The sequence below is a fragment of the Trachemys scripta genome, chromosome 1, assembly GCF_013100865.1.
Source record: "Trachemys scripta elegans isolate TJP31775 chromosome 1, CAS_Tse_1.0, whole genome shotgun sequence".
Taxonomy (NCBI): Eukaryota; Metazoa; Chordata; order Testudines; family Emydidae; genus Trachemys; species Trachemys scripta.
The window spans coordinates 42,438,539-42,707,407 of NC_048298.1; the positions used below are offsets into that span (position 1 = coordinate 42,438,539).

The window sequence follows — 268,869 nt, forward strand, 5'->3', positions numbered from 1 at the left end:
CCATGATGTGGGCCATTGCTTCTTTCCAGGTGGGGGCAAACTCTGCTCCCTGATGGGAAAATTCTAAAAGGGTGACTGTGCGGAGTTTCCTGTGCACTACAGGGTGTTACTGTACAGGGGTGTGACATTGAACAAAACATATAAAAATCCATCTTCCTAGAACAGTCCTTCTGTAAGCCTTCTCGTCCCTAAAACGGGTATGAAAATAGCTTTCTATCATGTTCCTGATTTTTATTCCCAACCCACTAATTTCATAAAAATTAAATCAATTTGCCTGAAATGAAACAGGTGCACTGTTTATGCCAGGGTAGAATTCTTCTGGAAAGAAAGTCTTTGGGAGATATGAGGATTCCAGAAAATGAGGTAATTTAATTTCTTGAAAATATTCCTAATGCTTTTTTGGCTCATCATAACACCAAAATATGTTGGCCTAAACACAGCAGATTTGTTTTAATCTCTTGCTTTTTTATGAGGACTGGTGGTTTTGGCTAGTTTGGGAAGGCACTTAAAAGGGTAATTATGGCCTGTATTAAAAAAAAAAAAAGAAATAATTTATGCATTTACAGGAACCCTGCACATTGACTTTTATGAAGCTTGGGCAGCCGACTCAAGCCAGATGTCAGCTTCCTGAACTGCACATCAGTTCTCTACCCTGAGACTCTGCATGGTGCCGCTGCTCTGATGCAACCTTTAGAACCTGCATCATGCATCATTCCTGTGGCAGACATGATATATATGTACACAGACTACTTTCAGAAAATCATGAGCAGAAGCTGCTGGTTTTCTCAACCACACAACAGCTAAGAGAAGGAGGTGAGCATGCTTTCCTAGGCTTGGTCTACACTAAACACTTGTGTTGGTATAACTATGTCGCTCAAGGATGTGGAAAATCCACACTCCTAACTGACATAGTTATACCAATCTAACCACTGGACTTCTCCCATCGACATAGCTGCCACCTCTCAGGAAAGTGGAGTACTTGTGGCAACAGGAGAATCTCTCCCATCAGCATAGGTAGCTGTGACACAAAGCCCCATATTCTTCATAGAGATATTGTTATGATATGAATATGGCATACTAAGATATGTTTTATGCAAGATGGGTCATGTGAGATATCATTGGAAAGGTTATGATTTACTGAATGTGCGTATCCTATTTGTATGCATGTTTCATTTCTGTACCTGAAGTTAGGAATATTAACTATGTATCAATTGCAAAAGTGTTTGCACATGGGGAACGTCCACCAGACAAAATGCAATCAGTCTGGCGGGTTAGTCAAGTCAATAAACCATTAGGGAGAACAATAGGTTTTTGAAGATGCTAATTCCCCCTCTTCCTGAGAAGCTTCCTGGGATGCTGCTTTGACACTGCAGGGTCATGTGATCATTTCACCTGGTACTGGACACCATCTTGGACTAGTATTTTTCCACTGGGGCTGGCGGTGGGGGGAATCACACTAAGAGACAAAGGATTCCCGCCATGTGGAAATCCTATTTAAGGCAGGGAAGTGAGGTAATCAAGGTCGTCGGTTCTTCACTGAATCGCCATCCAAGATGACTGCTGGAAACACATAAAACTGATCTGGGGAAAGGAAGAACTGGACCCAGGCTAGAAGGTGTTTGGCCTGTGAAAGGAATATCTGAAATTCTACGTTGCAACCAAAAGAGGTTTGTCTTCAAGAATCTCTGCAACCTGCTTCAAACAACATTTAGGGTGAGTAATTACTACTTGTAGCCAGTTTCTTTAGAGTACTAAGCTTAGTTTGCATGTTTGTTTTATTTGCTCAGTAATCTACTTTGATCTGTTTGCTATCCCTATAATCATTTAAAATCTATTCTTTGTAGTTAATAAACTTATTTTTTTTCTATAAATCAGTTTGTGCAATTCATAACTGGGGGCGAAAAGCTGTGCATATCTTCCTCCACATTGAGGGAGGGAGTGATTTTCATGAGCTTACCCTGCATAGATTTGTGTGAAGCACAAGACCATACAATCTTGGGTTTGCACCCCAGAGGAGGTGTGCACTTGAGTGCTAGGCAATCCCTGAGCTGAGTCTGCCCACACAGAGCTGATCTTAGTGTCTCTGTCCTTTTGCAGCTAAGTGTGGCCCTATCTGTGCATGTGCTAGAGGAGACTTGAGGGCCTGGCACAACAGGACAGGGTGAGGGAGCCCAGGCTGGTGGAATGGATAGGCTCAGTGGGACCCGAGTACATCAGGTGGCACCCCAAAGGGTGCATCTTCACTAAGTATCTTCACAGTAGCATCTTCACTAAACTCTACAGCTGCATCAGTGAAGCTCCAGCGCTGTAAGTGTTGACAAACCTGAAGTACCAATGCCAATGGAAGAAGCTCTCCCATCAGTGTAGGTAGCGTCTTCACTAAGACCATGTCTACACCACAAAATTAGGTTGACCTAACTTATGTCAGCATGCAGCCAGCAAAGTTATTAAATTGTTTGTGTATGTGCACACTTGGTTCCTTGTGTCGGCATTGCACATCCTCACCAGGAGTGCTTGTATCAATTGTATGGTCAGTGTGGGGCATCGTGGGATGGTTCCTGAAAGCCAGTAACAACAGACATAAGCAATGTAGGGTCTACACTGACACTGCATCGACCTAATTACATTGACCGGGACTCTACACCACTTCGGGAGGTGGTGTTACTAAATCAGCATAGAGAGGCATTTTCGTTGGCAAGAGCCAAATTTAAGTGAAGACACTTCCACAGCTTGGTTGATGCAAGGCAGCTTACATGGACCTGACCCTGTAGGGTAGACCAAACCTAAGCTGCAGCACTGTAAGTGTAGAAAGACCCTTAAAGGTCATTTGGTCTGAAGGAATGAGCAGATGGAGAATAACTGCAATTACTGAGTTCTGTGCCTATTGCTGTCACTAGCTTGATTTAATAATACTTGTGCACAGATAGCTATTTTATAAACATTATTTAGTTGTGCCTCCTAATACTTTTATTTGACATGTACGTATAACTGTCCCCACGCTATGATGGCAGCAGTGAGGCTCGGAGAGGTCAAATAACTTACCCAGTATCACATGGCAAGTCATTGTCAAAATGACAAATAGATCCCCAGTCTCTTAAATTAATGATTTAGATAATGACATAGACAGGACACTTATAAAGTTTGCAGATAATACGAAGCTGGGAGGGGTTGCAAGTGCTTTGGAGGACAGGATTAAAATTCAAAATGATCTGGACAAACTGGAGAAATGGTCTGACATAAATAGGATGAAATTCAATAAGGACAAATGCAAAGTGCTCCACTTAGGAAGGAACAACCAGTTGCACACATACAAAATGGGAAATGACTGCCTAGGAAGGAGTACCGTGGAAAGGGATCTGGGGGGGGTCATAGTGGACCACAAGCTAAATATGAGTTAACCGTGTAACACTGTTGTAAACATCATTCTGGGATGTATTAGCAGAAATGTTAAAAGTAAGATAAGAGAAGTAATTTTTCTGTTCTACTCTGCACTGATTAGGGCTCAACTAGAGTATTGTATCCAGTTCTGGGCACATGGTTTCAGGAAAGATGTGGACAAATGGAAGAAAGTCCAGAGAAGAGCAACAAGGATGATTAAAGGTCTAGAAAATGACCTATGAGGGAAGAGTGAAAAATTTGGTTTGTTTAATCTGGAGAAGAAAAGACCGAGGCAGGACATAATAACAGTTTTCAAGTACATAAAAGGTTGTTACAAGGGAGGAGGGAGAAAAATTGTTCTCCTTAACCTCTGAGGATAGGACAAGAAGCAATGGGCTGAAATTGCAGCAAGGGCGGTTTAGGTTGGACATTAGGAAAAATGTTCTAACTGTCAGGGTGGTTAAGCACTGGAATAAATTGCCTAGGAAGGTTGTGGAATCGCCATCATTGAAGATTTTTAAGAGCAGGTTAGACAAACACCTACTAGGGATGGTCTAGATAATACGTAGTCCTGCCATGAATGCAGGGTACTGGACTAGATGACCCCTCGAGGTCTCTTCCAGTCCTACGAGTCTATGATTCTATGAACTACTGTCTGTGGCACTAGTCCCTTAGGCATAAATGGGGATAATAACCTCACAGGAGCACACACCCTCTGGCCCTCAATGAAAAGCTGGCACTCAGTCTATTGGTGTGTAGCAGTGGGAAGGTGTGTGGAAAGACTATTCACCACACACCAAACATGCTGTGTAACTGTCAGACCACTGACACTATATATGTAAACTTACCCACCTGGCTAGGTGTAGGAGAAGGAATCTTGGACAGGAAGACATGGGCGGGGGTCGTACTGCAGCAGCATCCAGCAGTATGCCATATGGTGTATGTGCACTTTCCAAAAATCACATACTATATGTAAGCTGTTGAGGGCGGGGTAATAGATGAATGGCTAACCAGTGCCTCTCTTCCCTCTGGTTTCACACCTCAGACAATGGGACCAATGCAGAGCAGCCTAAATTAGCATTGAGAAAAATACATGAAGTTTACATGTGCACATTTTAAAATTCCAAAAATGGACACCTCACCTCACCCTCCATCAATTATCCCCACACAAATTTCCTCTCCTCTATTCCAGCAGTCTTCCCTCTCCTCCGAATGCATTAATTTCCTCTCCTCTCGGTCCAGTAATTTGCTCTCCTTCATCAATTCTGTCCCTCCTGCACTCCATTAGTCCCCAGTGCCCACTCCAACTAATTCATCATTCCCATGCTCCAAGTTTCCCTGTTCCAACTGCCCTAGTCAAATAGTCTTGTCCACTTCCAGATCCTTCTTTTGCTAAAGCCCATTAATACTCCCTCAGTTCTCCACCCTGTTATGCTTCCCCAGTCCTCATCCTCCCCTGCTCACCCCCTCTTCAGTCCTTGTCCTCCCCTTCAGAGTCCCTCAACCCTTCACCCCATCCAGTCCCTCCACACCAGTGGTTCTCAAACTTTTGTAGTGGTCACCCCTTTCACATAGCAAGCTTTTGAGTGCAACCCCCACTTATAAATTAAAAATACGTTTTAATATATTTAACACCATTATAAATGCTGGATGCAAAGTGGGGTTTGGGGTGGAGGCTGACCCCCCCCATGTAATAACCTCGCAACCCCCTAACGGGTCCCGACCCCCAGTTCGAGAGCCCCTGCTCTACACTCTTCCCCAAACACAGTACTACACATCCAGGCCTTGGCTCCTTTCTTACCTAGTGCTGCAGCAATTCTCTCTTTTTACTCCCCCACCCCCTACTGCTTCCAGCTCAGTATACCCTTCTCTGGGCTCCCGCTTCTGCACCAGCAGGGTCTCTTATTGGAGGAGAGGGATGGAGGGCAGAGATGCAATCTGATTGGATGGCACAACAGGGGAAAGAATGAGATTCAGAAACCAGCTCCTCCCAACCTGAGAAGGGGTGGCAAAATCTGGAAATTCAACAAACACATCCTGGGAGCTGGAGAGCACAGCTGAAGTTGGAGTCTGTTATCAAAAGCTGGAGGTTGGTTAGATCAGGGGCAGTGATAGCATGTGTATTGGAGAGTTGCCAAGGGAAACTGCCCATACAGAGAGGTGAAGTGATGTATAGATGGGTGTGGAGAGGCATTGTGTTCTCAGTGGGTTAGGCATAAGATGGGAGTCAAATAATTTTGTTCCAGCCCTGCTTCTGACATGGACTTATGAAATACTTAACTTCTCTATTTCTCGCTCTCTAAAATGGGAACAATAATATCTACTCTTTTCCTTCTGTTGCATTCTATAACCCCCTGTCGTGTCTTACCCCCACTTAGATTGTAAGCTGTTTGGGGCAGGGACTATTTTTAAGTTTATATTTGCACAGGAGCCTCTGAGTGTAATAATGTGATTACACTCAGAGGTTATAGTTACATTTCAGCCTCATAGTGAGCATGTGTTATGAAATGTAAGGTGCTTTATGAGTGTATGGGTAACTCCTGCAGCTTGGAGGAACAGAATGCTACAATGCATAGGGGAGAACCTATATAACCAGCCCTTCCTGTACCACAGCCATTCATTTAATTGGGACCAGGAATTCAGCCCAGGTGTTTAAATTGAGGGGGGCGGGGGGAAGAATAATTCTCAGAAAGGTTTCCTTCTGAGACAGAAGAAAATGAGAGACATAGCTACTGAGCTTTTAGACTCAGGAGGAGGGATGACCTTACAGATTAGGTTTGAAATCTTTAAAATGGGAACTGTATCATGATCCGTGGAATTTGAGTCAGAAAGTCAGTTTTACTTGGAGGGACTATTATTGAGGGGACATCAGAAACACCAGGGAGCTGGGCTGAAAGCAACTCAGCCACATGGACAGAGCTGTCTACAGGGTTTAATAAAGTTCCACTTGTTCACCTCAGCTTCACTCTGTGCTAATGAACCATGGTGGCAGGGTCTAAGCTGTGAGTTCTCTGAAGTGCAACCACTGGCAGCATGATTTATGAAACTTGTGCTGAAGCCCCCTGGGAGGCCTGGACTTTGCAGATGCAAGCCAAGCCCAGGGATGGACACTGTGGATGGAGGAGTTTGCACTGTACACAGACCTGACCATGCAGGAGTACGACAACAGTAATAAAGTAAATTATTTGACTATTATTTGACTTAATTGGGGAACAAGGCAGAGAGGTCTGCACCATTTTGAAACTAACCAGTGCCACAAGCCTCCCTGCAGTCCTAGGAGCCCTATGGTCAGACTGAAAGTGTGCAGCGGGTACAGGCTTTTCTCTGGAGACTGGTCTGAAGGGAGGATTCTGACATTCCCCTGGTGTTATCTGGACCAGTGATCTGCTAGGTCACTCCAATCCTCGATTCTGGAAGCCAGCCTTACCCTGCTCTGCTGTGAGAACCCCCACTCCAGGGCTGTTCACGCACAGCCTCTGGCATGTAAGCTGCTCCCAGCTACTTGCACCCGAATGACACTAACCAATATCTCTAGTCCCAGACACAATCCTAGGAACCTCCGTCTTGCAGTGTCCAGTTATGCCCACTGGACGCTGCAAGCTTATAGGAGTTCATCAATTTAACAAAGAAATTGATATGCACCAGGCTTGTTATTCCAAGGGGAGTCTCTGAAATGCTTCAAACCAAACACACGGCTTCAGGTAGAATAAACAAACAGATTTATTAACTATGAAAGATAGATTTTAAGTGATTATAAGTCAAAAAATAACAAGTCAGATTTAGTCAAATGAAATAAAAGCAAAACGCATTCTAAGCTGATCTTAACACTTTCAGTACCCTTCTCACCACAGGCTGGCTGGTTGCCCTTCAGCCAGGCTCTCCCCTTTGATCAGTGCTTCAGTCGCTTGGTGTGATGTCTGTAGATGTAGGTGGAAGAGAGAAAGAGAGCATGGCAAACGTCTCTCCCTTTTATCATGTCCTTTCTTCCCTCTTGGCTTTGCCCCACACCCCAAAGAGTCAGGTGAGCATTACCTCATCGCAGTCCCAAACTGACCAAAGGAAGGGGTGTGACTCACTCGAGAGTCCAACAGATCCTTTTGTTGCTGCCTAGGCCAGCGTCCTTTGTTCCTGTGAGATAGGGCTGTGTTTGTCCCATACATGCCCTGGTAAGGTGTGAACTGCCTCTCTGCTCTTGGAGAGTTTTTGCCTGGGCTTATTTTAAGCCATAAAGACACATTTTCAGTCTCATAACTATATACATGAAATTACAACCTATAACATTACAATAACATTGCTGTAACAACAATTACTATAACATCACTATAATAACAACAATGCTCAGTGCATCATGAGCCTTCTGAAGACACCCAACGGGACAAACTTTGCATTGCATACCACACAATCATTTTACAAGGATGAACATGGGGGTGCAGGGTGTTCCCCCGAGGTACAGAGCATCACAAGAATGAAAGTGTGCAGCAGTACAGGCTTTTCACTGGAGAACAGTCTGAAGGGAGGATATAGACTATGTTACTGACTTACACACACTGTCTGCTGCATGACATTTTGGGGACTTGACAAACTTCCTAATTCAGGACCATGGGCAGCGTGTGAGCTCCCCTTCGGGGAGGCTAGTCATGCGGTCTCGCCCTTTCCACCCAAGGACCCGCCCCTACCCCATCTCGTCTGCTGGAGCCCTGAGTGCCCCCTGTCCACTGATGTCCTGTGCGCCACTCTGCCCCCCCACCCCATGGCCAGAGGAGCTGAACTGCACTGGCCTCAGCGCTGGCCCCAGTGTCAGGCCAATCTCAACGCTGACCCCCAGTGCCGGGTCGCTGGCTGGCTTCAGTGTGGGCCCCCAGCATCGGGTCACCAGCCTCAGCGCCGGCCCCCAGCACTGGGCCACCCCCAGCGCTGGGCTGTCCCTAGCACCAGCCCCCAGCAGCAGGCTGCAGTGGCCTCCAACTGGCAGTGGAACTGAACTTCCAGTCCCACTGGCTTGGGCACTGGCTTAAGGGAGAAGGCGGAGTATGGGCGGGGCCAGGGCTTGGCTTAGGGGAGGCATAGCCTCCTCTGGACCATTATACCTGCTGCCCGTGTTCAGGACATGCTAGTCCGTGGCATTTCAGATCACCACCTATGAGAGCAGCTACTTCCAGTAAGGTGATCTCACAATAGACAGATGTTTAGGCATGAGGCATGCAGTGGCAGACTCAAAAAAAAGGGTGAAAGCCCAAAGAGGTGCAATGCCCCCCAGCAGCACATGCAGTGAGACAACAGCAGAGGAGAGCAGAAGTCAGGGTTCCATACACATAGTGAGATACATTTACTGTGGGATACAGCATGAGCGGGTAAAGGAGAAGTGCCCTGCACTAGGACAACATTGCAAGGAATGTGGCAAGTTGAACCATTTCAGCTGTGTGTGCAAGAGCAGAGGAAGGTCTCAGAAAAATTCATCAGACTTGTACAAAAAGGGGATGGCTCATCAGACAGCAGTGATGACATCATGACTCTGTCACTCTGTCCTTGAGTCCAAGAGTATATCAGGTTCAGGTTCTTGGGACAGGAAAGCAACAACAGTCAATACCAACCTCCATTCATGCAAAAAAATGTTATAGGGAAATGCCCTGTGCAATTTCAGCTGGATAGCAGGGCCTCCTGCAACAAGATTCCTTGGGGTGAATTGGACTGAGCCACAACCATTACAAAAAGCAGGCTCAATCTAATAATGTACCTGAGACCATAATTCACCCCTTAGAAAAAAAGTGACCTCCTAGTAACTAACATGAAAAATAACAGATGGCATCCACTGAAGTTTGTGGTAGTGGATGGCAAGCACCACAGTCCCGTTTTGAGGAATACAGCCATACAAGCCCTGGTTGTGATCAGGATGTAGTGTCTGTGATAAATGAAGCGGGAGGTAACTCCCTCTTATGAACATCCATCCAGCCAGTTAACTATAAAATCCCTGTTAGCAGCTGTTTTCTACTTGCTTTACGTGCAAAGGGTTAAAAAAGTCAATAGGTAAAAGAAAGGGAGTGGGCACCTGATCAAAAAAGCAAATGGGAAGGCTAGAACTTTTTAAAATTGGGAAAAAACTTTCCCTTTGTCTGTCTGTTGTTGTTCTCTGGAGAGAGGGGACAGAGCAGAGACAGGGCTGGAGTTATGCTGTAAAAAGCTGTGGGCCAGGTATGAAAATCACCAGATCATACCTAGAAACTACTCATTTGAGACCCCAGATATGTAAGTAGATCAGGAAATATCTAGGAAGATGCAATTAGGTTTATCTCTTTTATTTCTTTATGGCTTGTGGACTCCTCTGTGCTAACCCCAGGTGCTTTTGTTTTGCTTGTAACCTTTAAGCTGGACCTCAAGAGAGCTATCTTTATGCTTAATTGTTTTTTTTTAAATCTAGCAAAAAGCCTATGTTCCAGATGTATTTTCTTGCTTTTTTGTTTTTAATAAAAGTTACCATTTTTTAAGAACAGGATTGGCTTTTTGTGTCCTAAGAGATCTGTGCATATGTTGTTTAATTAGCTGGTGGCAACAGCTGATTTCCTTTATTTTCTTTCTCAGCTCTTCCCCGGAGCGGGGGTGAAAGGGCTTGAGGGTAACCCACAGGAAGGAATTCCCAAGTGCGCCTTCCTGGGTTCCAAATGGGAGTTTTTGCACTTGGGTGGTGGCAGCATCTACCCATCTAAGGTCAGAGTTTAATACAACCTTGGGAGTTTAATACAAGCCTGGAGTGGTCAGTATTAATTTTTAGAAACCTTGCAGGCCCCCACCTTCTCCACTCAAAGTGCCAGAGTGGGGAATCAGCCCTGACACAGCCATACAAGCCCTGGCTCTGATCAGGATGCAGTGTCAGAATTTTATAGCTGCAGTGCAAGAAGCAAAAGGGGGAGTCCCATGGAGCCAGCTAAGCATATGGCAGTCTTTTCAAAGGTGATGGGTGCCTTGAAGTAAGTTGTGACTGGAAGTAGACCCCATAGTGGAACCTGTGTGCTTACAATGAAGAAAATTCCAGTGGCACTATGTAATCCAGTGTTAAAGGAGCTCAAAAGTCTGCAGAGCTGGGGTATCATAGTATTTACAAGTATCAGAGGGGTAGCCGTGTTAGTCTGGATCTGTAAAAAGCAACAGAGGATCCTGTGGCACCTTTAAGACTAACAGATGTATTGGAGCATAAGCTTTCGTGGGTGAATGCCCACTTCGTCAGACACATGGTATTTACAGAGGCCAGTACAGCCCGGGTAAAGAGCATGGTGGTGGTAAAGACGCCATCAGGCAAATTACACATCTGCATAGACCCAAAGCTAATGAACCAGGCGTTGAAAAGATGCCATTACCCACTGCCCATAGTTATGACATCTTGCCAGAACTTTCCAAAGCCAGAACTTTATGGTCTGTGATGTGAAGAACAGGTATTTTCACGTAAACATGGATAAGAAGTCCAACATGCTGACAACCTTTGCAAAACCATTTGTTTGGGACAGGTGACTGCATATGTTGGTTACTCCTGAGGGAATTCTGCACCAAAAATTAAAACTATTTTAAAATTGTGCAAATTTTGTCAATAAATAAATGTGGAGGCTCCAGCATGGCAGTGGGGAGCATGGCTGCACGGAGGTGAGAGATCACCCAGCAGCCTCCCCTCCCCCCTCAGGATATGGACTCGGCAGTGAGGCTTCACTTGACCCTGACACAGCGCAAGGGCTGGGCTTGCCCAAGAGACATCCCAGGGTCCTGCCCCTCCACACTATGCACACCAGGAATGGGCAGGCAGGCTCAGCCTGCCAGGATCCAAGAGTGGAGGGGCTTAGTTTGTGTGGGGATCCAGATGTGTGGTTAGAGGACTCTGGGTAGGGCAATCTGGGTTCCGGCAGCTTGTGTGTGTGTGTGTGGGGGGTCCGGGTGTGGAGGGGATCTGGATGCATAGGTGTCATTGGAGGGTTAAGGGGTAATGGGACTCAACAGGAGGGTCCAGATGAAAGTGGCTGGGGCACAGCAGGTGGGGTTTGGATGATGGAGTTCAACGGGGGGGGGGGGGGGGGGGGGGGGGGGGGGGACGAGGGGGGGGGGTCAGTGTGTTGGGGAGAGGGGCTTAGTGGAGTGGGGATCTGGATGCAGCTGGTTGGGGCTCAGTGGAATGGGAGTCTGGATGCAGGGAGCTTATCAGGGTGATCCAGGTGCAGGGGGGATGGAGCTTATCAGGATGGGGGGTTGAGTGGGGGAAGCTCAGTGGGGGGGTAGTCAAGGTGCAGGGATGTGGATATGGATGTAGGGGGTGAGGGTCAGTGGGGGGATACAGGTGCAGGGGGGGTCTCAGTGGAGGGGTTCTGGGTGGGGGGGTGAGGCTCGGCGGGTGGGGGTCTGGGACTATCATTTTTGGATGCATGGGGGTTGGGTGCATCTCCCTATACAGTGGCCCCTTCCCCAGTGGCTGGGGGGGGAGGGGGAGGGGAGGGGGGGGGGGTGGGGAGGGGATGCAGAACTGCCTGCAGCCTGGGAAGGTTTCTGGGGGTATGTTGAGTGGGACTGGACAAGTCTCCAACAGGAGGCATTGGACATGCTGAAACAGGTAATGGATGCCCCTGTCTTGAAGTTCTACCAGCCAGGAGGGTCACTGACACTCCGATGTGATGCATCAGAGAAAGAATTGGGTGTAGCTCTTTTGCTTGAGCAGCTGGTCACTTAGGTGAGCAGAGCCCTGTCAGAGCCTGAACAAGAGTACACTCAAATAGAAAAAGAGCTTCTGGTTGTGGTATTTGGAGTGGAGAGATTCCATTAGGAAATTTATGGCCACCAATAATACTGCAGTCAAACCACAAACCTCTAGAGACAACCTTGATAGAAGGGTGCGACACTGCTGGTCATGTGATAACTGCCAGCCGAAAGACTTACCCACATGAGCCGCCCACACAACCATGGGAAATGTGGGAGTGGCCTTATTTACCCTCAGGGAAAAAGCAGTACTTGATGACAGTGGACTACTAGTCAACCTTTTGGGAGGTGGATGTCCTGCCTCATAAAAGAAGCAAGTCAATGATTGGCAAACTGAAGGCCCACGTTGCAAGCTATGGCATTCCAGATACTATATTCACTGACAATGAACCCCAATTTGCCTCAAAGCATTCAAGTATTTGCAAGTATTACAAATGGGAGTTTGACTATCACACCTCCACACCAGCATACTTGCAGAATAATGATAAAGGTGGGATCAGTGGTGGACACAGCTAATAGACTGTTACGCAAGGCTGTTTCTTCTGGTTCAGACCCATTGTTAGCAGTTTTGGCATACAGGAATATCCCATTACAGAGGTGCCAAAACAGTCTGGCACAGGCACTGATGGGACAAAGGACCAAAACCCTACTACCAGTGAGTGGAAACCTGTTGCAGTCAGAAGGCTGGAGATACCACCAAGTGGCAGTGGCCAGCAATCAGAGAAAGCAGGCACTAGAGTACAACAGGTCATATTATTCCCTGGCATGCTGATGTTTGTGCAGAGCAGCAGATCTGCAAGCCTCATGGTATAAAATCAAAAGGGTGTGGCAACCAGAAAAAAGGACAGTTGATGCTACATTCCTCACAGATATGCTCATTTGTTCCCCTGCAGAACTTTCACTAGCCTTATGCTGGTGGAAACTAAGTTCAGCAATAATGAAGGTAAGTGGACAATATCCCCTACCTAGCCCTTCCTCATGAGAAAAAAATAAAACCCTCCTCCTGTATCTTAGGCCATATCACTTATTCATATCCTCCAGGCTGCTTCTAACTTCCTTCCTCCCACCCCACCCCCGGAGTCAGATTTGATAAAGTGGCTTGAAAAGGGGGTATTAGGAGGAAGAGTGGGGTTAGAGTGAGTTTCCTTCATGTTTTACCTCACTGAAAGGTGGCAACCCTAGGACTACCCAGGGCAAAGCTTTGAAACACAAGAATTGCCATATTAAAACTATGTCTACACTACAGCAGCTACTGTGGCATAACTGTTGCACTTTTGGGGAAGACATTCTAAGCTGACAGGAGAGAGCTTTCCCATCGGCTTAATAACTCCTGCCTCTGCGAGAGCCGATAACTATGTCAGTGGGAGAGCATCTCCCAGTGACATAGCGCTGTCCATGTTGGCACTTAGGTCAGTATAACTTACGTCACTCAGGGGTGTGGATTGTTCACACCCTTGAGCAGCATAAGATATACCAAAGTAATTTACAGTGTAGACAAAGTTATTGCCAATCCTGAACATTCATAAATCATGAGTCATCACCTTCCCCCCAAATCACGAGACTGACTCAAAATAAATAAATGTTTGGCTCTGACTGTTTGCCTTCTGGTTTCAGAGACTTTAGGGTGCACTCAGTTTTTCAAGCTTTTCTCTGCGGTCATGAGGGACAGAAACGTCCTTTTTTATTTTTTTAGAATAAGAGCTGAGATTCTCTAAGCATCTAAGCACATGACTCCAGGAAATAAAGCTGTAAGTTACATCAAATATTACAAGACTCATGATAAAATCATTGGAGCTGGCAACACTGCACACTGTTGTATTAATTTAGATGGAATAAATGAGCTAAAGGTGTTACATAACCCACTTACTATCCAACATTAAACAGTTGGAAACAGGGTCGGGGAGTTGGTATAAAGAGACCTCAGCCTGCTTAGTACCATGGCAAACACATCATTAAACACCCTTTTAGCCCTTAATTAAAGATAATGAAAGGGAAAAACAGATGACACATTTGAAATGTAAAACATTAAATAAGACTTTCATTTTAACACTATCCCCTCTTCCCTTTAGCTGGAGAGCATTTTTAGAAGGAAAATCTCCATGTCTGACAGTCTTAGGCTTTGTCTACACTGCATTTAGTCTTTAAAACTTTTGTTGCTCAGGGGTGAAAAAAACACCCCCGAACTACAAAAGTTTTAATGACGAAAAGCGCTGGTATGGACAGCGCTTCATTGGCAGGAGCCATTCTCCCGTCGACAAACCTACCGGCCCTTGTTTGGGGTGGTTTTATTTCTGTTGCCGGGAGAGCTCTCTCCCGGCAATGAAGAGTGACTACACTGTGCACTTTACAAAGGTGTGGCTGCAGCGGCACAGCTGCACTGTTGTAAGGTGCACAGTGTAGACATAGACTTACATAGTATTAATGATGATAACTTTCCTTTCGGGGAAAAGAGAAGAAGTTAATTGAGATAAGTTAGGGGCAAATCAACATTACAAATTTAAATTGACCTAAGTTACGTTGACGTGCAGCTGCCACAGTAATTAAATTGCTTTTGCATATCCACACTACGTTCCTTGTGTCGGCCATAAGCATCCTCACTAGCAGTGCTTGCATCGATGCAGAGAACAGTGCACCATTGGTAGCTATCACACTGTGTGACTTGCCACCATCTAGCGCAGGGTGTTTTGGGAAGGGTTTGCAATGCCTCATAGGGGTAAACGAGTCTTGCAGGGGTGACTGGGAACATGTTTTCAATGCCCCAAGATGTAATTTTCTCCATCCCATAATTTTATCTGCATCCCATAATGTTTCATGTCCCTTTTCAAAAGTCCCACTAACCTACACGTCCATCATCTCTGAAAGAAGCATGGCCCCTGCACAACTCTGCACAATTGTGAGGGGGGTTGCAAGCACAATGCACCTGATTCTGCAGTATTTGCAGAGCCGCCAAAGGAGCCGTGGGGAACATGACAATTCCTTGGAGGCTAGCTTGCTCTTGGACAAAAAAAGAAACAATTCACAGTTGATATAGGTATTCTGCAGATGGTGGAGCATGGTTCTGAGCCTGAGAAACAAGCACTGACTGGTGGGCTCGCATCGTTATGCGGGTATGGGATGACAAGCAGTGGCTGCAGAACTTTCAGATGCACAAAACCACATTCCTGGAAGTGTATGCGGAGCTCACCCCAGCCCTCTGGCACAAGGACACCAAAATGAGAGCTGCACTGACAGTGGAGAGGTGAGTGGTGATAGCTGTGTGGAAGCTGGCCACTCCTGATTGCTAGTGATCAGTTGGAAAGCAATTTGGAGTTAGGAAATCCATTGTGGGGGTTGCGGTGATGCAAGTCTGCAGGGCCATTAACCGCATCCTGATATGAAGGACTGTGACTTTGGGCAATGTGCAGGACAGAGTGGATAGTTTTGCAGCGGTGGAATTCCCAAACTGCGGTGGGACGATAGATGGCATGCATATCCCTATTTTGGCACCAGACCACCTTGCCATCAATGGAAAGGGCTATTTTGATATGGTATTGCAAGTGCTAATGGATCACCAGGGATATTTTACCAAGATCAGCATAGGCTGGCTAGGGAAGGTGCATGATGCATGCATATTTAAGAACACAGCTCTGTTCAGAAAGCTGTAAGCAGGGACTTTCTTTCCAGACCAGAGGATTACCACTGGGGATGTTGAAATGCCAATAATGATCCGGGAAACCCAGCCTACCCCTTACTCACATGGCTCGTAATGTTACACACCTGCCACTTCACCAGCAACAAGGAGCGCTTCAACTACAGGCTGAGCCAGTGCAGTATGACAGTTGAATGTGCCTTTGGCCATTTGAAAGGCTGCTGGTGCTGTCTACTCATGAGATTAGACCTCAGTGAAAAAAAAAAAATCCCAATGGGTTATAGCTGCCTGTTGTGTGCTTCATAATATCTGTGAAGCAAAGGGGGAAAAGTTTCCACTGGGGTGGAGGGCAGCAGTGGAATGGCTGTCTGCTGATTTTGAGCAGCCAGGTACTAAGGGTATAAGAAGATCTCAGTGGGGAGCTATACAGCTCAGGGAGGCTTTGAAAGATCATTTTAATAGTGAGCCACAGTAATGTGTGTTGCTGTAGTGTGCTGTGCCTGGCATTTTTTTTTCACCCTAGTATGAACCTTGTATTGTATTGAACCTGTGGGTGTAGTAATACAACATTGCACATGTGTGATGAAGTGGGACTGTTCTTAATATTTCCTCTGAATACTGTAGGCATGCCTCAATTTCCCCTATGCATTTCTTAAGTCTCTAAGTGGTGGAATAAGTGGATGTAATTGTTGCAGAGCAAAGGGCCGACACTCTGTCTCCTGGCAACTATATATAATTCCATAAATATATTTTTTTATTCCAAATCCATGCAAAGAACATTTGAAGGGGAAAGAACAGTCATTTTCATTTCATAAACACATACACCAACTGTGTGTCTCACAGGTCAGTGTATGTGTGGCTGTGATTGTACTCTCCTCTGGGCTGGAGTGGTAGGGGCAGTGCAGTGGCCCCAGACACCATGTAGAATGTGTGGGGGTTTGTATGTAGGGAGGTCCCGGAATGCAGGTCTTTATGGGCTGCAGAGGGAGGCAAGAATGGGTCTGTTGAACCTGAAGGTCAAGAAGAGTCTCCAGCATGTCTGCTTGCCACTTGAGAAGCAGTAGCATATCCTACTGTATGTCTCTCTTCTTTTCCTGTGCCTTTTCCTCTCCACTCTATCCCTGTCCGGGCTGTCTACAAGGATGAGCGTCCAATCCCTGTGCTCAGTATCTGAAGCACCAAAGGCTTGCAGGATTGCTTGGAACATGTCATTCTGCATCCTCTTTCTTCTTCTCTTAATCTGGCTGTATCTCTGCTGGTGTGGATGGAGATATCCTCAAGGCTACATTTCCAGCAGCAAAAGATGCAATGCACTGAGGTACTATTGTGAGTGTATTCACAAGATAAATGGAAACGTGGTATACTGAACTCACTCCCCTTGAGCCACACAAGCTGCAAGCATGACTTGCACTTCTCCTTGGGATTCATAGAACATGGTTGAAGTCCCAGCCATGGTGAGTGTGATGGGTTGGATCCCCCTCCCCCCGTTGGGGATGCCACTGGATGTGCTGGGGTCCCACTGAGCCTGTCTGTTCCACCAGCCTGGGCTTCCTTACCCTGGCCTTGTTGTGCCAGGCCCCCCAAGCCTTCTCTAGCACACACACAGGTAAGTCCACACCCAGCTACAGACAGACTGAAATCTATGGGAGGATTCAGCTAGGGGATTTACCCAGCACTCACATGCACAACTCCTTTGGGGTGTAAACCCAAAATAATATTGTTTTGTGCTGTTTAGGTAGATCTGTACAGCACAAGCTCATAAAAATCGCCTCCTCCCTCAATGTGGAGGAAGATATGCACAACTCTCTCCCTCCCCCCCCCCACAATATGAATTGCACCAACTGGGTTTTGGAATAAACAAAAAATAAGTTTATTAACTACAAAAGGTATGTTTTAAGTGATTATAAGGAATAGCAAATAGAACAAAGTAGATTAGCAGACCCCTGTCTTAGCCTGGACTCAGCCCTTGCCTTTCCCCGGTTTAGTTCCTTTGTTTCTTCAGGTGTTTTCAGCAGTCTTCTTTCTTGGGTGGGGAGGATATGGAGAAGAGCCGTGATTGACTCACTTCCCAGCCTTAAATAGGGGTTACATAAGGTGGGAATCCTTTGTTTCCAGTGGAAAAATACCAACAATGTCCAAGGTGTTACTCCATACCAGGTGACATCATCACCTGACCATGAGACAAGGTGTATTTGTAACATCCACAGGAAGGAATTTCCAGGACAATGAGAGATCACCATCTTCAAAGACCCATTCTATTGTCTTTCCTACTGGCCCATTCAGGCTGATTGCCTATTGTCTGGTGGGCATTCCCCAAGTACATATACAGTTGTAATTGTTACATAGTCAAAATTCCTAACTTCAGATACAGAACTGACATGTATAGAAATTGGATAATCACATTCAGCAAATCATAACCTTTCCAATGATACCTCACATGATCCATCTCACTGTAGTAGTTTTGGGCCGTGGTTCAGCCCTCAGCAGGGCTGTGGGGTAGCCCACCGCCTCACTACAGTCAGAAAAGAGCCCTGACCCCTCAATCAGGGCAGGGCTGTAATCACACAGTCAGGCAAATACCCAGGCCTTTAAGCAGGGGCTAGGTCAGAGTTTGTAGCAGCCCAGGCCCTAGGTCAGGGCGGGGCAATAATCCAATAGTCAGGCAGGCACCCAGCCTCTCTAGGCCAGGGGAAAAAGGGGGAGTCTGCCACCCAAGGAGTGGGTGGCAGGGGGGACGCAGGCCCTCCCACTCCACTGCATCCCAGCCCGGGGCCCTAGCAGCGACGGACATTCGCTGCTGTCAGTGGAGATCCTGGCCGCAACACACTGACATCGGCTCTGACAGTGCAGCAGCCAGACTGGGGTCGGCTGCCCCCGGGCTACTTCCACACTCCCCCTCGTATGCTACCTGGGCCGTCTTAGTGTCATCGGTGCTCTCCACCAGCATGGGCTCCTCGGGGTAGGTAGCGAAGGGCAGGCTCGGCTCCTCCTTGGGGTAGCTGGCACGGGGCAGGCTTGGCCAGTCCTCCTCAGGGTACCTGGCGAGAGGTAGGCTCGACCGGCCCGGTGAGTCAGTGGGCTGCTCGCGGCCTGCGGCTGTTTCCCAAGCGGGAGCTCGGCCAGGGACGTCTGCTCTCTCTGCCGGCCTGGGCTCCACTGAGCTCTGCAGGCAGGCTTTTATACTTCCGGGTCGGGGCCGTGACCTCGGAGGGGCGGGCGCCGGATCCGGTGGCTCTGCCCACCTTGGTAGTAGGGGAGGTTCGGCCCTCGGTGGGGCTGTGGGGTAGCCCACCTCCCAGTTAACCAATATGGCCTCGCTACACTCACATAAAACTTATCTTAATTATGCCATATTCATATTACAACAATATGTTTATGAAGAATATGGGGTGCAGTGTCACAGTGATTATGCCCAAGGGGAAGGGGGAGAGTTGGGACACTGGGTGGGGTAGCTCACAGCTATGAGTATAGGGCAATTGAATTGAACACTGGCACTGTTTTCCACAGGTGGTGGTGATTTTAGCTGATATCTCACTTCTGAGAGTAATGGAGGCTGAAAGGGAACAGCTTCTGCACCATCTGGCTGCAGATCAGGTCCATATGCTGTGAGCCTGTGTGCTGCAATGGTGCCTACTGAAGTAATTGCTGAGTGACACGAGAAAGTGTCCTACCACAGTGGAAGAAATAAGGCAGCCCTCCCCAGAAATCTTCATCAGAGGATTGCAGACTATCTTCAAGAAAGTTTCCTTAAGATCTCAATGGAGGATGCAGGGGACTTCCTGGTGCACATAAACTGTTTTGAAGGGGCTCCTCTGCCTTACTGTACAGAGGAATGAGAAGCAGCACCTCTACCTCTGTTGGTTATTTCACTACCTAGTCTAACATGATTAAAAACGAGTAAATGAACAGATGTGTCACTTCAATATTAAAGCAAACTGCACTCCTACCAGAGGTTCCTTCCCCTCCATCAGGCTCACCTGTGCTGGACTGTAGGGACTGGCTCAACTGCTCTGGAGTCACAAACAGGTCCTGGCTTGCAGCACTACTGGATTTCCCTGGTCCCCTGTCTCCCACCCCTTCCTCATCCAACACCTCCTCTTCACTGTTCACTCCACGTGCCTGTGACGCCAGCTACCCTGACGTATCCACGGGGCTCTTGGTGGTACTGGTGGGGGTCTCCGCGTAGGATGGCATGTAGCACTTTGTACATGTCTGTGGCTCCACACCAGAACAACTTAGCCTCCCTTGCCTTCTGGCATGCCTGCCACAGCTCCTTGACTTTCACACAGCACTGCTGCAGGTCCCTTTGTAGCCCTTCTTCCCCATGCCCTGAGCAGTCTGCTTGTAGATATCAACATTTCTATGGCTGGATTGGAGCTGGGCCTGCACAGACCCAGGAGATCCACCACTTCCCGTATAGTCTAGGCAGGAGTGTGTCTGCAACGTGGAGCTGGCATGGTCAGCTGGACAGTTGCTAGGTGAGCTCTGAATGCACTCAGTCTAGATGGCTGCCTCAAAAGGGCCCATTCAAGTTATGGAACCATTAGGAAGAAGAATAGGCCTTAGAAGGAGCTTATTTCCCACATTGGGGCCATGCTGGGGATGCTACGAACAGCCTCTGACTCATGGCTGCTATGACACTACAGGGACATATGGCCAGGTCACCTGGTGCTGGACTCCCTCTTGGGATACCAGTGTTTTTCCACTGACTGGCGTGGGAACCAAGCTTTGAGACAAAGGGTTCCTGCCATATGCAAAAGCTATTTAAGGCAGGGGAGTGACATCATCGTGGTTCTTCACTGACTTCCTGCCCGAGGAGACTCCTGGAAACACCTGAGGAACAAAAATTGAACTGGGGAGAAGTGCTGGACCCACGCTAAAGGGATTTTTAGTCTGTGAATTAAACATCTGGGGTTTCTAAGCTATAATCCAGCGCAGCTTGCCCCTTAAGAGCCTGCAGCCTGCCTGCATTATCATTTAAGGTGAGAATTTGCTACTCATATTTGATCTATGTAGTAAATTAAGCTTAGTTTGTGTGTTTTGTTTATTTGCCAGGTAATCTGCTTTGATCTGTTTGCTATCCCTTATAATCACTTAAAATCTATCTTTTGTAGTGAATAAACTTGTTTTTGCTTTGTCTAAAACCAGTGTGTGTGTGTGTGTGTGTGTGTATGTGTGTGTGTGAGTCATAACTCGGGACAGAAAGCTGTATTGCCTATCCTTCTCCACATTGAGGGAGGGGTCGAATTTCATGAGCGTATGCTGTACAGGGCTCTGTGCAGCACAAGAGGGTATAGTTTTGGTTTTACAGTCCAGATGGGGGGGGGTGTGCCTCAGGAACTGGAAGGTGTCCTAGCTGTGCCTTCCCATGCACGGCCTGGTTAAAAATCTGTCTGTATGTAACTGCAGCTGGGTGTGTCCCTACCTGTATGTGTGCTAGTAAAAGTACATGCTGGAGCCTGGGAGAGGGCTTGGCAGGCTGGTCACAGCAGTACAGTATAAAGGGAGCCCAGGCTGGTAGGTCAGGGGGGCTCAGTGGTACTCAGTTGCAGGTTGTGCCCCTGGGGGAGCCTGTCACAGATGCTTACAGAGTTAGGTTTACATAAGGTGCCTTGTGTCAACCTAACTCAGTAGTGTAGACCAGGCCTAGGGCTGTTGTTGCTGTTGTTAAAGTCTAATCTTGGAGATCTGGGAGTCATTGTGGCTAGTTCTTTGAAAACATTTGCTCAATGTGCAGCAGCAGTCAATAAAGGTGAAGAATGTTAGGAACCGTTAGGAAGAAGATAAATAATAAGAAAGAAAATATCATAATGCCACTATATAAATTCATAGTATGCCCACACCTTGAATACCACATGCAGTAGTGGTCATCCCAGCTCAAAAGAGATATTTTAGAATTGGAAAATGTGCAGAGAAGGGCAGCAAAAATTATTAGGGGGATAGAACAGCTTCCATATGAGGAGAAATTAAAAAGACTGGAACTGTTCATCGTAGAAAACAGACAAGTAAGAGGGAATTATGATAGAAGTCTATAAAATGGAGATGAATGGAATGGAGAAAGTGAACAGGGAAGTGTTATTTACTCCTTCACATAACACAAGAACCAGGGGTCACTGAAATTGATAGGCAACAGGTTTAAACCAAAAAAAGGAAGTACTTCTTTACACAGTGCACAGTCAACTTGCGGAACTCATTGTCAGGGGATGTTATGAAGGCCAAAAGTATAACTGGGTTCAAAAAAGAATTAGATAAGTTCATGGAGGACAGGTCCATTAATGGCTGTCAGCCAACATGATCTGGGATGCAACCTCATGCTCTGGTTGCCCATAACTTCCAACTGTTAGAAGCTAGGACTGCACAACAGGGGATGGATCATTCAAGATTGCCTTCTGTTCAGTTCATTCCCTCTGAAGCACTTGTCACTGGCCCCCACCAGAGACAGGATATTGGACTAGATGGACCATGGTCTCACCCATTATGGTCCAGAATCATATTGATTCTGGGTGAAGAACCCCAGCTTCTTCCAAGGAGGATGGTTAACCCTGACCCCAATAAAGAATCCAGATAATTTCCCCTTCTGCCATGGTTTGTCCTACCAAAGGTTATTTTCTGGTCCTGGATGTTTAAGAATTCTTGGTAGTTACATTTACAGTGGTATGTGAAGTTTTTTTCCCAATCTAAGTATAAGAGACCCCACAAACACTGTTGTAAATTAAATATTGCTATGTCATAAATATCTGTTTTTAGTAGCACACACTGTATTAAATTCCAGCCTCTTAAATGAATGATGTATTTACAGCCTGAACAGCAGTTTAATGACTTATTTTGTCTGGAAATTAGAAATATCTTTATAGTTTCAGTACGTGCATAGCGAATGCTTTCACTCCCTATTACTGCTCAGCAAATTCAATTACTTTGTGGTTCAGAGCTTTCCTGCTCTGTAACTGGTGGAAGACTGCAGTTAGAGAGCCAAAGAATTTTTTCACTTGCAATTTGTAAGTGTTGAGCTGCTTTATTTTCCCTTGAGAAGTACCCCACGCGGGTTTTAGAAATTACTCTTTCTCTTATCAATCTTCCTCTGTTGTGCTTAGTATCTTGGGTATCGGAAAGTCTGTTGTTGTTAAATCTCTCTCACATATGTACATACTGTCGGAGAAAAAGGTGATTAGGAGCTAGCACCAGATTGTGAAATTTGGGTGTAAAATATATAGCTATAGATACTCCCATGCCCATTACCTGTGTTTTAGTAGAATACATGTTCAGATTGGCTGAGATTCACTCTGCAGTACAAATGCAAAATGGAAAGTGTTAAGAAAATTTAAGTATTTTTGCATAAAGGTATTGGGGGGGGGCGGAGGGGTTGTGATAACAAAAAGGCCAAGTTTCATTGAAAACGTTTTTAATTCAAAAAATTTTGATCAGCTCTAATATTTAATATGGGGCTTAAGGTGTACAGAGAGTCTTGCGAAAGCCCTTTACATTGGGATGAATTTCACCCTACCCCACTGCATGGTATTAGAATAAACAATCATTTTAAAGTTGCATTATTAATACAATGTTGATATTGACTTGAATATAGTATACACATGACTGAGAAATACACATATGATAACTTAAAGCAGCTGGTAGCAAAATTGCTATGTTATGACGAATGCTCTAGTAACTATATTTTCCTTTTTTTTCCCAACATTTTCTCTTCAGCTGCAAGTATTTATTAGAAATAAAACAGAAGGCAATTCCATGACAAATGTTTATGTACAAATTAGTACACTTGTCTATTAGAAAGCAAGTATCTAATTTTCTCATCAAAAGAATTACGCTCAGGGTCTAACTGATAGACATATTTGGGGTTGGGAAGGAATTTCCCCAAGGTCAGGTTGGCAGAGACCCTGGGGGATTTTCACCTTCCTCTGAAGTGAGGGGCATGGGTCACTTGTTGTTTGAACTAGAGTAAATAGTGGATTCTCTGTAACTTGAAGTCTTTAAACCAATATTTGAGGTCTTTAGTAACTCAGCCAGTGATTATGGGCCTACTACAGGAATGGTGGGTGAGGTTCTGTGGCCTGCAATGTTCAGGAGGCCAGACTAGATGATCATGATGGTCCCGACTGGCATTAAAGACTGAGAAAGTTTTAATCTGGTTTCTAAGGCCCTGATCTGCAAAGACTTGGGTAAAGTTAAAACTAGGCATATGTGACGAGTTCTGATGAGGTAAATGGAATTAGTCACAATGCATAAAGTGAAAACAAGCAGAAGTATGTTTGCGACGTAATTATATGTGGTCTAATTTTTAAAAGTGCTGAGCCCATGCAGTTCTTGTTAACTTCATTTGGATTTGTGGGTGCTCAGAACTTCAGAAAATCTGGTCACCTATATACAAATCTAACTTTAGGCACCCGAGTTTGAAAATATTAGCCTTGGTGTTGTAGTAAATAGCTTTCCCTATTTAGGTTAACAAAATTACCCCCAGTGGAAAATAACATTGGCCTAGAGGGTTTTTTTTAAAACACATGGGGCAATCATTTTTCACAATACATTTTTCACAATCAATACATTTCCTATCCATACAATATAAATAGATAAAATCATTACAAATAAATAATTATTGACTTCAACCTCTTGTGACATTTCTGTATCTTCTAGACATTTGCTTTTATGCTTCATTAAACTATAAACCTTATGTGAGTGGGAGAGAAAAATGTCTGCAGTGTAGCTGTAGCCGTGTCAGTTCCAGCATATTAGAGACAAGGTGGATGAGGTAATCTTTTTTTATTGGAGCAACTTCTGTTGGTGAGAGAGACAAGCTTTAGAGCCACATTGGCACTCCTATTATCACGTCCTTTCTCAGAGCAGAAGAAGAGCTTGGTGTGGCTTGAAAACCTCTCTCTCTCACCAACAGAAGTTGGTCCAATAAAAGATATTGCCTCACTCACCTTGTTTCTCTGGGAGAGAAAAAGGCATCTCTGCATAATTCCCAAGATGTCTAGTAATATCGATGGCACAGAAAATAGGATTAAGAGAACAATATTTTCATAGCAGCACAAGCCAGAGTCTTTAGCAGTTGCTATCAGACTGGCCCATTGTAAAGTTCAAATGAGGCAGTAAATTATGAACTTAACAAGACTGTCTGCATCTCACATGTTATTACAGAAACTGGATCAAGAGAAAAGAACGAGGAGTACTTGTTTTAGCCCACGAAAGCTAATGCCCAAATAAATGTGTTAGTCTCTAAGGTGCCACAAGTACTCCTCGTTCTTTTTGCTGATACAGACTAACATGGCTACCACTCTGAAACCTGGATCAAGAGAGGAGAAGGACTAAGGTCTGGCCTGAGGGCATGGCCTCTCAGGCAGGGGGTGGGCTAAGTGCCCAGCAGGCTAGCACACACCCTGCTATCAACTGCATTTGTTAGCTGAGGCATATTCTGCTTTTTTTGTTGTTGCTTTTTGAAATAGAAAAAGTGTGGGCCTGTCATAGGGCATTCCTTTCCAACGTGCCCCCTTGTGGCCTATCATGGCCCTGCAGGCTCATTCCCCTTAGTACCACTTCAATCTTTGCAGCCCATTACCCATACTAGATAAGTTCAATCCCCCTTTGCAGGGTCTGGTTTATTCACCTATTCTACAGAGGGTAACTCATGTATTTAGTCACTCACGTTCATGCCCACTCTGGGTTCACATAAGAATCCTAGTTCAGGAAAGAGTCCCATTCAGGAAATCCCAGCCCTTCCTCCCAGAGCAGGGTTGTACTTTAGACAATCCCTCTGTCCCACTCCTTAAGACAGGAGCCTCCTAGCTCTCATCCTTGGAGCAGGAACTGTACTTTAGGCCAATGTAGAGCCTCAGGCAGCTCCTCCTCCAGCTGGGCCCTTTTCCCCACTCAGTCCTTCCATTCTGAGTCTGGGAGGGTTCAGCAGACAGACATCCCCTGCTGCTGTCTTCTCCCTGATGACTCAGGGCCCTGCAGGAACCATCTTGCTCCCTGTAACATCTGCAAGAATCTGTCCTGCTATGAAGGAGGAGGCAGCATTTATGCTGGCCCCTTCTCCCAGCTCATTCCTTATTGGCTGGGTGAGAGGGTGGCCCTGCCCCACCCTGTCTGCCAGTCTCTAAGACCCAGACCCTTAAAGATATAGTAACAGGATTCCTTCTAAATTCAACTTCTTCCCAGGAGCCATTTTCTTTCTCCCCATATCTCTTCAGGCTTTGTGTATCAGACTACCCCAAATTCTTAAAGAGCCATGCCATGTGACAGGGAGGACTGACCAGAGGGCAGTACTGCCCTTAAGGGGCAGACTACCCCATCACAGGGCCCCACTGCAGTACCTAAATTCCTGACCTCAGCCAACTTGCTGCATATTAGCTGAAGATCTGAGAGTAGCTTCGACCAGTAAGGACAATGCACTTAGGTCTCAGTCCTGTAGTCTCTATGCAAGAAAATGTGCACTGACTCCAATGGGAGTTTTACCTGGGTAGAGACAGCAGAATTCAGGTCATAAGGTGCTAAAGTCCTTCCACATGATAGGAAAAGCAACTAGGGGTAAGTTTCTGATTGCCTGAATATAAGCTACCAAGGAGAATCAAACTCTTCTTTGGATAAACATCATTCACCAAACTCAACCAAGACTGGCTAAAAAAATAATTAACTTAAAGATTCATGGATTAAAGGAAGAATATCTAAACTAATGTGACCTATCATTGCCCCTCCCAAATTCAGAGATGCTGTGGTATAAGTGAGACTGCTTTGCACTCAGACTCCTTAGACCTACTTACACGTGTGAGAGCCATGGTATGTAATATGGTGTAAGTCATGCATTCAGTCTAAATTCTGCTCTGTGTTACATGAGTACAATGGCCATGCATTTAAATCAAGGCAGACAGACTCCCACCCACTTACCAATGCATAATGTACCTCCCCTTGGCACATCATCACTGAATTAGGCTCACTGAGCCTGAACATAGTATGAAAGGGAAGGTGCATCCATGGAAAGGGAGCAGAATTTGGACCCAGGGAAGGGATATATTTTGATTTTCACTGTCTCATACCCCACCTGTTAGTAGCTTTTCATACTATGCTCATCTCTTCTTGTCTTTTGGCCTGCAGGTTACACCAATAGACAGTTTTATAACAATAAGGGTATGTAAGGGAGTCTATTGGTGCATCTTGTGTGCTGAAGGACTGAAGAGAGGAGTATGGAAAGATAAGCTGCTAGCAAGAGAGCATAAGAAGGTGTAAGCTGAAGTCCACTCCTCCCCTACTTCAGCTTCCAGCTTCTTACACCATGTGACTTTCTGCAGCCAAGTTCTACTGCTGCATAGATAACCCCCCACCCCGACACATTTTAAACTATATTTTAGGACATCACTACACTGCAAAAAAAACGGTAGGACCTTAACTTGGGTTAGCTAATCAATGCTAGCTCACTCAGGTTAAAATCACGGAGAAGAAACAGCAACTCGGCTTTTAACTTGGATTCACATCTTGAGCTCAAGCCAGAACTCCCTTATTGATTTGAACTCAAGCTGCTAACCTGGGTTAAAAAGTGGAGGTGCGCAAAAGAGTGTAAGTATGCTATACATCAGTAAGTGACCATGAGTCTACCACAGCCCTGATACTGAACTCCTTTTCTGAGTTGCTGAATTCTAAGGTTCTGTGGCCTTCAATGTGCAGGAGGTCAGACTAGATGACAATGATGGTCCCTTCTGGCCTTGAAGTCTCTGAGTACCCTCAATTCCCAAGGAAGTCAATGGCATTACTTATGTGAGTGAAGGCTGCAGGATTAGACCCAATGTTTTTATCCCTACAGCATAATTTGCATTAATTTGTGAACACAAATCTGCAAAAATTCCAAGGTTGGAATCGAAAGGCGCGACGACAGGGCTCGCATATTACAATGATTGCTTTCTAACAGTAAAATTTACTTGGCAGAAGATTTCAAGGAACAAGTAGAAAAAGTGAGTTATGGGTATTGTGCCATTGAACTTTCACTAGTGTATGTGTAAAGCCAGGCTTGCCTTTTCTTGCCATTTATATTATGTAAATGCTAGCTGCTGCTTGGACATCCACCACACTTTTCACTCCAGCAACTTGTCCAAGAGTGAATTATTGTCAAAAATCTTAAATCCAATAAAGCATTTTTTCCTCATCAGTTTCCTTTGAAACATATTCATTTAATCTCAGATACACAGAACTCAAACAGAAACAACATAGTTTTGTTTTCCCTCTACCTTTGCAGTAGAGGGTCTGTCTGGTGCTTTTGTTTATGCATGTGCCAGAAAAGAGAGGAATGGAGGGGACAGGACCAGTTCAGCTCCCCCAGAAACTGATAGGGCAGCTGCTCTGCACACGGCATTGTGGAAGGGCGAACTGGGGCTGGGAGGCCATAGTCCACACACTTTGGAATGTAGAGAGTCTAACCAGACCCAGTGCATGGGGCACACATACACCCACTCACCACTCCTGCTCTTGGTAAGACTCGTCTTTCTGGAGGGGTTCTGCAAAGGACTGCAGCCAGCTAACATACGGGCTCACAGTCACATGGCTTTTGAACCATTCATTTATGCCTCCCTACTGGCCAAACCCAAAGAGTGCAGCAACTCATCCCTTAGTGTTGTGCAGTATCAGTGGTGTTATATGAATACAGACACCTTATATGGGGGGCGGGGAGGAGAGAGAAATGAACATGAGTACAAATGGCCTGTAAGATATCAGAAGTGGGGAGGGTATACACTTTCACTGCACCTCAAGCTGTACAAAGTTCCATCCAGACAATGGGGGCGGGGCCTCGGTGGACTGTAGCCATGACCACATGGATTCACTGATGACCACACACGCACACATTGAGGGCCAGTCTAATGATTCTCAAAACTACTGCAGCCAGGGAGTGCAACACTGACTGCGGAACAGCTCTCCGTGGTATGGGGTGGCTGATTCTATGCCCCATCGAGGACCTCTTGCTTATGCCTGATTACAGGGTGGACTCAACACATACAAAATGCAGTAATTGCTTTGCACAAACTACACTATGCTGTTGAGACAGCCTCCTTTCTCCTCTGGAGTTACAGATCAGTCATTAAAATGCTTCACGTCTCTACTGAACTTTAATTAAGGGAAGAAGGGGCAGTATTTATTCAGAAATTGTTTTATAAATACACTTTAAGTTCCAAGAATTCCCTAGACACTGTTAAATGTTGTTACTGATCTTTCAAAAGATCCCGATTCTGTGTTTTTGTCTCATTTGCTGTCACTGTGCTTTTATCAGGCCTTTGTTCAGACTAAATCAAGGCTATCTCTATGCAGTCACATGCTTTAATCCAAGGGAAGTGTGAATTTAATACAGTTGTAGAGTTTGGCTGATCTTCTGTCATTAAATATGGTCAATAAGTCTGGATGAGCAGTGGCTGTCTCTGTGACCATAAGCAAGGGAATGAGTTGGAGAAGGGATACAGAGGAGTGGGAGGGCTAGATTTAAAGGAAAGAACACAGGTAAGAGGAATAGATATAAGTTAAGTGTCTCAAGTATCAATGCTTCATGTCCACATGCCGTCAGTGATATGTCTTTCTTTGGGGCTGTGCATTTTGCATGGACAGAGCAAAATTCAGTCCATTGCATACACACATGAATCTGTACTGTACATGCTGCCTTCCTCAGTGCATAGAGAAAGGAACAGGGCTGGAGGGGAGGGAGGGTGACAGAAGAGGGTGGGAAAAATATTGTAACCTCCTCTGCTCATTCTATTCTGTTGCCTCTTCTATTGTCCTACAGCTGTTGCCATGGTATCACCTTCTACTGGTGCCATTGCATCACCTGAGGTGATGGGCAATGTGCACACTTCACATCTCATTCTTCACATGCCCAGATGAGGAAAACCATCTACAAATGATAAACCTACTTTTTCAGTCAATGGAGCGACACTGATTTACACCAGCTGACAATCTGACCGGTTACTCTTCTAGATGTCTCTGACATCTAGGATTATTTCCTGCCATAGTACGCTACCCTACCCTATTCTAAGGTGTTGATTGTCCTCAACTGCCATTGACACGAGATGAAAGCACTCAGCATCTTGCAGAATCAGGTTCTTAGATTGCAGAATCAGGTTCTTAGACTCCAAATAGCATAGGATATATCCTGTCTTGAAATTAGCTTAACACGAACACTCACATTTTCAGGGACTCATCTACATTTTTGTCCCTACATAAGGACATAACTTCTTAGTGATGTTGGTTTAATCATGATAATTCTAGTACTTTTTCTTTAGTTCCACTTATTTTGTCTTTTATAAAGTACACACCCTCATTATGGTCCAGTTTTCAGCTGCACCCAGTAATGAGTGCCAGAGGATGTTATGAAGGCCAAGACTAGAACAGGGTTCAAAAAAGAACTAGATAAGTTCATGGAGGATAGATCCATCAATGGCTATTAGCCAGGATGGACAGGGATGGTGTCCCTAGCTGCTGATTGCCAGAGGCTGGGAGTGAGCCACAGGAGATGGATCACTTGATGATTACCTGTTCTGTTCATTCCCTCTGGAGCACCTGGCATTGGCCGCTGTTGGAAGACAGGATACTGAGCTAGATGGACCTTTAGTCTGACCCAGAATGGCCGTTCTTATGTAAGAATGCTGAATTTCATTTTTGTGTAAAGTACTCTAAAGAAGCATTGTGTGGCAAAGTACCTTCTTCTCCTCAGCAGGCTCAGTCCTTTATAGCCTTGGAGACACAGGCTTGGGCGAAGCAAATTCTTGTAGGTAGCACAGGGTCTGGCTATTCCTTCCCTCAGTCAGTCCCTTGTGCTTGTTTATCTTCCCTTCTGGAGACAGAGTGCGGCCTTCCTTGCAGGAAGGGTTCAGAGCCTTGCTGCTCCTAGCTTGCTGGCAGCTTCCCTGCTTCTCTCACACTCTCTCCACCCCTCCCTTCCACGCTGGTGAGGGTTTAAAAAGATCCCATGCAGTTGGAGCCAGCTGAACCTAATTAGTTCCCTGATAACCCCTTGCCCAGCTGAACCTTATTTCCCCATGGTTCTCTCTCCTCAGTGGCTTGGGAGAGGCCTTTTTAACCCCCTGGGACTGATTACTACCCCCCCCCCCCCCTTGTAGCTGTTTCTCCTGGGTTTGCCACAATTGTATATGATTTTATTCTGCAGCTTGCATGAAAGTTGAATCTAATGTGGTTGTACAAAGCAATTAGGATTAGCACTTTTAGAGACAAAAGTATTTTTATCAACAATTTGAAACTAACACATTTTTAACTGTTAACTTTTCATACATAATTCTGTAATTAAGATGTAACTACAGTACATTGTTTAGATATAAATTAATATGAAGAAGTAATTTACCTGTATATACACACCTTATACTGAAAAAACCTCAGGGACAGGGCCGGCTCCAGGGTTTTTGCCGCCCCAAGCAGCAAAGAAAAAAAGAAAAGAAAAAAAAAGCCACGATCGCGATCTGCGGCACTTCGGCAGCAGCTCAACCACTGCTGCTTCATTCTTCAGTGGTAATTCGGAGACAGGTCCTTCACTCCGAGAGGGAGTGAAGAACCCGCCGCCGAATTGCCGCCGAAGAGCCAGACTTGCCGCCCCCTTCCTTGGGCGCCCCAAGCACCTGCTTGCTGAGCTGGTGCCTGGAGCTGGCCCTGCTCAGGAAATATTCACAATGCAATGGATGGGGCTTTTCAAGTGTTATTGCCCCCACATATTCAGATAAAAATGTACACAGCACCTCTGTGTTCTAAGTAGTTAGGTGCACTTGCAAATAGCAGACAAGGAACAATTGTGAAGCAATAAATATCTTCAAATAAGGTAGTGTGCTTTTTCTGTATTCCTGCCTCTTTATATGGCCCTGTTGTCATCAATATATGAGCACCTGTTCTAGTAAGACGAGCATGTGACTGGGAAACAGCAGCTCCTGGCTCTGCCTGACTTGTCATGTGATCTTTGGGCAAGTCACTTATCACTCATATTCTGCTTCAGTTTCCCCCTTTGCAAAATGGGATGCTGTGTATGTTAACTCATGCATGCTTGTAGAGATGACTGTGATGCTTGGAAAAAATCATTGTAGAAGGGAAAAGTATTATTATTTTATTATATTAGAATCAAGAATGTGCAGCACAAAATGAAAGCACAGGCTCAGCATATTACTTAAAAGCTATATCAAGTGTATACAGTGGTCTGAGATTTATACAAACAGTGGGAGTTTGGCTGTGTAAGGATTACAAAATTGAGGCCAACATTTGCCAAATGCCATTCATTGGCCAATCATGAAATAATAAGAAAAAAAGAGACAGGATAATCTAAGAACTTATTTAATGTGTATCCTTTATATAAACACATTATTTACTACTAAAATAAGACACCATAATAAACCTATTATAACATCAACTACACTATTTTTTTTACATCATTTAAAAAGAATGGCTAGTTGCTTACCTTACAGTAACTGTGGCTCTTCAAGATGTGTTGTCCACACAGATACCAGGCTTTGTACACATACGCCCCAGATACTCCTGAATCTGTGTGGACAATCACTCAAAGAAGAACATTTTTTCAGGGGTAATAGTTCAGTTTTCCTTTTTAAAATTCTATTTAATAGAAAGAATAACATGGTGCTCCATATCAACCTCCAGAGGGAAAACCATAGTTACAAGGACTAAATATCTTTCTTCCCTCATAAGCATGTATTTTATAATAATTTGGCAAGATGTATTACAAAAAATAGGATTTTATAGAAGTAAATGGAAACAGTTTGCCACAGAGATACAGAGTTCTATAGAGCTGGAAAATATTTAGCCTTAGTATGTAAAAAAATCAGCCATCACAAATCACATTCCAACCTGTAATCAATCTAGTATAGCTTCCATGAGGAAGAGGCTGCATTGCTTTCACTAATGCAGGGGTTTTTGTTTTTGTTTTGAGGAAACTGATTCTGGGCCCAATCCTGTTAGGTGCTGCATGGTTCATGTGCTGCAGGGACTCATCCCCTTGCAGGATCAGGGCTCTTAGATTTTAAATGTCATGTAAATTGATCCAGGGGGTTAATTTGAATATATTAGATGCAAAAAAACCCCTATTATAATTATGGTAGGTCATATACATGTGACCCACTCTAAATATCTATGATATTTAGATCTGGCATAGCATAGGACAATAGAGCAAAAATACTTTGTAGAAATACTAAAGTGTCTCTGACCTAGTGACTATAAGACAATTTGATTACCATCTGGGGAGGCTGCCTAGCCATTATGAGCCAGAGCAGAAATATTGCTATAAGCTCCTTAAACCAATGAATCACAAGGGAAACACGGAAGTAGATAATAACAAGTAGCATGAAAAGATAAAAGGCCACTCTCACAACATGGTAAGTGAAAAGCTGTGCCAAACACAGAACTGGGTTTCAAACCCTGGCAATATCCCACCGTATTTACTGACTTCAAAGGGCTTCTGACAACTTTCATTTCACCCATTTGCTTTGCAGCGAGCTCTTCACAACTGCTCTTACTTTGCCACGATGCATCAAAAGTATTTGAACTCCTAGCCCAGCCTTACAGTACAGTTGTATTACACTGGGATTCATTGGGAGCATAATTTCCCACCATTGCAGAAGCAGTAGGGTAGACAAGGCCTGCAGACAGTGGCATTTTTCAGTGTCCTATAAGCCTGTCTAAGATAGGTCTAAATGACATCAAGTTAAAACTGCCAGTGGTTGCTGGAGCTTCATCTAGACTAGCACTAGTACCGGTGGAGCTGCATGAGCGTTAGCAATAAGGGAAATTCTCCCCCAACAACCTGCATGGAGGATCTCTGCAGGAACATGCATGGAAGGATACATGATAATATTGCACTTAAACATGCAGGGAAAAAAATGGTCAAAGCTTGGGAAAAAAACAACTGGACATGCCAGGATGACATAACTTGAAATGACAGGGACCAAATTTTATTAATTACATCTGTAAATCTGGAGTAAATCAATGGAATTCTGAGCTCGGTGGATGCTGGACATCTCACAGGGTAGGTCTCTATAGCAATCCCTTCCTCCACCCCCTGCAGCAATGAGTCTCAGTACCCGGCACTACAGACTCAGGCTCGTGGGGCTCATGCTACAGTGCTAAAAATAGCCACATAGATGTTCGGGCTCAGGGTCTGAAACCACCACTTCCCCAGGCTTCAGAGCCCAAGCCTGAACATCCACATGGCTCTTTTTAGTGCTATAGTGAGATTCCTGTGAGCCTCAATCTGTAGACGCAGGCTCTGAGACTTGCTGCTATGGGGTAGACATACTCACAGGGACTCCAGATCAGGCATGCACTTAAGCACATGCTTAACTTTAAATCCACTGAGACTTAAGCACATGCTTAAGTTTAAGCTTTAATGCATTCTGGAATGGAGGCTAGGTGGTGGTTCAGGACTGAGCATGTATGTTTTGATAGATAGATAATATGTACACCTGCATTATGCTTTGAATTCACTACAGTTACTCCACATTACACTGGTAAAAGTGGCAGCAAAAATTAGCTCTCTGGCTCCGAGCTTATACAAAACTTAAATAAGTGTGGCTGTTTGTTGCAATATCACTGCTTTAAATTCACCAAAGCAGCTCAGTGTTCCAGACAAAGGGCTTGTTCCGGCTGAAGTTGGTGGAACTTTTGCTGTTGGTATCATTGGAAGCAGGATCAATCCCCAAGACTGATATTCTGAAGGCTGAACTCACCCAATATTTACAACAAAAATCTCTCCTATCCCAAACCTTATTCTCAAGGCAAAACAGGAGCATCTCAAGGCACAATCTGAGTGATGTCTAGTATGGGCCAGAGATTGTGTTGGGTGTGGAGCAGGTATATTTAAATATAACAAGATAAAATGAACCAGATGCAAGCCTCATGGGCAAACAAAAAAAAGGTAAGAGTAGGTTTCTAATGTGTGTCTTCAGGACTTTGTTCAACAGTTTGATTCTCTGCCAAATAGCGTGCCGCACCTGTTAAAAAATTGCCTTACTCTAAAAAGTTGTCTGAAAGATCTCTGGACCGCAGTCAACTTAATGTCATACATATCTGCTTCTTCAAAGCATTCTCTTTAGCTCAGCATAGCGATAGAAGACTAAGTAGTAGTTGTTTCATCCTAAAGGTAATGGCATGCCCACCACTTCACACCCAGTACATGAGTAAATATATTTTGCTGTAATTTTATTATTTATCTTATCACAGAATAGAAAACTGGAGAAGTGCAACAGGTTTATATGTAGTGGAGTGAAAGAAATTATCCTGAAAATTAACGTTTAAATGGCTATAAGGTATAAAGAAATGGTATTAATAGTTGACTATTTCAGTTCTGTATACAGGCTATTTGAAATACAGCATCTCTGATGGAGGAGGACTCTTCAAGACAATATAGACTAACAGATGTATTGGAGCATAAGCTTTCGTGGGTGCATGCATCTGACGAAGTGAGTATTCACCCACAAAAGCTTATGCTCCAATACATCTGTTAGTCTATAAGGTGCCACAGGACTCTTTGTCACTTTTTACAGATCCAGACTAACACAGCTACCCCTCTCATACTTCAAGACAATACTAACTGATACACTTAGTAAAATAATGCTATATTATGTCACATCATTCTTAAGATACTCATTTGAATGGACCTAATCACAAAACCCCAAAGCCCAAAGGCCAAATTCTGAGCCTCTGCACAAAGCCTAAATAACTTGGTATTGTGCAGGCAACCTCTGTGAGGTTATGTGGGAGACAGAATCTTCCCCTTCTAGTCTGTGGGACTCCAGTTCATTATTCCACAGCTCCAGCTAAACTCCCAGTGATACAATAGGGGCTATGAGCACTGTTCCCTGTGTCCCATGAATTTATGTTTGCAGGTAATCTGGATAGTTGCAGACCTACTGGCCTAAACCCTTTCCCTTGTTCCACCCCAAACTTCTGCTGAGCCACGTCTTACTGCGTAGAGAGACCTGACAGGAAATAATGCTCCACGGCAGCCTGATCACCGTACTGCTTGCAACAGCTCCATTGCAATAGGGCCTTCCATAGTTGTACTGGGGGGCAGAATTTCACCTTGAATGAGCACTTCAGCAGTGGGCTCTGTGTTTGTCATCTCTCAGAATAATTAGCAAAGTTAAAGACACAGGAGAAAAAATAATTGAACTATGACTCACTGATAGTGTACTATGGACATTCTAGAGCAGAAGATCATTCACAGTCAGTGATAATTCTGAAATACAAAAATGACAAAGATGTATCTTCATTGACTTTGATGGTTTCAATTTGCAAATGTTTAAGGTGTATGAACAGTGGTGTTTCCCCAGGCCACATCTTGGTTCTTTCCCCTCACATACCAGTAGGTGTTCGAAATAAAGAAAACTTAACTCTGTACCTTTGTATTTTATTGCGCTTTTCTTTGTACAGCTTGAACTCAGACAGATGGAGACAGGTGATCCGAAGGAACTATTTAAAAATAGGTCATTTTGCAAACCATACCACCAGCTTTTTACAAATATATATAAATAAAATATTAAAGGCTATTTTGAACTTTCTACACATGAAAAATATTGAGACACAAGGAAATACAGAACATGAAAATAATCTAGTGGTGAACCTGGAGGTGATGAATTGCACATTTGCCAGTATCAGCTGCAGTATAACTAGAATTAAGTTTGGGCTTTTCTAGCTGAGGCTTTAACAATGATCTTTGATTTAAAGCAAACACACACACACACACGCGCGCACACACACACACACATACATTCACACACACACCCTCTAGATCAGTTTACAGCTGTGTAAAGCAAAAAAAACCAACAACTAACCAACAAACAAACAAACAAACAAAAAAAACCACCAGCATGTGGATTCAAGTGATACACAAACATCTGAAGCAAAGTTACAATACATTAATTATACAATTAGCTTAATATAAGACATTCTGCTTGATCCTGCATCTATTGAAGCAAATGGCAAAAGCTTCCTTTGACTTTAGTGGTGCAAAATTAAGCCACTGCATTTTAAGGCTGTGTTTCACTGTGCCCTGGCGTTATGGACCTGCAGAGCATAAGTTGCATGGTGTGTACACAACAGGATCCTGCAAAATACTGGAGATAACCAAATACGGATCCTTTCAACGTTCGTGAAGTGTCCCTGGCTCAAAACACAAAAGCTTCTGTCAATTCACTGAGACATCTACCAGAGATACAAAGGAGGCTTATATTCTCCCCTTTCACGTGAAGGATCATGGCAGAAAAAAGCTTATGTATAAATTCAGAGATACTTTTTCACAGACAATCTAACACATAGCTCCTTCTTGTGGGAAGGACGGATCACAATACGTAAGTAGCTAGGAATATGGGCTGCTAACCATGTGGAGCTCAAAAATTCATAGGGAATCCTAGATCCAGCCTCATGAATCTCCAGAGCTACCTGTGAATAGTGGCAGCTCCTCTGTTTGCTTTCAGGACTTTCCACTTCAGCAGCATGGCCAACCTGTTCAGAGGAGAGTGGGAGCCACATCGGGGGAGTTAATGCTGAAACAAAGGAGCAAGTCAATTGTGTAGTGAGTTGCTACTAGAGCACACCATCAACTGCTCCTTAGCTCTGCTGCTTTGGACTGCCTCCCCACACAAAAGGGGCACATTTTATAATGTGCCCATGGAGGAGTACAAGCAGCTCTAAAGAGTGGGGACACAGAGGGGAGCATGACTCAGATTGAACCTATACTTTTGCTTCCTTCTACAACACACATTGTGAGGAAGCAGAGAGTCCTGACTACTAACTCTGACAGTGGAATCTAATTTTAAAAATTTTCCTTACATTTCCTGGTGCTTTTAACCATATAAACCCACATCATATTCTCTTAAATCATATTCGGTTGTGTCAGAAGACATCAGGAATTAGTTATTTTTTAAGTATTTGTTTACAGTCACATTTTTTACAGTCAATCCTGCAGTCCTTTTATGCATGCAATGGGAGTTTTTTCTGAACAAGGACTTCAGGATTGGACTCTTAGGTATCAGGCATCTTACGTGAATTCAGAAAGAGAGGACTTTATATACAAGGAAAGTACCAGCTAGGCTTATGGGCCCCCAATCAGAAAAGTGCTTAAACATATCTAAAGAAGCTTTCATCAATAGGGATATTTTCCTGAATCAGGTTCATAAACAAGATATACTAAGGTATTCATTATCTATCCATGTTAGGTGAGGATAGTTATATTCAGCCTTTCTTCTAAGTCACCTCTGTCTCTTGGATTTAGAACATGCAGAAAAATACTGCAAACTTTCCTTTTTATTTTTCTTAAAACGTGATCTACTGCAGATGTGGATGAAAATGTGCGTGTTAGCTGTAAACACTAGAATTAAGAGTTGGCACTATAGATAAAATGGTAGTAAGTTGTCTTTGCAATACATGACAGGCAAGGATTGAAATAGAAATATTCCTATATTGCTAGTGAAAGGGAACCTATGAGTATGTAATAATGCTTTTTAAAATGGAATGGAATGTCTCTATGGAATACTTTTAAAGTATGTACCTATAAATAGATGTCTATCTATTGCTTAAGAAATAAAGCAGCCTTTTTCAAATACGTCAAGTGTATATCTTTCTCTCTTTTTACTGTCACAGTACACAGTTGCTTGGCCTGCAGCTGTTCTAGTATTTGGCAATATTTCAAGTAACTTCCCCACCTCCTTTTTTTTTTGCATCTCTCCATCTTTCCATTCCGAAACCTAAGATCCGAAAGGGCAGATCTTGACGTCATAAAGCTTTAGGAAAAGCGCCACGTCTTGAGTGGCGTCGGTATGTGTGCAGCCAATCAGAGAAGCATGTAAATAAATTGAATGTGGTCCTTGGATTGTCATTTGAGGAAGCAGGAAGTCTCCTGCTCTAAAACTTCATCTGATAGAGGCTATGAGTCAGTAGCCTTGCTTTTACTTGCACAGATCCTGCTGAGGAGGATTTCAGAATAGACTTGATTTATTGGACCTCTGACATGATACGGTGACTGAGAATTCATTGCATAGTCTTGCAGCTGTGAGAGTTTACTTTGGCTGTTGAAATATTTCCCCAGAGCATAGGGCCTTGATAGCTTCATTGTAATGGGAGGACTTTCATTGGATGTTTTGGATTTCACCACCTGCAAAGGAAGAGTGACATTTGTGAATGTTTTCTATGTGCACCTAAAAGGAGACGGGTCTTATTATCCTGTCAGCTGCATGTGCACAACTCATGGGGTAATCAGACCTCGGTTCTTTGAAGACCAGACTCTGATACCCTAACTCACAGCTGGTCCCATTCCCTATAGGGAGCCTAGCTGTGGTGTAAGATTGCAATCAGTATGTCAGGTACTATTCAATCTGGCCCTTAGTGACCAAGGAACCCAAAATGCTTAAACCAACTGAACTCATCTACTTGATACTGTAGCCCTTTCAACACGGTATATTTTAGACTGTGTCCTCTCTAAACTAGAGATAGCCTGAACTAAACCCCCAGATTCAACCTTTTCAGCTTGCCTGGATGTCTACAATGGGCCAAATTAAACCCTGGACACCCCTGAACTGTGGGCAATTTCAGGTCCAGATCAGTATCTGAACTACATAGCTCAGGTCCGTCTCTAATCCTAGTACTTGAGGCACAGACCTTCTTTGTAGGCTGGACCAGTTGCTTGGTGGCAGCACAGTACTGGAGATCCCCGATTAGATCCCCTGCTCTTTGGATTACAATAGTCTGGGATTGCTCTGGAAGTGGCGTGTTTAGCCTGTGTGGAGATGGGGGATCTAAACAACTTAGATTGGAAGCTCTCTGGGTTTGTACAGCACCTAGCACAATGGGACCTTGGTCCATAAGTAGTGTTTCTAGGTGCTATGGTAATACAAATAAACAACCACGACCACGACAACCACCGCCACCCGGGAGCTGCATATAAGCTGGCTGGAAAGGTAAGTTAGGAGCTGGTTCCTTCATTGGCAAGATAGATCATCATAAAGCAGGATCCTTGCAGGAAAAAAAAACAGAAAATGCACAGGATTCCAGAGGTTTGCTGCATCCCCAAAGTGAAACAGAGCTATGCTACAGAATCTCTGGGCCTACATAATGTTACTTATAAATAGGGTGACCAGATGTCCTGATTTTATAGGGACAGTCCCAATATTTGGGGCTTTTTCTTATATAGGTGCCAATTACTTCCCACCCCCTGTCCCAATTTTTCACACTTGCTATCTGGTCACCCTACTTATAAAAGGAAAAGTAAACAAACATCAGAAAAAGGTTCTCAGGCAAAACAGTATTCATTTGGCACAGTTATTAGCCCATTCTACTGAGTTTAGTTCTAGAAATGAAGGATCCCTATATCTGGTTGCTTGATTTGGCAGAAGGGAGCACTGAGTTGTTAATCTGTTTTAAAAATAAAGAGGAGCAAATCATGTTTGATGTAGGTCTAATGGTCCTCAGCTTTGCTTTTTATGCAACAAGATACACACTTGGCTACGGACAGCATTCATGTTTATATATGTGCTTCATAGGGTTTTTGTAAAATGAAATATGTTTGGAATCATGTATTAGACCGGGATGGGCAAACTTTTTGGCCTGAGGGCCACATCGGGGTTCCGAAAGTGTATGGAGGGCTGGGTAGGGAAGGCTGTGCCTCCCCAAACAGCCTGGCCCCCGCCCCCTATCCACCTCCTCCCACTTCCCACCCCTTGACTGCCAGCCTTAGAACCCCTGACCTATCCAACCCGCCCTGCTCCTTGTCCCCTGACTGCGCCCTCCCAGGACCTCCCACCCCTAACTGCCCTCCTGGGACCCCACCCCCTATCCAACCTCCCCTGCTCCCTGTCCCCTGACTGCCCCGACCCCTATCCACACCCTCACCCCCTGACAGGCCACCCGGGACTCCCACGCCTATCCAACCTCCTATGCTCCCTATTCCCTGACTGCCCCCAAGACCTCTTGCCCCTTATCCAACTCCCCTGATCCCCACTCCCTTACCATGGTGCTCAGAGCACCAGGACTGGCAGCTGCACGGCCTGGCCAGAGCCAGCCACGCTGCCATACTGCCTGACAGGAGCTCGCAGTCCCGCCACCTAGAGCGCTGGCAGCACAGCGAGCTGAGGCTGCGGGGGAGGTGGGACAGACGGGGAGGGGCCGGGTGCTAGCCTCCTCGGCCGGGAGCTCAAGGGCTTGGCAGGACGATCCCGTGGGCCAGATGTGGCCCATGGGCCGTAGTTTGCCCACCTCTCTATTAGACACTTAAAACCAATGTTCGTATTTAAGCAAGGTCATACTACATGTACAGCAGCAACTTGCTCAAAATAAAATGTGAAGGGAGAGAAAGCATGTGAAAATTATAAAGGCTGAGCAGGGTGAGTGAGAGGGGCTGTCTAAGTTTGCAACAGAGCAAGTAGTATCCATTTAGGACATTGTAGCGGGGTGGTTACCCCGCTCCTGCCCTGAAGAGCTTAAAACAGCCCAGGGGGAAGGTTGTGGCTGGGAGCTGCTAAACTGGGCTGATTGGGAAGCAGCTGCAGCTGGGCCACACCCCAATCAGGTCTCATCTGGCCTTATATAAAAAGGCTGTGAGCCCAAGGCTAAGCAGTCTCTCTCTGCCTTCAGAGGGAGAAGGGCTTGGCTGCAGTGAGCTAGAGACAGAGTACCTGAGTGGAGCAGGGCTGGCGACAGACTGGGGAGTTCCAGCCTGGAAAGCCCCATGCTGTGGCCTAGTAGGAGGCCAAGGGGTACTGGGGGTTGCAGAGGGCAGCCCAAGGGTAGGCCAAGGCTGCAGGTCCAAACCCAACCTTGCCTGTGATGAGTGGCCTATACTGCAGTCTGCCTCAGGGAGTGGGGGCTAGTTGGTGACTGGCAGTAGCCTTATGCTGAGGTGAGGTAGGGATAGTGGGTGGGGGTTCCCTGGGGAGGGGAGACCCTAGTACTGAGGGGTGTACTGCCAGGGGGCAGCACCCAGCTAAAAGGCACTGGGGTCCAGGAGGGTCATAGGGGGCCAGAGGACAGGCGGACCACCAGCCTGCAGAGGGCACTCCAGGATGCTGGAAGGGCTAATTCCCTGAAGTCACCAGCAGGAGGTGCTGCAGAGGTGAGTCTGTTCTTCTACAGACACTAATATATTTTAAGGCCTATTTGATACAGCTAAGCCAAGAGAAGCAATTTGTTTTCATGCTATTCCTGCAGAGGTTCATTTTTTCTAAATTAGTGCCTTAGATCAAGTAATTATTCTGAAATGATGCTACCTTGAACCAATCACCCAAGCTACATTCCTGATGAGAGTAATCTCCAAGGAATGCAATTTAGTATTCATCTTACAGCTAGCCACTGATTAAAATACCCAAATCCAAAGGCTGCCAGTTTCTATTTAGTATACATTATTCCACTACCATTAAGTTATAGAATAAATCTACATCAGCCCTTGCTGCCATGAAGGTGTAGGGTCATTTTGTGTCCTCTGGCCCATCTGCTGCCTTCCTAAGCATGTTGAGCGGAACAAACTAGTTAAAGATCAGTTTGAATATGTTGCCTTGGGCCCCTGGAACTAGCAGTGGCTATAGACTGGCAAGGACAGGAGATGCAAGATTCTGAGCCCTCACACCTGGAGATCAAACTAGTCACACGGAGAGATTCTTCTTCTACAGTAGTTCCCAGCTCCCTCCCCAGTCACAGCAGGGCTTGTAGCCATGGTGCAATGGGCTTCCAAGCTATTGTTGTGCTCTGGGGCCTCTCAGAAGGATCAATGAAGTTAACAGGAATTCCAGGTGCACTACACCTCACAGGATCAGGTCCTTGGTTTACCCAGCAAGTGTAAACAGGGACTAAAGGTTAAATGAGAGTGGCTGAATACCAGGGCTAGCTCCAGGCACCAGCTAAGGTAGGGTGACCAGACAGCAAGTGTGAAAAATCAGGACGGGGTGGGGGGTAATAGGAGCCTACATAAGAAAAAGACCCCAAAATCGGGACTGTCCCTATAAAATCGGGACATCTGGTCACCCTAAGCTAAGGAAGCAGGTGCTTGGGGCGGCCAATACAAAGGTGCAGTCGTCCGGTATTAGGGCGGCATGTCCGGGTCTTCGGTGGGAATTCGGCGGCAGGTCCCTCTGTTCCTCTTTGAGCTGCCGCCGAAGTGCCACTGAAGAGGAAGAGAGGGAGTGAAGGACCTGGCCTTTTTTTTTTCCCCCCGGCTTGGGGCAGCAGAAAATCTGGAGCCGGCCCTGCTGAATACAATCCATTTCTCTTGTTCAAAATTCACAAAATGGCCAGCCTTCCACTCCTAGCCTCCCAAACAGCTGTAGCTGAGTTCAGATGTCGCGGGGTGCAGGTGAGCATTCTACTAGGGGTGTAGGAGTCACTTTAAGTGAAAAAATGAAAGTAGCAAGCAGTGCCTTTAATCTCTCAGTTGGTTTCATAAAGCCTGAAAAGTTCTGGAGTTCTACACAGTGTTGTTGTGTTGGTCCTCTGAGGCAAAATGCCATTTTCACAGCGCAAACTGCTTATGAACTCCAGGATACTCCCCCTCCCCAACCCATTGCCATGATGCAAAAATGAACTGAGGCCAAGGCTGTTAAAACTAATGAGGTATAAAACCATTCAGAGGGTTGCTGAGGATGTCATTCAGTGACCTAGACTATTTCTTGGTGGCTAGTGGACCCCATATTAACCTCCTCCTGGGTATACCTCTCCTGTTCCAGTCACAAAGGCCTCTTAGCGTCAATAATAACATTTTTAAAATAAAAGCACAGCCAAATTCCACCTTGACTTATACCTCCTGCAGCTACACAGTTCATTGGAGTCCCTGGGCATGGCTGAATTTAATCCGTAATGCTAATTTGTATGGGAGCTCACCCAGAACTACTTTAAAAAAACCCAACAACCATCACTGACATCGTCTGCCCAATACTGCACAAAGTAGACTGGAAGCATTTCACCCAGATATTCCCCATTCTAGGCTACAAAAACTAATAAGACTACAATACAGGGTCCATGCTGCAAAAAACTAGGGAAACAAAAAGGAACTGTAGTGGGCCTTGAAGAACACCACATCTGAGCTCTAGCTCATTAAGGGCCAGACTGTGGCTTGTGCTGCTGCACATCTGCATGGTGATATGTATATTTTATATATAAGGCTACGTTTTAGTCACGGGTATTTTTAGTAAACAAAAATTCACGGCCCTTGACCTGTCCATGACTTTTATTAAAAATACCTGTAAGCTCGGGATGGGGGGCGGTCCGGGGGAACTGCGGGTGCTGAGGGAGGTGGCCCGGGACCCCCGCTGGTGCTGGGGGGTGTGTGACGTTATTGACATAAACTGGGACCGTATAGATCATTGTTGCAACCACGGTCCTGTAGTGGCACCCAAATCTTGTATAAAGGGGGTCAAATGGGGTGTCTAGGACAAGGTTATGGTTTACTGGTTATGATTATGCTGTCTATACGTGTGTATCAGTTTTGTGGTCAAAGTTATGAATATTGGCTCTATACTGTCTGTATGGCAAATTTATGCTATGCTGCTGGGTGACATCCCAGACAAGCTGAGATTAGCTCTGCCTAACCTGCTTGATGGCCCATTAAGGACCATCAGCTATACAATGGACCCATTGAGAGAAGGCAGATACGCCTTGTAACTCAGCAAAGTATGCAGGGACTGGCCCATGTGACTCCAGACTCCATTTTGCTGTAATTTTCCACAGTAAGAACAAAGAGGTGTTCTTACACCTGGAAAAGACTATATAAGGCTGATGCCTCATCTCCATCTTGTCTTCAATCCTGCTTCATACCTCTGGAGGAACTTTGCTACAAGCTGAAGCTTTGAACAAAGGACTGAGGACCCATCCCAGCGGGGGATGTATTCCAGAGACTTGATTTGAACCTGCAGTTTATTCCATCGCTGCTGCAAGCCTGAACCAAGAACTTTGCCATTACTGTATGTAATTGATTCCATTTAACCAATTCTAGCTCTCATCTCTATCTTTTTCCTTTTATAAATAAACCTTTAGATTTTAGATTCTAAAGAATTGACAGCAGCGTGATTTGTGGGAAAGATCTGATTTGTATATTGACCTGGGTCTGGGGCTTGGTCCTTTGGGATCAGGAGAACCTTTTTCTGTTACTTGGGCACTGGTTTTCATAACCATTTGTCCCCGTATGAGTGGTACTGGCGGTTATACTGGGAAACTGGAGTGTCTAAGGAGATTGCTTGAGAGACTTGCGGTTAGCCAGTGGGGTGAGACCGAAGTTCCCTTAGTCTGGCTGGTTTGGTTTGCCTTAGAAGTGGAAAATACCCCAGCCTTGGGCTGCACTGCCCTGTTTAAGCAATTTGTCCTGAGTTGGCACTCTCAGTAGGGTTCTGCCAGAACCGCATTGTCACAGGGGGATGGTTGGTTGAGCTGGCAGGGGCTCTCTACCTGGCTCCGCCTCCCTGCAGCTCTGAGGCAGCGGAGGGGCACAAGCGCCGGCTGCTGCAGCTCCCATTGGCAGGGAACTGCAGCCAATGGGAGTTGCAGGGGTTGGGCCTGCAGGTGCAAGCAGCATGTGGCGCGGAGGCCCCCCCCAGCCCCTCAGCTGCCTAGGAGCTGTAGGGCCATGCTAGTGGGAGCCCCTCACCCAAGCATCCCTCCAACCCGCTGCCCCTAGCTCTGAGCCCCCTCCCTCACAACCAAACTGCTGCTGCTGGCCCAGGGGCTGCCCAGCTCGGGCAGCCCCTGAGCCAGCACCAGCCGCTGCAGAAGTCACAGAGGTCATGGAAAGTCACTGAATCTGTGACCTCCATGACAGACTCGCAGCCTTAATTATATATATGGGGTGGGGGATGGGTGGGAAGGAGAAAAAGTCTCTGTGGGATTTCTGTGTCCTTCCCCCAATCACATGGGAAGCAAGGGATGGGGGAATGGGTAGATTCTTGGCTCCAACCCACACAAGACCATGCTTGTGAGCACTGCTGCACTGGCTCACCAGAGGATACGTGCTGGACTGGGTATAGGACTGATGTCGAATACATCAGTCCCAGAGCAAGAGGTGGAACCGGAAGGCAGTTTGTGACCCAGAGTCACTGTCTGATTCCTGGGCTGCTCCTAGGGCAATGCAGTTTTGCACCTCCCTTGCCATGATTGAGCCATAAGGGAAGGGAGTGAATTCTTAAGATAGGGACTCCTCACCCTCAGTTGGCTGCAACACTCATGGAATTCCATGAAACAAAAGGCCCAGACCCGGTATCAGAATTTGCTAGCATAAATTCCAATGACCCCAGAAAAGAATCAAAGGCCAAGTTGATCCCAGCATCTGTCTCCTTCAGAAGCATGTTAAAAGTCCTATAGGCTGTTGTGTTTCAGAGAAAGCATCTGCCTCAGTGAAGCCTGAGCAGAAAAACAAGAGCTCGTGGTTAAAAGGTGACAGTATTTTTATGATGCTGCAGCTGAGAGGATTAAATGGACTCCATTAGCCACCAGGAAATGGTCAGAATCATTAGGTAGAAAGCTGGGGTGGCAGGATAGCACCACACTAGGATTGCCAACCCTCCAGGATTGTCCTGCAGTCTCCAGGAATTAAAGATGAATCTTGAATTAAAGACTGTGTCATGTGATGAAACCTCCAGGAATACATCCAACCCAAACTGGCAACCCTACACGATATGGAGGCTCGTTAATCTTGGTCTTCAACTATTGTGACCCTGGATTTCTGTTTGATTTTCAGCTATTCTTAGGTTTCATTAGCCACAGACTTTTTTGCCGCATGAAGCGAGTGTACAATGAAGGAAACCTTATTTTTGGATTCACTTTTTGTGGAACTTTGGGGGGGGAGAAGGAATCAGAGCTTTCCCAGTGTTTCCACACAGCAGGAAATCAGCACTTTCACCCAGCACTCAAGGCCATGTCCAGTCTTTATAAGCATGCAGCTCCCATCCACTGAAGTGGGAGCCCTATGCACATACCCATATCTGGAGAGAGGGTTTGACCCCAGAGTGAGGATCACATTAAAACAGGTGTCACTTTAACCAAAGGCAAGTTACATTTATTCTTTTCTTGAGACATTTAGAAGGCATTTAGCAGTCCCTGAAATTTGGAGCTGCTTGTATTGACGGTAGACAAATTCCAGAAATCTTGTTTGGGGTTGGGGTGGCAATTGAGCTCCAAAACTTGTCTAGGATTTTCTCCAAATGAAATAGGTTGTAGATTCCTGTGTCTAAATGTTGCATCAGGCAAGGCTATAGCACCATTACCGTCAGTAATGAAACTGCAGGGGTTTCTTTCAGCTGCTGGTTTCTTTCTGACCTAAAGTCCCTGAATATCCTCAGCATTTTGAAATGGTTTTCCTAGATACCCGTGAAGCCTTGTAAATTAATTTGACTCTTGGTTTACAGAAAAAAAATCACATCTTTTGGTGCATCCTATTTTCCTATATATTTGACTTTTTTATACCAACTTCAGCCCAGTCTTTGTTTATTTATATTATTGTGGACTTATTGCATCTTTGACCTCCGTTTTAATTGTGCAATATAAACAGTCCACACAAAGTTGACTCTTGATTTATGAAAGTTCACAATTTTAAAATGGAAAGTTTTATTCCCCTTGTGAGATTTTAGTGAAATAAAGCAGTGAATTGAGGCCAAGTGTTATTGATTGTCTTTGAGTTCGTAGTCCTGATTTTCACAGCAGAAATAATTTTGATTTGGAGTCAGAGTCTAGCACTTGAAGGGAAATGAGTTGATGACCCAAAGCTCCCGGTACTGCTCATTGTGTTTCTTAAATTCCTAGGAGTAGGATGGTGAAATGCTTTGAAGTAGCACATAGACATTCACTGAAACTCCTTTAGAGCTAAATGCCTTGATGGAATGTTCAGACTCCCAGCAGATTAATAATTCAACTCTGGAATCCTGGCACAGGCCTCTCATACCAACAAATTAGCTTCACAGAAACTTTGGTGAGATCTTAATAGAATTCTATGGTACTTCTGATGACACAAGGGAACTTCCTTAAATCAAGTCTCTCATTTGGAATTATCATAGTCAATTGTGAGGCAGAGGGTGCACCTTTGTATGATCATCAGAGAAGAACGTCTTCTGGTTTCACTCAGAGCAATGCTTGAAATCAAGGGAGCACTTCTCTGTTTCATATATTTATGGCACTAAAAATGCAAATACAAAACTGACCCCTCCTCTAACAGGGCTAACTGTGAAAAGACACAGCAGACACTCAAAATATATCGGAAAGGAAACCAGAACAACTTTAAATATCTTGTTTTTCAAATTCCCTACTTTCTCTGGATACTGGTTTGGCAGCCTTCAGGTTGATTTTGTGCCTAGTTTCAATAGTGTGCTTGCTTGTTCTTTTTTGATTTAAGTCATGGGCTGCTGTCTCTGAAATTTCTTGAGAAGATTCCCTTGAAGTTCCTAACCAGGACTCTAAACAATTGAAAAAGAAACTGTCCTCAACTGCCGCTCATCTCGTTAACTGTGCACATTGTAAAATGTTAGGCCAAGAGTTTAGCTGTTTATTTGGTGCTCCATAGATGCTCATGCAGGATACACAGGTTCAATAATTATTTAATATGGAGCTTTAGTGCATTAATTCAAACAACAGGGATCAGTATAGCATCCTGAAGTTAATAAGCCTTCAGGTGTACCGGAATGCAGGTGGCTTTATGCAATTCTCCTGCACCCCTCCCAATTCTGGGGCTTGCCGGTTTGACCCTTGGTGGAACTTGGAGCTCCTCTGGCTCCACATTCTAACAGTCCCTTGGGGCAATGAAATGCAGCACACTTTGAACATGTCCTAACACAAACCCAACACTAAAAAGGTTCAAAGGGGGTGACATACTGTTAGCTGAAGTGATAGCCTGAAATGATGCTAATTCACTTGCATCCAGATTCAGTACAGGTGACACCAGAAGGTATGAGTTAATTACACTTCTCTGTGCCAGTCTGGGGGATTCACTAAGCAGGGCAGGGTGTGGTATGCTACAGACCTCCCCAGGGTTTTCCAGGGAAGCCAGTTCAGTTTTCAGCCGGGGCAGCTGCTAAGAACATGAGCTACCCTGGCCATGCCCCCTCCCCAGTCTGCATCATTTACTCTTTGGGCTGACTGGAAGCGTTTGAGTTCTCTGGTGGAGGGGAAGCTACAAACCCTTTGCACAACTGCAGCAACCCATCTGGTGGGCTTTCCATTGCCAAGACCTTGTTCCTGTGCCATCACAAAGCTGAATTTAGCCTAGTAAGTGTAAAATGGAAAAGAGAATTCCTTCAGGTATACAACCAGAAGAGAAAACTAGGGCCAAAAGTAAGACTATACACAGACAGGAGCAGTTATGGTACCTCCTCGCAACCCCTCTCCCTGTACACACCCTGCTCCAGGAAAGTTCTAATCAAACAACGTACTCATAGCTCCCACGCCCTCACATGAGAACATGCAGTGGCAGATTCAGAATGAGTGAAGTTAATAAACCAGCTAAGGAAGACTTGAGACAAACAACTGGTAGGTCGATGAGCACGGTGACAGTAGGTAGACTGAACAGATCCAGAAGAAACAAGATAATACAGTGCAGAGTAGAGAAGCTCAAGAGCCTGGAAACAAAGCCCTGCACAGAGAAACCTCTTTCCATTAGTTAGAAGTATATTTTTGGAACAGCACTTTTGTGATTCCACTGGGTTTACAAGGATAGGACTCCATTTTTAAGATATTTCTCTTTTATATTTGGACCTAGATTCTTAAAGGTATATAGGTGCCTAACCTAGTGGGAGTTAGGTACCTAAATACCTTTGGGGATCTGAACGTTAGCCATTACACAGCTTCTGTTCCCCTCCATGGTGAGCTACATATATCTTCACATGCATTAGAAACCTTTTCAAGCTTCATTTAGGTCTACCTTTGATCCACTACTATACACTATGCTGTACATATTTTCACTATAGCATCTGATAGTTAGAACCCCTTTTAAATACTTAAATGAGACCAATATAAACAATAAATGATTACCTCATGGAAATGACATCCACACTTCCCTTGCAGAAATTCTTTGTAACGTCCCATTGTGATGATGAAAGTATCAACCACCTCATAGCCATATCTTTTTGCAGTATCCAGAATAACCAAATTTTCATTCCATAAACTTTGCACTTCAGTCTGTATTCCAAAGCAAAAAAATATCAGTTATTCAGTAGTACACTGACTGATTTCAACGGTAGCAGAATCTGACCCTAAAGTAATGGCAAAACTGCGGAATTGGGCCAATATTGAATAAAATAATTATACTATTTTCTACACGAATTATAGCAATTGAATTAGTGAAAATTGCTATTGCTCCAAGGCTTTGTTAGATTTTGAAGCAATTTCTCAACACATGTATTGGTGCATCCAAAGACTAAAAGGAAATTATTGAATTAGCTCTTCTTTATTCAAAAGAGTATATCATGTACAATGAAGAAGTCAGGCTGATTTTAAAAACAATTAAGCTTTAAAATTAATTAATACAATAGTAATTGGCACTTGTATAATTATATGTGGAAGCCCTCCTACGAAAGAAATTAAGTCTCATAACACTAAAGTGAAAATCATTCAAGGTCCTATTATAAAGTAGTTATTGTCCAGTAAAAGACATGTTTGGCTTAAAAATCACAGATATTTGAGACCATTGTCTTTGACAGGAGTTGTCACATTCTGCAGTCCCATGAGTCCTCTCAAATCAGCAACACTGAGGAGCAGCCTAGCATTTGTCAAGACACGGCAGGAAGGCCATGAATAGAAAACGTTAGCTGTAAGTTGTCAAGTGGTTGCATTTTACGTTGAACAGCAATCTCAGATAGAGAGGCTTGTGAGCTCAGGCGGGGTAATCCTCTTGTCCAACGCTTCCAAACAATGCTAGTGAATTGGCTTGAGACTCAGATATTGAAAATAAGAGGAATGTTTGGACAGAAGCAGTAACAATGGACTGCAGTTAAATCAGATTGTTTTCCGGAGTTCTGTGGATTTGCTGACTAATAAATAAAACCAAACCACAAAGTTGTCCCTGAGAAGGCTTTTTTTCAGGGTCTTATCTTACCTATCTTGTATATATTCTGTGATTGATTTTGGGGCATCATTTTTCATGATGTTTTAATTGGTGGTTTTATCCTGGTGGTGCCTGTCTCCTCTCAGACCCTTCTTGTACTGTACAGATATGGAACTGAGGCACAGAGAGGCTAAGTGTCTTGCCAAGGTCACACATGATGTCTGTGTCAGAGCAGGGAATTGAAACTGGATCTTCCATATTCCCAGGCCAGTGCCCCAACCACTGGCCCATCCTCCTTCCCCCTACCTATTTTAGGCTTGAATTATGTTGGTTTTCCCACCCAGTCCTAATTTCTATTCAAAGGCATGACAGGGGGTAAATAAAGGGAGGAGTCAAATAAAGGTAGACTGGGACAGTTTTGTTGCTCTTGTTCCTGTGTCCACTCATTTCCCCCCTAAAATGGAATAACCCCCTTCTTGGGTCCAAATGGAAGTCATGACAATTACATTCATTTTACAGATGAGTACACTGGAGCAGAGAGAGGTGACTTGCCTAGGTCACACTGAGTCAGTAGCAGAACTGGGGAAAAAAATCAAGGTGTTCTGACTATAAACAGCCATATTTAGGGATAATCTATTGCTTTTCAGCTGTTGCTGTCAAAGCACTTTACAAAGAAGGGTGAACAATAACACCCCTACTTTCCCCATCTGTAAACACACAGAGAGAGAGAAAGAGACAGAGAGTGTGTGTGTTTATCTGGAAGACCTACAGTCATGCAGCAAGCCATTGGCAGAACTGGGAATAGCACTTAGGTCTTCCAGCTTCCACTCCTCTGCCCTGCCTCCAGGACTACACTGGTTAGGGAAGAAGGTCCATCCTTCAAAACTGCACCTGAAATGAATTTTTGTGATTGACCTAACCCAGATCTTGTTCTTTCCTTCAGAGCCCCTCATCTCCTCCCTCCACCCCTCAAATGTTACAGAACTGGAAAGACATGATAATCATGATTATGACAAAAGAATGGTTTAAAGTTACCATCTCTTATTGTCTTATCTGTTTCTGTTAGACTGCAAGATCCTTGAGGGAGGAGCTATCATTACTTGTGCCTTTTACAGAAGTGAGAATTACCATCTACACGCTATTATCTATGGTAGTTTATAACCAACATAGTAAAAAATGTTTCCGGCTGCTAATGTGGGTGCTTTTGACCTTATTTAGAATAACCATCTGATACTATTAACATACAATTAAAGGGCCAGGTTCACTAGGACATTCCAGCTGCCTTGCAATGTTCTGGTGATGCAAAGCAGCCTACACTGATTTGGTCAAGCTGGATTTATGGAGAGCAGTGCAAAGTAGCCTATGGTGTACCAATGAACCTGTCCCAATAGTCACCACCTCCCTGTAGAAAGGGAGACTGAGGAGGTTCAACTATCCATGTGGCTGGAGCAATCTGTCTCCAACTCAGCTCTGCAAATTGGCATTATGTATAATAATGTAGGTGCTTCTAGTTATTGGAACAACCAGTTTAGTATGAAGCATTGAACAGAGCTCTGAGTGCTGTGGAATCCATGAAATAAGGGTAATTGGCACAAGTCCATATCAGCAAACCATATTACAAATACAAATGTTTCTCTCTCACTGGTCCATTTAAAGCTTGTTCAGCACAGGTGGCAAAGTATTTTAAAGAGAGAGCAAAATCATCAGTTAGACCAGGGGTCGGCAACCTATGGCTTGCGTGCCAAAGGTGGCACACGAGCTGATTTACTGTGGCATGCTGCTGCTGGCCTGGGGTCCCGGCCGCGCCTAGCCTGCTGCTGGCCTGGATGGACGGAACCCCAGACTGGCAGCGGGCTGAGTGGGGCCGGTGGCTGGGACCCCGGCTGGCAGAGGCCGGAGGACATAACTCCAGACCGGCAATGGGCTGAACCGCTCAGCTCTCTGCCAGTCTGGGGTCCAACCGCTGGCCCCTGTAAATGTAAAATGTATGACTGGCACGTGAAACCTTAAATTACCGTGAATAAAAGACTTGGCACACCACTTCTGAAAGGTTGCCGACCCCTGAGTTAGGCAGTAAGCATTTCATGGGAATGCAGTCAAAATCTGACCCACCTGCGATAAAGAATGTATCCCATCCACTGGTAGATGAAATCCCATTCCTATGGATTTGATAACTACCAGGATATTTGATAGATTTTCCCTGTTTAACAAGTGAAATAAAGCACATGCATTTTATTTACAGATCTATGAAGAGACATTACAAAATTATTTCTTTTAACATCAGATTTAAATGCACAATGATGAAAAATGAAATGTTTGTATCTGAAACTACTGGTTAAGTTTGGTAGTTGTAATTTATCGTATCAATGTTTTACATGGGATAATAGAAACATATAGCACTAAACTTTACCTCTTCAGCACCTTTTGAATAATTTGCAGGTGATTGGAATTAAGCCACTGAACACCACCCACAACTAATACAGTCTGGTCTGTGTTCTCAAGAGGATGTGATCTGAAACCAAGAAAGAAAGCACACCACATGTAGCCTTAAAACAGATGGTAAACATTTTAACAGCATCGCATTACATTTCAATGAACTGTATTTGGCATCCTGATCGGACGTGTGATGTCATTTGACTATTTTTTAACCACACAATATGGCCAGTACATCTTGTGCTTAATTCTTTACTGATTTTAATGGTACAGGTCTGTTAAACACATTTGTGAATGGAAGAAGAATACAAACAACCCATCAATAGAAGTTATACTGTACCTTTGTAACAGCTGTTCTAGCGCTTTTTCAAACGTTGGCCTCTGGTTTACATTGATCCAAAACTGGGGATAGTAGGAATAACTGATAAATGTTTTCCCATCATTTATGTTATGATAAAATTTAACATCATGAGCCTTTTGCCATTCCTGAAGGGTCTCATTCGCTCTTTCAATCAGATAGTACATTATCCCTCTATTAGTTGAGTCTCCAATGAAAAGAACCTTTAAATATAAATAAAAGAGGATACACTTCATACACTGTACATTAGGCCATCTAAGAATCACTAATCTAGCTAGAACATTACATGCATCACATTACATTTTAACCTCTTTCAGACTGTGGAATACCATCCCTCCAGACTCCTACTCCCAATACAATTTTCTCTATCAAAATATATTTATTATAATTAAATAAAAAGTAATGTTAGAATAGTATTAAGGAGACAGTAAGTCTGGCTTACTGTGACAGCTGTATCTGCTTGGATACATCCCTACATTTTTCATTCTGGCTGCTTGTTTCTTCTCCCTGGATGTAGAACTTTACATTTATAAATCCCTCTGTTGCTTGCATCTTCTTGCTGTAATCTCCAGGTCATTTTACAGGTATTTCCCCCCTGTACTCTGTGTTTCCTACAATATCAGTTTTGGTGTCATCCTCAAATTTGATCATAGTTGAATTTACACCAAAGAAACACCCAACAAAGAAAGGAAGTAGCTGCATTAGCTTTAAAGAAATGCTATTTGTTTGTTTGGGTTTTTTTGAAGGAAAAATGAAGGTCAAAAAGGCTTCTGAAAACTCTCAGAGTATCCTGGAGTGTGACACAACAAGCAGGAAGCATCACTGCTCAAAGATGGGCAGAGGCTCCACAATGACAGAGAAGACACTTCAAGAATCCTGCATTACCGTGGATCTGTTACTGCTCCAGGCAACGAAGCACAAGCTTGGGGCGGCACCTGGTAAGGGGTGGCCAATCTTGGGGTGGTGGGGGGCAGCGCAGCGCGGCATTCTGCGGGGAGGGGGACGCTCCAGTGGCTCGGCGCTCGGCTGGGGGGCGGCGTGGGCGCGGCGCTCAGGGAGGGGTTCCGGTGGTGCTCGGCGGGGGTGGGGGGCGGCACGGGGCGCAGTGCTGGGGGGGGTTCCAGTGGTGCGGCGCTCAGCTGGGGGGGGGGGGGGGGGGCTCAGCGGGGCAGCGCTTTTTTTTGCTGCATGGGGCAGCAAAAAAGTTAGAGCTGGCCCTGCCCTGGGTTCACAGTGGTGTAAAAGAGCAGAGGTTGGCCCAGGATTTCTTACTTGACTAATGGTCCCCTGTACTGATTTTGCAGCAACAACCTACAAATCCCTTGAGCTCTTCTATATATGGAGGCTATAGGGTTTGTATGGGTGTTTATTTTAAATTCGTCTATCCATAGTACATCACATCAATAGTGTAGCTGGTCACCAACCCATTGCGGCATGGTGCCCTCCCAAATAAGAGAGAATGCAAGGCAGAGTGTTATGCTAAAGAGTACAAAGGAAAAGGAAAATGAGTTTTATTGCAGCATGCCAGAACCGTGCTTGCGTTCCATCCCTTTGATCATCTTTGTCACTTGCCTCTGGATCCTTTCCAGTTTCTCTACATCCTTCCTATACATTGGTGACCAAAATTGGACACAGTACTCCAGCTGGTCTAACTAGCGCTAAGTAGAGAGGTACTATCACCTCTCATGACTTGTATGCTATGCCTCTGTTAATGCAACTTACAATTGCATTTGTTTTTGCAACAGCATCACATTGCTGCCTCACGTTGAGGTCGTGATCCACCACAACTCCTAGATATTTCTCAGCAGTGCTGCTGCCAAGCCAGTTTCCCCCCATTCTGCATTTGTGCATATGGTTTTCCTTCCCTGAGTGTAGCACCTTATATTTGTGTTTGTTGAATTTCATTTTGTTGCCTATAGCCCAGTTCTCCAATTTATCCAAGAACCGTCTGAATTTTAGCTCTATCCTCTGAAGTACTGGCAACACCCCTAGCTTTGTGTCATCTGCAAACTTGATCAGTACGCTCTCTATACAAACATCCCAGTAATTAATAAAAATATAAACAACACTGGAGCCAGAACAGATCCTTGTGGAACCCCACTTGAGGCCTCCCTCCAACTCGACATCATTCCATTAATAGTTACTCTTTGTTTGGTTGTTTAAGGAATTATGTATCCACTTAATGGTAGTTCTGTCGAGCTCGCATTTCTCCAGCGTACATATCAGAATGTCATGTAGGACTGTGTCAAAAGCCTTGCTGAAGTCCAGATATATTATGTCCACCACATTCCCCCAATCCACCAAATCAGTTACGCTGTCAAAGAAGGAAATTCATGCTGGCTGCTTGCGATTATCCCTTCATCCTCCAGGTATTAGCAAACTGAATGTTTTTTACATTGCTCTAGTAGCTTCTCAGGTGTAGAAGTCAGGCTGACTGGTCTATAGTTTCCTTGCTCCTTTTAAAGTTAGACACTATATTAACCCTTCTCCAGTCTTCCAGGATCCCTTCTAGCATCCATGGTTTGTAATTATTATTGCCATTGGCTCTGAGATTTCTTCAGCTAATTCAGCCAGTATCCTCAGGTGAATAGCATCCAGCCCCGCTGATTTGAATTCATTCAAATTGTTCAGAAGATTGCTGACGTCTTCTTTACTTATCCCAATCTGCATCCCTTCCCCTTTATTGTCTATGGTAATGTTGCTAGTCATCCAATCACGTTTTTTTTTAGAGAAGACTGAAGCAAAGTAGCCATTGAGCCTTCCTATCATCTTCCATTACCAGCCCACCTTCTCCATTGAGCCGCAGACCCCACACTATCCTTGATCTTTCTTTTTTGTCTGATGTATTTGAAAAACCCCTTCCTGTTGTCTCTAGCATTTCTTGCCAGCTATAACTCACTCACTCACCCTGGCTTTCCTGATTTTGTCCCTACATGGTCAGGCTATTCCCATGTATACTTCCTTGGTGACATGCCCCTCCTTCTATTTCCTGTATGTATTCCTTTTGGTTTTTAGATTGCTAAAAAGTGTTTTGTGGAGCCACATGGGCCTCCTGTGACTCTTCTTAACTTTCTCTGCGTTGGAATAGTTTGATGTTGAACCTCTAGTGTTACATCTTTTTAAGAACTGCCAGCCCCCTTCAATTCCTTTTCTTCCTAACTGGTCTTTCCATGGGACCTTGCCTACTATTTCTCTGAGTCGGTTGAAATCTGCCTTTCTGAAGTCCAGTGTCCTTGTTTTGCTGTTCTCATTCCAGCTAATCATTTCACGGTGGAACTGAAATCTTTTGGAAACGGGTTTTGCAAAATATCAGAGCATTTGCTTAAGCAGAATGTGAAATCTTCCATGGCAACCCTGGGGCAGAGACTTTAAAGTCTGCTGACTGCCTTCTGTGTACGATGCTAGCAGTCTGGAGGCCCCCCGAGCTTAGAACACACTGAAAACGAAGGCCAACATGCACTACAGGTTTTAAAGGACCGGGCTCGATCTAGCACAATCTTTTTAAATCCCCATTCTGCAAAGCTGGTCCGTCTTCACTGTGTTCTGCGCATGGGACCCTCAGAGCTCAACCTTCAAAGCAGCCACTCTTTGGTAAGTTGGTATTCTTTTCACTGAAGGCTTGGGGGACCAGGAGGCCAGTGAAGAGTGGAATATGGCCCTCGGAAACATTCATGAGCCTCAGTTAACCAGGAGTTTCAATTAACCAGCATTCAGTAAATCAACTTAATCAAGGCTTAAATTCTCAAAAAGCATTTCCCAGAGCTCCCCACATCTCCACCTACTAGACAAACAAAAAGCTACTTGAGGAGGCTCCACAGCTGTATCATGTTGTTTTCATACTTTTTTCTTCCCTGACCTTGCTCCTCAGATCAGTTGTGGCATGTCTTCTTTTCCTGATTCAGGAGCTCACATACGGCTCAGCATTGAACAGCGTGCGTATCTGCCCTGCCAAGCTAATGAAAAGTAGCGTTGATATGGTCAGCATTTTCGGAGATGATCGCAAAGGGGTCATGATTATGTTCATGTGCAAGAAACCCCATTCACATTCAACTGATGTTATTGGTATGCATAGGTGCCGAGTTCCTCTTTACCGGGGGGGCGGGGGAAGGGTTCCCCCAGGCCCAAACCCCACTCCAACCCTTCCTCCAAGCCCCCACCCTGCTCCACCTCTTCCTGCCCCTGCTTTGGCCCTGGCCCTGCCCCCACTCCATGCCTTTCCCTAAGCCCCACCCCCCCTTCCTGCCCCCACTCTGCCCTGCCCCACTTCTTCCCTGCCTCTTTCCGCCCCCTCCCCTGAGAGCACCCCATCCCTGCTTCTCCCCCCACCATCCCAGCATGCCTCAGAACAGCTGATTGCAGTGGCCAGGAGGCACTGGGAGAGGGAGGAGTTGATCAGCGGGGCTGTAGGTGAGCGAGGGGTGCTGGGGGGAGTGGGGGAGCTTGGCTGGAGCACCCACGGAGTCAGCACCTATGTCGGTATGGTACTGAAGCACTTTACAAGAGATTTTACAGGAGCTGGCATTGCCTTCTGGTGACTGTCCTTGTATTCTCTGAACCCACACACTACCGCTCTCTCATCCAATTGCAACCTATGGCAGTGAGCCTTGACTTCACATTCCCCATGGAGTATGGTGGCATCCTGCGGCCAGTTCCTAGGATATAGAACTTTGACGTCAGCAGCAGGTTGCTCATCCGTTTTGTCTATGAGCCTATGCTGCAGCTGGTTTGCCAAACTTCTGTAGAATTGGGATCAGTTGATTGACATGATGCCTCTTGTGTTTGTGTCCAGCGCGATTTCCTGAAATTCCATCGCAGCTTCAGCTTCTCACGCAAGCCTCTCTTGCTCCCCTGGTTCTTTCACTCTCTGCTCAAAAACACAAATCTGCCTAGGAATTTTGTCTTGTGCACTTTGGATATTGATTTCCCTAGACTGTGGCTCAAGTGACAGTTCCGCTAACGTTTGTAGAGCATCAGAAAGTATCTTTTTCTTTACCTTGTGCTTCTGCTGACTGCTGGAAGTGAAGAAAGAGAGCACGGTAATTCTTCCAGACCACTTTCACTGCACAGCTACTTGCTGCAACCCAACGCACCCAATTTTCAAGATTTTTACATGCAAAGAGGCCGCACATTCTTGAAGTTCCCTTGCGCTTTTAGGGGAGGCATGGTACAGAGTACAGTTTGTCTATAAATACTTTAAAGTGGTTGACTCCATGAACATCCTGCAGGAGCTCATGAACAGAGAGTTCCAATCAGTGGGCGGAGCAGTGCCAGACAATTACCTTTGGAAAACGCAGCTGTAGAAGCCGCTCCGCTTTTCTGACCTAGTGTGACTATGGCTCCAGCACAAGCAAGAGCCTCCAAGTGTTCCTTTAAGTACCGTCAGCCTCCATGAATCCAACTGCATCCAACTTTTGCAGCAAGATTCTGGCAATGGTTGAGGCATCAGCGGCTGGAAGCTCGATTAGGTCAACAAACATGTTCATAGGCTCCTCCATCTCTCCGTTGCAAATCGTGTAGGTGATAAGAGTGGAAGCCTGGCTCAAAGTAGTTAACTCATCAATCATCACTGTGATTTTGCACTTACGAGATATTATATTTTTAAATATTTTTTCTTCATTTCCTCCACAATGTGCTGCTGTATGCTAGTGCAGATGACATTTTAGTGCAGAATTCGCCTCATATTTAGTCCATTTAACTTCTGCAGATCAATTTCTGTTTCAAAATTGTAGGAGGGACAATTTTGTTTTGCCAGTTTGCACACAGCACGGAATACTCCCCACATAGCTTCAATATGCTGCGACTGCCCTGACACTTGACATGCTATCAATATATCTTTCTCTGCCTCACTCTGAATATTTTCTGCAGCTTTGTGACTCTGAGACTTTGTGCTCATAGATCTTTTTCCACAGAGACGTCATTTGTTTTAATTTGCTGTCCCCATAGCTTGAAACATCAGAATTAGCCCAAGCTTTAACCTCTGCTCATAACTCTGAGAGACTGTACTTTTGCACAGATGCTGCAACCCAGCTTAGCTTTTCTAACATTTAGTCACAAGTTTTTTTTCACGAAAATCATTTTTTTGGCTGTCTGATTAACACAGCGGTAGGTCACTCCTGCCACATTCCGGTTCATCGTCATGTTCTTCTTGCTCATCAGGGATGCTTTATACGGCCTCTTCATCCTGACGAATAACAGTGTCACTAACTTCCCCACCGGCCTCTAAATCAGAGTTTCCTTTTTCTTGTGAAAAACAGACATTTAATTTTTTGGACTCATGCTGGGGAATTGAGTACTGTACACAGAAGTTAACCATGCACATAAATCAGGTGTGATTACCTAAGGACCTTCGCCCTTGTTGATTATGTCAGAAAGACGTGCTTGCTCACATTCTGCGTCAGCCACCCGTATCTGTCATCTGCTCTCCATATACAGTACGTAAATATGTTAATTTCCCATAATTACCATGAAAATAAATTGCACAGTATTCACAAAAATAAATTGTCACATAATTATTTTTATTAAAGCTTCTGCCCAGAGGGGTTGGGGGGAGGTGCGGCTATAGGCTTCTGCCTTGTGAGGTGGCGGGGCTCTGGGCTTCAGCTGCAGAGCAGGGGTCTCAGGGCTTTAGGCTCACAGGGGTGGCTGGGGAGTGCCAGGGATCAAGGCTTCAGCCTTGTGGGAGATTCTGGGGCTGGGGGTTTCCACCCTGTGGGAGGCGTGCTGGGGCTTGGTTCTTCATCCTTGTGGGAGGAGCACCAGGCTTCAGGTGCAGGGCCCTGTGGACCCCCTGAAACCAGCTCGTGGCCCCCCAGAGCTGTGAATATATTTATTGGAGCTGGGCTCCAGCCAGCTCCAGCTGAATTTAAGCCCTGAATGTAATCAAATGTGCAGTAGCCATAGCACCATTTACTTCAGTTCAGTTGCACCAGTTTACCCCAGTTCTGTATCTGGCCTTTAGCATATAATGAAAATACCTCAGCAGAGGGGATGTGTATAAGATCGGATGCTTAGCTGTGTGACATTCACAAATGAATGATTCAGTGTTTACAATGTGCTATATCTTGGTTTCTTTACAATTGTGCCTTGCAGTCTTCAAGTAAATGGGAATTTTATCTGCATGAGGACTACAGGATCACATTTTTACTTCATATAGTGCAACATTTCTGCAGAGAGAGTGTCTTTGGTTGCAGAGGTTTAGTGTGAAAAATTCCCATTATGACCAAACAGGCTTCAATAAATGGTGTAAGAATAGTGGAATTCCACTTCTCAGCCAGACCTATCATTATAAATTAACCACACTTACGAAATTTAAACATCTTTAAGTTCAAAACACCACTTAACCCTAAGACATTATTCAGAAAATATAAACTAGAGTCCCTGTTTTAACAGCTGAATTTCAAGTACTTCAACAAATATTGCCTTTTCATATTTCCTGTTCTTAATTACACATGGCTCACAGGTATTTTATTACCGGGCTAAACTCAGAATAGTATGTTAGAATGAGAAACAAAATACAACCTTTTTTCCTGGTTATTTAGGTCAGATTTCTGTGCATTGCTAATTGAATGGCTAGTTAGCTCTTAGAATCTCTTTCCCATGACATCTTTTAAAAAGTTATCTTGTATAATAATTAGTGTTATGCTTTAATAAGTCTCATAAATCTTACAGCGAAAGCTCATTAACGATACAGTTATATGGAGTTGTGTCACACAGATGTAATACAAATTTATCCTCTATTTTGATTGCACATTTCTTTGATATAATTAGGTTATGCGTACGTAATTCCCCCAGTGACTAGAATCTACAGTGTAATGTAGCCTGCGTTCAATTTGCCTTAACCAGGAGTTCAAAGGCAAAGAGACTACAGATACTAGAGGCTAGCTGAATGAGAATCCCTCCCTGCAGAAATCTCCTTCAGTTTCAATATTTTAGATCACTTTCCTGTTTGTGTTTGAAATGCAAACATGTGATGGATTAGTGCTGCTAACACACCATAAAGTAAAATAAGGCCCCTTATAAACGGTTTTGGGGGATTTATATCCTGTTTCATGTCACAACCAATTTGTGTCTTATTCTTTCACCACAGGTGGTCTGAAGTTCACATGAAACAGAACTAACTCACACATACAAAAGTTAAAAAGTAGTTAAATGACAAAACAAAGACACCTGGAAAACATAGCCAGGGTGAATTAGATTTCTGTTATAAAGAACCAAATATATTTTTTACATTATCTCTGAAATATGCACAGATTTTAATACAAGAAATAATTACTTATTCCAATTTAGGTTGAAGTAAGAAAAACTAAACTAAAACCCATTTATTCTCTACGTTTTATTTATAGCAAAGTTATGGGATGTACACAATACAATAGAGCATGGATGGACACAATACAATAGAATTGTATTTTAGAAATGTGAATAAAAAAAGTTAAAACTGCATTCTATTGCATTTTTTATGAACCTTTTCCAATTGCAATATATCTTCTTTGAGATGGGGTGACCACATCTGCATGCAGTATTCAAAATGTGGGTGTACCATGAATTTATATAGACGCAATATGATATTTTCTATCTATCCCGTTCTTCATGATTCCCAACATTCTGTTCACATTTTTTGACGTCCACTGCACATTGACTGGATGTTTTCAGAGAACTATCCACAATGACTCCAAGATCTATTTCTTGAGTGGTAACAGCTAATTTAGACCCCATCGTTTTATATGTATAGTATATGTATATTGCTCCTTTCTTTTTTCTCTAATCTCCCTATACATGTCAGCTTTGAAATATTTTGCTTATTATATTATAGAAATAATCATATCATTAGTCTGGGTGGAATTTAGCTTTGAGCACTTGTGGAGTCATTAATGTACATAACAGTTTGAAATTAATCTCCCAGGATTTGGGAGATGTAAATATTTATATGATGGTTATCATGATGTCATGTGATATAAACATGTTCATTCACAACAAATATGCACAGTAATGATACACCCCACTTAACCACCTTTCAAAAGGAACAAAAGTGCTAAAGTATAAATGCATTAAAATATGCAGAACATTTACTGAAGTCCTTTTTGAAGAACACCTAATTAACAACACAGTATTTAGGACCTGATTCTCATTTAAGCAAGGCTCTTTTACAGAGTGGTACAAAGGGACCTGAATGTGATCAGTCCCTGCCAGTCCAATGTAATACAACTTTTGGGCCACTCCCGCTCAGCCAACTCACATGGGAACAAGTCCCTCCTACTGCAGAGCAGCTACTCACATGAGCCAGGATCTGCCCTTATTTGATTTAGTCACTTATGCTCAAATTATCCCAAAATGCTTCACAGAGTTAATCCCATTGCAAAGTCAAAATAAAAATAATACCAGAGGGAAAGAAAAATTAAGGTGTACTAGAGAAATATAGCAAAAGCTAAAATGCCACAGAAATTAACAAAGAACAGACCCATTAAAAGAACTGTCTCAAACAAATGTCTGTGCTGAGACAAGAGCATCCAGTCAACAGATTTCTGCCCTATGGAAGGTTATTTGACAAATCTTTTAGCTTTACAGAGTTTTCTAGTTACTTATTACAATAGAGTCAACTGCCTCCAGAGCACCCCCTTGGGGCCAGGGGTACTTCAGCATTGCCCTGCCTCTGTTTGCTCCTTCTTCAGGATTTAAACTCCACACAGTCCAAAGGATTCGCTCCACACCCCCTGGGGTCCAGTTTATTCAGTGCTCAGGTCCATTGGCCCTCCAGGCCCCAACCACAGTTCAGTGTCTCTCTATTGATAATCCAAAATAACACAGCCTTTCAAAAGAGAACTACAAACTCCTAGGGTTGCCAAGTTTGGTTGGAGGAATTCCTGGAGATTTCATCACCTGACATAATCTTTAATGAAAAATTAATCTTTAATTCCTGGAGACTCCCGGACAATCCTGGAGGGTTGGCAACCCTACAAACTCTCCCAGCCCTCATCCCAGTTTCAGATGGGCACAGATTGTCCTCTGTCAGGGTCTGGCTTTCTGCCTCCTGCCTGGAGACTGTCCTTCTTTACAGGCCCTCCCCACTGGTGCCTTCCTACCTGCTGACTCAGGGCCCTGCAGGAGCCTTCATTCTCTTTACATACTCTACAGAGACAGCCACCATTTCCTGGAATCACCTGATCCTTTCAGAGGGGTTAATTCTGTAATCAGGGCAGGGGCTAACCTCCAGCCATTAAGGGGTGAGCCACCCGGTTGCACTCCCCCTGTTTTGTATTGTCTTTATCATTAACAGAGAGTCACTGTAGTTTACATGGGGCCTGATTCTGATCTGACACTGGAGTAAATCACTGACTTCAATGGAGTTACTCAGGATTTACACCACCAGAGCTGAGATTAGAATCAGGCTCATGAACTTCAGGCATGCATACTTCTTCTATTTTAATGGACCCTTTAACAAATGTTGGGACTGATTTTGGTGCTGGTGAGAGGGAGGGAGTGTTGTACGGTCAGTCATGCACTGGGTTACTAGGCACTCTGTACACTTCCCAACTCGGTTCTGGGAATGCATCTTCATTGGGATATGCTGCTCCCTTGTTATCTACAGCCTTTGATTCGCTGGCCAACTTGTGGTGGGTTATTGATGTGAACAAATAGCCACATACCTTAAGGACTAGGCTGAGGCCATCAAACTCTTCATTTGTGACCTCAATCACTCCAAAGGTTACTGTGTTGTACATGGGGGCAAATCCAACTCCCACTCTTTGGCACAATTCTGCTACTCAGATGGGAGTAGGGTGACCAGATGTCCCAATTTTATAGGGACAGTCCCAATTTTTGGATCTTTTTCTTATATAGGCTCCTATTACCTCCCACCCCCTGTCCCGATTTTTCACATTTGCTGTCTGGGAGCCTTTATGGGAGAAGGATCTGAAGAAGCCATGGAAGGCATCCACACCCACAGCCTGATATGGAGTCTAATTTCATGGAGGCGCCGAGTGCAGCAACAGGCAGTAAACTGGGGGTGAGCTGGAGAATTTGATGCACTGTCTCTGGTCCATGCCCTCTATGAAAGGGAGTGCTAGAGCTTTGAAGGCTCTGTGGAGTTACTTCAGTACTGCTCCACTGCCTGAAGCAGTGAATTCCTCTTTTCCCCATGGAAATGAAGTTAATCTGGATTTACACCAGTGTAACTCAGATTGGAATTGGGCCCAGTGGCTAAGGACTCAGCAACAATGTGACAAAGTGTGCATTCACGCTTGCATAAAAAATGTATTTTAACTTTAAAAAAATCCCATTCCCTTGCAAACTGTCCCTGTATTACTATGACATTGCTCCAGTTGTGAGGGTCCTGAGCCTGTCCTAGATTATTCAGCAGTGATTGCTCCAAGATAGTATCAGACTGTTATTCTGTTGGGAACTGTCTACAATGTCCCAGGCTCTCTTCTCTTTTAATAAAGGGGACATTTGGAACTAGATGCACCGTAAATTAGGGTCAAGTATTCTCCCTAGCACCTGGCCCAGAAATGAAATGGCTTTAGTGGAGCCACTCCAATTTATGCGGGTGTAACTGACAGCAGAATCTGTCCCGCAGCTGGATTTGCACAATCCAGAAACGCCCCTGTCTCAGGGAAAGAAACAAAGGGAGAAAGAAGCCAGATTTCAATGAAGGACCTTGTGCTGGCTGAGAAGTGGCCAGTTAAGAAGAAAGGAAGGAAGAAAAATACAAAAGAGTAATTATTTTTTTCTGAATAGAGATGGTCTCTGGTTTAATCCAAAAGACATTTTTTTTACCTAGGAAATATATTGTCAAAAATCTTTATAACCATTACTTACTTTCTGGACACTTGTATTCCCAGTAATTGTACCTGAATCTCAGCTCAGAGATCTCTCTCAAATGTTATACAGTCATACCATGCCTATTAAGAAGACACTGTATTTCCAAGCAATCACCTTAGAAGTTTCACTATAAGAAAAGAATGTGCAAGAAGACTTTGTAAGATTAGTATGCACAAGCAATGCCATGCATTAGGTATACAGCAGAAGAAACAAAGCTTGCATGCAAAGTATGTGTCAGTCTCGAACAACAATGCAAATTATTTTTCACTTGTCAGGCTTACATGCTTACTACTGCCAAATGCACTACAGGTATTTCATAGCCATCTATCTGTTATGTCTTGAAATTTAATTAATATCAACTGAAGGTCTATGTCAAATGGCAGTGTAAAAAATACATTATAAGGGGTTCAATTTTACATAATCATTGTTTGTCGTGATCTGAATCCCTTCTAACATTCCTCTAGCAATGTTATAAAAACTGATTTTTCTTATACACTAATCACAATGCATATTTCTTCACATTTGTAAAGAACTTCAGGACAATAAAGTTCAGTGTGAATAGACGTGGATGATTTATCTTCTGTTACAGATACAGCAGGCAAAAAAGATAAATTGGTTGCATACCTTTCTGCCTTCTACACATTGCTGGAGCTCTGGCTTAGTCAGGACAGAATACTGACAGTTGTGTGGCTGCCATGTTATTTCTCGCCAGTCACAGGTTCTGTTGTCAGCACAGCTGAGGCAAGGCACAATCCACTGCCCTGGAAAACAGCAAAATGTCTTTTGACTTTCCTACATATTTTTGTCAGCAGGCTAAGGTACTCTTACTACTTAATTAATGAGACACTGTCTAGTTCTGTCTCATGTAGGTTTTAATAATTTTTAACTCTCTGTTATTTTGGAAGCTTGAAAATAGTATTTCTTGCTTCTGTGCTAGCTCCTTTTCCAGTTAGCAAACACTGGTATTTTTGCTTCGTCTGAAAAATTTGGGAATGTCCAGATCCAGTGTTTTAATTTGGGCTCATTCCTAGTTTTCCTTCCTTGTACCAGCCAATCCTTGCTAGGAAAGGAAGCATGATTCAAGTGGGTAATGCACAAAAACGAGACAGAGAAGAAGATGTGGAGTAGAATTTTCAAAAGTGCTTAAGTGACTGAGGAGCCTAAGTCCCATTTTCAAAAATGACTTTGGTGCTAAGGTCTCACTGAAAGTCAATGAGATTTAGATTCTTAAATGCCTATGTCGTTTTTTGAAACTAGGACTTAGGTTCCTAAGATGTGGTTTATACTACAGACCTTTATCAGTATAACAACATCGTTCAAGGGTGTGAAAAATCCACATGACCTACCCCCCCAACCCCCCGGAGACAGCACCATATCTCCTATCACAATAGCTACCACCTCTTGGATAGGTGGATTAACTAAGCTGATGGGAGAGCTCTCTTCCATAAACTTAGAGCGTCTTCATTAAAGCACTACAGTGCCACAGCCACACCGATGGAGCATTTTAAGTGTAGATGTGCCCTAAGTTACTTATGTGCTTTTCAAAATTTTACCCCTAAGTCTTAGTGAAAATTTATAGAACTAAGGGCATATCTATATAGTGAGTTAATGCTCAGCAAGCCAGGGTGTGACTCTATACAGCACACCAGCTTGCCATGCACTTACTCTCTGTGTGGACCCTACTACCATGCACTAAACGTTCCCTAGTGCACTTTGACATACTCCTATTTCAAATGCACTATGTCAAAATGCACTACAAAACTTTTAGTGCCTAGTAGCAGGATCTACAGGATGAGTTAGTGTATGGTCAACCAGTGCGCTACAGAATCTTGCTCCACACTAACTTGCCATATAGAGAAGCCCTCAGGCTCTGAAGAGAGTTGAAGAGACCTGAAAGTGGTCAGCCCTCATGAGGCCAGTTCTACACTAGGAAGACTTTGCTGGTGCCAACTGCAACCCACCCATCCCTGTTCTGGAGAAACAAACTCCATTAGTAAAAATGCACCTTTGCCAGTTTAACCATATCTACAGTGGGCTTTTGCTGGCACAGCTGTGTTGGGCACAGGTCACACCTCTTCACACTCCCTACTAACATAACCAGCCAGCAAAAATTTGCAGTATAGTCCTGGTCCTCAGTATTTGACAGCCTCTTTTCTACAACGGTGGTTTCTCTTACTGCAGCATCCTCTCTGTAGAAGGTGCTGGCAGCTGCTTCTGCAGTGGCAGGCTTAGAATATTAAACCGAGCCTTGTAAGCGGTTATTGTTTTATTTGTTCTAACTTCTCAGTAACAGGAAAAACTATTATTTAGAATTGGTTCATCTTTCCCAGAAGATTCCCTTAGGGCTGAGATCAGCCCTTCTACATTTTCAGTTGGGATGCAATTGAGGCTCAAATATCTTCATATATTCTTAGGTTTTAAGGCCAGAAGGGATCATTAGATCATCTAGTCCGACGTCCTGTATAGACCACAGAATTTCATCCAGTTACTTCTGTACTGAGCCCAATAACTTATGTTTAACTGAAACACTTCTTCTAGAAAGGCATCCAGTCTTGATTTGAAGACATCAGAGATGGCGTATCCTTAGTAGTTTGCTCCTAGTTTGCTCCAATGGTGAATCACCCTTACTGTTGTTATGGTTGTGCCTTATTTCTATTTTTAAATTGTCTGGGTTTAACTTCCAGCCATTGGTTCTTGTTCTATCTTGCTCCACTAGGTTAAAGAGCCCTTTATAACCCAGTACTTTATTCCCATGAAGGTACCTTATACACCATAATCAAGTCACCTCTCAAGCTCTTTAATCTCTCTCTGTGAGGCATTTTTTCCAGTCCGCAATAATTTTTGTGACTCTTTTCTGCATCCTCTCTAATTTTTCAACACCCATTGTAAAATGTGGACACCAGAACTGAACACAGTATTCCAGTATCTGTCTCACTAATACTGTGTATGGAGGTAAAATCAGCACCCTACTCCCAATCAGTGCTCCCATTTATACATCCATAGATCCCATTAGCCTTCTTTGCCACACCACTGCACTGGCCAATCACCTTGAGTTGCTTGTCCACTATAACTCCTAAATCCTTTTCAGAGTCTCTGCTTTCAGAATACAGTTGCCCATTTAGGAAGTATGGGTTGCATTCATTGATCCTAGAGGTATGACCTTGCATTTGACTATATTAAAATGCAACATCCAGCCAATAGAGGGATCCATAATCCCTCCAGCACAAGAAAGGGAAGTATTGCTAAAGGCCAGAGGGGACCCAGAGGTTGTGTTAGATAAAGAGCAACCAGCTGGAGGCAGCAGGCTGGGAGCTGATGGCAAAGAGAAGGCCAGACAGGTTGGGATCTGGGAGCCAGTTTGGAAAGCAGCCTCTTGCTGGCAAAGCGTCCAGTGGCAGTTGTACCAGATAGAAACCCAGAAGTATCCTGCAGGGTGGGCAGAGAAAGTGAGCATATGGACAGGCCTGAGTAAGAGTATAGGTGCTGGACAAGAGGACTGGGCTCTGGCTGGGGGATCTGCAGGCCAGTGTGTGACTGCCTGCAGGAGAGCAGTGGCCTGGAGTGAGTACCTTTGGCACCAGGCCATAGGGGCCCCACCTCCTTACCCCTGGACTGGACGGTCCTCAGGGGCTGTGTTAGGAACTTAACTTAATGTAACTTAAAGCAATCATTAATTGCACCATTTATTGCTGGCATCCTTCGCTATTCCTCAGATGCTGTGCTTATGGAAACACACCAAGGGCTAGAGACTGAAGGGCCTAGTGCTTGGAGCACCTCTAGCACTTGCCACTAAGCCTGTGGTACGCCCAGCACGCTACCAGCCATCTAGGGGACTGGTGTTCCACAGCACTCAGAGGGTACACAGCAAAGAAAAACCCACGGCGAACCCAAGTCAGTTGGCATGGGCCAGCTGCAGGTTTTTCTTTGATGTGTAGACATACCCAGAGCGACTCCCTGCAGTGGGGCCGGTTACAATAGTTATATGGCCAGAGCTGATGAAACACCTCAGATACGTGCACTACCTTCCATAATTGGGCATCTCTGGGCCAAGTTATCTGGAAGACACATTGGCAACTTAACATTGATAAGTGCAAGTGACATAGGAGTTGTAAGTTCAAACAAATTGAAGGTATGAAACTTGCTATAAGGTGGGTCAAGTGGGTAAAGAGACTCAGCAAACACAGGTTGGATCAGGTTCAATATTGCTACTCCAGTAAGGATAAATGGCATGAAGTCTTGGCTTCAAGTCTATCCTGATAAGGCTAAGGTCAATGTATTGGTTGTGCAGTATGGAGGAGGAATCTTTGCAGATAAGTAAATGCCTGTGGATTCTTCAATTCCTTGCTTGGTACATTTTTTTCTTGTTCGTTAAGAGGACAGGAATTCATTCGGTGCTGATTTAACTGAATGGTTTATTTTAAAATTGTAGGCTTGGGGATATGCTTTTCAGGGCACTTCTGAGCAATAGCTACATATTTGTGGGCATCTGTCAGCTCAAGAAAAACCAGAGAGCCCAAAGAGATCCACAGCATATAGGGCATTGAGTCACACTAAATCAGAAGGACTAGGAGGTTTAGGGGTATTGGCAATGGAATCCAGATGTAAAGCTTTTAATCTTATTTTTGCAAGTCCTGCATAGGTCAGTAGTGATTCCACGTCACTGCTATCCAATGGCTGTTCAATGGCCTATGTGATATGATTGCTGTTTCAGTCTGATTTCTAGTGGACACATCAGAAAAACTACTGTCACATTTGGCAGATTTGTTAATCTCGACAGAGGCCAAGGACGAAATGGTTGCAGAACCCCCTCCTGGAGATGGTCTCTCCAAACAGGCGTTGAGGCACATAAGTAAGACAGTTTTAGGGGGGATCTTCCACTGCTTACACCCATGCTTTACTACTTCTGAGGAGAAACAGTTCAGTCTCTGTTGCGGTCAACCCACTTTCAACTTGACTTGAACAGAACGTAATGCATTTGAGTCTCCGCACTGACTTCTCATTTGTTTACTAAATGCTGGCTCTGTTTGGCTCTGCCTCCGAGAACCCTTCATGTCAGAGATTGCCACCGTCACCGTGTGCTTTGCAGCTTGTGGTAATAGATCAGAGGAGTCGTGGTGAATGGTCGGCTGCTTGAACTGTCTGCTGTCACCACTACACTAGGGTGTGAGGCTGGGGACAGCAGGGAAGGCAGAACAACAGGAATGAGACTTCTAAAGATCTGCCTGTCACTTTTCTGGCTCTGGTTACACTAGCCCAGCTTTTGGAAGCACAAGTTTATTCAGGTAGCCTAAGCCCCATTAGCCTTATGTGCCAGGCCCCCTTGCAGGATTAGGAACATTTTGGACACTGCTATGGACATGTTTAATTTTAATCTATAAAAATATAGCAGAGGTTGAGCATGAGACAGTGGAAAACAAGACTGCTGGGTCCTAGATCCTTGAGAGTTTCTTCCTGACACCTTGATGAGAAAGAGGATTTGCCTAGGGATGGCCCCAAACATAAAAGAGGAAATGTGGAAGCAAATATATTTGGTAGGTGGCAGGGTGTTTTGGCTTATCAGACAGATAAGTATAGAGTCCTCCCACATAAAACTGGCATAAATCTTTCCTGTCAGCCCTTGGCAAGCCCTTGCAAGAGCATGTAAAGGTCAGTATTTGTCCTATAATCCTGCCACTGTGCAAGGTAATGCACTACCTAACTCACACTGCTATGTACTGTACACATACACACATATGCCTAGAGGTTTTATTAGTGAATGATGCACAAAGATCCTTATTCAAATCCTGCTAAAGTAAACAGGCATGTTTCCTTTGATTTCAGTGGGCTATGGATCAGGCCCTAAAGTTCTAGCTTTTGCTGTTCAAACTGGTGGGGGTGTTTATATATTTAGGGATTTCATTAGGCAGGTGACCTGCCACTATGCAGCATAGGGAGGGAAGGTTCTGTGGGTTAAGGCACTAGCCTAGGATTTGGGAGATTTGGCTTCAAACCCTTGCTCTGCCGCAGACTTCCTGTGTGACCTTGGGAAGTCTCTGTGCTTCAGTTTCCCCTCTGTAAAACGTTCCTACCTCATCTTGGTGTTGTGAGGGCAAATACATTAAACATTCTCAGGCATTCAAATACTATGGTAATGGCAGCCATGTTAGTACCTCACAAGATCTAGCTCACACCATTACTGCTATGCTCCCTTTTAGAATAACAGAATAAGAACAGAATGCTTGTCTTACTTTGAATTTCCTGACCTACATTGGTTTGTGACTCATATTTAGGGCCTGGGAGTTTTGTTCACAGAGAATTAAAAAAGATTCCCAATGTAAAAAGTTGTTAAAGAGCATCCCTAATGGTAATTTCTTTTGGGGGAGGAGTGGTTTAAATTTAGCAATCGTATAAAAACTGGGCATTTAATTTCCTGACATTTCAATTTCTTCTTGCAAATCAAATACATAAAACTTCTGGCAGTAACTGTAACTTCTGAGATCACTCTTCCATTACAGAACTTTCTTCTTAATATCACATCTATTTATGAGCTGCTGTGTTTTTAAATCAGAAACTAAAAAAGCAAAATATTGAAGAACTGAAATGTCTGAACAATAAAAGTTAAACTTTGGTGACTGAAAATGATAAGTACCATATGAAAAACTTCTTCAAACCGTTTGTGTGATCTATAATTACTAGCGCTCTCCCTATATTTAAAAAATAAGTAGATTGATCCTATAGCACAGGGGTTCTCAAAGATCAATGCACTGTGACCCCCTTCTGATGGTGAAAATTACTACACAACCCCAGGAGGGGGGACTGAAGCCTGAGCCTGCCTGACCCCCCCTGCCCTGGGCTGGGGGGGGGGCAAAGCCTGAGCCCCACCACCATGGACGGGGGGGTGGGGAGGGGCCAAAGCCCAAGAGCTCAGCCCCAGGCAAGGGGCCTATAACCTGAGCCCCTCCACCCAGGGGTGAAGCCATCGGGCTTTGTCTTTGGCCCTCGGGGGTGAGGCTCAGGCTTCAGCTTCAGCCCTGGGCTCCAGCAAATGTAATGTCAGCCCTGGGGGGTCATGACCCACTTTGGGGTCCCGACCCCCAGTTTGAGAACCGCTGCTAAAACATATGCTAAAGATTTGAGTGAATGATGATGTAATAACAAATGTTGTCTATAGGAAGCATTATTCAATGCCAACAGGATACCTATAGAATTAAGAGTGGTTATAACTCATGTATTTTTAAAAAGCTGCAACTTCATATATTTTTGTATATAATAATTATGCCCTTTACCAGCTGCGAATTAGTAATATTGGATGAAATGGGTACCGAATGAAAAGGGCATCACGCAAAATAGCCATAGATTTTGCCTTTTTGACATTTGAATGATACCAAAGCATTGCAATTAGTATATTGAGCCAGTTGTCCACCCCACCACACATGCACACCCAACTCTGAGAAACACTGAGGTACTGGAGCTTGGAATGGTTCTATGCCATACAGTACGTCTTCCAATCAGTCAGGAACCTGCCAGTTTTCTAATAAATGTTCTTCCAACACTTATTAATAGTTTTCACACAGTGTTGAGGTGTACTGTCAGAGCTGAGGAGTGCAAGGAGTTGGGGTGCACTGGCAGAGCTGGAGGTGGAAGAGGGTTGGATGCAGGGAGTTGGGGTACACTGGCAGAGCTGTGGAGTGCAGGAGGTTGGGGTGCAGTTGGGTGCACTGGCAGTGCTGGGGGCCTTCCACACCTGAACCCCCAACCTCTTTCTTCTCCCCTACCATCCATCTGCATCTACCCCTCTCCTGATAACCCTCTCACCTTATTTCCTCACTCTTCTACCCCACTATACCTCTCTTCCCCTCCCAGGAGGTGTTCACATGTCTATTTCCCACCCACCCCTAAATACTTTGATTACATTCCCCTCCCTAACCCCCCAAACTGCCACCCATGACTCACAAATCACAGCAACCTCCAAACATTCAGTCCAAAGCTCTTTTTGTTTTAGGAGGGGGCTTGTGATTAACTTCTCCTGAGTTCTGTTCATTGAAGGATGAGCTCACAGCCATCAATCTCTGCCAGGTGTGTGATTACTACCTCTCAGTTTAACAATACAAGGCAGCAGAAGGAAACCAGTTTCCTTGCGGTGGCTGTAACTCAGGAATCCCTCAGCAATATAACCCCAAACTTTGGGTCACTAATGCTACCCTACACCCCCATGAAGTGCACCAAATTTCAAAGTGATCTGATTATCCGTTTAGATTGTAGAGAACTTACAAATGTCAAGTTTAAAGTATATTGTATTGGTGCATGGGCAGTGTAAAAATGTACATTTTATTATATTCTGTTCTCATTTTGGGTCCCCAAAAAATTTAGTGGGAAACTCACACTACCTGGGGTAAAATTAGACAGATTGAGATCATTTTGACTTGCACCACATCAATAGTTTGATTTCTAGCTCTGCCCCAAAAAAACTTGCCCTAGAAGCTTTTTTAAAAATGGCTATTTTTTCAGGGTTTTTATCTTTGCAACCCTGAGCTCAAATGACTCCAAATTTGGGTCACTAGCTTTACCCAGTACCCTCCAGAGGCTAACCAAATTTCAAAGACATCTAACTAAAGCATGTCAATTTTAGAGGACTTTGAAAGGTCAGTCTTTGAATAGATATTATGGGGCAAGCTTAACTACAGTGGCACTACCACGCCACAGTAATATTAAACTTTAAGCTATGATCTGTTAGGGCTACATTTGTTCACACAAGTTCATGTGGACTTTCCATAGACTACAGTGGCCTGATTCATATGCAAAAGCTTTTCAGAATTGGTTTCCTTGTTTTTAAGCTTCCTTGGACAGCCACTGTGTCTCTTCTATGTTTTGCAAAGTGCCAAGCATGTGGGCAGCACTTAAAACTAATAAGTAATATTATAATAATACTGAACATGTAACTATGTATTATGTTACAGCCTGGTTGAAAGCCCATTGAAATCAATGGGAATTTTACCAGTGGCTTCAATAGGCTTTGGATCAAACCCTTAATTATGTATGTTGATTTTTCTTACTATCACTGGAATCATTTATCAATCCTGTGGTTCCAAACTGAGACAGACTTCAGGCAACTACCCTGGTTTGACATTAATACTCTGCGTTTACTGATGAAAAACAGAAATGGGGCAGTTCAGGCCCTTGTCCTGCAAGATGCCAAGTGCCTCCTGGGTGGCACTGAGCCACCTCAAATCTACTGAAGCAAATAGGAGTTAAGGAGGCTTAGTCCCTCATTGGATCAGATCCTAGAGGACTTGCCCAAGGTCAACCAAGAGTATAGAAACCAGGGGTGAAATCCTGTACCTACTGCAGTCAGTGGAAAACTTCCAAGTTTTGCCATCAATTTCAATAGAGCCTGTATGTCACCCCAGGGCTTTGACTCCCAGTCCTCCTGATCATAAAGACCATCCTACCTCTTCAGGGGTTTGGAAGAGTCAGGATTTTGCTGTTTCTTTGAATGCTTAATATGTTTAACAATCAAAAGGGAGGCAAGGGGAGCTGTGCCTTAGTCAGGACTTCAGGCTTTCTCCTAAGGGCACCTGCACAGCTCCTATTGCCAGGATCAGGATCTCAATCAGTAGTTACAAACATGGAACTAATTGACAAACTATTCTACTTGCAGTTAACATTTGTAAACCTCATGAAAGCTACACAGCAATATATAAACACTAAGTATTGCACACTCAGCACTCGGGCTGAACGTTGTCATTTAGATGGCATTAGCTACCTTCACTTTGTTAACAAGAAATTATACTTCCATTTCTGTTAGCTGTGACCTTTGACTCTTTATATATTGAATGTTGTTTCCATCTGAAACATTTGCGCCACAGATGTTATTCATCAGAAGGGTCTAATGTATTTTATATTGTTCTTCATTTAGCTATATGCAGCATTCAAAGCATCCTGGGCTCTAGGACCCTGAGAGGGGGCAGATCTCAGGCTGCAGCTAAGCTAGAATGTCTACACAGCAATTAACCAGCCCTTAGCCCGAGCCCCGCAAGCCTGAGTCAGCTGGTGCAGGCCAACCGCGTAGACATACCCTATGTTTCTGTTAGTAGTGTATACAGTAGTATGATTTTATTTTCCATTTGTCTAATAAAGGAAGATATAGAAATAATTATGGCCTTATCCTGCAAAGACTTCAGCATGTGCCTAATTTTATGCAAATGAATATTCACATTTGTAAAAATATACAAGCTTAAATTTTTGTGGGATTGGGGCCAATATATTTTCACATTCAAAACTGCATTCCTTCTATTAACTGAAGAGAGAGCTTGTTCATATTGACCTGCAGCATATATCTTAATAATTATAAAAAAGACATTTAAACCATGCTATTTGGCTTGTCCATTGTGATGTTTAAATCTCTGTGCACTAGTTTATATAAAAGGGAGATATTTTGGTTAGGTAGTTTATTTAAAAATTTGGTTACTATTTTTGTGTATTCAAAACATGGAACTGGAAACATAAGACTATAGCTGGTAAAAATGCCAATAGGTTTTTTTATTTGCAAAAAAACCCCAAAACTAACTGTTCTAGGTTTTTCTTCAAAAACTTGAAAAATTAAAAAAAAAAATCCATTTAAAAATGTATGGTTTTGATGGAAAATTGTCAATGAGCTCTGCAAATAATAATTATACAGGCAAACTATCTTCTCTGAGGAAACTGTTCCACTCAGAAAAAAATGTCTCAAACCTAAACTGCCTGTGTGACTCATATAAATAAATATATATAAATAAAACTGTCTGTATAGCAACAAAATCATAGTTTTGCTTGTGTGTTTTGTGTGCATAGAGAAAGGACAAGGAGATTTTGTGTGTTTTACTTTAGCGGGATGCAGGTATTTGTTTTTAAAAGGGAGAGAATATGTTAAGAACCAACCTTTTGTGTCCCCAGCTTCACAAGTCTTAAACTGTGTCTGTGAAACTGCTGAAAGGTACTCAGGAGACAGAGGCTGTAATCCACAGGATTCCTCCGGCTGAATTAGCGAACCACAGTCCTGAATTACAATGAAATTAATTAAAATCACAGTACCATATCCAAAGCATTTAACAATATGCATGGTGTAAAAAACTTTTGTCAAGGACTGCTAATGAGAGGAAAAAAATATTTGATTGATTCTGAAATCCATTTGTCCTCCATTCAACACACTTTCAAATGTGCTATGTACCAGTGATTTGTAACAAACTTTGCCAACCTACAATCAATGTGTAAAAGGTTGCATTGAGCAGTTCCCTGTGCATCATTTTTGTATAAAAATAAATATACTTTAAATTGTAATCTCCATTTAATTCTTACTTGCTGCCCACATTAATTTTATATGGAAAACCTGCACTCAAACAGAACATGTTTACTTGATTATATGTGCCAGTTTAGCTTTAAGAAATACATGTATCCCCACAATCTCATGTGCAAAGGAAAGACAAACAGAGAAAGAGAAAAGAGGAATCTCAAGAGGAAGAAATGACTGAGCTGCCAGAGGGGCTAGCTTGGAAAGCTTATTACCTGGGGTGGGATATGAACATAATGAAATATAATTTACCTCAAGAGTTTGGGTCACGCATACTATAGACAAAAGGAAGACCCAATAACGGTCCATATACCATATTAACATGTATAATACTCTATGCCAAAGAATGCTTAGAATTAAAAAATATTCTTACAAATAGTATTGATTTTTTCTTTTTCATATTTATAGTAAATATGTGTGTGCACTGAGATCTACAATTAATACACATATTATATCTTTGTATCTAGAAATAAAGAGAAATTATTCAATCCACAGAGAATACCGAAGCACTAAATTACACTGATGGAAGGGTAAACACTGTAAACACATTTTGTTGAATGGCCTGGTTTCCTGCAATTTGGTCATTTCTACTAAATGTTATGGACTTTAGAAACCTGTATAGTGGAATTTAATTAATGTTTGGCACTTTAGAGATCTGGCAGTAACAATCTGGCATAGCAATCATTTTAAAATTAAAAGCCTTAAAGTTTGTGGGTGAATGAGTTTCATTGGCTTCAAGGAAATGAGTCTGTCTGAAAATTGCTTTAGGGGTCTGATCCTGTGAGGCACCACCAACTTCCAATGGGACTATTCGGGTGCACAATGATTACTGGCATTATTAAGACTTAGCAGGCTTGAGCCCTTATATTTTAAATAATGTATTGTACTGACATTGTTCTTGCATATGTAATATACAACTATCTGTGCTATGGTATAACTGGTATAATTTGTATTGTGCTATTTCTGATATCAGATTACTATATTGTAATTTCCTTCATGTTTAAAAAGGTGGTTGAATCCCTGCTTTAAATGCTTAGCTCAACTGTAACTATGATACTGCAGCAAGTATCCATAATACATTCACATTTTTTGTATTATAACTGTGAAAAAGAAAAATATGACATGCTATAGAGATCAAAATAGTGTTGTTTTTGTGACATGAAAAAATATGAAAATCTGACTGCAACATACATTAAGCCATTTATTTAAATACACTGGTTAAATTAAACATTATTCTATCGCAATTTCAGTACTCTGTAGGTTGATTTTTAATTTTTCATAGGATTATTACTTTTAACCAATTATAAACATACTATACAGTGTCAAACAGTTTAAATAGACAGAATAAACCATATAAAGAATGGACATTTTATAAAAAGATTTTTCACATTGAAAAGAGAATAAAATGAAATGTTTAGAAGAAGATAGTGAATTTATAGTTCCCCTATTCATTGAACTATACTGATTTTTGTTTAATTCTTTTTTATTTTTCTTAAATGATACTAAAATAAATACATCTACTGACATGTATTTACTATTGCTTCTAAAATGCACAGCAATCAAACTATTTAGAACAATGTTTTTAATATAATATACTTTGGTTCCACCTTCAAATTAGAACCATGAATGAATGACAATCAATTAGGTTTTTAGACTGCTGGGGTGAAATCCTAGCTCCACTTAAGTCAATAGGATTTTTGCCACTGACTTGAATGGAGCCATGAAGTCACCCTTGAAATCATTAAATACTAGTGTACCTTAATTTTTGCTAAGATGACTCTAGGGATACACCCAAAACACAAAAGCAAAGTGCTCTCTCATGTAAGGCCTGATTCAATGCCCCTTCAAGTAAGTGGAAAGACTGTCATTGACTTCAAAGTGTTTTGGACCATTTTAATGCACAGGGAGACTCAGTATCTCTGTGGTTTTTTGCACTACCACTGTATTCCCTGTTTAGGGTTTCACAGTTAAAGAAGGCTGATATAAGCAAATGAATGACATTGAGTTCTTCTAGTGTCAAACCGTGATGTCCTCTTGGAGTCTCAGGGTCTGGACACACTGTACAGATATTTGACAGAATTACTTAAGCTAACAGTAACATCAGAAAGCTTCGACCTTGCAGCACAACAATTTGCACAAGGCTTCACAAGGAAGGCCTAAATTCCTGACTAGCCTGCTCTTTGCTCTCAACACAGTGCCATAAGATAACTTAACAAGGATTTTCTTGTTCAGACTTGTGCAGTGTAGGCGTTTAAACAAAAAAAATATTCTTTGATTTTAATTGAATTCACTGGGTGATACCATGAAGAGCAAATTTTGTCTGGCAGGCTTATATTCACGGGGTCCGTTTCATTTGTTAAAAAGCACGTGGTCTGAAATACAACATAGATTATTTAATAGCACAATTCTCAACTCAGAGCATCTGAGAGGTCGCAGTACCTGCAGTACTAGAGGGAGGCTTATTTTTGCTTTTACAGAGGTCAAATCTTTTATGATCAAAGACATGTTTAATATTGCTATATAAAAATGGAGCTGAGGCAGCCAGAGGTCAGGAACTAACATTTACTCTAGCTCCATGTATGGTACATTAAGGGCTTTATTAACAGTTTGTGGATTTGTCAAGTTCCCCACAGGTACTACAGTGCTATGACACCCCTCTTGCCGTGCCCGAAGATGAAACGTCTTGTGATCTTAAGTATGTTTACAAGCTATCACTCATTGCAAAGATGAGAGGCAGCCAAGCAAACTTAAATGATACTTTCCCCTTGGTGTCTGCTCCTGTGCATACTCATTTTTAAAGGGCAGACAAAAAAAGAGCCTTGAATGCCTGGACTGAAATCAAAAGAAAGCTCCACTGAAATACGTATTTCAATACATAGCTAGAATTGATTCTTCATACGACTGGTTTGGCATTTTATTAGTAAACTTCACTTTTATCTTTACAGAAAATTTCTGAGGCAATAGCAAACAAAAAGATAGCAAAGCTTTCTCATGTATATCTAGGTAGCTTTCTGTTAACCCCAACCATGGAAAAGGTCTGTTGGGTGAAGAGGAAATCATCTCTCTCTAAAACAGTCTATAGTGAGATTGCTGCTTCATAAGAAGCATCAATTACACCCTTTAAACAATCGCCCTAGATTTTCAGCATGATACCATACAACTACATCAGGTTATTAATTTAGCGCTAATAACTCTGGATGTTTTGTTTCACCTAGAGCATGAAATAATAACAGGATACTATGTATCAGAGTGGTAGCCGTGTTAGTCTGTACCACCAAAAACAATGAGGAGTACTTGTGGCACCTTAGAGACTAACAAATGTATTTGGGCATAAGCTTTCGTGGGCTAAAACCCACTTCATCAGATCAGGTTGCATCTCATGAAGTGGGTTTTAGCCCACGAAAGCTTATGCCCAAATACATTTGTTAGTCTCTAAGGTGCCACAGGTTACTATGTAGTTACCAGTGCCTACATTATAACTTTTAGCCCAGAGTAGTTAGAGCACTCTCCCTTTCTCCCACTCTGGCAGAGATGGGTGAATTGAAGCTGGGTCTTCTACTTCCCAGGTGAGAGTGCTAACCACTGGACTAAATCCAATAAAGTAGGCACTTTGTCCTCTTGGATTTTGAATGGGGCCTAATCTGGTAGGTGCACTCTCAGCACACCTACTGGATCAGGACCCACACCCAAGTTAGGTGGACAAACCCCTATCTTTCTGTGGTGTGTGAATTGCTTTGGGGCTGAAGCAGGGAGGTAGGTGTTGGGACACTTAGAGGGAAGCAGCAGTACACCCGCTCAGAGGCAGAAATGTAGACACAACTTTTACTCTATAAAACTTAGGTTCTCAGCGAGTTTAGGTGTTTACAGGATTTGGTGGGAGTTTTGTTGACCGCAATGAAGTCAAAACTGGGATTTATACCTCAAACAAGAACTTATGCACCTACGTCTGGGGTTTAAGCACCAAAGTACTTTCTTGGCTCTCACTGTAAGTGCTCAGTGCAGAACACTGAGAAGTATCCCCTGCCAGTCCTACTGAACAAATAAAGGAGCAGGATATCAGAGCTTATCGTGAAATAATAAGAAATATATAACTAAGCTCATGGGCAACTGATTTTTAGCATTAAATACCATGGATAAGTACTCAGAAATGTAATCTCACCTCCTTCTACTATCACAAACCCAAGCTTGTCCAGAACAGTGGAAGAGATCAACCTTCTTTGTTCATCAAAATGGAGCAGAAGAGGCCTTGCACGACTCCCACTCGTTTCCTGAACTCCCAGATACACTATCTTGACCCTGGCTCATGTTTACTTAGAGTGTGCCAGGTTGCAGCCCCTACACCGGCTCCTCACCGACATTATGTTGCGTTTTTGGTTGCACTTTTCCCCTCACCTTCTCATTTATGCACTCCCTATCCGTGGCCCCACAAAGTCACGGGACCTCCTGGTCAACTTCCTCTTGGCCCTGGCTAAACAGGACATCTATAAAACCAGGGAGAGGAGGTTGGCCGATGGACGTTCCTGTGACTGTGGGGCCTGTTTCCGATCCTCTGTCCGTTCACGTATCCGGGCAGAGTTCCTCTGGGCGGCGTCCACTGGCTCCCTTGACACCTTTGAAGAGCAGTGGGCGCTATCCGGGGTTCTCTGCTCGGTGTCCCTGTCAGGTTCCCTTCTTTTGACCCTTTGACCGCATTCCTGTCCCTGTTTTTACATTAGTTGTCCCCCGTAATCATTTGGGTTTTAGGCCCTGTGGGTCCTCCCCTTAGGCTGGGGGGTGAACCTTTAGCAGCTTCGCCCGCCCTCTTCCCGGAACCCAATATGTACAGTAACTCTGAACAAAACGTTATGGTGGGTCTTTCAAAAGTTTACAACTGAACATTGATTTAACACAGCTTTGAAACTTTACTATGACAAAGAAAAATGCTGTTTTTAACTATCTTAATTTAAATGAAACAAGCACAGAAACAGTAAAAAAAAAAAAAAAAAAAAAGTTAGCTGTCTCCTTACAAACCGTGCAATCACGAGCAGGCTGCAGCTGATCAGATCTCCTTTAAGTGGCCTGTGGCATACCTGTCCTCCCTTTACAACGTTGACAGTACTGCCCTACTTCATTTAACTCTGTTTACATTTTAGAAATGACAGAATCAAACTTCTTGTGAAGCAGGCTATTTTGAATGCTCTCTAAGTCTTTTTAGTCTCACTGGGGCTACTTGATCTGGTTCTATTTAAGCTAAGGCATATTTCTCATTAAGTCCTTTCATCTTTCCCTTTTAGCCAAACTAGCTCTATTTTTTTATACATAGCTAAAGCTTGATGAAAAATGATTAAAAATGGAACTCTGAAAGGAATGCTAATAAAATTAGTCAAAGAATGAGCTCATAAAAAGTGAAATTATATTTCTTTGGGAGGAAATAAATTGTGAGCAGATTGCTCTATCAACTTTATTAATATTGCAGTAACAAATGAGGGAACAGTCAGCATGCTGACTTCTATTCAACTTGCTCTCTATATCTGGCTGAATTAATCAGTGATAGATGAACCACCAAAGATTCAGATGTTCAGTTTGATTCAGCTCAACACCCAAAAATGTAATTGCTTAAATGAAAACCTATTAGGCTTGCAAAAATGGAAATCTCATGCAAGTGGCTGCCTCTTGAGAAATTTCAAGTACTTGAAATCAATGGGAGTTAGGCACCTAAATATTTCTATGGATCTGGGCCTTAGTTTCCCTGTGCCTCAGTTCCCCATCTGTAATATTGGAATAATATGCCAGGAGTGTTGTGAAGACAATTACATTAAATACATTGTGAGGAAAACAGCTTCTGCAGTAATAGGGGGCCAAAAAAATACCATAACTAGAAAAGGAGGGAAGCTAGTAAGCTAGGATCTGGAGGTTGCTCCTTACAGCATGCAACCTGAAGTTGGGAGGTGGAGGAGGATATGAAATGCTGGGAGTTTGACAATATTGGCAGGGAAAGGCAGAACATAAGAAACAAGAGCTGAAATGTGAGTAAGGTGGAGCTGTGCCGTCTCATATTGTTTTAAATTAAATGATATGATTGACAATTAGGGAGATAAGGTGGGTGAGGTAATGTCTTTTATTGGGCTAACTTCTGTTGGTGAGAGAGACCCGCTCTTAAGCTTCACAGAGCTCTTCTTCAGATCTGGGAAAGGTATTCAGCCCATCACAGCTAAATACAAGGTCAAACAGATAGTTTATCATCACAGGTACTAATTACTTATGCTAAACTATCTGTTTGACCTTGTATTTATCTGTGACACTCTGAGTATGTTTCCCAGACCCGAGGAAGAGCTCTGTGTAAGCTCAAAAGCTTGTCTCTCTCACCAACAGAAGTCAGTCCAATACAAGATATTACCTCACCCACCTTGTCTCGCTAATATCCTGGTACTACAACAACACTGCATACAACGATTGACAATTCAGATTGGATTTTAATTTTTGTCTAGGAATATAATGTAAATTTTTTTCATGCCATTTTCTTTTCACTTGGAATATCTACAAAATAACACCTCCATTGCTCTAAACACTAAAGGAAGAATGTCATATCTAGCCTGGGGTGTCTTTTGATGGAATTTAGGCACCTAACCTACTTTGACACTTTTGAAAATCCCCCTAAGATACCTATCTGCAACTTAAGGCATTTAAATACTTTTGAAAATCTGGCCCTAAACACCCGTTGACTGAACTGTGGTCACAAATGCATCTCATCCTGAGACTACAGCAGATGTAAAATGGCTTCCTCTATAATGAGAATGATAAGCTCAGGAAACAAACAAGAAATTATTTTGCTGAGTGTGAACTGCTTATCAACAGAAACATTTCAAGTTTCATACAACAATTCCAATGACTTTTCATGTCATGTATTAACAATATTAATTAATTAATATTAATATTAATTATTTATTTTAGTTAGAATGAGGGGACGTGGGTGATGGTTCCAAACCATCACCCTCTTGATAAGCCCAGTAGTCAATGCAGGGCCTCTGGGAACCATCCTTGTTTTTAACAAAGAAGATCAGGGCCCCTGCTGGAGAGTTGGATGTCTGGATAAAGCTCTTCTGCAGATTCTCCTGCAGATAGACATTAAGAGACTGGTGCGCTAGTTTGGAAAGGGTGTACATGCGATTGAATGGAATTTCAGCCTGGATGAAGCTTGATAAGGTGTAGCTGTGGGGTGGGGATAGGGTGCCTGCATTTCTGTTGTTAAATACATCTGCAAGGTTATAGTACTTGTGAGGTATTTCAATGGTGGCAGGCAGGATGGTTGCGGGCATGCTCAACTCCCATGGGTCTATTCCCTCGCTGCAGAGATTCCCCAAACAACAACATGAACAGCAGAGAATACCAGTTCGCTTTGGTCTCTGGAAGACAGAATCATTGGCAGTAGTGGGAGCAAAAGCATACTGTCTCTTATCACCAACCTATACAGGAACCATGGGCAGAGAACAAGAGTATTCTCAGGATGACCAGAGAGTGGGGGACCTGAGTCAACCTGAACTAAAGAGTCTCCCAGTGCATCTAGAGCAACATTTTTCAAACAGGGGTCCACAAGGGAACTCGAAGGGATCCACGGATCCTGCTGATCAACTCCTCCCCCTCTGCCTCCTGCATGCCGGGGAACAGCTTGAAGCAGGGATGGAGTGCACTCGGGGGAGGGGGCGGAATCATGACTGGGGCCACTGGCCCTGCTGATCAACTCCTCCCACTCCCTCCCAGCACTTCCTGCACATCAGAGAACAGCTGTTCCCCGGCATGCAGGAGGCACTGGGGGGGGGGGGGGGGGGAGAGAGGTGGTACGGAGGCGCTCGGAGGAGGGTGCGGAAAGAGGTGGGGAAGAGGAGGGGAAGGGGCCTGGGGCTGAGCAGGAGGTTTGGGGGGTCCATGGCAAAATTTTAAATCAAAATGGAGTCCCTTGGGTTACTAAAGTTTGAGAACCGCTGTTCTAGGGGGTAATAACCCCTAAAGTGGTGGTATGGTGGGTGACCAGCCCCAAGGGTAGGAGCAACACATCAGTGGATCTGGGGAATTTTTATACATGGCAGGGATCCCGTGGGCCTTAGCCACATCTTGGTCCATAACATTACCTAAGGTTCCTTAGCTGATTAGAGACTCCAAGTAGACCACTGGGCTCATCAGGAGTAGAAGTTGCAATGGCAGTTGGAGATACATCAACAGTGGGTTTGCAGTTGCTGTTGTCCTGACAGGTGCATGGAGGTCAAGAGTCTCTGAAGGGAATGAGATTGGTGCAGCCTAGACCTCCTTACTGAGGCTTAGGCTTGATGTTTCCTGACCCCGAAACTGATCTGACCTTTGCAGTCCATCTCAAGGCGAAGTGTCACCTGCCACCATGATACAGACACAGGCCTGAAATTCAGCATTGTTTTTTCTCAGCCTCAGAAAGATGTGGTCAGGCCTGGTCAACATACGTGGGTTTTGGGTCCTGGAGTGGGGTGTGTGGTTGAGAGGTAGGGGGCGGGGGCACTGTCAGGGCTCAAGTGCCTGGGCTACGTTCATGATGCCATTCAGCAAGGTGATCACCAATTCTGATACACAGGTCGATCTGGTTGTTGAGACAGGACTGCAGCTCAGGTTCAGTGAGGGTCACTAATGATAACTGACATGTCCTGAATGAATTGCTTCAACTGGCCCAGGATGGGGCTGGACTGTTCCAAGAGTGTGGGCCAAGGCCTCCCAGGAACAGACTAATGATGAACATTGCTCTGCTTCGCGGGGAACAATTGAGGGTGTAGCAAGAAGAACTGGCATTGGTTTAAGAAACCTCAGACTGATCACGATCACCATTAAATTTACCTGGCTATGAGACCTTTGGTTTCTGGGGGGCAAGAGCCAGGGGTTCCAGTGAAGCCACCTGGGCTTGTATGGCCATATTCTGTGCCTGCAAGGTGGACATCTGTGCCTGCAAGTTCTGTATGACCCTCACCAGATCCACCAGCGAAAAATTGTCCTGACTGGGGTCCATTGCAGTGAGGTAGGCCCCTAATCTTTGTATTGAGCTGCTCAAACTATAGCTGACCAGGCATGGGAGTCAGGCGTAGGGTGGAAATGAGACTTTGGTTAGAGCTGGGTCCAGATGGGGACAGAGTCCAGGAAACGAGCTGAGGGTCAGTACCGGAGGGACAGAAGCTGAATGCCAGAGCTGGAGAATCAAACAGAGATGTAAGCCAGAGGCAGCGCTGGGGCTCAAAGCCAGAAATCTAACACCCAGAGGGGAACAGGGATTGCAGCAGAGCAGTAGCAGGGACTGGAAGCAGGAACTGGAAAAAGGGAGAGCACAACTGCAGACACCATATGCGTTGAGAAGCCTCTGATCTGCTGTGGGGGCCAGGCTTATAAGCCAGGCTGCTAAATCAGCAGCCAATCAGGGGCTATGGCCACTCTGTCAGTTCCAAGACAGTATAGCTGGGCTCACAGGTTGTCAAGCTGTGAAGTTAGTCAGGGAGCAGGCCAGCAGCTCATCTGAAGTAGTCCGGTCCCTGACCCTCAATCACTGAGTCCTTAGACCTCTGTCATTCTCAGTAATATGTCATTTTGACAGTGTAACTGTCTTTTGTTCATAGGTACATACTGTATGAATTAGGTTCATTCATGACACCATATTTATGAAGAGTAGAACAAGTAAAAATAATTCAGGTAAGGATTAGTGAGGCATCACTCTTACACTAGTAGAACTTTAAGAGTCTGAAAAGCTCAGATGTCATCTCACTAGTGACTAAAACAAAGAAATTTTACTTTGGAGCATGTGAATAATCAACCTCACTTTGTTAAAAATCAACCTGTAAACATGTGTTTTGCAAAACATTTCAAGCTGTTCATGTTTCTTGTAAAAAAAAAAAAAGTAATTAGTTTTTTTCTTCAGATAAAAAGTGAACATTTTCATGGGCTTTTCTATGACATTTTCTAAGCAACCATGCATTTCTAATTCAATAAGTCTTAATTTTTCTACGTAAAAACAGTCACCATGGGCTAGATTCACAAAGGGACTTAGGCCCCATATCATATAGCTCCCCCATAGATGCCCAGCTGCCGAGTGGAGTTCTCAGCCCCAAGTTAGGCCCCCAGGCTCCCAATATAATATATGGGGAGAGTTAGTTCCCTGGGAAAGGGATTCTCAGAAGCCAGCAAGTCATGCAGTAAGCCACCTTAACTAGCCAATAGCAAATGCAGATGAAAGGGACAGCACTTAGGCCCAGATATCTTATAAAAAAGGTCTCCAGCCTTGATTTGAAGATTTCAAGAGATGGAGAAACCATCATCTCCCTTGGTAGTTTGTTCCAACAGTTAATCACCCACACAGTTAACAATTTGTGCCTTATTTCCAATTTGAATGTGTCTGGTTTTAACTTCCAGCCATTTATTGGTTACATCCCCTGCCATATAATCATTGCAAATTGCCATTTTAAAAATAAGCAAAAACTATTTGATCTATGACATGAAAAATGTCTGTTTTTGCAAAATGGAGTACTAGATATGACCAATACATTTAAAAACAAATACTGGAAAATTGTATTTGTAACAAAATATTATTTTTATAGTCATAGAAGAAAAATAATTTTTGTTCAGTTTCTTAGAGGATATAAAAATTACACAGAATGAAAATAAAATCAAGCCAAATGAGGTGTCTTTTGAATCATCTAGAAAAAGCATGTGTTCTCTTTACACTTGCTAATGCTAAATCAAGTTATTTTAAAATACTTAAGCATAGCTCAAAAAAACCGGGATGCCCTGTATTTTTTTGGATTTGAAAAGAGAAATTTTAAAATGAGTAAAAGCAACAAACCTCTCACTTTCTAAAACAGCATTGGATCAGCCATTGGGAAGGATACATAATGTCTGTGTGGAATTTGGAATTCTACACTCTTGCACTGGTGTAAATCTGGTTCAACAGTTATTCTGGGTTTACACTGATGTAAAATACAGCAGGATTTGTCCCTTTATTTTGAGAAGGATTAAAAAGGTTCTATAAAACATGTGAGGGTATGGAGGCAAACTATCAGACTTCCTGGTTGTTGTTTTGTTTTGTTTGTTTTCAATATGTGTAGTGCTCATGAGGCATACTGGGACTGGCAGCAAGGCAATATGAGCTGAAGTCAACAAAAGTGGGAGCTGCTGAGCATCATGCAGAAGACTTTAAAAAAAAAAAAAACAAGATTCACAGGTCTGCAGTGCCTATTAACAACTGTTGGTGTTCAGTGAACTTCTGCACAAATACTTTTATGTGGAAACTTGGGTTATGCTCCAGGACATGTAAGGACCTGGAGGATACCTGGAGGATTTCATTTGAATCACATAAGGTCTGGAGAATATCAAGGAGGCAGCTAACAGCCCCGGGAACATCAACAGGATCAGACTGTTCTGAGGCTGTTCTTCCACCCAATGCCACAAGTGCAATTTGTTCCTGCCTTTCATGCAAAGACAGCAGCTACATATGTGTTGAGAGATCATATCTGAAAAGCATATTACTCTGTTAGGCAACAGGAGGCATTTCCCTTTGCTTGTATTTAAGGTCTGCACATAAGCACAAGTTTCAACAGACCCTAAACAGGACCGACTCTGTATGGCCATGTATTTTGACGTTGCTTCTCACTCATGCAGAAACTATATAAGGCTAGATTCTTTATCAGTGACACTGGTGAACGCCAGACTCATTCAAGTGAACTTTGTTAGGTTGTATGTCCCTCACTCGCAGTGTGGAAAATTAGTATGCAAAATGAATGAACTATAAGTCAAACCTTGGTGAAAAGGACCCAGGATTGCTCTGAAATAAAAATAGCCAACTCTAGTTTAAAGGATAGTCTTTATTTTCAGGAGTGTGGAATTGTTTTATTCTCTTTCATCAAAAATATCATTCCCGGTGTGGAGGGCCAGTCTGAGGCATTCTGCCTCCATTAAATACTGCAATGGGGACACAGATATGGGAGCAGAGGGTAGGACTGAGCCAACATAGGGGCTGTGGATTCTATACAATGCATATTAATTGGCAATAACTCTCGGCATAAGTGGGGTGAGAGGAAAATCAGGTAAGGTACTTGTGCATGTACATGTGAGGAGAAGCCTTTAAAAGATATGTGGCAACAGCGCATGTATTGGGGGAACAATGATAAGCTCTCACCCCTTATATATCCCAGCAGTGTACCGGTCTGGAGGTACACAACTCATATTGAGTTTGATAGCAGCCCAGCAGCTCACTAGCCATCCAGCATTCTGAAAGCTGTAGATGTATTTGACTACATTTTAATCTGTCCAACTAAAAAGGAACAAGTGAATGATTTGTCCCACAAGATCCATGCATCAGCTGGAGACCACAGCCATACGCCAGAGACTGTGTGCTTCTAAACTGTCCCATTTTGACCCTCTCTTCCCTATCCTGCTCCCTGACAGTCTGGCTCCACTGGCGCCTGACTGCCAGGGGCTTCCCCAGCTGCTATTTTTCCACTGAAGGTTCCTGCGAAGGGAATAAACTATGGAGGGTCTCCATAGAAAAGTGAATACAGTGAGAGGCAGCTTTTCAGCAGATATTATTAATCACATTTATTACAGTATTGCCTAAGGACCAACCAAGAATGGGACGCCATTGTACAAGGCGGTGTACAAAGAAAGAGTAGATAATCAAATTTGCAAGTGAGCAGGGAGACAATCAATGATCTTCCATTGTATTACTGATTTTGTTAAATCAGCTAAAGACTCTCTGTGTCTCATGGGTAAAGGCATCATTGCACTTTAGAAACCATTCAACATAGTATATCTGTGAGGTTTTTCCAACTGTAACCCTTCTGCCAACTAGAGTTGGAAGCAACAAGGGCCAGGTTCAATATCATGGGGTTCCTCTTAACAATGCAAAAGAGAACTGGCTCAAGCCCCCTCCCCCACCCCATAATATGGGAAAACTAACCACCACCTTTGGCCCCTCTCTGAGGCAATACTTCCTCATTCGCAAGCACCGAGTCTGTGCATAACAAAATAAAACGTCCATTAAAAGGGAAAGGGAACCCAGCATTAATTTGGGAAAACACCACAACTCAAAAGCATGTGACCATAAGCAAACGCCACCACACAGTATGTTGGGCAGTGTCTTTTGCCTCACTTCCCACCTTGCAATGTGAAATTCCAATGAACCAATGTCCCTTCAACGCATCACTCCCCTTTCCCTCTGCTGCATCCCACTCACAGTTGGCTGTCCTTGGTCATCGAAGACCCAGAGTTCAGAGGTGCGTTCACCTCACACTCCTGAAAGGGGGCAGGGAAAGGGGAAATTGAGCAATGCCTTTGCTGTTGCAGAGGTGGTGGCAGCTAGCTCACTGTTGCTGCTCACTGCTGCCTCTGCCACTGTATTCTTCCACCACTCACCACTGCTGCCGCTGTTATCTCTGTTGCTGCTCAGCTCTGCCACTGTTCTCACTGCTGCTGCTTGCCGCACACTGCCACTTCTGCGATGGCATGTTCTGAGGTTCCACCACTTAGCCCAGCTCATAGTGATTTCACTGCATAGTGGGGAACCTCTCGGCTGCTGCCTCTTCATTATCTTTCACTGCAATGCTGTCACCACACCAGGTTGAAGGCTCGCCATGCTCATCAGTGATTTCAGTCTACACCACCAGGTAGAACACCTGTCCACACTCCCTCTGACCCCAGTGAGGTTCAGTTTAGGGTGACGCCAATGAAGTGGGTTCTAGCCCATGAAAGCATATGACCAAATACATTTGTTAATCTCTAAGGTGCCACAAAGACTCCTTGTTGTTTTTCCTCCCAATCAGGGCATGCTAAGTACGGTTCTGCTGCCCTCTACTCATACAAGAAGAACAATATTTTATTACCTCTGCATTCAGTGCTAAACTGAATTGTAACCCAAACCCAGCCAAAATGGATAACTTTGACAAAGTAGCTGTGTCTGCTGGACACCTAGACAAAATAGGCGTGTCTATTCAGGAGCAGGCTGTATTTGAATTGAAGGAAAAGACTACATCACTAGATATCAGGGGAGAGCTCATTAAGCCCCTGCTTACACAACTGAAGGCTGGATCCTGTTCCTATCATAAGAACAGCCATACTGGGTCAGACCAATGGTCCATCTAGCCCAGTATCCTGTCTTCTTACAGTGGCCAATGCCAGGGGCTTCAGAGGCAATGGACAGAACAAGTAATTGTCAAGTGATCCATCCCCTGTCGCCGATGTTAGTGGGAATTTTTCTACTCACCTCAATGAGGGCAGGATTGAAGCCAAATTCCTTGTAAATTATATATTTTTTTCAATGGAGTATTTACATCAATCTTTCAAAATGCTTTGTCAAATGCTATTCAAATCCCTGTTACTGACACACAGGGTTAGAGCCCTGCTGCACAGTATGGGAATTTGAAGGATAAAACAAGAGACAAGTAATGATTGACTAGAATGAGAAACAAGGGCAAAACTCTACACAAATGCAGAGTTATGTATGCAGCATATATTCCAGGGGAAATTCACCTCAGTATGCAGGGCTTGTGTAGGGTCTCCCACACCACTTTTAACCATAAACTAAACTTAAGTTGATAACATGATCCTTAAATTCATAGATTCCAAGACCAGAAGAGCCCATTATGGTCATCTAATCTGACTTCTATATAGCACAGGCCATGGAACTTCCCCCAAAATAATTCCTAGCGCACATCCAATAATTCCTTAGACAAACATCCAATCTTGATTTAAAAATCATCGGTGATGGAGAATCCATCATGACCCTAGATAAATTGTTTCAATGATTAATTATTCTCACCGTTAAAATTTTACACTTTATTTTCAGTCTGAATTCATCTAGCTTCAGCTTCCAGCCATTGGATTACATTTATTGGATTACAATAAATGGCACATAAGCACTTGTATAAGCCCTCAGCCTTTGAGTGGGGAAGAGGAAGACTTTCACCCTGGCTGTGGGTGTGTATATAAACTATACTGCTTTGAGAAGGGAACACTTTCCCCCCCATCTCTGCTTATCCAGTGAAACCACCATTAAAGATAAGCTACTTTGAAAGGAAATTTGACAATGATCATATCCTAAAATTAAAGGCTCTGGTGAATGCAAACAAAGTCTGCATCATAATAGAAAATAAATACATTGATGTTTACAGATGGTGCCTGGTCAACATGCGTACTTCCTTTTTAGCATACAGCAGCCTTTGTAGGATAACATGAAAAGATTGAAGTGATGCATTTTTTGCCTTTGAAAAACATTACATATTTTGTATAAGAGAACTGCAGCCTTTCAATCAGAATATTTCCCCCTGATGTCTTATAACTACATCCTGAACTAAATCTAACATATTCCCAGACCAACTATCATTTAACACAAACAGCTGGGAGACAGGAATAAAACAGACAAATCTGTTTTCCTAGAGCACCTAGGAATCTAACCTTTTAGTAATTTATTTTTTAAAACTATAATGGTGTCTAAATTGGCTCTATTAGATTTTCAGCACACTTGCTGTTTTAATCACAGAAGCTGAGTTCATAGATTTTTATTAATCATCATCTCTTTCAAAAGATACTGATTAAAGGTTTGCCTTATGGCACATAGCAGACTGAAAATATAGTTTCCTTACAGCTTGATGGCTTACTGAACAGCAGACTGTATGCAGGTAGATTTCACACATGGACAGAAACAGATTGCATGCAGTTAGTGCCAAATGACCAGACTGAAGTTAGAATTCACCCCTGCGCTCCACAGCAGACAGCTCACAGCAATCTAACTCCTTCTTAGGCATTTTATTCACTCAGAGTAATCAAGCAGCTGATAGCTGAACTAGCCCAGCACCACAAAGGCAACTAATTATTTTTGAAAACTGAATAACGTGCTTAGTGGCAGCACTTAGTCTACTACACAAGACCCTGATCAATGAGAATGAACTGCGACTTCACTTTACTCAATACTGAGGTCAGGAGAACAAACCCTTGGGCAAGCTAAGTACTGAGGGAAAAGGACACTTTAAAAAACACTCTTACTTAATAAAATGCTATCTCTACAGTACCAGAATATGAGGGCCTGATTCTGCAAGGTCATGAGCAACTAGGAATCTCAGCACCTCACAGGAGTAGTCCCTCATATGGCTAAGCATCCCCCTTCTCCAAGAAGTTGCATCATTTTCCTAGAGTAGTGATTCTCCAACCAGTGGTACGTATACCCCGAGGGTATGCCGAGGTCTTCCAGGGGGTACATCAGCTAGATATTTGCCTAATTTTACAGCAGGCTAAATAAAAAGCACTAGCGAAGTCCGTGCAAACTAAAATTTCATACAGACAATGACTTGTTTATACTGCTCTATAGACTACACTGAAATGCAGTACAACATTTATATTCCAATAAATTTCTTTTATAATAATGTCCTGTGCCACTTCTGTATTTTTATGTCTGATTTTGTAAGCAAGTAGTTTTTAAGTGAGGTGAAACTTGGGGGTACGCAAGACAAATCAGACTCCTGAAAGGGGTACAGTAGTCTGGAAAGATTGAGAGCCACTGTCCTAGAGTACTTCACAATGTGCTGATTCACATATCTCAATTATGGGCCACAACTGGCTCTTCATTGCTCTGGCAATGAAATCTGCATCCACTCAGGCTCCTTTATACTATCAGAGCTGTGTAAAAGGGGCCTTCAGTGTAAATAAGAAGCAGGCCCATTGTAAAGTGCTTCTTGCAAAACAAAACAAAAACAGTTGTGGCCTTATTCTGCCATAACTGATGCTCTGGACAATGGACTGAAGTTGTTTCATTGGCAGGAAACCCAGGTGAATCAAAGCTAAATAGAAGGTTATTCATCAGTTGTCATCATTATTTGTTGTGTGCTGGCAGTTGGCTTGGCACAGTCATATAGTCAGATCCTGAAAGGTGCGGAATCCCTTCCAAAAAGGTACTGAATGTCCTGTACTTTCATTGACCTCGGGGTGAAGCATGTGGGCACACACAACTGCCCAGAATTGAGCCGAGGTAAGATTAGTATGCACCTCAGCAAAACAAACACAGGAAGTTCCAAAAGGAATTTTGTAATCCCTGCCAATATTCATTTTTATAGTGATCTTAATATTAAACTTGCAATTGCATGCTAAATGCCAGACGAACATTTATCTTGAACGGTTTTTAAAGGGAGTGTCATTAATTGATTGAATGGAATTCTGGAAGATGTGCAACAGATAATGTGGATGAGGAGATCTTTGAATGCAAATTTTGGACTGTATGATACAGCACCGTGGTTTCTTGAATGTTGCAGTACTTGTGCATTTAAAGAGCCTGATCCTGGGAGGTGCTGAGTATCTAATGCGAGTTGCTGAGTCCCCTCAACTCCCACTGATTGCACCTCACAAGAGGCACTCAGCACTTTGCAGGATCCATCCCACAAACCCTATTGGCATGAAGTCTTGTAACAAGGGCAGCTCTTCAGCTGTACCTGAGATTTCAGCATGGCATTCAAGTTAAGGTGTAGTCTCACCCAAAGCAGATGGGGTCATAAAAACACAATGCTAAGCCATTTTAGACTATTCAAAGGAAAAAAAAACACAGATCAGGGAGGAAAATGTTGAGCATAAACTTTATACTGATTTTTATCTGGAATAACTTGCCGTTCTTCAATATCCACATGTGTAGTCACTGGGGAGTTGTCTGACCATATGTTTTTTGCTCCACATCTATCAACTAAAGCAGAGATCTGGTTGCAAAATGCAGCACTCTGGAACAGTATGTGGATTTCTGACACTCCCTCGAGCATTTTGGGCCCATAAAGCGAGGAATGGTTTACCTTGAGACTGGAGTATGTTCATCTGTGCTTTATATGCTATTACTCTGATACTGTTCATAGTATGTAAAGAAAGCCATACTAGTTATTTCAGACCAGCATTATAGAATTTCAAAAGAAACAAAAAGCACTTCTAAATAGGAATATACTAACAAACAGATATCCTTTAATCCTTCACATCACTATGATTTACCATAGCCAAACAGCACATTTGATTTACTTTATACCTCACTGAAATGCACAACTTATGCAACAGAGCCTACTGCATAATATTCCAGTCAGTCACTCAGGTAATATTATGCTGCTGAGCTATAAAATTTAGAAGCATCCTCATTATCAGATGATGAAAACATTGACAGTACGATGGCCAGACACTGTGGCAAAGCTGGTATAAGCCTATCACAGCCGTAGGTCCAAAATACTAAGATATCCCTTACACAACTATATTCATACTTTGAAGGGCAACCATGGTCCAGACTACGCAATGAAGTTTTTTTGTGTTTTTTTAAAGTACCAACTAATCTGCTACAAATAATTCTATTTCTTGTTAAGTGATTGCTATACATGACCTGAAGGTAAGAAAATTACTGGAGAGGCCATTATGTTCTCTGAGACCAGAATGAAGGATTTGGGGTTAATATAAAAAAAACTTAAATCCAGTTGCATATATTGGGATAGCAATTGCCCTAACAATGACCAAGTGCTTCCAAAGATTAGCTCTACAAATCCCTCTGACAGATAGATCCATTGAGTGAGATCCACATTTGTGAAAAGGCTGAATCTGGAATGTTTGGACAGTTATTGCAGCTCGATGAGCAAAGATATGCTGAAAATTTGACTTAGACACTTTTTTCCCACATACTATAACTTTAACCTACAGGCAAACTGCCTAAACAAGAGTAAATAATCAAACAGCTTAACTAAAAACTTTAATCAGTTTTAAGCAAACATTTCATATATTTTTCAAAATATTCCAAAAGACTGCAGAGAAATGTCATGTCACCCCTACTCTATAACACAAATGTTAAAATAAACTTAGGTTTTGGGATTTACTTTTTTAAAGGATTGCGGGTGTGTCAAATCTACTATTTGCTGCTAGGAGTGTTTAAATTTTTCAATCAGAACTGAAGACACTCCCAGTTAAATAACTTGACAACTTCAACTGAAATAGCAGCTATAATTTAGCACTTTCAGCTTATAGCCTGGTTATTGGTCACAGTTTTGGTATGTGAAGACATGATATTTTTAGCATCAATAGAATGAAAATATTGATTTACATTAGCTTCTGCCAGTCTCATGAGATTTGGGGGCAGGGGAGGTTTATAACTGAATCTATGATCATTTACTTTTTGTTGTTCAAGAATTTTTTAAAACTGCCCATCTCAAACTACTTATTTGAATTCCATTCTGCAATATTACACCATTACATATAGGGAGCCATCATAGGAAAGCAAACAAATCAACAGCAAAATCCACTGAAACGAAATTCTCATTTACAGGGGTGAACTAACCAATGGAGCTCACAAATGAAGTGGAAACAGAAACAGCAAAACAGTAACACCCAACAAGTGGACCTTTCTAATGATATGGCACTATTCATCTTTAAAACACAGCTCACTGGGCCAACCTATTGGACTGGTAGAGGGGAGTTGCAGGTGGCAGGTGTGCAGCTATTGGGGGAATAGGGAACTTATGGAGGTGGTCTCCCTGCCCCAACCAACCATATGTGAATTTATGTCCAGTCTCTCTCATGGTGGGTGGGTAAGTGGTGGGACGTACTTCAGCTCTATAACTGCAGTAACACTCCGGTGCCTCCAGCAGGAGGGAGAATTGAGATGGGACAAAGGTTCTTAAATTCTTTTGAGAGAGACTGAGGTTGGTCGTCCAAGGTGCTCAGCACTCTGGCCCAGAAAAGCACTTAGCCCCATGCACGTTAAGCAAGTGAGTGTTCCCCTTTAAATCAATCCTTTTGAAATCGATGTAACTACTCCCATGCTTATGGCTGAGAATTGGCATAAGTCTGCTTTGCTGGATTGGGGTCAGAGCACTCAGCACATTGCAGGATCAAGCCTTCCCCCTGCTGCTGGTGTGAGGAAAGGGAATTCTTTGTCCCCAAGAGCAGAGTCTTCTCTCTAGCTTCTCTCTCTGGCTGACAGCTCCATTTCAGAGCTGTCAGCCAGGAACTCTCTCCTCAGGGTGCACAAATCTCTTCTGAAGCTGCAAGTCAGTCAGCAGAGCTGTTGGAAATACAGTACACATGCACAGTGCCTCTCCTAACTAATCATCAAATTGCCATATAAGACAGTTGGTTTTAAAGGTGGCCATGATCTCCGACCTTTGGAAGGGGAAGGATGTGGGCTGCCAATGACTTCTCAGGGAGTTTGCCGCTGTAGGGACCTCAGGAACTGGCCTTGGAGTAGGGACTGGTTCAGATAAATAATTCCTTATCCCTAACCACCAAAAAGCTAAACCAAACCTTTCCTTAAATCTGAAATGGTTGATTAACTTTTGTTTTAAACTTATTTTTCATTTTCATGTCCCTCTGTGCTTCTGGGTTTTCTTTGAGACCAGAAGCAGGAAAGCTGAAATACACCTCAAAAGACTAATCTTGAAGCATTTCTGGCTTGACTGTAAGCAAGCAGTATCAGAATTTCTACAGCAGACATTATGTCCATGAGATTTCCTGACCAATTTTAAAGGCACAAAAGGCTGAGATAAGTCTGGATTCATTTTGGATGAGTATAAATTCTGGGGTGCTTACCTAAACTGAACTCAAAACATTTTGAAACTCCTCCCATAATTAGAACAACATCAAACAGCTACAAGTATCAACCAATATAAAATTCAGTCTAATGTAAAATTGTATTCAAGTCATCAGACAGAGCCAACAATACAAACAATTCTTACCTAAGAAAAGGAAGACAAAAATTTGTAAACTGAAAGAATACAAACATAAAATTATATCCTCAATGATATATTTTTGGAAAAGAGCCATTAGATAAGAAATGTTGTCTAGTTCACCACCCTACCACTTCAGGGTTGCTCCCTGCAGCAGTGTTCTTAACCTGGGGGTCATGACCACCCACCCCATCCTTCCGATGTTGCTAAATGGCTAGATTCAGCTAGGTTAGTACTTGGAGGGGAAGGTTAGGATCATCCTGGTACAGACAAGGAGGTCCCAGTATGGTAAAGATTGGAAACTGCTGCCCTATTATATATTTTCTAGTACATTTCCTACTCTAGTTTAGAATACTATATTGAACAAGATAGCTAGTATGTATATCATCTCCCTCTATTGGATAGAATCAGAACTGCTGCCAACAGCTAATGAGAGTTTCCTTTAGCTTAAAGTCTAGGAGTCTGTATTCTTGGAGGAGGATCTAGGTTCTGCATAGGTTTTTACTGTGAAGTTGCAAGTAGCTTTGATATGTAGCAGTGATAGTCATGAAGTTCTAAGTGGCTACAGATTTCTTACACTGTGATAAGAGAATACTGCAGTAACTAACTGCTGACAAGGGGTTTCTGCCTAGTCCCGCTCTTCTCCAGCGTTATTGGTGAAAAATTGACATCTACTGCCATGTACACTGAATCCCTTCATCTCTTTAAATCAAGTCTCCTAGCTTCTCGAAAGGACTTCACTGGGGCAGCAAGTGCCAAGTTCTGAAACCACACCCACAACAAAGCTATACTAAGAGGATTTTTTTCCTTTTGACACACACCTATGCCCTAAGATTCAGAAACATGAAGCAGCAAGGTTGCATGGTCCATTCCCCTTTCCCTTCATAACTCAGGGTCCCCTCACCTCCAGCAAAACTTGATATTTATAGTCTAAGGGAACACATTTGTAACAGCCAAGCCAGGCCAGGCTGGGGCTTTAAAACTCAGAAAGAACTACAGGTGTGTGTGTGTGCAGGGGAGAGAGGGGAAATTACACAGATTTTATTTATTTATTTGTGCCCTTGAATTGTATGTGAAAGTTAATTTGCGGTGTTGTTCACATTACTGTACTACAGTACAATAAAACACACCATAACAGTCACAGGTCAGATCCTATGTTTTAATTGTTTTGGACCAAGCCAGAGTTTGTTTCACGTCTCATTGTATAAACAAGTGACACAAATTTGTGACATTAGGGAAATTTTAAAACTTTAGAAGGCGAAGGACAATCACTTAGAGGCCATGATCTCACAGAAGTCTTATCTGAAGTGATTTTCTTTCTTTACTGTTTATTTACATTGAAAATAGCATTCCTAAAAGATAAAATCCTGGACAAAACCCAAATGTTGACCCCAAAACCCCAATAAAATAAAAGAAAAACTGGAAAATTCAACTATATACCCGTTTTATTTATTTCAGCTTCTTACTGTTCTCTTTAGTCCTGAGTCTTTTCTCCTTCTTCCACTTTCTGTCCCCAAACCAACTTTCATGTGAAAAAAAATTACTAAGGGCTGCAAACTACACCATTAAAGTCAGTGGGAGTTTTGACATTGACATCTGTGGAAAAAGGATCAGGTTTTAAGTGTGTTGAACCATTTAGGACCTTATCCTTCTGATTCAGATATATTGTGTACCCTACAAATCATCTTATGTGTCTCATGGAATTTATATTGTGCATGGGTATTTTGCCTTCAGATGTTCATAAGCCCCAAGGACATACTGGTATGAGGATGGGGTTTTGATAAGAGATATAACACTCGAGCAAATTCAAATATTTGCATTTCAATGGATAACCCCAAATTCCACTCACAGAGTTTGTGCTGGCTCACAGACCTCCTGCCAGCTCTTAAGCACATGTGTAACTTTACGCACATGAGCAGATTCATTGATTTCAATGGGACTACTGAGATACAAAAGTTACAGAGCGCGCAAATTGGGAAAACTATACAGAGTATAGAGAATATCTTTCTAATCCATTCTCTCGCCATCTTTTTCCTTTGGTAATGAGCAGGGAGTAAGATGTAGCATTGACTATGATGAGGATGAACATATGCGTACAATAAACACCAGGATCAGAGATATATGTGCTCATGCTTGTTCTTAGGATGCCATCACAGTTCTCTGGCACCTCATCATCACATTTCTTTCTTTTCAGTCTGCTGCAAAGCATAACAAGGAATCCAAACTACTGTCAAAGGTACAAGCAGTAAAAGTTCCATTTCATATTTTTTGTACAGGAAACTGAACATATAACTGAACGGATAACAAATAATATATAGCAGTTTCTCTAAAAAAATCTGTAGCAGAAGCAGTCAAAGACTGTATGAACTTCGAAGCTTAGAAACAGTTAATGATAGAAATAAACAGTGACAATGAAAAACAGAGCTTTGAGATGAAACTTGAAAATTGTAACATTTTAGATTTATTGCTTTGTTATGGAACTGGAATAGCACTGTAACAAAATGCACTTTTAACAGATGATGCCCTTCCACATTTTTTCATGTAGATTTATATTTTCTTCAAAGACTTATGATTATGCCTTTAAAAATAAAATTAATATCAAATCCCTATGAAATCTGACATTTTTAATCTGTGATTTAATTCTCTTTCTGTTCTTTAGTGAAAGCAGCCACAAAGTACAGAATTCTTCAAGGGGAATGAAAACAATTACAATTTTTCATTCCTTTTTTTCCTAAACCATGTTTTGCCCCAGCAGTGATCTCAGTCATCATTAACTGATACCAGCACAGGACATATTCCATAACCCCTCATTTTGTAGTTGACTGTCTTGCACCAGACCCTGCCAACCTAAATCACAGAGTTGAGAGTTTCTTCCTAAACTTAAGCCTCGATGTAAACAGCCAAACAGACTGACAATCTTCCCAAAGGAAGGCAGGTGATGTTGTCACCATTGCCTTTCCCTTCATGTTCATGACACAGGAGGGGGGAGATTTAGTTTATGGCCAGGGCTCCATAAGTGCCCCACTGACAAAGGATGCTATGTTGGCATGCTGCATCCATGGCCAAAGTGCCTTCCTGGACTTAGAGTCCCAGTATGCACAGCGGAGATTGCAGTTACGATGCATTGCCACAGTCTCCTCCACAGAGGGCTCTCTATAAATCAGCACAGATTTGTCCCAGCATGTTCCAGACAACCTTTGGGTCTCATGGTTTACACAATCATCCTTCCCAGAACACTTCAGCTCATCAGACAAAAGGACAGATGGACAGTTTTGGATATTTATGAACATTTCAGAATGCTTATCCAGGCTCAAATGCCAATCCTTTTGAGGTGGATTTATAAATACTACCATGCCCCTTGAGCACCAAGTAGTACACTAAGGGAAAATTGACTAAATTGTTGTGACAAAAACATCCGTATCTAGAAACTTGGAAGTATTTTACCACATAGTATAACATAAAATAAGGAGAAAAATCATTCATTTATTTTTGAAATCTATTTTGTTTTTGTTGAACATTCTACATGTAGCTGGAGATTAGCCAAATGGGGATATTTTATAAATTAAAAAATAAGTCAAAATACTCTCACTTTTCAGAGTGTTTTCCTAGGACACCTTGATTGCTGGATTGATTTAACACTACCTGAGGTAGAACAGAATATGTATAACTACACTCAGGTTGTTATACCAAAAAAGCACTCAAAGAGAAATAAAGGCAGCTTGGATTACTACCCCTTATACATTTGCTTTAAGTGTAACTGGAGGCCAATTTCATTTTCAAACTCAAACTTGCTCTGCTGTCAATAAAATTAGCAAATATCTTGATATGATCTATTTAGCGGTTCTGATACATACATATTAATACATGTTTTTCAAGTAAGGAAACCATAGCACCATTAAAACTAAAAATACCCATCATTTATGTAGTCACATGGGATCACCAGGGTCTGTTTTTTCCCCCCTTTAGTTTTTAATAGCAGATTTTTATGACTTCAGTTCTACCTGATTGCCTCAGAAGAACAGAAACTTTTACACACTCTGGATTTGTTCAGCATACTAGAGCTTCATTTAGAGTTAACATGTGACTCAGCTGATGTTGATAGACATAAATGTGGTCTAAAGTAGATTTCCACATTTATTCTGGAACAGATGTTTTACCCTTTTTGTGTCCCTGGACACTGGCAATTTCCATAGAAATTCAGCTTAGAATGTAATAACAGCTGTGTGTCTAAAACATGTTTTGTGCAACAAGTGTATCTTCCTTTTAGCCAGAACCACCACGCAATATTGCTGAGACAGAAATGGGATTTTATTTTACCAATTATTGAGGAAAAACTGTTGATCAAGTTCTTTAAATTTACAAAGATTTGACCAGAGATGAAGCAGATGTGTGTTCAATTCTTCCTATTAACAACGGGAACTCACATCATAAAAATGACACTTCATTTGCTAAGAACAGACTAATACTCTGCAAAAATAATGAAGACTTGATGTGCTTGTATATAGCACTTTTAAAACTTATTAAAAAGTAGTATTTTAAGAAAACCATATGGCAATCTTGTTAATTCAATATTACATCCAATATATGATTTATACAAATATTTTCTGGCAAACTGAAATTTCCCACATTTGTACCATAAATTGATTAAATATGGATATTTAATTTTCTGTAACCGTTTTCCTGGGCAAGCATCAGGGCAGCAATATTTACTTTGAGTCAACTTTATTAGCAAGTACAAAACCCCATCTGACAATTTCCCTTCCTTCAATTTCTGTTACAGTGGGATCCTTTAATTTAAAAGGCTAGAGATAACAGGCTCTTTTGGAAGGATTAAGATAATTGGTCTCGATTTTCTAATTCCTTTTATGTAAATCACAACATTGTTCATTTATTGCCTTCTCACCAACTTCCTAGTTCTTTAGCTGTCTCGAATGAAGCCTTTATTCTCAAGCTTGGAGCTTGAGATTCTGCCATCAGATCTGTACCAAGTATTCGTGGTAAATTCAGTGACTGATGGTATGATGATAGCTTTTTCATGTGTCCCTCAAATTCTGCCATCTTTCAAAATGTTTTCATCTGAAAGTCTTTTCATGACTTTGTCCACATTTATGACTATTGAACAAGAAAAGTGGAAACTGCCAATATGCCAACGTTCTTTGTCGCTAGCATCTTCCGAAACCAGACTCAGATCCGATTTATGTTGCATACTTTGCCTCCTGAGATGCTTCACCAACAAAGAGCTATTGAGGGCAATTGTAATTTAAAACCTTCTTAACCTTTACCTACAAAGCAGCAAGTTTGCAGAGATTTCTTTTTGTACGAGTCTCACACTGAAATCTGTCACTCTGGTTCACTGTTGTAAAACTAATCAGGAAGGATGTAAGTTCCTAGACTCAGACAAGTTTTTGTGTGTCCACTGAAAGGTCAGAGATAACAAGGCCACAGCTCATCTAAATCAGCAAAGCTCCATTGAGTTCAATTCCAATTTACACCAGCTGAGGATGGGGCTCAATTGTTTGCAAAAGAAAGTGAGCTAAGGGAAGCCATGTACTCTATTACCCATGAAAGTGTAAAGAACAATGAGATATGAAAAGCAAATAATATGGATGTTCTTTGTAAAATGTCTACTTCTAATCTGTTCTCTTTCTTCTCATAGATCTTCCATTGCTTCACTGACTGATCTAATTAACCTTTCAAAGAAAAGGCAATAAAACACAAAGCTAAAACCTTGGATTCACCCCCAGGTATGTCATTATAAGAATAGTTTAACAGCAATACACTAGAGATGACAATAAGATATACGTGGGTTTCCATAAGATTATAATCTTCCAATAATTATTGGAAATATACATTAATTACCTGCAATAGCATAATTATGTTTCTACCTTAGACTTCTGTACAAATAGATTATTTATCAAACATTCATTTGATAAAAATAGGGCCTAAGAGTTAATCCTAAAACACATTATTCAGCGACAAACCTAGAAGATTTACCTGATCTTTGCCACATCTTTTAGAAGTGACATCCTATCATCCAGGATTCTCCATGTAGTAACATGACTTGAGATTAGTTGTTGGTACACATTGGAGTTTCAGGAGAACAGCAATTATAAGAGTCCGATAATTAAAGCTGAGAATGGCAGTCACCATTACTAAGGTCAACAATGCTATATATTGTAAAGAAACAGTGAAGAAAATTATTCTATGATTGAAAGCCATAACAAGAGGTTGTGGCTGAACAACATTTCAAGATCAAAATATATAAGTAAATACAAAGAAAATAAGGCAGAAGTATTGATCAATTGTGTAAAATTATAAAAATACTGGGAAAATACACAAAAACTCTGGGTGAATTGTTGGAAACTAATGAAAATTTTCCTCTGGATTCAGGTCTCAGGATGGTTCTCTAGGGTCTCTCTCTTTCTATTTCTCTTCAAAACCAAACATTTTTGCATTTTTTCCTTGTGCAATATTATATAATGCTCAGCAATGGAAATCTAACAAAGTACCTACATTATTTGAATGGATTTCAGAAATTGTACTGGTGCAAACAATGAAGAAGTTTATACACTGAGCAATAACAAGGCTTAAAAAAATTAAATCCTTGACTAGCTACAAGGGTAGTAAACATTTTGTTTCATTCTACTTCCTGTTCTGTCTTAGTCTGAAGCAGAAGAAATCATTTTTTTAAAGTATGGATTAAAATATGATCATATTTAATCTCATTAGGAAGCTACTAGGCAACTGAACTCCACTCAGTCAGATTCTCTAGCGTAGATCTTCTGAAAGACAAATACAGTATCGCATAAGTTACATGAATCTTTGTGCTCAATGGCACTCCCACAAAAGCTTCAGAGTGATCCATGCGGATCCTTAACAGGACAAAATTGGAACCTATGCTTTGTTTTACTTCTGAAGCATCATTTGGGATCAAACACAGTATAATTTTGAATGAGAGGGTAGAATAAGTTTACAGGAAAAAAACAGGCACAGTAGAAAACTGCAAGAGTTCTGTGTGGCTCAAAAGGTTGTGTCTCTCCCCAGCAGAAGTTGGCCCAATAAAAGATATAACTGCAGCCATCTTGTCTCTCTATTACATGTTATGATAGAAAAGTAATCATCTTCTTAGTGAAGACATTCTTGGTTCTCAGATAAACATATATTGCATTAAAATGCTAGGCAGAGCTGTGCACTGTAAGACATACAAAGAGCAACTTCTACTAAGGCAAGTTTGGCACAGCCCATATCCTGGTCAAGGAGAAGTTCCATTATGGCTCAGCTGGTTACACTGCTGCCTTACAGATCACAAGGGTCCTAGTTCAAAACTCAGCTGCTGTAAGGTGAAGGACATGCATATAGCAAGTCCAGCCACCAGATGAGGTCTCCACTAATTAGTTACATCTGGTCACCAGCAGACACAACATGCATTATTGTAACATTTAGCAAAGTGATAATGTTACGATCAGCTGGAAACCTCTGAAGACAGACAAAGTTTTGCCAGATGTAGTGGAAGTCAGCAGTGCTATTTGCTTAATCACATACATATGTGGTACAAAGATACAAAAGAAGCCAGGAGACTTGTAAAACTGCATTCACAGGGATAACAGGAAGGTAAAGTGGTGATGTGTTTGACCTCATCCATTGTGGTCAGTTAAGTAATAGTGAATTCAAGGACAAGTTTTAGTTTCATGTGCCTATATAGCAATGAAGCATTTTGAGATGGAAAAGTAAAACAAAGGGACTGATTCTGCCCTAAGATGTGCACACTTCACCAAAGAATGGAATAATCCATGCATCAGAGGAGACCTCAGAGGCCTCTGCACTAAACTGAAGTTTCACCAGAATATTTCTGGCCTCTACAAAGTGAGTAAATGTTTGGTTAATGTGTTACAAGTCAAAGATCCCCAAACGAGGTGTGCTTAGACCAGAATAAGAAGAGGTTATTCTTGTATTCCATTTTAAATCTAGAATTTCAGAAATATCTTTCTCCAGTGTCAGCTATGCCAAACTTCTGCTGGAATAAACAATGCACAAGAAGCTTCTTGGGAGCCCAGTTTTGAAGTCTTTGCTCAGATAAAATTACCAATGAATAGAAACTAGCAGTCTTTAAATCATGATTTGACGACTTCAGTAACTCAGCCAGAGGTTATGGGTCTATTACAGGAGTGGGTGGGTAAGGTTCTCTGGCCTGCAATGTGTAGGAGGTCAAACTAGATAATCACAATGGTCCCTTCTGACCTTAAAGTCTATGAATCTAAATTTTGCTTGATTAGGAAGTTAGGAATTAAAAAAGCACAGGGAATAGGGATCTGTCTGCATATAACTGCACCCATCATCCAGCTAAATCAGAGATCCAAAGGCAAAATCCAGTGCTTTTGGATAATCATGTGGATTCGTGACTCACACTCTATTTAGAGGACTGGGCAACCATGAACTAGTAACTGAATTAGCAATTAAGCGACAAATAATTTTGTTGTAGGTGACATGCATCCATGATCACCTGAAGATTATCAACCAACAGGAACATCACAACTCCGTAGGGGGAATTCCCAGAATTCCCGTAGAAAAGGCCCACTACCCACAAAGTGTAGTAGCATATTTAGGTGAACCAGGCTTGGATAAGCCACTGCCATTTACCTGGTGGTGAGGCCACTTGCTGGACTGCAGAGTAAATCCATGGCTCTTCTTCCCACCCATCCTATCAGCGAAGCACTTGGCACAAAGCAAGAAGTCACTGCTGCTTTCCTCATGAGAGGAAAGGGGAAGATGAAGAGCGAATGAGTTTCTTGAAGCACAGCAAGAGGAAAGCTGGGGAGTAGAGGGGTTGAGAAACAGCTTGGGGGGGTCAATCAGAGAACAGAGGTGCTGAGACGCCACTGCTCTGGAAGAAGAGAGCAGAGGGGCCATGGAGTTACTGCTCCCTTCACTGCAGGGAAGTTTTTATTTGGCAGTTTAAGTTTTCGTATTAATTCAAACCAAAAACACAATGCAAAACAGAAAGGGTACGTCTAGACTGCAAAAAAAACGCCCACGGCAGTGAGTCTCTGAGCCCGGGTCAACTGACTCAGGCTTGCGGGGCATATACTCCAGGGCTAAAAATAGAATTTAGATGTCCCCCCTCAGGCTGGAACTTCGGGTTCTGAAATCTGGTGGGTGCGGGTGGGTCTCAGAGCCCGGTCTCCAGCCTGACAGGGATCATCTACACTGCTATTTTTAGCTCCACAGTGCAAGTCCCAACAGCCCACATCAGTTAACCTGGACTCAGACTCACTGTCGTGGGTTTTATTTTTGCAGTGTCACTGTACCCAAAGGCTCCAAACCAACCCCCCAATAAAAGATTCCTTGAGCCTCTGTGAACCAAAAGCACTGAGGACAAAATTTTCAAACCAAGGAGCCTAAAGTTGGGCACTTAGACAAGTGGCCTAATTTGAAGAGGTACTGAGGTTCCATAGACATTGATCGCTGAATCCTGTAGTACAGATTCAAGGGAGGATTATACTGGGTGACTTTTCCTTGTAAGGTCTGATGGATAGGATTCAATTTCTATAGAAACCAACGTATTACTGAGCCCCTCTTCGGAGAATTTATACAATAATCCATCAAGTGACATTTTGCAAACAGCTTGCTGAAAATCCAGATATTTTAAATGTATAAATTAAAAATAATTATACCTCATTAAATAGCCAAACTAGGGACAGTACCAAAAACATTAATAAAAACAGCGAAGATCTATTAAATTTACTAGTACTCCTAAAGAAAACCAACAAAACAAAAAAAAGTGATTAATCTTGCTTCATTCATTTTGCAGTTGAGTTAGTTTCAAATAGGGATTCCAAAGTTACTGGACAAATTCTATTCATTAAGGGAGTAGCTTTCTGTCTTTCAGAAAACAAATGATTGATTCAGAACAGGCTCAGCCCTTAGTGGATTTTTCTGACTGTCTTTTATCATTCAAGGTCAGGTGCGTTCCAGTGCCCTCGAACCTTTTCTTGGAAGCTGCCCTGCATGCCTGAACTGCTATGTAATATGTTAAAAGTCAGTTATACTTAAGTACATGAGCAGTAGACTCAAATTCTAAGAAATACATTTTTACCTAAATCTTATAAATAATACTTCTGCCCAGATCGGGGACAGGCTAATGTTACAGACACAGTGAAATTAATTACAACAGCTTTCCAGTGAAAGAATAATTTCTTGATGAAATAATTAGGCTTTGGGTTACACATTGTAAAATCATCACAGAATAACAATAATGAATTATATTTCTTTGGCACCCATCCAGTAAAGTTTCAAGACGCCTTGCAAAACACACAAGACCACAATCTGTGCTCATTTACAACAGACTGCACTTCAATTACTTCAGTGGCATTACTCCAGATTGGCACCCATGTTATAAATACAAGTTTGGTCCTCACAACAGAAAATATAGAACAGCTTGAGAAAAAAGAACTGGTTCAGAGGCATTAACATAAAACATACAAACCAAACAGAACACACACCACACAAAATAATAGTTAAAAAAATAAAATAAAAGACAAACAGCTATGCCAAGCTCCTTCTAAGCTGCCATCCTGTGACTAGTGTTTCCCTGATCCCCAAACCCAAATGCTGCATGGAATGTGCTGTCCGTACCATGGTTGGAATTTTCAAAGCTTCAGGTCTGAGAGCCTGAATTTGTATTTGCACACTTTGGCACACATGCAGATTTTCTAATGCTCTACTGGGCTTTGAAAATCCAACATGACAAGTGCCCAGGAGTTGTGTGGCCCAAGATTGAGCACCCAGGTGAAATCAAAGCCAGAAAAAGGGGTTTGAAGACTGATTTGAGTTCTGCAAGACGAGCGCCCTGATGTTTTACTATCACTGTTCAGTAAGGAAACTTGTTTCCATTAGCCCTGCTGTGCTACATCGCACAGTAATGTGTTTGTGAATATTGGCACTTGCACTGTGGCAAATAAAAAACGATGCTTGTCAGTTATTTTGCTGTGTTTTTATTTACAACTTGAAAGAGTTACATTTTTCCTGAAATTCTTGAGCTCTGTCCACCCCCCCCATGGCCAGGGCCTTTATTCTAATGATTGAGTTTCACAAATGACCCCACTTCTTTGTTTTGGAAAGGAACACCACCGTACAAGAGCAAGATCCAATTATCCTATGTTCGTTGTAAGCAGCAGGAAGCTATTGGCCGGTAGGAGCAGAGAAGCAGGGTCTGGTGAGTTGAAAATAGAGGCCCATACCCAGCAGCAAACAACTGTATGTTTCCTTGCAGGCGAACAGCTGTCAGAAACAGATCAATAGAACAAGCCTCTCCCACCACAACCTACGTCTTGCCAGCCATTTGGGAGCTGCTCTTCAATATGGTTAATGGATGTCTTGCAAACTTGGCCCTAGATCTCCTCAAGAGGCTGATATTATAAGTGGATGGGGAGGGGTAGCATCACATGAAGGTGTAGAACAATGCTGGGAATTGTTTATTTCTACAAGCTTTCACCATGTTCTCTTTCCCCTTTACAGTGGGACCCCAGTGCGCAGCCTGAGCAGACAGTCTGCCCCTTGGGGAGTTCTCCAGAAGCTCAGGTGCAAGGAGGGGGAGCAACTCCTTATGACTGATGTAGCTTCTACACCACTTGTGTGACTCCATTGTGCAAGGAGAATCTGCACAGCCATGGATTTACAAACTCTGTTCCCAAATCCCTGGCATGCTGTGTACAGATTCAGCCTGCACGGAGCAGGGCTCTCTGATGTGCCAGTTCAGAAGGCAGAAGCTTACTGGTTCAGCAACACAATCTGGCAAAAGAACATCACCCCAGCGCTCTACTCTTTTTGCTGGCTCACCATTAGACACTGGGTCCTACCCTAGGTTCTAGTGCTTATCTTCAAGCTGTTCATGGGATTATCCTGAGTTAACTGAGGGACCATCTTCCCCAGTGTGCATATAACCTCCCATGACAGCTACCTTCCACCTGAGTATGGAATTGTGTGAAGAAGACGGAGCTTTCTCAGTGACTGGCTCATGAATCTCAAACTTACTCTCAGAGAAGCAAAATCTACTGCTTTACCAAAAGGCTTCTAACACCACCTCAGAATAAAGCAAATAAGCAAAGAAAACCAAAGAAACTCCAATCCCAGCTGACTGGAGGCAGGCGAGAGAGAAAAATAGTTCTTTGTTTGCTCCAGGTATGAATTTGGGCTTTTCCAAACCCCGTCTTTTAGTTCTAAGACTGGGGTTTCTAGCAACCAAAATGGCATTGTCCATTGTGGGATACAGCATGCTTAAATTAATGGGAGGCGAGCAGCCGTAATGAAGGTCATCATTGTGGTAGAGGGAGAAAGCTTAGAATACCAGAAACAAAAGACTGAAATACCAGCACTAGTACACCTGCCCATAGCTGGGATCTGCTGTCTCTCTGTGTGTATATACGCAGCCAACTGTATTTTCCTTCAGTGCTCTACCCCACCTCAAGTGTTTTGATCCCAAGGTTACTGAAATATAAATTCTTCATTCATGTGTTTCTGTCATTTGTTTATGGCATACAGTGTATTCTATTATATATATATAATTATGCTGCATATTTACAGCTCTAGTAGAATCATTGACTTATGTTTTATTCTGGTTAATGTTATTCTGGTTACAAAATAAGAAAATCTGAAGTCTGTAGCACAAGCCAGACTTTTACAGCAGTGTCTTGCTAGCAGCTCCGTTCTTGCTAGCACTGTGCCTTTCCTATCATCCCGAGAGACAAATCCAGCATTACATGCCTATAAGCAAAACCAACTGTGTAAGACATTACATTTATCCATTAGAGGTTAGCAGAGGGGATATTTTGGTGCTGCTTCACAGTAACAATTTTAAGGTTAAATGAACGAATTAAATTTAATTTTATAAAACTGAAGAGACACTTTAAAAACTTTCCACCTTGGGGCACCAGAGTTGTTGTTGTTTTTAAGAACAGGAGTGTGAATCATCATTCTAGCCATGCTGCACTCCGCTTGTGTTAAAATACTTCAATGATGTTATCATCAGGGATAGTAGTTTTCCATGATGAAAAATACAAAATTCTCAGGTTTAAAAAAAAAAAAAAAAAAAAAGCAGCCCACCACATAAAAATCTTCATTTTTCCATGATTAAAATGAAATCTGACAGCCCAACCCCATAAGATTCTCTGTAAAAATGCAAATTCTGCATTTTTCCATGGAAAAATGCATTCTAGTATCTTTGGTTATCATATATTTCTTTACCTTATGGTGCCCAAAAGCTTCCCAGTAAAATGTTCTTTTTAGTATGTATAAGTATTGGTTTATTGGAGATACCTAAAGAAAGAAAGGAAATCCTCATTGCATTAGAACACTTTCAACATGAAGAGTTTAGTTTTTTACAACAGTTTAGGCACACTCTGGACCTTTTAAAAGAATGCTCAGGGTGGGTATAGAGAAAGCACACTTTGTGAAGACAGGCATCAAAAAAAGCATGTTTAAAAGCTGGACAACTATGAAATTATACTGCACTTAAAAGTGGAGTGGTACCTAAGCAAAACACTTATCCAAACTTGCTGCAAACTTTGGGTGATGGGAGTTCAGATTCCAAACCAGGATCCAGACCCAATGCTTATGGCTGGCCCAATATAGCATTCCTGTCCATAAAGAAGAACTTGGCCTTCAAGCCTCAGCCATGAGAGAAGAATCTGAATTTTGAATTCTCCAAAGTTTGGGGCTTCAACCAAAACTCTGCATCTCATTACCCTCCAACTTTTAGATTTGAATTTTAATGTGAGGATTTAAAGCCAGCTTCTGCATTGTGTACAGGAATTCTGTGATTTTTTCTAAATTCAGCAGCAATACCTGGTGACAGTAGTTACTCTTTGCTGCAGAAATATCCTTACATATGCTAGCATAGCAGAATGAATGAACCTGGGGCTTAATATAGACCTCAGTCCTCATCACACAATCATCTACATAATTCCAGGTGCTTTGTTTACAACTAAGCAAGGCTAGTTAACTCATGAACTGTAAACAATACAAGGGTTTGGCAGAGGAAAACTTCAAGAATTTAATTGCAAACAAAAAGGAATAGTGATAAGAGTGGCTAATATTGAAATGAATAGTTGCAGCAAACAGGGTGAGTGAATACGCCATGGAACTGAGGAAAAGAATAAAATTGCCAAAATACACACTGTACATTGTGAAATGCATTAAGGCATTTTACTACTCAAAAAGAAAACACTTCAATCAGCGAGTGACTAGATAAAGACCTCACTAAACAACATAGTCCTTACCTTGGTGTGTTCAGCAGAATTATTGTAATGTAATTGAAAGCATTTGATCCAATCCAATTTAGGAAGAAGTTTAAAAGGTTATGCTGTACATGTGTTATGACTGCAAGCTGGATGAAAAATCCATGTTTATTTCATTCTGTTCATGAATTGTTTGCATGATTGTTATGAATTTGTTTGCTATTCAAAACAGTTTGAGGAATGTTTCATGCAAACAAATTTCAGTTTATGATTTGCACTCACTATGTTTCCTGCAACTATTCATTTCAATATTAGTCAAAGTTCGAGTTATGAGAGTGGTCACCTAAATCTGGCGCTTGTGCGTAAGTGCTTAGTCCTGTCAGCAAAGATGATGGACACATAATTTTGTCTCTCTCAATTTAATTAGTTACCCCAGTGCCATATCTCTGCCAGGTGGATCCTGAGAACACACACACTCATACCCACCTTGCAGCCTGAGTCTGCCATTGGGTACATAGATGTGCCACTTATGATCCAGAATTCCATCAGGAAGGGCAAAAGTTGAGGCAGTCTGGCCATTGGCATAGTCTAGGGCTTGGAGGATCTGAATTGTGAAGGAATTGTTGGGCAGGAGGGAACATATGAAGAGTAGCGGGTCAAGAACAGTGGTAGTCATGATGAAATTTGGCAGTTTGACTATTGTGGATGGAGCCTCTTGGTCAGGTCCACAATACTCCCACTTCTAGGAAAATGTATCTGCCTTCCCATTCCCGGTCCCAGGGTGGTAAGTCACCACAAAGTCAAACTGTGTAAAGAAGAGGAACTAGCATGCCTGTTGCTGATTTAGGTGCTGAGTTGTCTTCAGCTATTTCAGGTTCTTGTGGTCGGTGAGGACATGGACTGGAAACCTGGCACCCTCCAGCAGATACCACCATTCCTCAAAGGCTGTTTTGATGGCCAGAAGCTCTTTATTGAGAATGTCACAGTTTTGCTCCTCTGGGTGAGCGTGCATGAGTAAACAGCACAAGGGTGAAGCTGACCATCAGAGGCTGCCTTTTGGGATAGGACTGCTCCCAGCGTGAAGTTTGAGGCCCCCGCTTCTCTCATAAATGGCTGGCCTGAGTTGGGTTGAACCAAAATGGAGGCTGTGATCAATTTCTTCTTTAGGCACTCAAAATCCATTTGTGCCTCTGAGGACCAAGAAAAATGGGCTCTCTTCTGCAGGAGGGCTGTGAATGGGGCATCCACCCCGGAGAAACCCTTGATGGACCGTTTATAGAAATAGGTGAAGCCCAAAAAGCATTGCACTCCACAGATGTCCGTGGTGATGGCTGTCTCTTTGTGTGGGTCCATTGCCAGTCCTTCAGGGGAGATGATGTAACCAGAAACTCTGTGTCCCAGTCAAACTGGCATTTCTCTGGCTTGGCATACAGGCAGCGTTGGTGAAACCGTTCTAAAACATTCCATACATGCTGGTCATGCTGTGCTTGGTCACTTGAAAAAATAAGGATTTCATCAAGATAGATAATAATGAAGCGATCCAGCATGTCCCTAAATAGGTCATTGATAAAATGCTGGAAGGTTGAGGGAGCATTAAACAGATTGAATGGCGTGACCAGCTATTTCAAGTGTCCATACCAGAGCAGAAGACAGTTTTCCACTCATCTCCTTCTTGCACCCACAACAGGTTTAGGCCCTACAGAGGTCAAATTTTATAAAAGTTTGGGCAGAGTATAATCATTGTAGGAATTCATGAATCAGAGGAACTGGGTAATGGTTCTGAACTGTCACCTTATTGAGGATCCAGTAGTTAATGCAGTGCCTCAGGGATCCATCCTTTTTAACAAAGATGATTGTGGCCCGGCGGGAGTGGCGGACAGCTGAATAAACGCTTGTAGGGCTAGCTTAGCTCACATGAATAGACCCAAGACAAGACAAGACATGCCTGAACAAATAGCTGCTTAAAAAGCCCAAACAAGTAATTGCTGAAATAACTAACTAGTAAGTAAGGGAGGCAGAAACTAAATTAACTATTGCGGGTATGTTTATAATCAACAAAGTAGGTAGAAACACCCTGAACTGATAAGCTTGCTGTGATAAAGCCTTCAGTTGCCGGGCAGCCTAGTGGCTGGATCATTAGTAAGGGGGGGGGGCTTTTGGGGGACCTGACTCCTCCCTCTCCACCAGGTTCTGGCCTAAGATCCTGTGTTGAGCAACACCCTAAACAGGAGAGATGGATCTTTCTCCAAGCCGGGGTAGAAATTCAGGATCTGGGCTGCTTTCCTGGGCTGCTTCCTATGAAAGTCCTTTTAGATTGGAGTGTGGCCTGGCTGGGCCAGTTACTCTACAGTTGGGGCATACCTGCAGGCTCCCCTTGGCAGGGGAAGGCTTATTTGCCTCCAGTGGCTGTGTTGAATGGCAGATTGCTGGTCTATGCCTTCAGGCAGGGAAACAGAGAGCTCCTGCCTCCTCGCCAGTCAGCCTCTAATTGAGCCAGCCTCCCTTCTTTTCTCCCCCCTCCAAGCCTGGCATTGGCTGCAGGTATACCGGGGTGGGGCCATAGGTGCCGACTTCTGCTCCCGCCGGTGGGTGCTCAACCCCCGCTTTGCCCCTAGTCCCGCCCCCATTCCATCCCTTCCCCCAAGTCCCCACCCCCACCCTGCCTCTGGAGAGCGTGACGAGAAAAAAAGGGAAGGAGCAGTAAGTCAGTACAGAACAAAAAACACAGGAAAGCATGGGAAAAAAAGCAAAGCACAAGAGTTTCAAGGACTGCACAAGATGTGCACACAAACACAGGCCTCATCAATGCCCAGCTTTTGGTGAGTGTCACAGTATTTGTAAGAAATACCATCATTTTGCCAAAGTCTGCAACCAGAATCAACAACTGCAGAAGAGAAAGCAAAGCATGCATGCTGATGCAGTAATCCAAGAAGAGAGCACAGGCAACAGCACAGAAGAGGAGTTTATCTAGGAGCTATATCCGAAGAGGGAGGATCAGATGAATGGACAATTTCCTTAGAAACTAATGGGACTTTTATAACCTACAAATTGGACACTTGTGTGCAGGTAAATGTTGTTTCAGATATTAGTGTTGAAAGGTTGAAGAAAAAACATGGAACATGGTGACCAAACAGGTTAAACAAAGCTTATAATGGGGAACTCATTCCTACTGGTACATATGCACTAGAAATGAAGGTAAAAGATCAAATGGAATTGATAAACTTTGTGATAAAGGGAACAAATTACCCATATTGGGTTTAAAAACATGCCAAGGCCTTGGGCTAATCCAAAGAGTGCCCATGGCAGAGGAGATAAGGGACACAGGCATAGAGGAACAGCATCAGGATGTTTTTGAGGCCATAAGAAAACTAGCAATTGAATATAGAATTGAACTAACAGAGCCAAATTGTTCTACCTAGAAATATTCCTCTAAGTGTGTGTGGGGGAAGGGTGGGGAGGCAGTGGCTCAAAGAAGGATTGGATCATTTAGTAACAACAGTAGAGTAGAAGAGCCTACAAAATGGGTGTAACTCATTTGTAATAGTAGAAAAATAAAAGGATGGAACACTGGGATTATGTCTAGACTCTAAAGAACTTAAATATATCAAGAGGGAACACTTTCAGTTACCTACCAGAGAAGACATTTTTTGGAGATATGGCTGGTGCAAAGTATTTTACTACTTTAGTTGCATCATGTGGATTCTGGCAGATTCCCTTAGAGGAAAGGTGCTCCACAATATATACTTTTATTACACCCTATGGAAGATATTGCTTTCTCAGATTACTGTTTGGTCTAAAATCCACTCCAGAAGTCTTTCATAGAGCTGTGCAGCAAATAGCTGAGGGACTTGAAAGCACAAAAGCACAGACACAGGACATTCTCATCTGGGGCAGCACAACAGAGGAACATAATTACAGGTTAAAGAGAGCATTGGACAGGGCTAGATCAGTAGGCCTGAAGCTAAATAAACAAAAATGTAAATTCAGGTTCAGAGAAGTTACCTATTTAGTAGAAAGGTTAACTAACGAGGGGTATGTATTGATCCTAGCAGAACACAAGCTATAAAAACCATGCCAGAAAATAAGGAGGGAATATAGAGGTTCACAGAAATGGTTACGTTTGTTGGTAAATTTATACTTGATCTGGCTGCACAAACCAGCTACCTCTGTGCACTCATGCACTCATGGACATGGGATGCTAACCTGGACACAGAGTCTGGTAACTTAAAACAATTGATTCAGAAAGCCCCTGTCCTAAGGTATTTTGACAGCAGGAGACAGACCAGATTGTCCACTGGTGACTCCAAAGGCGGCATAAGGGCAACACTGCTACGACCATTGGAGTATGACGACCATTGGAGACCAGGGGCGTATGCATCCAGGGCTCTTACAAAAAGAGAATGCCACTATGCCCAAATTGAAAAGGAAGCTTTAGCCCTGGTGCATGGTTGTAAAAAAATTCCATGTGTTCATTTACAGAAGACCAATTGTTGCTGACAGCCCAGAATGTGACTGTTTTTTCAGCTCCAACTGTATGATTTAAACAATAGCATATAAATCAGGGAAAGGACACATTTCCAGAGCATTTAATAAAACTGTAGTAGAAAGAGAGGTGGAGTCATAGAATCATAGAATCATAGAATATCAGAGTTGGAAGGGACCTCAAGAGGTCATCTAGTCCAACCCCCTGCTCAAAGCAGGACCAATTCCCAGCTAAATCATCCCAGCCAGGGCTTTGTCAAGCCGGGCCTTAAAAACCTCCAAGGAAGGAGACTCCACCACCTCCCTAGGTAACGCATTCCAGTGTTTCACCACCCTCCTAGTGAAATAGTTTTTCCTGATATCCAACCTGGACCTCCCCCACTGCAACTTGAGACCATTGCTCCTTGTTCTGTCAGCATGAGTCAGACTGAGTGCATGTCAACCTGATACAAAAGAATTGTCCTGTCTCAAAAAGGAAGTGGAATGAAATGATAAGATGCCATAGACAGTAATTAAAGTATTTAACACAGGGTGGCCAGGACACTACATAGCATACCCATATTTCCAATTCAAAGCAGAACTGTCTGTTATTGATGGCATATTGTAGAGAGGAAATAGAATAATTATGCCTCAAATGTTACAAGCTGACATGCTCACAAGAACACATGAAGGAAATATGGGCAAAGAGAAATACTGTGTTGGCCACAAATGAACAAGGAGATAGGAAAAAACCTGTTAAAATGTGTGAAAGATGTCTAAAACACCTTTCTAAATAGGAAAAAGAGCCTGTGTTGATAAACAATGAACAGTTAAGGCCATGGTCTAAAGTTGTGGATTTGTTTACGTATTCAGGTGTTTTGATTCTGGATTATTATTCTCATTATGCAGAGGTGGTTTTATTAAAAAAGAAAACACATCAAACTATGTTATAATGCATATAAAATCCATATTTTTCAGGCATGGAATCCCTGAAATGATCATATCTGATAATGGTCCGCAGTTTGATGGACATGAATTTAAAAAATTTGATAGAGAATATGGGTTTAAGCATGTAACTCTGAGTCCCAGGTATCCTCAATCCAACAGTCCTGTAGAGAATAGTGTGACAGTTAAAAAAAACTTTTGAAAAAAGCCACTGACTCAGATACGGAGCCATATGTGGCTATACTGCACTATAGGGCAGCACCAATGCATCATGGACCGTCACATGCAGAGATATTTGGCAGGAAGTTGAGATCAAGACTTCCTACTTAAGTCAGTATTGTAATTAGGGACTACTACTAAGGTGTGTATAAGCAACATAAGTGTAAACAAAAGATGTATTATGACAGAGAGTCCAGTGTATTAGAGCCTTTGAAGCCCAGAGATGCTGTGTGGATTCATGATGGTATTTGCTGGGTGCAGGGGGCTGTAATGACTCGTGCGGTTTCCCCATGACCTCTTGAACTACAGACAAACATTTCTGAGGAACAGGAGACATCTGCAGCATCTTCCTTAAGAAGAGGGGGATAAGGAGGCAGATACTTCACTGACAGCTACACGACAATGCACTGAGAAAATCACTGAAGACCCTTCAGATCAGCAAGCAGAACAGTGCTGATTCAGTGAGTGCAGGACAGAAGTGGTGCCTTGTAGATCTAATAAACTGAGAAGAGCACCTGGAAGACTCATTAAGCAATACTAACAAAGTTATGGTATTTGTAGAGAGACAATTGGTTTGTATGTTATATTGTTTGGAATTGCTTATGCTGGAAAGGGGAGATTAGTTAGAGTATGTACTGGGCCTTTAAGAGCAGGGCACATGCTAGGAAGAACCAGCTGGAAGCAGTTTAGTGGCAACTTCATGAGCTACACAGCTAGGAGCACATGGTTCTCCTTTGTCCTACATAATTCCATTTTAGTTCTAATGAAGCCTTACTTCTAAGAGCCCAGATTGTGCCTCCTTCTTAGGAATCCATAAGACAACACAGGCATAGCAGGAGCAGGTTCCGAAACAAGGCTGGAGCAGGACAGGAGCAGGGACTGGATGCAAAATGGAGCAAGGGCTGGAGGCAGGAGCAGAGCGAGCACAACTGTGGGTGCAGTACAAGTTGAGCAGCTGCTGATCTGCTGCAGGTGCCAGGCTTATAAATAGGGCTGCTAAACCAGCAGCCAATCAGGTGCTGTGCCTATTCTGTCAGTTCTACGGAAGCGCAGCTGGGCTCACTGGTTGCCTAGTAGCGAAGTTAGTCAGGAACCAGGCCAGCCGCTGGTCCTAGTGACAAGAGGGTATTCTTGTTATTCTTGGCCTCTCTATCAAGACTATCAACTAGAGTGCCAATGACCGCTAACTGTGATGGTGGTGATGTCATTCCCAAATAGTGTACAGATTGCATAGATTAATGGAAACAGTTTTCCCTTTAAACTACATGAGCCCAAGAGGATGAAGCCTTTTCAGCTAGCATTTCACTTTGTAAATTAGGAAGGTCCATTGCCACAATCTCGCTGACAAGAAATCTTCCATTGATGACAAAGGGCTAGATTAGTAAAGGCGGCAATGTTCATTCACAGGTAAAGAAACCAACGAATTGCTGGGAAAAACTTTATTCACCTTTATTACACACTATTCATATTCCTACCGAAGTCAAGGGGCGTTCTGCATGCATTTGGCTCTCACTCACAATTGGTCTTCCTCAAATATACTCTCCGAGCTGTTGATCTGGTTTCCACAAGGGTTTCACAAAAGATGTTGTGTTTTGCAGAAAGCGCTGCAGGAATCATGTTTATGCAGTGCTCTGCTACCTGAAGACAACCAGTTGCAAGTGGCTGAACAAATTCAGTTCAGAGGAAGACTGCAGATAGGGAATGCAAGTTTGCTCATGACTCCTCCCTAAACCCTTAGGGAACTGAAATTACCCAGGCTGAGAACCACTGCCTATTTGCTGGCATGTAGAAATATGTTTCCTGACTGGAGACCATAATGCTGCAAGCAGCTTGATGCTCTAGACCAGTGGGAAATACTCACACTCTGACTATGATGTAATGAGTCTCCAGCAAAGTAAGATGATAACAGCTGAGTTCCGAAATTTATTAATTCACTGTAATGACTTCAGCTCCAGAGTGGGAACTTGTCTGGTTCCCAAGCTCTCTCCCACTAATAACTTCAGACAGAACTGGACAAATAAATTACAAATATACAATTTTAAAATTACCCAAGCTCTAGATACTGTTGCAGATTCTCTCATTATCATTAGTTACCTCTCTCATGTGGAGAGCTCTGTGCAGAGGGGAAGAAAACTTAGAACTAAGAGGGAAACATATTCAAAAATGGAAAATATATTTCATCCAATATAATAAAATGAGAAACAGACCTAAATTTATCATAAATGTAACAATAAATAACATTAAGAAAGTGAAAAAGAAGAATCTGCCAAAAATATTTAAAAGTACAATATAGTAGCTCTGAACTGGGGAGACATCAAGCTATAAAACCTAAAGAAATGGAGACAGCCCCACTAAAATGTTTTATTCTTCTTTGAAGTCTAGTGAAATATATACTCCACAACCCTGATATTCAGCAACCAAGTTCACCCATCCTTGCAAGAATCAGACAGCAAAAGGGTAAAAGTTCATTTCAAGGATGTTAGTGTATATTTGAAAGTTATGCAAAGGTATGTAAATGGATTTCTAGCTCCATTAAGAGGTCAATATAGCTTTCTCCCAATAGCTAGTCATACCCCCTACTTGCGCTTACCTATGTACTCATGCATTCCAATCCATTCTTTATAATGAATCCCATCTTTTCTCTATAAATCTAGTTTAAACTGGTAACCAGTTTTATTGCAACAGCATGCAAGTGATTTCTGCAGATGCTTATACTTTTTTATATTTATTTCAATTTAGTTAATTGAAAAATATCTCTTGTGTAGTTTTTCATTTCCTTTCTTTAAGTTTGTGAGTCAATGTAACAATTGTGCATGCGTACCCTAAAGTGGGATTGGCAAACAGTTCAACATGGGGCTTGATTCTGTTCTTACTTTCACCCCTGTAATTCCACTGATTTAAATGAAGTGACTCCTGATTTATACTGGTGTATTGCAACTCAGACCAAAATCAAGCCATGACTCACCATAGAGCAGTGGTTCCCAAACTGGGGTTCGTGAACCCTTGGGGGTTTGCGAAATGTATCGGGGGTTCTCAGAAAAAAATTCTGTAATGGCAGATGGAGCCATCCCTAAGAACCCTGAGCCCCACGGGGTGCGGGGCCAGCAGCCCAAGCCCCACGGGGTATGGGGGCCAGCAGCCCGAGCCCCATGACCATGACTTCCTGGCAGAACAAGTTTAAGCTTTGTTGTAGTCATGCGTTGTTTGCCTGGACTGCTCAAGACCCGAATGCTTGTGGGAAGAACTCTTTATTTGAGTTGTCTTCTTAAATACCTTCTTGCTGTTTCACATCTGGTACTCCTTGATGAAACATGTAGAAGGCTTAATCGAAGTGATACGAGCTACAAAAGTGAAATCTTGGAAGAGTGTTTCCATTTTCATAATGTAATAAAATTAATAATGTAATAATAAGTAGTGGGTAATAAGATGTGTCACAAAAAACAAATTATTTCCAGGATCACTGCTTCTATAATTTATGGTCAGGTAAAGGAGAAAATCCCTGGAAATATTCATTTTTAGGAGGGGGTTTGCGAGATTTGAAATTTTCGTGAAAGGGGTTTGCGGGTTGCTAAAGTTTGGGAACCACTGCCATAGAGGTAGAATATGTTTATATAGCCTGACAAAACAGGTTGAAACAACTATATAAACTGGAATGTTGGTTGAATTGTGAATGGCTCGTTTTCTTCATAAAATAACTGTATCTATTGACCTGGTGTTCTTGTAGCTTTTTTCCTATGCCAAACACATGCAGCAGGAAGTTTCCTCTGCTCTTTTGTCGTCTTCTTTGCTCCTCTCTTATTTCATGACCTCTGAGTTAATCCTTCTATTCTTCCTATTAGCAAGTTTAAGCAGGCAAACTTCAAACAGACTAGCAATGGGTCACAAGGTTTAATGGGCACACAGATAATCATCTAAATTACATTTCTGGGGCTGATGGACCAGACAGGCTTAGAGAGTAACTTTACCAGCTTTCACTGTTAATCAGCAAGGATTGTGTGTCTCAGTATATATCTGCCTTTGCTTGCCTCCCTGGGGGGGCTAGGTCATACTGACTGATTAGTAAAGGCAGCTGCATTAGCTTTCTTCTCCCACAAAGAGTGTTGTGGAGGCCCAAATGACATGAAAGGCAAATGTGACCACAGCTCAAACACCAGACACTCTCTTCTCATCATTGTGGAATTATCCACCCTCTGCTTGAAGATTATGATACTTGGCACAACAGTTGTTGCCAATTTTCATGATCTGTTAACACTTAGGAAGTCTCATACTAAAGGATCTTCTTTCACATTTATTGTGTGTATCATCAAGGGAAGAATGCAACAGGCTATTCTACATTCTCCAATGAGTTCAAGAGCAATAACTTTAGGTGGACCGTAAGAGCTACAGGAATTGCACAGTTAATAGTTAATGCTCTGGATTTCATCTTTGGAGACAAAACTTCCAATCTCTTCAGGTGGGTGGGTAAAGAGAATTGGAGATCCCGCTTTTCCTAATGATCCAGACAAAAATAATGACTTTACACACCATGTACCTGATTTTCCTCTATCTTGCAAGTTGGGTAGTCATATAGAACAGTGGCTCTCAACCTTTCCAGACTACTGTACCCCTTTCAAGATTCTGATTTGTCTCACATATCCCCAAGTTTCACCTCACTTAAAAACTACTTGCTTACAAAATCAGACCTAAAAAACCCCAAAGTTTCACAGCACACTATTACTGCAAAATTGCTTACTTTCTCATTTTTACCATATAATATAAATATTGTACTTACATTTCAGTGTCTAGTATACAGAGCAGTATAAACAAGTCAATTTTAGTTTGTACTGACTTTGCTAGGGCTTTTTATGAGGCCTGTTGTAAAACTAGACAAATAACTAAATGAGTTGATGTACCCCCTGGAAATCCTTTGAGTACCCTCAAGGGTACACATACCCCTGGTTGAGAACCACTGATACAGAAGCATAGAAATGCAGGGCTGGATGGAAGTCATCAAATCCACCCCACTGTGATGCAGCAGGACCAAATAAACCTACACCATCCCTGCCAGGTGTTTGTCCAACCTGTTTTTAAAAACCACCAGTGATGGGGATTTCACAACCTCCTTTGGAAGCCTATTCCAGAGCTTAACAACCCTTATAGTTAGGAAAAACTTTCTAACATCTAACCTAAATCTCCCTTGATGCAGATTAAGCTTATTACTACTTCTTCTACCTCCAGTGGACATAGAACAATTTATCACTGTTCTCTTTATAAGAGCCTTCAACGTATTTGAAGACTATTATCAGGTCTCCCCTCAGTCTTCTTTTCTCAAGATTAAATATGCCAAGTTTTTTTAACCTTTCTTTAGAGGTCAGGTTTTCTAAACCATTGATCATTTTTGTTACTTTGCTCTGGACTCTCTCCAGTTTGTCCACATCTTTCCTAAAGTGTGTGTGTGTGAGGGGGGGCGCAGAACTGGATACAGTACTCCAGCTGAGGCCTCACCAGTGTTGAGTGGAGTGGGACGATTACCACCCATTTCTTACATATGACACTCCTGTTAATACATCCCAGATTATTAGCCTTTTTTGCAACTGAATCACATCACTGACTCATATTCAATTTATGATAACCCCAAGATCCTTTTCAGCAGTACTACCCCCTAGTCAGTTATTCCCTATTTTGTAGTTCTGCATTTTGCCTTCCCAAGTGACGTACTTAGCATTTGTCTTCATTGAATTTCATCTTGTTGAATTCTGACCATTTTCCAATTTGTCAAGATCATTTTGAATTCTAATCCTGTGCTCCAAAGTGCTAGCAACCCCTCCCAGCTTGGTGTCACTTGCAAATTGTATAAGCACTCATCAACTCTATTATCCAAGTCATTAATGAAAATATTGAATAGTACAAGACCCAATACTGACCTCTGTGGGACCCCACTAGATGCTTTCCCAGTGAACCATTGATAACTACTCTTCGAGTACAACTAATAGCGCACCCACCTTATAGTAATTTCATCTAGATCACATTTCCCTAGTTTGCTTAGGAGAATTTCATATGGGACTGTGTCAAAAGCTCCACTAAAAATCAAGATATATCTACTGCTTCTCATCTATCCACAACGCCAATAACCCTGGCAAAGAAGGTAATTAGGTTGGTTTGGCATAATTTGTTCTTGACAAATCCATGCTGGCTATTCCTTATAACCCTATTATCCTCCAGATGCTTAAAAACTGATTGGTTAATAATTTGTTCCACCTGTGCAAAGTAAGTGCATCTGATCTAAATTCTCCATTCAACTTACATTGGAGGTTGTGTTTTACACCCACTTTGACTATACAAAACACAAGGGAGCAGAGAATCAGGTTCTTTAGTTAGTGAAGTTTCTTTGTCAAAGAAACAGAAGCATAACGCCTGAAGACAAATAGCTTTCAAGGTGTTTATTTTATTGCCTTTTGCAACTTATTAAATGAACACAAAGCCAGACCAATTAAATTATTAGCTTAGAAATAAGCCTGAATGCCTTAAGTATACAAAACATAGGCAAACACAGCAGCGAAACTGTCAATGAACCTCTATTATGCTAAACAGCAGAGAATCTGCATAATATGTAAATGAAAGAAACAACTTGCTGTTCTTGGCCTGAATTACCACAATGGTGCCAAACACAAACTAAGTAAATTAAAGCAAAATGCTGATTTCCATATACCTGATTAGCTTTTAAAAATCCTAATTAAAAATACATAAACGTTCAGCAGGCCTGATTCTGACCCCACCCCAGTTTTACACAGGTGTAACTCTACTGACTTCGGTGGAGTTACTCTGATTTACACCAGTGAAAGAGAGAGTAGAATCAGGCTCAGAACCATTATGATTAAGTTCTATAAACCTCTATAAAAGGTTGATGTTTCAGAGGCAACCATATAGTGCTATTGAATAAAGACATCTGACTTTGGAATTCAAGTCTTGAACTTAAACCTGAATAGCAGCTAATGCCTACACAGTGTACCAGAAACAAATCAATCATCCTTACATTGTTTTGTTGCACAACCTGGCTGATTCATACAATTATCCAGATCACAACTTCTTTTTCCCTTCCTTCCACAGAACAAATTAAATAATTATAAAGTTATTATTAAGAGACAAAATTAATTAGCATGGAGAGCTCGCTCTCTCATTATCCATACTTCCTTTTATATCATCAGAAAAACAGGCCATAATCTTCTACCGCAAAATGTGATGGAGAATTTTGACTGGAATGAGGAAGCTCTGAGAGTATCAGAAGATAGATATTTTTGGAGGTGCGGTGGTTAGTGAACTATCCTTTCACCTCTGCAGATCCAAATTTAAATTTTAATATAGGCCAGCAGTTAAATAAATGTGTTAAATAAATAAATGTGGTGGGGTCATAAATCCTGACCAAAGTCCATTGAAGCCAATGGGAGTCTTTCCATGATTTCAATGGGCTTTGGATCAGGGACATAACCTCAGCCTACATTTTTCCACATCACAAAACCACCACCCAATTTAACACAAATGACAATCCATGCTCAAGAGAGGCCCTAGACTAGAATGCCTGAGATGAGGGTGAGGAACACTTGCAAAGTTGTGCCTGGCATAATGTGTAACATTAGTCCTGACCTATACCTAGCTCTGGAGAGCGATTCTGCAGTCCCTCAATTCCATGAGTACTAACATTCACATTCACTCACAAAAACAATTGAAATCCCACAAAAACATGGCTTTTCCTACAAATCAACTTAAGGTAGGTACTGTAAAAAAAATCAGCTTTGCTTAAATATGTACCATAATGAGTAGTTATAAAATTCCAGTGCATTATGCAACACACAGTAATATTACTGTATGTACTTGGTAAAAACGGTAGGCCTGAAACATGCATATTGATTCGTCTGGGTTACCTACGAGCTGACAGCTTGATCATAACTACAACATGTTGATTATTGACATAGATTTAAAATCATCTCTGATTAATGACCTTTCCCTCCAGGAATCAAATAGGTTGGGAAAAGAGAAAAGACAAAAACGGACACAATCCTTTACCCCAAACACACATTACATCTTTCTGTTTGGATGACCTTTCCCCTCTCCCCACACCCTCTAATATTTTTCATTTAAACATACCCCTGCACTTCCTGGGTCTAGACGGGATTGTGAGGGGAGATGCCAGACTCACGCTTAGCAGTACTTTCACAGTGTGCTTCATCCAAAGATCTTGAAACACTTTGCAAATATTAATGAATTAATTCTCACAACACCCTGATTATCCTCATTTTAAAGAGGAGGAAGCTGAGGCCCAGGAGATTAAGTGACAGTACATATAGAATGGGGGCTGCGGGAAGCGGCGTGGGCCGATGGATGTGCTGGCTGCCGCTTCCCGCTGCCCCCATTGGCCTGGGACGGCAAACCGCGGCCAGTGGGATCGGCCGAACCTGTGGATGCGGCAGGTAAACAAACCGGCCCGGCCCACCAGGGTGCTTATCCTGGCGAGCCGCATGCCAAAGGTTGCCGATTCCTGGTTTACACAGAGCTCTATGGTGCAGCCCAAATAAATTCAAGATTGTAAAGGGTCCCTCCTCAGTTAGTACTATCCTGTATCAGATTTGCCTCTGAAAATAGCCAGGGGGAAAGATATGGGGTCATTGAGGTGTGAGGATATGGTCTTGGGGGAAGAGGTTAGGGTGTATAAAAAATTCCACACTGCTTACCCCAGGTACTGCCCAAAGCCAGAATTCATGAGCAAGGTAGGCTGAAATTCCACTCTCCTTTCCATGGTGAGGGATCGAACTGTATGACTCAAACCAGCCTCTCTCAGACTCTCTTTCATAACCTTGAGAACAGAGCAGACTGGATACAAGTTATAGCTTGGAGCAAAGAATGCTGGGAAACAAGGACGCTTTATAAAGCCTCTTGCCCTTACCACAAGTTGAGGAGAGAGCTGGTATGAAGCAGATTTTCAGAAAAGACCCATCAGCACAATTATGGAAAAGTGAAATATTTTCTTCATTTGTCTGGTGAAATTGTGTTTTATCTTCATAAAGATTTTGAGACCAACCCCTCCGACAAAGGCCTGAGAGACTGTAGGATTTGGGAAATCCCCTGGTGTAAAGGTGATAATCAGCTTCTATGTGACCACTGTCCCTGGCGCAGGGGTTATGGTTAGGAGAAAAGGAGCATGGTGGGGCACTGCTGTGCTCTGACCAGGGCCAATCAGAGGAGGAGGGGGCAGGAGGGCCATTTGGCCTGGGCCTCTAGCTCAAAGGGGTGCCTCAAATTTAGACACTTGTTAATTTTTTGGCATTTGATAAGTTTTGCAACTTGTTTTTATGTGCATCCTTATCAGACCAAAATGTGACACTCTCTCAGCTTAGAGCTGCAAATTTAAGCAAATAAGAGATGAGATTTGGTAAAAGACAATTTTTTTGTTAACTGATGTAGATTGTCATATTAAAGAGTTAAAAATTTTCATAAATATTAATAAAAATATATTGCTTCTGATGGCACAAGATTAGACCGTGATGAACGTATCCTTTTGGATCAACTGATTATATAAACAAACCACTACTACTGGCTGGTGCTGGATCAAGTGCGTGTTGAAAGGCAGAGAATCGTTACATTTTAGTGTCTTTATAGTTTTACATCTAGTTGACTAAGGAATTCTTTATGTATGAGAATTGCTCATTATTATCTTCATATGGTAGCTAAAAGAGGTGACTGGTTGGTTGGTTGAGCCGTAGCTTGGCCATCATCATAGGCTTTCATAGTCTATAGGCCCAGATTCAAGGTGAAAATTGTGAGGACAGTCTTGTACAGTGAGTTTCGTGGGGACACATTTGAAATTTTTGGACATTATCCCTCTGTCTGTATCTGTGTCTGTGTTTACTATATATATGTCATCCCTTTGTCTTAAACTCAGCCTGTTATATTATACCTTGCATGCTTGAGTTTTGATTCAGTGATAAGGATAAAAACCTGACTGTTTCATTTTGTGTTCTTAATTAGTATTCCTTCATTTTAAGTCTTTTCAGCATTTGTGTACCATTCCGCATTTGTGTACATATTTACAGTAGACGATTTCAAGTGTAGATAAGCTACTGATTTACAGTAGAATATTTTGAGTGTGGATAGGCTACATATGGACCAGATAGATCACTATGAAGAGGCGATTTGAAAGTGGTGCAAGCAAGAGACAGCGAAAACAACTGAGTGAAGCAGCAGCTAAGAGCTCAATGACAATAACTTCATTTCTCAAACCACAGGAAAACACAACTTACCCAACAAACAATGCTATAAGATAATGAAAATTCCGCAACTACATATTTCAATGCCAATACCTGAACATGAGGACAGTAGTCAAGGAGATGTGCCAACAGAAACAGATGCAGCAGAAGATCCTGTGTACGATCAAGAAACTCAACAGCAACAGGAAGATGTAGATCTTACGCAGCAAGAGCAATTCATAAGTATTTCAGGTTTGACTGTGACTGACACTGGAATTATTGACAAGAGCAATGCTGCCCAAATGCAATCTTTTCTTCAAATTAGTTGTTTTGAAATTCCAAGTAACATCCCATGAGATTCTGATAATCATGCTTTCTCTACTCGTCTTCTGACAAAAACTCTTTGAACTGGTGAGACCTGCACAAGAGGCTGGTTATGCTGGAGTACGGAAAAACAATCTCCGTACTGTGCACCCTGCCTCATTTTGAACACGAGTGCTGCAAATGCATCAGTTCTCTCTGATCAATCAGGATGGAGCATCAACAGAGGTTGGAAGAAGTTGACAGACCAAATACCATCACATGAGAATTCAGCATCACACCAAGAAAACTATGTTGCATGGAAATCAGCCAGTAGTGCAGCACTAGCTGAAAGTTCAGTTGAGAATTTACTCTTGACTGAACTTTCTACAGAAACTAACAGCTGGAAAAACTTCTTGAGCGCATACTGAATGTTATCCTTTTTCTTTCTGAGTGGGGACTGGCTTTCTTTGGTTCCAGTCAACATATTGGTGATCGTGCAAATGGAAACTTTCTAGGCATAGCTGAGCTCCTCAGCAAATATGACCCACTTTTATCAGAGCATGTTAAATGTGTTCGAGAATCGCAAGACTCAAAAGCGCATGCAAGTCCATTCTCTCCCCATACGCATACAAAACGAGTTTATTGAGCTATGTGGGTCATTTGTACAAACAACCATTCTTGATGAGATTCGAAATGCCAGGTTATTTTCAATCTTTGTTGATGCCACTCCAGATTGTTCTCACAAGGAACAGACTACTATGGTTATTCAATATGTTAAGATTGTAGACAGCTCAAAATTTTCAATTGAAGGAAGGTTTATTTTGTTTGATAATTTCATAAGAAAAGAAATTGCTGCTAGAGTACTAGCAATTCTAGAAGGTTAAGTTAGATTTTCAAGTCTGCATTGGTCAAGACTATGACAATGGATCTAATATGACTGGGAGGTACAAAGGTGTATGCGCTGTTCTGCTTGAGCATAATTCAAAGTGTATTTTCTCCAGCTGTGGAAGCCACACACTAAACCTTGTAGGTGTTGACTGTGCTGAATCATGCAAGGAGGCAATTACTTACTTTGGAACTATTCAGAGAATGTACAATCTCTTCCGTAGCAGTCCACAAAGGTGGGAAATTCTGAAGCAATATCTTCCTGTTTCACTGTATGGGATGTCCAAAACTAGATGGTCTGAATGGACTGATGGTGTTCAACCAGTTGCGCAGCATTTGAATTCAGTGAGAAAGGCTTTAAATGAGCTTGAATCTCTCAATCTCACTGCACAGTCTTGAACTGAACATCAGTCTATTCAGAAGCACATGTCCAAATTTGAATGCATTCTGATGTCATCTTTGTGGATGAAGCTACGTACAATGATCCACCAGACTAATCTGATATTTGAAGCACGCAATGCTACACTTGATGTTGAGAGGGATAACATTGAAAGTGTTATCAATGACATTCAACAGATTCATGAACAATGGGATACGATTCTATCTGAGTCCAAATTAGTAGCACAGAATATTGGCATTTCATCTGAGTTCTCCACCAATCGCAGCTTACCTACTGAATCCGATGCCGAGCAGCATTATAAGGTCAATGTCTTCCTTGTCATCATTGACTCTATTCAATCAGGTCTTACATGTCTATTTGAGTCACTGTGACTAATTTGTATCCTTTTTGGGTTTCTTTGGCAGTTCAACAGACTGAGAAATGAAGATCTACTTTCTGCAGCTGAACAATTTCAGCAACAGTACAACAAAGAAATCTCAAGAGATCTCAGTGACACGGTCATCTTCCTCAAACGAATATATTCCACAAACTTTAAATTGGATTGCAAGCCAAAGGAATTGTTTCAAGAAATACTTGAACTTGGACTCTCTCGGGTGTTGCCTAGTATCACAACTGCATTGCGTATTTTTGTCAGTTTGCCTGCATCAGTGGCTTCAGGAGAACGCACCGTCAACGTGTTGAAGCAGGTAAAGAACTATTATGATTTGACTATGGGACAAGAGCGTTTGAATGGGCTTGCCATGCTTGATATCAACTGTGACATTGCACGAAAGCTAGATTTTTCCTCAATAATTAGTGCATTTGCACAGAAAAAGGCTAGAAAAGCATCTGTTAAATAAAAAAAACATTCAAATTATGTCACTTTTTTTGGTGCCTTATTTTGTTTTTACATGTCGTCAAGTTTTATTTTTATTATGGCTAGGGGCCTCAGAAGCTGGAAGTGGCCTGGGCCTCTCCCGACCTCTAAGAGGGCCTGGCTCTGACAATCCACAACTGCTGGAACAGCCCCTTGGGAACTGTTGCAGATGGCATAGCTTAGAGCAGCCATGAGGCTGTTCTGGCAGCTGAGGATTGCCATTGGCAGCAAGGCTATAAAGGCTTGATATGTCAACCAGGGATCAGTAGGGGCAACTGATGTTATTAGTTCCTAATCAAGAGGAGGTGACGTACATGCCCCTGTGCAGAATAACCCTTATACTGGCTGATCCAGGCTATAGAGCTGCTTTATGCTGGTGGTGTGGCATGAGGTAACCATAGCCCAATCCAGAATTTGGTCGATGTTTCAGTAACGTGCCTAAGCTCTGCATAAACTCACACTCAGTGATTATTCAGCCCTTTGCCTCTTTGATGAAACTGCCAAAAAAGTGTCATTTGGTTCCAGTTATTATAGTGGCACACAATTCTTATCTACCTTCTAGATGCATTAAGAGTTGCACCATATATAGGACTCATCTTATTTTAAAAATCCTCACCAGCACTAGCTGGACTGATGATAACCAGTGCCACACCTATTAATAGGAATTATTTTCTTCCAGTCTAATGTAGACCCCGGAGGCCTCAATTCATTTCTTCTGAACGTTACTTGAAGACATGCACAGAGTCTTTGTAATGAAAAGCTTTCATTGCCCCCTGACAGAGATTTCAGATTGAAAACCTATTATACAAGTTAGAATAATGTGACTTTGTAGGCAGCCTATGACAGTTAGAGTGCACTGCACCAACACCTAGAATGTGTATTGCACTACTAGTCTATCTCAGAATAAATTAACACGTAATTGCTTTTTAACCAAATGAAATAAAAAATGGCAACACTTTAGCTGTTCTTAAAACATGCTGTAATGTACATGCACACAATTGAAAGATTAATAAAAAGCCTTTTATTTAATAAAAATATTTAATAAAAAATAGTGAAAGCTAAAAATCTATTCCAGATATGTAAGATAATTTCCTGATAATTTAAAAACAAACAACACCCCCCCATACACACACACACAGACACACACAGCTATCAGAAATGACAAAAAACAGTTTATATGATCTGCTTCCCCTGTAAAAAATATTCTCCCTAGAGCTGTATTGCTTACCCATTGTTTACTGCTGTCTGTCTCCTTTCAAAGCCACCCACAATGGTTCATTGCCATTATTTGTGGAGAAATTACAGTCTTGTGGTTAAAGCATAAGACAGGGAACCAGAAAAATCAGGGGTCCAATTCCCACTGTTGTCAATGATTTTGTGTGACCTCGGGTAACATTTTTCTTTGTACCTCAGTTTCCCTTTTTGTAAAATGGGGTTTATAATACTAACATATCTCACAAAGGTGTTGTGAGGCTTAAATGTTTCATTATACTCCTACTGAAGCCAACTGGATTTTTGTCATAGACTTCTGCAGTGCAGGGAGCAAGGCTGGGTCACTAATATTTCGAAAGCACTTAATCATCCAATTGTAAGCTCCAGGTAATAAGTTCATTGGAGCAGTTCTTGGTCTTATAGGTCTGTAAAGCATCATGTACAGGGGAATGTTATAATCATATGAAGAGGAGGAGGAAAGTGGTGGTGGTCAGGGACTCCCTCCTCAGGGGGACTGAGTCATCTATCTGCTGCCCTGACCGGGAAAACCGAGAGGTCTGCTGCTTGCCAGGATCTAGGATACACGATGTGACGGAGAGACTGCCGAGACTCGTCAAGCCCTCGGATCACTACCCCTTCCTGCTTCTCCACGTGGGCACCAATGATACTGCCAAGAATGACCTTGAGCGGATCACTGCAGACTACATGGCTCTGGGAAGAAGGATAAAGGAGTTTGAGGCGCAAGTGGTGTTCTCGTCCATCCTCCCTGTGCAAGGAAAAGGCCTGCGCAGAGACCGTCGAATCAACGAAGTCAACGAATGGCTACCCAGGTGGTGTTGGAGAGAAGGCTTTGGATTCTTCGACCCTGGGATGGTGTTCCAAGAAGGAGGAGTGCTAGGCAGAGACAGGCTCCATCTAACGAAGAGAGGGAAGAGCATCTTCGCCAGCAGGCTGGCTAACCTAGCGAGGAGGGCTTTAAACTAGGTTCATCAGGGGAAGGAGATCAAAGCCCTGAGCTAAGTGGGGAAATGGGATCCTGTGAGGAAGCACAAGCAGGAGAGCGCAAGAGGGGAGGACTCCTGTCTCATACTGAGAAAGAGGGACGATCGATGAGTTATCTTAAGTGCCTATACACAAATGCAAGAAGCCTGGGAAACAAGCAGGGAGAACTGGAAGTCCTGGCACAGTCAGGGAACTATGATGCAATTGGAATAACAGAGACTTGGTGGGATAACTCACATGACTGGAGTACTATCATGGATGGATATAAACTGTTCAGGAAGGACAGGCAGGGCAGAAAAGGTGGGGGAGTTGCATTGTATGTAAGAGAGGAGTATGACTGCTCAGAGCTCCGGTATGAAACTGCAGAAAAACATGAGGGTACATCTACACTACAGGGGGGAGTCGATTTAAGATACACAAATTCAGCTACGTGAATAGCGTAGTTGAATTCGACGTATCGCAGCCGACTTACCCCGTTGTGAGGACGGCGGCAAAATCGACTTCTGCGGCTTTCTGTCGGCGGCGCTTACTACCACCTCCGCTGGTGGAGTAAGAGCGCTGATTCGGGGATCGATTGTCGCGTCCCGACGGGACACGATAAATCGATCCCCGAGAGATCGATTTCTACCCGCCGATTCAGGCGGGTAGTATAGACCTAGCCTCAGTCTCTGGATAAAGTTGAGAAGTGTGAGCAACAAGGTTGATGTCCTGGTTGGAGTCTGCTATAGACCACCAGACCAGGGGGATGAGGTGGATGAGGCTTTCTACTGGCAACTAGCAGAAGTTGCTAGATCGCAGGCCCTGGTTCTCATGGGAGACTTTAATCACCCTGATATCTGCTGGGAGAGCAATACAGCGGTGCACAGACAATCCAGGAAGTTTTTGGAAAGTGTAGGGGACAATTTCCTGGTGCAAGTGCTGGAGGAACCAACTAGGGGCAGAGCTTTTCTTGACCTGCTGCTCACAAACAGGGAAGAATTAGTAGGGGAAGCAAAAGTGGATGGGAACCTGGGAGGCAGTGACCATGAGATGGTCGAGTTCAGGATCCTGACACAAGGAAGAAAGGAGAGCAGCAGAATACGGACCCTGGACTTCAGAAAAGCAGACTTTGACTCCCTCAGGGAACAGATGGGCAGGATCCCCTGGGAGAATAACATGAAGGGCAAAGGGGTCCAGGAAAGCTGGCTGTATTTTAAAGAATCCTTATTGCGGTTGCAGGAACAAACCATCCCGATGTGTAGAAAGAATAGTAAATATGGCAGGCGACTAGCTTGGCTAAACAGTGAAATCCTTGCTGATTTTAAACGCAAAAAAGAAGCTTACAAGAAGTGGAAGATTGGACAAATGACCAGGGAGGAGTATAAAAATATCACTCAGGCATGCAGGAGTGAAATCAGGAAGGCCAAATCACACTTGGAGTTGCAGCTAGCAAGAGATGTTAAGAGTAACAAGAAGGGTTTCTTCAGGTATGTTAGCAACAAGAAGGAAGTCAAGGAAAGTGTGGGCCCCTTACTGAATGAGGGAGGCAACCTAGTGACCGAGGATGTGGAAAAAGCTAATGTACTCAATGCTTTTTTTGCCTCTGTCTTCACGAACAAGGTCAGCTCCCAGACTGCTGCACTGGGCAGCACAATATGGGGAGAAGGTGACCAGCCCTCTGTGGAGAAAGAAGTGGTTCGGGACTATTTAGAAAAACTGGACATGCACAAGTCCATGGGGGCGGATGCGCTGCATCCGAGAGTGCTAAAGGAGTTGGCAGATGAGATTGCAGAGCCATTAGCCATTATTTTTGAAAACTCATGGCGATCAGGGGAGGTCCCAGATGACTGGAAAAAGGCTAATGTAGTGCCCATCTTTAAAAAAGGGAAGAAGGAGGATCCGGGGAACTACAGGCCAGTCAGCCTCACCTCAGTCCCTGGAAAAATCATGGACCAGGTCCTCAAGGAATCAATTATGAAACACTTAGAGGAGAGGAAAGTGATCAGGAACAGTCAGCATGGATTCACCAAGGGCAAGTCATGCCTAACTAACCTAATTGCCTTCTATGATGAGATAACTGGCTCTGTGGGTGAGGGGAAAGCAGTGGATGTATTATTCCTTGACTTTAGCAAAGCTTTTGATACGGTCTCCCACAGTATTCTTGCTGCCAAGTTAAAGAAGTATGGGCTGGATGAATGGACTGTAAGGTGGATAGAAAGCTGGCTAGATCGTCGGGCTCAACGGGTAGTGATCAATGGTTCCATGTCTAGTTGGCAGCCGGTTTCAAGCAGAGTGCCCCAAGGGTCAGTCTTGGGGTCGGTTTTGTTTAATATCTTTATTAATGATCTGGAGGATGGTGTGGACTGCACTCTCAGCAAGTTTGCAGATGACACTAAACTAGGAGGTGTGGTAGATACACTAGAGGGTAGGGATCGGATACAGAGGGACCTAGACAAATTAGAGGATTGGGCCAAAAAAAAAACTGATGAGGTTCAACAAGGACAAGTGCAGAGTTCTGCACTTAGGACGGAAGAATCCCAGGCACTGCTACAGCCTAGGGACCGAATGGCTAGGTAGCAGTTCTGCAGAAAAAAGACCTAGGGGTCACAGTGGACGAGAAGCTGGATATGAGTCAACAGTGTGCTCTTGTTGCCAAGAAGGCTAACGGCATTTTGGGCTGTATAAGTAGGGGCATTGCCAGCAGATCGAGGAACGTGATCGTTCCCCTTTATTCGACATTGGTGAGGCCTCATCTGGAATACTGTGTCCAGTTTTGGGCCCCACACTACAACAAGGATGTGGAAAAATTGGAAAGAGTCCAGCGGAGGGCAACAAAAATGATTAGGGGTCTGGAGCACATGACTTATGAGGAGATGCTGAGGGAACTGGGATTGTTTAGTCTCCAGAAGAGAAGAACAAGGTGGGATTTGATAGCAGCCTTCAACTACCTGAAGGGGGTTCCAAGGAGGATGAAGCTCGGCTGTTCTCAGTGGTGGCAGATGACAGAACAAGGAGCAATGGTCTCAAGTTGCAGTGTGGGAAGTCCAGGTTGGATATTAGGAAACACTGTTTCACTAGGAAGGTGGTGAAGCACTGGAATGCGTTACCTAGGGAGGTGGTGGAGTCTCGTTCCTTGGAGGTTTTTAAGGCCTGGCTTGACAAAGCCCTGGCTGGGATGATTTAGTTGGGAATTGGTCCTGCTTTGAGCAGGGGGTTGGACTAGATGACCTCTTGAGGTCCCTTCCAACCCTGATATTCTATGATTCTATGAAGTATAGTATCTATTTAATATCTGACAAATCCTTTATCTGTGGGACAATATCATGAGCATGCCAAAGGATGGAATCAATCTGTTGGGTCTTTTCAATATCTGTATTTTCTGATCCCATTCTCATGCATCATCTTGAAATGCTAAAGACATTTTTACATTGCACCATAAGACTAACAGCAGAAGGATGTAAGTTAAAAAACCAAACCATCAGTCAGGTCAAGAGTCTCAGCAACAGTATCACTAGGCATGGCAGGGAGCATGCTGGAGCAGAGGCATGCAGAAGAGGGAAAGGAAGAAGAGGGGATATTTAAGAAAAAACTGCAATACTGAGCTATGAGGTGCAGCAAGGAATGAGGCTCACAGGCCTCAACTGTAATGAAGAGTGAGATCATTGCTAATTATAAGTCCTCACTACAACAATGCTGCCTAAGAAAAGGGAGTGGAGGAGAAAAGGAGACTAAAAGCTGTATACCAAAGGATCTCTTTTTAAAATAACTTAAATGAGCTAAGCGAGTTAATCCTTTCTCTGGCTGCTGATCGTAAGTGAAATGAGTTAGCTGATGACACTTCACTCATTAGTGAGTGTGACAGGGTCGGTAGCTCACCGCTGTGGCGCCTCCTCCTGGCCGCTTCGGGGAATTAGTTTTGCGCCAGTAGAGCGCCCTCTTTGGGTGGCGTTCCGCCTGTCGTCTCGCCTCTGTGGGGTGCACGGACTTGCGTTGCTCCCGACGTCGGCGTCCTCTTCTGGAACACTGCCCTCCGGCAGTGTCCCTCTGTCCAATCACACCCCCTTCCGGGGGGGGGTAAACAACAGCCCCACACCTTCAAGTCCGATCCTCACCGTCTAGGATCTGGTGTGGTTCTGACCGGCCGCTCCCTGCGGCCCGTGGCTGTGCGTGGGGTAGCACAGCAAACAAAGGGGGAAAAGGGGGGGGGGGACTCAGGCCCGCCCACTACTCTGAGTCCCGGTCCAGAGGCCCTCGTGTGACAGTCTCACTGTCTTCCTTCTCCTTCCTCCTCTGACTATCCCTCTGGACCGCTTCCCCAACAGCCCTTCGCTACGTCAGGCCTCCTCCTCCCAGGCCTGCCGCCTAGCAGGCTATAGAGTAGGGCCTTCTCCCACTCTCTCAGGCTGGCCTGCACTGCGCTGTCCGTGGTGCTGGCCTCCCAGCTCTGGAGACAGACCTTCCCCTCTGAAGGCCTGGGACAGACTGACTGCTCCTGCTCTGGGCAGCCTTTTATATGGCTAAGCCGGGCTCTGATTGGCTGACTCCTATCTGCCTTTCTATTGGCTCCCAGTAAGCCCTCTCCTGATTGGCCGCGCATCTACGCAGGCGCCTAGGCCTGCCGCAGCCCAGTCTCTCTAGGTGTGGGGTAATCGCCCCACCACAGTGAGCAATAGAAAAATCACTGAATATTCAGCATATTGTTACTCTTGGTCCTAGATCATCCAAAACCGTAAAGATGTGGCAGGTTATTCCTTGCCCATCCTTTCCAGCAATCTATTTGCACACTAGTTCCAGGGCACATGCAGGCTCTTGACTGTAATAGTGATGATTCTATATTCCACACAGGATCACGCCCCTCTGCATGCTACTTCCTGAGAAGCGGCAAATGTTACACAGAAAACTCAAAGATACAGGTGAAACCATCTAACAAAACAAGGATAATATGATCTGAAACAACTAGTGCTACTGCAAGGAACATTGCAGTAATAACCATAAATCCACTTAATCAAGGGGCGATGAATAGGATCATGAGCTGAAATGGCAGTTACATGTATCAATATACAAACTTATAAAAGGAGGACACCTCAGCATTAGTAGGATGAGGAAATACAAATAAGGAAAAGGGGGAAAAAACCCTTCTGAACATGCATTAGATATAGGGGCGTTAGTGTAACATATTATAAAAGTTGCATCCCAGACTGTGGGCAGTAGGAGGGAGCCCTTGGGAGGTGCCAGAATGATGGTCACTGGTGATGTTGATGAGGAAGACTATGGTCAGGGCCAGCCTTACTGAAAATGGCGCTCTGGGAAAAATTGTATTTTGCCCCCCATCACCTCTGGCCCCCAGGGGCTCCCTGGTTTCCCCCTTCCCCTGCAATCACCTCTGGGCCCCGCTGCCTCCCCAGTGTTTAATTTGTATTGAAATAGAAGCAGCCCTGGCACATGTTAAGCACTGGCACAGTGGCCTGATACCGGTGGGTGTTGGCCGAGCACCCAGCTCTGAAGGCAACGCCACTGCCACCCGCAGCGCAGAAGTAAGGGTGGCATGGTATATTGCCACCCTTACTTCTGCGCTGCTGCTGGGCATGTGCTCAAGGCAGGCTTCACACTGTCACACTGGGGCTGCATCTTGCCAGAGCCCTCACTCCTCCTGCAGCCCTCTCGCCACTCCTGGCTCACTAGAGTGCCATTTCAGATTTTGGGAGGGGAGGGAGAGGGAGGAGGAAACTAACTGTGATTCCAGGGACTGTTTAGGCACCTGTAAAAAGAAACAGAGGGTCCTGTGGCACCTTTAAGACTAACAGAAGTATTGGAGCATAAGCTTTTCGTGGGTGAATGCCCACTTCATCAGACACAAGTCACCTGAAAATTCTAGGGTTTTGGGGCCTTTTTGGCGCTGATAACTTAGGAATTAGCTGACAGGAGCATGGTATCTAAAAACTTATATGGTACACTAAAAACTTACAACCTATATTAGCACAATGTCTACACAGACACTGCGTCACCCTAACTGCACCGACATAAGCCCTATGCCTCTCGTGGAGGTGGAGTTATTATGTCGGTGTAGTAGAGCACTTACATTGGTGGGACAAGGCTGTAGTGTGTACACTGACATAATTAGGTCGATGTAAGCTGCTTTAGGTTAGCCTAACTGTGTAGTGTAGACCAGGCCTGAGTTTGTCTATACCTCAGATAAGTTCTCTGCAAAATGGGGATAATACTCCTGTCTATCTCACAAGGTTGTTGTGAGAATTAATATTAGTAAAGCACTTTGAGAACTTCAACTGAAAGGTGTTCAGTGAAAAGTATTACTGTTGTTTTATATAACTGACTTGGTTATGCTGTCTATCTGTAAAAGCACGCTTCACTTAAAATGTAGCAAAACACACTGCCTTGCCAGGTAATTCCCTGTTTGGACTGACAATGAAATATACATAGTTTAATTACCTAACATAACAACCAAAATGATTTTAATGAATTTACAAATGTACTCACCTCCTTTGTAAGGCACTTAGTGACCTACAGGCAGTGCTGTGTAAGATCTCGGTATTATTATTCTTAGGGCTTGGTCCTGCTCCCATTCAAGCCAATGGGAGTTTTGCAGATGATTTCAATGGGCAGGTCTGGCCCCACAGTGTGTTTCTGAAAGCATCTAGTGTTGTATAACCACTACAGCTGTAATCACTGTATCATATTGTATGATCACTACCTACTAGACTTGTCATGCTATATGAGTTATAGTAAACAGATACAAGTAAATAGGTTTATATATAGCTAAACTGATACAATATAACAGCATCTATATACAATGGGTGCACTTAAGAAGATTCTACCATCTGGAAAGATTTTACTGGTCCTGCTGCTATTTCTCATTATAAATATAGGAAATCTCTCATATACCAGTAAAAACTTTCAAATTAATAGAAACTTACTTAATGGAACCACTGTACAATACTAATTCTTTATAGTATTATTATGTTTCACAGAAATGCAGGGACAAGGATAATGATACACTGTAACTAGCAAATAGTGTATTGGCTATTCATTTCTCTCAGCACAAAACCAAAAAAGAATAGCTAATGCTATTAAGGAAATGAACGTGCACAAAAAATATTAACATGATACTGTAGATATAAATTTTCAGGGCATCACAGAGTGGCTTCTAACCTTTGCATGTCACCAGTCACTGTCCAGAACTCTAGCTACACCAGTATTAAAAATGAAAGAGGTAATTAACATTAAAAACATTTTACTCTAATACATAAATAAATTGCTATGTGTTTTAAAGATAATGCACAACATAATAAATGGAGAGATACTCTGGTTATTTCCATACATTAGTTCTGACCATTATGACAGTGCATAACTAATGTTAGGCTCTGCCGTATGGGGGTTACAGTGGTATCCCTGTCTCATGGAAACAACCTATTGGTTCCACTTGCTCTTTTTGTACATTGCCTACATAGAGATTACAAGGCCATTAGGAATATTGCAATGCTGCCACACAACCAAATTCAAATACTTTGAATGTTGTCACCAATAAAATGAAATTACAAACAAAAACAAACCAACAAGCTTTTCATTTACAGGCAATGTAGCGTTGCAGAAGAGCAGAATGCAAATAAAAGGGATGCAAAGCCTTTTAATGTGCTGCAGTGACTCCACAGTTTATCCCCTACTAATTTGGTTTTAGTGAGGACATTCTGGCTGCTATCAATAAGGAGAAAGGACAATAATTTGGTACTCCAAGGGAATGTGAGGCTCGGAACCACACACTTCTTAACTGAATAGCCTTGAACTTAATCCAGGATTACTCAGATGCATGAGAATTGTTAGAAGACTGGAAACAACATCTCTAGCTCTGTCTTTGTATTGTAACCTTCATCATGGTATCAGCTTGCAGTGAAACCTGAATATCCTAACGGGATTAAACATAAAAGAAAGTTTTAAAAAAAAGTCTCTGGATTAGAATTCTAACTGAAGCCTACTGTGAGAAAGACCACACCACTGTCATTGACCTTTCTCTTCCTAGGCATGATCCCAGTTGTGCATAGTCAAGTATCCAAAGGAGAATCCATCAGTTCACAGTGTATTTATCCTTTTGCTTCTGGAACAGGTGTCTGGTTACTAAGAGAACAAGCATGGAAGCCACTGAACAGTGACTATAACAAATGCTGCCTGTGTGTGTAATGTACTCCAATACAGAAAGTGTAATATAATTATAATATTTGGAGCACTTAAAATATGTTTCCTATCAATAAATCACCATAAACAAAAGAGTGTTTGCTCTAGCAAATACGGATGAAGCAAAAAAGAAATGCAATATCTTGGCATTTTTATGGTGCCATTTTTACCTCCAGTTCGAAACCTTAATAACTTTGGGTTTTTTAGATTTAATAAGATAGTTTCTGAAATGTTTGCCTTCAACATACCTAAAAAGAAATGCTTCTTTAAAATCACATGCTGCATCTTCACAATCCCCATTAGATACCTCAAAAATGCTTTTCTTCTCATATTTATTTTTAGCTATTAAAGACCTCCATAGCTCTGAACAATTACATGATACATTTAATTAGGAAAAAACTTTTCACATATGAGCATACAAATGCAGTTCAAGCAAAAGGAACTTATACAGCACTTTTCATGATAAGCATTCCAGATCTCTCAACAGTGCTTCAAAGATATGGCATGAGGGCGCATACATACTAAAATAAAACTTTAACAACAGTGTAAACTGTAATGTGGGAGAACATACATTAGCACAAATTCCTATTCCTGGAACCAGATATATGCTCAAGATGGGTGATAGGAGTGGCTTTTCTCATCTTCACAGACAATTCTGGTTTCCAAGTAGCATATGATATACCCTCCCACTGCTGCTCTCCTGTTTTACTCCGATTCACTACTGACATCAGGCAAGTCACTGGGCCACCTTCAAATGCTTTGTTGGCTTAGATCTCATGAGCAACTCTTAATCCTCTCCTGACTGTAATTTGCTCCCTACCCTTATCACTTATGAAAGTACATCACTGCCTTAATTCAGGCAAGTAGGATTTATGAAAATCGGCACTACTATACATCAAGAAAACTGATAGGCGCACTTCCACACCTTTTATATCACTTGTGCATTTAAACTTATTTCAAGACTACATACCTGTTTTTAGTTACTGAAAGAGTAACTATTGCCAAAACTTTTCCATAATCATACTTTTCAACATGCCAAAACTTAATGAGGAAAAGAAGACCCAGTCAGAATCAATTTTGGGTCCTTTTTAGTAAAGATTAAGAAAATAACACGTCTCCAAAAAAGAACACTAAAAACAATCCCTAATTGTAGAACAGACCACCTACAAAGAAAGAGGCCTCATCAGGCAATATAAAGAAAAAGGTTATTTATATTCTGCAATCAATTGCTCATTCCTATAGCATCACTGGATTTCCTGAAAACTATACAAAAGCTCCAACAACAAATTAATTCAAAATGTGTGGAACACTAGCCGGCATAATTCACCTTTGTGGAAATAGTGCCTGGGTTTCATGATGCAGGTACATGATATAAAGCAAAAGATTAGATTAGACACATAGATGTTAAGCTCAGTGAAGATTTGGTTATTATATCTCTGAACATGCCGGGCTGAACTCTGGCTCCATATCAGAGACTCTCCTCTGGGACTGGATTTGATTTCAATCTGAGAACAAAATTATCCCTTTCAACCTATAGTGTGGGTTTATAGAATATTTTGCATTGGTTACATATAAGAATCAGAGAAGAGAATTTTACCATACATTTGCATTGATGATTTTGTTTTTTAAGGACCCTGTGGACTGACTTCGTTACTGCCAACTACATAATTTCCCAACAACACTGACAACCTCTCCTTGCTGCTGTTGCAAGCCTTGTTGCTTATTTCTTCACAATACCTTTTCTTTTAAAATTACACCCTTTTCTGTCCCAAAATCTAAAACATGTGTCAGCTCCCACTTTGATTACTCTAACTTCCTCTGTAGTATGTTGAGAAAAACTGGAGAAAAAGAATCAGGTTTTAAAAGGGGGATATTTGGTGTAAGTCAGGAAGTTTTGTGATACAAATAAAAATGGCAGAGTCTGAGCCCACAATGCTGAGTTTAATAAAGCCCTATTGCTTACAATCCTGCCCGCTTGCAATAATATAATTTAGCGCTATTGAAATAATCTCTCTGGGATCCCTATAACACCTCCCCACTCTTCAATCTATTCAAAACTCCACAAACCAAGTTATCTTTCTTGCCTATTGTCACTTTCCTCTTGGAATCTCTCCACTGATTTCCCCTTCCCCACCATATCAAGTTTTAACTTCTAGTGCTCAGCCTTCAAAGACCTGCACAAAGCTGTCCTGACCTACATCTCAGATCTCATATCCTAGCACATTCTCCTTTACCACCTTTGCTCCACTAACAATGAAACCTCAGTGCCCCTTTATTTTAATTTTCCTACTCTCATCTTCTATGCTGACCCTTATGTATGAAATGTCCTTCCAACTGCAGTGTGCCAGACCCTAAGATTTTCTTCATTCAGATCCCTTCTAAAGGCTCAATGCTTCCATAAGGATCCATATATACATTAGATATATATTTGCATACAATATATATTTGCATACATATATAATGCATTTGCATACACACACACACTTAAAAAAATCTAAGCTAAGGTCATTCCTTCCTTTGGCCTCCCCTGTGTGTTTTCACTTTATATGTTTGTCTTCTAGACTATACATTTTTCATTCATAAATCATTTTGACATCTGTATCTTGACCAGAACTGACCTCACTGTCAGCACTAAGCAAAGAATAAATGAATACATAATCACAATCATAACGATCAAAACATTGCCATCAACTCCACAGATGATCATAGTTACAGAAACTCTACTACATCTGTCCTGATAACTCTGATGCTTCTTACAAAGAAAGATACAATATCGTGGCAAGTAGGATTTCAGTTGACCAAGGTCATGGCAACTTAGCTTGGAGTTTTCCAATGCATACAAAGTACAAAAGCTACTGATGTACAATTTATATTTATAGCCAAAAAACTTCATAATCCCCCTATTTTATACAATACGGATTGAGAATTTCCAAAGAGTTAGGGGACCTCATTGTAATCTAAACAGGTTCCATGTTGGCTTCAATTCAGTTACTTCTGATTTACACCAGTGTAAGTGAGATCATAATCAGGCCATATACATATATAAAGTGTATATTTGAAGAAAAAGCAAACAGTACCTGCACAAAACCACACACCATATAGTCCTCAAACAAAGGCAGACTCGGGCGGTCTTCTCGATAGACAGTGATTTTATAGTTGCTCAAAACCTCGGAGTTGGAATGCGAGTTATCTGTTACTAGAATAGCGATTTTATTAATTCCCAGGCCGAGGGGGTAGTTAGCAACACTGCAAGGGAAAACAACAATAGAAAGTGATAGGCCCATTGTTAAATCAGTCAAGATTTGAACAGTACTTTCCTCTGCAATTTACATGGACCTCAGCTTTTAAGATTTCTATTAATAATGTTCATTTCCATGGTTTCAGATGAATAACAGTGTAAAGTATGGCTTGCAAAGGCATTTTTTAAAAAAATCTTGCAATAAAGCAAAAATGTGCCAGAAACAATCTAAAAATGTCATGTTACTTTAGCTTGCAACTTAGATAGAAGAGAGAGCTTCAGAGTTAGCAAGTCAGTCAGGCAACTATGACAAGAAAATTGTGAATGATGCAACTAGGGACAATAGTTTCTTGCAGTTTCAAATCAGTGATGAAGTGAGGAGGGAGACAAATGAGATTGAAAGGTTTAGCTAGCCCTCAAAATTGTGCACTGTCCAAGAATGATGGAGTCCCAAATAAACCATTTAACATGATAGACAAGAGCAGTGCCGGAGAGGTTTTTGCTCTGCAGTGAACTAAGAATAGTTGGAACTAACAGAATTTGAACTTTTAATGCTTTTACTTCTTAATAAATATTTATATAACCTCTTTTGTTCAGAAGGCTCTCAAACTATTTTGAAAACTCTTATTATATAGCATACATGTCTATATGTGTATCGATCACTCCATGCACGCAACTCTGGGGTATCCTGTGGCAGCCAGTTTACATCAAAAATGTTATGTGACAGGGTTTTGTGTTCGTTCTTTTTTTTAATGAGAAGTCAAGAAAAACTTCTCTAATAGAAATCACAGGAAGAGTATTAGATTAATAATAAAAGATATTGGCCAGGACACCAGGACAAACCCCCATAGTTTTGCAGAAAGGACCATAAGACCTTCAATGACCACAACTGCTCAGGTCCTCTGTTTTACACACCACCAAAGGCAGCACCTCCAATAGGTCCCTTACACCATGGTGGAATGCTGGCCCTATACTGACTAAGACAGAAGGGCTGTACCAAGTGAATCACCATAGCCACTTCCAGCAGCTCCTGGGTTCACCTTGAAAATCTTCTGTTCAGTTACTGATGAGATCCAGTGCTGTTTAGCTTATATAATTTGGACCCTGAATATTTTACCAACAACCATGCTCCCCGTCTACACTCAGACCATTGGTGGTGTGAGTAGTTTTATGTAGAAGTTGGAGGGAGATTCTAACAGTTTGGGGTTTTGTTAACTGGAATTTAACAGTGACTGTGATTGTAATGGGTACATCTTTAATACATTGATAAATAAATACAAATCTAAAGGAGTAAATGTCTGGGCATTAAAATCTCCTTTTGTAATCTTAATTCCTAAGTACTTTGTTCTCTTGGAAATGGAGAGGTGGCTGCCATCCTTGCCATTTCTCCAATATTAAGAATCAGCTCTGTGCTTACAGGATCATTTTTTCCCCATACCTTGGTCCTTTCCTCTCATCAAGGTGCACCTGGCACTGACAGTTAGAGGGTTCTGCTCCAATCTTCACTGTCACCACATCAAATGGGACTTCAGTGTAGTACTCTTTGATCTTTGGATTAAATTTCGGATTCAGGTCCAAAGGTGGGCTAGTGAAGATCTGCCTGATATGAGATAGGGTATCTTTATCTGTTCCAAGAAGGCATCAAAGAAAAAACTGTGAAACATATGGACATTTTAAAATAACAAGTAAATGCTGGCAGGCTGTTAAATGATCAATGGTGAGATTTATTAACTCATAGCAATGCTGAGTCCGTTGCTGCAAGGCATTAATGGATTTGGTATTGGCACTTGGGGTCCATTTTCAGACCTGTGCAGGGTTTTTACCATTTTCTGCCCAATGACTTTAGTAGGAGTCACAAAACTAAAAGCCTGAATAAGGTGTTGAAAGTTTAAGGATTAAGGTCAGAAAATCCTGTCTCCAATGGATTAATTTAAATTTACATGAGTTTAATGACAGAAATTCACAGCCAATTTAGGTATGTACCAGCCTGTGTGCAGGGCTTATGTATATGTGTAGTTGCCAGGAAAAAATCAATCTGTTGGAAACACCCTTACTGCTCATAAGAACTCATCACGTGGGTGACATCCGGACTCATGGGGTCATTTGTACAGCAGGGCCAATAATTTATAAAGAATCCTCATTCAACAAATTGCATCTCTTTTCTGTTTGTGGGCAATCCATAAAGATCATGATTTTCTCAAACACACTCATTATTCTGCATTATCTGACAAATGATTTCTGTGAATTATTATTTGCCTGTAGCTCAACTGTAACAAGTTTCTTGCAACTATTTTAATCTGATCCGTTAGAATCAGATTTCTGGCATGTTTACAAATTCAAGATTTGCTTTTTCTGAATATTCTCCAATATTCAATTATAACTGGCTGCTTCTGCAAACATTCCAGCCAGTAAACTCTTTCCCTCAAATAGCTGAGCAAATCTGGAAGCTTAATATATGGCTTAAGGGGGCTTAAATAGTTCATAGAGCCCTGTGTGGGCCCTGTGCAGGAGGGTGAGTTTAACTGGAGAGTAACACAAAAGGGCCAAATTCAGTCCTCAGATACATTGTTGTAAATAGAGTTAATGCTGTTACTCCAGAGTTATCCTGGTTTAACTGAGAGCAGAATTTGGGCCAAATTCCCAAGAGAACAGGTCATATTCAAAACGTACAGCATAGAGGGTTGAGGGAAAGCAAGTGTTCAAAGGATATAAGAAGCACTCCTGAGTTCCCCAAGATGCTATGTGGCCTGTGTAAAGTACAGATCCTTTCAGGATGTATGCTTATTCCCTGAGAAATCACTAATAGCCTTAAGAATTAAAGCCGCTGGAGGGAGGGGAACCTTTCAAAGAAAAATCTTATGAGAGGGGTGAAATCATGGTGTCAGTCAGCCAGGATAGGAATGTTCTTGGCCTGACATCTCCCTGGCTGACCTTAAAGCTTAGAGAGGAGCAGAGAGAAGATGAGGCCCATTGGGTTGAAAATTCTTCACCCCTAAGCAGCACTTTGTCTCCATCTCCCAAAATAACTCTCAGAGACAATACAGCCTCAATTAGGCAGAGGGGAAAAGAGCACTAGACACTGTAAAGGTAGTAGTAATGTTCTAAGGTGTGGGATGCCCGGAGCTCATTTAGATGATCTCTTCATCCCCTGAGCAGCTCTGCAACACCCTAAGGCTTTCTTTTGTTTTTGCCTGATACTCAGCTGACTCTATCCCTGAATAAGCCAAATGTCCTTGCAGCCATGTATGCACTGTTCTGGGTTTCACATAATTTCACCTGGATATAGCAACAAAGAGGTCTGCCTGTACAATGATATATTTACAGTTGAATTGAATTCTGGATGGCTGATGGTGGTGAGGGATATAAAACAAGTATAAATGCAGGTTGAAAGGGAAAAAAAACTATTGAGTGTGTGTCTAATTTTATATTTAAGTATTTCATTCTACATTACAAAAGAACCACAAATATTGTATTCCTGAACAGATATTACTTGATCAGGAAGGGTTAAGCACTGAACTAATATCCTGTATGACCATTGAGCACCCAAAAATTTAAAGTTTAAAAGGCCATTTCATAAGAACAACTGTATGCAAAAGGAGAAACTATATCTGTCCTTGAAAAACTGTCTACATGACAGTCAGTGGTATAACCAGAAGAAAAACCATAAGGGCTTTGAGATTAATGAATGTTCAACTATTAACATTAGAATATGAACAAAACAATGTCTAACTTTGTGCTTGAGGCTTACTTTGCATAGCTGACTCATTATTGATGGATTCATAAAAATTCTGGCTACTTAATAAACCATGTTTCATTATTAAGGGCCTAATGGTACTCCATTCCCTAAAGAAAATTGCATACACACTATATAAAATTTGTTAAAGCAGTGCCACCTTTTGCATAAAGTTCACATGTTCTGTCAGTACAAAGATATAGATCTTGACTTACCATGACTGCAATGCCTTTCTTTAGTCTCATTGGAAAAATGCAATTCTAAAGGACAGACAGAAACAATTAACTATGTTCTGCTGTACACATTGCATGCAATCCCTATTTGCAGAACACAAAGAAAACAACCCTCATCCCCCACACATAACTGAATTATACAAATAAAAGGGGACACTTGTATTCATTTCAGTTTGGGCCATATGCTGCCTGCTCTACACCCACTGGAGTCCATGGAACAACTTTCACGAGTTAGGCAGATAGAATTCGGCCTTTTATGTTTAGTAAATGAGCCACAACCTTCTAAATGGAAAGTACGAATGTAAGAAACACATCAGTGCATCTCAACCACAGGCATTCCCAGATTTTTGGAACAAACAGGAAAAGCATGTGGTATGTTACAAGTAAACCAGTCTGATGTCCTACCTTTATGATTTTTCATTACGTTGAAAGGAGTTCTTTGTTTAACACCTTCTTTTTCTGGGAAAGAATTCCTATCAATGCAATAGTAAAGATGTTTCTAGATCAATGAGAGGAACAGAACCCATGGAAAACACTTTTTAAAAATTCCTCTCTCCCTTGGCATGGGGCATGATACTGTAGTTTTATGAACAGAAAGATGCACCTTTTGCACTCACATTCCCAATACCAGCAATCTTACCTGAAATGAGCATGATGGAAAACTCACAGCCTGTATAAACAGTAGCCCAGAGCAAGACAAGCAGAAATGAATCTCAAGAAAGCAGCTTAATAGGGAGGGAAAACGGGGAGGGGAAGGGTATCCAAGAACAAAAGCTTTCGGATTGCTTGTTCATTACTTTTTTACCCATTTTTAATATGCACTTCAGCTTACAATTTGTACAAAAACAATTTCTTTAAGACAAGTGAAGACTTGAGTAATTGGCACATGACTGAATTTAGGTTAGTATGGATTTATACATTGGAATGAAGTAGATAAAGTAATATTAGACTATGTACTTGCAAATCCAAAACTAAATTATATGCCTAAAGCTAGAATTCATACACTTTCTTATTTTACCAAATGAAGACTAACTATCTGCAACTACTCAGGAATATGTCAGCAACTTCTAATTTGTTAATTCAGCAGATTTCCTCTTACAATGAGTCAAATCCATTTTTGGACATGACTAGAGGCTGGCAAGGTAAATTTACAATAGACTCTTCCCTATGCAAACACTGTATTAGACTGACAATGAGAAATGACAGATGAAGAGATCCAAAGGGGCTCCTGGCAGGAGTAGTATGTTTCCCCCAAACATTCCCTTTGAAGTCCTCTTGAAGAATTGCATTGCCAGAGAAGCCTACTGTTCATCAGTTTATGATTTCAAGACATAAATCCACTTTCTATGTGTGTGTGTGTGGGGAGGGGGGAAAGGTGGTGAAATCTTACTTTGGGCCAACCCCCACAAATGTTTTAATGAGACTTGCAGAAAGGACCATTAAAATGAATCATTGTCAGTCTTACATCAAAACACAAAGAATTCAGGATTATCCCACTGACATAGGAAAAGTGGCAACTAATTTACCTACTGCCAGCACTTAGCGGATCTGTGTATGTGTGTTGGGCTTGTGCTCCCCAGAAACTGCCCTACAGCTGTTCACATTCACAGGCTTCTTCAGAGATGGTGTTCACAGATGTAATGATAGGCATTACAAGTTCACTATTTGTTCATTCTCACCTGGGCTTTGACCATTTCATTATGGTCCGAGATGAGTTTCTGGAACTCTTCTTGATTTTCCTGTGGAAGAAGTGCAGAGAATTCACTAACTTCACTGGGGATGTTAACATTGCAAATAAATCATGTAGATGGAAATGTGGATGAGTAATGCTGACCCGTAAACTCCTTTGAGTAGGGTCTTCATTCTCTGGTTTCATGAGCTGTAAGATACAAAATCTAAATCAAGAGGAAATTTTTCAGTGAGCCTCCTTAACTGTTCATTTACACATCCATAAGGGGTAACAGGTCATGCAGTTGCCAATTTGCACATGAAACCATAGATCTTGCATATGGCGATAAGTGGGAACAATTAACGAGCCCATTAAAAATTTGGCCCAAATCTGTGAAAGCCAGGATAACAGTCCCTATGAACAAAACTCATCAAGGCTATGAACCTCAGGAAAGCTTTAAGTTTAAACAAAATACTTAAACAGGCTGCCTTGGGATGAAGCTAAACTCACATCTTTTCCGTTTGCAAGCATTCACAGCCATTTACATAGTAGGTATGTCTACACTGCCAAAAAAGAAGTGTGTTCCTTACTCGGGTTAGTGAACATGTAGGGGAGCCTGGGGTTGAACTAGCTGCTAATCCAAGTTAAAGGCCAAGTTGCCGTGTCTTCACTGCTATTTTAATCCCAGTTAAGAACATACTTTTTTTTATGCCGCATAGACATACCCACAGACACACAGGTGTTGAACAACTGAGTAAGCGCAACAATGAGGAACAGAGTCCATGGTTGCTCATGGCAACATTTTTTCATGAGAAAATGCCAATTTGTTACAACTGAAAAATTTCACAGAAACATATTGGCTTCAATTAAATGTTCATTGGGAAGGTTTCTCAGGTTGAAGATGGAATTTCTGGTAAGATAAAGAGACACTCATGAGGGCGCTCTCTGGGAGCTCCAAGTTCAAGTCTCTGCCTGATTTGGAGCAAGGATGTGAACTTGGATCTCCCATACCCCAGGTGACTGCGCTAACCACCTGGCTATCGGCGGGTGCCTCTTTCTGTTTTGACCAGAAATTCGATCCTGGATCTGAGAAGCCTCTCCCACAAAAGTCTGTCAAAACCAAACGACAGGTCCTGCACCTGATTCTGGCACAGGGACTCAAACCTGGGTCTCCCACATCCCTGGGCTAGAGTCACTCTCCTTCTCCCTTGCTCGCCCAATCAATATTTATTTATACAAAGTGGAACACTTCTTGCAGGTGAGATTGAGAGAGTCAACGAATGACTTTATAATTCATTGAATAGACAGGATGCTCAGCTCGGATGTGAAAGACCCAGGTTCAAGTCCGTGCTCCAAATCAGGGAAAGCAGGGATTTGAGCCTGGGTGTCCCACATCCCAACTGAGTGACCTACACGTGGGCTATTGGCTATTCTGGGGATAGCTGCCTACCCCCCATTTGTGATGAAAAAAATTGAAAGAAGTTGGGTTTGTTCCATCTCAGAATGGAACCAAATGTTGAAACTTTAATTTTTGTTGTGAAATAGAAATCTTTTCTTTCCAGCCCTACTTACCACTTCCAAAACACAAATCTCTATTCAGTGAGCTACAGGGACAGCTCAACTAGATTAGCCATTAGAGCGTACAAATATATGAACAGGAAGGCTGACCTGTGCCACATAATAGCAGGTAATGGCACATGCACATATATACACACCTACAAAAATGTCCAACTTCAAGAAAAAAAGAAGTGAGGGGCCTTGCTGAGTGCAAGTGCGTAGTAAAGCCTAGATTAGAACTGAAAGTGTTAAAGGTTGGTATGCAAGGCTAAATATTTTGGCTAACTGGCAAGAGATTATTTCTGAATGTAAGCAGCTGCATCTTTGAATTGCAGTTCATGAATTAGCTAGCAATAATAATAATAATCCTTAGCACTTATATAGCACTGTACTTTGTCAAAGCAACATGAAAACACTAATTACCCCATGTGGTAGGGAAGTATTAATCCCCACTTTACAGAGGGGCAATTTGAGACTCAGAAGATAATTGACTTACAGAAAGCAAGTCATGGGTGACTTGAATGAATCAGTGACAGAGTCAGAATTAGAATTTAGGAATCCCTACAGTATCCCCCTTGTTCAGTGACTATCCTATGATGCCTCTGCAGACAAAATTCCCCAAGTAGGAAGAAATATCTTACTATTTTTATTTGCACAATTACACTGAGAATTTGTTGGATGAAATAAACAGAAACTAGACCTCTCACTATTTCACAATGGATACAATACATGCACATCACCTCCATTACCAGTAGGTGAGTTGTACACTTGCACTCAATGTCATTAGCAAGGAGAAAATGAGTATGGAAAATAAATATGAATTTCTTCAATTTTAGAAGAAATATATAGAGTACCAAAATTACAATACCATTATTGTTGTTCTTTCCAGCCAAAAAACTTTGTTAAGATGATGTTAAAATGGAAAGTACACATCATCAACTAAGGAAGGTGGTGGGAATCCATACAAGAATACTGTAGCTAGCAATGATCTAGTAAAAAAAACCAAACTCACTAGGTCTGTCAAGTTAATGCCCGCAATTAACTGAAATCAAAATTAATATGTTAATTTTTGATGCGTTAATCGCATACCTGTGGGCGGGCAGGAGGCAATGGCGGAGATGGGGGGGCTGAAGAAGCCCCAGCCCACAGCTTCCCTGTGGTGGGAGGGAGGGCGAGAGCCCCGTACCCCAAACCCTGAGAGTGGCTGGAGCCCCGAGGGGGCTGGAGTCCTGCACTCCATGCCCTGAGAGGGGCTGATGCCTCACGCCCCATGCAGGGCTGAAGCTCAGAGCCCCCAGCCCTGACCCTATATTTGAAAATATAGAAAACCCCCAAAATGTTTAAATAAATGGTATTTTAATATTGTTTCACAGTGTGATTAAAACTGTGATTAATCACAATTATTTTTTTTATCTCATGATTAATCATGATTAATTTTTTTAATCACTTCACAGCCCTAAAAATACCCCAAACCTTTGATGAATTTTCTAACAGTGATGAACACCTCTGGTATTTTTTAATAAATCATAATTCACAAAACGTTGTGTTTAAGTACTTTTTTCAGTTTTGGTTGAAAAAAATGTCCCTTTTTCCACTGACAAACAATTAGCTTACATTAAAAATCTGTTTCCACACAGGAAAGGCTGAAGATTTATCCTTATTTATTTATTTATTTATTTCAAGTGAAAGCTTAAGACTACAGCAGTCACGGTCATAATTTAAGCCCACTGCAGTCGACCTGCCATTCTGATATTATTATTTGAAATCTTAATAACATTAAAAGTTAGAGTTGCATTTAGAATTAGATTTTCAGAGGAAGGTGTCTCAAGTGGGGCATCCAAAATCTGTGACAACCCAAAATCACTGGTCACCTCTGAAAATCTTGGCCCAAGTTTTTATCTCCTGCCTTCTTTCTTGTTTTGGCTTCAAAATTGCAGGCAAGGAGAGGGAGACCCTTTTGTATTCTAGTAAACATCCCTATTTTCAGGGTATAGTAATTCAGAATATTCACTTCAAAACTGCTAGAAAAATTCTACCCCCCTCCGTACACACACACACACACACACACACATTAATTTTGCCACCAATAATCCTGTGTGTTAGAAGGGGGAGAAAAGGGGCCCAAACTGGATTTATCTGGAAATTCAGTTCAACCTTCACAATGGAATACCTCCCAATACACCATAATAAGACATGCTGAGCCAGTGGCTTGGCTGGTGTTAATTGGCATAGCCCCTCTTAAGTCAAAAGCTCCCCTAAAGTCAGTGGAGCTACACTGGGTTCCATCAGCTGAGGATCTGGCCCTAGAAATATTATCTAATAGCCATCTTACCATCCTGAAAGATTTGGACGCGCCTCTTTTTTCATGAACTGGAACTGCTCAAGTAAATTGGAAAGAAACCAATGTACTGTCAGGACTGACCCAAGCTTTCCCATAGGGTCTACCATGTGATAAACATCATGCAGCAAAGTTTGAATCTTGGGTACAGAAGACGGGAAAAGCTGCAACGAGAGAAAGTTGATATGGATCAGATTAATAAAGGCAAAACCACTTTCTCGTAGATTTTCCTTTTATAACGCTGACTAAATCACATGTCGGGGTCTGGTCCTGCAAACCGTTACAATAGGTGAGATGCACACTATATATGTAAAACATAACAAGGAAGCTAAGAAAAATTAGGAACAGATTACATGGGTTTAATAGAACATCCTAGCATTCATATTAAGATACATTCCCAAAGTTATACTGATTATCATGTCTTGCAAAACCATGTTTACTGGTACCGAAACAGAAGCCTTATCTCTCAGTCTTCTGTGTCCTTGCTCTCACCTGCTTATTTGACTCTCAAATGGAGATGACCTCCTCCCTGCACCAAAAGACCATGCCACAGACCTTGCCATCACTAAGCACAGCTCCCTTTCTCATATTTCATTACTGAATTTGCTCTTTGTAGCTACCAACTCATTTCCTGTACCATTACTCACCTCCATCTGTCCCATGACCTTCCAGGACCTTCAATCCCTTAATGCCCGTGATTTCTCATACTCTGTGTCCCAATACTTGCTCCTCTTCCTTCACTTCCATTGATCAGTTGTTAAGTCCATTCACACCACTCTCTCTATCCTTGACTCCTTTGTCCCTCTTTCCCTCCATATAATTTGCCCACCAATCCCCGATCTTGTTGCTTATCCTGCCTCTCTGGCAGAGATCCAGACACCATGCAGACTTCCTACACACAGATTTGTCCTCTGAGCCTTCTGTTCTACCACCTTCCTTGCCCAGCAGCTCTGCCTCTCCCTTATTGAGTCCCATGCCTATAAACCCAAACATTTATTAATGGCCACTGACTCCTTCCTAAAGCCTTCCTCTCTCCTACATCCTCCACCCTCTATGCACAGGATCTCACTGGCTTCAAGAAGAAAACTGACAACATCTGTCATGACCTCCCTACTCCTTCCCCACTCTCCCTCTCCTCCTTTTCATCCCCAGCACCCTTTTTCTTCTGTCACTAATGGGTCTCTACTTTCTCCAATCCCTTCACCTGCCGCACCTCTGCACCAATGTCATTCCTTCTTCCATCTCACCCTTAACCTCTCACTGTCCTCTGGTTCCTTCCGCTCCAAGTACCAGAATGGTCTGGTTCCTCAATTCTCAAAAAACTGATCCTTGGAACTATTACTTTTGTGAACTACCACTCCAGCTCCCTCTCTCTTTACCTCTAAAATCATTGAATGACCATTTATAACCATTCCCTCAGTTTCCCCTCCTCTAACTCTATTCTAGACCCCCCTCTCCACCCCAGCGAATACATACCCAACAAACATTTCCATTCATCTCTTCCGACCCAAATCTCAGCAGCTGTACTCCATGCTCATTCTTCTGGATCTCCCCACTGCCTTTAAAACTGCTGCTCACTCCCTATTCCTTGACTCCCTAACCCTCTTCAGCTTTTTTGGTACTATTCTCTCTTGGAATTCTTCCTACCCATCTGATTGGTCCTTCAGAATCTTTCCTCCTCCCCCACACCCTCTTTGGGGGATTCCCTAAGGATCTCTCCATGGTAGCTTCCTTTTTTCCCCATTACACATTAAGTGCATTATCTGCTCATACAGTTGCAGCTATGATAGCTATGCTGATGACTCCTAATCTATCTCCCTCCTTCCAATCCCTCATCTCATGCCTCATTCTGCCTCTCTGACATTTCTTCCCAGGTTTTCCTCATTTCATCCCTCAACCACCTCCTCTCCAGCCTTCCCAACACCCACATTGCCCCCACCTCTCCCTGTGGAATGTGGCTTCCAAAATGATTTTCTTACTATGTCATTCTGACCATGTCACCCCCTCTTTAAATTCATAGATTCATAGATTCTAGGACTGGAAGGGACCTCGAGAGGTCATCGAGTCCAGTCCCCTGCCCGCATGGCAGGACCAAATACTGTCTAGACCATCCCTGATAGACATTTATCTAACCTACTCTTAAATATCTCCAGAGATGGAGATTCCACAACTTCCTTAGGCAATTTATTCCAGTGTTTAACCACCCTGACAGTTAGGAACTTTTTCCCAATGTCCAACCTATACCTCCCTTGCTGCAGTTTAAGCCCATTGCTTCTTGTTCTATCCTTAGAGGCTAAGGTGAACAAGTTTTCTCCCTCCTCCTTATGACACCCTTTTAGATACCTGAAAACTGCTATCATGTCCCCTCTCTGGCTTCTCTTTTCCAAACTAAACAAACCCAATTCCTTCAGCCTTCCTTCATAGGTCATGTTCTCAAGACCTCTAATCATTCTTCTTGCTCTTCTCTGGACCCTTTCCAATTTCTCCACATCTTTCTTGAAATGTGGTACCCAGAACTGGACACAATACTCCAGCTGAGGCCTAACCAGAGCAGAGTAGAGTGGAAGAATGACTTCTCATGTCTTGCCCCCAACACACCTGTTAATACATCCCAGAATCATGTTTGCTTTTTTTGCAATCTCTCCACTAACCCCCTCCCATCTTCTCCATTGCATTAAATTAAAACTTCCTGTCCTCACCTTTGAGGTCCTACATAACTCTACCGCCCATAGCTATCTGACCTCATCTTTTAACACATCACCTCTTGCCTATTTCACTACTAATGCCAGCCTTGGGGCCACATTAGTTCATTTTTCTCTTAAGTGTCTTCAAGCCTTCTATCATGCCCTACACATTTCCTACCTACTTGATTCATCAAGCCCTTTCCCTCTCTCATCTGTATACCTCAGAACACTCACCTTTTCTGTGAGCTCCACAAGAAATGAGTCTGACATTCTCTCTTATCCTGTTATCCTCCTTGTTTTTATTTTAGGAAGAACTGGCAGAATCCACAAGACGTACGCATGACCAAACTGAGTATCCACATGATGTTATTGCTGTAAACTTCATCCTTTCCCATTCCATCCTCTCTCCCTGTTTGCTGCCCCCCTCTGCATCACACCATCACCTCATAGCTAAAGCATAGGCAGCAATATTGCAGTTACACATGTACTAAACTTTAGGCACCTGATAGCATCCTTCTGAAAAATTAAAAACTTGTGATGTACTACAATTCTGTTCTGTCGTATCGTTATTAAATCAATCATGATTTTATGATGTCTTAAAGAAAAGTACCTGGATTCTGACCACTTTAACAGTTATTTCAATAAGAAATAAGAAAATAAATCCATAATGTTTTCAAAGATTTAAAAAGTAGAAACACTTTCTTCTTAAATAACTTACAGTTGAACTACTATATCCCTCCGATGATATCACATCAAAGGAAATTGCACAATACCAAAAAAATATACAATAATAATGTTTACTTTACCAGTTCAAATTGTCCCATACTCTTCAGCTCTTTTATAAAATGAATCATTGAATTTATCTCTTCTAAAGACAGACATTGCTCATATTCCTTCCGGTAGTTTTCCTCCTGCAAAAGAAAAGACAGCAGTACCTGGTGTACTAGGTGTACATCTACACTGCAAGTGGATGTGCGATTGCAGCTTGTATAGGCATACCCAAGCTAGCTTTGATCTATCTAGTGCAGCTAAAAATAATAGTGAAGATGCAGTGGCACAAGCTTCAGTGTAGGATGTACAAGTCCACCTGGAAAACCTGGGTATGTGTCCCTGCCAGGATCATTGCCACCGCATCTTCACTGCTATTTTTAGATGCTCTAGCTAGTTTAAAGCTAGCATGGGTATGTCTATATGAGCTGCAATCACACGTCCAATTGCAGTGTAGACATACCCTGGGGATGAGAGAGCCATCAGCTTGCTCAAATCATAGGAGAATAACACTGCTGTCAATCCCAGGGAAGGTGTTTACGACCATACTACTGAATTGATTGAAATTCTGTTTCAACCCAAAAATGAGGGACAGTCACTGTGGTTTCTGTACAGATCAATCTACAATCCATGCCACACATGCTGTGCATGTTCCTGAAAAATGACTAGAACAACAAAAGGAAGTTAGCGACATGTGTATAGACTTTACAGCCGCTTTTGACTCAGTGCATCCATCAGCACTGTGGATACTGCTACACTAGCAGGGTGTGCCTGAGGACACAGTGTGGCAAGTGGAGGAACTGTACCACCACACATTTAGCTGTGTGAGGGTCAATGGCTGTATTACAGACTGGTTTCCAGTTGAGTCAGGAGTAGGCCAGGGTGTAAATTCTCTTGCCTATATTATTTAATGTTCTAATAGATGATCTGATGGCAAATTGATTGAGGCCAAAGTAGAAGGTGTGAAATTTAAAGATTGGTCTCTAGAGGCTCTTGATTATGCGGATGATATTGCCTTACTAGGAGAGACTACTGACCAACTACAACTGATGCTGGAAGAACTCTGAAAAACTGCAGAATCTATGGGACTTAAGATCAATGGTGATAAAACCAAAGCTATGTATGCCTCTTATAAGATGGAAACAAATGACCTGCTGACACTGCATGTAGATGGCACTGACACTGAATGGGTGAATAGTTTAATTTATCTGTGTAGTTGATTGACAGCAGAAGGTTCTATATCCGAAGTCATAGGTCAGATAAATCTTGCATCAATGGCATTTCAGCATCTTTAAAGGCCTATCTTTAGCTGATTGGATGTCTGTGTGACAACTAAGACAAGAGTGTCCAATGTAAAAGTGATGACAACTTTTTTATATGGAGCAGAAACATGGCCATTAATAACAACTGAGGAGAAGAAAGAACAGTTTTCAGCATCAAAACTTACGACGTGTTCTTAACATCTGTTGGTTAGGTTTGATTTTGTCACAAATAAGGAGATACTTAGACAATCCCAGCAAGTTGCAGTCTTGCACCAGCTGAGAACAAGACGACTGCAATGATGGGGTAATGACCAGTGTAGAGAAGATGGTATGATTTTATAGGTTTAAAAAGCTACAGTCAAAGGAAGCTGAGCATGCAGCCAACCATGAATCAGGCTGAAAGATGCAATTTTGAGGAATTTAAGAAGTCTAAATCTTCCCATAATGACTCTTGCTGAAAGAAGCAGACTTGCAAGGAACATTCAACATGGTAGTCCACGCTACACACCATCACCACAGCTATATCATAGCCATATGAATCTGCTGCTGCTGCATACCCTAGGTGGAGACCAATTTGCTTTGGCTATATTTAGCTGGTACGTAGTCCCTTGGGCACCATACCCCAAGGGAAAGTTGGTGAAAGTTAGAGCAGCCCCCTAGCTGCGCTAACCTGAGCCAGGGCTGGAGCAAAGAATTGGGGAGACCAAACAAGCTCCCTGATAGCTCTTCCTTCTTCCAAGTCTGCTATGTTCAATGTTAGTTTGGTATAAGAGAGAATCTGGTGAGAGATAACTAGCACAAAGGGATGTGTAGTATTTGTAGAGAAATATGATGTGCTGAAATTTGACTGATTTGTATTTTATAGATCATTTGAAATTAGTTCTGTATTCACAAACATTTCACAAAAGCTGCATACTAAACAGGGAATTTGGTCCCATTATTAAGCAAAACTGCTTTTACTTGAAAACACACAGAAATTCACACTATTGCAGCTTTGAAAAAGTGAACTCTTGAGAGTTGAAAAATGGAAAAAAAAAAAAAAGAAAGAAAATTCCATGCAAGGTGTCATCATAATATGTTTTTCACAGTTTCATACCACTCTGACTAGCCCCAAAAAGTTCTGATTGAACAAATATTTCATTTTGTAGTTTAGAAAAAAACCCTCACAAAGAAAAGGTTATCATTTAGAATTAAATATTTTCAATTAATTTGTAATAAGAAAAATGTTTACGAAATCCATTCTTACCTTAATCACAGCTAATTTGTAAATGTTCTGTAAAGCCTCAAAGACACTGGAAGTTGAAGACTTATTAGACAAGAGAAACTTGAACGTATCTTCAAGAAGAAATTCTTTTACAGTTTGGTCCTCAAAATTCAAGTCATCAACTTGAAAGTCAAAGTATTCATGCACCTTGAAAAAAAAAAAGAATTAACGTACAGTTTTTATATCAAATCCGGTGCTCCCTGATATATCTAAGCTAGATTTATTTATTTATTTATTCAAAGGAATCATAAAGGGCATGAATAAAAAAGGAATCAAATGCACAGAGATGGTAAACAAATAAAGTAGTAGTATTTTACATATGTATATTACTTCTGATACAATAAGCAGAATTGTAACACAGCAAATACTGTACTTCATTTTCTGTAACAATTACACATCATAGTGTTTGCTGACCTCTAGTGCACTGAGAAGAGCATAGCACTGTCATATAAATTAATGTTTTTGAAGCCTACTTTTTAAAAAATGTCCAGCCTTTTTATATATATATAAAAAATTAAAGAGTGAAGATTGCTAAGTGACTACATGCTATACACAAAACTCAAGTTCTTAATGCTTAGTAACTTGAATAGTTAAGGACATAAATTTTACATTAGACATAACAAACAATCACATCATTTCTATCAATCATAAAGAAATTCATCTTACAACCCTAACACAACTACAACTCACATCCATCAGGGTTTATATATAACATTCTTGTTTTCTTTACTTCTGTATCCAAATGTGTCTAAGAAATACGGTATTAATATCTGTTAATATTTAGTAGCTGACAGTAGATCTCTTTTAGAAGTACTTATAATTGCTTTTTTTTAGAATAATGTTGTTACACATATTTTCATAGGAAAGCATTTATCACTAGTGATTTACTAGAACATGATCTAAAATATGTATTTATTTTGACTTCCATTTGAGGGTGATCAAGAGATGTCTATAGCATGTAGAAAGAATTTCTGTTTTCAAAAGGGTTTTGATTTGAGGATTACTGATGAAAGTACTATATTTATTTAGAGTCCAACTTGAAGTTATTAAGTTGTGATGAAATATGCATTTCTTTATACTTGATAAGAACAATGTCTTTATATTTATTTTGTGGACAGTGCAAGGTTTACTATGTCTACTCATTTCTTTGCATTTTGTAGATGATGTAATAGGAAACTACACCGATTTCACTTAGCAACCTAAATTGATTTTTTTTAATCAAGATTTATTTTTTAAATTTTGTTTCTGGAACATCCCTGGATATTTTTAAAATATATTTTTCCTTTTTTTTTCTTTTGTGCAGACAAAAGAAGACACAGCTTTTTTAAATTCCCTGAAGCAGTGCAAAACAGCTGGAAAGCTGCCCTAAAGGGACAGCCGAGAATTCCTCTGATGGAGGGGGAATAGTAGGTGGTACAAAGCTGGCATAATGGGCTCTCCACCACATTCCTCTTCCTCATGGTGTAGAGGGTATGTCAGGGTGGTCTGGGAAGCGGAAGGCAGCATGATGGAGGTCAGAGTATGTTATGCTCCATAGATCTTTGTAGGCATAATGGCCTCTAGGGGAGCAGTACAAGCCAGCACAATTTAGGGCAGCATTTAGACTTGCACTGGGAGACATTTCAGCCATTCCCAAGACCTCGGCCTCCTCCAGTCACCTATGCCAAGCTGTGCTCTAAGATTGAGCCCCGTTCCACAGCCAGTCCCTGCTCCACTAGGCCACAATGCCTTCTAGCCAGGTTGTTTACTGATGTTGTTGAGATCTTAGTGCTGTAGATGTCAATATTATTCCATAGTCCCTTAACAACTCTTCCACTCCCAAGACTCCACTTATTAATGTATTCACACATTTATTTGTACATTTGTGCAAATAAATGACAATTCTCTACTGTACTTTTCTTTTTAGTCTATGCTCTTTTTGGGAAGGGCCAGTTCCTTCTTTTGGGTTTGGAAAGCTACGAACCCCAGGGGAAACAATTAAAAAAATACTGAAAATAAATCCCCTCCATCCATCTGATCACTTACTTGCTTTAAAAAATGTTACACATTTTAAAAAAATGTGATTGGCACTTGCTTACCTCAAGAACTACTGGATACATGGAAGTGTTGAACCCAATGTCAAAGGTTAACATTTGAAAACATAGACTGCATCTGAAATTAAACATGACAAGAACATGGCATGTGAGATAACTGTAAAAGAGAAAAAGTCAATAAAGTTACATGCAGATAGGTTTAGATCCTCAGCTGGTGAAAATCAGCACAGTTTCGTTGACTTAAATGGAGTGATGCTGTTTACACCAGCTGAGATGCTGGCCTATCGACTTCAAGCCATTAGGTTGATTTTCACTGTTGTTTCTTTTAACAGACCAAGTAAAATGGGTTATGTGTTAAAAATATTGTAACAAATCCATGGCCACCTAGGACCGGACAGTGAGAGAGAGGACAGAACCCTGTTCCTCTAGCAATGGAGTAATGGAGAGCCTCCATGACTGTAAGCAATGTAGTACTTCTGATACATAGATTAACAATACTGATCCCATCCAGTAGAGAGAAGTTATACACACACACACTGGCCAGTTTTTAACTTTACTTTAAAGATATAGTTAAACACAGTCTTGCCCACCACTCATTCCCTACCCAATTTAACAGTAGCTGCACTGAGAAATGCTACTCTTATCCATTGTTGTTGCTTCAGAAGCCCATTATTTTACTCTGAGACCTAATACACCACCAGATGCACCAAGCAGAGCAGAGACAGGGGATGGAATGGGGATTTCTAATGTTATGGGGTCTTTTTAATCTAGGCATTCCTCTGTTAATGTTAGTGCATTCAGTGGTACATGAGGGTTTCTAAGTGTGTTGGGGGAGGGGAACGATATAGGGGGAGGAAGTGCCTGCTGGAGAGTGTGGGGTTCTGCAACTGGATGGATGACATTTTGGGGAAAATAGATGTTACATAAGGGTGAGTATGTAGCAAAACTCATGAGTTTCATTGTGACCCCAATGGTCTTTGCTGCAATTGCGTGGTGGGATTGTGGATTCATATGAGCCTGGAACTACATGAAAACTTGGATGTCCCATAAAACAGCCAACCCATCAATTTGATTTGTTGAAACAATGTGAACCAAAACTAGCTGGTTTTGCACAACTCTTAAAATAACTCTATATTTATAGTCACAGTATCTCTCTCTCTCTCACACACACACAATATATTCTGTAAAGTTTTGTTCCTACTACTTTAGGACAAATAATGAGCTTTATTGCTGCTCAACAACTAGGTCCTAAGGTAGCTGTATAAAACATGTATATTTACTATAAAAAAGTCAAGTATCTGGTTCATATAAAACTAAAAAATCCAGTAGGAATGACTGCAATGACTTAATCATCCAATAAAAAAGTGATACAGTATTATTAAGGCATATTTCATGAGGTGTAATACTTAGAACAGTATTCTAAAATTGTGCTAATATTCAGATCAGTTGCAATTCCCTGCTCCAGTCCTGGTTATAGCTGCCAGGGGCTGCTCTAATTTGCACCAGTCAGCTACAGTCCCCAAAAGACCATATGCCAAATGGAGACAGCTGGAGCACAATAAGCTTCAGCAACTCACTCTTTCATCCCTCAACACCCTCTACATCAGGGGCTCAAAGTAGGGAAGCACAGGAGACAGCTATGCCAGCTTCACATCCTTTGGAGACTCCCCCATTTATGGGAGGTTTCTGCTTGCTTTGTGCTGCCTGAGCAATACAAAAGAAGTAGAACAGGACACAGAATCTGACTTTTTTTGAAATAATATGTTTGGCCTTCAAGTTAAGAAAGTTGGATGCCTCTGCTGTTTAAGCTCTCTATTCGCCAAACACATTATTTCACTCTAATACCAAGTATGAAATATCAGTTTCTTTGTTACAGCAGAATCTATGTACTCAACTACTTTCCATAATATTCTAAAGAACTTGACAATAACTTAGCATTTATTTATTGGTAGCTTCTTACCTACTGAAGGTCTTTGGTCCCACGTTGGGTGATTCACTGAATGCCTCAGCTACCAGTAAGAGTTTACTTATCGTTTCTTTCATATTATCAAAGGCTTGCTGAGGGGAACTGGATTTGAAGAATGTCTCAAAAAATCTTTGTAGCTGTGAAAGATGTTACACAAATTCTTAAATACTTATCCTACTATACTTTTAAGGACCATACATTAAAAGGCTTGCAGATGTCAAAATTGCATAAGAATGCCAGCTTTATTTGCTACCAGGTCCCACATTAAATGAAGAATGAAATTAAATGTTCTCTCGGTATTCTAGCAGAGAAGTTATTTGCATTTATAAAGAAGCAAATCTGAAACAAACTGTGAATTAATTGGTACCAGAAGGCACTGCATTTAGACACAGAAGTCCCACAGCCCAAATTCATTTTCATAAAACATTTTGCTATTAACATATTACATGAAGTGGAAACTTCTCATGTTTAGTTCTGCTGCAGTAGAAAAACTTGACAGCAGCAACATATTCAAAGCCAAATCCTTTCTTCTTGGTAACATATTGGGCCAAATGCTGATGTCTTCCCCTTTGGCTATGAGCCATGAGCCTGAGTAAACAAGCTTTATGCAGAGGATGGAAGAGCAGTCAGGGTGAAAGCAATCTTTCCCCCACCGACACCCCATCATGTAGCCAGCCACATCATTACTAATACAACAATCCATGTAATAGTGATGGGGCTCCTGCATATGCCTTACATGAGGAGTTTAGCCCCAGGGATCCCCAAATTGGCATATCCACTGGCCTGTACACCACTGCCCCCTCAACTTACTCCCACCACTCACCCAAATCCACCCTTCTCATCACAGCAGAAAGAGGGGTAATGGAGCAGAACACAGGAGGAGCACAGTTCCCCCACATAGTGGGACCAATACAATTCTTGCTGATTTTAGGGGTGTTTGGGCTTACAGTGGAAGGAGCTGCATTTGGCCCATCGTTACAGTGCAGTGATATTATAAGTACTTTTGCTTCAGGGTAAGTCATGAAAAAATGAATGAATTGGCTAAACCAACAATAACATGCTTTTTCTTATTCCTCTTTGGTGTTAGATTAAACAAACCAACCGAACAACCTCCAGTCATGTTAAATAAGCGTTGTGTGGGCTCAGTGACACAAATTATTTCATTCTACTGTACTTCTCAAAAACACACACAGAGTTTTGAATATTCAATTAAAGGCCTGAAAGGCAGACGACATATGATTTAATCAAATACTTCCCATTTGCAATCTTCACGCATGCATGCTCATGGATAGATCAGACGTGTGGCACAACTAGGGCTTTAGCTTGTTTACATTTAATTATTCCCTTGAGCTAGCTTCTGCTCCTGGATATTCTTTACGAATGAATTTGTGGGGACAGATTCTGGGGCTGGCTATGATCCCTTTGTGCCACCAAAGCAACCCAAAGGCCCGTAAAGTTGCTGTAGCTGAGGATTTCCATGACCTGGGGTAGAATTGTTCTAGACATCTCTACACTGCCCTCTTCTATCCCCAACCCCAGTTTAGGGGCCACATCAGGGGTGTGTTGAGGAGACGATGTGGCCAGAGAGTGCTGTACTCTGGAGATCACTGGCTGGCATAACTGGGGTTTGTTGCAGCCAGGTACAAACTGTAGCAGCCCTGCTGGAATCTCAGTACAGGAGGCTCTTTGGGAGCCTCCATTCAATACATCAGCAGTGTGAAGGGGCCAGCCCTATAGACCTGATTGATTGACCCTCTGCCCCCAGAGCCCTGCTTTGCTAGATGACTGGAAGGAAATGCCACTTGCGGCCAGCCCACCTGCCAATGGAGAAGCAGAACTGCTACAGAGCAAGAGCTCAGCTCTACTCAAGCAAGGACAGGGAAGGGGTTTGCAGGCCACCTGATTGGCTCTGGGAGAAAGCTACAGGGCATGGACAGATAGCATGCATTGCTGCTGCTGGAGGGAAAAAGCCTAATCACAGCCAGACCCAGCACTGGGAGATTGATCCAGATAGCAAATCAGGTGCACAGACATAGCCAAGCTGGGAGAACAGTCCAGAAGCAGCCCTGACCAAGATGGTGACCATGGGGACAGATTCCTTGAGAGGCAACCAAGCCTAGGACTGCGAGCTCACACTACAGTGCTAGAGGCAGGAGGTACTCTATTGTAAAATGGAGCCTGGAGGGCCATTTGGACTAGTTGTTAAGTTAGGGCTATTTTGTTATTTAAGTGTCAAGGACTCATATTAAGGTTGGGGTTATACATGTGACTTCTCATGCAACTCTTTGCTAGTCCCTTTTACTAATTGTGGTTGTGTCCTTCCTGGCTAGGTGGCAGATAAAGTCATTGGCCTTGAACATGGGTGCAGCATTTACTTCTGGTTAAGTTCCTGCCTCTTCAGAGGTTGTGGAAAAAAACAAGAGCTTGGGGTTCGGTGAGGGGCAAGTGGGGTTCTCTACCCTACCGTACGTGGCATTAGCAAATATAAAGCCTGTCAAAGGCAAGATACATTTGTTCAATGTCCTAATACAGGCACCTTCATAGGCAACTGGTTTGGAATGTGGTATCAAAACAGAAATAAGAAAAGGTACAGAACAAGTTAAGAACCAGTACGAACTGGTGGGTTGGATCTTAGGTGACATAGAATCTGCTTTCTAACTTTTAAGCAACCCTGCAATAAATGTATGTTGTATGGGAGGATGTATGTTGAAGAATACCTTTTATGCAAGGAGAACATGTTGTGAGATAAGAATTGCTTCCCGAAGGCAGGACATATATGTCTCCTTTTCATATTGTTGGCTACATTTTAAGCAATAATGGGCTGGAATATGTAGACAGCTTGGCAAACCAGAGTGCCAGGGTCACAGTGCTCCACTGTGCAGTGATCCCACTGTAGTTTCACTGCTAACGAGATATGCATAGCTGCAGAGGCTTTATTATGTGACAGTTTTTTCTTTGAAAATGTCTGAGTGTTTTATTTTAGTGAAGAATAAGTTCTTCTTAATAGGATACATTTTTTTCCAACATAAACCTTTCTACCTCTAGTTAGCTTTCCTGCATTTGTTCCTTTTATTTTTCACCACATGGAAAATAGCTATGCTTAATGATATTTCTTCGCCAAGTCCACACAATTTGTGTATTTATGTGTACACACACACACACACAAGCCTCTTTGAGAATACATTTGGAAAAACCAGGATAATGAATGCATCTCCCAACCTACAGATTGGATCTGTGCAAAAAGGCCAAAGAAACGTATTCCACAATAATTCTATCCCCAGTACTGCACACTGCCACACATAGATCTATCTACACATGGTCTTCTACCTACAGTGATTGATGAATCATTGTCAGTAGAAAAAGTTGTAACATGTAATGGGAGAAAAATGTACCCATAATCAAAAACAATGGTTCCAGAATACACCACAGAGAAAAAAGTGCAGTAATTTATCATTAGTTTATAGTGCTGGCTATTGGATATGTCTATTTATTCTAGCCCAGATTTATTATTATGTGATGCCATTTTCCTGTACCTTTGACATAGCACTTGATGAAGGTGGAAACCAAGACATTATTCAACTATTTTGTATAGTAAATTTCCTATTTGTGCATATTTTTCTTACATAAACTAGTTTTAAAGGAGGACTGTTAATAGATTAAGCCACAAATTTATCCTACCTAAAGTTTGTTTTAATTCATTTAAGTGGAAAATGTTCTCTGAGTATCATTTTATTTTAAACTATCCACTTATTTAAGTGGTTACTAGTAATTCCTGAGAATGTTTTCTAAATTTCTGCTGGTGGGGAGGAAGTGAAAAAAGGCTTCTAACAACCTTTCCTCTAATGATCTCCATTGACTTTAATGTACTTTGAGTGGGGACTGGAATAACTATGGCTTCCTAATCATGGTCCTGGCTTTTGGAAATGATGATCTGGAACAGCAGTGATGACCCACCAACAGGATTCCTCATGGGTCCTCTTGTTCCTCGGGGGAAGACATGGGCCTTCCCAAAATACCGTTATTGGAGAAGGTTGGGGGCAAACTTCCAAGGATTCTGTTTCTGGAAGGGGAAATATAATTCCCAATAATAAGCAGCTGCTTCTCACTAGGTTTTGGAGTGGCCTGGACTTCTACCAGTAAAGATATGCTTCCTGGAAGTTTGTAAGCGAGGAAAAGAGCATAAAAAAGTGAGTTAGGAGGGTAAGATGATAATCTTACTTTCCTGTCTAAAATACACTCTCACTTAAAATGTTGGAATTTTTTAGAGGTAGTGGGTGGGAAGAGAGAGAGGTGGTTTTTGACTTTAGAACCAAACAACTATGGCAACATTACAAATGAAGGCCCCGATCCTGCAAGCGCATATGCGAGTGCTTAACAACATACAGTAGTAAAATTAGGCACAGGCATAAGTGTTTGCATGATCAGGGCCTAATTTCATTTATACCACAAGCTTAATTCAAAACCCAATCGAGAGTTAAGGATACCTAGAGTTCTTTTACATCTGCTTCTGCCAAAGAAATAAAGGAAAAAATTGGGTAATTAAAACACCCTTATAAAATAAAATGAGGGGGGGAGGAATATTGAAAGTTTCTGTTGTGTCAGAAGTTTTGCTCTTTACTTACAGGTATGTTTTAATTCTATTTTACATTAAAAATTATTTTTGGAAGGTCCTGAGGCAATATCCAAAGAGGCCACATGAGGGCAATATTATAACCTGATTTTCACAATGTGCAGCTCTAAGTGAGATCCCCAAATCATATTAGAAGGCATATTTCCTGAGAGCATACTGTTCCAGTTTTGTTTGCACATATGTTAACTTGGAAAAAACATCTTGTTTATTAAAATTTTCAAATGCACAATACACAAGAGACAATTTCAATGGTTGGTAATTTTGGCTTACACCATGGAACTGTTACACAACAGCAACTAACTTCAATAAGTTCTTTTTAGTGTGCTGCATGCTTTGAAAGTTACTTCTGAACAATATTTTAAGATGAGCATCTCAAGTTGCATGAGTTCACAAAATGTGTAATTAGACCCAGAAAACTATTATGCACATAACTACCCATTTTGCATGTGCACATACATGGAGTCAGATTCTCAGCCAGTCCTGTGGCAGTGCAAAATATTACCTACTACATAAGGTAAAACACCAGATGATGCAGAGCTCTGTGCCAACTGCTCTCCCATGAAACACGACTGGAGCCATGTGAAAGCAAATGCCTCCTCTAAAAGATGATGGGGTAGGAGGGTGAATAGATCTGAATAGTTAACCTGAGTAATTAAACCATTTTCTAAGACTCTAAAGCACCGATATCAGTTAATTTTTTTTCTTAAAACCTGTCAATATAATACAAAAATTCTATATGGACATGATAAGCTATGCAAGTGTTGCCAAAATAAAAAAAAGACAGAACCCTTGGTTACCACTCAGCCACAACCAGGATCTTGAAGAGCAGTTAGGGGAATACTGCTCCAGAGAATTAAAGTGCTAATGTGCACACGTGGACACAAGTCCAATCTTCAAGTACTACATAAGATAGTGCAAAGCACTACATTACCCGCTGGATCAATGGGCAGCGATCAATTAAGTGGGGGGGTCAATTTATCGCGTCTAGTTTAGACATGACAAATCAACCACCGAGTGCTCTCCTGTCAACTCCGGTACTCCACCAGGGCGAGAGGCGCAGGCAGAGTTGACGGGAGAGCGTAAGCCATCGACTTACCTCTGTGAAGACATCGCGGTAAGTAGATCTAAGTACGTCGACTTCAGCTACGTTATTCATGTAGCTGAAGTTGCGTAACTTAGATCGATCCACCCCCAATGACCTAGCAGACCGGGCCTAAGAGTCTCCCTTTTTGGTGAATACTGGATGGCCTGTCAACCCTGAAGTAATTAACTAGTGAAGAGCATTTCACACATCAGCACTGGCAATATACAGGAAAACATTTAGGTGTCAATTATTTGCTCAGTGAGAGTGCATAATGTCCCCTAACATGAACAGGAATGATTACACACACTGACTGGACATAGATTCCTTGGTATGTACCTTATGCAATTATTTTACAAGGTTTATGTTTTTTTTAAGGCACAGATGGTGGATAAAGTCACTGTAAACCGCAATCACTATAACCAGGACGAGTAAAAGTGATTTATAAGAATTATTTACAATAGTTGGTTTTTTTTAAATTGGTGGGATTTTCCACACAATCATACAATGTTGTTTAATTTACTAAACTTCAACTTCTTATATGTCTTCTCTGATCCAAGCATTTTATATGTAATAAGTTTAGGTTCTTTTTAAAATTCTCAACAACATATCAGCCACATTCTTACTACATCTAGTATAAGACTTTTGTGCCTATTAGGCCAGATGATATCATAAACATATTTTGTCTGCAATAGTAAATTTTTAGCAAGGTGAACTCCAGTGCCAGGTCAATTTCTTACTAGTAATGAATAGCAGAATAGACCAGCAGAGCAGAGAAATGTTTATATATGTTTCTGAACATGCTAGTGAGTTTCATATCAGACAGATATGTGAGTAATGGTGTACAACATTATTTCAGGCAATTCATACAGGCTGACAATCCATCACCATGCTAGAAGCCTGACCAGACCAGCACAAGACTAAAATAAATGGCAGAAACTGGTGAATGCCCCTGCACCTGAGAGCGTGGGAGGATAAAGAAAGAAAGAAACCTGCTGACAGTCCATGGGCTAACATCAGTCTTGTCCGTGCCAAGGTTTTTTTTTTTAAATTGAAGAGACTGAGCTATTTGGGAAGAGGATGCAGGAGAGACACATTGTAAACAACACTACTAGCAAATTTTCTCCAGGTCTATATCTCTTTTGTATGAATGCTCAATTCCCAATGATATTAATGGCTGTTATGTCAATCAGTGAAACAACAGGCCCCAGAAAACCCTTACTGCTGTTGTAAACTATTGACATTTTGGAGCTACACAACAAGTAATGAGCATTTTTTCCTTCATTTACATGAGAGATACTTCACCAAGAAATCCCACATTTCAGAAACGTGTGGCTGAAGTTGAATATTTCTAGTTATTATGGACCAAATTCCTCAGCTGTCATCAATTGGCATAGCTCCACTGACTTCATTCAGAGGTCCTGGCTCATTGTGTCTGCTGTAGGTGGTAACTGGCATTGTAGGTTTGGCTGAATATTCTGTGAAGTTTATTGAAAATATGCTCTACGATCATGCCAAAATGGTTTATAGCTGACTTACAGACAGGGAGAAAAATACTTATTTTAAACATTTAATTTTTCACTATCATTTCCAGAACAAGGTGCTATTTTCTGCTTCTCCTGCACAGTGCCTCTGATGCTGCATTGTATCAAGCCCAGAAATCCTTTATGTATTTTCCACATATGCTAGCTGGTCACACCTAGAGAATTTCTATTGTTAGATTATACAGTGCCTTGCTTTTAATGGTTATTTCTTGGAGTCTCTCTGACTTCTCTCAAGCTCTATATAGAATATACTGTTTATAGTTAGAGGCAGCCTAATATATCCTGTTCTCCATCATTGTATTAATTTGCATTTAAATGTACATCACTATAGAAATGTCAAGTATCAGAGGGGTAGCCATGTTAGTCTGAATCTGTAAAAAGCAACAGAGGGTCCTGTGGCACCTTTAAGACTAACAGAAGTATTGCAGCATAAGCTTCTGTGGATGAATGCCACTTGCGTCTGATGAAGTGAGCATTCACCCACGAAAGCTTATGCTGCAATACTTGTTAGTCTTAAGGGTGCCACAGGACCCTCTGTTGCTTCTTACTATAGAAGTGCTTTCTCTGGTGACTCTTGTTTGTATAACTCTTGCTGTTCTGACAACTCTGTCTAAAGCTGTGGAAGAAGCAGTAACCAGACTGGAACTACTGTCTATGTGCTGCTACTTCTTTTATTATTAATCACTTTTATAGCTTTTTCAGCTGCCAGCATGTTCTGTAAATGGTGGCTGATGCGCAATGCCACAATTACTAATGATTATTATCCTCCAAGCTAGTTCCTAGTTACGGGATTATAATGATGACACTTGTAATATTTTCAGTTAACTTAAAATGAAATTAAACTCGGAGGAAGCAGAGGTCTGTTCAGTGGGTGACTTAAATGAGGAAGACCAATTAGTTTCCACAAGGGAGATGGTAAAAATTAGTAACATTATCACCTCATAGGCTTCAATATGCTCCAACTTTTTAGCATTATCATAGTAGGATTCTGGCATTTTAGCATCATGCCAGCACTCATGCTGATTAAGACCCAAATCATGCCCCCTACCCAAGTGACTCAGTTGGGGATCTTCTTGTGGGCAAGTGGGGAAACAGCTTCCTCCACCCTCAAGCAATGGTGCAGGAGTTGAGCTACTCCAACACTCCAGATGAGACCCATAGAAACAGGGCCGCCCAGAGGGGGGCAAGTGGGGCAATTTGCCCCAGGCTCCAGGCCCCGCAGGGGTCCCTGGCCCCATGAGAATGTCTGAGGCTCCCCCGGGCCTGCCGCCACCTTCCCCCATCCCCCAGCGCCTCAGCATGCCGTGTCAAGAGCGGCCCTGGACAGCGCTGCAGGGGCGTGACTCCAGCGGGACCTGAGATCCTCCCGCCGAGTCAGAGCTGCGTGGTAAGGGGGCGAGGCTGCGAGCTTCGGTCCCGCCAGATCCACGTCGCTGCAGCGCTGTCCAGGGGCCAGGCCAGCTCCTGGATGCGGCGCGCTGAGGCTCCGAGAGAGGGGAGAGGCGGGGATAACCCAGGAGTGGCCCTGGACAGCGCTGCTGGATGGGGCGGTTAGGGGATGGGGAACAGGGGGTTGGATCGTGGGCATTCCGGGGGTCTGTCAGGACTCAGCGGGGGGGGAGGGGAGGATGGATAGGGATCGGGGCAGTCATGGGAGACAGGGAGCAGGGAGGGTTGGTGGGGGGTGGGGTCCCGGGGGGGTGTTTGGAGGGGCGCGGGGGGGGGCGGTGAGGGGACAAGATACTGGGCTGGATGGACCTTTGGTCTGACCCAGTGTGGCCATTCTTATGTTCTTATGTTCTAACCTAAATGAACCCAAAGTTATGGAGACAGATATGAGTCAAGGAAGCCAGCAGAATATCAGAAACCTGAAAAAATCTCTGACTGGATGGGCTCAGGCGTTTGGTCACAAGCTGAGGTGGTTCAAAAGTTTTGGATTTTTTTTAAGCAGAATTTTTTTATTGTTTCTTTAAACAATCAAACACAGCAAGCAGCAAATACTTGGCCACACGCTTCTGAAACCCCAAACCATGTTCAGGTTTTGGCAGACTAATTTCAGCTTTTCAATTAAAAAAAAAACACAAAAAATTTTGAAGGAAAGCAGACATTGTCCGTGATTTTTTCTGCTTTTTAAAAACCCCTAGTTTTCGATCCAAAAAAAGTTTTGATGGAAAATATTTGTCCAACCCTTTTAATGAGCTTTAGTGCCTTTTAGCACTAGCTGATGCTGAGAACCAGTGATACCTTTTAAAGGTGACTTGAAAAGAAGTTTTCTCAAAACTGGGTTTGTGCCGAGATGCAGAAGGTTTTGAAATGTTTATTTTTCCCAGGGCCGCCCGGGCGGGGAGGGAGAGAGGGAAGGAGGAGTGGGGCAATTTGCCCTAGGCCCCACAGGGGCCCCCACAAGAATATAGTATTCTATAGTATTGCAACTTTTTTTATGGAAGGGGCCCCCAAAATTGCTTTGCCCCAGGCCCCCTGAATCCTCTGGGTGGCCCTGCATAGAAAACTCTGCAGCCCTAGTGCCTCCCTTCTGCAGAAGGAAGGATGGAATGATCCACAAGGCAGCAGATCCTCTGGCATTGCAGGAAGAGCTGCTATGTCGCAAGCACAGTTTCTCACTAAATTGAACAAAGGAGAAGCAGGATACCCATGAGGAGGCATGTGCCACTGGGCAAGATAGACAGGGGAAAGCAGATGGTCTCTCCCCAGCCACCTGGACATGACAAGATCTAATCTATTTTAGGCCCTTATACATAGGCTTGGCAGGATTCGATTTTTATTTCTTTATGCATTTTTAAAGTTTTTATCAATTTACGTTTCGAGAATTGCATGAAATTGAGTGTGGGGAAGGGGAAGACAATTATTTAATGACAATAGACACTGAAATTCAAAAAGTTAAAGCTTTATAACCATTAAAACACAAATTGTCAACACCACATGTCAAAATACACAACGTGAATATCTTTTTAAGTCAAACTCTAATAAGTTTTCAAGGTGCATTTTTCTTACTTTGCCTAGCTGTAAATTTCTATTATTACTGACGGAAATATTTTCCCAACGATTTGTGTGTGTGCAGTGAAAGCAACATTTACTGGCATTTACTGATAAAATCTAATCCTTTCAAGCCTGTTTATAAAGCATCCATCTTCATAGACCCTAGGATTCTAAGGGTGGCACACTGGAGGCCCATTCCACCTTACAGAGCATTTTCCTTAGTTTGTGACCACTTCTCTCATGAAGTGCAACTCTGCGATATCTCTAGTTCAAAAAATTAAAGATCCAAAACTGGCCCTTATTTTAGATATTGATTTTACTGTCTTTCATAGTGGATTAACACCAATCTAGAAGAAGCTTCAGCACTGCAGGGTATGCACAGTTGGGCTTGAAAGGGTAACAACAGCTCTGCATCTGTGCTCACACAGCTGAGCCAAAACTTGGAAGTGCCCTGATAATCCCATTGTGCATGACAATACTCCCTCCTCCTTTGCAAACCAAACAGTGCTCTTTTGTCTGATCCATGAAAGCTATCCATGAAAAATATATTTTGTGTTCAGTAGGAATGGCTAATAATGAAGGAAGAAGAAAGAGGAACTAAATTGTTTGCCTTTCTACCACTGCACTTTGAGTGAATGAACCAGCTAGAAAAGAAGAGTTTTACCTTTACAGAAAAGTGCTTCTTCTTGGGAGGAAGCCGGACAATGGCAGTTGAATGAATGAATGCCCGCAAAGGTGTTAAGGATGTCACTAGGACATACGCTTTGATGATGATGGAAAGGTCTTGAGCTTTAAAGAGCTCCTTGTGGTCAGCTGGAGCTGGTATAGAACTCCTGCAAAATAAGAACAATCCACCGTGTTAGGAAAGTGCTTGCTTCCTCTATATGAAAAGGAAAATGAGGTATAAGAATACTGAAAATAGGAGTCTTTCTTCCCCAGTGAAGTGACACAAGAGATTAAACCAAGTAGGTTGGAACAATGCTTTGCACCAAGTCTGTTTTTACTACTTGGAGGATTTATTTCATCGTAACTCCCAGATAAAACCTATGGCAAGATAGAGTCACAGCTGAGAGCACATATCAGGAACGTATAGGTAAAAAACATTACAGTAATGTTGTTATTATTGCAAAAACAGGCATGACCAACCCAGAAATCCAATTTTAAAGAAATCCAAACATGTTAAGTAATGGAAATACAAAGTTAAGGTACCCAAACAACTTTAACTCTGCCCTGTGCTAACACCTGGAAAACCTACACTATCTTTAACAAAAACTACTTACATTTAAGTCTTCTTAACATATGCACAATATGCCTCAGGTGGAACATGACCAGGATTCATCACCAGATTTGGTCCACTGATTGAATGATTAGCTTCCCGTACTGATGGGGAGTGCAATGTGAACGCTGATCCATTACATTTAAGTGGGGTCACACACACTAAAACGCCATTGTCACTCTCAAGTGATCATTGCATGACATCACTGAACAGAGTTTTGGTTGGACATATTCCTGGAGGTTTCATCACATGACATATACTTTAATTTAAAATTAATCTTTAATTCCCAGAGACTTCAGGACAATTCTGGAGGGCTAGCAACAGTAGAGAGTCAAGACCAGCACCTCCATAAAATACTATAAAGGACTATGATACAAGGAAATAGCCCTTTATAAATTAGTGAATAATTATCTGGCAGGCTTTGATTTGGAAGTGATAGGGATGTAGGGAGGCCACTAGTGAAGTATTTAACTGCACAGTCCTGTTTTTCTAGGGTTTGTCCCACATCAGGTACTGAGACAAAATCAGTCATGGTTTGTCCAGTATCGGATGGGGGATGCCCTTTTGAACACTGTGCTGCTCTGCTCCCACCACGGTGACCTCACATACAAGGTCCCATCGATGGAGGCAGAGTAGCACGTTCTTAAAAATGGCACCCTCCCATGCGGCATGACCTCGCACATACCGTGTGTCCGAGGTCACACTGGCAGGAGGTAGGGCCATTCAGTTCCTGGAAGTACCAGAATGTCCGGTATTCTGAGAATGCATCAGTGGTCACACTATAGAGGTGTCCAGCTATTGGTATATTGCTACAATAGTCTGCAAAGAATTAGCTGTGGAATTATATTGCCAAATTGTATTGATCAAGAGATCAAAAATCATGAATCAGACCCCCCAAAATCATGAGATTGGCCCCAAAATCATGAGATTTTTTAAAAAAGAGATTTTATTGTGTTTTTTAGACCAGTCTCTTGATTTTTGCACTCGCCCTGCCCATCCGTAGGATGCGTGCATTTGACAGTTAATGTTGTACACTTTCCCACATGTACCGGATAAGGTGATTTTGTTGCCTGCTGCAGGAGCTCTCACCCCCACATCTGCCCCTCTTCTGCCCAGCAATTAATCCTGTCCCCCAGCCTCCCATCAGTTCTGTCTCCAGCCAACCCCCCCTCAATTCAGCTCCTCCTCAGTTCAGTCCTCCAGACCCCGTCATCACCACCCCATCAGTTCAGCCCCCTACTCCATTGACCTCCACCATCCTCAGTTCACCCTTCCAGCTTTCACCACCCATCTGCTCAGAACCCCACATCAATACAGCCCCCCACCCCCTTAAACTCCCCACCTTCCTCACTTCAGAACCTCCTGCAGCCCCCAGGCCATAGTTCAGTCCTTCCAGCCTCACCTCTGCTCCTTAGGGTTCTTCGCCCTCCCCAGGCCTGAGGGCGGGGCTGTGGTGGGGTCCCTCTCCCACTTCCCAGGCTCGCAGGGGAGCAGCCACCCAGGGCTGACAGCAGGAGCCTGGCCCTGCTTCCCCACGCCCTGGGCGGCTGACAACAGGAGTCCCCACCACACTTGGGGCGGCTGACAGGATTTCTAAGTAAAACTAAGCCTCACGTTTAAAACTCTCAAATGTCAGGATTTTGTTTTCAGCTATGGATGAGTTCTATTGCGAGATCCTGAGTGAGGCTTAATTTTACTCAGAAATCGCAACTGACATAGTCAATAGACAAACCACTCAAACTCAGGAAAATTATTATTTAAAAGCTAGATATCGTTGCATTTGGGCAAATTCACTGATTTAGTCATTATTCCATCTAATAAGTACTATGAATTTTAATGTTAATTCAGTTAACTACATAAACAAAGGACTATAACAATGATGGATAGTTTAGACTGTGATCTAGTGATAAACAGGAGTGCAAGTAGGGCGGTACACTCCAGTCCAGAGATTTTTAGCAGGTATGGGGTACCGGAAAGACTTGGGACTGGCTGGGTGGGGCTATGCTCTGCTCCTTAAAGGAGCAGAATGTGGCTAGGAAGGGCATTCATTCTTTATATGGCTTTAACAGCACAATACATATGCTAACAAACTTAAAGAAAGGCTTTGTTTAAGTTTTTTAGCATATGTATTGTGCTGTTAAGTTGGTCGGGGGTAGGGGGCGGGACGGAAGGTGTTTAAACAATATTTTTTATTGTGTTTCTCCCCATTGGTCTGAATTATCCATGACATTCATACTGCATCACATCAAGTCCAAATCATTAGAGGAATGCCTCTGATTGCACTGACCAGAGGATGTTTGGATTCTGATGTCAACCCAGTTCTGCAGCCTGACAGGAATCAGGTGTTGTCCCCATAGTAATTAAACATAGAATTCTTCTTTGCAGCCAAACTAGTCTAACATACATTTTGTTAACTGAAACTGGAGCAGCAAAACAAAGCAAACAAATGCCTCATTTTCCAGCTTTGTGGGTGAGAGAACTTTAAGTGAAGATTATAATGCCGGACTCTGACGGCCTTCAACCAACTGCCTCAGGAATCTGCCAAGAACTTTGCTGAAAATATGTTCCTTATCTTAGCAATGGAGCTAAGACTTATCACACATCTGTCCACCTTTATTCGAATGAAGCTCCTTCTGATCTGACAGCTCAGGCATTGTCAGTTTCATCCAGAACAATTTACAAACTTGGAACCAACTGACACTAAACTGGGAGGAGCGGTAGATACGCTGGAGGGTAGGGATAGGATACAGAGGGACCTAGACAAATTAAATCTGTCCAAAAGGGCCAAAAGAAATCTGATGAGGTTCAACAAGGACAAGTGCAGAGTTCTGCACTTAGGACAGAAGAATCCCATGCACTGATACATTTTGTCTCTTTCCTGCTCTGGCCTCTTTCCTGCTCCAGCCTCTGGACTATGAACATATACTATGGGAGCATTCTAACCAAGGGACTGAAGACTTTAAGGTAATCTGGAACCTTCATATTTCCTTGATCCTTTGCAGATGGACTTATGAGTTGGATACTGTACAGAGACTGTTCTAGCCTCACTGATTGCTGATTTTTCCCTTGCAATGGACAAAGATCAGATGTCTGCTGACTTTCTCACATGAGTCAGCAGCCTTTGATACCTGTAGTATAAGCAACATAGCCCTTGCTTGAGCGGTTTTGTTCTTTTCTCTTCAAATGCCAAAGTCTGTTCCCATTGAAATCAATAGCAAAACTCCTTTTGATTTCAATGGGAACAGGATTCGGCCCCCAGAGATCAGAGAATGTGATTTTGATCAATTGCTCATCTGTCCAGAGACAGTGCTCATGCATGTTCTGCCACGCTGATTTTGATTGTCCCTCCTGTATGTCATGCTGAGGAAAATAATAAAACAATTTGGGCTGTAGCTCTATCAAGATGTAGATGGCACACACAGTTCTATGCCTCTTTTCCATCAAACCCAGATGGCGCAGCATCTTTGCTTTCCCAGTGCCTGGCGGAGAGCAATACTTAGATAAAGGCAAGCTGGCAGAAGCTTAGTTTGGACATAATGTTGGCACTGATAGTGTGTTAAGGGAAAGTGGGGTGATTGCCCTTCCTATCCTTCTTTCATTTAGGAAGTTTTCAATTTGGGATGCTGCTGGATCCTCAATGACACTGTCTATGGAAAGCTATGTATTCTAGACAAGGAGTTCTCAAACTTCATTGCACCGTGACCCCCTTCTGACAACAAAAATTACTACATGACCCCAGGAGGGGGACCGAACCTTGAGCCCGCTCAAGCCCCACTGCCCTGGGCAGGAGGGGCAAAGACTGAAGCCCAAGGGCTTCAGTCCCAGGCAGTGGGACTTGGGCTTCAACTTTGACCCCAGGCCCCAGCAAGTCTAAGCCAGCCCTGGTGACCCCATTAAAACAAGGTCATGATCCACTTTGGGGTCCCAGCCCACAGCTTGAGAACCGCTGTTCAAGACAAAAGATTGGTCCCTGCCCAGAAGAATTGGTTTAGCAGAGGGGAACTTGCCTTGGCAATGAAGTCACCTGCCAGGGGTTTGTGCTCATGTGGGAAAGCTGGCAAAGGTGTCCCCTGACACAGGGCACTATGGTTTTTAAAAGGACAGAAACTGTTCTGCTCAGGAGCTATTTTCTCCAGCCCATTAGGAAGAAGCAACCCACCAGCATGCAACACCTCAGGACGCAGGGGACTTCCTGCCTGCCTCCCTGAACCCAGATGGTCCCCCAAGGACTCGCAGGGGAAGGACGAGCTAGTGAGGGGCATTGTGCTTAGAATGTATATTGCTTTGTATGAGCTGTACTGTCTTGTGCTTTATATGATTAAGTAAAAACAGAAATATGTTAGACTCTGTAGTAAGTGTGTTTTAACTGCTTTACCACTATTGTGTGACCCTGAGAGAGTTAAATAGTAACCACACCTTTGTAGGGGGAGTTCTGGGACAGGGTGTGTTTAAGCAACTGGTTTATCTCGGGGTCAGCACTGGTCCTGGGGGCCTAGGGCAGGTGGGCAGAGAAGCTCCATTCCCAGGAAAAGGTAGCAGACTGAGAGCCACTGCTCAGGAAATATGCCAGAGAGGCTAAGTGAGGAATCAGTGCTGCAGACTTCTCCAGAAGCTTTATCCACCTGGGAGATCTAGAGCACAGAGGCTTGGCTTCCCTGCACAGCAGTCCTAATGGAGTGGCCAGAATCACTCCCAGAGGGTCCCAGGCAGCAGAATCTGTATGGTTCTGCTGAAACAGAGGCAGGATTTGGAGAGCCTGTGCTGGGAGGGCATACCAAAGAGCCCAGCTTTATGGGGGCTCTCTGCACAGAAGAGCTTGTGGGTTGGGTGGGGGGGTAGGCCAGGTCACAAACAGGGCATGGGATGATAGATCTGCCACTGTACAGACTTATATATTATTCAGAGGTGTGTCTGTTTCTACCTAGGTGATTAAATGATCCTCATCATCTCAGTATATGAAGGTGTGTGTACGCACTAAAGCTATGTCTACACTACAGCTTATGTTGTTGCTCAGGGGTGTGAATAAACCACCCATCAGAGCAAAATAAGTTACACCACCCTAAGCGCCAGTGTGGACAGCTATGCCACTGCAGCACTGTATGTGTAGACAAGCCCTAAGATACTGCAGCGATGATGGCCATGTAAGTACCTGTGTAGATAGAATGCTGTTGGGCTTCTGATCCTTCCTTTCTACATGCTGCTGGACTGCCTCTCGCTCAAACATGCTATGAGATATATACAGACATCTAGATCATGATGATACAAAATCATTATCTTACAGCTGTGCACTATTGGTCCGGTTCCACAAGTACCACAGATGGGCAAAATTTGTCCTTTCATCACCCTCACGTGACTTCACAGCCTGAGAAGGGCCACTTGCAATGATTGTCTTTGACAACACATGCTGATCCAGGCATCCAGGGAAAGTAATTGGAAGGTGCAGTCCTGAAAAAAATCCAAATAAATAAATTAAAAAGTCAACATACTGTTAAAAGGAGCAGTCACCTCCTGTTCAATGAAATATAAAATAAAAACACGCAGAGCGGAGCTACAATTATCAGATGACTCAGTAAAATGATAAATTCTTAGGCTCCTTTACTGTGTTGGGATCTGCTAGCAGAGACCCTTATGCCCACAAGGAGTCCCCATCCAACTGCATGAGCAGAGCCTTAACCAGAGCCACTGTTCTCATTGTACGTGTATTGGTTATTCTGTTCATTCCCAATGACAGTGCTAATGTAGAACTCTGTGTTACACAACTCCCTCCACTCCATTAAAAGAAATCCCTCATTTCTCAACACAGAATAACTCAGATGTAATAGGACCCAATACTGTGGGCTTTACACTGTCAAAACTACAATTGATATTGATTGGAACTTTGTCTGAACAAGGACTGCAGGACTCTGCCCACACTAATTACACACAGAGCACAACAAACAACAAGATACTCTTTCTTTGAGCATACTTAAGGTTTGATTTTGTATCTGCTGAAATCTATGGGAGTTTTGCCATTGACTTCAATGGGAGTGGGAGCAAACCTTATATTGAAGCAACAGAGATCTCAGATGTACTGAAGTAAATATTATTAATAATCAAAACATCATGATGTGATATCTGCCAATATATGGTATATTTTCTTTTTTACTTTGCTCACAAAAAGCACAGTGCCTTTATTTTGTCCTATGTGGTTTTCATTAACTCCCACATACTTCACTTTTAGACATTTCAAACTCTTAAGTAATACTCAGGGAAAAGTCAAGCTGTTCATATTATTTCCAGACCTCATTTTAGTGTAAAACCACACTGTGCTAAGTTTATTAAGGTATTTGTATAACTTCCCTTTTAATGCAGACTCATTCCATTTCAATATATCAATTTAAAAACAAAATCAAATTTCTAGTGGGGCGATATGAGCAGCCCATCACTGAGCGCATAGCTCATCTCTGAAAAGTGCCTCTGTTAAAATAGCATTGTGAGGGTCCATGTTGATTGTCTCTCAATGATTCCTTAATTAACAGGCTCAGTTTATAATCTTGCAAGTTCAAACTAGGCTCCAAAAGTCAATTTTGGTTCTTTGTTTCACATGCATCATTCACCAATAATAAAGGTTTTGCAGGTCAAATTCAGGCCCTGAGTTAGCCCTGTGTGCACCCTTCATCTTCAGGTTATACCTTTCATGTTGACTTTGCAACCCCGTTGCACAGGGGTAACTGATTTGAACTTCATAAGCAATTAGTAGTATGTTGATGTTGCATAGCAAGGAACAGTCCCCCATCTGTGTGGGTGCTGCAGCACCGACAAGAATAAAACCCAGTAAATTCTTATTGTAGTCACTTAACTCAGTCAAACTCACTTGACTTTGAACAGACACAGAGACCAAATCTGATCAGTAAGAAGGGCACATTTTTCCATATTCACTCTTCAAAGTAAGGGAGCATTTTAACAGGGTAATTTTCCAAGGGTCACACTTAGGATAACTTTTGGGCTGTGTGACGGGGTGTACAAACCCCTCACTGGACAGCAAAGGGTGAAAGAGCAGCTCTGGGCTCAGCAGGCCCTGCCCCTCCATCCATGTCAAGCATGTTCCATATGGAGGTGGGGCTTAAAAGGGAGTCAGTCGGCTCAGTTAGGGATGGAAAGGGTAGGGAGAAGGGCTGGCTCTGGTTGCTCCAGTGGAGGACGCACTACTGGTGCAAAGTATCCAAAAAGCACAGGTGATTTCAGAGTCTTTTTCTGATTTACCTTTACACTCGTGAAAATCAGGAGTAACTCACTGGAATTACAACAGTGTAAAATTGGTGAAAGAGAGGAATCAGGCCTGTCCTATTATATTTTTAAATTGTTGCATACACATTATGTGATTCACTCAACTGTTCAGAGGCTCTCCCCTATGGGTTTGGTGTCAGTTAGATACAAATTAGAGATGGGCTTGACCTACAGTGCTCAGATCCTGAGCTGGATTCTGCTTCACATCCAAACTGCCTACAGGTTCATAGCAAGGCTTTTGGTTCAGGCCCACCTTATATACAAATATGATATTGTTTGTCCAATGAAAACTCACAGAAATACCAGGTCTGCTGTCCCTAAGGGAACAGTGCACAGACCAGCTGGTGTGATTCAACTCGGGATTGCTTAATATCACAGCACTGAGATATATTTATAGTGTAAACAACAATAAGTTTATTACCAAAGATTCAAGAGATACTGAACAAGAATAATGGGGAAAGGGGCTACATATAAAACAAAATCATAACCTACTTTCTAGAGACTAAACTAAACCTGACTAGAGCAGTCATATCTCACCCAAAGCCTTTTACAGCATATCCAACCAAGGCTGGTTGTGATCCCATTTTCATAAATGTAAATGTGCTTGCTATCCGTTTCCTTCCTAGGGCAACAAGGTGCTTTCCTTGTTTCCCAATTATAGTCCAGTAAACCTTTGAAGTGCACCCCCAGCTGAGGCTCTTTTCCCCCTGCTGTTGTTCTTTTCCTGTTAAATCTCACAATACTTCGTCTGCAATTAGCTCAGACTGGTGATTGAGAATGAGACAATACTCCATTTATATTTCAACAGATACATGGATAAATGTAAGAGGACTGTTGGACCCTTAGTAAAACTCAGTGGGGGCTTGGTTGGCTATCTCCCAGTACCAAAAGAAAGGGGAAGGGTCTATGGGAAATCAGGACCCTGAGACTGACAGTCCCCAGGAGCAATGGGGAAAGGTCAATGCTCCAGGTCAGCCTGATTGACAGGGTGAGCAGGCTAATGAGGGAGTCAGGAGGTCAGGGGGTCCCGTCCTCTGGGTGAGTTGGAATTGCCTGGAACAGACTGGGGCTCTGCTAAGGAGAGAGCAGGGGCCCAAGCTGAGCTGGGGGACAAAGCCGTGCCAGCCAGAGAACCAAAGAAGCAACCCAAGAAGCAGGTCAGTGCTGGGAGCAGAGCCACACAAACACCCCTGAAAGCAGACCTGTGCTGGGAGGAGAGCTGTAGCAACCAGAGCCTGAGAGGCCAGAAAAAGCAGCCCGGGGGGCTGGAAGCAGAGCAGCATCAGCGCTGAGACAGAGTGGAGCCGGAGGAGTCTGGAGCCAGATGTGATGAGCAGTTGGGAAGAGCCAGGGGAAACCCTGGGCAGCGGGCCCAGTGCAGGGAGATGCCCCCAGCCAAGAAGCCTTGCAGGCCAGACTTGGAGGGGGATTGTAATCCAGATGGGCGGGCTGACGCTGGGAAGAAGGACCCTGCCACCTAGAGCCTGAAGGGGTTTGGCCACCGCCAGAGCAAGTGGCCGATCCGCAGTATCCCTACAGCATAGCCAGGGCCTGAGAAGGAGGCCTGGGACGTGTGAGGAACAGACTGTGAATTGCCCTTATATTCCAGAGACTGCTGGTTGTGGTGTCCCCTTGCCAGAGAGTGGGGTTATGTGTTTTCCTTTAACCTTTCCCATTTTTTCCTTATTTTTTTAAAATTGATTGCTGTTTAATAAATTGTATTTGCTTTGAACTATATGTAATGATCAGTGGGGTCATGGAAGTGTCCAGTGCAGAGAGAGCACCCTGGAGTGGGGACACCCTAGCCCCTGCCCTAATTGACCATGATAAGGTTGGGGTTTGAGCCCCCCAGGAATCCTGGGCCCAGCCTTGTTGGGGTTATGAGACTCTGCCACACAGGAGAGTGGAAGGGGAGCCCTCGAAGTCAGGCAGGCCTCTGGGTAAAGGAAGTGGGAGCGAGGACTCAAGCTTATACACAGTAGTGTATAACCCAGGAAGATCCCCACAATAGCGGGACCATTCCCTCACTTACATAATTGGCGTCATGAACAGGATTCTATCCACAGGGTCCACCCCATTGGTTTACTGGTTGAATTCTGGTAGCATTGTCCTGGCCTGGTCGAGACCCCTACCATGGAATTGAAGAACTACAGGCCCAGTTTGCTGAACTTCAGCACAGATTATCAGACCAAGCTGAGGCATTACAAGAAGCTAGAACCGAACAGAGAGAAGCCTTATCGTTGGCTAAGGCAGTAATAGACCAACAGGCAGCAGAAGCTAAGAAACCCCCTACTATTTATGTTCCATGGGAGCAGAAGGGCGCAGAGTTTAGCAGCTTCCTCACTAGACCAGACAACATTACGGTAGAGGAGTGGATCAAGTCTGTGAAGGCGGCTATGCATGTGCTAACTGTACCTGAAGAAGCTCATGTGGACTTCATAGAGGAACACCTCAAGGGCTAGGTCAAGGCCACAGTAAAGTTCATGGCAATGGCAGACAAGAAAGATATGGAAAAGGTATCTGAACTCATCCTAGAAGTGTATGGAGAGAAGGTACCTATTGGAACCCAACTAAAGGAGTTCTTTGAGAGAAAGCAGGAGCGCAGTGAAACTGTCAAGGCATATGCCTATGATCTCCAGGAGAGAATGAGCAAAGTGGAGCGGCGAGACCCTTGATGAGTTCCAGACCCAGATATGGTTCTGAAAGAGCAGTTGGTGCTGGGGCTCCTGGATGATTCCCTCTGCCATGCAATGAAAAGGAGGTTTAAGGAAGAGCCCAGTAAGAAGTTCCATGGCAGGCTACCATTATGTGGTCAGAAGAAGAGGAAGTTCCTGTGGCAGAGACAGCTAAGCCTAACTCCCGTACATGAAGTGGGGGCCTAGTGAATGCAACTGCTGGGGAAAAGACCCTGCCCCAAACACAGTTAGCACTGGAAAGTTTAAGTGAGGCTGTCCAAAAACTGGCAATCCAACTGGGGGAGATGCTGAAAGTGATGACCGAGTTGATGAAAGAAAAAAATCCCCAATAATATGCCAAAGTATCCAAGGGCACCAGGATCCTGAAGATCCTCACTGAAGGATGAACTGGGAAGGTACATTTGTTACACTTGTGAAAGGCCAGGGCATACTAGCCGAGAATGTCTACTGAGAAGGAGAGCAGAGTCCCAGCCACTCAAAACCAATGTGGCACCAGGAGTGAGTGGTCCATCTACAGTAGAAGGCCAAGCAGTGGCAGAAGAATTCCTAGGCCTGGCCTTGGTGGAAAATTGCTCTGCATACAGTGTTAATAGGAATGTGGGCAGTGTCAGCATATCTAGTGACTTCTGCAAGCAAGTATTTGGAGACTGTCTATCTGCTGAAGTATGTACAGCAGGGGCAAAGACCAGATGTTTGTTAGATACTGGCTCAGAAGTCACCACCATTACTGAGTCGCATTTTCAAAAATATTTGAAGGACAAGGAGCTGACCATGCACAGCACATGCTTTTACATCTAACAGCAGTTCATGGACTGGCAATCCCAGTGGTGGGATGCCTTGAAGCAGACATAGAGTACATGGGCCAGACACTGCCAGGAAAATGCATCTTCATTCTGAAAGACAAAGCCTCTGAAAGGAGCCATATGGGAGAAGGAGTCCCAGGGATTCTAGGAATGAACATCATTAGTGAGCTGAAGGAGCTACTGCTGCCAGGAGAAGGAACCAGGAAGATGAACCGTCATGGGCACTGTAAGAAGAATGCTCTGCTGAGTAGAGTACTGGCTCGAACGGAGAGGCCTCTTGGTCCTGTGGGGCAGATTGGAAATGTTAAAGTGGGCAGAAAACAGAAGACTGTTATTCCTTCTTGAAGAGGAAAGATCCTTGATGAACGCTGCTGGGTACCAGGAAATACCAATGGATATCAAGTGCTTGCAGAGCCTATATCTGGGATAAGCCTACCTAATGGGCTCCAGCCAGCCAATGTACTGATAATGCCACCAAAGGAAGAGTACCTGTGAGTCTTCTAAATTCAAGTGCAAAGGCTGTGTAGTTGCATCCTCGAAACAGAACTGCAGCGGTACACTGGCCTGAGGAGGTGGTTCCTCAGGTTAAGATAACATTTGAAGAGAATGGAAATAAGCTGCAGGTGACAAGGAGGAAGACGGAAGGACGAGTTACAACTTAAGGCTAGATCCTGTTTCCACAAAGTCAATGGCAAAATTCCAATTGACTTCTATGGGCCTAAGTCTGCAGATCTGGAAAATATTATTTTCATGTTAAAGGTCTATTTTAAATAAACCATTAAAAGCATTAACTATTACTAATGCAATTATTCGGTAACATGCAATGACTGTTGGAGTGTTAAGCTGGGTTCGCAACAGATATATTCAGTACTCACACTGAAGAAGGAAACTTGAAAAACATTATAATAATAATAAAGTCAACATTTCAATGGGAACAAGGAAAGGACCAGAGGGAAGGGATGTTCCCCTTATTAATGTTCCCCAAGTGAAACCATGTAATGCTTTTTTCTTCTAAAATGTGGTTTTATTTGTGTTGCTAGGGCAACACTTAATCTAACCAAGGCACAGTATTATGTCACAGTGCTGAGTTTTAAAAGAACAAGATGATGGTGCTTGTGTCTAAACTTCTCCCCTTAAATATCAGGTGGTTAGTTGTTTTGAGATGAAAGTCAATGTAACCTCTTATATTTTATTATTACTACCTTATGAATCATTTATTGGAGCAGCCTCATCTAACAAAAATACATCAGGACTGTTTGAAAATCAGAACTGCCCTGAAATCCTTAGGAAGGCTGGGCATATACATTCACTATAAGGCCTCTTTACACTGCCAAAGTGGCATAAAGTGATCCTAGTGTAAATGAGAATCAGGACTTTGGTGCCCCTCAGAGCAGAGGAAATTTAATAAACACAGTGCCCTCATTTATCAGTCCCTGAGTGCAAAAACAAACAAATAAAAACCAACTTGGCATCGTTTATAGATTAAGGTATTCAAGGCAGGGACTGTCTCATTAATTTTTTACAGTGCCTAGCACAACTCAGTCTGTAGATGTTACCATAATACAATGAATAATAACTAATAGTTAATAGTAGGAAGCAGTCTCTATTAGCGGATTCCAGAAGCACCTTTGACATAATCAGTTCTAATGGTAACTGTCCACCTATTCTTCCACTGGAAGACAAAAATCATGTTTGTTAAAACTGTATATTTGTTAATCAACATTATTATCAATTAAAATTAGCGAAGTGAGTCAGTGTCAGAGCTATGGTAGGAACCCAAGAGTTCCTGGCTCCCAGTCTCATGTTTAGATCATTAGATCATTTTTCTTTCTCTTGTAGGGCCAGATCTTGGTATCAGCCATTTGTGGCATAGAACTCTCGGGAGTCTGAACCCTGCAGACATAGACACAAGTGCATAAACGAAAATAATGCAAGTTCCCCTTTACAATGGCTGTATAGTGCTTCTGTGGCTGATCAATCTCTTCCCCCATCCTAAGGGAGAAGTCATAGACCAACGTGACCATGCTGGGAAATGACATAAAGGTAGACAGTGAATGTGTGCAATCCCTCTCTGAACTCCCAATAGGGGGCAGGTTTCTCTGGCTGACAGCTCTGCAACTGTGTGGTTGAAGATCCAATACATGGGCAAAGGGGAGGAGCAGACAGCTCTTCTCTGCCACTTCCCCTCAAAAAACTGCACACCCCCTGCATAGTAATTATTTTGGGAGGTATTATATTGGGTAAGGGACATGTTCCCAGTCTTCCTCTCTCTCTGCTGAAGCCACACAATTGCCCTATACTCACAGCAGAGACAGACCTAGGACACACACAGAACTGCTTGAGGAGGTAGGACCTACGATGGCTCTAAGGGCCTCTCAGTGCCAACTGGCAAAGGGTTCACTGTCATGTAACAGCAATTCCTATCAGGCCTGACAAACTAACTACACCTAGCACATTGCTGTCATAGTGTTTATAAAGAATGTCGTGGGAGGTATCCAATGAAAGCTTATACCATATTGGTCACCACAAGCACTGTGAGATGGACGTACAGGTATCATGCCAGATGTTGCAGGTCGATCCTAAAAATATATTTCAACTATGTAACCAGACAGAATCGATAAAAAAAAAGTTTTTCCCAAAGGAATGTTTATTTACCTGTCTGCTTATATCTCTGACGTAAATTAAGCAGGAAAGCCAAATAAATAGGAGTTCATTTGCATCTGAGGTAAACAGGAAGAACAAGATAACGGGAGGATGAGAAAGCAGTAAGCACACCTGAGCACAAAGCAGCGGGGAAGAAGGATCTTATCTGGAGATAGACTTCAAAAGGATACATTTCAAAGGTTTGCTGGACTGTTAGAAGAAGGGAAAGATCCCCTTTGTTATCCATCTCTCAGGGAGCAAAAAGGACAACACTCTGAATACATGAAAGTTGGATTGTGGTCCTGGTGATGCTGAGTGATTGCTTTACGTGAGAAACTTATCTTAGACAAATGTTTTAGCCTGTTAAAAGTTATGATTAGTCGCTTAGAAGTGTGCTATGCATTTATTTTACTGGTAACCCTCACTGTTTCCATTATTCTTACTCAGTACTCCCTTGAATCTGTGAATCTCTGTTCTTTGTTAACTTATTCTCCTTTTATTATGAAGTCACTTCAGTGCTGTGATCTAAAGTAGAGGGTGCCCTCTCAGCTGAATCAAGTAAGCTGGTGAGTACATTGTCTCTTTGGAGGCAGAGGACTTGGTAATTACTGAGTGTTCAGTGACGGGGCTGGACACAGCAAGGGGAAGCTTCTGGGAAGTCTGGGAACTGGGGTACACCAAGTGTTAACCTGCAAAGCAAAATTAGGGCTGGCAGAGTTCTTTCTTTCCTCTGCAGCATTGGGCACAGGTCACTTGCAGCTTTAAACTAGTGTAAATGGTGAAGTCTCTGTAACTTGAAGTTTTTAAACCATAATTTGAGGATTTCAGTAACTCAGCCTGAGGTTAGGGGTCTATTTCAGGAGTGGGTGAGGTTCTGTGATCTGCAATGTGCAGGAGGTCAGACTAGATGATCACTATGGTCCCTTCTGACCCTAAACTCTATGAATCTATGAGACTTCCTGATGGTGATCTTTCAAATATATTTACCTGACTATGCTTTTTCCCCATCTGTTGTTTGTCCTAATAGTTCAGAGTTCATAGATCCAAGGGAGACTCAATCATAAACAATTTAAAGAACTGCTGAGTTAACAAGTATGAACAACAGCAGAGCTGATAACAATCTGCTCCAATAAGTAACATTGCTTTTAGATTCATTAAGACTCCCCAAGCACACCTGGGGCACTGTTTACATGGCTCTTGGCATGGCCAGTACGTGGTGTGATAAGTGGATCACAGAGCTGCAGATGCATGTGTAGTAATTCTGCTTATTATAGGTAACAGTGAATTAAGTTTGCAATGATCGCCCTCAGGTAATATGTAAGTGTAATTAACTGGCTGTGAGAGACCAACATATTGAACTGATAACTGGCAAGACAACAAATTAAAAAATACAAACTGCTGGAGATACATGGGGCACTGTACAGACTACATAACTCAGTTCTTTCCTTTAGCCTTCTCTTTTTATCCTTAGTTTTTGGGACAAAGCTTTTGTTTTGTTTTTTATTTGTTTTTACTGTGTTCAAGGCATAATAACCTACAACTGATAGATTTGAAACACGGGGCAAAAAATGATTAAAGCTTCTATTACTGCAGGATAAAGTCTGTCTTGTTTCTAAGCTGTCGATCAACTGTCAGGTTTGCTAGAAACATTTCAAGACCCATTGAGTCACCTCAGGAGCTCATGGTTGTTTAATGAAACACAAAGCAGGGGGAGGGAGCATAAAACTGAACTGAAAATGCTGCACTTTCTTCTGGCCACAACGTCTTGTAAATTGTTTTTTTCCACAGAGGAGACTGTAAACTCAGCACATCGAACCTGGCACAGTTTCTGTCTGATTGTTTTCTTGGGGCAGGAGGGAGGCCCCTATAGAACAAGAAGGGGCTTCAGCCCCAGAAGCTTCTGGTTGTTGGGAGATTCATTGGAGACCAAGGCCATCTGCATAGAGACCTTGTGCATTGCTTCCTGGCGTCTCTTCACCAGCCTTCATGGCAGCCTGAGTCTAGCAGGATCTATATGCAGAGCACAGAGAGGGAGAACAAGCTAATAATCCTGAATGAGCTATCTGCATCTATACAGTGATACCTGGAGGGGACTAATGATAGATCTTCTCTGCCTGACTTTCAGCCAGTTTCTCTCTCAGTAGTTCTGAATGTATTGGGAGAACTTCATGCCATAACTTGTGCTTTGGATACCATGAATGGTGAGGTCCAGTTCTTTGCTGTTGGAGACTGCCAGTGCCTCCTTTAAGGAGGGCAGGGAGCCAACATCTTTAAAGGAAGCACGTTTGGCCTTTATTCAAACATCCATCTCTTGACACTACCAAGCAGTACCTAAGCTTCTAGTTCTGGTTAAGCCTATGGAAAAGGTTGTGTGAGACAACTCTCAGAGTATTTTTATGCCACCAACTTCCCTGACCCTGTCAACCCAGGTTCCAACCATAAGTAGCAGATCTCCTGCTGATGGATAAAGATCAGGCACCCATAATTATTAGATCCTTCAGCTATCTCTGATATCATGGATTATGAGGTGTTGATGCAACTACAATGCCCATCAGAAGTGGATGTGACTCCTGTTCTATGGTTTCATTCCTGTCACGCAGAGTTCGCAGAGGTTAGTGTCAGACAATTGCTTTCCTGCCTGAAGGAAATGTGGGATATTACAAGATTCTCTGCTGTCATCCCTCTTATTCTGGGAGTATGTGAGGTTGTTAGGACAGCAGGTGAGGATACAGGGACTGGAATGCTTTCACTATGAGGATACTCAGCTTTATACCTGTATTCCATTCAGCCTGGAGAGTAGGGTTGCCAACTTTCTAATTCCAGAAAACTGAACACCCTTGCCCTGCCCACTGCCCCGCCCCTTCCCCAAGGCCCCGTCCCTGCCTGAGGCCCCGCCCCTGGCTAACTCCATCCCCCTCCCTCCGTCACTTGCTCACCTCCACCCAAGGCCCAAACAGGCATATTTATTGTTTTGATGGATGTATTATGCTAAGTTCAGGTTTTATTTGTTCCAGGACGCTAGAGCTGGCAGCAAAATAGTCAAAATAGTCAATTTTTAAAAAAATGAAATTTCACAAAAGTCTTCATGATTCTTTCCCTCCCCTTCCCATTTTTCATAACCAGCTCCATGTTTTTTGTTCATTAAAGTTACTGTAATTTTATGTGTGAAATTAGGACCACACATTATCACAGCTGCAATGGGTCCATTAAAGGCCTACTCCCGAAGCCCAAATATGAATCCATAGAGCACAACCACAAAAATGCACACCTGTCCAGATAACTATACAAATAAATCTGTAGAAACTGACTCCCACACCTACCTGCAGATACACATGTGTATTCATGTGTACACACCTAACATGCACTAACACATATACTTCCACATTATTTATTATTACAATTGTTGTTTAGTGTGTAGAGACCCTAACTAAGATCAGGGCTCCAGGTTGGTAAGTGCTGGACACACACATAAAAAGAGAGAGTCTGCAACAAAGAGTTTATAATGTAGCTAGACAAAGGTAGGGAGGCATGTCTGATCCATTGGCTCTTCTGCAATTACTAGTCAACAACATTCACTTTAAGAAATAATACATTTCTTTCAGAGTTCCTTTCTCTTTCGAAGACTTGTTATGAAAGTCATAACATTTTATGTCATCAATTCCTTTGTTCGCAAGCCAGCAAAAGGAATAAAAGTCAGAGTTAGGCTGCAAATTTTATTCACACAGGTATATACACAAGCAGCAATACACGCACCTTCCTACACCAAGACACACAGTCTCTTACAAACATACAATGCATGCATGCACACACTTGCCTACACAGAGACACTTTTCCAGGGGTTGCCTAAATCACCCAGCCAGGAAAGGAGGAGGGTGAGCTGGAGGGGAAAAGATGGAGACGTGGGGGTGGAGGAGAGAGGGTGGGGAGGGAAAGAGGCCAAGGACGAGAGCAGGGTGGGGGTGAGAGGGGCTGTGGGGGGGTATGTGGGGTGGATGGGGATGCAGGGGGAGGCAGAAGGCTACAGGTGCATGAGGATGTGGGATGCACAGAGGTGTATAGGGACATAATGGGAGTGCAGCAGTGTATGAGGCGAATGGAGTGCAGAGGTGTGGGGGGTGAGGGACATGGGGGTGGTGGCTCTGGGAGGTGGAGAAGATGGGTGGGAGAGTGCTGTAAGGGGTACAGGGATGGGATGGGTAGGTGGGGTCAGGATGGGATGGGAGAGGGATGCAATGACGGGGGATGGGAGTGCAGGGGGTGAACAGAGAGGGATGCAGTGAGGAGGTAGGTGGGGGGGGTTGGGATGGGGAGGAATGCAGTGACGAGGGTGGGACTGCGGGGGGTGGGACAGGGAGGGATGCAGTGAAGGGGATAGGGATGTAGGGGGTTGGGATGGGGAGGAATGCAGTGAGGGGGTGGGGGGATCAGGGTGGGACAGGGAGGAGTGCAGTAAGGGGGATGGGGGTGTGGCTGTGTTGGGACGGGAAGGGATGCAGGGAGGGGGATGAGGGTGTGGCTGGGTTGGGATGGGGAAGGATGCATTGAGGGAGATGGGCGTTTAGGGGTGGGACAGGGAGGGATGCAGTGAGGGGGATAGGGATGTGGGGGTGGGACAGGGAGGGATGCATTGAGGGGGATGGGTGGTGGGGGTGGGACAGGGAGGGATGCAGTGATGGGGGATAGGGATGTGGGGGGTTGGGACGGGGAGGGATGCAGGGAGGGGGATGAGGGTGTGGCTGGGTTGGGACGGGGAGGGATGCATTGAGGGGGATGGGTGTGTGGGGGTGGGACAGGGAGGGATGCAGTGAGGGGGATAGGAATGTGGGGGGTTGGGAAGGGGAGGGATGCAGTGAGGGGGATGGGGTGCAGCCCCATTCCCAGTACTCAGAGACGGGGATACGCATACCTCCAACTCCTGGGTGCTGGCGATGGGGCAACAGACCACGGTTCATAGCAAGGCACGTGCTGCAGCTCCAGCCCAGCCATACAAGGAGCACGAGGAGAAGAGGGCTGGACAGCAGTGGGAGAAGTGTGCGCCACACGACCCCTCAACAGCTGCCTGCTGAGCGCTCATGAGTGGTGCTAGTTCCTCCCCTACCCTGACCCAGCCAATGGGAGCTGTGCCTACGGGCAGGAGGCGGGGCACCAAGCAGAACCCGCTGGCAGCCCCTAAGGCCAGGAGCTGGACATGCTGGCTGCTTCCAGACCCAGGAGCTGTGTGGGCCACGGTGCAGTTCTAGCAGGGAGCCTGCCAGCCTGGTCATCAGTGCTGACTGGAGCCATCAGGATTCCTTTTCGACCGGATGTTCCGGTACAAAACCAGACACCTGCTTACCCTACTAGAGAGTGCAGTTAACTGCTTTAGCCAGCATTTTAGTGAGATTAGGGCATGGATGAGTGCAAATTATCTGAAATTTACTCTGGGGAATACTAAAATGATGATGTGGTGGGTGCGGGAAAGCAACCTAGATTAGCAGTTTATTCCCTGTTTTGCTACTAGGGCAGCACAGCTATATTCAGGTGCAAAAAATTAAAAAGTAGTGGTGATTACAGAGACCATGAGGCACTGAATTACTAGGAATAAAAATGGATTGAGGGTAGGTTGTGCTCATCAAGCTAAAAAGGCCCATTCCTCTCAAATGGCTTCTGCAATGCAGTTCAATGAAGAGGTCAACTGTTCTGAAACAAAGATCCATGATTTTATATGATCCAACAGTGCACCCTAAGGTGGTGAAAGAAAATCTACCATTAAGGATGAAATATATCATAAGTCTTGAAACATCCGACAAGAATGGGTGCCTCTGAAAACTAAGGAGACACTGAGTATGCAAAACAATGTAAAAAATCATGTGGTAAATCTTGGCCCCAATGAAGTCAATGGAAAACTCCAGTTGACTTCAGTGGGGTCAGTATTTAACCCCTGATGTTTACCATTTTTGTCACTACTTTAACATGCTTTTAGCTTTTTTGTGCTGTGCACATTTCTGTAGCTTAGGCCAAGAGAAAAAAGATGCTTATTTTAAATACTTCAGCCTAAATTTTCAAAACTGACTAGTGATTTGGACTCCAATGTGATCTTCAAAAAGTGCAGAGCTCCCGCCCTCTGAAAATCTGCCCCCCTTAAGGTATCTCAAGTCGAGCTCCCAAAAAACTGAGCCACTTCAAATGACTTTTGTAGGTAATCATTATCTAAAATGTGACTGAAGAAAAGCCCAGTTTGCAGCCAATTAGATCTAGACAGAAAAGAATTTAACTCATGGGCTAAAACCTACTGAACCGCATTCTAAATAATATTTGTGAACTATCAGAGTGAGAAAGACAGCCATGACTATCTACTACCTCATTATTTCAAAACTACTACTAAAAATCGTAAGCAAATTATTTCACCTTAGGGACTAATAACCTGCCACATTTGTTGTTTTTAAATTCTGTTTTGAGTGACCCATGCGGAAAAATTAGTCTTTACATTCAAACTTCTCCTTTTTCCTGTAACACGCTTATAACTATAATAAAAAAGAGAGATTGACTGGCTTGATATTTTCCAAAACAACTTCCTCTTAGGTTAGGATTATGTGAGCCATGCTGCATACCAAAACCAATGTTTACAGACCAGTTATTAAACTCTGGAAAAAATGACTTATAATGAAAAAGTTGGCACAACGTTAAAAGCCACGTGCGTAATGATATCCTAATAACCCAGTAGATGACTGTATGGTACATGAGCAAAGACCAAGTAGTTAAACTCATTTCTCTTTTAAACTTTTTTTTCTTTCAAAACACATCACATTTATTTATTATTACTACAGTTTTGCCTCAATGCCCCAACTGAGATCAGTGCTAGGCACTGTACAGATACACAGATACACAGTAAGAGATAATTCCCTCCCCAGAGAGTTTATAATCTAAATAAGATAAAAATAGATACATAAATAGATCAGGTTTAGCATTCCTGAGTTTCAAAAGAGCATCATAGCACACAGCCCACAGCCACAACATTGTGATGCCTACTTGTATGGAGACATTTTTAAAGGCACATTGGCAAACAAAAGCAAATCTATTTTTGAAAATGTACACTCCCGTCACTAACATTTTAGATTATTAAAATGGAAAGAATGTTTAATCTATAATTTAAAGCTCCCAAGGGTGGATTTGTGGCAGAACTTTGGATCCAAGCCCAGTAATTAGAGGGGACCTAACACACATACAGTCAGAGCAGCTGGTAGTGAGTCAGAGCAGAACAGCAATAAGCAGCATGCCTCTCAGACAATTGCTGCTAGCCAACCACCTGCTGCTACAAAACCACAACTGTGGCCCAAGGGATAACAGAAGAAGGTGAGGAATGCCACCTTGCCCCCCAACCTCAGCCACTCACGTCAGGTGGCAACATGCCTCAAGTCAAAGGGAAAGGAGGGAAAAGCAACAACTAGCACTCCACAATTAATTTTTACTAGCCACCTGCTTGCTACAGCAATGGGATTGGAGGAGGAGCTAGCATTAGAGGATAGTGGAGGGCTTCATGATTTCCGTGTGCCCCACTCCACCCCTTGGTCATGTCACTATGTAACATTTTGGCCACTGAGTCACCAAAGGGCCCGGGGAAGGCCAACAGGCTGTGGCAGCTAGCTGGTGTTTAGAGAACATGCCACATGAGTGAATGAGTACCCTGAGCATGCTGCCAGCAGTCCCGAGGGAGGGGAAGCAAGTGTACAGTATCTTGCAGCCACTCCAACAGGGGCCCAGCACACAGCACCTTAATCAGGGAGGTAAGCAAGCCTGAATGCGGCAAAGATACTGCTTAAACACAATTGCTGGCTTGGCTGAAAAAAGAGATGGGAACAGCACAGGCTGGACCCTGGGGAAAGAATGTAAAGTGTGTTTGCAGAGGGCTGGGCTGGACTGCTTAGGCAAGAGGAATGTCAGGGAGTCCATCTCATTGCTGCCAACAATCCCAATATTTTTCCAGGGAAAACTCTCTAAGACAGAAGGTTGTGTGGGCATTATGGGTCTCCCCAGGCTCCACTGTCAGGGTGGGGCATGGGGTTTCTCTCCATTTCTCTGAGTCTTCTCCTTCTCTATCTGTCTAGCTTTTTGTAGGGAGAGGGAGTTCCATGGCATCCAATCCACTTCTGACCATACAGCAGCTTCTATGGGGCACTGGGCCCAAGAATCCTAAATACCCTCCCCAATCATCCTCAAATTTGAAGCCAGAAGCAGTCAGGAGTAGCCTCTTAGGTGGCCCTTAAAGGCACCTATCTCAGAGAGCCCTGTGGCTGCCTACCAGATCCAGCAACAGCAGAACCATGGAGCTGAGGGGTGAGTGTTAGGGCCTCCTCCTGAACCTCCACCAGACCATGCAGCAGCTGTGTCCGGACAACTGTGTGGCTCCAGCCCATCATATGCACATGGAGCAGGAGGCAGGCAGGAGCAGCAGGTTGAAAAGCTCCCTCCCCAGAGACTCCTACAACCAGCCGCCACTATCTAAAGGAGCAGAAGGATCCAGCCTTCCCAGCCCAAGCCTCCTGATATTAACCAACGTCTTCCATACTGGACTTTAAAATCCACTGCCAATATTATGCATAATCCCCTCCCCCACTGCCCTACCTGCCCAGCATCCAGCAACTCTCCTCCTCTCTCACCTTGCTCAATCCCAACCCTTCCCTCTCATTCTAGCTGTATCCTACCCACTCTCTATGATCACATCCTCCTACACTCCTGTGACCTCCTCCTCCTCATCACCCTACCTCTTCCCTGTCACCCCTGCCTCTCCCTCCACAGCCTCCCTTCTCCCACCCCATACAGAACTCCCCAGTAGCCCTCCCCTGATGATCTTCCTTACACAAAGAACAAATGTGTTTTCAGTTTGATTACACTATTTTACAGTGAAGGGAGAAAACAAACAAGAACTACAGAGTCTTGTCCTGTTAACAAGACATTTGAACTAACTCACAGAGACTGTGTCCTTGCAGGCACTCTTAAAGCAACAGCAGACAACCCTCCTTTTACATAGGTAAACCTCTGGTCTAGTAACAGCTATAACTAAAATACATCATTTAAAAAAGGAAATAAGCATTATTTGGCATAACCTCTCAATGGAAACACAATCTTACAGCTGTGAACCCATCCGCCTCATTGACTGTCATCCCTTGCCCTGTCTCATCTTGTCTTTTAGTAGACTGTAAGCTCTTCTGGGTAGCAACCATGCATTTTACTTGTTCTCTTACATAGCTAACACTCTTTAAATGCTGAATACATGAAAAATACAAGCTGACTGGCCATCTCCAACAGGAACGGGTGAGTTCCCCCACAGGCAGAGATGACAGAAGCAGCAGGCCAACTCTGATTTAAAAAAAAACAAAGTCCCATGTGCTACTGCATAGGGAGAGCCTGGCTATTGACCAAAACTGTCCCTCCCTGTGATAATTTCAAAATCCAGGAGCCAACTCAGCCAAATCCAGACTATTGGCAATTCTGCTGTCTGGGCTGGGAGGAAAAGTCTGTCAGGAAGTGGTGACAAGGAAAGGAAGCAGGAAAGAGCTAGCTGTCTGGGATAGCAGGGAGGGATCTGAAAACTTGGTGGATCAACCCCCTCTCTTTTCACCATTTATGGTGCTGGTTTATTTTGTGCCTGTCGCTCCTCTTGGACAGTGAATCCACACTGGTTGGTCTCACTTTCTGGTTCTCATGCAGCAGGACAATGCTATTCTGTTTGGTTTCTCAATCCTCAGGGGAACATTTAGATTAAAAACGTCAGACATTTAAAAAAAATCTTAAAGACATGTATTTTTGTATTTGTTTTGATAAAAATCTGTTTACAAAACTGAAATTAGAGGCCTACACTACTTGACCGTATCTTTATAAGCTGCCAAAATCATCATCAGACACTGAGACTGTCTATAATGCAACTGCGAGTGTGACTACAGCTTGGATAAGCATAGCTGCATTAGCTTGAATGTAGCTAGTCTGGTCAAAAATAGCAGGCAAGACATGGGGGCACAAGCTTCAGCACAGGCTGTACAAGCTCTCCTGGGACCCTGGGTATGTACTCACATTGCCACCCCACGGTGATGCTCATGCCACCGTGTCTTCACTGCCATTTTAGGTGAGGCTAAAACTAGTGTGGGTATGCCTACCTGAGCTGCAGTCACACCTGCATTGTGGACACAGTCTATGTGAGTAAGGGCCAGAGTCCTGAGAAATTCTGAGCAACCACACCTCCCAGTGTCTTCAGTGGGACTTCAGCATCTCTCAAGACCAGGCCCTTTATCTAGTGAAGTAATGATGATATAAAGATGGAAAGGAATCAATCAGATGTTTAAAAATAGCCCTTATCTACAAGAGAAGCGGAGCACTGGTCAGTCTCATATACCATGTGTGTGCGATGAGATGACTATTACAACAATTTATGGACACCAATTAAAGAGTATGACTTGGAGGAGAAATCTCTCTGTGTGGTGAGTGCCTCTTATGTTCGTGGTTTTGTGGCAGCAAAATAATAAAACTGTTTTAATTGGCCATTGCCCAAACAGCGTAACAGAGCTGACCAAAATGTTTCAAAGCCAGATTGTTACAAAATGAATTCAATTTCTGAAATCCTTGGAACTTTGACAAATCGACTCTGATTTGTCTAAAATCTGTATTGCATCAGACTACCCTCTAATGCACATCCCAGAGCAAAGGGCTCACACTAGGGACAGTGCGTCACTTAAGACATAGTTATGCACTCAGCATGGGGCCAGTATGATCTCAGTTATATGGTGTAAATCCAGAATAGTGCCAGAGACTCTAGATATTCACTGGTGTAAACGAGATCAGAATTTCCCTCATAGGGTTTAACTAGGGATTAACATAGAGCATACGGCTTTGTGCAGGGCCCCTGCTCTGGGCTGAATTTCACCCATAGTAAATTAGGATTCTCTGGCAGCTGGCCTGTAACCTTTGAATTTTTCTGGTTGATGAACTTAATGTACAAAGACTTTTTTTTTTATCAGTAAACTCTGTTGGGCTGGAAACCAAGCTCCAACTCCTACTCCTTCTTCATGCCACAACAGTTTTATAAAACTGGATAAACATATCTCATTGAACCAAGAACTGTGAAGGGTAAACACCAATATATGGAATAACACAATATAGCCTGACAAATAGGACATTTGTATTTTAAAAAAACATGACTTTTCCAGTCTGCTAAATGATACAGTAACTTTAGTTAAAAGGATCCTTTATTACTACAATTTACTTTCAAGAGATGTCTGAAATGGATTATCACTCGTATTCTGTCTTGTTTTTAAAAGTTGATGAAAAAAGAATATACAAGTATGAAACCTCCAACACACACACAGTATCAGCCTCACTACTAAGCAGGTCAATGGATCTTCTACATTTATGCAAACTGAAACAAAATAGAGGATTACCTGGGAACGCTCTAATTATCTGGCATAATCCTTCTTTTCTGCAAAGCAAGTGCTGAATCTCTGGGAGTGTATTTACCTGAAAATAATACAGAGATGTTCTAGTGAGTTCACCAGTAGATGCACTGTCTTTCACAAGCCCTGCATGTTTTCTCGTATAATTTATCAGGGACACCTCATGTGTGAAACTCCTATTGATGTCAACATTGATTTATGACTCCCTGTGACCTGGAAAATAGAACTCTGAGGTGGGAGTTCCTTCTCCACAATCACCACGAGTCAGTTTCAGACTGTTTTTCCTCCTCCTGAACGCTGTGATTCTGTCACCCCCGCAGTTTCTGCCTCCAAAGCTTCTTGCTCCTCTACATGTCTATCAATCACCCTCATTCATAGCACAGAAAGAGCACATAGAGAGGAATGATGACCCAATGTTTAGGGTGTTAGCCTGGGATGTGGAAGACCTATGCTAAGTTCCTGCTCTGCCACAGACTTCCCTTGTGACCCAGGGCAATCACTTAGTTTCTCTATGCCTCAGTTTCCCATCTGGGAATTAGGGATGATCGCACCTCCCTAGCTCACAGGCATGTAGTGAGGATGAATTCAGTAAAGATATTGAGGTACTCCGATACTAAGGTAATGGGATACTTATAAATACTACAATGGTCAGATGGATTCATAAGCTGTGTCAGCAGTCATGTATTTACTAAGGCACCTAATGGAGAAATAAGGCTGGAAATTAGAAGGTTTCTAACCATCCAGAGGAGTGAGATTCTTCCAACAGGAGTAGTGGGAACAAGCAACCTAGCTAGTTTTAAGATGGAGCTTGGTGAATTTATGAACAGGATTATACAATGAGGTTGCCTGAGATATCACTCCTATGTCCCTTTGAAAGCAAATGTATTAGGTTGGTTTGTCTTCAGTGACCTGATACCCAAGAGATATTTCCAATGCTCTGATTGCTAATTGTTCTGTTATGTAGGCTTATGGCCCTATGAATTAGTAGTAAAATATCATACAAAAGCATACTCCGTGGGGTAATCATTCCATCTCTAAACAACAGTTGGCAGATGGCATCCTTCTGCTAAGCCCGGCTCGCAGAGGAACATAACCATATTCATGGTACTGGATTCCAGTGTGATTTTATATGGATAATGATTTATCAGTAACAATGCTCATTTTTTTCCCCATCCTAAATTACCTTGTTGCAGGATGGCCCATAATGTGCCATGACATATCTAATATTCAGTATTGCTACTACTAGCAAGCTATTGGCTTTCAATAAAGCCAATTATAGCTCAAATGAATGATAGTGGGTACCACTCCGGTTCAATTAAGTGGCAATACAATTTTGATAGAGAAATGCTGCCCTGGGCTAAAGGCAGCTGACTGTTGCTGGCACTTGGCTTCTTCTCTAGGTGTGCTGGAAATCACTATACTCCAAGAGCATGTGCTAGCAGCAGAATAGAAGCTCAGGGCTTTTGAAAACCAGGCCAGTACATTAATTCCCTAAATATCAATTTAGCAACCTAACTCTGGCACTCAGTTTTGAAAATCTTGGCCAAACTGTTTATATAACCATGTGCATAATTCCCATTAATAGGAATATATGTATACAAGCCACTCCTGAGTTAGCTCTGTTGTCCTGGGCCATGGGAGGAGGCTCTTTTCCCACAAGATCTTCAGAATAAATCAGGTGGCTGTTTCCCTCATCATCAACTGCCAGGGAGTCACCTGGTAGACTTGCTGAAACCCCATTAGGCAAGAGCAGGCAAAACCTACCATGCAGAGGTGGCTGGTACATCTCTCAACCTCCACATGAGGTTCATTCTGAGTACCTTTTCCTGCCCCACTGTTGTAGGATGGGGCGGCGCGAACAATAGGCCTCCCACGGTCATTATTTTTTTCCCCTTTACTTTTGATTTGATCATATTTTTAACATTTGGCAAATTTAGGTGCTTTCTGTACATATTTATTGTAAATCTAAATAAACAAACATTGAGTGTCAAACTGGTTCTCTGTGCTGCATAGATGTAAAGGAAGATACTGTCCCCACTTAAAGGAATTTGCAATCAAAGGGCTTCAGCCCAGATTTTTAAAGGTATTTAGGCACCTAAGGAAGCAGATGGGCACCTAGGGGATTTTTAAAAGCACCTAGGTGCTTAACTCTCATGGCAAAACCCTACAAAGCAAAAGTTGTTGGGAGTTAGGCACCTCGGTGTTTTTGAAAATTGCATTAGGCACTTATCTGGATATCTAGGCATATAAATACTTTTAAAATTTTGTCCTTGGTCCTAAGAGTCGCCCCACTCCTAGATGTAAAGTTACACATGTGCATAAGCCTTTGCAGGATCAAGATCCCAATCAGATAGTAAATACAAATTACCAGTACATATGTACTGGTATAACATGCCAGATGAAGAACTATTCTTGAATCAGTGAGGGTATTTATAGATTCCAAGGCCAGAAGGGACCAATGTGATCATCTAGTCAGTCCTCCAGTATAACACAGGCCCTAGAAGCATCCCAAAATAATTCATAAAGCACACATTTTAGAAAAACATCCAGTTTTGATATTGTCATCACTAATAAGCTTTGTGGAAGAAATCCACCCCTCCAGAAGACCCTTTCATTCTTGTGCACCCTTATTTTTCAGAATGCAATTTTGTGCCTGCAATTATTGTTTGTGCAAAATTTTTGAAATTATGAGTCAAATTAGGCATGCATTTTTGTTCCCACAATTTTGCAGGTGCAAATAACTGCGCAATTTAAGTCACTTAGATGTTTGCACCTGCAAGTCAGATATTTAATCAGGTACCTCGATAACTAAGTAACCTAACTTGTGCTTAAAATATTCAAAATTCAGGTGGAAAAAGTGAGGGCCAATTATAGACATGCTTAGAAGACTAGCTCATACTGGCACTGATTCTGCAATTGACTGTATGTGTGCAAGACTGCTGTGCCCATGCAGGTCCAAAAGGACTCCAGTTCAGACCCCACATGGGCGCAGCAGTCCATCCGCACGCTGCGAGTTGCAGGACCAGAGTCATTGTTTGGAGAGATGCTTGAATTATGTTTGTAAAATGACAATTATATATAAACACCGTATATATATATATTTTTTTAATTCCTAGAGCCAATCCAGCCCTTGCATAAGTGGCACAACCCCTGCTTACATTTGGCTGAACTGGTCCCCAGTCATTCTGACACTCTGAATGTATTTTCTAGCTGTTTTTCCGCATTCCTAAAGTTTCTTCTCTCAAAGAGACATTTGTTACAATTTTCTTTTACTTCTATATTTCTTGTGATGCATGACAATTGAATTTTGAGTATGGCATAGAGTCCAGAAGCTCAGATTGGAAAGAGCAAATCATGACATCCAGCTGTAACAATTTTCAATGTCTATGAACATCAACATATTAAACTACACACAAATTGAAAGCATTAAGACATTGCTCTTGATCTCTGGATAGGATATCTACAAGAATGCAAATATGATATACAATAAACATCCCTGAGTGGGCAGTGAACTTGGAAACACAGCTCTGCTTTACAGTTTAATGAACCACATTTTTAGACCATAAATAGATAATTGAACGCTATTTTTGTTAGTGGGTGCTGAAAAATGTGGGGTATTCCAAACAAAAGAAGGCATGTCAATACTTTACCTTCTGGAATAATTCTAACTGATGGAAGTCATCTATTGGAAAGCAGTCTGTATCATCGGTTTTACTGGAAGATAAGCAAATCAGAAGATCCCAAGAGCTTAATTTGCCTATGAAAAGGAACAGAAACATATTGAGAAAAAATATTATGCAATTCCAGCCTCAACGGAAAAATATACAGAGCCAAATCACGAGGACTAGTAGACTTGTCAGAGTATTAAATATACTATTAAATGCGGGAGTAGGGGTGGGGTGCTTTGCCTTTCTATCCAGCACCACAATTTTGGGTTTTTTTTGTTAGTTCCAGGATTTGGGACAAATTCAGAGCTGATGCATTAGGAAGTGTATGTAAAACTTCTCACAGCCCTCCCCTGATGCATGGATCTAAGATGGTGTAATTTATACATTAAGGATGTGGAAGGTGTTAAATTAAAGCTGAGTAGCTCCCTTCCTGCTTTAATTTGCTCTTTTTCCACACCCAGCTTCCCAGCATGTATAATTTTATGCCAAATGTCATTGTTACACATAATCTTCCAAGTTCTTTTTCTTTGAGCGTTAGCTAATTTTAAGGGTTGCAAATAATGCTTCTCTTGTTGATTTGGCTGTAAGGTTCTGTGCAGAGGAAGCTGCTGGAAGCAGCAAGACAGTTTGCTCTGCTAGACTCAGTTCTTGGTACACTTCCTGGAAACTGGGCATTAGATTGCCAGCATACCATTTGTCACCATCTCTGTTTCAGGACTGCTGCATAAAATCAAGCAAGTTATAGTTGGAATATATCTAGGCTCTGAGTTAATGATTTCCTTCCCCACTGGGAAGCTGACCCAGAAGACCCCAGATTTTTGCCACCACTCAGCAGGGTAGCAACACTCGTGTCAGAGATGGGACATGATTTTGGAAGAAGATAGAACAGTAAGTTACACCAATTTACACTCCCTTACACAATGGAAGAGTGGGTACAAGTAAGTCTAAAGCTGTCTAAGGGCAGTTCTACACTACCGCTTAAATCGATCTAACTTACATCACTCAGGGGTGTGAAAAAGACAATCCACTGAGCAACACAAGTTACAGCAACTTAAGTACTATCCACACTGGCACTACACTCTCCTGCCTACATAGTTTCCACCTCTTACGGAAGTAGAGTAATTATGCTGATGGGAGAGTGCTCTTCCATGGGCATAAACCATTGGTGCAGCTGCACTGATGTAGCGCTTCTAGTGTAGACCTGCCCTAAGCTAAAGTTGTCTAATTTATACCACCTTATGCATCATCTCTGCATCTGGCCCTTTGAGTTAGATATGCAACTCAAATTTTGGCATGTTTTCTCTCACCGATATTCTGAGCAATTTAGACTGGCCCAGTCTCTTTAAAACAACCAAATTAGCCAAGCCCTGCTGAATACACAGGAGCAGAGAATCAGTAAATGGGTAAGCACCTGAGGCACAGGAAGCCAGACCGAAACAAGAATCTCAGAAGGGGCAGTCAGAAGGGAAATCGGAAGGTGGAAACTAAAGCCAGAGTTGGCTTAATCTAATGCCATTTGGTGCTAAACTCTTGTTAACTATTGTGGTGCGGGGTCGTTTTTGTTCCTACCTTCACAGTTGGAAACATTACATATATTTTATTTCATGCTGTCTGTAGGACCCTTTACTTGTATAAGTCAACCCAAAGGCTTGGCCTCTGTGACATCCTGCATATCAATTTTTTGCAGCCTTTCCTCCCCAAAATGTAATTATTTCCCACTATGATACCACCACCAAACACAAGGCTGGTTGAAGGATTTGTGAGAGGGTTGGCGAGATGGCCCAAATTTAATATCAAAGGAGTGTGTAGAATGTGCATCCATGATTGTAAAGCAAACTAGCACCTTTTATTTTTAGTGACTGGGCTACAAAGCTTAAGAGCTCCAGTTTTATTTATGTTGCATCCATTATTGGAGAATGATTCTATTTCTACATCAGGAAAACAAATAATGCTATATAAAAATAATGCATTAGAGGTAAGTAAAATTTTGGTGTGAGACTTGAGTAGGTGCCCCTTTATGAAACCAAAAAAAAAAAAAAAAGTAGATACGCCAGGGACGTATATAACTAACAAACAAACTCACACTCAAAGAACAAAAAACGTACTAAGAAATACTTTGTTTTAGAGTAAAAGATTTATAGCATTAATAACTAATACTGTGATCTTCACCAGTCATAATTATCAAATAAGCACAGTGATAAGTCTCTGACTAGAAAACACATTTTATTATAACTGAATGTAAAACAATGTCTAGATGTGTTCGAACCGAGGGATGGAGTAGGAATTACCAGATCTCCGATGTAATTCATCTCCCCGTTTCTGGATATTGCTACATCTCCCAGCCTCAAAAAGATACTATAGTGCAAAATGTTTGCTTTTAGGTCACATCAAACTGATCCAGATGTATTTACAAACAAAACAAAAAAAAAAGACTCAGACGAGGATAGCCCCAGCCATACTCATTTCTAATCCCGCTGCCTAGGAACAGAGTTCTTGTCATTTAAGGGACAAATCTTCAGGCTCAGCTGGGCTTCTGCTTTGTATGCCTGCCATTATTTATGTTTGCAATTAGAATAATTAGACATCTAAGCATGCATTACTTCAAAGCAGCACAATCAGAACTGAAACAGGACCTACCTAAAGGAGTACACTATACGCTCCAAAAGGGGTGTCTATTTAGTACTGTAACTTGGCTTCAGACCGAAAGGCGATGATGACATTGGCCCTTCTGATAGACCAATAAAGCTCTAATCAGCTACAGTTTACCAACTGTTTTTGTTTGATTTTACGGTAAAAATTAAAATACATATTTGTTATTACAGATGCTTCACCTCGGAGCAGAATCCAATATGAACACCCATAGGCTGCAAATTATCCCATGTCACCCATCATGCGTGCAAACACTTCAGTGGGAAATGAAGGTGTGCAGCATACATACACAAGACCATAGATCCGCTGCTATGTTATACATGTGATAGTGTAAAACAACAGGGCACTGAAGAGGTTATTATTACAATTTTTATTACGGCAACACCCAAATGTCCCATTTGGGATGGGGCGCTGCTGGTATGGTAAGCATGGTACAAACACACAATAAGACCAGACCCTACCTCAGAGATTACAATCTAATTTAAAGCAAGACAATACGTGAGTTAACAAACAACCCAGGAAAAGGAAGAGGGGAGGACAAGGGTAACAGTAATGTGATCCCATGTTAACACAGGCCATATGTGCATAACCTTGATGTTTCCAAACCATTTAAACAAATGAATATTAACACTAGCCCTCTCTCTAACCATTATCCAGTGGCAATTTCCTGTCGGCATCACAGTGTGGTTCTGAGGAGGGATTTGAAGGAGAGGGTTCAAAAAGATATTTAATTTTTTAATAATTTAAAACCTATATGAGTAAGACTGAACAGTAACAAAGCTACTAATGATTTGTATAGATCTTTTCTTCTTCAAAAAGCTTTATGCACATTTGGCCAAATCCTGCTTGCCTCATTAAACTGATTTCAGTGGATCTATCTGCATAGGATGAGCGGCATTTGGCCTGTTAACTAGTAATGGAATGCATTTGTCTCTCTCCCTTAGACAAGAGTTGTATAAGAGTGACTGCATTGACTGGGGAGCAACAAAGCTCACATTGCACCTACATCAGACTTTTTAAGGGCTTGTCTAATCACACAGGTTGCACCATTTTAGCTAAAGGTGTGATGCTGCACCCATTTAGTTAAACTAATGCAACTGTGTGTGAACATTCTCCATTGATTTAAATCTGGTTTATGGCAGTGTAGCTTGCCTTTTATTTAACAAGGACAAGCTAAACTGCTCTAAGCCCATTTTAAACAGACGGAAAAGTGTCCAGACACAAAGTTGCACCAATTTAACTACATCAGTGCAACATCACACCTTTAGTTCAACCAGCACAAGTTTGTGCATAGAACTGGCCCAGAAGGTCTTATGTTATTAATTCAGCCCCAGATCCAACAAGGTGCTAACCATCCTCAATTCCCCCTGGAATTAGTGGGAGTTAAAGACGTTTAGCACATGGATCAGGCTCAGTGTAAGTAAGTATTTACACCTTCCATTCAGGGCCCCCTTTAATTAGTCTCATTCTTGCTGAGGCAGGGTGCCTGCCGTACAAAGCATAAGCCAATAGCCTGCTTTCCATCTTGTTGATATAGTATACAGATCCACATTTTCATCCAGAGAGTAGGTGGTAGTAAGATAACATTGTTCTCATGAGTGTTGTACTCAGAACTGACCACTTAGAACTGCTATGATGGTGATTAAGCAGAGATGTATAAAGAACTAATCTGAGTAGAAAAATAAACATGCTTTGATCAGAAGGGCTTCTAGAGTGGAAGAAATATTAAGCAGCTAGTGGAAACAACAATGCAGAGACTAATGAAAACATTAACATTTGCTTTAAAAGACTTCTACAGAGCTTTGACTTCTGGTATCATAGGTCAAAGTGAACAAGAATATCAGACTCTGTACTGTGAGAAAATAATCTTACTACAATTTTTTTTTTAAGGTTAAAGCAAACAGATTCCATGGACCCCCTACTGGCGAGGTACCTGTCAGAACTCTGGAAGTTGAAAGCGGATTTATAAAATGGAGCAATCTGATTGGCTCCCAGCCTTGCAATTATCACATTATAGCCTTGTGGGTAGGAACACATTTGGCTAATCACATTGAAGGCCTTACATTCTGCAGATGGGATCCCATGGGAAACAATAGGATTTTCAACATGGAATGGCTGCAGAAACGGGCCCAGATTGGTACAAATTGGTCTATAAAACATATTAACAAGTTAGGTACATAGCTCAGCCTCTGCCTATTTTTAATACAAAATGCACACACACACAAGCTAGCATTGGCTTTAAATTAAAGAGAAAGTGTCATCTAAATCATATACTTTGAAATTGCCTTCCCTGTATTACTGCCAACATCTTGGATTATTAAAAATAAAAGAACTTTTAAAATCTAATATACTGTTCACCCTTTATGCTAATTACTTTTGCAGTTCATTCAGCTTTGAAAATGAAAAGACTAGTCCAGCTACATTTTTATTTATAGTTTCCAATTACTTTCCACTTTTGAATTCTCTTGCATTGTCACAATAATGCTGTATTTGAGTTGAAGCCTTACATGAAGAAGTTTGCATTTTACTCCTGGGGGACTTCTGTTCCAAAAAATTAAAAATTCTGCACACAATATTTTAAAATTCTGCATATTTTATTTGTCAAAATAACACTATATAACCATGCCAGTTTACATTATTTTGGTAATTTATTTCAAAATACCTGTTGCAACTATGTCTGTAACAATCCAGACACACACAAAAATTCTCCAGGAACAGAGAGTTAAAGAAACCGCTATGACAAACCAATTCCTGTTTCTCTGCCCCCTCCCTCCCCAGCCCAGCTAGGGGGCCAAGCACCCGCATACACACCCCAGAGCCCAGATACGGGGCCCCACCAGCCCAGACACTCGCACCCCCGCCTCCCCCAGAGTCCAGCTGTGGGGCACTTCCCATCCCAGACACCCTCACCCCTCCTCCCCCAGAGCCCAGTCATGGGGTGACCCCACAACCCAGACACCCACACCCCTACCTCCCAGAGTTCAGCTGCAGGACACCCCCCAGCCCAGACACCTGCACCCCCTACCAACCAGAGCCCAGCCATGGGGCATCCCCATGCCCAGACACACACCCCTGTAGAGAGGCTAGCCAGGACTCATCTCTCTCTGGGGTGGCAGGGAACCACACCGCCTCACAACCTTTGGGAATAGCTCTTGTGGGGAATTAGTCCGGCCGCGGGAGCCTTCCTCTACGGCCTTAGTGAAGGTACAAATAAACACAGTGAGCCCAGGCCCTGGGTGAGGGCAAGGCAATGGTGGCTGAGCAATAACAGTATATAATGGCAAGCCAGGTCCTAAGTCAGGGCGGGGCAATGGTGAGGTAGGCACTTGGACCCTCAGGCAGGGTCTGAGCAGTAACAGTATATAAACAGTAGGCCCAGGCCCTAGGTTCCAAAGGGCCTGGGAGAGGGGGAGACTACCACCCATGAGTTGGGTGGCAGGGGGCGGGGACAGGCCCTCCCACTTCACTGCGTTCCGGCCCGGGGGCCTATCAGTGGCAGAAGACCCGCTGCAGAGTCAGCAGGGATCCTGGCTGTAACACAGTTCTGGCCGTGCTGCAGCCAGACTAGGGTCAGCTGCCCCCGGGCTACTTCCAGCTTCCCCCTGTTGAGGTACCTGGGTCAGGGTGGTGTCCTCTGGGGGGTCCAGCACCATGGGTTCATCGGGATAGCTGGCCAGGGGTAGACTCAGCAACTCCTGGTAGCTGGCGCAGGGCAGGCTCAGCAACTCCTCTGGGTAGCTGGCATGGGGCAGGTCGGCCCAGTCCTTGGGTTTTCCACAGGCTGCTGGGCTTTCCAAATCGCGGGCTAGGAAGATGTATCTGGCGTCCCCGGCAGCTGCTTCTCCAGCAAGCCCTGAGGTTGGGCCTTTATACTTCTTGGGCAACACCTGAACCTCTGGGCTCAGAGCTCCCTAGCACCGCCCACTCTGGTGTCCGAAGGCGCTCATCTCTTTCCGGGACAGCAGGGAACCACTCCGCTTCATTGCAACCCCCCAGAGCCCAGCCACAGGGCCCCCCAGCCCAGACACTTTGCACCCCTCTCCCCAGAGCCCAGGGACCAGAGGAAGAAACAGCCTGATGCTGGGTCCCAGACTTGTATGGAGTTTCCTGCATGCCACCTTCTTCCTTCAGGGCATGCAGGTAACTGCAGCTGCTGGGAATCCTCCAGCTCTGACCCCTCTCCCCAGCAGTGTCTTCTATTTGTGAGCTGTGGAGCTGGGCTCTGTCGGGTTCAGCAGCCCCCTACTGGTAGCCAGCAGCTCTGCAGCACCAGTTCTGTGGGGAGAAAAGGAAATTCTGCACAGAACATTAATTCTGCACAAATTCTGCATTGCACAGTGGTGCAGAATTCCCCCAGGAGTAGCATTTAAATCTGTTTCCACTGAAATATATGATTAAAAATTACATGAATACATTTCTACTAATGTTACAGTTTTGTAAAACCTCCCCTCCCCCTCTTTTAAAGCTACATTTGAGGCCTACACTACCTGGCTATATCCCCTCAGACTAGTTATATAAAATAAATAAATTGGAGGCTTTTAGATTCCATACAATCCTAAGGAGACAGTAACAGTTTATTTCAGTTTTTTAGAAAATCTGCTGCTCCAACATTTAAGGTAATTTTCCAGGCAAATTTGAATGTCATGAGACTTGAGAAGTGGTTTTCAGAAAAAAAATATTTTTGTTTTTGCTATTTGTGTTGAGCTCTGACATATTAAACCCCTATTAGATGTTCACATACATTTTTGACATTCTCTTTGAAAATAACTTTTTTTTTTTAGAATAATGTGTAGTGGTTCCCTAAAAACTAGAGTTGATTGGAATCAAAACCCTCTGTCCCTGTGGATGACAGAGGTTGAACTGAGCTGGCTCACAGACGGCGGTGCATGGATACATTCTTCTGAAGGTTGCCAAAATTTAAGCATCTAAAATCTTTCATTTAAAAAAATCTCTCTTATGGGGTAGGCCTTGGGTCTGCAGCAAAGTCAACACACAAAGGGGTGGATGGGCAGTTACTCAAGCCCCTAAACTGCTGTACTTACCAGATAGGATTACTGAGGGACTGCATTACTGGTTTGCTGCCTGTCTTCAGGTTATGGGGCGGACAAGACAGCAACATAAAGCCCAATTACTTTGTTTATGGGATTCAAGTGAAGAATTTCTCTGTGGTACAGGATGTCCACGTTTGAAGACATGCCCTGTGTAGTTTTTAATGAATTCAGTCCAGTGAAAATTATCCATTGCTGGTTTTGGTGGCCTGTCTGCATCCCTTTTATAAAGATTTTAATGCCATTTGTTGGATTGCAGATTTTCTCACTGTTGCTGGTCTGATCTTTTTTTATTTTATTTTATTTTCTGTCCTTGGTTTTCCTTCTGAAGAATTTCCTCTGAAGAACTTTTCACACCTGGGGGACTGTCCCCTCAAATTAATTCTGACTTAGGGGAATTCTTGCTTTCCAAGTGGATTTCTTTTAACTTGACAACTGAAATTAGAGGTCTGCAAGTATCATCAACTCAAATTTCACTAAAGTGACTATGAAGAAACGATTGTTGTTATTTCAGTGGTGAGAACTAGGAAATTAGCCTGAGGGAACATTATGAGGTTTATATTTATTATTTGTTAGCATTCCAGGTGCCAGCTGAGACTTTAACTATGCACAATTCTTTTTCACGATTTCACACTACATGCTCCATCTGATTTGTTGAGACTCCGCTGTGGTCTTCCATAAGGCAACGTTCTAGTACAACTGAAATAGCTAACTCAGTTCTAAACACCATCTATTTACCCATTAACTCAGGCTGAAATCTTGGTGTATAAATTATAGTGAAGTGTTCTGACTGGGAAAGAAAACACCCTTTAGAAGAGGCTAAGGTACCAGGATACTGCAGGCTAAATTGGAAGCTGCTTTGCATGCCCTGGAAAGGAGAAAGAGCCTTCTTACTTCCCAGGGAGTGCAGCCTCTGCCAGGCCCCGCACTACTCCTTCTCCTACACTTGTGGATTAGCAGGAGTGGTGCCTCAGCTCTGTCCAACACCTCCCCTGTCCCCCAGCCCAGCTAATCTGGTACATCTGAGGACATACAGTAACTCCTCACTTAACATCGTCCCGGTTAACGTTGTTTCGTTGTTATGTTGCTGATCAATTAGAGAACATGCTCGTTTAAAGTTGTGCAATGCTCCCTTATAATGTTGTTTGGCAGCCGCCTGATTTGCTCACTGCTCGCAGAAAGAGCAGCCCATTGGAGCTAGCTGGTGGGGGCTTGGAACTAGGGTGGACCGGCAGCCCCACTATCAGCTCCCCTAAATTCCCTGTGCGGCAGCCCCCCAGCAGGCTATCAATTGCCGGGTAGTTTAGCTGTCCCTCTCCCTACTGCCATGTGCTGCTCCTGCCCTCTGCCTTGGAGCTTCTCCCGGGAGCCCCCTGCTTGCTGTGCAGGCAGGGGGGGAAGAGGGGTGCTAATATCAGGGTGTCCTCCTCCCCCCGCTCCTGTACCCCGTCTTCACAGAGCAGGGCGGAGACATGACAGGGCTCAGGATGAAGTAGCAGCTGCTGTCTCAAATTGCTACTTAAAAAGACAATGTACTTAGAGTTGGGGTCAGTGTACTTAAAGGGCCAGTGTGTGTCTCTCTCTCTCTCACACACACACACACAGGGCTGGCTCCAGGCACCAGCGCAGCAAACAAGTTCTTGGGACAGCCAACGGAAAAGGGGAGCAAGTCCAGCTCTTCAGCGGCAATTCAGCCGCGGGTCCCTCAGTCCCCCTCAGAGGGAAGGACTTGCCACCGAATTGCCACCGAAGAATGAAGCGGCGGCAGTAGACCTGCGGCCGAAGTGCTGCCAATCGCGCCATTTTTTTTTTATTCTGCCGCTTGGGGCAGAAAAAACGCTGGAGCTGGCCCTGCTCACACACACACACACACACTTCCACCCTCTGACTCCACCACCTCAACCAACCTTCACAATCATCATTGCTGTGTACAATATTCGTTTATTTTTTTAAAACTTATACTATGTATATATGTGTGTGTGTATATATATATATATATAATCTATATTTATTTTATCTATCTATTTATGTATAGATATATTTATCTATATAAAAATATTTATTTTATCTATTTATGTATATGTATACATATATATTGTGACAGACCCAGATCAGTGGGGTACAGGAGTCTGGTAGAGGGCAAATATACTGGTCACTGGATGAGTAATTTTCTGTTCCCCTGTTCCCCTGAGTGACCAGAGCAGGGTCTGCACTAGAGTAATCAGGAACCTGCTAGAACCAGTTAAGGCAGGCAGGCTAATTAGGACACTTGGAGCCAATTAAGAAGAAGCTGCTAGAATCAATTAAGGCAGGCTAATCAGGGCACCTGGGTTTTAAAAAGGTGCTCACTTCAGTTTGTGGTGTGAGGAGCTGGGAGCAAGCGGCGCAAGGAACTGAGAGGGTGTGCTGCTGGAGGACTGAGGAGCACAAGCGTTATCAGACACCAGAAGGAAGGTCCTGTGGTGAGAATAAGGAAGGTGTTTGGAGGAGGCCATGGGGAAGTAGCCCAGGGAGTTGTAGCTGTCATGCAACTGTTACAGGAGGCACTATAGACAGCTGCAATCCACAGGGCCCTGGGCTGGAACCCGGAGTAAAGGGTGGGCCTGGGTTCCCCCCAAACCTCCCAATTGACTTGGACTGTCGGTTCTTCCAGAGGGGAAGGTCTCTGGGCTGTTCTCCAACCCACATGGTGAATCTCTGAGGCAAGAAAATCTGCCTATAAGCACAGGACCCACCAAGATAGAGGAGGAACTTTGTCACACTATATATATACATATACATAAATAGATAGATAAAATATAGTCTTTTGTCTGATGAAAAAATTTCCCTGGAACCTAACCCCCCCATTTACATGAATTCTTATGGGGAAATTGGATTCACTTAACATCGTTTTGCTTAAAGTGGCATTTGTCAGGAACAGAACTACAGCTTTAAGCGACGAGTTCCTGTACTGTGCTTGGTGTAGGACTGGCACAGATTACTTACTCCCCCAGAGCAAGGGGATTCACAATTCAGTTCCTGATCTGCTCCAGCACATCTCTATACTGACTCTTGCTCAGGGCTTCTGACAAAGCCACAGCTGAATCTAGCTGAGGGACTCGGGCCTGGAACCCAATTCTTCTCTGTCCCAGCCCATTACCTATATCACATGACCAATGAATTTTCATATTCAGGAGATGACTGTTCTGAGCTGTCGCCTCCACCATTGCCTATCTGTGAACTTATCATTACATTAAGATAGATATGAAAAATATTTTGTGACCTGTAGAGGAATTTCATCGCAAATAAAAGGCAAACATTCCACACTGAATTACTGGCAAAGACATCAGGGCAAGCCAAACACTCAATTCTGGTATTCCACTTCTATCCTGATACTCAGCACCTTCAGATTACTATGGTATGCTCTTAGCATATTGGCATTCCCAAACTACTTTCTGCACAGCATTTATCAATAAGATACTATTCTCCAGAAAGAAACTAAGAAAGAGCCAGTGATGGCAATGAAAGTTTGCAACTGACTTCAATGGTAGAAGGAATAGGCCCCACAGATGAGAAAACTGCACCTCCAAGAGCGTACTGAGGATCTCCAGTGATAAATAACATCCACGGTCTGTGGGAGGGTTTTATTCATATACATTATCTTAATTTTTATTTGATTCAAAACAAAAAGCTGGCTACTTTATCACTTTTACAAGAAGCCAAGATAATATAAAATGGCTTGGTGGCAACCCTAGATTATGGTTGTGCAAATCATGTTTTTTAAAAATATTGGCATACTGCATCATAAAACCAATATACAAATATTAAATAATTAAGCCACATAATATCCTTGTGAAGTAGGCAAGTATCATTATCACCATTTTACAGATAAGAAAACTCAGGCCCAGCTAAGCCAAGTGATTATACCAAGGCTACACACAAGTGTTGGTGTTGGCTAATACAAAGACAACTCCCCAGTTATTGTATTCCTTTTTTTCTTACATTCCCCAGTTACATTTTTAAATTAAGTTTATTCTCTCCTCCTTGTCATTCTGAACTATCTTTCTGGGGGGGTTGTTTATGCAAAAGTTATGCAATGTAGATGCTATTTCCACATACATATTTTCCATAGAATATGAACTCCGTGGTTTTATAGTAAAATCATCCCTGAAGAATTTTTAATGAAACTTAGATACTGATCTTTCACCAATGGAGGTAAATAGCAAAACTTCCACTGATCTGAATAGTGCTATGAACGAGTGACTTTGTCAATATTTCCTCCATAATATTTCATCTGGGCTATAATGTTTATGTTAACAGACGTATTGGAGCATGAGCTTGCGTGGGTGAATACCACAACATATTCACCCATGAAAGCTCATGCTCTAATACGTCTGTTAGTCTATAAGGTGCCACAGGACTCTTTGCTGCTTTTACAGATCCTGACTAACACTTCTGATACTTGAAGGTTTATGTTGTAAATCAGGTGATCTTCAAACTCTCTAGAAGTATGCAGGCAGGGAGGTAGACATCACCCAAATCTATATTCTACTTTTTGCCTGGGATTTTCTTGAAAGTAATGTGGATTTTCTTCATATTTGGACAACTGCAGAATTTCCTAAAGCTGGCTCTCTTTTCCACCTCCGTCAGGATGGAGTTCTGGTTGAAAAGGGCCAGTTGAAAGATGTGTGTTTTCATTCTCAACTTTCAGCCATTTCTGGGAGGATAACTGCTTGATAACAAGAGGCAGACTGGACATTTAGTTTTATATGAAAGGGCTGACTTTCAGAAAAGGCCCCAATGGTTGCCTAATTGTGCTTGTAAAATTGAAGCCTGGATTGAGATCCTTTCAAAAATAAGATGCGAAATATCTAGCAATCTGTCTCATTTTTGCTTGGTTATTTTATGTTGGAGTACTAACAATTTGAAGCACGTCAAATATCAATCTCGTAGGGCAGGGGTGGCCAACCTGAGCCTGCGAAGGAGCCAGAATTTACCAATGGAGGAGCAAGGGCACGGCAGGCTCAGGGGAGGGGGCAGGAAGGGGTGGAGTGGGGGCAGGGCCTGTGGCAGAGCAATGAGCACCCTCTGGCACATTGGGAAGTTGGCACTTGTAGCTCTAGCCCTGGAGTCGGTGACTATACAAGGAGCCGCATATTAACTTCTGAAGAGCTGCATGTGGCTCCAGAGCCACAGGAGAGTGGTCTGCAAAGACTGATTGATATAATTAGTTATTTTTTGTTACTGGTTGCCATTACTTTCATTAAAGTTGGCTTTCTGTATAAATAAACTTTTCCAGAAAGCTGAGAAACATCATGCATAACTCAAAGGTACTGGTTTCTAAATAAGTTAGACAAGTTTTTTTCTTTTTTTAACATCTGTTTATGAAAGCCAGTTTTACATCTATATACACGTCCAGGGTTTTTGACATGATTTTCAATATAATATTAAAATATTCAGGATTCTGTTTTAAAATTACAGCTTGTGAGACTATAATAAACATGGTTCAATGGAGGACTTAATATTTTATGAAAAATAAACATCCTTATCGGTAGTATATGGCGCTTTAAGAATGTACATGTTTAACAGAACATTGTCAGGCTCTTTGCAAAGTCCACACTAGAGCCCTGGCTTTCGTTCATATATTGAATAAAGTTAATGTTGAAAAATACACTACAAAAGAATCTAAAAACAGTAACATTGGGTCAGACCCATGGTCCATCTAGCCCAGTATCCTGTCTGACAGTGGCCAATGCCAGATGTTTTTGGCAGTTGGAGGTTTAGAGATACCCAGAGCTTGGATCTGTGTCCCTGATCATCTTGGCTAATAGCCATTGATAGAACTACCCTCCATGAGTTTCTCTAATTCTTTTTTTAATCCAGTTATACTTTTGACCTTCACAATTTCCCTGTCAATGAGTTCCTCAGATTGACTGTGCAGTGTGTGGAAAAAATACTTCCTTTTATTGTTTTAAATCTGCTTCTTATTAATATTATTGACCCCTAAGAGCATAAGAACGGCCATACTGGGTCAGACCAAAGGTCCATCTAGCCCAGTATCATGTCTTCCGACAGTGGCCAATGCCAGGTGCCCCAGAGGGAAAGAACAGAAAAGGTAATCATCATGTGATCCATCCTGTCACCCATTCCCAGTTTCTGGCAAACAGAGGCTAGGGACTAATCCTGGCTAATAGCCATTGATGGACGTATCCTCCATAAACTTATCTAGTTCTTTTTTTAATCCTGTTATAGTCTTGGCCTTCACAACATTCTCTGGCAAGGAATTCCACAGGTTGACTGTGAATTGTGTTAAAAAAATACTTCCTTTGTTTGTTTTAAACCTACTACCTATTCATTTCTGGTGGCCCCTAGTTCTTGTGTTATGAGAAGGCGTAAATAACACTTGCTTATTTACTATCCCCCACCAGTCATGATTTTATAGCCCTCTATCGTATTCCCCCTTAGTTGTCTCTTTTCCAAGGTGAAAAGTCCCAGTCTTATTAATCTCTCCACATATGGCAGCCATTCCATACCCCTAATCATTTTTTTTTTGCACTTTTCTGAACTTTTCCAATTCCAATATATCTTTTCTGAGATGGGACGACCACATCTGCACGCAGTATTCAACATGTGGACATACCATAGATTTATATAGTGGCATCATGATATTTTCTGTATTATCTATCTCTTTCCTAATGATTCCCAACATTCTGTTCACTTTTTTGCCTGCTGCTGCACATTGAGTGGATGTTTTCACAGAATTATCCACAATGACTCCAAGATCTTTCTTGATGGTAACAGCTAATTTAGACCCCATCATTTTATATGTATAGTTGGGATTATGTTTTTCAGTGTGCATTACTTTGCACTTATCAACACTGAATTTCATCTGCCATTTTGCCATCCAGTCACCCAATTTACTGCATTCCCTTGTAACTTTTCGCAGTCAGCTTTGGATTTAACTATCTTGAGTATTTTGTATCATCTGCAAATTTTGCCACCTCACTGTGCACCCCTTTTTCCAGATTATTTGAGTATGCTGAAGAGCACATGTCCCAGTACACATGATTGGAGCTCCATGCTATTTTAGTATACTATTTGTTGTTGCAACTTTCTTACCATATTGCTACATTTATTAATTTAATTCTTACCCCAATTTAAAGGACTTTCACATGAACATCACATGGTAAATCACATGTATTTACACCACCTAGGATAATTCATCCCTGGTATAATTCGATTAATTTCAGTGGCGTCTCAGACCATAGCCCCGCTTTACAGCCTGGATAATGTTGTTTTTCATATTCTGTTAACATGGCATAATTTGTTCAAGAAAAGTAATAATTTTAGCTAGTGTATTCAGACTGCTAAAATATTGTAATTGTTTTAAGCTATAACTCAACATAAAAATTTATCACAGTACTGGCTCTGGGATGCACTCATGCATGTGATTAAGTTTGGAATATATATTCCAAGAAATGTACATTGTTATTGTAACTATCAGTTTTTTTGTAATTTTGTTTTTAACTTGGTAAAATGCAATATTCAAAATTATTTTGAAATAATCAGTAAACACCTTCCCTTTTGGGGGCAAACAGCTCATCTTATCTTTTAAAAACTTACTATTTTACAGAGGGTTTTTTCCACCCTTTTTCAACAATGATCTACAGAAATGTTTTCAGTGCGCTTAGGTTAAAGAAACAACATGTTCTGTTCAAAATAAGCAAGGAGAATGAATATGTTTTTGAAAAGTACACAGTATGCTAGTATACACTAGCATGATAATGCAGAATCCCATTAAAGAATAAAAATTATATGGGTATTTTAGGGACTAATATGGCTCCTACTGAAATAAGTGGCAATACTTACATTGACATCAGTGGTAGTTAGCAAACAGACAAGCAGCAATATTAAAAGCAACATAAGCATGACCAAAATGTTATTTTCTTGTGTTTGTAACATATTTTTTTCTCAAATCACATTGAGCTTTCATTATAATGAAGTGGAACAAATGCCTTAAATATGCTAGTAATTTGGTAAGCTCTAATGGATGTTATTACAGCTCTATGAGCCTTTTTTGTGCATTGAGTCTACAAAGTTCTTCTGCTGAAAGACAGGAGAACAGTATACATTTGAAGTGTATGTTTTTACTTGACAAAGCTTTGCCAGGAACACACGACATAAATTTTGCCCAAAGAAACTAATATATTTTGTACAGTGTCCGATGTGCTTTTAAGCCATTAGTTAACCGAACCTACAATGCTTTTGAGGAAACCTTAGAAGATTTTCTTTATTTAGACTGTGACACGCACACAGTCACATTGTGGCCAACTTTATTGTCATTATTTTGCACAATATTAAAATGACTCATTTATTTATGACAGGAGAGAGTTTGTGCTTTTATTGGCATGCTTGGGTCTTTAGTTATGTTTATTTAACCTTAACTCAACAGGGTTGTTTACAGTGCTAGAACTTGGGTTCAATTTACTTTAATTTTCTCAGAGACTTTCTTATTTATAAAAGCTGAGCTTCTAGTGACCTCTTTAGTCCTGACATTTCCTTTATCCTCCACTATGTGCAAAGAACAAAAAACCCAGTGTCTCATTCCTGTTCCAAAAAAACTATACTTCCTTAAGTGGGTTGGTCCTTGTAATTGAAAATGGCAACCAGATGTTTACAGAACAGCAGTTTTCCTCTGGGCCTTTTGTGTCTTTAAAATTGTTTGCCAAAATTAACCTGATTTCACAGAAACTGGCTGGTGACTGGAATGTCCAGAAGTAAGACGTTGTTCCTAACAATACTATGGACAATTAAAAATAAAGACTGAAGATTTCAGTTAATCCTGTCTACAGTCCTTGATGAAGTCTGAACTCACAGGGTAGCTCTAATCCTTTTAATCTGACTAGTTTATGCCCATGTTTCTTGTACTCTTGGTACTATTTTAGGCATGTTTTCATGCTGAAATTGTCCCTGTCTCAGGGAAGCATGTTGCATAGAGCATTTGCTTTCTGGCTTCTCCCATTCTGGCCAGCTATACTCGATTTGTAGCGGCACTACCAACATGCATTGTTAATGTGGGGAAACTGCCATCAACTTGGGGAAAGGATGGGAGCATCCAGAGGAGCTTTCCATGTGGCCCCCAGGACCACATTCATACAGATTTCTTCTCTTAATGTATTTTGCATTAGAATAAAGATGTATCTTGACCCTTCTTTGTCTAGGCGCCCAAGTACTGGGCCACAGCCAGTTTATTCATCATCCTGGGAATCAGCTACATCTTTAGAAACCACTTGTGTTTTCCCACATTAACAATGCATGTTGTTACCCACATTAACAATGCATGCATTCAGTCCTTTACCCTCCTCATTTCTAATTTCAGTTTTCATTTAAGAAATTAAATTCCTAGCCCTCTTGCTGTTGATGTGGCCTTGAAAATGTAAACTGAGTGCTACAGTGAGGAACTGGCCATGGGTTATTCATGGTACCACTGATAGCTGCCCTGGGATGGTGTTGGGGGCTTGTGAAACCCCCGGCTGTAGTTCCCTTGCCAGACTAAGCATCAGCTGTGAAGAAAGCATTGTGCTGGCTGTGCTGATGAAACTAGTGGTTTTACAAGCTCTCTCCCTGCCGCTGGCCAGATGTTTGCAACTAAACTGGATCCTCTGCTGAGTAGCCCATATGGCCCCAGGGTAAGAAAAGCTCAGTAGCACGAGAAGCAATCTAGAGGACTAAGATACAGGTTTAGAGCAAGATGTGTTTTCAACATGTGTTTTCATCCCAGTTCTGACAGTGACTCCTGTGGCATTAGTCAAGTCTTAACTTTTGTCCTAATGTCTCCATCTGTAAAATGGAAATAATAACACTTGCCTACCACAGGGCTAAATAATTACTACAGGGGTAATAATGTTGATAAAGGGCTAAATAATACCAAGAGAGAGATGGGGAATTACTGCTACCTCATAGCCACAACGACCTCCATGGCCTCAGCCAGAAATGGAGACAGGCCAAAATTAATTCAGGTTTGCTCAGAGCAAGCTCCACAATCTCACTCCTCCCACCATCTGCACCAGACCTGATCTTCCCCAGAGTTGGTTGTTAGAAGCAGAGCTTGTGTACAAAGCTACTGTACACAGTCATACAGGGCTTTCTTAAATTGGAAGAAAATATGAGGGAGAATAACAAAATCACTGGAAGGACAAAGTTAGAAAAGAAAACCCTAACACAGTCTGCAACACATGTAAATTTTAAAGATATATATGGTGCGGAATCTCCATTGAACTACCCCAAATGAATTAATAAAATCTGAAGCAGATATTGATTTTGGTTGCAATGAACATCAAGATTCAATGACCCAAGAGGTAAGAGGTAAATATCAATCAAAGCAAAGCTCAAGTCAATAGTTGCCTTACAGGACAATAAATAACCAACAAAGAAGTCAATATATAAATTGTAATAATCATTCCAAAAGCTGGGCTAGAATTTCCTCAACTATGGAGGGACTCATAAAGTAAACCTAACTTAGATTTACTTTTTGACGGGCATCCATAGTCAATTGTCATGGTATTGTAAAGTCACTACCATGGAATGGTATTTGATTGTTTTTTTTTAAAGGTACCCATTATAACTGCATAAACTTCCTGCAGGTTAGTGAAACTAACATTCAAATGAGGTGGGGAGATGATGAAGTTAGAATTACACTAAACTCAGCTGTAGTCAGTTGGGATGCATTTTTTCGCATGGGCAAACTGACTGGTTAACATGAGGGACACGCAACATCTCAACCAATCCAAAGGCTAGACATAATGTGGGGATTTTGCAGCTTATTAGAAAAGGTACATTAAAAATGATGGGCCAGGCAGCTTAAATCCAGTCTCCCTTTCTGAGCCTAAAATGACCTGAGACATGTGAACTCACAGATGTCTGATCTGTGGGTGCAAAATTGATAAAGGAAGGGAGCAGACTAAAAAGGGGGCTGCAAAAGTACTGATCAAAGTATGAAAAAACTGATGGATTTGGGAGGAGGGACTCACGTAATTTATTAATTTTAGAGGATGAGACAGGAGGGGAGAGTGTAGATTTGATTTTTTTCAGGTAGCAGGAGGAAAATATGGAACAAATGAATTTATGGAGGATGGAAATGCATTTTAGTCTCATGAATTGCTGCGTGAGGCAGAGCGTTTTTGAAGGAGGTCCTGGTTAAAATTTTGGCAGCACATCACTAAGCACTGAGTCCACACAGGCCCTGTTAATTCTCATTATAGCTCCAAGGATAAGAGATTTCCCCACAAGGAAGGGAGGGAAGGAACCGCAGAGAATGCTGGAAGAAGAGTCTGAGACTCTGCCAGGGCCCTGAAGTGTAGTTCAGTCCCCTGTTCATCCCTATTCGCTGCAGTTGAGCAGCTCTGCACTTGTGAGAAGAAGGCCCCTGGCACACAGTGCAGAAAGGCTCAATGTGGAAAGCTGGAGAGGAGAGGCATGGATGGAGCACTCTCTCCTGCTTATTCTAATCCTTTTACTCTTTTCCTTGCAGCTCCAAGATGCTGGTTCCAAACACAGGTTGAGGCTGTGGCAAAAATGGCACTTCAGCCAGAGGCTGCTCCTTCAGTGTGAGGCAAGAAGTAACTGAGGTAACTTGCCTGAAGGAGGAGATCTGGTTGCAATGAAAAGTTCTATCCAAAGAGACTACTGTGGTGTTTAGATATTGCTTGTAATTATTAGAACTGGGAGCACTGGCTGTTGGGAGTCTGAAAGGACAGGAAACAGAAGGAGGGGGGAGGAGTGAAGGAGGCTGAGTGAGAGCTACCGAGGGTGCAGCAGCAGCTTGGTAAAGAGGTTTTCACTTTAAAAATAAAGTCCTGTTGAAGTTTGTTAGTACCTTGCTTGGTTACTACAACAACTACCATGTGCCTGATTGACAGGCAAGGGAGGCGAGCCCATTGTGGCAGACATATTGAACAAAACTTGAACATCCCATTGGAAACAAGACAGCAAATTCTGCCCTTCCTCAGCAGCACCGGGGGCCCGGTCATATGGGGTGAGAGCAGCAGTGAGGCAAGGCAGGAGCTCACTCGGGATGTGTGTATCCTTTACGTGTAGGGGCTCATGCTGGGCTGGTGCAGAGAGAAGACTTAAAGCAGTTCGTGGGCAGAAGCAGAATAGTGGATCCCTGACTTCATGGATCCACTGGCCATTCCCTTCATGTGGGGTTAGAGGCACAAAAAGAGTGAAGCTAGTGCAGCATGGATAGTTGAACATTTCTTTCCAGTTGAAAACTTTTTTTCCAATGGAAAATTGGGTTTTTGACTAAATAAACATTTTTTGCAGAAAGCAGTATCTGATGGATTTGTCATCAGAAACCCTAACCCCCCTGCCCCCCCCCGCCAAAAAAATTGTCCAAAACCCAGATATTTTACAGATGCCAGAGACATTTTGGTTTTTGACAAAAAGCCAGACTTTTCCACAAAAAGAAACCATTTTTTCTACCTTCTCTACGAAGCAGTCAGGAAGCTGGAGTAGCGACTGCCACCCAGGTGTTGAAAAGGACTCTGACCCTTATGGAGTTCCAGTTTATCAGCTGTATTTGGACTTCACATGGGAGTATAACTGTCCCCAAAATTAATTATTAATCAGAACAAAAAAGTTAGGAATGTTTTGTAGTGATTTTTTTCCATATATGACTACCGCTAGGCCCTTTGGCTCACAGCCAGCATAAACAGAAATCCTAAAGAAATCAGTCTGAACTATGAAAGTTACAGGAACACCACAGATTTTCAAAACCTGAAACTGCACAAAAATAAAAGCACCAGACCACGGCACTAAATTAGAACAAGCAAGGAGGAGTGATTCTTTTTATAGATTTTTCCACAATATTTGTGATCTATATTTCTCAGTCTATTATCTGTATCTTTTTAATAGTGCCTCCAAGGAACACATTTTTATAAATTATAGCAGTCTTGTTAGGAAAATGTTATGACATAACATAATTCAAAATAGCTTTCTCCAGAATACAGTGTACAGTACTACACCACACAGAACACTAGAAAACATCATTTACCAGCAAGAGGAAAATAATTCCAGTTATAACTTCTTCAGCTCTAGGCTAAGATCATCAGTTTGGAATGCAGACATGTTCTTTTACTTTTTACTTTAAAAACAATAACAACATAACCTTAAAGCTAGGAATATATACAATCCTGGAAGCAGTTAAAATAGTCTATGCTGCTATATAATGGAATTAGAAGGCTCTTACTCTTTACATTAAACTGCTGGTTGTTCCATTTATTCTATACCGCTAACATATGCTGAAAGTTGCAGGTACATCTGGACAGTGATGGAAAGTGTATAAAGCACTTTTGCTATTTTTGTTCCCATTACTGGGAAAAAATAGTGCAGGGATTATTGGCACAGGATGTAAAAATATAAATATCTACAGAAAATCTGAAATCTGCAGCCGGTTTGTTTACCTCTACAGCAGTTTTAAGTGAACCCTGCGCCATCAGCCAGTTAAGCCAAAAAAAGGATGTCACAGATGTGCTTTACATGATCCCCAGAGAATGGGATGTTGGCTGAACTGCACACCACTTTGTAGCTAAATCCATCTGGCATCAGCGTGGGCTGCAGATGTGCTGTGTCTTGTCAGTGAAGTGATGTGTACTGATGGCAGGTAGTAAGTGGGAGATGTCAGAGCTGAGAAACCAGATTTTTTTTTTTAAAGCAAGACATGGCTAACGCTCCATATTCTAATACAGGAGGCAGCTCATCAGGGAAAATGTATACACCTTACCTTAAAAAAAAATCTTTAAAACTTAACCTAAAATAATACTAGAAATTTGCTGTATTCAATACAGTGTGTTCTAAGCAGCCCCACAGAATATACAGAATAATTTTCACGTTATTCAACTGAGATTAGTTAAATAATAAAGCAACAGTGAGGTATCTGATAACTGCAGGAAGTTTCTGCAAGTATGAATGACAAGAATATAATTATTCTTTACAATAAGGAACAACAAACCACATAATAAAAATACCAGAACTGTCATTTTCTTCCATTGACAGAGTACTGGGTGATCTCTTTCTCCAGCTTCTACACTGGCTTCCTATAGAATAGAGATTCAAGATCACAGTCTTGATCCTTATCTTCAAGGCCCTCAATGGCCTGGGCCCCACACACCTAAAAGACCATCCAAAGGTTCAGGCTGAAGACTGTGGCTGTCCCCCCATCAGGCACAATGAAACTTTCTACCATAAGAGTACAGCTCATTTGTGCAAGGGCTTGTCTCAAATTGTGAAACAAATTCCCACAGGAACTAAGGACCATTACAAAACCCACCACCATCCACTCCATGTGCAAGGCACATTTCTTTGACCTTGCCATCTCTAACAAACACAAAACAGTGTGCACGTTTAAAAACATACAAAAATCCTACCCAAACAGCAAATGTATACTGCACACACAGTTCTCCTCGGGAGGGGGTAAGAGAAAGAACCACACCTGACAGATTGACACTTAATGCTGTAAGGGAAGGCACTCAGATACTACAGCAAAACTGACTTCCTGGGCTAGGATGAATAACAGAGCTGGGGTGGAGTTAAAAAGCAAGCAATTGATAGAAGGAGTGTCCCTATGTGGAAAAGTAAGCATCTGTGTGACTGGACAAGACCAGATTGTGACTTTAAGCCCCTAGTCAAATTGGTTTATAAAGTTTATAAATTAGATTCAATGATGGATATTCTGAATGAATGGGATTACTGACAAAACTTCAGTAATAATTTGTTTCTCATCATTCTTACCTTCGTAGTGGTGCTCATGTCCAAGGCCTACAATCAGTTTCCTGTCTTCAAGGACTGTCACTGTATATCCGTATTGTGCTAGGATGCGCTGATATAGCTGAAGTTCTTTTTTACCACGGGAAGGAGGAACGTACAAAATTGCTCTTCTTGTATGACTCCCAAAGTACTTAAGAATGGAGTCTTCGATCTAACAGAAAACAGAATGCAAAGACAACATCCGTAAGACAAGGTAGGATCATGAGACACTGTTGTTATTTTTCACAAAACCATGCTATCATCTTAGATACCAAACCAAATGCAGATTTTCAAGAATATAAAAGTGAGGATTGAGGTATTTAATTGTCTAGTTCTCAAACACTGGATCTTTAGGGCTAAATGCTCCTCAGGCCCAGGAGCTTCACACAGAACCAGGCCAAAGAAGTAGAACCAAATGCATGAGACACAATGCAAAGTTTTCTACAACTGCTCCCCTCTCCACTATCAAAAACTGAAGATGTACAAACAGCCTAAGAGCCCAGTAAAAGGGATTCTGTTCTCATCAGCTGGTGTGGGGATAAGAGGAGGGAGGACAATGGGAGGTGTCTATGGGTGCTGGTCCACTAAGATTCAGTCACGCAATCTCTCAGAATTCAAGAGGCTCTCAAAAGCCCCATACTTTGTCTTCACAGGCTGAGCTTCGCAAGGCAAGGTCTATGTCCTTGTTCGTGTTTTGTACAAGCATATGGCCAGTGCTTAATAAACAATAACATGATATGTAACTTTTATGGGGTGGGGAAGTGAAGCCAAGAGAGCAGAAGGAAGGAGCCAGGAAAGGCTCCTCTACCCATTACCACTGATGTCAAGTCTGTCAGGCAGCATAGAGGAGGAGAGAGAGCAGCCGGGGGGAGGGAGGGCTGAGAACTAGCGCAGGGGATGTGGTTGTTCAGATGAAAGGAGAGGTTGGACTAAAGTCTTCCCAGTTGGTGCAGTGGGAGAGTAAAGTAAGACTAGTATTCAAGATGGTTGAGGGGAGGAGGATGCTGACCTGGGAGCGGGTGCAAGTGGACACTAGGCAGCAGCACTACTCTGCAAACAGCCAGACACACCAGAGTGTGACACTGTCTTTATGCCAGCTGTGCTGGGCCAGTAAAGTAACTTACTTTAAGGGAGAAGAGAAGCTCAGAAACCATGCTAAAATAGCCTGAGTAAAGCATGAGGGCCATTTCTATCGGGGATTCACCACAGGGTGATGAGCAACCTCACCTGAGACAGGTGTCACCAGACTCATCCTCTTTCCACATAGGCTAGCCATGCTTCCTATGTGCTCCATGCCCTTAGTCATATGGAGGGGCAGCAGAGAGTCCTGTATGCACCAGCAGAGGAGCAGTAGGATAGTATCACCCGTGAAACACGGGCAACACCCCTCACAGGTTTTCTGATGTTTGACATCCTTCTACACAGAGGCTGATGCCAGCAGTATGTAGGGATAAACACTCTCCCTCTGCTAAACTCAAATAAATAATCTAGGTTCCGGGGTACCTGGAGACTGGGGAGAGAGAAACTTCCCCCTCACCTCCATAGACTAAGACTTATGTTGTGAGTTTAGCATTTTGTTTTGGAAGCAGTTCATTCTATGGTCACTCTTATCCCTTGCAGGAGTGAGTTTCATTAATCATAAACTCCTATGAAAGTTCAGTGTCCCGCACTCATGAACCTCCCCAACTCGCTGAATGTTTCATTGTTCTAACATTACCCAGATGTGTCAGAATGTCACGATAGCAATCTGATTCTATTGGTATTTGAGTAACACACTGTGTGTGCACAGCAATATGTGTGGGGAGGGGGGACTACAAATGCAGAGAGAGAGTCACATGATACATAAAAATAGCATGTTCTGCATGGAAAAAAATGTGACTGTATTTGGAGCTTCCTAGATGCTGTTTTGCAGAAGGATAATAGCAAAGTTACTTTATTAAACTGGTTGTTCTCCCTGTCAGAAGTATTTCTATTTAGAGGGCTTTAATGCAGGGTTATCAAGTTATCTACTGGCAAGTACATGAATTTTAAGTTGACATTTGAAAAAAAGAATCTATTTTAAAAACTGAAAGTTGTCTAGTTTTAGTAAGTTTACATTGGAATGCACACAGGAAGTGCTATACAATTGAAGAGTCATCAGTCTTTATTAAGAGGCTATGCTGAAAAAAAAGGGACAGATTTTTGGTATAAACAAATGTCATTCAAGATGCTTCCAGTTGTTTATAGATCTGGTAAGTCACTCTCACTGCAGTCTCTTCCCCAATCACAGGATGTAGCTTTATGTTACACTTGGCTCAAGTGTAAAATTCTTTGCAGCAATGAGAAGTATAAACTATTTTAGATCCCTGAATTACAAGTACTCTTCTGTTTTTATTATAGAACACACATCCCTATGAGTGATTTGAGCATAACTGATAACGAGACATGCTGAAATATGTCTATAATACTACGAGAGTCATCTAGATATATTTAATGAACGTGTAATCCAAGAACATTTTAGATGTTAGAATATTCAGATAAATTCGGATCACATGCATAAAGGAACAAGAATACATAGGAAATGATCAGGTCTGAAGAATTATGTTACATAAACTTGTAATAGATCCTCCTCCTGTCCTTGTAGTATTTTTATAACATATTAGTCTAGCAGTTAGACTGGCATGACCTGTGCTACATTGCCTTATAATATGCCTTCCACTCTCTCCTCCTCCTCTCCCCCATTCTGTTTTCTTTTCTTCCATCTTTCCCTCTTGATCTTTTCTCTTCTGTACTTCCTATATAATTACAGTAACTATTAGAAGTCATGTCTCCCCACATTCCCCCTTGTGGCTGCTCTACTCCTTCTGACTCCCCATCTTCTCTTTCCCCACCTCCATCCCCTCCCCCACCCACCATATGGTTCTTGCTTTGTACACTGGGTCTCTCCCCTACTCCTGCCCAATATGTGGTAACATCAGAGGTAATTAAGCCAGTCATCCCCTACTCCTTCCATTTCATGTACATAATGCAAGGGAGCCACTCCTCGCTCCACTTTGTACAAGGACACCATTTTCCATGCCACTGTAAACCCAACAAGGTGAATTAAGGACAGATAGAGAGAGAGCTTTGGGGCCAGATCCAGAGCCACGCTCAGGATCTGGCACTTAATTTGGAATCACTGACTTCTCTCAGTTTGTGTCCATTCCTTTCTGATCTAGATTGGTAGCTGTTTTGGGTAAGAATTATGTCTTCCTCTGTCTGGACACCACCACACATAATCCCAGTGCTCAAGAAATAACATTTATTTAATGCCCTTGTGTGTGCTTTCCATCAGAGGACATTCTGAACACGTCCCTACCATAAGATCTCTCTCCCTTTCATAATGGAAGGTAATTCCCCTGCAGCAACACCAGAGGATGCCTTTAGTATTTTGTTTAAAGCAGATTTTAATAGTTTTTCCCACATACCCAAGTACAAAACTATTTTAACCTGAAACTCAGGGGTACTCCAGGTATATTGCATGGGATGTACCTCATCCTCACAGTCCACCCCTACCTCCACTAATATGCCAGGCAACCCTACACTTTGGACAGCCTCTCTTGTCTTCAGGAGCACTACAGTTCCTTCCATTTCCACACATTCAGAACCTTCTCCTGCTCTCTATTAAAAAGCCAGTGTCCTTTCCCCAAGTCAGCACCTCCTCCTCCCAGTCAGTGCCCGACTCCAGTGTCCCAGCTGCAGATCCTACCTTCTCCTTATCGCCCATTTATTCCCCTCACTCCCAGATCTAGCACTAGCCACAGTCCTCCCTCAACCACATCCACAGATGACAGTCGACATGGACCTCACACTGCATTTCCCTGCTGCGCCCTGCTTTCTGATGCCCCTGCCAACAATTGTTCAGGAGTTCCTTAGAGGAACTTTGAGCCCTTACACTTCAGAAACTCTGCGTAAGGAGGTCTTTTTAATATGATGCTGATAATATTTAGCTCCTTATATTGCTCTCCTCCAGAGATCTCAAAGAGTTTGACAAAGAAGACTATATATCATTATCCCCATTTTACAGATTTGAAGATTACAGCACACTGAGGTGAATGACTTGCCCCAGTCATCCATCAGCTTGGTGGTAGAGACAGGAACAGAACTCAAGTTTTCAGAGTCTAGCATCCTATCCACTTGACCAAGATGTTTTGGTGTAACCTATTATTAAATCATTGATGCCCTCTGAAGGGGAAGGTGGTCATCTGAACCACTCTAGATACTAAACCAGAAAGCCAACTATTATTAGCTGGTAGTTTTGAGAACTGTTTTCTCTTTTAATGTTATTTATGCTGTTTAATTTAAGCCCTACTGACCAACATTAGTGAGCATAGAGCTGTTACTTTCTATCTGCTACACCAATGGTAAAGCTTCCATATTTTATCCCCCGTGCTGGATGAGTGTTATGTTGGGTGATGCAACCTCATGTTAGATACCTGTGGAGATCTATGAATTATCTGTGGATGTGGTTGAGGGAGAACAGTGGCTAGTGCTAGATCTGAGAATGAGTATTCTTGCCGGCAAGTTAAAAAAAGTATGGATTGGATGACTGGACTATAAAGTGGATAGAAAGCTGGCTAGATTGTCGGGCTCAACAGGTAGTGATCAATGACTCGATGTCTAGTTGGCAGCCAGTGTCAAGGGGAGTGCCGCAGGGATCGGTCCTTGGGTCAGTTTTGTTCAACATCTTTATCAATGATCTGGATGATGGGATTAATTGCACCCTCAGCAAGTTCGCAGATGACACTAAGCTGGGGGGAGAGGTAGATTGTCTGGACCCTATCCCTACCCTCCAGCCTAATTGGAGGATTGGGCCAAAAGAAATCTGATGAGGTTCAACAAGGACAAGTGCAGAGTCCTGCACTTAGGAAGGAAGAATCCCATGCACTACTACAGGCTGGGGATTGACTGGCTAAGCAGCAGTTCTGCAGAAAAGGACCTGGGGATTACAGTGGACGAGAAACAGGATATGAGTCAGCAGTGTGCCCTCATTGCCAAGAAGGCCAATGGCATATTAGACTGTATTAGTAGGAGCATTGCCAGTAGATTGAGGGAAGTGATGATTCCCCTCTATTTGGCACTGGTGAGGCCACACCCGGAGTATTGCGTCCAGTTTTGGTCCCCCCACTATAGAAGGGATGTGGACAAATTGGAAAGTCTCCAGCGGAGGGCAATGAAAATGAACAGGCCTGTATCAAACACTGCTCAGTCAGAATGGGGCAGAGGACTAGAATCTGTGTAGCACCATTCCCTGCTCAGCCAGGAGAGCTCTGTCTGAAACTCCCACAGAAGGATTATGCTTCTGCAGAGTCCGCTCTATGTCTGCTATGAAACAGATACATGGGAAGTCTGCCACATGGCTCCCGAAGGAGCAATGCTTCAAGGGGCAGAGGGCCCCAGTGTGGTAGACACAGACAGGCTATCTTTTGTCTCTATAGATCTAGGAGTTTCTTTCTGGTGAATTCCCTGATCCTCGGGCTTGGAGACCTCAGCCCATGTCAACTCTGATGCCATCCTAAACCTTCCTTATGATATGCTCCCATCAGAAGGGGCAAGCAGGCTCCTGGTATTGCCAAACTTCTCTTCCCTCCCTCTTGGACTTCAGCTATAATGCACATGGAATCTTTCCTAGGCTATGGATTAGCAAGAATATTTATAACACACTAATCTTACAACTATGCAAATACACCAATTAAACACAATACAGTCAGAGAGAGAGAGAGAGAGAGAAAAGAAAGACTGCAGTTACAACAGAGCAATGAGGCAGGCTTCAGTTCTTAGGCAAATGTTTTTTTTAAGTGCTGTAACTGGAAGATGGCCAGACACTGTTCCTATTGCTCATTAGGGACACTGATACTCATCAAAAAAAAGTTCAAACAACAACCATTACATAAAAAAGCACTTCTGGGGAAAACATCCAGCACTGCCTTTCCAAAGTACCTAGACAGAAACCTTCCATACTCATTGCTGCCTCTAGAAACCAGTAATCCAAAGGGTGCTGATATTGATCTTCCACACAAACCGAATCTACCACCACAGACATGTCCAGTTGCCTTGGAGATCTTTTTCAAGCTACACACATCAGAGAAACTTTCAAAAAAATAAGTCCTTCAGGTTGTTGGTCGCTAACATTTCCCACTACACACGTACAGCCAAAACTGAAGCAACAAGAACCAAGTGAATCTAGCTAGTGATGTGCTCTGAAGTGCAGCCCTCCCCAACTCCTGTTGTTTAAATATTAAATAAATGGCACTTCTATCAACTGACTTTTACAAAAATTCAGTCTAGGATGATGGGATCTGTGGGAGTCAGATTTTGGGGCTTTTGAATGTAGCAGCATGACCTGACGTTTAAGCTGATGCTATTAAATAATATAAGAGAAAGCTCAACGCTATTTCCCACCCTTTTTTCAAGACCCATGTGCAGTGCTCCCAAATATATTTCCTCACCCCTGTATTTTCAGAGCACTCTGCATTCCTATACACATGTACAATTTCCTCTCTGTTTTCTTACCAAGTGAGGATGTTTTTTTATTTAAAACTATACTTTAGTTTCATTGTATTAAAAACAAATTGGCCAAATTAAATAATGTTTCCTTTATGCAGCAAGTGATCCCATATTTGTTTCCAGTACTCTATATAAAATATATTACATCACTATCCATATTGATCTAGTTACCAGTAGGAGTCAGTCAGAATTTCCAATATTATTGCAACAACATTCATATTTCTAGAGTTAAGGTTTGCCAGTTTTGCTTTTATAAACCCTTTTTCTCAGCCATAAAAATTCATTCTGGGCTGAGATTTGGCATAAAAGGAGCAGAACTCAACCAATTAAAATAATCTGTTCAAATACTATATCATTTTACTGCTTTGACTCTTTTTGGTACTCCGATAGCTTGACTGTGTGGTGGGGGATTAGTCCAGAACTGCCTTTGGAATATTTAAATATAATATAAATATAAATGAAATATTTAAAAATAATTTTGAAATGAAGACAAGTTTCTGTTTTAAAGCTAGTTTAATAGAGATTTTTCTTCCCAAATTAGAAATGTCAGGTTCTTTGTTAGCAAGTGGATTTACTACACATGCAGGGCACCCATGTATAAGGAACTAATGAACAGCATCTCTGGCCCCAGTTCTACAAAGAGAACAACATGGATGGCATGCACTCATTGAAATTAATGAGGCTCTGCATGGGAGCATAGGTCTGCCCATATGATTTAGGATGGGGTTGAAGTCAGCTTTGACACGGTGTACTTGGTGTTACAGCCTTACAAAGCCATTACATTCTTCTCAGTCACTGACACCTACTTTGGCTTTGATATGCAGTTTTAGATGATCTGCAAAGTGAGCTCTAAAGAAACCATAATGGACTATCAAATAAATAAAATGCATGTAAAAAGAAGAGTTTGTAATTATGTTTTATATGTACATAATGGACTGGGGGGGGGTGGAAATGAAAGAAAATATTGTGTCCTATTCAGTCAACTCTCAAAAGTTTATGCTTGATTAAAAACCAAAATAAAATGTATGTTGCTTAGCATTTTAATGAACTACAAAAACAACTAAGTTCACATAATACTAAAGCTCTAAATGATGTAAATATTTTCTATTGTAAAATGAGTATCTACTTTATGTGTATTATAGAATGGCTGGGGAAATTGTCTACCTAGGAGAAAATCCTTTGTCATTTTTTCCTTTAAATTGGTTTGGCTTCTTTTAAGTTATGCTAGTGTAAAAATACACTAGATTGTTTCTTTAGCTTACATAACCCTAAAGCTGTTCCAGTTTAAAATATGAAATCTGGTCAGCAATTAGCTCAGACACTATATAAATACTGTTGTTGTTTTGGCCAAAAAGAAATTAGCTGATATATTTAAAGTTGAAAGGGGAAATCAGTTCGTTGGAGGTTTTGAGATTCTTGGCTTATTGTGTAACACCATAAATATTGAGGCATTGTCCATGTCTGGCAGGCAAGCAAAAACAGTTGAAATGGTTGCTACAGAATTTCACTGATCATGACTTCATCTTGACAAAGTAAACTCTTCTTCTGAAGACAATGGCCCCGATTCTCAGGTCTGGCTGAGCTACTCTCAGTGCAGGACCCAAAGGACCCATCATCTTTTCAACTACCTGATTTTGGCTACTTTACCCCACATTGTAAATTACAGGGAGCCTCAGGATTGCTCTCTCTGGCATCCAGCTGCTCGCAACCTCCAGGGACTGTTCCAGCAACTGGAAATAGTTTGAGCACAGTAGCACTCTGGCCACATTCCCTTTTGCCTGACATGCTGCCTGAGTTGGATACTGCAAAGGGGTGGCAAAGATCCTCTGTGCCAGCTGTATGTCACCCAGTTAAATAGGCTTTATGGGCCCTTTACACACCGGGAACTGCTGAAAGAAACATACTGTGAAAGAGAATCAAGCCCTATGTGAACAATGACAGTATTTTCAATTACACAGACAGGGGGTCAGAGAACTGACTAAGCTCCAGAACCAGCAGTGTAAGTGTGGATCCATCTAGATTTTTAGACAGCATTCAGTATAACAGCGTTCTGGTCCATGCCTGGGGTTCCTAAGCACTACCACAATACAAATAATAATAAATAAATAACAGAAAACTTTGAATTAGTTTCTAACACCCCAAATGCTCAGCCTACAGGATGGTGAAAGTCTTCCTTAATTCCGAAGGAGTCTTCTACACATTTTGTTGACTTTCCCCATAGTGCATACAAATACTAAGGTGTTCTTGTTACTGTTTTATTTTACTTTTAAGTTCAAACACTTCCTGCATTGTTACAGAGAAGTTACTTTCCTGTTTCACTTTCTGGAAGTATTTAAAATGTTTTGGCTCACATGCTACGAGATTTCCCACTCAGGAAGAAGTGGGTTTTGGATTGAAATGGTTGGAATGTGATTCTGCTTCCCATTGTTTCCTGAATAAATATAGAACAGGCAAGTAAATTATGGGGATTTACTTTGATAGTTGGTTTCTGATGATATCATAAGCCACAAAAGTGAAGCTTGAGTTGCTGGCACAGTCGATCACCAAGATGGAAGCATAGTGCTCTCATTCAAAATTCCCTTGCTTCACAATTGTATACAGATCATGGAACCAAATTCCAGTGCTATACCCCAGACAGACTACAGGCCAAATACTACTTGGCTTATTCACAAGAGTTGTTCCATGGATTTTAATAGAACTACTCACATGAGTGAAGTGAACAAGATCAGACCTGCTTTCTCCCTCCCTGTCCAGCTGCTCCAGTGGGAGCAGCGATCGGCCGAACCTGCGGACGCGGCAGGTAAACAAACCGGCCTGGCCCGCCAGGGGCTTTCCCTACACAAGCGGCGTCCCAAGTTTGGGAAACGCTGGTCTACAGGATCAGCCTTTGAGATCTGGCAAGCTTTCCAGACTGTTACCCAAATCTGTGTTTTGGCAATTTAAAAAAATAGTTTGCATTATGTACCTGACAGGCAGTAGTGTTTCCAAATCAGTGACTATTGCATGGGTTTAAAGACATACTTACATACTAAATGGACACATCAACTTTCTAGCATCATATTGATCCACATTTTTGGAAGCAACAGCTTTAAACAATGAGAGAGATTCCAGTCTCTGAGATGTACGTAGCAAAATTGCACATCTCCAGAAATCTGCCAATGCCCTTCCCTGGTTGGTTCATAAAAGATGCCAGGTTTCATCTTAAAGCCATTTGTGCTAACCGTACCCAAAAATCAAGGTAACATTTCATAGCATGTGTAGTAATCAAATGGAATTGTTGCCATTGCTGTTTAATAACACTTGGGGAGGGGAGTCCTCTGCTGCAATAACAAGCCAAGGCCCAACCTGCCACACCCAGGTTCGACACCACACTGTTTTTCTGTCTGAAGAAAAGTATGACCCAATACCTACACTACCCCTAAACCAGCCAGAGGAGATTCTGCAGCACAACACAAGATGCTTCCTCATCCCAGATGCATCAGAATCACCTGCTATTATTTAAAGGACAACATCACAGGCATAGTTTTTATTTTCTTTCAGTTTTATGCATGATATTCACGAAGGGTCCTGCTTACAATATTTGCTGAAAATTGCCATTTTAGTGAACATAAGTTTCTTGTCAGTAAGCTAATTTTCTAGAATATTCACAGTAAGTGCACACAACTGAAGTCAATTAATTAATGTGATTGAGCATGTGGACAATATTTTACAGTATTTGCCCAGCTTTATTCATGAATATGCAAAAAAATAGGGGGGATTTAATTGAAACTGTTTTGCAACCTTAACTACCATGGGTGCACATACTATTGTATAATAAACCAGTGTAACATTTCAAGTATAACAAATTTGCATTGGGTACCTCCAGGTACTTATCATAATAAACCAATGTAAAAGTTCATCCATCACAATTTGTTCTCGGCTAAAAATGTGTGCACAATTTGTGAGTACACCACAGCAGCACAATGGCAGATTTTTTGGAGAAGGCTGATTTCATTGTTCCTAGTCTCTGAGATTAGTCGTGCAATCTAAAGATGTTCTATAGAAAGACCGAGAACATCCACCACACATGCAAGACATTTCGTTCCATAAGGCTCACGAGGGAACTTCTTAGACGTGTAGCCAACAAGCTGTGGATGTTCTTCTGAATAATGAGGAGAATGTATGTTAAAACAGCACATGCTTGAAAAACATTTTTATGAGTTAAAAGATGCATTTAAATAAATACGATAGGTTCAGTATGTGCATGCAGTATTCACATCTATGGATATGGGAAGATAATAAATGCAGCATATTGTAATAGCATAAACTTCTCACTCAACCAAACAGCCCAAGTACAGAAGCCATTGCTAAGTCTGCATGTTTGTTAAAGCAAAACAGGAAAGGAAATATCAATCAAACGTGTTAACGAAGTTTCACAGTTGCTCCGCCAGCTCTTACAAATAGTAAGCTGTTTAGTATAAAATGCTCATCAGTGTTTATAGATACAGTGATCAAAAGAGAATGGATATGTAATCGTGAAATCACAAAATAGAAGATGATGCAACTACATTGCAAAATATACTAATTCCATTTGTAAGTTTAATTGTATTTGTTACATAGCTGCAGAAAACCTAGGGAGAGTAGTTAAAATTCAACTAAAATATAAAATTATGGCAGTTAAATTCTGGACTAGATTTCTGGAAGCCATGAGAAAAATCTGAATTCACAATTGAAAAATAAATCTGAAGATTCTTCCACACATGTGGGTTAAAGGTTCAAACAAGCTATTGGGCCATATCTGTTTTTAATTGTCACAACAGATGTCATAAAGTCAATTCTTTGACCTTTCAGAGTAAAGTATAACAGAGCAAACCAGTGAAAGATCTTCTAAATAATATATTTTATTTTTAAAGATCTGAGCTATACTGCTTTATGCAGATGCCGCCCAACAGATACATTCTAGAATAATATTTACAGTCAATAATAATTTCTATTTATACTCTGAGTGCTGCCATAATGGTAATTTGACAACAAAATCCATCCTGAACTATTACCAACACCCTCCAGGATTCAACAAAACCTGATACAATTGTGCTAGTGCTAATCACAGATTTCAAAATAAATACAACTAGCGTAGCCTGGACCACTTGACAAGCCATATTTAATAACCACCAACAAAAAAAGTAACAGGGTCTGCATTTGTCTAATGTTTTAATATGTAATATTTAATATCTCAGCCACCCTATACAAAATAAACATGTGATCAGGTAACATAAGGTCAAAGAGAAATTTGCTGTTCAAAAGACTGCTGAGTAAATAATGTCCATGTAATTTGAAAACAAGTATTAGAAATGCAGTTTATTTTAGCTTTTCAGTGGAATCCCAGCGAAGTTCAAAAAGCACCAGCAGATAACTTCAAAACAATACAGCCGTGTTCTCAGTGCTAATAAATGCCTGAGTGAAAGAGTCTATGCTAATTAATAGCCTCAGTCATTTTTATGAAGTCCCACTGGCATTTGATTTATGTGTCTGTACTCTACAGTTCCTGACCCCATTTCTAAAGACTAAACAAAATATGTGCTGCACAGCAAGTAGAAGAGGACTAAAGTTTCCATGGAGTCAAAAAATAATGCAATGCTTCAATCAAAGCATTAGGGATTCATTTGACAATAAAAGTGTGCTGAGGAACTAGTTAATGGGCTGTGTTTACAAGGATTTCATTGTCACTAGGTCACTCACATGCTTATTTGTACACACTTCAAACTCAATGTTAATTTTAGTTGGACATAAATGGTCTTGCTGGACTCATCCCAGGCCATTATTGCAGCTAGGGTTCCCAACTCTGACTGAATCTATTCCGGGAGATTTTTTTCCCAACTCGACAATGTCATTTTCTTAAAATAGCCTATTAAAATCTCCTGGATTGCTTTCAATAGTGACCGCGAGATCGATGCCAATGCTGGGAGACTCCAGGCCAATCCTGGAGGGTTGGCAACCCTAATTGCAGCACACCCATTGGGTTGACTTACCTTATTCACTGTTTGTGAATTACTGGAAGGGAGAAAGCAATGAGTGTTCCTTGAGGAGACCTCCTTGTATCTCTCTTGCTGTGTTGCAGCTAGTTTGTTTGGTGAACTCCCATTATCAACTGCCAAAAAGAATCGTTTGGTCCGTATAGGTGGAAGGATCTGGTAGAAAAGATAGACACCCACCACCAGCACCAGAAGGAAGGGCCGAGGGCGACAAAGCCTGCGGCAAGAGGGAATCTGCCAACAAACCATGACCACTTCGCCTTTCTCACTTTGCCCTTTTCCACATCACAGGAACATTCGCAGCAGCCACTTTCCATCGGCACAAAAAAGACAAAGGAGTGTTTTTCCACAACTAATTCAAGTTCTTCCCATTCCTGCTGCTGAACTCCCCCATGGTACCGAACAAGAAGTCATAGGTCCGAAAGGCAGAGAGCACTCCAAAGAGCTCTTCATAAAGGTTACAGGAATAGAATCCAACCTGTGCAAAACACAAACAAATAGCAATCATTGTCACACTAACGAGCCAGACTTAGCCTTTCTCCAATGCATAGTTTGCAGAATAGACCTACGCGCAATCAGCTGAGGAGCAGAAATCTTTACTCCAGCTCTGCAGAAGAAACTACAGGCACACAATAGCATCCAAGGAAGCAATAAGTAAAACTTAACATATGCCTTGCATAGCTGAAGACTGTCCAGGCTTTGCCAGCAATCATATGATTTTTTTTTCTATTATATTTTCAATCCCCACTTTGTTTTTACCGTTTCCTTCATTCCAGTCCTTTTTAAATTTCCCTTTTCCTGTCAGCACGCACCGCACTCAGTGAGCATTTATCTGGCATCTGCCAGACTATGAAGACTTTCCTTTGGGTTTGTTTTGTTCCGATTCGAGTTCAAAGTTACGTTTACTTACTCAGTTCTTATCCTGACAGAAGTTTTCCATTCTCCCCGAATGGGTTGCTGATTAAAACCATTTGGAACAACTCAGCCTTATGACTCCAGCTCATCTCACATAGACAGACAGACATACACACAGCCCTGCATACACCATCTGAACTCAATTGGGCCACAGACATCATATAAAGAAAGGCTGGACTGCACAGGGGGTGGGGCTAACTTCACTCAGCTCTGAAGAGGCACAGATTGGGAACTGGAGAAGCAATGTTAGCTCTGAATCAGAAACAAGAAGTGTCCTTGCTCATATAAAATGTGTATTTCCAAATTACAGTCACACAACAGTTATTTAAAAGTCTTCTGTTACTGTAACAACTCCGATTGAAAAGAACCTTGCAGGTAGTGGAGAATCTGACCATCACATGCAGCATTTAAATCCAATTTTACAAACATAATGTTAACATTTCAATAAGCCAGCCTTACCTGTGTCTATCACTTCCAGCACTGCCATGGCAATATGTGGTGAACCTCAGTGGTGTACGGTGTATTTAATATCACTGCATGAAAATGTCCCCTATTTAATAGAAAAGACGGAAAGAAAGGAAGACAGCCTGAAAGACTCCAAGTAAAGCATTCAGTATCTCAACTACAGAAGTGCCTGGTTACTACTTCCCCCTGCTGACACAAGACAAGGGCTGAACAGACTCAAACAGTTTAGGGGCTCAGCATTATCATCACAAACCTAAGCTGCTTATATGATAACGTTCCTTTTGCTAAAAATATTTGCATATATATCGCATGCACTTTGTTCTGTATTCTTAACTATATATGAAAAAAAGAAACAAGGACAATCCCAGGATCCAAACTCTCTCATATATATGAAAAATGAGAGTCAGTCTGTTATACAGAACAGCAATACCACCTTTCTAGTATCTTACTGAGATTAGCACTTTGTGCAGCTGTGGGAAGTGATGTTTATACTTGTGTCTGAAGTAGTTGTGTTTATTTGGATTTGGAGTCTATTTTTTCTAATGCCTGAGTTAAAGCAATCACTTTGCATATTAAAAAATGCCATATAAGCAAATTTAAAAACTGATGTCTCTGGTTTATTTCTTAGTCACAGCAATTCCTGTAATATTTACTGCATGGTGTGTTGATGCTATGTGAATTTTTAGTCTCATTTCTGGCATTATAATCATATAGATTGTCTTAAATTGATTCCCAGGTTACTGGGAACAAGAAAAGGATTCTAAAGGTCATCCACACTCTCCACTGGAGAAAGTTTTCCCTCCATACAAAGAACACCCTTCTCTTCCCCAGGGAAACATTCCTAATGCCAGTTCCAGTGCATTGCTGCAGTATATCACTACAGCCTCAGATCCTCAGCCACTCCCTCCAGATGCCTTATGCCGCTCCAGCCAAACAGTTGGAAAGCCAGTGAATCCGTCTAGCTGGGGATTGTCCTTGCATGGGAGAAACCCTGAGTGCCCTAGACCTAGCCCCAGGATCTCAAAGTTCTTCTGTGCCTTCCTCCTCCAGCTGCACTCTGGTAGATGCAGACTAAGAACCTGGGTGTTTGTCTTCTTGCAGCATTTCCAGAAAATACTGCAAGACCACTAGATTTCACTGTAGTTGAACTACCCAACTAAAACCGCTCCAGCGCATCATCAGAGATCTACAACCTATCCTGAAAGATGATCCTTTACTCTCACAGATCTTGGGAGACAGACCTGTCCTCGCTTACAGAAAACCCCCCAACCTAAAGCAAATACTCACCAGCAACCACACATCACTGAACAAAAACACTGACCCAGGAACCTATCCTTGTAACAAAGCCCGATGCCAACTCTGTCCACATATCTATTCAAGTGACATCATCATAGGACCTAATCACATCAGCCATACCATCAGGGGCTCGTTCACCTGCACATCTACCAATGTGATATATGCCATCATGTGCCAGCAATGCCCCTCTGCCATGTACATTGGCCAAACCGAACAGTCTCTACGCAAAAGAATTAATGGACACAAATCTGACATCAGGAATCCTAATACTCAAAAACCAGTGGGAGAACACTTTAACCTGTCTGGCCATTCAATGACAGACCTGCGGGTGGCTATCTTACAACAGAAAAACTTCAAAAACAGACTCCAACGAGAGACTGCTGAGCTGGAATTGATATGCAAACTAGATACAATCAACTCAGGATTGAATAAGTACTGGGAATGGCTGAGCCATTACAAACATTGAATCTATCTCCCCTTGTAAGTATTCTCATACTTCTTATCAAACTGTTAGTATTGGGCTAGCTTGATTATCACTTAAAAAAAAATTTTTCTCTTACTTAATTGGCCTCTCAGAGTTGGTAAGACAACTCCCACCTGTTCATGCTCTCTGTATGTGTGTATATATCTCCTCAATATATGTTCCACTCTATATGCATCCGAAAAAGTGGGCAGTAGCCCACGAAAGCTTATGCTCTAATAAATTTGTTAGTCTCTAAGGTGCCACAAGTACTCCTGTTCTTTTTGCGGATACAGACTAACACAGCTGCTACTCTGAAACCTGTCACTGTAGTTATAAGACCCCAGCAGCAGGAACAAAATGCCACCCTTGATGCACGGTTCATTTTTCTCTCCCATCCCTGTGCCTTTTTTCCATGTTGTCCCTATATACAGAATCCTCGTTAGCAATATTGCCAACCCTAAAAGTTCAACAATCATGAGTCAGGCCCTAGAAATCGTGAGATTTTTTAATCTAATTTTTTGGTCCGCCTTTTGATTTTTTGAACTCCCCCTACCCACCCCGAATGTGTGTGTGGTAGTTACAGTGTTGCCAGCTCTCCCAAATGTATGGAGTAAGGTGATTTCGGCCTCTGCGGCAGGTTTTCTAATGGGAGGACCCATCTGTGATCAAATGACAATGATCTGTATAAAATGCTGGGGCAGAGCTTTCAGCTTCACCCCAAAGCCCAAAATTCTAATGAATTAATTCTGTGTCATCCCTGCTCCCCAAACCCCATATCTGCCTGACCCAGCAATTATGCACTCTCCCCACCCCCACATCATTTCTGCCCTCCCCATCTCTCTCTCCCCCAGCCCATTAATTAAATATCCACCCCTCCCAGCAACTCCTTACCCCTCAGTGCACCTCTGCTCCTCCAGGTGTTCTTCAGTCCTCTCTTACAGGCTTGGTAGGGGGGACAACTGCAGGGGTTACTCACTCCCTCTCCCCTTTCCCGGGTCTGGTGTTGCAATGATGGGGATAGGGAAGAGCAGAGAACAGATTGGACCACTCCACCTCCTGGATTCTGCTGTGGAGCAGTTCTCTGCTAATCTACTCTGTCCAGCTGGAGCAAGGAGTGGGCTAGCATCTCCAATATTTCTCTCTCTATTTTTTGTAGTTTCCTTCCCAGAGAAGAGCTTGAGTGCCTGCCTCTTGTGCTGCTCAGGGCAATCTCAACCAGCAGCAGAATGAAACTAACATGATTCTTGTTATTTTTACAGCTGCTCACAGGATTCCAACTCCACACCATGGGCCTGGTTCTCACCTTGTTTATTTCTTTGATTTTTTTACACTTCAGATATTACACTGACACAAATGTAAATTAGGGGTAATTCCACTGGAGTCATACAGGGGAGCATAGATAACAGGGGTAAGTGCAATCAGAATCAGGCCTCGGGAGTCCAAACATCACAAGATTTATTTTATTAGATATATGTGTGAAGGAGTGTACTGCTTGTACCACCCCATTAAGTGGCAGATTGGGTTGTAATCAAGGAATCCCTGCCCCACCCTAGGGCTAGGCTGTATAAACAGAAAGAAGACACTAGCTGAGCAAGAGAGAGGGGAGTAGAAGCCATGCAGTTGTTTCCTCTTAGGCTAGTCTCAGACAACCTAACTAGAGATTTTGTGAACTTTAAGTCTGGGAGCCGAACCAGAGTCCTGAGGTGAGATCCTTATGAACTGCATATTAAAGTTGCTTCTGTCCTCAAACCCTATTAAAAGGGAATGTGCTGTTTGTTAGTGTGTGTTGGCTTCTTCTTGTCCTGGGCAGTTAAAGTGAACCTATTGCTATGCCAACGAGGGGAAATTAAGGTGGGTCACACTCACAGCACCACATGGGGCTGCGAGCGATTGCCCACAGCTTTACAATATGGTATATAAATAACATCAGAGGACAAATCAGATCAGAAATTAGAAGACATTATTTATATGTACACCCATGCATATGTAATGTCATCCAGTTTCCAAACTCTTAGCAAGAGGCTAGCCCCTAACCCCTACCATTTTGATGTTGAAAATTTGGTCAACTGTAGACAGAAGCTGGAGCTGCTGTTCCACTTAATATGGGCAGTTCCCTCCTGCTACAGCTCCTATTGCACCTGCTTGGTTCTCTCAGCTGGCTCCCTCTCTCTCTCCCCCCACCCCCTTTCACCTGGGATTTCCTGCTGTTTACTCCCCCCAGCAGCAGTCTATTTCCCTCCTCTGCACTGAGTGAACAGCTCAGGTTTCCTGGGCCTAGGGGCCTCTGCACCCAAAATCTGCCAGCAGTGGCCTCTGGTGGCCCCAGCAGGAATTCCATCCACATCTAACTCAGCCTGAAATCGGAGGCCAAGAATAACTGATAACAATTAAGGGGAAATCACAGGACATACTAACAATTCACAAGAATTGGCAGCAGTGGGATTGGGATTCTGAAAAGACTTAGTTGGGGTTCCAGATGGGCAGAGGGATGTGCATATACTAGGCAGTTGCAGGCTCAGGGGTTTAGGCACTTACCAGCTTAGTTTTACTCATGTGAGTAGTCTAACTTCACATGAATCAAGTTAAGCACATACATAAGTGCTTTCAGGATTGGGCCTTAGTCACTAATAACAGCTCATTTGCAGCAATGAATGTTTCACCATGACAAAACTGCTAGGGAGAGAATAGGTTTGAAGACATGTTCACAACTCTTTTCCAGAACAACTAGGATAACAATAATTTAAGTGAAAAAGGGGTGGTAGTTACTAAAAATACCAGCAAATAATATGTAAAAAGCATTGATTGAGAAATATTTTACAACAAAGTTTATATACTCTTAATTCACTAGAATGACAGACTTATACACCATTTTCATTTTAAACTTAATAGATAAATGGAAGATGCCTGGTCTAATGTGTAATGTTTCCTAAATTTATGCCCAGATCTCCATGTGGCAGCCTTACAGACATATCCCAGTTCCAAAAGTATAAGACAAGTCAAGGCTAGAGCCATTGTCCTAGTAGAATGTGATCTGGTACCAGAATGGGGAGACACAGTTGCTAACTTCAAAAACAGAATAGGAGTACTTGTGGCACCTTGGAGACTAACAAATTTATTTGAGCATAAGCTTTCATGGGCTAAACTTATGCTCAAATAAATTTGTTAGTCTCTAAGGTGCCACAAGTACTCCTGTTCTTTTTGTGGATACAAACTAACACGGCTGCTACTCTGAAAGTTGCTAACTTGTAACTTTTCTGAATACACTGTTTAAACCATCTAGAAATGGTTTGTGCGGATACCACCTGGCCCTGACAATTGTCTCTGTAAGAGGAAAAAAAGATAAGTAAATATGTGAAATCTCTTAGTTCTCCATTCAGGTAATAAGATGGGGTTCTCTTAGCAACTAAAGTGTGTAAACTCAATTCATCCATGTTACTGTAGGAGAAAGGGAAGAACTGGTCAATTTATGGTTTGATTAATATGAAAGTTTGTTACTATTTAGGTAAAAACCTTGGGTAATGCTTAAGTACAACTTTATCTTTATGCAAAATAGTGAAAGGCAGGTCCAGCCATGACAGTGTGTAATTCGCCAACTCACCTCGCTGAAGTTATAGCTATTAAAAAAGCAGATGTAACAGAAAAATAAAGAGCTCAAAGTATGACTTCACCAATTGTGTTAAGACTAAATAGGTAACCCATGATGGAACCAGGTCATTTACAGGTGGGCACAAGTTGGAAAGCCCTTTCATAATTTTTTTTACCATACTATATGAGAATACAGATTTATTATCTATAAGAACACGATATGCTGATATAGCCATTAAATGAACCTTCAGTGAGGAAATTGATAGGCCCCCAGTCTTTAAACGAAGTAAGTATTCCAGAAGGTGTTGAATTGGTACCACACTGTTCAGGTTTGTTATGCATCCAGATCACAACCCTTAACCATTTCAGTTGGTAACATCTTCTGGTTGATTTTTTCTTAGAATTAATTAGTATGTTCTGCACTTCTAAAAGACAAAGATCTTTCAAGGTCCATTCAAAGCCTGTAGCCCACACTGTAAGATGGAGAGACAGGAGATCTGGATAATAAATCTTGCCCTGTTGCTGCAACAGTCAATCCTGTAATATTGGAAGCATCCTGTAACCTCCCTTCAACAACTGAAGTAAGTCCATATGCCACTGTTGTCTCAGCCACGTCAGAGCAATTAAAATCATTCTGATTCCATCCTGTTTTAATTTTCTCTGTACCCCTTCTGTCAATGAAAAGGAAAAGAAAGATCTACTGGAAGAATGTCATGCTGGAGGCACCAATCCCACAACTTGATTTCTTTGGTACATACGGGACAAATAAACTCCTCCCTACTTGTCCATATATTTCTCAACCTGGATTGTTAACCACACTAGACAGTAATGGACACTTGATTTCAAAGATGCAGAAGGCAAGTTCAGCTCTATCTACTTCAAGTATCAAAGGGGTAGCTGTGTTAGTCTGGATCTGTAAAAGCAGCAAAGAGTCCTGTGGCACCTTATAGACTAACAGACGTATTGGAGCATGAGCTTTCGTGGGTGAATACCCGAAGTGGGTATTCACCCACGAAATCTCATGCTCCAATACGTCTGTTAGTCTATAAGGTGCCACAGGACTCTTTGCTCTAGCTACTTCTTTTCACAACGGCTTAAAAGTAGTGAACTCACTAATCAACACAGGTTCAAACTCCTATTACAAAGGGAAATGACCAAAGACGATGAAGTTGCATTATGCAGAGTATGTACTATTGAAAGCCCTATGACCAGAAGCTCCAGACATCCTTTATTAGCAAAAAGGGGAAAGTGTTGCTGTAGAGAACTTTATTTGCATACACTCCTACCCACAATTCCTCTAGTGACACTTGGGAAGTCACCATAACTATATGTGAACTGGGATTTTTGGGAGTAGTGGGTCTCAGAGAGGGGTAACCACTCTTACTTTGTAGCAAAGAGCTGGTGAACGACTGAGACAATCAAAAGGAGCCCAACCAGAAGTCCAGAGCATACTCTGATTACAAGCAGAAAAAAAAAGAGTTACCTACCTTTCATAACTATTGTTCTTCGAGATGTGTTGTTCATGTCCATTCCAAGTAGATGCGTGAGCGCCGCGTGCACAGTCATTGGAAGGTTTTTCCCCTAGTGGTACCTATCAGGTTGGCTGTGGAGCACCCTGGAGTTGCGCCTTCATGGTGCTGTATATAGGTCCCTGCCAACCCACCACCTCTTTAGTTCCTTCTTGCCAGAGTACTCCAACAGAGAGGTAGGTGGGTGGGTCCTGGAATGGACATGAGCAACACATCCCGAAGAACAACAGTTACGAAAGATAGGTAACTGTTTTTTCCTCTTTGCGTGCTTGCTCATGTCGATTCCAAGTAGGTGACTCCCAAGCAGTTCCCAGAAGGAGGGGTCAGATCGCAGACTGTAGCACACTCTGCCAAATGTGGCATCATCTCTAGCCTACTGTGTAATGGCGTAGTGTAACATAAAGGTGTGGATCAATGACCACTTTGCCGCCCTGCAGATGTCTTGAATGGGGACCTGCGCCAGGAACGCTGACAAGGAAGCCTGCGCTCTTGTGGAGTGCGCTGTCAATGCTGGTACAGGTATCTTTGCTAGATCATAGCACGCCCTGATCAGGGGCATAGCCAGGTGGGGGGAACAGGGGGAGCGGGAAAAAAAAGGTACAACCCGCTGCGGCACTCTTATTTTACTCACCTGGCGACACTCTGGGTCTTTGGCGGTACTTCGGCAGCGGGACCTTCACTCACTCCACAGGTCTTCAGTGGCATTTCGGCGATGAAGCTTCAGTGCCGCCAAAGACACCCGGAGTTAGTGAAGGGCCCACCATCGAAGTGTCGCCGAAGACCTGGAGCGCCGCCCCGTCAGTAAAAGCGCCACAGCAGGTGGCGCCTTTTTTTTTTCCACTCCTGGGTGAGTAAAATTAAAAAGGCGCCACTTGTGCTCGGTGGGGGAGTGTCCGCTGCCCGGCTCCCCCCCCCCCCAGCTACGCTACTGGCCCTGATACAGGCCGTGATTCATGACAAGATCCTTTGGGATGACACTGGGAGCATCTACTCAGCAATTGCAATGAAGACCTGTGTTGATTTTTGAAATGGCTTTGTCTGCTCAATGTAGAAAGCCAACGCTTGTCTGACATCCAGGGAGTGAAGCATCCGTTCCCAGTTACTAGCATGTGGATTAGGGAAGAACACTGGAAGAAAAATGTCCTGATTCATGTGGAATTGCAAAACTATCTTTGGGAGGAAAGCTGGGTGTGGCTGCAACTATATCTTGTCCTTGTAAAACACAGTATAAGGGGTCTTGGACGTCAAAGCCTTAAGCTCAGACACCCTCCTGGCTGAAGTTACAGCCACCAGGAATGTCACTTTCCAGGAAAGGTAGAGGAGAGAGCATGCTGCTAAGGGCTCAAAAGAAGGGCCCATCAGTCTTGAGAGCACCAGGTTGAGATTTCATGGGGGAACTGGCTCTTATTTGAAGGTACAGTCTATCTAGTCCTTTGAGGAAGCGACCAACCATGGGGTTAGTGAATACTGACCAGCCAGTAGAACCAGGGGAGGAGAGAGAGCAGCGGTTGGAGGGATAGCTCAGTGGCTTGAGCATTGGCCTGCTAAACCCAGGGTTGTGAGTTCAATCCTTGAGGGGGCCACTTAGGGATCTGGGGCAAAATAAGTACTTGGTCTTGCTAGTGAAGGCAGGGGGCTGGACTCAATGACCTTTCAAGGTCCCTTCCAGTTCTAGGAGATATGATATCTCCATTAATTAATTAAAAAAATATTAGCCAAGATGGTGGCCAGGTGCACCTTTATTGATGACACCATCAGGTCTTGCTGTTTTAGGTGCAGTAAATAGTCCAGGATGAAAGGAATCAATGATGTAACAGTGGAGTGTCCTTTTGCAGTGACCAAATCGAGAATCTCTTCCATTTAATCAGATAAGTGGTTCGAGTGGATGGTTTCCTATTGCAAAGGAGAACCTCCCTAATGGAGTCTGAGCATGTGAGTTCCAAAAAATGTAGCCACAAAGTTTCCATGCTATGAGGTGGAGAGACTCTAGATTGGGATGCTGGAGGCGGCTGTGGTCCTGCAGGATCAAGTCTGGGACTAGGGGCAGTGTTATAGGTGTGTCCAATGACAGGTCTAGAAGCGTGGTGAACCAGAATTGACATGGCCAGGCTGCTGCTGTCAAGATCATTGATGCTCCCTCCCTTTGGCCCTTCAGCAGGACCAGGTGTACGAGAGGGAAGGGTGGGAATGCATAAAGCAGATGCCCCTTCCAAGGAAGGAGAAAAGCATCTGCAAGCGAGCCTGAGCTATGATTCAGGAAGGAACAGAACTGCTGACACTTCCTGTTGCGCCATGTCATGAACAAAAGTGGGAAATCCCCACCTTTGAAAGATGCTGATCATGACACCTGGACAACTTGTGGTTCTGAAAAGACCTGCTGAGCTGATTGACAGCCCTGAAGGTGCAATGCTGCAAATGTATGCAGTGGGCAATGCAGAAGTCCCACAGCTTGAGGGCTTCCTGGCACAGGGGAGAGGAGTGAGCACAGGGGAGAGGAGTAAGCACCACCCTGTCTGTTTATATAGAACATCACTGTTGTATTGTTTGTCAATACTGATACACATCTGCCCTCTAGATGGGTTTGAAACGTCTGGCAAGCACGGCAAACCGCATGTAACTCCCTGACGTTGATGAGCAGCGAAAGTTCTGCTTGGGACCAGAGACCTTGAGTTCTGATTCTTCCTAAGTGAACCCCCCAACCAATTGCTGACACATCTATTACTAGAGACAGTGAGCATTGGGGCTCAGAGAAGAGCACTCCCGTACACACCACTTGCTGGTCGAGCCACCACTGGAGGGACTCAATAACTGGAGAAGTGAGTATGACCAATTTGTCTAGGCAGTCTCGGTTTGGCCTGTATACCGAGGCTAGCCAAGGAGTCGGAGCTGCAGCCTGGAGTGCTGTACTACATACGTACAAGCAGCCATATGGCCGAGCAGCTTCAGGCAATTTTGTACCATAGTAGTGGAGTATCGCCTGAGTTCCTCTACGATGGCACCCATGGCAAGAAAGTGAGTTTCCAGAAGGAATGCCGATGAACTCTGTCCTCTGAGTAGGGGTTAGGATTGATTTCACCATGTTCAGTATTGGGCTGAGCCTGTGGAACATCATCCGAACTAGGCTCGCATGGTCCTCCACTCGGGCCTTGGAGCGGCCTTTGATTAGCCAGTCATCTAGGTACAAGAATACTTGCACCTGTAAACTGATAGTGAGTAAACAGTAAACCTGTAAGCTGATAGTGAGTGTTGTTGACCACGAAGCAGAGGAACCGTCTGTGGGATGGGACTATGGACACATGAAAGTACACGTCATTCAAGTTGAGTGCGGCATACCAGTCCCCTGGATCCAGGGAGAGGATAATGGAAGCCAGGGAGACCATGTGGAACTTTAACTTCTTCATCAACCTATTGAGGTTTCAAAGGTCTATAATAGGTCTGAGCCAACCCTTGGTCTTTGGGATTAGGAAATACTGGGAACAGAACTGCCTGCCCCTGAACTCCAGAGGGACCTCCTCTACTGCTCCAAGTTTTAGTATCGTTTGCACCTCCTGCATGAGAAATTGCCCATGAGAAGGGTCCCTGAAGACAGACGGGGAAGGAGGGTGGGAAGGCAGGAGTGAACAGAATTAGAGAGAATATCCCAATTCTACCATGCTCAAGACCCATTGATCTGAGGAAATTTGTGCCCAGGCATGGTAGAAATGGGATAGATGATTCACAAAAGGAGGGGAAGGATCTGGGATTTGGACTGGTGCGTTGCCCCCAGGCGCACCTCAAAAGTTTGGCTTGGAGCTGAAGGCTGCTTTGCTGAACCATGGCCCTGGTTAGAGGAGGACTGAAAGGGTCTCTGTCTATTACTCCTGCCCCGCTTCCTACTATAGACTTGTGTAGGGGGAGCAGGGTAGAAGTGAGGGGTAGGCTGCAGCTTAAAATGTTTCCTCTGCAGGGCTGGTGTATGAAGCCCCAAGGACTTCAGTGGTGCCTGTGAGTCTTTAAGGCTGTGGAGCTTAGAGTTTGTCTGCTCCAAGAAAAGTCCTAAGCCATTGAAAGACAAGTCTTGAATTTTCTGCTAGACTTCATGCAGGAGCCCCAACACCTGAGCCATGAGCTCCTTCTTATAGCCATGGCTGTTGACACAGTTCAGATTGCTGAGTCCTCTGAATCTAGGGAGGCCTGTAAGGAGATCCTCGCGACCACCTTGTCTTTCTCGAGAACAGCAGCAAACTCCAAGCAAGAGTCCACCGGAAGTAGCTCCTTGAATCTGGACATGTTCCAAGAGTTAAAACTGTAGTGGCTGGGGACTGCCTGCTGGTAGGCAATGTGAAGCTGGAGCCACCTAGTAGACTACACCTTCCTACCAAAGAGATCCAGCTTCTTCACCTCCTTGGACTTAGGAATAGGTCCTGGTTGTCCTTGCCTGTCCTTTTCATTGGCAGCCACCGCCACCAAAGTGCCAGGCTGAGGATGAGAGAACAGGTATTCATACCCTTTTGAAGGCACAAAATACTTCCTCTCCACCCCTTTGGCTGTGGGGGGTGGGGAGGTGGGCGTTTGCCACAATGCTTTAGTAGTGTTCTGGATAGTCTTAATGAGGGGCAAAGCCACCCTTGGTGGACCTTCAGGCACCAGAATGTTGACCATTGGGTTGGTCTACTCCAACACCTCCTCTGCCTGCATGCCAAAATTCTGAGCCTCCCTTCTGAGTAACTCCAGGTGGGCTCTGTTGTCCATGGCTGTCAGTGTAATGGATGTGCCCACCACTGCCTCATCAGGGAAGGATGAGGAGGATGTCTGCGGAGACCCCCCTGTGCCAACACATCTTGCATGGTGTCCGGACCAGTACCGGTCTCAGTGCCGGGTCTCACTATGGTCTCAGTGCCGGCCTTTGTGCCCAACTTCTAGCCTCGCAGAGGTTCCCGAGCTACAGATGATGATGACGATGATGGAGGGGCCCAGGCCTCCAATACCACCGACAATGATCTGGACTTCGGCTCTTGGGCTTGGTGGTAGGCCTCCAGGGTCCAGAAAGGCCATTGAGCTGGCGCCTGCCACTGCGGTGGCCACAGCATCATAGGCAATGGCTGCCCTTCCTCCTGTCTGGAGCGGTGTCGAGAACGGTGCCGGCTTTGCCTAGAGGCATACGACTCTGCCTCCGAGTCCAACAAGGACTCAAACCTTGGCGACGTGGAGTGAGACAGTGCCGGGGAGCGATGCTGAGGTGAGGGTGAGCAGTGCCACATCATCGCTGGCTTGCTCTTAGAAGGCACGGTGCCGGTGCCCGTGCGGGGTACTATGCTGTCATCACTATACGGTCCCTGGCCACCAAAGGTGTCCGGCGTGGAGGGAAGGTCTAAATCCTCCTAGAACCGGACTTGACGGACCTCCCTGTGAGGCTGGAGTTGATGGTGCCGGCTGAGTCTGAGCCACAGCAGAGTGTCCTGGTGCAGGACGCACCCTGCTGGTGCCTCCTTGCTCCACTGCTCTAGTGGGAGAGCGACCTCTGCCAGTCTTCCTTTTCTTGTGTAGCACTGGCAAATGGGATCGGTGCCTGGCATTGCACTGGAGGTGGTCTTCGACGCTGGGGAGTGGTGGTCCCAAGGGTACCTGGAGCCAGAGTCCTTTCTCAGTTCCGCAGCCTCTCTTACTGAGTCCGGCATGCTCCTCATCGAAGTGCTGGGCTTGGCGTTGGACACCTCCTGTGCCAGCGGTGGAACAAGGGCTGACTCCATCAGGAGCAATTTTAGCCTAAAGTCCCTCTCCTTCTTAGTCCTTTGGCAGAAGCCTCTGCCGATTCTGCACTTCTCAGTCTGATGGGCTTCCCAAGCAGGAGTCCTGTGGGTCTCCCTTTGGCATAGGCTTCAGACAGGACCTGCATGGTTTGAACCCCTGAGACCAAGTCATGCCCCGGTCCCTGGGAGGCGAAAACATGGTGAGGGAAACCCCCCAACTAAAACTTATCTTAAGTATGAACTACTGAAAACTAATACTAAGTTTTTAACTATTTACAGATTCAACAAATCCACTAGGGGTTTGGCTTGCCGTAGCAAGAGAAGAGAGCTGCTCCAATGACTGTCATTAGTGGAAAGAAGGAACTGAAGAGGTGGCGGGTTGGCAGGGACCTATATACACCGCCATGAAGGTGCAACTCCAGGGCACTCCACAGCCAACCCGACAGATACTGCTAGGGAAAAAACCTTCTGATAACTGTGCATGCGGCACACACACACCTACTTGGAATCGACATGAGCAAGCACTTGAAGAACTGAAGCATCTGATGCCCTCAACTGGCATTTATATTAATTTAGCTCTTAATGTGTCTTTTTCTATGTGAATGTTTACATTTCTCCATGCTACATCTCCTCTCTCCCTTCTTGCATCCTCTTCCTTCCTTCCCTCTTCTACCAGAGAAAAACATTATGGCTTCTGTTCTCATAACTTCCTCTAGCCCTTTTCTATACTTTTTCCCCAACACCAGCTCTATATTTCTTTCATGGTCTTTCCCTCCTGTTATCTCAGTGGATAGCCCCATATGTCTTAAGCTCATAAACCCGAAGTTTTCTTAGTAGCATCTCATCTCCCAATTCCAAACTCTAGCTTCCTCCAGTTTCCGCTTTCCTACTCTTCACCCAAACCCATTTCCACTACCTCCTGCCCTCTCATGAGGTGTAGAACTGCCCTGCTAACCTCTTCATTCTTGCAGACCTCCAAATATGTTTTTGTTTCCCCCAGCAGCCCTTTAGCATCTCCTTGCAGCTTGTCTTGCCTGTTACTCAGAGCAAGTACACACTGAAACACCCATTCTGTAGCAGCTACTGGGAAAAGCAATGAAACACGGGCCTCATAAGTTGATGATTTCTTTCCTCTTTTGCTCAAAGGGGGGTTGCACATCATGCATCTCTTCTCTCCTCCAGTGCTAACTGAACTGGTACTCCACCCCACTTACTCTCACTCAGTCACAGTCTAAGTGGACAACAACACGGCAGACAAGCCCCTATGCTTCTCTTGTTCTGCTAAGCAATGTGAAAGGCAGAGTAAGGCAGCCCCTACAAGAGTCCCATAACGCCTAGAAAAATATAGAAAATCCAGGCTATCCTACAGGGCCGGCTTTAGGTTTTTTGCTGCCCCAAGCAAAAAAAATGTTTGGCTGCCCCCCCAGCCCTTGGGTCTCACCCCCCCACACACACTGCCCTCCCCCACCCATATGCCCTGCCGCCCCAGCACTGGGCTCTCGCCCCTCCACCCCACCCGCACCCCCTGCCGCCCCAGCCCTGGGCTCCCCTGCACCAGTGCTGACTCCACCCGCTCCCCCCTTGCCTCCAGCCGGTCCAGCGCTGGCAGGGTTGGGGTAAGCAGCGGGGCTCCCGGGCCACGCCTCAGCCCAGGGTCCCTCCAGCCGGGACTCCTGCCTCCAGGACTGGCCGGGACTGCTCCGGCAGGGGGCTGAGAAGCCAGGGCAGGGTAGCCCCAGAGGGAGCGGAGTCCCGGAGAGCGGGATGCAGGCCCCGCACGGCAGCGCCCTACCCTCTATGGCCCCGCTGCTGCTTCTGGCCGCCCTGCCGCAGTCTCTGGGTGGCTCGGGCCGCTTCTCTCAGCCCCGGCTGTAGCACTGGGGGGCAGCCGCCCTGCAGCATCTGCAGGCGGCTGCCAGCCCAAGTGTCCCCCGCTTGGAGCCTGCCCGACCCAGCCACAAGGTGCCGGTGCTGCTCCCCCCGTGGCGCAAACCACAGCGGCCCCAGTGCGCCCCCCACACATGATGCGCTGCTGCTGCCAGAACAGACTCTAGGCTTTTGCCAGCTGAAGCACGCGCACGCACGCACGCCCCCCCCCCCCAAAAAAGATGGCCAGAATACCGCCCCTGAAAATGTGCCGCCCCAAGCACGTGCTTGGTTTGCTGGTGCCTAGAGCCGGCTCTGTATCCTAGAAAATCCAAGCCAGCAAGTACTTGACTTTCTACATAATTACCCTGAGGGACCTCCAGCACTGGGCATAGCTTTGCTTCAAGAAATCCATATATCAGACACTGAAGCAGAAAAACAACAAGATTATCTTTCCTCTTCCATCCTCCTTTCTGACCTGGTCTCTTCCTGTTCACCAGCTCATTCCCTGTACGCCTTGAATATCATATTTCTTTCTGACCTATCTACCATTGCCTTTCTGTCTCTTCTCCTTCACTGCTCCCATGATCAGGAACATCCTCCCCATCATTAGCAGATTGTGTTTCCAAATAAAAGCATTGAACTCTTGAATTAGCATCCCGGTCTCCCCGTGCTCAGTAATTCTCTGCTTTGTTTAGGGTATGGGAGGGAGGAAGCATAGTATAAACAGAAGACGGATAGAGTCTGGGTTGCACACATTTTTATGTATAAAAAGTAATAGTTATAAAATGACATGGAACACCTTTGTATGAAATGCCATCTATTTCTGTATTGTCCTCTTGGTAAATTAATCCACATCATAGCATTTGTTTTTCAGAAGCTGAGATAGGCAAATAAACTTCATACTTTCTGATCCAAATAACCTGCATTTTCTTAGTTCTTCCAACACCATTTCCAGGGGGAAAAAAATCCCAAATAAACAATTCTTATGGCTCGAGTCATGGCTGACACTGATGTCACCCATTTATCTTCCATCCTAAAAATCATCATAGAATCGATAGAAAAAAAGACTTTAGATAATCTAATCACCTTTTTATTTGGTACAAAGAAGAGAATTTATAACCTAACTTCTCAAAATTAGAGTTATCTTATAACACTTACTCTTCTGGTTTCCACTTTAAAACTTTTTTTGCTTCACTGGCTTCAATCATTTTCAAGGACATCTTCCATCCTCCATGCTCTAGGCCTTAATCTAGCAAACACTCACACAAATGAGTAACTTTAAACATGTCAGTAGACCCATTGACTGCATGTGTGTGTCTGAAGGACAAGGGCCTAAATATTCTGCACCGATGTACTCCTTCACACCATTCATTGTGTTTTTTGCAGTGTCTTCTGATAGCATCAAGGTTGGGATTTTTTTTTTCCTGGCACACTGAATGTTTTCCCCCACCCCCCCATTGCTCACCTTACTTGTGCTCAGTTTAAACATGGTCATGATATTTTCCTATAATCCATCCCCAGCTCTCATGATACCTGTACATCCAACCTTATGAAAAGCTATTATTTTTCACATTACAGCATTAACCAACAGTATCCTATCTATAAGATATCTAAAGTATCTAATCATATTATGATCAGAATATAAGGTAAGCAAAGCATAATAATTAAAATGTGTCTTTTGATATGTTAGGCATTTAAGAAGCTTGCCTCAAGCATATACCACAAACACGGTCAATATCATAGGGAAAAAGACGTTCAGAGGTCTTCATAAGAACAGGAAGCTGAGGATTGGAAAAAAGTTATAGTACAAGGAAACAACATTTAGAGATACAGATCACTCTGCAGGATATGCCATTTTGTCGCCCTAATGATCAAACAAAGGAAGATAATGCCGTTTCCACATTTAGTGAGCAGTTTTGTAATCGGTTTAAAATGAGTTCTGATTTAAGGATCAGAACATTCTGTACAGCTATACAGTTTCTTTCCAGAGTCTGGTTGCATCCAACTATTACTATAAAACAGGAGAACTATATATGGGATAGAGGTTATTGGGGGAGAAATAATAATCCTCTAAGGTATATTACATTTATAAAACACTTTGATTTTAAATAATCAATCCTCACAATGACCCACCTTACAGGAATGTTACATTTTATTGTCTTAATTTTACAGATAAGGAAACTGAAGCAACCAGGGTAAGTAAATTACCAATGGCCACAGAACAAGTTACTAGCACAACTGGCATTAGATTTAGCAGTTCCTGGTTTCCAGTCCCACAGTAAATCACTACATGCCTTCTCAATGAGGGTATGTTGAATTACACAGAGTGCTACCCTCAACATGCCTGACTACCCAGCTATTGAACCTGGCTGGGAGAAAACAGACTGAAAGCAGAAAGGAATGGAGTGATGTCATGCTGAACTGCAGAGATAATACTTGCAAGGAAGTTGAACATTAAGTTGTCAGTGGGTGATCTTAGTCAGTTTGATTGAATGGGACATGTGTAAAGTTGTCAAGGCAAGAGTCTTTTGATTAAACCATATCTAAGAGGTGTATATCAAGGTTGGTGGGCCTAAAACATATCCTACCTTCTTTTTCTCCATTTAATACTTAGTTTTAATACAAGTGGAATTGAAAATGTTAATAGAACCATTTTATGGGTTGTATTATTATTATTTCTACTGTGGAATCATTTAATAGCTCCACAAACATGCACTACTTACTGTATAAACACAGAGTCAAATGTTTTGCAAAGGCTTGCTTTGGCAAAATACTAAAATATGGGCAAATGTGACCTTTAAAGGATCCCTTTACAATACATTATGATGGATTTTTATTCACAAATTAGATGAACAGACTTATTTTGGTTTTAATTTGGTATTAATCTTGACTGATCAGATTTCATAGTAATGCTTTTAAAAAGTTTACATTAAAAGAGGCATATTGAAACAAAGAGAAAAAACAAATGAAACCAGATGTTGTCAACCACATGAGTAGTTGTATGTACATGTGGAACGTGGAAGATTTTTGTATTTTAAGTTTTTAAGAAAAGAGTTAAGAGCCCATTTAAAGTCTTCCAGCTGTTAGATAGCAAGGTATGAAATCTGTTCCATGATATGTTTTGGAATGATCTGCTGCAGTTAAACAACTAGAATATGTTTTCCCCTCATCAAAATAAAATTTGCAGGCTTACATTTAAATACAATAGGAAGAACTAACATTTAGAATCCTTTCTTTAAATTGTTCATTATTCTGCTCCTCAACTCCTTCACTCTCAACAGAAGTTCCCATCACATATCTTTCAGCCACTTAGTAGAAATGTTAAAGTAAAGAGTAGTAAATAGATGAGTGTTAGGAAAGTGTTTTAAAGATGGAAAGCACGATAGACATGCTAAATGTTGCACATATGTGGGAGAACCCACCATAACATTTTTCAGGTTTTTCCAAATGTATGTGTACTAAGAGAGGAATGAGGGAGCTCATTGAATGTTGAGATTCCTTACGTAAAATATCACTTGTACATTTTCATAGCCCATATTTTACATGCTTGGCTTAAAGCATTGCAAGAATTAACAAAAATAATACATAGCAGGGAAGGGCTGGATAGCACTGAATGAAGAAATTACTCTCTCAAAAGATAATCATTACTTTTGGAATAAATACTTTCATACACAAAAAGCAGCACATCTGGAAGTACTTTAAGAAAATACCTAAACCGGGTTAAAACAGTTATCACACAAAGCAAGTAAGGCTCAGTAGTAATTTTAGATTTCCCCTTAAACATAAATATCTCCTATATTAGCTTGTATTTTCTCCTGATTCCTCTCCCCATACAATATGTGGTATACAATAAGAAAAATCCATTTGAAATTAATAGGATATACAACCACTTGCAGGTAACATACATGCCTCACATTGCCAGCTGAAAATCTACTTTTTCTAGACAGGATCTAATGGTAACAAATAGTCAATAATAGTTTATTCAACAGTTGACAAATGGATCAAATAATTTGACCATCTCTAGAATGCATTCACTTTAAAAGCTATAGAAGATTATTCAGCCATCTACACTTCTGCTTGAGTAATTCAATAAATTATTTAAGAATAATTTAGTTAAGAATACCACATCCAGATAAATTAATCACAACAAATTTTTACCATTTTTACCAGACAGAATAATCATTAAGTACTTGGTTTAGTTAAACATGAGTTATATATATGTAATATATATATGATAAGCATTTATTTTAAAAGGAAATTAAATTCTCAATTACATAATTACATACATAGCAAGGCTTGGTGAAATTGCATTGAAGTAAATGGCAACACACTCATTGAGATCATAGGCCCAGAATTTCACCCTTGGAGGCAATTTAAAATTGCCTTTACATTGTACCCATATTTTTTACTCATCTGCATGTGTGTGAAGGGGTCAAAAATAGTTATTCACATTTCTACAGAAGAAAGTTGAGTGATGTACTGCTCAGGAAAGATGTGTTTTCTGGTGATATCATAAGTAACAATAGTATTCAGTAGTAAACAGCTGTATAGGAACATTAAAAAGGAGTGTAAGTAATGTAAAGTGTATCCACAAGAAAAACAAGCAAGAGTTTAGCTGAACAAGAGTATAGGTAGTTCAACAATAATTAGACCTATTGCATTTCATATTTTTGTTAAGAGCGCCATGACGTACTCTTCAGAGTACACTTCTTTAATGAAGTTTGTTTTACTTCTGCCAGTTAATCTGACTGGCTATTTTTAATACTATATTGATAGGGATGTGTATTCTGTTAAATGTGTATTAGGGCTTGTCTACATTACCGGCTGGATCAACGGGCAGCGCTTGATCCAGTGGAGGTCGATTTATCGCATCTAGTCTAGACGCGATAAATCGACCGCCGAGTGCTCCAGTAATCCACCAGGGCGAGAGGCACAGGTGGAGTCGACAGGAGAGCGTCAGCTGTCGACTTACCGCAGTGAAGACACCGTGGTAAATAGATCTAAGTACGTCAACTTCAGCTACGTTATTCACGTAGCTGAAATTGCATAACTTAGATCGATCCCCTCCCCCCCAGTGTAGACCAGGCCTTACATCGTTGGAAATCTTTAAAAAAAAGGGAGGGTATTGTTTCCAGCACTCAGAACTTTTATTAGTATAAGGCCAGATATTTGGTTTTCTCAAAGATTGTATGAGAGACAATGAAGTTTATTAAAACACTGATTTAAACACTGACCTGTAGTTTGCAATCTGTTGTGTACTTCTATTGTGCAAGTACATAAACCATTGCTATACTTTTTTATATATATATATAAATTCAGTTTAGTTTTAATGTGTTAGTGACAAAGGAATTTAAAAAATAAACCTAAGCTAATATAATTAGTAAACCGTTAAAACAATAGGTTTATAATGAAGAGCTCAAATCTAACATTTGAAGGGGCAATTTACTGTTCTGGAACATAAAGCATGTTGAATGTAAGAACAAATCTGAAAGTAACCAAGCACACTTCTGGATTGTTAACTTTCAGATCCTCAAACAGATTGTCTCTCAGATAAAGAGAGGAGATATAGAAAGAAAAGTTAGGGCTTGTCTGCACAAGTTATACAGGTATAAGGTAAGGTGTTAGTTTAAATTGCTATAGCTATATGGTAGAATTCCCTGTGTAGGCATTTATTCTGATATACAGTGCCCTTTTTCTAGTTTAGCTTACATTGTTTTGGAAGCAGTTTACGTTTAAGCAGTGGAGATATGTCTGCAGGTTTTGCATCTGTTGCTCTGGCAGGCTCTTGTGTTGCTTTGAGTTGGTATATCCTTGTCAGTGGGGAGCTTGCTTCTGATGATACAATTGGAAAGGTTGGGGGGTTGTTTGAATGCCAGAAGAGGGTTTTCAAGGAAGATTTCTTTCAGGATGGGATCCCCATCAAGTATGGGTTGTTGTAGTTTGACGATACCCCATATGGGGTCCCGTGTGGGATAGTAGGGGACAACAGGTGTGTGTGTGCGATCAAAGGGGGTTTTATTTCTATATTGAAGCAGATTCTCTCGGGGTAACTGGGTGGCCCATTCCATGATGCGATCTACCTCTCTGGTAGAGCATCCTTGTTTGGTGAAAGCAGTTCTGAGTGTGTTACGGTGTATATCCCGGGCTCTCTCCTCGGAGCCTATTTTATGGTATCTGACTGCCTGGTTGTAGATAACAGATTTGTTGGGGTAGTTACTGGATTTATTAAGGTAGGTGTGGTGATCCATGGGTTTCTTGTATATAGTTGTTTGCTGTTTTCCTCAGACCCCAGTAGTGGTGAGTGGAACACGCACACATACAGTGCATATGCATGCAAAATTAGTAATTAAATCCTGAATTAGTAATTTCATGTAAAGATCAGGATTATGGAAATTAGGGAGGGTTGGAATCTCTGCTCCTCCTGTCACACACCAACCTCTATTGAGAATCAATGTCACCCTTCAAACATTCCAGGCAGCTTGCTCAAATGTGGCAGAAAGTGAGGATTCCAGAAAGAGAAGCCAATTCACAATCAATGTAACATGAACAATTACCTCCTTGAAAAATGGAAAAACAAGTGCGGGGTGAAAAACCTCAAAAGAGTAACCTCTACATTGCAGATAGGCAATTGAGATCCTGCAAGATATCTGCAGAGAAGCAGAGTGATAACCCAAGTTATTTTACAGTTCTCTAAAGAGACCACCTGGGCAGGATTTTCACTCCCAGAGAGCAAGTAAATCAAAATATATCCCCACACAGGACCATCCCTAGCTATTCTGGGGCCCTATACAGCCCCCCCATGGGGGGGGTGTGGGTGGGGCCCCAGGCCTCCACGCAGGGGGAGGGGCTGGCTTGGGGGATAGGGGGAACCACCCCCCAGCACTCACCAGCGGCGTGGCTGGGGCTAGGTTGCTGCACTTCCCGCCACCGGTGACTGCAGGCCCAGCCCTGCCGCAGTCCTCCGGGGAGTGGGGGCGGGAAGAGGCGGAGCAGGGGCAGGGGCTTTGGGGAAGAGGCAGGGCTGGAGCGGAGCAGGGGCTGGAGCAGCATGCAGCTGTGCAGGGCACCAGGAAATTTGGCGCCCCAAATTTCCTGGTGCCTTGCGCAGCTGCGTACAGGTAAGGACGGCCCTGTCCCTACACCTTCATGAGTAAAACCTGCAGTGCAAAAATTAAGTGTTTTGTCTGTCATTTATATATAAAATATAATATAATGAAGAGTAAGATACATATTGTAAGCGCTTTGGAACGGGCACCATCTTTTTGTTATGTATTTGTACAGTGCCCAGCACAATGGGGACCTGATCCATGTGCTACTGCACTACAAATAATAACCAATGATCCTACAAATTAAGGCTGAAAAACACAATATTCAAGCCTGCACAAAGTCCCCAGGCAAGTATGGGATATCCCAATGTAAAACACACACCTCTTCTGGAGATGGGAGTTTTGAGAGGCTTATAATCACATTTTCTATTTTTATGTTTTTCTCTTCCTTGCTGCTGCATGAACAAAAGAGAAAATTGCCTGTAAAAGGAATTATGTAAACTATGTTGAAAGTAAACAATTGGACACAAATACAGACATTTTCTCTTTCAGTTGTGTGTCTTAGGTAAAGAACTTTTTTGACAGAGTATGATTATTAAATTCAGCAATGAGTTTTTGTACTGCTTCTCCAAGAGGCATAGCACAGAACTTCCAGTCCAGAGGGAGGGAGTGGGGCTATTGTAGTTTTAAGCCATCTGTGTTCTCTCAGTCCTGAACTGACACAACCCCTGGAGGCCTGTCTAGGTTACAGCAGCCTCCCAGGCTTCTCTACGTGTTGAAGTGCTGCCTGAACCTGGAATCTCCACAGTGTTATGTGCTGTGTCGCTGCTCCTGATACTTCTCTTGCGTCTCCAGCCACGACCCCATGACACTCTCACCTCAAACGCTTAAGTCACATGGCCAAATACTGTAATGCTTACGTGCCAATCCACAGAAAGAAGTCCTCTTAGAGGCTCATCTTACATATGATGGAATTTGGAGGAAGGATAACTCCTTCAACTAGGCTTTTTGGGCTGTATGTGAAGGAATCGTTATATAAATTATATTCTTCAAAGACAGAGTGACAGATTAATTCTGAGGTTTTATTCTTTTCCAACAAAGTATGCAAAGCATCAATATCAACATCTGAGTTTGTTGTTTTTTTTTAATTTTAACACCTAATACAATTCCAATTTAAAGGATTACTTGCACAAAAAAATAAACACATTTGGTATAAAAAATTTATCACTTTAACACCCTTTTTCTTATGATCTGCACCCTGTTCGGTGCAGAGACATATAAAGACTAATGGCACAAATTTGTTTTTACTCTACAGGAGTTTGTTTTTATGTACCCAAGTACTCTAGAGGACACCAGCCCGCTTTATACAAGAACCATTTTCTTCAGCCTGCTGAATTTAGTTTCACAAAGAAACAAAGCTATAAAGGCATTATAAAAACAACTGCCTTATATTCTTTTTAGATACACTGACTTTTTGCACCATTTATATACATACTGTTATATAACAGCTCTTGAGTACAGTACATGCAGCAGAATATGCCTGTTGAATATAAAACATACATTTAAAATCTTCTCCTGTTAGAATTCTTTGAAGACTGAATTATTGTAGAATGCCCACTGCTCTGAGAAAATGGTTTGAGAGTACAAATGTCTGCATATGTTGGCCACTGGAAGAATCCAAGGCTAACTGGAATAATATTTATAGCACATCAGTAGTGCATAAATAATTTACTTACAATATTAAAACACAACTAGCAAAACTAATAGTTCAAGATCTTATGATTGCTATATTAATCCTTCTTTAAGTGGTTGCAAAATGTGATTTGTTAAAGTCCTCTATAAAATCTTTAGGATGTCATTTGTTTTCCAAATGAAGAAACTTATTTATGTCTACTGCCTCTTCTCTTCATTGCAGCAGTACACTGTGGACAGTACCATTTCCCCTTTGGTGCCTCTGTCAATCCGACACAGCCATAATGGAACCACTCTATTGGGCACTATAAAACAAATATACAGAGAAAGTTTTATTGCACCTGTGGCAAGAAATGGATATTATGAAGTATGAAAATGGAATCAGCAAAATGACATCCTGTCCTCCACATAAAGTTACTAGCGACAATAAGAAGGGCAAAAACAAGAGAGATGAATGAAAAAACTTCACTTCCTATAATAAGTACAGAAGATGATAGAAAATTTGAACCATCAAACCTGGACCCATGCACCAAGAAAGGTAAAAATTTAAACCATGCTTCGAAAGTGCATTTTAAACAATCAAGCTCCATGTTAAAGCATGGTTGAAATCATATGATTTATCATCTTTTATAAAGGTCTGGGGAGTAAATGAGCTATCTTAGCTTTAAAAACAAATAGTTGAACTTGGATAGCCCACATGACATCAACAAGTAAAATAGCACTACGCTAGAATGATATAAGGTGAGTTGTTTAAATACGTAGAATCTAACAACTCCTAAGAGGAACTAATACAAAAACACAGTAAAAAAAAGATTTAACAGTGACTGAACTAGCATACACATTTACTGATATTATACATTTAAAAAAACAAGCACATTGAATTTCTACTTATGTCTGATGCTATGTCCACGTGGCCGTGCAGTTCGGACTATAAACTGCAGTGTAAACTAGCATGCTGTGCTGTAACTCCACTATGTGGATACTCCGGGTGAGAACTAGAAGGTATCTAGTTTGCATTAATGTAGTCCTCTTTAAACAGCACTACATTAACATGAACTGGTACCTCTTACTTCATGCCTGTGGCATCCACATGGGAGAGTTATAGTACAGCATGCTATGCAATTCACAACCCTGAAGTCCAAATTGCAGGCCATGTAGACTATCCTTTACATTGTGATCAAACATCTCGTTCACATTGCTTTTATATTACCTCTGAATTTGCACTATTACCTCTGAATTTGCACTATTACCTGCCCCAATTTCTACTGTGCTAATCTCTTGATTTTGCTTTATTTATTCTTGAACCTCTGAGCTCTCTGGTTGTCACTTGTGTTAAGTGTCAGAATGCTCAATGACACAGTGGAGCAGCATGAAATACAAGTGGTAGCAAGAGTTAAGTAGCCAAGTGTGCAATCTCTCCATTCACACACAAAGCTGCTTACCAAACTTCTACAGGACCAACGAGCAAACCATGGAGAACATGAGCCAGATGGAATGCAGACTAGAACTTGCGTTCTGGTCACTGGCTGCTACAAGTTCAATCACAAGTGCCTTTCAAGAAGTTTTGCAGGTTCTTCCTCTCCCGCATCCAATTTTTTTCTTTTCCAAAACAGATTCTTGAAAAATTACTGAGAGTTTTATCAGTTTTCATTTTAAACTGAAAACTGGAATATACAAGTTGTTTTAGCCAGAGGGAAAAAAATAATAAAAACTACTTCCAGTGCATGTTCACTGGGCTATCTTAGAAAACAAAACAAATTCTCATCCCCCAAGTCTTTAGCATTTTGCTACTTACATCTTGGTTATCGCAGCCCACCATTTCACCATAGGACACCTAGTTCAAGGATAAAATTCAAACTATTAATATAGTAAATAATCAGCCTCTTCAATTACTGAATAATTCTATGGCAGTTTTCCTATACAAGTTCTGTAATAAACAACAACAAGATACTGACAACCTATATGTTGCAATGACATTTATTTTCAACCTTAGATTATTTAAAAGAGAAATAAATATTTGAGTCCAATTTGCTTGTCTTTATGCAAAAAGACAGTGAAATTTATGCATGTCTCAAGTTGGACATGAAGGGCCAGCACTCAGTGCTTAGTGCTTCTAACATCTGCCTGAAACCTCAATAACGTCCATTCCACATTTGTTTATGATCAGTTTCCACTGTCAGAGTCAAGAATTTCAAACAGTACCAAATGGCACACTTGTTTAAAAAAAACAAAACAAAACACAAACACCAATAGAAACACAACCAAATGTTTTCATTTGAATTTATAAAATTTTAGATGCACAACTATTAATCTTAAGTTGTACAAAAACTCACTTCTCTGAAATACAAATATGTTTGGACCATTTTCCCAGTTCTACCTCCCCAACCTTCCCTCTTATTTTAAGTAATAATGGACTTCGCAAATCTTGTAGAAATCATCCAAAAATCTGAAAACAAAACTGATCAAATATAAGGAAAATTTACCTGCACAAATTGCTTAATATTCCTAACTAGTAAACAAAGTGTGTTTAAACAAGTTCAGCATGTAAAATTAAGTGCATCCCTATAAAAAAGGGGGATGTGTGCCTTGTAAAAAGGCAGCTTGACCAAGTTTTTGATGTAGCCATTAGCAAAGCATCTAGAGAGCTTCACACATGAGAACAGTCACAGAATAAAGTCATTCAGTAGTCAGTTCCATTATTCATGTCACTTACAAGTGTATATTGACAGCATTCTAGCCCTGGAATTCTTAACTGTTTCAGAAGCATAAAAGAAAAATTCCCAGAAAGCTACCTATCCACAATATCTTCAGAACCCCATCAAAGTAGATGCCTACAGTGCCCATGGGGATGACTAAAAGCAACTGAAAAAAAGGGATAGGTTTTAAAATTTGGTCCTCGTATGCTTGAATATATCTGCCATTTCGAAGTACTACATGGCCATTACTAATTACCTAACGTCATTGTGATTTAGTTTATACTTTTTTTTTTGACAACCTGAAGCAGGGGTAAACTAATATTGGCTATTCCAAATAAGCAGTACCTACATATCCTCAGTTGCACTTTGTTTTTATTTTAATTATAGTATACAGTATGATTTTGGGCAACACAGAACAAATATGTATACATTGTACTTTTAAAATAACAACCAAACACACAAAGTGATACAAAGATCTGAACTGAGCTGAGACCCATCAATTAACTGAAACTATACAAGTTTCACACTTTACAAACTAACATTTATGGGCTGAAATGCTGAATTATAGTGAAGCAGCGCATCTGTTGAGAAGCTGCTGAGTTTAAGACTCGTATATACAGAGCACTTACCTGATTACAAATGCAGTAACGTGGCTCATTTGGATCATAGGTCCAATCAACTTGATTGTTAGAATCAGACTCTGGTATTGCTGCTGTTTGCTGAGATAGTTCCTGTGCTAAAGCAGACGACGAAGAACACGATGACAGAGATGAAGATGATGATGATGAGGAGGACTGCTGGCTTGAAGACTTGTTGTTGTTTCTGAAAAATGAATAAATATACTAAATACTTTCTGAAGTAAGACCTGTTCACTCTATTGCCAACTCAATGAAATATGAGGAAACAAGGCTCAGGAGAGTGCTGGAAAGAATCATTGATGAGGGGCCCACATGCTATAGTAATCAAGTATCATTCTCAAACAGATTGTATTCAGCAAGTACTGTGAGTTCAGATGGATATGTTGCTTCTCTTTGCCAGAGAATAAGAGCAACTTTGTATTCTGGTATCCTTACAAGAAGGAGGCCAATTATTCCAACTGATGGAATTTAACGTGTTAAAGCTGCCAAAAACAACTGACTCATACTTCACAATCATTGCATCAATAGCCTTCATAGGTCAATGTAAACAATACACATTGTTAATACACAAGTAACCAATGAAATAAATGGGAATTTGTATATACATTAATCTATATTGCACATGTAATCTGTAACAAACAGCTGTTTTTTGAATAGTCATCTTTACATCCATTCCCCTGAAATAAAACCGACATTCTACAACAAGCAGAAAAGCGATCTTTGTAAGCTCTTTGAAGATAAGAAAAGCTGTTACTTAAACTGAGAATTGTAAACTGAGCAGTACTTGTATGCTAACTCATTCCAAGGCACACCACAAAAAGAGAATTGCAATGTCAAAAGAAAACAAATTTAGCAGAGAGCATGTTTAGGTACAAGTTAAACAGCCTGAACTACCAAGATCTCATTTTAACTCACCCATGATATGGTGAGTTAAAACCCCTGGTTCAATTCCCCCAGCTGCCTGATGAGGAGAAGGGATTTGAACATGGGTTTCTCACCTCTCAGGTGAGTTCCCTAACCACTGAACTGTAGAATCACTCTCACTCGCTCCCTGTCCAAATACTTATTTAAATATTTATAAACCGTGGAACAGCTTCAACAGGAGAGACTGAGAAAGGCCCACATCAGAATGTCCCATAGTCCAGTGATTAGGGTACTCACTGGGCAGATGGCAAACATGTTCAAATCCATTCTCATCAAGCAGAGGGAGGAACTGAACTGGGGTCTCCTAAATCTCAGATGAATTCCCAAACCATTGGGCTAAATATTATAAAAGGGAAGTGCTACTCCTTCTGCCCCCCACATCCTCTGGTCGTTTTCCGTGGAGTTAGCTGTGCTTTGAGAATGCTCCACAGGTGAGATATGCCTATCTTCACCTGATTTAAGGATAGCACTGGGGCTTAGGCATTATATAGGTGCCTGGGCAACTAAACTGAGGCATTGGGCACATGCACAGTGGCTGAAACTAGGCAGTTGAGAACTTCTAGTGAAAATTTAGGCATTTTAGGCATCTCCAGTGCTAAGCAGCAGCTGAACAGGGGTTTTGTCAGACGTGCCAAAATTTAGGTATCTAAGTCCTTTCTGGATCTGGGCCCTACATTTTAGTATTCTCCCCCCATTATCTGAACTGATGGATAACATGCTAAACACAGCTGAACAAAATAGAACATACTTGCTTTTTCGACCACTCCGTGAATCTGTGGTTGATGAACTTAATGTTTGTGTTAATGTAGATGCCAGAGCTGATGATGAATATCCAGTTGAGTCTCTGGATAATGAAAATTCTCTCCCAAGTTGAAAGTCATTGTTCTTAAAGGCTTCATAGCTGGCTTTTAAGCTGGATGTTCTTCTTCCTTCCTTCATCTAAAGGAAACACCGATATTAGAATAAGGGATACTATACAGGTCCTATAAGCCTATAGAAATCACCATGTTATGAATTACTAGCTGTGCAAATATTTTATTTAAATGGTAGCTACTATCCAGTTTACATCATGGTACAAACAGCCTAATGAGAAAAAGCCCACACCAAACCCCCTTTTCCTGCAAGTCTTATGTCATGAAACCACAACATAAAGAGAAGTCAACTGAAAAAGTGATCATGAGAATTCAAGTAAAAAAAAAGCATAAGCCTTTCTCCACTGAATTGGATGGCAACTTCCTTAAGATATTTTATGGGGAGGTTGTTACCTGTGCTGTGGCTTGCACTGCTTGAGCTGCTGCCATGGTAATAGCACCAGCTCCAGATCCTGAAGATAATGAGCCCAGGTTATATGATGCCAGTGGCTGAGAAGAGTTTGCATTGTATGCATTGTTGGAAGAGGATGATGAATTACTGTTTCGACACCCTGGATGAACAAAACACTTTTATGAAATTTAAAGTGAAACTAAAAATTGCTTTACATTTAGTAAGCAGAAAAAGTTACATATAACAACCAAAGATTAGAAACTTCTCTTAACTTATAACAATGCTGCAGGAAGGACTGGTCATGGCACATTGCTTATTACTGCCATGCACAACAGCCAGTTTGATTTTCCATCTTTGTTTACCCCCTCACTGCATATCAGGATAATGTGGTCTTGTGGAAGGGATTGTGCCTCATGTCAATCCTCACTAATCTCTCCAGTTAAGAAGCAGCGGCTGCTCTGTAATCTGAGTCCAGTCCAGTCTTTTGGTTGCAATTTTGATGGCTACAGTACACATCCTCAAAAAAGTGCAATTTAATACTACTGTAACAACCATACCATTCTTAAAAGCAAAATAAATCATATATCCAAGCAGCTAAGGACTAGAACTTTAACACAATACCTGGTTGCAGTTGTCATGTATCAGAGGGGTAGCCGTGTTAGTCTGAATCTGTAAAAAGCAACAGAGGGTCCTGTGGCACCTTTGAGACTAACAGAAGTATTGGGAGCATAAGCTTTCGTGGGTAAGAACCTCACTTCTTCAGATGCAAGT

At 42.4% G+C, this 268,869-nt stretch overlaps 2 protein-coding genes across 5 annotated transcripts in view; both read right to left on the reverse strand.

Moving 5' to 3' along the window:
- Window positions 1-36,106: 36,106 nt before the first annotated feature.
- CPED1 (cadherin like and PC-esterase domain containing 1) lies at window positions 36,107-239,057 on the reverse strand. Of its 4 annotated transcripts, none has more exons than XM_034768566.1 (24): window positions 238,899-239,055; window positions 237,986-238,466; window positions 225,438-225,624; window positions 202,954-203,060; window positions 199,292-199,367; window positions 179,755-179,920; window positions 173,864-174,032; window positions 162,942-163,084; window positions 161,027-161,099; window positions 158,931-159,095; window positions 156,461-156,565; window positions 152,965-153,134; window positions 149,086-149,145; window positions 147,812-147,879; window positions 147,389-147,433; window positions 144,879-145,065; window positions 143,280-143,448; window positions 76,210-76,327; window positions 65,938-66,074; window positions 53,482-53,702; window positions 53,119-53,220; window positions 52,821-52,908; window positions 49,697-49,843; window positions 36,107-38,864 (listed from the first exon to the last, which is right to left on the reverse strand). In XM_034768566.1, exons 2-24 carry the CDS (start codon window positions 238,235-238,237, stop codon window positions 38,637-38,639), a joined length of 3,183 nt encoding a protein of 1,060 aa, XP_034624457.1. In that variant the 5' UTR covers window positions 238,238-238,466; window positions 238,899-239,055; the 3' UTR covers window positions 36,107-38,636. The 4 variants fall into 4 exon arrangements, 3 of the variants coding, with proteins under 3 accessions (XP_034624457.1, XP_034624467.1, XP_034624475.1); XM_034768576.1 differs by lacking the exon at window positions 238,899-239,055 and adding an exon at window positions 238,748-238,850; XM_034768584.1 differs by lacking the exon at window positions 52,821-52,908 and having other exon boundaries at window positions 38,727-38,864; window positions 238,899-239,056.
- A 22,889-nt stretch (window positions 239,058-261,946) lies between these two features.
- The window catches only part of ING3 (inhibitor of growth family member 3), a gene marked incomplete in the record, with an annotated part of 28,076 nt that continues 21,153 nt past the window's right edge, over window positions 261,947-268,869 (reverse strand). The window contains 5 exon segments of the mRNA XM_034768603.1: window positions 261,947-262,882; window positions 264,373-264,411; window positions 265,903-266,095; window positions 267,584-267,774; window positions 268,101-268,258. Of these exon segments, the coding sequence (XP_034624494.1) occupies window positions 262,766-262,882; window positions 264,373-264,411; window positions 265,903-266,095; window positions 267,584-267,774; window positions 268,101-268,258 (698 nt within the window).

Coding starts and splice junctions, on each gene's coding strand:
- CPED1 (XM_034768566.1), bottom strand. CDS start 238,237: ATGGTTTGTTGGCAGATTCCCTCTTGCCGCAGGCTTTGTCGCCCTCGG. Junction 203,061..225,437: donor ACATGAGCACCACTACGAAG/GTAAGAATGATG, acceptor TCCTTTTCATAG/GCAAATTAAGCTCTTGGGAT. Junction 49,844..52,820: donor GGATACATTCTTTATCGCAG/GTGGGTCAGATT, acceptor TTTGGAATACAG/ACTGAAGTGCAAAGTTTATG.